This window comes from Phocoena sinus, chromosome 17 (assembly GCF_008692025.1).
Source record: "Phocoena sinus isolate mPhoSin1 chromosome 17, mPhoSin1.pri, whole genome shotgun sequence".
NCBI lineage: Eukaryota > Metazoa > Chordata > Mammalia > Artiodactyla > Phocoenidae > Phocoena > Phocoena sinus.
Window position 1 is genome coordinate 50,746,372 of NC_045779.1, and position 266,585 is coordinate 51,012,956.

General features: G+C 38.4%; 1 protein-coding gene across 3 annotated transcripts; it reads right to left on the bottom strand.

Annotated features, from left to right (window-relative positions):
- Positions 1-17,624: 17,624 nt before the first annotated feature.
- On the bottom strand, positions 17,625-187,033 carry RSPO2 (R-spondin 2). Of its 3 annotated transcripts, XM_032610185.1 has the most exons (6): positions 186,936-187,033; positions 166,011-166,027; positions 113,035-113,223; positions 86,803-86,946; positions 84,582-84,770; positions 19,458-19,570 (listed from the first exon to the last, which is right to left on the bottom strand). In XM_032610185.1, exons 1-6 carry the CDS (start codon positions 187,031-187,033, stop codon positions 19,458-19,460), a joined length of 750 nt encoding a protein of 249 aa, XP_032466076.1. The 3 variants fall into 3 exon arrangements, with proteins under 3 accessions (XP_032466077.1, XP_032466076.1, XP_032466078.1); XM_032610186.1 differs by lacking the exon at positions 166,011-166,027 and having other exon boundaries at positions 17,625-19,570; positions 186,940-187,033; XM_032610187.1 differs by lacking the exons at positions 113,035-113,223; positions 166,011-166,027 and having other exon boundaries at positions 84,582-84,767; positions 186,940-187,033.
- Positions 187,034-266,585: the final 79,552 nt, after the last annotated feature.

Sequence of the window (266,585 nt, forward strand, 5' to 3'; positions counted from 1 at the left end):
ATGTATTGTTGAATTTGGTTTGCTAATATTTTGTTGATGATTTTTGCATCTTTGTTCATTTTTATTGGCCTGTAATTTTTTGTGTGTGATATCTTTGGGTTTGATATCAAGGTGATGCTGGCCTTGTGGAATGGGTTTGGAAGTGTTCCTTCCTCTGCAGGTTTTTGGAATAGTTTGAGAAGGATAGGTGTCAACCATCCTCTAAATGCTTGGTAGAATTCATCATCTGGTCATGGACTTTTGTTTGCTGGGAGTTTTTAATTACTAATTCAATTTCATTACTAGTAGTTTGTTCATGTTTTCTATTTCTTCCTGATTCCATCTTGGGAGATTGTACATTTCTAGGAGTTTGTCTATTTCTTCTAACTTGTCCATTTTAGTGGAGTATAATTGCTTGTAGTAATCTCTTATGATTCTTTGTATTTCTGTGATATCAGTTGTAAATTCTCCGGTTTCATTTCTGATTTTATTGTTTTGAGCCCTCTCTCTTTTTATCTTGATGAGTCTGGCTAAAGGCTTATCAATTTTGTTTATCCTTTCAAAGAATCAGCTTTTAGTTTTATTGATCTTTTCTATTTTTTTTTCAGTCTCTATTTCATTCATTTTTGCTCTGACCTTTATGATTTCTTTTCTTCTACTAACTTTGGGGTTTTTCCCTTATTTTCTAGTTCCTTTAGGTGTAAGGTTATGTTGTGTATTTGAGATTTTTTTCATTTCCTGAAGTAGGCTTGTATCAGAGGATGTATCAAAGTTGTTCTAAACTTTCCTCTTAGAACTGCTTTTGCTTCATCACGTAGAATTTGGATCATTGTGTTTTCATTTTCATTTGCCTCTAAGTATTTTTTTTATTTCTTCAGTAATCCATTGATTGTTTAGTAGCATATCGTTTAGTCTCCATGTGTTTGTGTCTTTTTGCAGTTTTTTTCTTTAAGTGATTCCTAGTCTCACAGTGTTGTGGTCAGAAAAGTTGCTTAATATGATTTCAATTTTCTTAGATTTACTGAGACTTGTTTTGTGGCCTAATGTGTGATCCTGGAAAATGTTCCATGTGCACTTGAATGTGTATTCTGCTGTGTGTGTGTGTATATATATATATATATCCATTGGTCTGATGTGTCATTTAAGGCCATTTTCTTATTGATTTTTTGTCTGGATAATCTGTTCATTGATGTAAGTGGATGTTAAAGTCCCCTATTATTATTGTGTTACTGCCAGTTTCTCACTTTATATCTGTTAATATTTGATTTATGTATTTAGGTGCTTCTATGTTGACTGCATATATTTAAAATCCATGTATGTTCTTAGATTGATCTCTTGGTCATTATGTAGTATCCTTCTTTGTCTCCTGTTACAGTCTTTGTTATAAAGTCTATTTTGTCTGATATAATTATTGCTACCCCAACTTTCTTTTGATTTCCATTTGCATGGAATACCTTTGCCCATCCTGCCGTTTCTCTCTGTATGTGTCTTTAGATCTGAAGTTAGTCTCTTGTAGGCAGAATATATGTGCATCTTCTTTTTGTAACTATTCAGCCACACTATGTCTTTTGATTGGAGCATTTAGTCCATTTACAGTTAAAGTAATTACAGATAGGTATGTACTTATTGCCATTTTGTTCATTGTTTTAGGGTTGTTTTTGTAGTTCTTCTTTGTTCCTCTCTTCTTCTTTTGTTCTCTTCCCTTGAGATTGATGACTATTGTTAGTGTTACATTTGGATTCCTTTCTCATTTTTATGTGTGTATCTATTATAGATTTTTGGTTTGTGGCTACCATGAGTTTTATATATAGCTATCTATCTATCTGTTTATATATGTGATTATTTTAAGTTGCTGATCTCTTAATTTCAAGTGCATTTTAATAACCCTGCATTTTTACTCCCTTTCTCCCATGATTACTGTTTTTAACATCATATTTTACATCTTTTTGTTTTGTTTATCCCTTAACTACTTATTACAGTTATAGGTGATTTTACTACCTCTGTATTTTAACCTTCCTACTAGCACTGTACATGGTTGATTTACTACCTTTGCTTTATATTTGCCTTTACCAATAAGATTTTTCCTCTTATAAAATTTTCCTGTTTCTCATCATCACCTTTTTCTTTTACTCTTAGACAAGTCCCTTTAACATTTCTTATAAAGCTGTTTTGGTGGTGCTGAACTGTTTTAGCTTTTGCTTGCCTATAAAACTTTTGATCTCATCAATTCTGAATGAAAGTCTTGCTGGGTAGAATATTCTTGGTTGTAGGTTTTTCCCTTTCATCCCTGTAAATGTATTGTGCCACTCTGTTCTGGCCTGCAGGGTTTGTGCTAAAATGTCAGCTCATTGCCATATGGGAGTTCCCTTGTACAAAACTTGTTGCTTTTCCCTTGCTGTTTTTAATATCTTATCTTTAACTTTTGCCATTTTAATTACAGTGTGTCTTGGTGTGGTCCTCTTTGGGTAGATACTTTTTGGAACTCTCTGTGCTTCCTGGACTTAGATGTCTGTTTCCTTTCCCAGGTTAGGGTAGTTTTCAGCTATTATGTCTTCAAATATGTGCTGTGCCCCTTACTGTCTCTCTTCACCTCTGGGATCCTTATAATGCAAATGTTAGTATGCTTGATGTTGTCTCAGAGGTCTCTTAAACTGTCCTTATTTCTTTTTATTCTTGTTTCTTTTCTCAATTCAGCTTCAATGATTTCCATTACTCTGTCTTCCAGCTTTCTGATCCATACTTCTATATCTTCTAATCTACTGGTGATTCCTTCTAGTGTATTTTTAATTTCAGTTTTTGTATTCTTCAGCTCTATTTGGCTCTTCATTATATCTTCTAACTATTTGTTAAACTTCTCACTGTGTTCATCCATTCTTCTTCCAAGTTCTCTGATCATCTTTATGATCATTACCTTGAACTCTTTATCAGGTAGTTTGCCTATCTCTGTTTCACTTAGTTCTTCTTGGGTTTTATCTTGTTCCCTTGTTTGGAACATATTCCTCTGTCATCTCATATTGCCTAATTTGCTGGTTTTCTTCCTATGTATCTGGTAGGTCAGTTATGTTTTCTGACCTTAGAGAAGTGGCCTTTTGCAGGATATGTCCTGTATGTCCCAGCAGCACATTCTACTCTGGTCACCAGAGATATATGCTCTAGGGGTAGCCCCCATGTGGGCTGTGTGTGTGCTTCTATTGTGATGGACTGACTACTGTGGGTGGTCTGGTAGACATGGCTGGCCCTGGTCCAGTTGGTTGCCAGGCCCTGCCTTGTGCGGAGGCTGCCAGTTGCTAGTTGGCAGGGCTAGGTCATGAGGCAGCTGGCTGCAGAACCCCAGGGGCTCCTAGGGCTAATGTTGGCTCTCTGGTGGGCAGAGCTGGCTCCTGGGGTGGTTATTTGCAGGGCCTGGTTTCCCAGATCTAGTGTCAGCCTGCTGGTTGGTGGGGTTAGTTCCAGACATGGCTGGCTGTGGGTTCTGAGGTGTCCCAAAGCTGTTGTTGGCCCACTGGTGAGTATTTCTAAGTGTTATGGTGGCTGGCTAAGAAGACCAATCTGCTTCAGAGCTGGTGTTTGTTGGTGGATGGCTCTAAGTCCCAGCGCCTCTGGCTGTAGGGTCCTAGGGGTCCCAAAGCTGGTGTCAGCCCATCAGTGTGTGGGCCTGGATCCTGGGGCTGCTGGTTCAGAGGCCCAAGGTGTCCCAGAGCTGGTGTTGGCCTGCTGGTAGGCAGGGCTGGGGTCCAAAGGGTCCCAGGGCTGATGCCAGCCTGCTAGTGTGTTGGCTGTGTCCTGACAAGGCAGGCTGCAGAGCTGCAGGGGATCATGGGGCTGGTGTCCACCTACTGGTAAGCAAAGCTGATAGGTGGGACAGATCCCAGGGTGGCTGGCTGAGGGACCCAAGCTGTCTCACTGCTACTATTGGCCTGCTGGTTGGTGTGGCTGGTCCCAGGGCTAGTGCTAGCCCTTTGGTGGGTGGGGCTGAGCCCAGGAGGTCCCAGGGCTAATGCTACCTCACTGGTATATGGAACCAGGTCCCAAGTTCTCTGGCTTCAGGGCCCTGGGTGTCCTGGAGTTGGTGTGTCAGCCTGCTGGTGAGCGGGGCTGGGGTCCAGGGGTTCCTGAGGCTGGTATTTGCACACTGGTGGGTGAGACTGGTTCTGAGGCTAGAGCTGGATCACTGGGGGTCAGGGCTGGGTCCCAGTGTCTCTGGCTGCAGAACTCTGGGTATCCTGGGGCTAGTGCATGCACACCAGTATGTGGGGTCAGGTCCTGGGCCCTTTGGTGAAAAGGACTGTGTCCTAGGGTGACTGTGGGCTCAGGAGGTCTTAAGACAGCCTGCTGGCTGGTGGGTAGGGCTGTGTCCTTGCCCAGACAGCTGCTTGGCCTGAGGTGTCCCAGTACTGGTGCCAATAGGCCGGTGGGTGGAGCTGGGTCCAGGTGCTAATAACTAAAGGGAGGTTTCCAAAATGATGCTTGGCAACACCAGTGTCCAAGTGATAGAATGAGCTCCCCATAATGGTTGCCACCAGTGTCTGTGTCCCCAGCATTAGCTCCAGTTTCTCCTTCCTCTCCAGGAGACTCTCTGAGAGCAGCAGGTGGGTCTGACCCATGCTCCTTTCAAATTACTGCTTCTACCCTGGGTCTTGGAGTGTGTGAAATTTTGTGTGTGCTCTTTAAGAGTGGAGGCTCTATTTCCCACAGTCCTCTGGGTCTCCCAGAAGAAAGCTCCACTGGCTTTCAAAGCCAAACATTCTTCAGGCTTGTCTTCACAGTGTAGGACCCCCAAGTTTGGGGGCTCGATGTAGGGCTCAGACCCATTGCTCCTTGAGAACTTCTGCAATTTTAATTATCCTCCCATTTGTGGGTCACTCACCCTGGGGTATGGTTCTTGACTATACCACAACTTGTTTATATCTTTAGTTATAGAAGATTTTTTCTGCTAGATTCTTGTCATTCTCATCAATAGTTGCTCTACAAATAGCTATAATTTTGGTGTGCCCATGATAGGAGGTGAACTCAGGGTCTTCCCACTCTGCCATCTTGGCCTGGACCTCTTTTTATAGTTATTTTTAATACTTTTGTCTTTTAATCTTTATACTAGAGTTATAAGTGATTTACCCAGCCACATTATATGATAGTATTTTGAATTTAACTATATATTTATCTTTACCAGTGAGTTTTTTACTTTCATATATTTTCCTGTTACTAAATAGCATCCTTTTGTCTCAGCTTGAAGAATTCCCTTTAATGTTTCTTGTAAAGCCAGATTAATTGTGATGAACTCCTTCTGCTTTTGTTTGTTTGGGAAATTCTTTATTTCTCCTTCAATTCTGAAGGATAACTTTGCCAGGTAGAGTATTCTTGGTTGACAGGTTGTATTTTTTCTTTCAGCACGTTGAATATATCATTCCACTCTCTTCTGGCCTACAAAGTTTCTGCTGAAACATCTCATAGTCTTATAGGGGTTCCCTTGTACATAACAAGTTGCTTTTCTCTTGCTGCTTTTAAGATTCTCTTCTTGTCTAAAATTTTGACAATATAATGTTTCTTAGTCTGTGTCTCTTTAAATTTACTGTATTTGGTTCTCTCTGGGCTTCCTAGATCTGGATATCTGTTTCTTTCCCCAGGTTATGGAAGTTTTCAGTCATTATTATTTTTTAATAAGTTTTCTGCTCTTTCTCTCACTTCTCCTTCTGACACTCTTATATTGTATACATTGGTCCACTTGATAGTGTCCCATAAGTTCCTTAAGTTGTCTTTACTCTTTTACATTTTTTTTTTTAGCTCCTCTGATTGGATGACTGCCCTGTCTTTGAGTTCACTGATCATTTATTCTTGTTTTATCTAGTTTGCTATTGAAACCCTCTATTGAATTTTTAGACTTAGTTATTGTATTCTTCAGCTCTGTGATTTGTTTGGTATGTTTTTATATTTGCTCTTTGTTGAAATTCTCATTTTGTTTGTACATTGCTCTCGTCTCCTCAGTGAACATATTTATATCATTACTTTGAACTATCAGATAAATGCTTATCTCCATTTCATTAAGATCTGTTTCTGTGTGTTGTTCTCCTCACATTAGATAAATCAGCCACTTCTCCCAGTCTTGAAAATGTGGTCTGTGTAGGAGATGAACCTCATAAATCAGCCCAGCCCAAGCTTCTGGTTGTCTCTCAAACCTTCGGGGTTTCCAAGCTGCTTTCTTTGTTCTTAGTGGCTCCCAGTAGGTGAGAGTATGCCAAGACCCATCAGTGTCCCAAAGGAGAGGATTATATTTGGCATCTAGATGCAGGTTATTGGAAGCTGGACCATCAGGCAATAACTGGGAAAGTATGTAGGTAAGCCCCTTCCAGGGAGAAACTGGGAGATAGTCATTTTTGCCTGTTCACTCTGTGTGGGCCTGGGGTTTTAGCCGTGATGGGGAGGGAAAGGGGTTGTGCGCCTATACGCATTAAGAATTGCTTCTTTGTTTGCTGCATTTGTTTGGGACTCATGAATGCCATCCTCATTGGCTTATCAGAGCCAGGAGAGCCAGAGGCCTGTCCCTCAGGCAGCAGCCATGAAAGCTGGGGTGTCAGATGTGTATATTAGATCCTTTCATGGAGATATTTGTAACTTGGAGTGGCCTACAGGGAGAAAATGGAAGAAGTGTCCATCACCTTCCCTGGTCTCCAGGAACAATAGTTGTCAGCCCCTAAATGCATGCTAAATTAAAAGCCTGACCCTCAGGCAGCAGCTTTTAAAGTATATAGATGGGGCTTCCCTGGTGGCGCAGTGGTTGAGAGTCCGCCTGCCGATGCAGGGGACACAGGTTTGTGTCCCGGTCCGGGAAGATCCCACATGCCGCGGAGCGGCTAGGCCCGTGAGCCATGGCCGCTGAGCCTGCGCGTCCGGAGCCTGTGCTCCGCAACGGGAGAGGCCACAACAGTGAGAGGCCCGCGTACCGCAAAATAAATAAATAAATTAATTAAATAAAATAAAGTAAAGTATATAGATATATTCCTTTCCGGGAAAGACTAGGAGATGGGCATTTTTGCCTTTGCCCTGAGCCCTTGGGGGGGGTAGCCATTTCAGAACTCTGTTTTTGTGGGATTCATGAGTGGATGTTCCAGTGGCTGTCAGAGCCAGGTAATCCAGGGATCCATCCCTCAGATGGCAGCACAACAGCTGGGGTGCAGACGTGTTTAGAAGCTCCTTCGGAGATACTAGTGATTTGTAGCCAGCTACAGGAAGACAGTGAGGGAGGTGTCCAGTGATTTCTGTTGTCTTCATAGATGATCACAGGTAGCCACTAGATGTGTGCTAAGTTAGAAGCTTAACCCTCAGGTAGCAGCTTTCAAAGTATACAGATGGACCTCTTTCAGGTAAAAACTGGAAGATGAGCTAGTTGTCTGCTCCCTCTGCATTGAGCCCTGGGGAGATAGCCATAGTGAGTGTTTGTACCAGTTAACCACTGCTTCTTTGTTTGCTATAGTCTTGTGGGTCTCATGGACACAAACTTCATTGACTTTCAGAGCTAGGTGTTTTGGGGTCCTGTCCCTCAGGTGGGAGTCTTAAAAGCTGGGGTGCTAAATATAGGGTCAAAACCCTTCCATCCTCAGGAAGAAGCTGGGAGTTAGGAGTTCCCTCTCACTTATATGGTGCTGTGCTAGGAGTAGGGTTTATGGTAAAAGCGTGTCTCAGCCTTTCCTACGCATTTCACTGTGGGTGTTTTCTCATTTGCCCAATGTGGAGGAGTCACTCCAATAGTTTCTGGACCTCTTTCAGAGGTAGTTACTCTGTAGCTGTACATTCAGTGTGTCTGTGGGAGGAGGAGAGTTGAGCAACCTCCCATTTCACTATCTTGGTCAACCCCCACTAATAGCATTTTATAGGCTGCCTGCACTTGTTGCACAGGGTAAGTATGTGGAGAAAAGCCATGGAGGTTATGTGTTGCCTTGAATATCTAACAATATTGTATGAACCTTTGCGAAAGTTTGACAACAAATTATTGTACCACCATCATCAGAATGTCAACTTCTTTCATTAAAATGAGACATTTCATTAAAAGTAGATGTCATCGTTCTAATTCTAAACTTATACAAGCTGATTATTCTGATCAAATATCTTTTTGACGTTTCTGCTTTTCTATATCTATTGATTAGTTTTCAGCTAATAAGTAAGATAGTTTCTTGATCTGAAGAAAAAGTGAAATACTGAAAATTGAAACAGTAAACTGAAACACTGCATTACAGAGTAATGCCAGACCATGCTAAGGTAACTGATGACTTCAGAATCTCAGCGGATTAATACAATAAAAGTTTATTTCTTGTTTTTGTAAAATCAGATTTAGGTTAGCCAACTACCCAAGGCAGCTGTTTTCTGTGCAGTGACTCAGAGATCCAGGCTTATTTCATTTTGTGGTTCTACCATTATGATCACAGACAAAGAAGAAAAGAAACCATGCAGAGCATACACCTACTCTTAAGTGCCCCAGCCCTGAAGTGACACACATAATTTCCAGCCAAATTTTACTGATTAAAATCAATTACAAGACCCTACCTAACTGTAAGAGGATTGAGAAATGCAATGTTCCTTGATGGTCAGAAAGACATAAGTAAGCACTAGATGTCTCTGCCACATTTAGTTTTTCCAGATAGCAATATGTAGGAGAGAGTAAACTCGGGAGAAGCATGTGTGATGGGAAAAAAGATTAGGAACATTATTTAATTTTAAAAATGTAATGCAAGTTCTTAAAACTTTAGCTCTCCTATTTTTACACAATGAACACTGAAAAAAGTACTTCAACACTTATCTTGTTTTCCAGTTAAATACCATGATTGTGTATGTGTGTGCAATACCAAACTCTGTTCAAACATGTATGGTCTTACATCAGAGAGCTGTTACAAAACAACCTCAATAATTACAAGTTTAAAAATTCCTCATTGTTGAAAATTACAAGCCCAAGGACCTATAATTCACAGAAGTCTTGTTTTATTATTCACTTGATATATTTTATTAAATTTTAAAGAAATTAGAAAATTCTTTGTAGGGCCCTTGAGATAATCATTTCATCATAAATGTAGATGAAATTCATAGGTAATATGGTAACCTAAAATTAAGTATCATTATCACATTTACGTGAAGAATAATTTCCATGGTTTTTAAGCATTGACTTAAGTTCTTCCAATATTGATACCATTTTCAAGGAGAATGTAAACTATTGGTAAGTTTCACTTTTGGAGTGTAAAATGAGGGGGAAAAATTGAGAAGACCAAACTCCTCGACTGTTACAAAGTTTTTCTAATTGTCCTTCACTTCTCCTGATATTTTTTCTGAAATGAGGGGGAAAGGAACTATGTAAGCCTTGAATCCCAGCTCTTGTGCTCTCTCTTAGTAGCTGACTCCTCCTGGATTTCCTCCCTGGGCACATTTTCACAGTCTCTTTACTGGTAACTCCTTCTTTGGTTGATATCAAAGCTTGAGTGCTTCTTTGTTTCTTTTCCTCTCTTTGTCCATTCTCTGTCTGCATCAGCCCATAAAGTTCCTTGGTGCCAAGAGCCATCTATACACTGATATAGCTCACAATTATATCTCTAGTCCTGACCCTTTTACTTAAACTCCATATTTATATCCAGCTGCCTACTTGGTATCTCCACTTAGATGTCTAGCAGACATCTTAAACTTAGCATGTGAAAAATGGATTTATTTATTCTCCAGTTTTCCCTGCCTTCTCTATATATCCTGTTGCACAGGGCAAGAGACCTAGGGGACATATCCTGTTTCTTTTTTTCCTTTAGGATTACCCCCTACATCCATGTCATTGGCAAGTCTTGTGGACTCTTCTGCCAAACTATGTCCTGAATCCAACCACTTCTCTCCTTCTCTACTGCCACCCAGCAGCCCAAGTCATATTAATTCTCATCTAATTACTGCAATAACCTAACTTTTCTCTCTGCTTTCACTCTGAAAACCCACTTCTACACAGCAGTCCAAGTGAATAGGGCAAAGGAACCAAATCACATCAGTCCCCTCCTTGGGTCCTCCAGTGATTTGCCAAGCACTTAGACTAAAAGCTTTCACCAAAGCCTTCATGGCCCTTCGTGACCCTTCATGACCTAGCCTTTCAATACTCCTAACCTCATGTATGTCTCATGTTCCTCCTGACTGTACTCTAGCAACTTTTCCCTTTTATCTGTACTTTGATCATGCTGATGCTGTTTGCACCTCAGGACTTTCGCACTGGTTGTTTCCAGTGTCTGGGCTACTTCTTTCTCAGATCATCATACACTCAGCATCCAGGCTTTGTGCCAAAGTTTAGCCCCTGAGAGGTGTCTTCCTTGACATTTCTGCCATTATCATGTAATCTTTTCCATTGTCCTTAGTAGAGGAGCACAAGATGACACAGAACATTGGTCTAAAAATCATCTAGCAACTAAAATGAACGAGCCAGAAAACAGGGGCACTACAATTATTGACTATAAAGTTTTACTCTTAAAAGCCGTTCAGTGCATACTCAGTATTCATAGGCTAATACAGGAAATGAAGACCAAACTCTAATGGAAAGAAAAGGCACTAAGATAATGGGAGATACAGTTAAGGAATTCTAGATCCCAGAAGTATAAAGAAGCCAATAAGTGTAATCAAATAATCATTTTAAAAAGAGTCTAAATGAGTCCACTGCAATAATTCATGTAGATTAGGGTAATAAGAACAAAGAAGAGTACACCTATTACAGAGAAAGGATGGAAAGGTCTTGATGTTGAAGAGATAGAGGATAAAGAGAAAGTATATGATTCTCTGACTAGAATGCAGGGGCTCAGGTATGCTAGAAGACAAGGGATCTACCTACTGCAGTGAAGAAGTTAGGAGAGAACTCAGAAAAAAATTTTTTGCTTTTTGAGTTTTTACTATTTCACTTTAGGTTTGGGCCAGAAATATAGTAATAGTCTATGGCCAACAAGGGATAAAGCTAGAATTGGAGTGAGACATCAGGAGTGGAAATATAAATTTGGTACTCATCCCCATACACAGGGTCATGTTAACAGGGCATATGCATTCAATACATTTATTGGGTGCCTCCAGAGGCAGAGTGTGGAGAGCTGAGGCAGAGTTTAGAGGCAGCCTCTCAAAGAGTTTGCAAGGACAGTCCACGAGCCAACAAGTTACCTTCTATATCAAGGGTCAACAAACCCAGCCGGTGGGCTAATTCCAGTCTACCACCTATTTTTGTATAGCTGGTGAGATAACAATTTTACATTTTTTTAAATGATTGAAAAAAATCAAAAGAAGAGTAATATATCGTGACATGTGAAAACTGAAATGCACATTTAAGTGTCTGTACATAAAATTTTATTGCAATTTAGTTACAGCCATTTGTTTACATACTGTCTTATGGCTGCTTTTGTGCTGCAATAGTACGAGGTTGAGTAGTTGTGACTGAGACATGTGGCTTGTAAAGCCTAAAATATTTACTCTCTGGCCCTTTACAGAAAAAGTCTGATAACCTCTCTTCTCCAAAACAGACCTAGTGAAGAAGGCTGAGTTTTATAACTAAACTAGGAGGGAGAAAGGGAGCCAGTAGAGGAGAATTAAATTCACGTTGGATGTGCACTCAGACAGCATGCTGCCATGGAAGCTGAGGTTATAAAGCCCAAGGAGGAATGAGCTGGTTAGGCCATTAGAGAACTTCAGAACATCACCAGAGGACCACTGCTGAGCTTCTTAAAGGGGGATATGCATTTCTCCAAGTATAAGTGACTATGTGCCAAGGAGTATGTGAAGCCACAGGACCAAATAAGCATGAAACATCTTCTTGGAACATGATTTCACTCCAGGTTTCTGGGGGGATGCTGAAGGCTGGGGGAGTAGATTTATATTTAAAAAGAGCCATTTTACTGAGTAGAATGCACAATTTGCATGACTTTTTTGTATTAAAATTTTTTGTTGCATGAATAATTTTTATATTAAAATTAGGGTGCTAAAGACACTTCAAATTTGAAGTAAGCCTGCTTCAGGTTAAAATCCTGGAGTTGTAAATTCACTTTTCTCTGTCTTTAAGGGCACTTTAGTGGGAAGGTTTGAAAAATTCTGCATGGAATACACAAAGAGTATTTCTGAGAGAACACATTGTCACCATCTAGGGCTTTAAATTGACCTGGGAATCAAAAAGGTTTAACTCCTGAAGATTATAACTCCCCTGTCAACTCCAACCTATTGGTAGTGTTTCCTTGGAACACCTTTATTGGGACGGATTCTGAGACTTGTGTTTAGTTCAGCAGTGATTAGCAATGTGTTCTAATGCTGGGGGGAGGTAGTGCATGGCAGCTTGCTTTAATGATTCATCATAGATTAATATGAGAATCTATCTAAATCTTTGACATATTTTTCAGACTGTTTAACCTCTTAATCAGATTTAATATGTTTACCATCTACTTTCAAAGCCATAGTTGCCCTTACATCTATCTCTGCCTTCATGATTCAAGGGGTATCAACAAATATGGAGAGCATGTCCAAGTTAACCATAAAGGAATCCTTGAAAATTTTACAATAATGATCATCCCAGTCCATTCAGTCTTTTCATAATCCCCACAAAATACATAAGAAGAAAGTTAAAAGGGCACTGTATTCCACATGAAAATTTTTAATATTTTATTCTACAAGGGTAGGATGATGTTTAAATGAGAATAGGACAAATATATTAATAGAAAAATAAATGGTAGAAACATAAATGAAAAGTTGAAGTGAGTGAAGCTGGGGCAAGAATATTTAGGATAATAATGGAACAGTTCAGAAGAGAGACAAAGAGAACCAAACAGGTTTAAGACAAAGAAGGTGAAGAGGTAAGGAGAAATTCAAGAGATGCGTCTGAGGTAGACTCACTAGAATCTAGTAACAGATTAGATGTATGGAACGATGGTAGTAAATGATGAATACAGGGTCTTAGCTTAACCAACTAGGTAGGTAAAAATATTAATTACTAAATGGAGAAGGCAGGAAGAGGAATTGTCGGGGGGCAAACCAGTGATTATGCTGTAGCATCACAGAGAACTACATTACTGAGGGCCCCTGGTTTCCAAGCAAGTTTGGGCAATGGCAGATGCTGGTGGAAGACTGGAATTTGGCAGTAGGGAGAAGCCAGAGTATTTCTCTCTTTCTCACTTTGCCTTCGGCAGCATTTCTCCTGGCGACTGGAATCTTTTCTGAGATTTCACCTCCTGCTATACAAGCTTTCTGTCTTTGGTTCCAGCGTCCTCAGTGGCCCTACATCTAGCCTCAGCTATGATTCTAGCTCTAGCTGGGTGGCTTTGCCTTCTGGATTCTGGGAACTCCAGCTCTTCCTGTTACCCCTCTTGGTAGTGGCTTTCTGCTGTTGCTAATCTCCTGGTTGTCTTGCCATCCCAATTTTAGCTTCTCATCTCATTCATCACCTGTATAACCAATTCCCAATTAAGTTAAATTTCCTGTTTGAAATACCTAGACTGGTTTTTCCCTTGACTGGCCCCTGACTGATACAGTAATAGATACAGTTTTAGACACGCTGAGCCTAAGTATGGGGCCCCCGATCAAGATATTTAGTAGAGGCTTGGAAATAGTTAACAAAGACCTGGAGACAGAGAAACAGGCTTATAAGTCAAAAACTACAGTTGGTAGTTGAAGCCATAAGGTTAGATTTCCCAGGTGGAGTGAGGAGATGGAAAGATTAAACCCAAAGTGTTAAGCAGTGGGTTTACCCCTGAAATATCAATATTTTTTATTTAAGTCAAGAAAGAACTTGAAGACTGAAAAGGAGTAGCCAGAGAAGTAGAAACCCAGGTTAGGAATGTCACAGAAGCCAAATGAGAAACAAAATTCCTCAAGGAAAGGGCCCAGTGGAGTCAAACTTGGTGGAAATAGCAGATAGAACACATTAAAGGACTGAGGCAAATATTTTCCTTTCTGTTTAGCAAAGGAAATGTATTGCTACGTTTGTCAGAACAATTAACTTAAATGAGTTAAGATAAATGAGAATAGGAGGAGGCTGAAGACATCAATGAATGTAAGCTACTTTTTCAGGATACTGGATGATAAAGACCTTGAAAGAAAGAATACCTTAAGTTGGAAGGAGAGGAAGGGCTGAAGCCATCAAAGGAGTGGATACTGAAGATCTCACAAAAGAGGGGGTGGGATCAAGAGTAGAAATGGAATGGTTATCCCTTTGGAAAGAAGAGGGAAGATAATATGGTTGGTCAACATGTGCAAGGTTACTAATTCTGCTTTTTCTAACGTGGTGTTATCAAGTGTATCCACCATGCACAAATTTCTCTAAAATGAACAGAAGTATCATTCTCTCCTACTCACAGCTCCCCTCTGAAGCAAAAAAAGATGTAGTTGTTGAAAGAATCATACATTACCTTTATATATAAATTACACACTTGAGGCTGAGTGTTAACTCTTCTCCAAATGTCTCTAGCAAGACATGAAAATTTCATGTTTACAGTGACTGATATTAGCATCTTGAAAAAGAACAAAGACATATTCATAAAATTGGCTTTTTCTAAGTGCTAATCTGTCAAACTTTTTTTTCTCTTGTGACGAGGATATTTATGATTTACTCTTCTAACAACTTTCAATTATGCCATACATATTATTAACAGTCACCATGCTGTACATTACATCCCCAAGACTTATTTTATAACTAGAAGTTTGCTCTTTTGACCCCCTTCACCCACTTCACCCACCCCCACTTAAGGTTTTTTATTGAAGTATAGTTGATACACCATATTATACAAGTTACAGGTGTACAATATAGTGATTCACAAGTTTTAAAGGTTATACTCCATTTATAGTTATTATAAAATATTGGCAATATTGCCTGTGTTGTACAATATATCCTGGTAGCTTATTTTATACATAACAGTTTTTACCTCTTAATCTCCCACCCCTATTATGCCCCTTCTCTCTTCCCTCTCCCCACTGTAACCACTAGTTTGTTCTCTATATCTGTAAGTCTGCTTCTTTTTTGTTATGTTCACTAGTTTGTTGTTGTATTTTTTAGATTCCACATGTAAATTATATCATACAGTATTCATCTTTCTTTGTCTGACTTAGTTCACTTAGTATGATACCCTCCAAGTCCATCCATCTTGCTACAAATAGCAAAATTTTCATTCTTTTTTATGGCCAAGTAATATTCCATTGTAGATATATATGTACCGCATCTTCTTTATCCACTCATCTGTTGATGGACACTTAAGTTACTTCCATATCTTGGTAATTATAAATAATGCTGCTATGAACGTTGGGGTGCATGTATCTTTTTGAATTAGTGGGGTTTTTTTTCAGGTGTATATCCAGGAGTGGCATTGCTGGGTGATATGGTAGCTCTATTCTTAGTTTTTTGAGAAACGTCTATACTGGCTGTACCAATTTACATTCCCACAAAGAGTGCACGAGGGTTCCCTTTTCTCCACATCCTTGCCAACATTTATTTGTATTCTTTTTGATGATAGCCATTCTGACAGGTGTGAGGTGATATCTCATTGTGCTTTTGATTTGCATTTCCTTGGTGATTACTGACCTTGAGTATCATCTTTTTATGTGCCTGTTGGCCATCTGCATTTCCTCTTTGGAAAAATGTCTATTCATATAAAGTCTTCTGCCCATTTTAAAAATTGGGTTGTTTGTTTTTATGATGTTGAGTTGTATGGGTTATTTATATATGTTGGATATTAACCCTTTATCAGTCATATAATTTGCAAATATTTTCTCCTGTTCAGTAGGTCGCCTTTTCATTTTGTCAATGGTTTCCTTTGCTATGCAAAAGCTTTTAAGTTTAATTAGGTCCCATTTGTTTATTTTTGCTTTTATTTCCTTTGCTTTAGGAGACAGATCCAAAAAAAACATTGCTGTAATTTATGTCAAAGAGCGTTCTGCCTATGTTTTCCTCTAAGAGTTTTATGGTTTCTGGTCTTAAGTTTAGGTCCTTAATCCAATTAAAAAAATTTTTGTATATGGTGTTAGAGACTGTTCTAATTTCATTCTTCTACATGTAGCTGTCCAGTTTTCCCAGCACCATTTTTGAAGAGGCTGTCTTTTCTCCATTGTATATTCTTGCCTCCTTTGTCGTAGATTGACCATAACTGTGTGGGTTTGTTTCTGAGCTCTCTATTCTGTTCCGTCGATCTTTGTGTCTGTTTTTGTGCCAGTATCATACTGTTTTGATTACTGTAGCTTTGTAGTATAGTCTGAAGTCAGAAAGTGTGATTCCTCCAGCTCTGTTCTTCTTTCTCAAGATTGTTCTGCCTATTTGGGGTCTTTTGTGTTTCCATACAAATTTTAAAATTTGTTCTAGTTCTGTGAAAAATGCCATTGGTATTTTGATTGATAGGGATTGGAAGTGAAGAACTAAAAACGGTTATTGTTTGCAGATGACATGATACTATACATAAAAAATCCTAAAGATGCCACCAAAACACTACTAGAGCTCATCAATGAATTCAGTAATGTTTCAGGGTACAAAATTTATATACAGAAATCTATTGCATTTCTGTACAGTAACAACAAACTATCAGAAAGAGAAATTAAGGGAAAAATCCCACTTACCATCACACCAAAAAGAATAAAATACAAAGGAATAAACCTATCTAAGGAGGCAAAAGGCCCATACTCAGAAAATTATAAGACACTGATGAAAGAAATTGAAGATAACACAGATGGAAAGATATACTATTTTCTTAGATTAGAAGAATTAATATGATTACAATGACAGTACTACCTACAATTGTAGATTGTAGGCAATCTACAATTCAATGTAATCCCTATCAGAATACCACTCAAGCTCCTTAATTGAGAAAGTTGTAGTCCCATATTTTACTTTTACAGATGCTAGGCTACCCGAAAATACTAAGAAAACCAGTTTCATATGTTCTACTTACATACATTGTATGAAGTATAGGAATGGTATAGCCATTTGTGGAAAACCACGAGATCTTCTTTGTGTAACTACCATGAAGCTGTAAATTGCTCTATAGTATGTCTCTCTCTGTTGGTCTGTATTTGCTTATAAGTAAAGGCTTAGAAATCAGGTAGCTTTAATCAATTCCCATAAGAGTAAAAGTCTGAGCAAGTAATATCCAGACATAAAAAAAATAGGTTGAAGGGAAGTGATGATTTCATAAATATATTCTATTTTGTTGGTAGGGAGAATTATTTTTGAAATAAATAGCTAAGGACAGAGGCAACAAGAGTAACAGGTAACAACTTGTGCATTGCTTAGTTTATACCATGCTGTGCTGACCGTACTTTATGCATTTTACCTAACTGAATCCTTAAGACACAGCCCTACACATATTTTACTTAGTCTTTAAGACATAGCCCTACGACGTAGGTAATACTGTTGCCTCCATTTTACAGATTAGGAAACTGAGATCTGGGGAGATGAAATAATTTGCCCCAGGCTACCCTCAGAGTCCAGACTAGACCTCAGGTAGCGTGGCTCTAAAATCCCCACTCTTAATCACTCTGCTGCAGTGCAAGTTATAGCTAAACTAGTTAGTGTCCTACATGTAGTTACAAACATAGGTTTTAAAATTTTGTCTGCTTTTTTTTTTAAGGACCAATATTTGGGGGTACAGTTGTTAAATATTGTTTTTCCCCTAAATATATCTCTAAAGAAAAGAATATCTCCACAAGAATAATTTTGATTTTTTTTAATGCACTAAAAGAACATCCCAGAAACAGAACAGGTATTGACTTATTAACGATGAAGCACTATATAAAGAAGCCCCCTCCCCACTTAGTAAATAGGAATATAGTGTAAATAGACGTGAAAGGAGGTGAACACTTTAGGATTAAATGCAAACCCTAAAGTTGTATACAACATTCATATATGGCTTATTATCTCATAGCAATAGTATTTTCATAATGACCTACTTGACATTCATATTTATTGGTAAGATGCTTTTGACTCAAAAGTTAAACAAAAATACAGAAGAGGTAGTTTAGCAAATGCAAGGTGAGAAAAAGGCTTTACCTTGCTTTGTTTTTTTCCTCAAAAATCTGCAGCCATTCCTTTTTGTTCTAATTTTCTTCTGGATCATCCAGGAAGATAGTGATGCTTTCGGAAGAAGCCGATTCAAAACCCTCTAAGAACTGATTTCCCCAAGTGGACAGTGATGTTTTTGAAACAACTGCTCTGAAAGTCACCTGGGAAGTCTGCACAGTGTTCCTCTCTGTCTTGGATAAGAAAGAAATTCTGGTTCAAAGGAGTCCTGTTAAGATCTGACCAGCAGTTGTAGGAATTATGTTTCTCCTCCAATTCTACGCATGGTCTCATAAGATGGTAATTTCTACACTGACCTAAGAATATTGGTAGATGCTCTGTCATTGCAAGTCAGGAACTGCTTTAAATGGAAACTATACATATTGAAGTTTGCAATTAAAAGTTTGAAAATTTCTCTAGCTGACCTGTGAAACTGCATGATGAGTACTACAAGTGACTGCATGTAATTCCTCATGTTTTCAGTTGTGTTTCATAAAGTCATCACATCATCTTAGACTCAAAGGGAGTTTTGGCTTCTGACTGCCAGAGGCCTCAAGCTTTAGCTGGGGTCAGGAGTAGGGAAGGTCTATTGATATTCAAATTCTCTGACAGGGGTCATTTGACCCTATGTACAAACTAGCTTATCCTATCCTTACAATGAGAAATAAGCCCACAAAGAAAAGAAAAGTTAAGTTTCAAGGGGCAAAAAAACATTCATCAATTCGCAAAACTAGAACAGTCATTTACCAGACAATGGTTAGGAACCACTAGAAACAAAGTGACATAATATTAATCAGGTATGACTTGTTGCACAGAAGAAAGCATAAATACAGTAAATAAGAGGTTTATATGTAGCCCCAGCAGAGTATGTACACATCCAAGCTGCTGTGAAACTGAACGGGAATTCCTGCAGTGGAACCCCAGCTAAAAGCAGTCTCCGTGCACAAGAGTTGGAAGGTAACAGATGTTGGGAACCACGTGTGGTAACACTAAGCAGATATCCACATACCTTGATCCTTGATCCTTGAAAATGCAATATGAGAAATAAAGGTCACAAGCGAAATAGCACTTTGCCTGCCAAGCGCTGTCTTTCCATAAATATGCACAAGTCAATTCTCCAGTGGGGAGTCTGCAGCCTCACACCTCCTGCCCCTCTGTGGGACCAGGGGTGGCTCTCTCTGGGGGCACAGGGAGCTGAGTCACATGCTGTACACTTACTCCTGCTGCCACTGCTGCAGGTCGCGAGCTCCCGCCTTCACAGTCTCCAGATGCAAATCAAAGCATAAATAACACACAGACCACGCTCGTGGCTCCTCCTCTCACAATGTGACTGGGAACAGGTACTGGTCCGAGCAGCGCAAATGCAACCCACCAGTGTCCGGGAGTGGAGAGTAGCTTTGTGCACTTTTGCAAAAACAACCCCCAACCAAAAAACAAACAAACAAACAAAAAACAAACAAAAAAACACCACCCTGTGTCTTTTATTTTACTGGTTAGCTCTGTCTGTAGCTAGGAAGATGCTGTGTTGCTCCTGGGCTCTTTCTATCAGCTTCTTCTTCTTCTTGTTCTTTCTCTCCTTTGCCTTTGGCGCTCTTTTCCCTACAACAGGGGGGAAGAGAAAGAAATGAAGACATGTCAGAAAAGGCTCTTTCTCTAGGAAAGAAAACACAAAACATTAAGAGTTTTATACAAAGCCCATCTGGAAAACATCACCTATGGAAAAAGCAGCCTCAAAGAGAAAATTGTTCACATTAATTTTGACGGAATAATAATAATTTACTAAATTGGATATGCTGTCTCAAACAGAGACTGATCTTCCTGTTACAGGGAACTGGCATATTTAAAAACCTCCCAGCGGCCTGATCAGTCTTGCAAATATCATTCTGCCACAAAAATTCCATTTATCCCCTCCTCCTTTTAACAATGCTACCCTTTACTAGACATCTTTACATCTTTCTACTGCTCCATATGTCAGTGGGTCAAAAGAAAATAAGCATCTATCTACAGTAAATATACCAGAAGTTTCAAACACCCCTCTCCCTGCCCCCACGGGAGAAGAAAACGTCTAGCTTTTAACATTATTCCCTCAGTGTTCGCCAAAGGCCAATAAATGAAATGACATATGTGGAGTACTTTATTTTCTATAAAAATTCATGAGGACATCATTTTTATGTGGCTTATGGCTTCTTATACAAACCTCCTAGGCAAGTTGGTCTTATTGAGAGCAAGAAAAATGCTTGCTTATTTCTGAAGAGCTGATAGGTGTGTTTTACTACCAGAAAATCACACCCTGTTATCCTATTTCCCTCTTTGCCGTAGCCACTAGGAAGCACAGACCACAGCTAAATAGTTGAGGTTTTCCTCCATCAGGAGTTTTGGGATGCAGTTTTCCCTTTGCCTCTGCTGTATTTTACTTTTTCCATCTTGTGGTATGGTTTCCAGTCTTTATAAGGTCTCAGCATTTCTTTGCAAGTGTGTCTACGTAGGACTGTGAGAAAAAAGAATAAGGAATACAGGCATTTGCTTTAGGTCCTTTGGGTTCTAAGCATATAGGAATCATGGGATTTTTAGAACAGAAAAGAGCTTGAAAGTTCATCTGCATTAGAAGTTTGGTGCTATACACCTTCAGGACAGGAAGGTTCTTCCTCACAGACTAGAAAGAATTCTCCAGTCAGCTCTTCTTCCTCCTCTACCAGTCCCTACTTCCTATTTTATCATGTAGTTCCACAAAACTTAAGCTTTCTCCTCCTGTGAGGTATAGCTATTGGACACTGCAGTCATCAGTACCACAAATAGAACATTCCGTTCTAATCCATGCTCTCCATCCTTCCCACACGTAAGAAACTCAATATTCCCAAGATCCTTTCATTACAGGGATATAGCTGGTCAGCTTTTCAATCCAGGCAGTGGAGAAGTGGCTGATATAAGACATGGAAAAGGTTAGGAAGACAGATTTGAGCCACAGGAAACCAGAGTCACAGGAGATTAAAGGACGCCATGAGATTTTTAAGTAAGGGAGATGGTTCTCATTTCTGCTCTTTCTGATCGGAAAGGGTCTGTCTTGTTTGAGGATGGAAAAGTCTTACTCGTAAGACCCTAGATTCAATAAGTAAAACTTTGCTGAGTTCAACTTTTTATCACAAGAACAAAGATAAAAAAGAATAGCTTATTTTTAATAGGACACTACAGTAAAATAATAAGAATATAAGCATGCCTCATATTAAATTATGAAGGTCCTTGAAGTTAACTTCTGTTTCTCATTAAATTCTGGCATTATGTTATAATGGCATTTTGCCAACTTAAAACGTAGTTAATCCTACCCAATGAAACTTTAGTCCAAGGCATCATTAGTCAAAGAAACTGTAAAGTTACAACTATTTAGTAACACTGTTTCTAATGATGAGACACACCTAATAAGGACAGAGAGATGAAATACTTAACATAAAATAGCATATTTAAAAAGAAGTTTCACTTATAAAGTTTTATGAGGAAGGTTTTCTTAGTCCTATATTTTCTCTCAAAAAACAACCAAAAAATCCTTAGTTAAAAAAAATCATTGCTGACTACCACGTAAAAATTCAGTTTGTGTTTCATTTATTTAAAGGCTGGAGTTTCTTTTAGAAACAAAATAAAATTAAATGAAAAAATAATGCAAACATTCCTAGATTTTAAAATGTGTTTTGTTAAGATAAAAATATACTGAATATAATTTAAAGAAAACCTTTCCCAATCACCATTTCAATTCTTTGTATAAATTATGTAGTTGAATGTTAGATGTGTACTCCTTCACTAACAGCAAATCTATGCTAAGTGACTGCAAACTCTCATTTTCAAAGGTTAATTTCATGTCATTTACCTAATATCAATATATTATTCTGATGTAATTGTCAATATCAAGTAGTTTTTGTGTTTGCTAGCTGATAGAACATTGTGTAATAGATGTTCCTCAATATTTGCATAAAGCAGTTCACACTGGGACAAAAAATTCAGAAATGCTTCTGAAAACTTATTTTATGGATTATATGATTATCCCATTGGCGATAAGTTTTATGGTACTGGTTCCAACTAGAGATGTTTTGGGAGACCTTATTACAACCCTAAAATTTTTCCTCAGATATCTCTTTTAAATGACATCTCTGTGCTATTTGTTCACTGCTTAGTTTTGTTTTTGGTCAGCCACGTGTCACGTAGGCTTAAGATGATTAGCCAAGACTTGACCATGGATAGTTCTAAATTACCTGAAAATATTTTGTGGTCCATAGTAGGTTGTTTGGACTTCAAGCCAACTCAAAGTAGTAAAATATCAAAACATAACCTAACATAGAGTATGAAAAGGGTCTTGCACACATTTTCTTCTGCACTCTACTAAGATTTTCAAATATAAGGAATTGGTAAGATTAAGGCTAACAGAAATATATATCCCTATTCTTATCTATATATTTGAAAATAAGTTATATTGGACCTACAAGTATGCTAATTTGTTTCCACTTAACTTCTTTACATCTGTGACTATGAACTTAGACTCAGAGAATGACTTGTGTAGTTTCAGATTGTTCCACATTATCAAGTACATTCACCCTGAGCCTTTAAGGGCAAATATGATGCCAGTCACCCAAAGAGTAATTCAACCCGCGGACTTAACTTTCTTACTTCTCAGGTCACAAGAGAAGACTCGGCAAATATACTGCCCAGGATGAGCAGAAAAGGTTTGAGTTTTATGAGGAGATTGTCAGCCTTCAGCTCTGTCCGACCCCAATGAAAAATTCTTCCTATCATTGTCCTGAGTACTTGAAGAATGCAGTGGCCTTAAATTACTATTGGGGGAATCTCTTCAAGATCAGACAGAATCTGATCTACAGAGCAAATCTTTACAGCACTGTTATATGAATGCAAGAAGATGACTGGCCCAGACATAACAGTTTTTAAGGAAAACAATGTGGTTTAATAGAGAACGGTCCTCTCTGAGAGGAAGGAAACCTGGCAGGTAGGCAGTCTTGTAACTGAGATGTCTGGTAATACATTGTGGTTGTGACTCTGTTTCTACATTTACAGGATGAAGATGCTACAATTATCTTTCACTAGAAAGTCATGAGGCATCGTGTGAAAAAGTTGTGTTCCTAGGATGAAAAGGTATGTAAACCATCACTAGCGAGACAAGGTTATTATCAAAATGAACAAAGTTAGAAAGATGCCATCAAAGCCACACTCTAACCAACATAATGACATTGACTTGCACACATGTGGAAATGGTCCAACAGGATAACCTATCAACTCTTCTACAGGAAAAGGTGAACAGTCCCTTATGGAAATACTTGTAACGTCCAGCTGTAGATTGCTGCTCTGAGAATCAGGAATAGGACAGATTATTTTGAACCAAGATATCAGGCAGACTTACAAATTACATGAAGCTGTGAAAATACTGACTCCACTGCCAGCCGGACATGAATTTCATTCTTTCATAAGCTCCCCAATTCAAGGAAGGTCTTCAAATGATTTTTCCTCTCACTAGATTTAGGTAAGAGTCTTTTTATCATTGGAGCAATGGTTATTGTACATACATCAGTAAGGTACAAAGGCTGTCTAGGGTTTGCATTATGATTACTAAGTGCTTTGCGAAAGACCTCCTAATGGTAAATACAATGAAAGAAAATTGAAGAATAAACTCAGTAGCTGTGACTGTGGAAAAAGATAAAAGCTTCTCTCTATATATACATACACAAACACGTACACACAAAACTGAGCAAAGTAAGCTACATCATGCTAATGTAATTAATTATAGTTACCACTGTTATAGCCACAACTATGATGACAAGGCTAATCACCTGAAACGAGCAACAATTTTTACTAAATTTTAATGGTAAGTCTGTGATGCTGACTTGAAACCTGGGCCTCACTGTATTTATGAAATTCACCATGGAGACTTGGGAATCACCTCCAGTCATCCTTCAAAGCAGCTAAAACTGAGGACAAGAAGTCTGTAACTACTAACTCAGTGAATCTTGTCATACTTCAGAGGATGTGCTGGAGGTGAAACATACGGTTGCTTCCACATCTAAAGCCACAAGGACTGAGCTGTAGACAATAAATAGTAACTGGGTTATTTCTTTTTCTCGTATGAGCAACTTTAGTTTGCCCAAGAATGAGTAGCAATAGAGATTTATTTATTTAAGAGTGATTGATAATTCTCTGGAAAAATGCCAGCTGATTCCTAAAATACTTTAAAGGCTCAAAAAAGAGACAAAAGACCTAAATACAATTCATAAAGGAAATAAAATAGCGAATAAATATATTTAAAGAATCAAATCTCATAATTAAAACCTCCAACTAAGATGAGTTGCCACTGCAAAGATTCTTAAAAGTAAAAATATGTAAAAGGCTAGTGAGAAAATGGTAAGACAGCATCAGGATGCATTATGAGAATATAAAATTGATACAGCCTTTTTGAAAAGCCATCTGGCAATGTATACAAAAACATTAAAAATATTCCTAACTTTTGACTCAGATTTAGGAATCTATCCTAGGAAAATAACCTAAAGTTGAACAGAGATTTCTGCATAGAGATGTTTACTATAATTCTGGAACAATTGTAAATTACCTAAATGTCCGACTACAATTTTTTATGACCTCTTTTTATGATTACAGAAATCATAGTTTCTTTCCAGCTATGAATGGAAGTATTTTGTATTTTAAGGCCATGACAGTTAAATTCCCAAGAGTACTACTATTACTTGTCCCTAAAACTTGTCATAAATGGGTACAAGAAAAAGCCTGTAATTCAAAAGCATTCCTACTGTGGTGGTAAGCGGGTTCTTTAGTGGAGGGATCAATCACAATTGCATCTAACACATGAAAGTTTAAGAACTACTAACCTAAATATTTTAGACATTAAGAATGGATGTTGGCTCACAAAGCTTCTTGTATCTAGAAAGGTGTCCAAGTAGGCAGATATGGTGAGCATGACTGGGATCTACCCCTCTATATTCTACATCGTCCAAGATAAAAATCTTTCCACTGTTCGTAATGGTTCAGAACAACATATTGATGGTTATTTATTTACATCAGCTGGAGAGTCAGAGACAGTGAGCTAGAACGAGCAAAGCCAATGAACCTATTTGGCTCCTTTACAGTACAGAGTTCCTTAATTGGCATTTTAAGTAACATCTATCTCGTTTTTCAAAAATACACTCTACTAAAAACATTTCTCAGAGAGAGATCGTTGTCTTTTTAAAGGACTGGTAAATTGTTCAATAGTTGTTTGATGACTGTGATCAAATTTTCTTTGAGAAAAAAATAATCTAGAGACAAACCAATAAATGTCATAGTGTTGAAAAATAACAAGCCACCTACTAAGGAAACTTTACTGGACATCTTGAATTTCAAGTCGTAACTTGAAACTTCCAAGTGGTCACTTAGTCATTTCATCTTTATATAAAAAAAAAAAAAGCATGTGCTTTCAAAATCTATACACAATCTGGAGATAGCTTACCAGTTGGCTTGTTCATCTTACAAGGCTATTGGTGGAGAGTGACAACTGACAAAATGGGCTTCTCTAAACATACAAACATGAAAATCATTCAGAATTCAGAATACTTACTACCTATGCAGATTTATACTAATTTGTAAGCTGTGATTCAGTAAGCCGATTCTGACTGTGTGTTACTGTTCTTTTACCTGTAAAATTTTACCATATTTTTTGTTGCAAAAAGAAGAGTACAAAAATGGCTTCCTTTCTCTTCGAGGCCTCTACTCAAAGACATTTTAGTAGGCATGAGGTCTGTTGCCTATTTTGCTGAAAGGAAGTCCCATTTGGTTTAAAAAATCTTGTTGCATTGTTCAACTTGATGAAAATGGAAGAGAAAAGCGAATCCTGAGGATGACCTGAACCTTTATGAATTAAGTGTATCACCACTAAGATTTCTTGCACATGGTGTTTCAAAATTTCCTCATTGTATAGCTCTGGAGAAAATTATTGTTCTTCGGGTCTAAGATACAACTTCTATTACGAGGCCCTTACCAACCCATTTGAAGCAGTAGAGACCACAGAAAAGTAACCTAAATAATGTCTAGGTTTGTTCCATACAACATTGATCACTCCAGTTGATTTAACTTAAGTTCTTAGAAATCTGGTACCTCAAACAGGAAAGAAAAAAAATCAGTTTAGACAAGATTCCATGGAGTTTAAGATAGGTGAGAATAAACAAAAAGAGGTGCTTTCAAAAATGTCTCGAGTTCTTTTCATGACTACTTTAGGTTCACTGTCAAGGACAAAGAGTTTCAGAGTAGTGAAAACTAAAATCATCCTGTCCAAAATTTCATTTGTGTGAAAAAATATATATATAACTCTACCACAAGGGGGCAATAATTCACTTTTACTGTAAGAGTATCTCTGGTTAAAAATATATATACAGGGGAGCTTTTAGGCTCTAACTTCTTAAATACTTTCTTTGAACCCCAAGTGAAGGTCACCTTTTTTTCTTTTTAGCCAATGGTAAGCTCTGTGGTGGACTAAGAATAGGTAGCAAGATCCAAATGCTGCACGAGGAAAAATGTAATTACATCTCTATTAAAAAGATGTTTGAAGGGAAAGGAGGCTAAGAGAAAAGAAAATAAAGATGGAATCTATTCAAACAGTGATTTAGGGGAAAAAAGCATTATTCACAAACCCAGGTTCCCATTTTCTTACGGGGAAAGTTAACATAAACTACCTGCAAAGAACAGGTCCTTTTCTCTTAGGTCTCTTATCTATAAGAATAGAGTTGTAGGGCTTCCCTGGTGGCGCAGTGGTTGAGAGTCCGCCTGCCGATGCAGGGGACACGGTTCGTGCCCCGGTCCGGGAAGATCCCACGTGCCGCGGAGCAGCTGGGCCCGTGAGCCATGGCCGCTGAGGCTGCGCTTCCGGAGCCTGTGCTCCGCAACGGGAGAGGCCACAACAGTGAGAGGCCCGCACACCGCAGAAGAAAAAAAAAAAAAGAATAGAGTTGTAAATCTAAAAATGATCGTCATTATCTTCTGGTGTAGGGAGTGCGCAGAGGTTTAATATCAAGTACAAAAGCTGATTGTTAGGTGGTGACTCCTGAGCAAGGCTTCTGATCACGTTGGCTTCCCAGCCTTAGGCAGTGGACCATGTTGGGGAGGGTGGAGAGACAGCAAGTATACCCGACATTACTACCCTCTGCTCTAGTCCAACTCTGCTAAATGCTTTAGAAATAAAGCAAGCCAGGCACAGAGAAATCCGAGTGACCTATCCAAGTTCCTACAGCTAATTAGCAGCAGAGCTGGACTTGCAGCCAGGTCTCAATATTTCTCTCTTATATAATTTTACAGCTTTAAAAGTCCCTGGGGCTTCCCTGGTGGCGCAGTGGTTGAGAGTCCGCCTGCCGATGCAGGGGACACGGGTTCGTGCCCCGGTCCGGGAAGATCCCACATGCCGCGGAGCGGCTGGGCCCATGAGCCCTGGCCGCTGAGCCTGTGCTCCGCAACGGGAGAGGCCACAACAGTGAGAGGCCCGTGTACCGCAAAAAAAAAAAAAAACAAAAAACAAAAAAGAAACAAAATTTCCTGGATAAGAACACAGCAATAGAGTTATTTTTCAAGAAAGAAGAGTATCAGAAGACGGCTAATATTACTCTGACAGAGTTCTATGAGAAAAACCCATGGCCTCATCATAACTGAAAACCCATTATGAACTGTTAATACGGCATACATGACAACTTATCTGTAACTTAGAGACTTTCTTTAAATATACACTGCATTGATTCATTGCTTATTCTTTTCCTTACCTTTTATCAAGATGCAATCTATAAAATTTCTTGGTGGGGTAAGTGGATTGGTGGACATTCCTGCTATGGACCATGCACTGTAAGTGCTTCATACACATTCTCATGTAACTGAACATCATCAAAAAATTGAAGCATTCAAACCGTTCTGCTAGGATGTCATGCAGCTATGCACCCTGAATGTACTCAAAATAAATAAAGTTTGCAGAAAACAATCAGGCTCATTTGCCACTCTTAAATTAAGTCAGAAAAAAAATCAGGTTTTGCAGAGAAAATGATACTGATTTCATTTGATTAGGAGTGATGGGATAACCAGAGAAGAATTCCAAGTTGCTCCAAAGCTGACTTCATACTATAGCGGAAGGTACCTTTTAAGATAACTCCATTTGAATAAGATGATTTAATCCCTTCATCTTGGGCTTCAATCGATAACCATTAACTAAATGAAAAAAAAAAAAGTCCAAGAAATGAAATGTAGGACTATCATGATACGGCAAGCATTTATTTAATTTAGATTCAACACAGTTTGGAACTTGAAGACATACTTACGAGCAATAAGAACGTAAATAATGGTTTCTACATGGTAGCTACGTCACAGCGTCGGTTATCAGTCTAGCCTACGGCTTACCTAAGTGGCAGGCCTTACATGAGGACAGTCAACACAGGGTGACATGAGGGGATGCATGTTCCAGCCTCCATAACTGCATCCCCTCCTCTGTGCCCCTGTAGCACTTTGAACCTCCCTAACTAAAAAACTTACCACCTTTTATTGCAATTTTATGTGCGCTTATATTTCACGGCTACTAGTTTGTGAATAATTACAAATAGCTACAATGTAATGCCAATATGTGCCAGAGTACTGGTTAGAGGCTTCCTAAAAATTAAGTTACAGATATTCACTCAAATTTATCTCAGTTAATATGGTGAGCTAGAGCAAAGATGTCTGGGCTAGATCTGAACGCTGAATGTGGTCAGGAACCAAAACCATAGGGTCTTTGTCATCCATCATCGAGCGAACTCTCTTGTTTTTCCTGGACTCTACATGGCTTCTGCCCTCAACTCCAGCTTACACATGGTTTATGAAGGCAGCCCTGGCCCTGAATAAACCCATGACCTTCCAGCTTACCTCCCTCTTATAACGGCCTCAATCTCTTTTGCCTTAATTGCATATTCCCAAGAGAAGAACTCAACATGCCTTACTCCCCCTCAGTTAAACTACAGAGTCATGGATGCCTGGCCAGTCCATGGATAGGTCACTCCCAGGTCTAGCCTGGAGGGGTGGGTGAGTCACATGACACTGGACTAGGCAGGCATCCAGGATACATGGTTAAGAACATGGGTTTGGGGGTCAGACAGTCATAGATTCAAAGCAGAGCTCTGCCTCTCAGAAGCTAGTGATCTTGGATCAGTTACTTTTTCTAAGGCTTAGTTTTCTTATTTCTGAACTAATAATATCAGTGGTACCCACCTCAGCATTGCTGTAAAGGATAAAGAAAATGTGTGTCAAGTTTCAGATACTATACCTGGCACGTACATGTTAAATCAATTCTAGCACCAGATGAGGTGCCTCGTGTGTATTATTTCTAATCCTTGTGACAGCCCGCAAGGTAAGCATTATTTTCACTTTGCCGATGAGGAAATAGGTTTAGAGAAGTTAAGTAAACAGCTCAGGATCACATAGCTCGGCAGTGATTCAAACCAACATCTGGCAGATTCTAAAACCTGCACTCTTTCCACTATACTCTTTGGATCCCTTGTGCCCAGCAAAACTTCTTTGATCTCATAATCATTTAAATGGCTGCTGAACAAACAAATTAATCAGTAAATACTAGGTTGGAGGCATCAAGATCCCCACCCAGTCCCCCAGCACATTAGGGTGCTCTTGGGCCATATTAGCTCCCCAGTGGGACTGGCCTACAACTCTATTTCTCATATTAATTATTCCTTGGGTGAAAGGCGTTCAAAGCCTCAGTTTCCTGGGGTCAAGCAACACATTTAGCGCAACTCAGTATCAACAGTGCGCCCGTGGTAGAACTCAAGGGAAGATGACACAGGATGTTTCTTTTTCAGCTGAGAGTTGGAAGAAGTTTAGACCTGTGGTTCCAAAAGCTAGTTTATGGGCCAGAGATAGTACAATCCTCCAGGGAGTTTTTTTTCTTTTTTTAAATATAGGTTTCCTAGCCCTACACTGACTCCTGAATGAAACCTTCAGGAGGGAAAATCCAGATTTTTTTTGCTAAGCTTCAGACATGATTCAGTGCAAAGTTAAGATACATGCAAGTTGAGAGCATAAAGCTGTGCTGAAAAGGGTGTGGGCAGGAGAGAGAAAGGACTTTGGAACAGGATAAAGAAAGGAGTGCTAGGCATCCCTTCAAGATGAATGGCTTCCTCCTTCCCAACTGAGCTGACAGGTAGCTTCCAAACTGTGAAACGATGCAAGCCTCTTTGTGCCTGGACTCCCTTCCCTAGGTTCTCTTTGTGGTGATGCCCTGAGAAGGCAGCAGAGATCAAGCTGCCTGTGTTGAGAGGAATGTACACATGAAGAAAGGGTCCCTTATCTTTTTGTTCAAGCTAGGTCACTCATGTTGTAGGTCACCCATGTTACAGCAGATTCATTTATCCTGTGGTTATATTCCACAAACTTGCTTTACTCTAAAGAATCTCTCAATTCACTCAACAGATTCTGGTTTGAAAAACAATCTACTTGGTTTGCAGAAATTCTAAAGAGTTGGACAGAAAACAAGACTATACTTGAAAAAAATTATCATCAAATTTGGAGTTTCTGCCTTACTCGGATACAGATCTGGCACTTCAAAAATTGGAAAAACAAAAGAAGGACCCCTTAGACCAGGTGACGCAAATACCAGAGGTATTAAAATGTTATTGGTTGGGCTTCCCTGGTGGCACAGTGGTTGAGAGTCCGCATACTAATGCAGGGGACACAGGTTTGTGCCCCCGTCCAGGAGGATCCCACATGCCGCAGAGCGGCTGGGCCCGTGAGCCATGGCCGCTGAGCCTGCGTGTCCGGAGCCTATGCTCTGCAATGGGAGAGGCCACAACAGTGAGAGGCCCGAGTACCGCAAAATAAATAAATAAATAAAATAAAATGTTATTGGTTGTATCACAGAAAGAAGGAAGCATATTACAAGTCTTTTTCCTTCTTTCAGAAAGATGCTAACTATGAGTTTCCTCCATGTTATTAAATCATCATCATCTTCATGCTGCTGCTGTTAGCTGTGTGCCAGGCACTAAGTGTTTTACATATGTCAACTCATTTCATACTAAAAATATTCCTATGAAATAGATACTCTCTTTGGTACCACTTTGCAGAAGAAGAACCAGAAGATCAGAGAGGTAAGGTGACCTAAGATGGCACAGCCAGTAAGTGATAGAGTTTGGATTTGAACGCAGTCTCGTCCCAAAGCTTACACTCTTATCCATTATGCTATACTTTCTCTCATCACCTTTGTGGTATAATAAATGTGATCTCCTTAGAGGGAGGAAAGGAGGAAGGAGTCAGTGTTACACTCTTCCCTTTAATCATAAACTCCCACAAACCCTATGAATAGGTCTTCAGTCAAAGGGTTGAACCACTAAATTCATAAAATGGAGGCTGGGACCATCACTGGTTTGTTACAAGACCAAGATGATCAAGGGCATATTTTCCTTGTTATTCTTGCAGAACAAGGAAAATAAACAAATATTTGCCAAAATAAATAGTCTCCATCTATAAGTAAAGACCAGACAAATGTTTTGGTCACTGTAGAATCTCTGTCAACCACCCAAGTAGTAGCAATGGATTTCAATTAGAGGAAAAATATTTTACAAGGTACTCTAAATAACATGTTCAACACACCTAATGATTATTAGAGACATCACATCTCTAAGGTTTCAGAAAGTCTGTAACCTTTGCTGGGTTTTCTTGAATCCTAATATCTTTGTGATTGCCAGATATTAAAAGAGCAGAATATAGCTAATAATTATTTTTTTCACAAACATCCTACTGTTTAATAAAATGAGTTTACTTCCCCCCAACCGGAAATGGTATTTCACTTTCCAGAAAAAGTACATAGACTGTTAAACATATAATATAAACTGAAGTCAAAAGAAAGTGCTAAACATCCATCCACACACACACACACACACACTCATATACATAATAAGTATCTGTAGTATTTCCCAAGCATTGCTCATGGTCATGTTTATATCACTATGTTCTAATCAGTTTTATTTGACTTAGGTGTTAAAGAAAAATGAGAAATGAAAAGTTTACATATAACATGAAAAAATTTTTAATGTAATGGAAATTATTTAAAATAAATCATCACTGAATCAGATATCCAAGAGGAGTCTTGCATTCCAAATGACTATAATTTCAGTAAAGACATCACCTGGAATTTGATAAGAAAAACTACATAAAAGAATATCAGTAAGCTATTACTATGTTATAGAATACATACTCTCACAGTCTGAGCAGGGCAGGTTCCAGGACCTGAGCTGAAACTGGACCTAAAAGCATCAACATGAAAATGGTTATTTTAAAAAGGACTTTGAGGAAAGACTACAGAGAATGCTTTGCCAAGAAACAAAAAAGATGTCAATGCTCACAGGATATGTGAAAAATTATCTTCTAAAATAGAACTTTTTCTACTTTTCACTATGTTGCTAATCAAAAATACATAAAATTATAGCTACAAAGCTATAATACAACCATAATAATTTCTTTATCTATTAGGGAAGTTAAAGACCAAGTTACTGAGAACAGATATGAAAAGCTTTTCTGCTTTAGCATTTTTCAAAAATTAGGTAACCATTTTTCTGACAACAGCTTAATTAGAACACACTTGGAAAACAAGGACTGAATTAAGAAACTTCTGGAAATCGCTTCCAATCAGTTTGATTCTAATACAAAACAGAAAAAAAATGTATGGGTGATAAATATAAGATTAATACTTATACTTTGATACTTTTTTAAAGGAATAAATATTTTTAAACTGCCTTAAATTAATGTGTTTCCAAGTCTTCTTATAGAAAAATTTAAAATTCCACCAAATAATGCCATTTAAATATATTGTTAAAAGCTAAATTGGTTCTAACATAAATCAAGTCTTTTTTTGAAAGAGAACTGCAGATATATTTTAATGACTATTTAAACTTAAATTCTGGGTCACTAAAAGGTTCAGTAGCAATGAGGTAGGCTATTCAAAATTACTGGAGACAATTTCTCTGAGGTATGTGTGTGTGTGTGTATTCATAAATGCATGTGTATCCAAAATATATCTGCCTCCATAGACTATCTGGGCACATTAGTTGAGAGAACAGCTTACTTTCATGTAAATATATGTGTTTATCTTACAGCATAAAATTACATTCTTTAGGATTACGACCAACAAATTACAAGTTTCTTTTAAGATAAGACTAAAGAAAATCTCGGGAATTAAAAATTATAAACTCAAAAGGAGTAGCAAAATTGCTACAGTAAAAGTTTATGGTTTGGAGTCATCACTAATCAATGCTTTTTTTCCGGCTCTGACAGAACATTTTGCACTGAAGAGCAGAGTTTCTTTAAGCATCCAGTTTTTATGCCATAAAATACAGGAAAATGATTCCTATTAACTAAGAGCAGAGCATGACTCAAGATCTCTCCTCCAGTTCCTGTATTTATAAATAAAATATGGAAACAACCGAAAATCTGGACAAGAGGAAGTTGTGTGGTGAGAGGAAAGAAGGGAGAGAGGAAGGAATGAAAAGGAGGGAGACATAAATGATTATTATGGCTACCACTCAACTCAAATACAAATTGGTCTAGGGGACCATTTTAGAAATATTTCCTCATTTAGAAATCAATCACTGATGTCACCCAAATGACAAGGAAACATTTTCATTATGATAGGATATGATTTTTGAAGGCTTACTATACTACTACTAGTTAGAGCTTATAAGCTGGTATAAAGATTGCTTTGTCATAGGTCCTATCCTAAGGATTTCCATTACAAAAACACCAATGAGACTGAATCATAAAGAGGTTCTAAACACATGATCCTTTGGGGAAGTTGGCATGGGAGATGTTACAAAAACAAAATGGCAACACTTGGGTCATATGCCATTTTGTTCTAAGTATTAAGGAAATACTTAAAAGGTAAAAAGGCAGTATGATGACTATAGTTACTAATACTGTAGTACATACTGGAAATTTGCTAAGAGTAGATTTCGTGTGCTCTCATCCAACACACAAAAAGTAGCTATGTGAGAAGACATGTTAATTAGCTAAACTGCAGTAATCATTATGTAGATGTATATCAAATCATCATGTTGTACACGTGAAATATATACAATTCTTATTTAAAAATGAAAAGAAAAGAAAATGGCCATTTGATTTGGTCATTAGGATGTCATCAGTGACCTTTAAGGCAGGAGTTCAGTGATGCTGAATGCAGAGACCAGGCGGGCTGGAGTAAGTCAGAGGGAAGATGAGAGTGAAGGCTCCACTACACAGCACTGTTCTGAGAGAGACAGGAGGGGCGAGCAAGGGGTTCTTCAGGATGGGGAAATCTGAGGTTATTGAAGGCTGAGGAACAGAAGCAAACAGAGGGTGGAAATGGTTTCTTCTATGGCTACAATGTGCCTGGCCACATTCACACTATCAAAGAGATAAAGAAAAAAGTAAAGATAAGGGATTCTCTCCAGGCAAAACTGTATTAGCGACTTATCTGGTAATATTAGATTTGAGCAATCGAAACTAATTCCTGTGTAAATCGCTCTGTCTATGGAGTGCATGGAAATCCAGAGGCCACGGACATGTTTAATAACCTTCCTTGATTCCTAATTCCTTCCTCATACTGTCATTCCTAGGTCTCTTTACAAGAGAAAGCCAAAAAATTAATGGTCTTTCCAGCAGGAAAGAATTGAATAAATGTATTCTCTGTGCCAAACTGTGATAATAAAAAGTAAATAAATAAAGTTAAAGGAAAAAAAAGTAATATTTGAGCATAAATCCTTTTCCAAATTCATTCCACATAACTCCACAAATTGCGCGTTATGTAAGTTGAATACACTGATGAAATACTGTGGCTTTTCCATTGAGTAATAAATATTCCCTAATGCCAGCAAAATTTTATTTTATAGGTAGAAATTAGATCAGTTCCCATTAAGGGTTATCTTAACGCATAATGTTATGCGGGCAAAGAGTTTTTTCCCTAAGTGCTACTCCATGGGAATTTTATATACTATCAACTACGATTGGTATGTACCTATATATGTATACATTCAAAATTAAGTGCAACAAATTAAAATATGAAGTAGATGAAAAAAATAATGAAGTATTCACATATATGTCTGGTTTAAGTGTAAAGTAATACAACTCTTCTGAAAGGAGCTTTTCCCCTATGTTTTCTTCTAGGAATTTTACGGTCGCAAGTCCTACATTTCAGTCTTTAATCCATTTTCAGTTAATTTTTGGTGATGTAAGATAAGGGCTCAAATTCATGCTTTTGCATGTGGATATTTAGTTTTCCTAAAGCCATTTATTGAAGAGACTATCCTTTCCCCATTGAGTATTCTTGGCTTCCTTGTCAAATATTAGTTGACCAGATATGTGTGGGTTTATTTCTGGGCTTTTCTATTCTGTTCCATTGATCTGTGTGTCTGCTCTTATGCCAATATCATACTGTTCTGATTGCTATAGCTTTGTAATATAGTTTTAAATCAGGACGTATGATGCCTCCAGCTTTGTTCTTTCTCAAGAATTGCTTTGGTTATTCGGGGTCTTCTGTGGTTCCATATGAAAATTAGGATTGTTTTTCTATTTCTGTGAAAGATACTATTGGAATTTTTATAAAGATTACTCTGAATCCATAGATGGCTTTGGGTAGTATGAACATTTTAACAATATTAACTCTTCCAATCTCTGAACATGGGCTATCTTTCCATTTATTTGTGTCTTCTTCAATTTCTTTCATTAATATCTTGTATAGAACATTCACTTCCACAGTTAAATTTATTTCTAAAATTTTTTTTTACTGTTTTTAATGCTATTATAAATGGGATTATTTCTTTTTTCCAGTAGGTCATTTTTAGTGTACAGAAATGCAACTGATTTTTTTTTTTTTTTTTTTTTTTTTTTTTTTTTTTTTTTTTTTTTTTTTATGCGTTACGCGGGCCTCTCACTGTTGTGGCCTCTCCCGTTGCGGAGGACAGGCTCCGGACGCGCAGGCTCAGCGGCCATGGCTCACGGGCCCAGCCGCTCCGCGGCATGTGGGATCCTCCCAGACCGGGGCACGAACCCGTGTCCCCTGCATCGGCAGGCAGACTCCCAACCACTGCGCCACCAGGGAAACCCCGCAACTGATTTTTTGTATGTTGATTTTGTATCCTGAAACTTTACTAAATTTGTTTATAAGGTCTAACAATTTTTTGGTGGAGTTTAAAATTTTTTCTGGGAACAAGATCATACCATCAGCAAACAGCCTATTTTACTTCTTCCCTTCCAATTTGGATGCCTTTTATTTCTTTTCCTTGCCTAATTGCTCTGGCTAGGAATTCCAGTAATATGTTGAACGGTAAGAGTAGGCACCCTCTCAACTGCATGGTCTTTGGTGAATGCTGCAGGGGGAAGGACGTCTTCAGAGGCCACAAGGGCTTTTGGGGTTTTCAGTGGTGACTCCCAGTTCAGACGTTAGGCACCAAGGCAGGCAGCAGTAGTGGCTGGAGCCAGTGGTGTGCACACACTCGGGTTTAGGAAGCCAGCTGCAGGTAGCTGTGTGGTGGCAGGGGCCAGTTGCAAACACACACACACACACTGGTGGGAGGCAGGGCAAGCAGTAAGGACTAAGGCCAACTGCAGTGCACTGGAAGCTGTGAGGCTGCTGGCTTCTGGTTCTGACCTCTGGTGCCAGCAGTGGAGCCTGGCATCAGGAGTCAGGCTGGTAGCATGTGGTATATAGCTGGAGCAGCTAGCTGCAGGTGAGCACAGTGGTACAGGCCAGTGATAGGAGACAGGGCTAGATCCAGGACCACAAGCAGCTGTGGAGGCCTTGGGTATCAGCATGCATTTCCATGGCTGTAAGACCTGGTCACAGGTGCACACATGGCAGTGGAGGTCAGATAAGCAGTGTGCAGCTACACAGCTGGAGGGGTTAGCCCAGAGAGCACACACAGCAGCAAGGTCAGCTGGGGGGCTCTGGGCTGGCATCTGGTACGCATGCAGCCACAGAGGATCCTGGGCTTTTGCTGGGGTGGGAGGGACAGGGGAGCAGGGAGGGACTCAGGTGGCTGGTGTCAGCAAACATGAATACTGGGGGGCAAAAACCCAGTGACATCTGTGGTGGCTGTGCTGGCCCTTGGTTTCTTCAGTAGTGAAAGCTGCTGTTTTCATCCGTAGGACACGTCACTGGGAGCAGTGGCTTCTTTCACTGTGTATCTGACACTGGAGCCCGTGCTCTTCTTCCTCGTTCCCACCCATCTTTATGGGTCATGTCTCAGGTTTGCTGGTCTCTGGTGGTGGTGACTGAAGTGGGTCCTTCATGTAATACTCCAAAAGGCTGGGGAAGCTGGTCATTCACCCCACTCTTCCTCTCCCTGTGAGGCAAACTCTTTCCAGCTGGGGAGTTTTCCTTGGTGCCAGGAGTGCAGCCTTGGGGGATAGGATGATGCAGGTGAAAGGAAACGTTCTTCCTTCTCTTTCTGTGTGGTTATTCTCAGGATTTTTTGTTCCACTAGGTTGCTGAAGCTTCTCAGGTGGATTCCAGAGCTCTCCCAGAGCTGTTTTTGTTTGTGGATAGCTGTCTAATTATTGATTTTTGTGGAGGGATGGGGGCTGGGGATCTCCTACTCAGCTATCTTGGTGAAGTCAGAGATAATTTTCTACTTTATAAACTGAATGGTAGGGTACAGGGATGATTTTATCATTGTTCTTTAAACAGTAAATATAAATTACATGTACTTTTTAGTAAGTATAATGTTTCTTTAAAAAATACAAAATCACTGTAAAATATCCACTCCCAAAATAGAAAAACAACCCCCAGAAATAACCATAGTTAACCAAAGGTGTGTGTGTGTATATATATATGTATATATATATATATATATACATCCTGTAAACAAAAGTGTTACTGTATCATAAATGCTAATCAACTACTTGGTTTCTTAAGATATTCTGCAACGTTTTTTCAAGAAATGAATACATTGGCATTATACTTTATAATTGTTGTATATTTAAGTATATTTCTGTCTTTTCAAAACAGTAATCCTCATTATCTGAATCTAATTCATTCCTGAAAACATGCTGGATGGCAAATTTTTGGATAATGGAGGCCTGTCTTCTATTTCCAAAATGGAAAAAGTAATTTATTTCCAGTTTATGAAAATATCCTAACTAATTTCCCAGAATATCACTAAAATCCTTGAAAACATCTATGTAATAATCCAACCAAGGCTTTCTGAATTAAAAAAGAAATTTAAATAATCTAATTACCTAATTACCAATAAAATCTGATAGATGTGTTTGTGTTAATCAAGCAATGATACTGTATAGTACTGGAAGCCTTCTATATTGGGAAGTAAAGTGAGCAATGAGAAACACTATAGTGTGTGACCCCAAGATAGCTGCCATCATTTTCTTCCTTACTTGTATGCGTATGCCACACTTCATCCACAGGAGGAGCCTGTTCCTCCACTCCCTTTGAATCTGGACTGGCCTTAGCAGCTTGCATGACAGAGGTAATATTCTGGAACTTCTTTCATTAGAAGCATTGCACCTCCATTCTGGGTCCACCATCCTGTGAGGAAACCCAAGCTGATCACATGGAGAGGCTATGTGAATAGAGAGACAACAGCCAGCACCAACTGTTCCACCATGCCAGCCCAGGATCCAAACGTGGGAGTAAGAAGCCTACACATGGGTCCACCTTCAGCAGTCACTTGACACAACAGAATGAGTGCCCCCAAGTGAGACCCTCCCAGCCACAACCTGTCCACTCTTGGATCCATGCAAAATGATAATCAAATTCTTGATTTTAAGCTGCTAAAATTTGGAATGTTTGTCACTAATTAATAGAAAAATGCAAATCAACACCACAATGAGGTATCACCTCACACCAGTCAGAATGGCCATCATCAAAAAATCCACAAACAGAGGGTGGAGTCAAGATGGTGTAATAGGAGGACATGGAATTCATGTCTCCTCACAAGTAGGGCACCTACCAGGCACCGGTGGGGGACCATGGACACCTAAGTGGATGGGAGGAACCACCAGTGACCAGATTGCAAGATCTTGGTTCCCAGACCAGAGTTCGGGCCCAAGCTCCTGTGGTGGGAACTCTGAGTCCAAACTGCTGGAATAACAGAGAACCTCAGACCCCAGGGAATATCAATCAGAGTGAGACCTCCCAGAGGTCCTCATCTCAGCACCAAGACCCAGCTCTATCAAACTGCTTGCAAACTCCAGCGCTGGACATCTCAGGCCAAACAACCAGGAAGACAGAAATACAGCACCACCCATCAAAAAAAGAAAAATAAATAAATAAAATGACAAAATAATTTGTTACAGACAAAGGAGGAAGGTAAAAACCTACAAGACCAAATAAATGAAATAGGCACCGACCTGAAAAATAATTCAGAGTAGTGTTAGTAAAGATGATCAAAAATCTCAGAAACAGAATGGAGAAAATACAGGAAACATTTAACAAGGATCTAGAAGAACTAAAGAGCAAACAAACAGTGATGAACAACTGTTCATCACTGTTAATTACTGAAATTAAGAATACTCTAGAAGGAATCAATAACAGAATAACTGAGACAGAAGAATCGATAAGTGAGCTGGAAGTTAAAATGGTGGAAATAACTGCCAGGGAGAAGAATAAAGAAAACAGAATGAAAAGATTGAGGACAGTTTCAGAGACCTCTGGGACAACACTAAACACACCAACATTCGAATTATAGGGGTCCCAGAAGAAGAAGAGAAAAAGAAAGGGTCTGAGAAAATACTTGAAGAGATTATAGTCAAAAACTTCCCTAACATGGGAAAGGAAATAGTCAATCAAGTCCAGGAAGGAGAGAGCGTACCATACAGGATACACCCAAAGAGAAACACGCCGAGACACATATTAATCAAACTATCAAAAATTAAATACAAAGAAAAATCTTGAAAGCAGCAAGGGAAAAGCAACAAGTAACATACAAGGGAATCCCCATAAGGTTATCAGAGGATTTTTCAGCAGAAACTCTGCAAGCCAGAAAGGAGTGGCAGGACACATTTAAAGTGATGAAAGGGAAAAACCTACAACCAAGATTATTCTACCCAGCAAGGATCTCATTCAGAATCAATGGAGAAATTAAAAACTTTACAGATAAGTAAAAGCTAAGAGAATTCAGAACCACCAAACCAGCTCTACAACAAATGCTAAAGGAACTTCTCTAAGGAGGAAACACAAGACAAGGAAAAGACCTACAATAACAAACCCAAAACAATTAAGAAAATGGTAATAGGAACATACATATCAATAATTACCTTAAATGTAAATGGATTAAATTCTCCAACCAAAAGACACAGACTGGCTGAATGGATACAAAAACAAGACCCGTATATATGCTGTCTACAAGAGACCCACTTCAGACCTAGGGACACATACAAAGTGAGGGGACAGAAAAAGATATTCCATGCAAATGGAAATCAAAAGAAAGTTGGAGTAGCAATTCTCATATCAGACAAAATAGACTTTAAACTAAAGACTACTACAAGAGACAAAGAAGGACACTACATAATGATGAAGGGATCAATCCAAGAAGAAGATATAACAATTGTAAATATTTATGCACCCAACAGAGGAGCACCTCAATACATAAGGCAAATGCTAACAGCTGTAAAAGGGGAAATCGACAAAACAAAATAATAGTAGGGGACTTTAACACCCCACTTACACTAATGGACAGATCATCCAAAATGAAAATAAATAAGGAAACACAAAGCTTTAAACGACACAGTTGACCAGATTGCCTTAATTGACATTTATAAGACATTCCATCCAAAAACAACAGAATACACTTTCTTCTCAAGTGCTCATGGAACATTCTCCAGGATAGACCATATCTTGGGTCACAAATCAAGCCTTGGTAAATTTCAGAAAATTGAAATTGTATCAAGTATCTTTTCCGACTACAATGCTATGAGACTAGATATCAATTACAGGAAAAAAAAAAAAACTGTAAAAAATACAAACACATGGAGGCTAAACAATATGCTACTAAATAACCAAGAGATCACTGAAGAAATCAAAGAGGAAATCAAAAAATACCTAGAAACAAATGACAATGAAAACACGATGAGGTTGGTGCGCCACGACTAGCCGGGAGGGAGTTCGGGGAAAAGCCTGCACCGGCCGAAGAGGCAAGAGACTTTTTCTTCCCTCTTTGTTTCCTGGTGCGCGAGGAGAGGGGTTTGAGAGCGCTGCTTAAAGGATCTCCAGAGACGGGCGCGAGCCGCGGCTAAAAGCGCGAACCCCAGAGATGGGCGCGAGCCGCGGCTGAGGGCGCGAGCCCCCGAGACGGGCGCGAGCCCCCGAGACGGGCGCGAGCCGCGGCTGAAACCGCGGACCCCAGAGACGGGCGGGAGACGCTGGGGCTGCTGCTGCCGCCACCAGGGGGGCTGTGTGCGAGCACAGGTCACTCTCCGCGCCCCTCTTCCGCGGAGCCTGTGCAGGCCGCCACTGCCAGGTTCCCGGGATCCAGGGACAACTTCCCCGGGAGTACGCACGGCGGGTCTCAGGCTGGTGCAGCGTCACGCCGGCCTCTGCCGCAGCGTCACGCCGCCTCTGCTGCCGCAGGCCCGCCCCGCACGCAGTGCCCCTCCTTCCCCCATCCCCCAACCCCCGGCCTGAGTGAGCCGGAGCTCCCAAATCAGCGGCTCCTTTAACCCTGTCCTGTCTGAGCAAAAAACAGACGCCCTCCAGCGATCTGCGCGCAGGGGCAGGGCCGGGTACAAAGCTGAGCTCCTGTGAGCTGTGAGAGCAGGGAGGAGAGGGGGAGGTCTCTCCCGGCAGCCGCGGAGGCGGCGGATTGAAGCTCCACAATCAACTTGATGTGCCCTGCATTGTGGAATACCTGAATAGACAGGGAGTGATCCCAAATTGAAGAGGGGGAATTTAGGAGCGAGATCTGTGATTTTTTTCCCTTTTCCTCTTTTTGTGAATGTGTGCGTGTATGCTTCTGTGTGAGATCTTGTCTGTATACTCTTGCTTCCACCATTTGTCCTAGGGCTCTATCCATCCATGGTTTTTTAAAAAAAAAAAATTTTTTTTTTCTTAATAATTAATTTTAATTGTAATAACTTTATTGAACTTTACCTTCGTTCTTTCTTTCTTTCTTTCCTTCCCTCCTTTAGACAGCGAATCACCCCAGGTTGAGGGGGTGGTCTCTGGGAGCAGGATTTATGATTTTTCCCCCTTTGCCTCTCTTTGTGAACGTGTATGTGTATGCTTCTGTGTAAGATTTTCTCTGTATAGCTTTGCTTCCAACATTTGTCCTAGGGCTCTATCCGTCCATGGTTTTTAAAAAAAAAAAAATTTTTTTTTCTTAATAATTAATTTTAATTGTAATAACTTTATTGTACTTTACCTTCGTTCTTTCTTTTTTTTTTTTTTTTTTTTTTTTTTTTTTTTTTTTTTTTTTTTTTTTTTTTTTTTTTTTTTTTTTGCGGTACGTGGGCCTCTCACTGCTGTGGCCTCTCCCGCTGCGGAGCACAGGCTCAGCGGCCATGGCTCAAGGGCCCAGCCGCTCCGCGGCATGTGGGATCCTCCCGGACCGGGGTACGAACCCATGTCCCCTGCATTGGCAGGCGGACTCTCAACCACTGCGCCACCAGGGAAGCCCTCGTTCTTTCTTTCTTTCTTTCCTTCCTTCCTTCCCTCCTTTAGACAACGAATCACCCCAAATTGAGGAGGTGGTCTCTGGGAGCAGGATTTATGATTTTTCCCCCTTTGCCTCTCTTTGTGAACGTGTATGTGTATGCTTCTGTGTAAGATTTTCTCTGTATAGCTTTGCTTCCAACATTTGTCCTAGGGCTCTATCCGTCCATGGTTTTTAAAAAAAAAAAATTTTTTTTTCTTAATAATTAATTTTAATTGTAATAACTTTATTGTACTTTACCTTCGTTCTTTCTTTCTTTCTTTCCTTCCTTCCTTCCCTCCTTTAGACAGCGAATCACCCCAGGTTGAGGAGGTGGTCTCTGGGAGCAGGATTTATGATTTTTCCCCCTTTGCCTCTCTTTGTGAACGCGTATGTGTATGCTTCTGTGTAAGATTTTCTCTGTATAGCTTTGTTTCCAACATTTGTCCTAGGGTTCTATCCGTTCTTTTTTTTTTTTTTTTTTCTTTCTAAATATTTTTTAGTACAATAACTATATTATACTTTATTTTAGTTTTACTGTATCTTCTTTCTTTCTGTCTTTTTTCCTTCTTTCCCTCCTTCCTTCCTCCCTTCCTCCCTCCCTCCCTCCCTCCTTTCTTTCCTTCTTTGCTTCTTTCTTCCTTCCTTCCTTTCCTCCTTTCCTTCTTTCTTTCCTCATACTTCTACTAATTCTCTCTACATTTTCTCCTTCTTTCCCTCCTTCCTTCCTTCCTTCCCCCCTCCCTCCCTTTCTTTCCTTCTTTGCTTCTTTCTTCCTTCCTTCCTTTCCTCCTTTCCTTCTTTCTTTCCTCATACTTCTAATTCTCTCTACATTTTCTCCTTCTTTCCCTCCTTCCTTCCTCCCTCCCTCCCTCCCTCCTTTCTTTCCTTCTTTGCTTCTTTCTTCCTTCCTTCCTTTCCTCCTCTCCTTCTCTCTTTCCTCAAACTTCTACTAATTCTCTCTACATTTTCTCCTTCTTTCCCTCCTTCTTTCCTTCTTTCCTCCCTCCCTCCCTCCTTCCCTCCTTTCTTTCCTTCTTTGCTTCTTTCTTCCTTCCTTCCTTTCCTCCTTTCCCTCTTTCTTTCCTCATACTTCTACTAATTCTCTCTACATTTTCTCCTTCTTTCCCTCCTCCCTTCCTTCCTTCCTCCCTCCCTCCCTCCTTTCTTTCCTTCTTTGCTTCATTCGTCCTTCCTTCCTTTCCTCCTTTCCTTCTTTCTTTCCTCATACTTCTAATAATTCTCTCTACTTTTCCTCCCTTTTATTCTGAGCCGTTGGATGAAAGGCTCTTGGTGCTCCAGCCCAGGAGACAGGGCTCTGCCTCTGAGGTAGGAGAGCCAACTTCAGGACACTGGTCAACAAGAGACCTCCCAGCTCCACATAATATTAAACGGTGGAAATCTCCCAGAGACCTCCATCTTAACACCAGCACCCAGCTTCACTCAACGACCAGCAAGCCACAGTGTTGGACAACCTATGCCAAACAACTAGCAAAACAGGAACACAAGCCCACCCATTAGCAGAGAGGCTGCCTAAAATCATAACAACGCCACAGACACCCCAAAACACACCACCAGACGTGAACCTGCCCACTAGAGAGACAAGATCCAGCCTCATCCAGCACAACACAGGCACTAGTCCCCTCCACCAGGAAGCCTACACAACCCGCTGAAACAACCTTAGCCACTGGAGACAGACATCAAAAACAACGGGAACTACGAACGTGCAGCCTGCAAAAAGGAGACCCCAAACACAGTAAGATAAGCAAAATGAGAAGACAGAAAAACACACAGCAGATGAAGGAGCAAGATAAAAACCCACCAGACCTAACAAATGAAGAGGAAATAGGCAATCTACCTGAAAAAGAATTCAGAATAATGATAGTAAGGATGATCCGAAATCTTGGAAGTAGAATGGACAAAATGCAAGAAACAGTTAACAAGGACCTACAAGAACTAAAGATGAAACAAGCAACGATGAACAACGCAATAAATGAAATTAAAAGTACTCTAGATAGGATCAATAGCAGAATAACTGAGGCAGAAGAACGGATAAGTGACCTGGAAGATAAAGTAGTGGAAATAACTACTGCAGAGCAGAATAAAGAAAAAAGAATGAAAAGAACTGAGGACAGTCTCAGAGAGCTCTGGGACAACATTAAACGCACCAACATTCGAATTATAGGGGTTCCAGAAGAAGAAGAAAAAAAGAAAGGGACTGAGAAAATATTTGAAGAGATTATAGTTGAAAACTTCCCTAATATGGGAAAGGAAATAGTTAATCAAGTCCAGGAAGCACAGAGAGTCCCATACAGGATAAATACAAGGAGAAATATGCCAAGACACATATTAATCAAACTATCAAAAATTAAATACAAAGAAAGCATATTAAAAGCAGCAAGGGAAAAACAACAAATAACACACAAGGGAATCCCCATAAGGTTAACAGCTGATCTCTCAGCAGAAACCCTACAAGCCAGAAGGGAGTGGCAGGACATACTGAAAGTGAAGAAGGAGAAAAACCTGCAACCAAGACTACTCTACCCAGCAAGGATCTCATTCAGATTTGATGGAGAAATTAAAACCTTTACAGACAAGCAAAAGCTGAGAGAGTTCAGCACCACCAAACCAGCTTTACAACAAATGCTAAAGGAACTTCTCTAGATAAGAAATGCAAAAGAAGGAAACGACCTATAATAACGAACCCAAAACAATATAGAAAATGGGAATAGGAACATACATATCGATAATTACCTTAAATGTAAATGGACTAAATGCTCCCACCAAAAGACACAGATTGGCTGAATGGATACAAAAACAAGACCCTTATATATGCTGTCTACAAGAGACCCACCTCAGACCTAGAGACACATACAGACTGAAAGTAAGGGGATGGAAAAAGATATTCCATGCAAATGGAAACCAAAAGAAAGGTGGAGTAGCAATTCTCATATCAGACAAAATAGACTTTAAAATAAGGACTATTAAAAGGGATAAAGAAGGACACTACATAATGATCAAGGGATCGATCCAAGAAGAAGATATAACAATTGTAAATATTTATGCACCCAACATAGGAGCACCTCAATACGTAAGGCAAATACTAACAGCCATAAAAGGGGAAATTGACAGTAACACATTCATAGTAGGGGACTTTAACACCCCACTTTCACCCATGGACAGATCATCCAAAATGAAAATAAATAAGGAAACACAAGCTTTAAATGATACATTAAACAAGATGGACTTAATTGATATTTATAGGGCACTCCATCCAAAAACAACAGAATACACATTTTTCTCAAGTGCTCATGGAACATTCTCCAGGATGGATCATATCTTGGGTCACAAATCAAGCCTTGGTAAATTTAAGAAAATTGAAATTGTATCAAGTATCTTTTCTGACCACAACGCCATGAGACTAGATATCAATTACAGGAAAAGATCTGTAAAATATACAAACACATGGAGGCTAAACAATACACTACTTAATAATGAAGTGATCACTGAAGAAATCAAAGAGGAAATAAAAAAATACCTAGAAACAAATGACAATGGAGACACAACGACCCAAAACCTATGGGATGCAGCAAAAGCAGTTCTAAGGGGGAAGTTTATAGCAATACAAGCCCACCTTAAGAAGCAGGAAACATCTCGAATAAACAACCTAACCTTGCACCTCAAGCAATTAGAGAAAGAAGAACAAAAAAGCCCCAAAGCTAGCAGAAGGAAAGAAATCATAAAAATCAGATCAGAAATAAATGAAAAAGAAATGAAGAAAACGATAGCAAAGATCAATAAAACTAAAAGCTGGTTCTTTGAGAAGATAAACAAAATAGATAAACCACTAGCCAGACTCATCAAGAAAAAAAGGGAGAAGACTCAAATCAATAGAATTAGAAATGAGAAAGGAGAAATAACAACTGACACTGCAGAAATAAAAAAAATCATGAGAGATTACTACAAGCAACTCTATGCCAATAAAATGGACAATCTGGAAGAAATGGACAAATTCTTAGAAATGCACAACCTGCCAAGACTGAATCAGGAAGAAATAGAAAATATGAACAGACCAATCACAAGCACTGAAATTGAAACTGTGATTAAAAATCTTCCAACAAACAAAAGCCCAGGACCAGATGGCTTCACAGGTGAATTCTATCAAACGTTTAGAGAAGAGCTAACACCTATCCTTCTCAAACTCTTCCAAAATATAGCAGAGGGAGGAACACTCCCAAATTCCTTCTACGAGGCCACCATCACCTTGATACCAAAACCAGACAAGGATGTCACAAAGAAAGAAAACTACAGGCCAATATCACTGATGAACATAGATGCAAAAATCCTCAACAAAATACTAGCAAACAGAATCCAACAGCACATTAAAAGGATCATACACCATGATCAAGTGGGGTTTATTCCAGGAATGCAAGGATTCTTCAATATACGCAAATCTATCAATGTGATAAACCATATTAACAAATTGAAGGAGAAAAACCATATGATCATTTCAATAGATGCAGAGAAAGCTTTCGACAAAATTCAACACCCATTTATGATAAAAACCCTCCAGAAAGTAGGCATACAGGGAACTTTCCTCAACATAATAAAGGCCATATATGACAAGCCCACAGCAAACATCATCCTCAATGGTGAAAAACTGAAAGCATTTCCACTAAGATCAGGAACAAGACAAGGTTGCCCACTCTCACCACTCTTATTCAACATAGTTTTGGAAGTTTTAGCCACAGCAATCAGAGAAGAAAAGGAAATAAAAGGAATCCAAATCGGAAAAGAAGAAGTAAAGCTGTCACTGTTTGCAGATGACATGATACTATACATAGAGAATCCTAAAGATGCTACCAGAAAACTACTAGAGCTAATCAATGAATTTGGTAAAGTAGCAGGATACAAAATTAATGCACAGAAATCTCTGGCATTCCTATATACTAATGATGAAAAATCTGAAAGTGAAATCAAGAAAACACTCCCATTTACCATTGCAACAAAAAGAATAAAATATCTAGGAATAAACCTACCTAAGGAGACGAAAGACCTGTATGCAGAAAATTATAAGACACTGATGAAAGAAATTAAAGATGATACAAATAGATGGAGAGATATACCATGTTCTTGGATGGGAAGAATCAACATTGTGAAAATGACTCTACTACCCAAAGCAATCTACAGATTCAATGCAATCCCTATCAAACTACCACTGGCATTTTTCACAGAACTAGAACAAAAAATTTTGCAATTTGTATGGAAACACAAAAGACCCCGAATAGCCAAAGCAATCTTGAGAACGAAAAAAGGAGCTGGAGGAATCAGGCTCCCTGACTTCAGACTATACTACAAAGCAACAGTAATCAAGACAGTATGGTACTGGCACAAAAACAGAAAGATAGATCAGTGGAACAGGATAGAAAGCCCAGAGATAAACCCACGCACATATGGACACCTTATCTTTGATAAAGGAGGCAGGAATGTACAGTGGAGAAAGGACAGCCTCTTCAATAAATGGTGCTGGAAAAACTGGACAGGTACATGTAAAAGTATGAGATTAGATCACTCCCTAACACCATACACAAAAATAAGCTCAAAATGGATTAAAGACCTAAATGTAAGGCCAGAAACTATCAAACTCTTAGAGGAAAACATAGGAAGAACACTCTATGACATAAATCACAGCAAGATCCTTTCTGACCCACCTCCTAGAGTAATGGAAATAAAAACAAAAATAAACAAATGGGACCTAATGAAACTTCAAAGCTTTTGCACAGCAAAGGAAACCATAATCAAGACCAAAAGACAACCCTCAGAATGGGAGAAAACATTTGCAAATGAAGCAACTGACAAAGGATTAATCTCCAAAATTTACAAGCAGCTCATGCAGCTCAATAACAAAAAAACAAACAACCCCATCCAAAAATGGGCAGAAGACCTAAACAGACATTTCTCCAAAGAAGATATACAGAATGCCAACAAACACATGAAAGAATGCTCAACATCATTAATCATTAGAGAAATGCAAATCAAAACTACAATGAGATATCATCTCACACCAGTCAGAATGGCCATCATCAAAAAATCTAGAAACAATAAATGCTGGAGAGGGTGTGGAGAAAAGGGGACACTCTTGCACTGCTGGTGGGAATGTGAATTGGTTCAGCCACTATGGAGAACAGTATGGAGGTTCCTTAAAAAACTACAAATAGAATTACCATATGACCCAGCAATCCCACTACTGGGCATATACCCTGAGAAAACCAAAATTCAAAAAGAGTCATGTACCAAAATGTTCATTGCAGCTCTATTTACAATAGCCCGGAGATGGAAAGAACCTAAGCGCCCATCATCGGACGAATGGATAAAGAAGATGTGGCACATATACACAATGGAATATTACTCAGCCTTAAAAAGAAATGAAATTGAGTTATTTGTAATGAGATGGATAGACCTAGAGTCTGTCATACAGAGTGAAGTAAGTCAGAAAGAAAAAGACAAATACCGTATGCTAACACATATATATGGAATTTAAGGAAAAAAATGTCATGAAGAACCTAGGGATAAGACAGGAATAGAGGCGCAGACCTACTGGAGAACGGACTTGAGGATATGGGGAGGGGGAAGGGTGAGTTTTGACAGGGCAAGAGAGAGTCATGGACATATACACACTAACAAACGTAGTAAGGTAGATAGCTAGGGGTAAGCAGCCGCAAGGCACAGGGATATTAGCTCGGGGCTTTGGGACAGCCTGGAGGGGTGGGATGGGGAGAGTGGGAGGGAGGGAGACGCAAGAGGGAAGACACATGGGAGCATATGTATATGTATAGCTGATTCACTTTGTTATAAAGCAGAAGCTGACACACTATTGTAAAGCAATTATACCTCAATAAAGATGTTAAAAAAAAAAAAAAAAAAAAAGAAAACACGATGACCCAAAACCTATGGAATGCAGCAAAAGCAGTTTTAAGAGGGAAGTTTATAGTAATATGATCCTACCTCAGGAAACAAGAAATATCTCAAATAAACAACCTAAACTTACACCTAAAGCAATGAGAGAGAGAAGAACAAGAACAACAAAAAGCCGAAAGTTAACAGAAGGAAAGAAATCGTAAAGATCAGATCAGAAATAAATTAAAAAGAAACAATATCAAAGATCAATAAAACTAAAAGCTTATTTTTGAGAAGATAAACAAAATTGATAAACCATTAGCCAGACTCATCAAGACAAAAAGGGAGAAGACTCAAATCAATAGAATTAGAAATGAAAAAGGAGAAGTAACAACTGACACTGCAGAAATACAAACGATCAAGAGAGATTACTACAAGCAACGATATGCCAATAAAATGGGCAACCTGGAAGAAATGGACAAATTCTTAGAAAAGCACAACCTTCTGGGACTGAACCAGAAAGAAATAGAAAATATAAACAGACCAATCACAAGCACTGAAATTGAAACTGTGATTAAAAATCTTCCAACAAACAAAAGCCCAGGACCAGATGGCTTCACAGGCGAATTGTATGCAACATTTAGAGAAGAGCTAACACCTATCCTTCTCCAACTCTTCCAAAATATAGCAGAGGGAGGAATACTTCCAAACTCATTCTGTGAGGCCACCATCACCCTGATACCAAAGCCAGACAAAGATGTCACAAAGAAAGAAAACTACAGGTCAATATCACTGATGAACATTGATGCAAAAATCCCCAACAAAATACTAGCGAACAGAATCCAAAAGAACATTAAAAGGGTCATATACCATGATCAAGTGGGGTTTATCCCAGGAATGCAAGGATTCTTCAATATATACAAATCAATCAATGTGATACACCATATTAACAAATCAAAGAATAAAAACCATATGATCATCTCAATAGATGAAGAAAAAGCTTTTGACTAAATTCAACACCCATTTATGATAAAAACTCCCCAGAAAGTAGGCATAGAGGGAACCTACCTCAACATAATAAAGGCTGTATATGACAAACTCACAGCCAACATCGTACTCAATGGTGAAAAACTGAAACCATTTCCTCTAAGATCAGGAACAAGACAAGGTTGCCCACTCTCACCACTATTATTCAACATAGTTCTGGAAGTTTTAGCCACAGCAATCAGAGAAGAATAAAAAATAAAAGGAATCCAAATCAGAAAAGAAGAGGTAAAACTGTCACTGCAGATGACATGATACTATACATAGAGAATCCTAAAGACGCTACCAGAAAACTACGAGAGCTAATCAATGAATTTGGTAGAGTAACAGGACACAAAATTAATGCACAGAAATCTCTTGCATTCCTATACACTAATGATGAACAATCTGAAAGCGAAATTAAGGAGATACTCCCATTTACCACTGCAACAAAAAGAATAAAATACCTAGCAATAAACCTACCTAAGGAGACAAAAGACCTGTATGCAGAAAACTATAAGACACTGATGAAAGAAATTAAAGATGATACAAACAGATGAAGAGATACACCATGTTCTTGGATTGGAAGAATCAATATTGTGAAAATGACTATACGACCCAAAGCAATCTACAGATTCAAATCCCTATCAAACTACCAATGACATTTTTCACAGAACAAGAACAAAAAAAAATCACAATTTGTATGGAAACACAGAAGACCCTGAATAGCCAAAACAATCTTGAGAAAGAAAAATGGAGCTGGAAGAATCAGGCTCCCAGACTATACTCTAGACTAAACTACAAAGCTACAGTAATCTAGACAGTATGGTACTGGCACAAAAACAGAAATATAGATCAATGGAACAGGATAGAAAGCCCAGAGATAAACCCATGCACATATGGTCACCTTATCTTTGATAAAGGAGACAAGAGTATACAATGGAGAAAAGACAGCCTCTTCAATAAGTGGTGCTGGAAAAACTGGACAGCTACATGTAAAAGAATGAAATTAGAACACTGCCTAACACCATACACAAAAATAAACTCAAAATGGATTAAAGACCTAAATGTAAGGCCAGACACTATAAATCTCTTAGAGGAAAACATAGGCAGAACACTCTATGACATAAATCACAGCAAGATCCTTTTTGCCCCACCTCCTAGAGAAATGGAAATAAAACCAAAAGTAAACAAATAGGACCTAATGACACTTAAAAGCTCTTGCACAGCAAAGGAAATCATACACAAGACAAAAAGACAATCCTCAGAATGGGAGAAAATATTTGCAAACAAAGCAACTGACAAAGGATTAATCTCCAAAATATACAAGCAGCTCATGCAGCTCAATATCAAAAAAACAAACAACCCAATCCAAAAATGGGCAGAAGACCTAAATAGACATTTTTCCAAAGAAGATATAGATTGCCAACAAACACATGAAAGAATGCTCAACATCAGTAATCATTAAAGAAATGCAAATCAAAACTTTAATGAGGTATCACCTCACATCAGTCAGAACGGCCATCATCAAAAAATCTACAAACAATAAATGCTGGAGATGGTGTGAAGAAAAGGGAACCCTCTTGCACTGTTGGTGGGAATGTAAATTGATACAGCCACTATGGAGAACAGTATGGAGGTTCCTTAAAAAACTAAAAATAGAACTACCATATGACCCAGCAATCCCACTACTGGGCATATACCCTGAGAAAACCATAATTCAAAAAGATTCATGTACCACAATGTTCACTGCAGCTCTACTTACAATAGCCAGGACATGGAAGCAACCTAAGTGTCCATTGACAGATGAATGGATAAAGAAGATGTGGCACATATATACAATATATTACTCAGCCATAAAAAGGAACAAAATTGAGTTATTTGTAGTGAGGTGGATGGACTTAGAGTGTGTCATACAGAGTGAAGTAAGTCAGAAAGAGGAAAACAAATACCTTATGCTAACACATATATGTGGAATCTAAAAAAAAAATGGTTCTGAAGAACTTAGGCGCAGGACAGGAATAAAGACACAGACGTAGAGAATGGACTTGAGGACATGGGGAGGGGGAAGGGTAAGCTGGGACGAAGTGAGAGAGTGGCATGGACATATATACACTACCAAATGTAAAATAGCTAGCTAGTGGGAAGCAGCCGCATAGCACAGGGAGATCAGCTTGGTGCTTTGCATCCACCTAGAGGGGTGGGATAAGGAGGGTGGGAGGGAGATGCAAGAGGGAGGGGATATGGGGATGTATGTATGCATATAGCTGATTCACTTTGTTATACAGCAGAAACTAACACAACACTGTAAAGCAATTATACTCCAATAAAGATGTTAAAAAAAAATCCACAATAAATGCTGGAGAGGGTGTGGAGAAAAGGGAACCCTCCTACACTGTTGATGGGCATGTAAACTGGTACAGCCACTATGGAGAACAGTATGGAGCTTCCTTAAAAAACTGAAAATAGTGCTACCATATGATCCAGCAATCCCACGTGGACATATAGCTGGAGAAAAACATGGTTCAAAAGGATACATGCACCCCAATGTTCATTGCAGCACTGTTTGCAATAGCCAAGACACAGAAGCAACCTAGATGTCCACAGACAGATGAATGGATAAAGATGTGGTATACATATATGCAGTGGAATATGACTCAGCCATAAAAAGAATGAAATATTGCCAGTTGCAGCAACATGGATGGATCTGGAGATTATCAAACTAAGTGAAGTAAGTCAGACAGAGAAAGACAAATATCATATGATATGGCTTATATGCAGAATCTAAAACAAAAAAAAGATACAAATGATCTTATTTACAAAACAAAAATAGACCCCCAGACTTAGAGAACAAACTTTGGTTACCAAAGGGGAGAGGGTAGGGGGAGGGATAGATGGGGAGTTCAGGATTGACATGTACACACTGCTATAATTTAAAATAAAATGCCTTTCCATGAAAAATAAAGAAATAAAAATAACCAGAAATGTTTTTTTGGAATGTTTGTCATGCAGCAATAGATAACCAGAACATACACTACCCAACTGGGAAGACTACTGAGGTAAGACTGAAATGCACTGAACATCCTCCTTGCTTGGAGTCACACCATTGAAATGTTTTTGCCGGCAAGCGCATGTGAACCCATTATGGTAGGGTTTGATTCATAAATTTAGAGTAAAATTTTTTGCAAGTTATTATAGCAAATATTCCCATAGTGACAATTCTGGTATCATGGTGTATCCGTAAGATAACTTAGCTGGGTTACAAGATTTTGGAGTTACAGTCTTCATCTTTCAAAACTTAGATGCTATTTCCACTATTTTTTTTTCTTTCTTTTAAACACCCAAACTGGAAGTCTGAGGACAGCTTGATTTTGATTTTTGTCCTTTGGATATAAAGTACTTTCTTTAGAATTTTCTCTTTTATCCTTTTTTTTCAAACGTTTTTGCCAGGCTATGACTATATGTAGATCTCTCTTTCACAGACTGAGTTCTTTGGCTCTCTAAAACCAGGCCATTTTTCAACTCAAGTTTTTTACTGTTAATATCTGTCATCTTTTTCCCATCATCATTTTCAGCAATTTGTCCTTATCCTCTAAAATTCTGTTAGTTTCCCAAGTTTTTCCTCCATATCATTATTCTATTTTCCAAATGATCAATTCTGTGCCTGATACTCCCCAATGAAAATGTTAATGTGACTACTCTATGCTCAAATTGCCTTCAATTCTTTCTCTCACCTGATCTCTCTTTTAATCTGATCATGTTTTCCCTTTAACTCATTCTATTTACTATTGCTTTCTAAGCTATTTTATGAATATTATGTTTTCCCCGTACCTTACTGAGGACAAACTTTCCCCCTAAATTTTTCTTCTGTCTTATAATGCAGCAATGTCAGGAATCTGAACTTCATCAAGTTTTAGAATGACTTCCCTCTTATTCTACAGTAATTATTCTATAAACTCATCTTTTCCTCAAAAAAAAAAAAAAGTAAAGTCTACTCAGATTTAAGAGATGAATTGGGGGGACTGCCTTTGGACAGTCTCTACCCATCTGGGTATTGATTAAATTCCATATTCATCCCAACTCAGGACTAGCACTTGATTTACCCATCCCCCAACCGAATCCAATGTTTAGCCCTTTTTCTCTGCTGTGACTATGCTGAACTAAAATGGAACCTTCTCTTAACGACTGTCTAGATTTCTGACACACTGAAGGGAAATACATTAAGTTATGATCTTTAACAATTGCTCCCATCAGGTTTCTTCCCATCATTCCCCTGACTTATAGCACTTAAGGGACCCACACTTTCCAGGACACAGTGTGCATTCTTATGTATTTATTTTCTGGGAATTGAGTATTTCTAAGAAGCGCAGTACCAACAGGCTTTAGAGAGAAAGATGTAGGAAAGAGGAATCTGGCATAGGCAGTTTATCCTTGTCACTAGGAGCACAAGCCCTGAAGCCAGACAGTCTAGATTCAGATTCTGGCTCCGTTGCTCAACTTGCTCAAACCACACAGCTAACCTCTGTGCCTCCGTTTCCTCCCCTGAAAATCAGGAAAACTAAGAGAATCTAATTTACACAATTATCGCAGTAATTAAATGAGCTAATATATTTAACACAATATCTGGACTATTACAAGTATTCACTATTAGTTATAATTATCATTCTGTTGTTATAAAGCAGAGGCCACACAACAAAAGGACATCTGTTCGGTTTTCTAACTGATATGGAACTTCCATTTCTGACCCAGGGGCAATTCGGCTGTGAGGGGAGAAAGCATTTCTAGCTTTCAGGGAGACACGGTCATCAGTAGCATAATGTAAATGACCCTCCACTTATGTTTTTAAACAGACTCCTTTTGGTTTTTAGTTATTGGAACTTCCTTCTGGATTCTTATGACAGGTTGCCTGTTTTTTTTTTACAGTGTCATCCATTTCATCCTTATAAGGATTTTAGGGAGAAGTCAGGAGGGGTGTAGCAAAGGCAAATCCATCTAGGTACCATTCTAAACCACGGGCCATTGATCATTAATCCTAAATATGTTCAGATACTAAAACTCAAGTTTACATGACTGAGAACAGCTCTCAGGTCCAATTCTCTTCTGTTTACACCAATGGCAAATGAGAAATTCTAAAAATCTCCTAACCAGAATTATGTACCGTGGGCCAAAAAATATTGCAGTGCTGGACAGAAATTTGAGGGCGCATCTACTCCATACATGTGTCTTAAAATGCGTCTGTATCAATTTATCCTGGAAAAAGTATTTAGAGACCGAAAGTATTCTTAATAAACATAAGTACCAAGGAGCTCTTGATTATGTGAATTCCAAGTCCTCTTCTGTGGTTATATAAGTACAGTTCTTCAAAGAGAAAAATAGTTGGCCATCAGGTTCTATGTAATCTTTATATTCTTTAAACCTTATTAGATCATCCTTTACTACCCTTTTAAAAAAAATTTTATTGGAGTATAGTTGCTTTACAACGTTGTGTTAGTTTCTACTGTACAGCAAAGCGAATCAGCTATACATATACATATATCCCCTCTTTGGATTTCCTTCCTATTTAGGTCACCACAGAGTATTGAGTAGAGTTCCCTGTGCTATATAGTAGGTTCTCATTAGTTATCTATTTTATACATAGTATCAGTAGCGTGGATGGACCTAGAGACTGTCATACAGAGTGAAGTCAGAAAGAGAAAAACAAATATTGTATATTAATGCATATATGTGGAATCTAGAAAAATGGTATAGATGATTTTACTTGCAAAGCAGAAATAGAGACACAGACGTAGAGAACAAATATATGGATACCAAGGGGGAGTGGTGGGACGAATTGGGAGATTGGGACTGACATATATACACTATTGATACTACCCTTTTTTTAAAGTATGTAGTTAACAGATGCACTGCTTAGCTGAGAAAGTTTGCATAAATAATTAGCTTTATGTAAATACTGCCTATTCTTCTTTTGTAATGTCACATTTATTTTAGACAAGAAACAAAATTTAGTCTTGCCAAATTATGTAAAGATTTCTCCGACACTGCTTCTATCCTAACCCTTTTTTTTTCTTTTAGTTTTTATCATATATCTTTTATTCTATGGGTTGTTTTTTTTTTTAACATCCTTATTAGAGTATAATTGCTTTACAGTGTTGTATTAGTTTCTGCCGTATAACAAAGTGAGTTAGCCATACATAAACATATATCCCCCTATCTCTTTCTTCTTGCGTCTCCCTCCCACCCTCCCTATCCCACCCCTCTAGGTGGTCACAAAGCACCGAGCTGATCTCCCTGTGCTGTGCGGCTGCTTCCCACTAGCTATCTATTTTACATTTGGTAGTGTATATATGTCCATGCCACTCTCTCTTTTTGATTCTCTTTACTAGAGGTACTTACATTATATAAAAGTAACAGAACTGGGAGAAATGCCATTCCAAATTTTTATGTATGGAACATTTAAAAGTGGTGAGTTCCTAAAGTGGATACTTTCCAACAATCATCTTAGTTCAGGAAAGCAATATTACATAGGAGGTTAAGAACATGCTCTTTAGGGATGAAGAGCCTTGGTATAAACCTTAGCTCTGCCACATTAATTTATCCAAAGCCTCATAGCTAGTATCTTCTCTAAGCCTCAGTTTCTCATTTTTAAAATGTGAGAAATAGTTGTTTCTACCATATAAAGTTGGTGTGTTATGATTAAACAAGGAAATAAAGTTTTAGCCCAATTCATGGCATGTAGTAAGCATTGAATGTATGTTAGTAGTGGTGGTGGTGATGATAATAATGATAACAAAAGACTATAAATGAGACAGAGAGGAGGAAGAGATCTCCTTAGCCTCCCTTAAACCAACCACATGAAACAATATAACTTACAGCCAAACCACAGGGGAGGTTGGACCACACTCCCTGACACTGCTGTAAGCCCGTCATGGCTGTGCCATCCCAGCTCACTCACGCCACAGACTGTTAGTTTTCTGACTTGTATTAGAAGTTGCTCTTCCCATCTCCGGATGGATGGTAACTGCTGGTTTGGATGGGATTTACTCTACATCCTCTGATTTAAACAGCTTTGCAAAAGTAATTTTTCGTTGTTTTGAGAGGATAAGTAACACTACAGAAGTACTTGTGTTCAACAAAGTAAGGATCATGCAACAAAAGGAAAACACCCAAAGGAAAACAAATGTGTAGAGGAGATAAATTCACTTCAGGATGGATGTTGACCAAAAAGAAATTACATCCACAGTTCTCGCAGTTGGGGACCAATGGCAAATTACATGCCCCCTGTTTAGCAGCTGAAAGGCAGCCAGATCCTGTGGCTTGGCTCCCTCACAAGCTTTAAATACACGAACTTGCAGAACTGCACCCAAGTAAGCAAATAACATGCAAACTGCTTTCGGCTAAGAATAGAGAGAAAAGACAGAAACTTTTCAATAACTCCAAGCTTGAAGAGATTATACAGATAAATGGGTTCAGCTTTGCCAAGGTAGAAACATTCAATTAAGTTTACAAAATCTCTAAAGGATGCTTTAAAACTCTCTTTCTCTCTTGCTCCCATCTTACAACTAGCTAAGTTGTAGGAAATTTAGATAAATATTTCAATAGCTGCTTTTCTTCTATTTTTTTCCACCCGCCCAAATAGGTTTCCCACTATGAAGGGAAATGGAAAGCAATCTTGTCTATACTATTAACTCTGGTTTTTAAAGAAGCTATAAGGCAAAATATCTGCTGGTGAGGAAAAATGTTGCCAGTGGGGATTACACAGCCTCTGTTCAGCTACAGTATTCATAAAAAAAACAAAACAACTATGTATCTATTTTCCTACCTATTTTAAGCCATCTGGGTGATTCTGATGTGTTCTCCTTGGATTGGATCCTCTCTCTAGATGAGCACCACTAAGACTGCTTTATCTGTGTTCTTTAAATGGACTGATATTATCAACATCATTATTAGTTAACATCAGTATGTGCCCAGGTGCTATGCCAGGCACTGATCCACTTAGTATTCATTACGACTTTTGAGGTAGCCATTATCATTTTACAAATGAGGAAACTAAGGGTTGATGAACTTAAGCAGCTGCAAAGGTCACCAAGCTACTAAGTAAAGGAGTCAGGACCTAAACTCCAAAGCTTTTACCCTCCAACAATATGTTGTATCGCCCAGTTATGTAAGAGCTTCAAGAGTTCGAAATAAAGTAGGAGTGGAGTACAGGAAACCAGATTTGAAAGAATAATGAAGATAAAAGAAAAAGATTTAAACTTGACAGGCTCTATTAGCCTGATCTCTGTCACTCTAATTGCTGTACTGTCCCCAGTTCTGAAGCAGCATGGATCCTCCAACTGCTCAATTACTGTTGATGAACATGGTAAGTCCACTCAGAGACCTGACCTAATAAATGTCCTGCATGACGCCATGTTGCCACCAGGATTTCTCATGAACAGCAGATGCAGTCTGAACCACAAAGTTGAATAACAAACAGCGAAAATTATACAGTCTTGGCTTTGCAATGATTTTGAAGAATCATTATTCATCCCTAAATAAGTCATCTAACTCATGATGGGTCCTCCATAAAGCCTTATTAAAAATACAACTCTGATCTCACACTTGGAGAAACTGGACTGTTGTCAGGGGGCACATACACCATCCCCTAGATCAACAGCGGAGCCAGGCATTGAGGTTGGCCTATTACCAGACTGGTCTTGACCACCATGTGTCATTTTTCATCCCATTGACTATGATATGGTTCAAATCCTAACTTAACTAATTGACATGCTGAACTACCAAGTAGGAGTTTGTAATTCAATTTGTTCCTCATCATTTAGGCAGCTGTTTTAACCAAAATGTGCTAACTTGTTTCAGGACATGCATAAAATCCAGCATTCCTCTACCCAGGCTGGTAACATAATGGCACTTTGCCAGCGGAAAAAAAAAAAGCTTAGATGGCTCCCATAAAAACCTGTGACACGAAATTAAGCTAATTACAAAATGCAAGCTTAAGGTTTAAACTACTTAATTCTTACTAATCTTGCACTAAAACTTGAAGCCAACAACGGACAAGAGTTACTTTGTGTAAACTAACTCTCTTCAAATTAATGCTATTTCCTTTATAGTAAAAAGAAATGTTAATATAAAGTGGGTCTTTATTCTTCACATATCCTCCAAATCATAGTTTTGCAATACTTATGGCTCCAAGATAACCAAAGTCCAGTAATGCCCTTGGTAATTTGAGATCTGCAGTACACTTTTGACACAAGCCTCCTTTATTTTCCCTTTAAATGCTGTCAAAATACATGAATGTTATCACTCCACATAACTTATGTTTGGATGCTTGGCGCTCCCAAAACTAATTGAATCATTTTTGGTGTCAAGTTACAGAAACAAATATTGTACCAAAAATAGAAAAGTAAAAAAAAAAATAAAATTTGCAGAAGTCCAGTTACACAAAACTAGGAACTAACAACTAATATGAAACAAGATGTTGGCTAAAATTTTTTTTTAATTAATTAATTTAATTATTTTTGGCTGCACTGGGTCTTCATTGCTGCACATGGGCTTTCTCTAGCTGTGGCGAGCGGGGGTTACTCTTTGTTGCGGTGTGCAGGCTTCTCATTGCAGCGGTTTCTCTCGTTGCAGAGAATGGGCTCTAGGTGCATGGGCTTCAGTAGCTATGGCACATGGGCTCAGTAGTTGTGGCCTGCAGGCTCTAGAGAGCAGGCTCAGTAGCTGGGGCGTATGGGCTTAGTTGCTCCACGGCATGTGGAATCTTCTCGGACCAGGGCTCAAACCTGTGTCCCCTGCATTGGGAGGCGGATTCTTAACCACTGCGCCACCAGGGAAGCCCCGATGTTGGCTAAAATTTAAAGTGAGGTGACACTAATAGAACAAGCGCAACATGTGTTTTAAAAAAAGACTATCACTAAACAATAGTTAACCTAGAAATTTCAGCAATATTTCATAAACATGTATATTTCTTTGTTTCAGGGTAATACCTGGATGAAACAAAAAGATTCTAGTTTCACATACTAAACAGGTATTCTTCTACAATTAGTTTTGAGGGGAAAAAATAAAGACCAGTCAAGAGGCCACTAAAGTAGTCATGGTGGGCAATGTGAAGAAAGAGTAGGACTGGGTAAAGAGGGGGAGTGAGAAGTTGTTCAGGTGGTAGACTCAAGTGGAATAAGTGACCAAATGGATATGGAAAATAAGGATGATAGAGGAGTAGGATGATTTTCAGGCCAAAATGAGTAAGGAGGTGATGCCAGCCTTTAAAATAGGGCATAGTAGGTGGAAGAGCCTGTTTGAAAGGAGAATTAGAAGTCATTTTAGATTTTTAAAATTTGAAGTACATTTGAGATAACCAAGTAGAAATGTCAGGTCAGGGGCTGCGGTAATGAAGGCACTGAGAGGGAAAATATAATAAAGAAAAGGACATAACAGACAAATAAGATCCTTGTGGAGAAGGGCTAAGATTCAGGAATACTGGGGTAGCCTGGAAAGAAAGAGGTTTGTCTCTTTCATGGGAAAATACAAGTTAAGTAGGTACAGTATTTGAAGATATACAGATGGGAAGAAAGGTGAAGTATAGTTTGTCTGCCATAACGTATGGACACCAAGGGGGGAAGCGGCGGGGTGTGTGTGTTGTGTGTGTGATGAATCGGGAGATTGGGATTGACATATATACACTAATATGTATAAAATAGATAACTAATATGAACCTGCTGTATAAAAAATGAAATAAAATTTTTAAAAAAATTGTCTGCCATAAGGAGAAGACATCATCTCTGAGAAGAGTCAAGATTAGGAACAACTTCTGTGACAAATGAGAAAGAGCTTAGAGAGAAGTAATGGGATCTTCAAGCTGGGCTGAGGAATTTGCTAAGATTGTGAAGTGTTCTGTCCACACGGTCTGTGATTTCCTCAACCTTAGACTGACTCAGGTTTGGGGGATTCTGAAGCACTAGAAGAAGAGGCTAAGTTCCAACCTCTCCTGCTGAGCCTGTGTGTGTCGTGCAATCACAGAAAGACTAATGCCCATGATGCAACCTCCACTTATACATACATACGCCTCTCTGATCTGATGCTGAGTTTAAATGAACATTGTCACTATCAACATGAAAAAAATCAGAGGGCATAATTTTTCCAGTATTACAAACAAAACCACACACGTTAGGCCTGCTATAAAAATAAACTTAAGCTCACATAAAATAGTCCACTTTTGAAAAGAAACTGGTTAAGAGATTGCATATTTATTCATATGAAATATACATGTATTTAAATTATCCATTCTCTTTCATTTACTTCAATGCTCATAAAAAATGTTGGTCTCAAATTTATCACCTATATAAAAAGATACATATTTATCTTAAAAAAATGTTTTAAGTTCTACCACATTAACAACTCTAAAAAATGTTGAAACCCATGAACAGATTTCTGGGGGAGCACATTTGCCAAGTTTTACCTCGAAGGAATATTTTAAAATTCATTTTCATAAAACAATTTTTCAAAAAGAAGCTAACATGTCCTTAATTCTATTTGTTTTAGCTGGCACCACTCAAGACTTAGAAAGCTTAGAAGACAAGAACAGAAGCTAAAACTATCATTGTACAACACAAAAGGTTATAAATTCAGCATTTTTGTGCAACTTTGTACTCATTTCAATCCATCTAAAAGTTAAAAACCTTGTACTTGGACCTGACAATCTATTCATAAGTATCCAGCTGTGATAATTTCAAAACTCTTTTCCATAGTGGAAGTCTTGGACCCCTCATCTTAAAAAATAAAATTACCACATAATTTTTTATACTTCTTTTTTTCTAAGCTTCTTAAGGAATGCACATGCTCTTTGCCTATCATGGGCAAAGGTTATGAAGACAATCCACAAAAGAGGAAATGCAACTGGTAAACAAAGGAATGCAAGAGGGAGCCCCCTCATTAATAAATGAATATAATTGAAAACAGATTAAATATTTTTAAAAACATAGTAAAATTGTTTGAAAATGTAAAACGTAGTTCTGGCAAGGTGTGGCAAGGCTAATACTCTTATTAGGCCGGTAGTGCAATAATACAGCTCTTTGGAAAGGCATTTGGCAGTATGAATGTTGGCAAAAAATTGATGTTCTTTTACACAGTAATTCTACTACTCAATCTATTCTAAGAAAATAATTCAAAATATTGGAACATTTATAATAATAATCACAAAAATATTTTCTTGTAAAATAACTTCAAGGTTTTTTCCTGGTTATATAATACTAAGACATTGTTATCTGCACAAAATTTAAAACTTGCAAAAAGTACAAAGGAAGAACATTTTTACACATCTACATTCATTCAGCTATTTACTGACTACCTACTTATATGCAAGGAACTACTAAACACTGGGGACTGAGTAGTGGGTGTGACAATCCTTTCCATCATAAACATAAACCATGTCGGCTTATGGTTGATTGGCTGATACTTATGACTAGGGGTGATACTGATTTTTCCATCCTGATATTTTTTTGTTCAGGAGCCTTGCTGACAAAAGAAAACAAATCTCAAATGCAGGAAAATCTTAAGTGCTCAACTTTATAATTTAGGTATGGTTAAAAAAAAAAATCATAGGATTCTTACATGCAAAGCATCTTCTTATTCCTATGATTATATATATATCTACATACGATTATACTTATAGGTAGATGATTATATATATAATTTAACATATATTTTACACAATAATCAGACTTTAATATGTATAAAAATGTCCAGATACACAAAAATTAGGTACTACTATAAATCTATAAGCTAGTAATTTTAAAACTTATTTCAGAAAATATATATTAATGGTACAAAAGATACCCATTATCAGATAAGGCTCAAAATGGATGTAATCTACATATTCATCTTTGAGTTTTACAATCTCATGGCTTTCTGCTGGGTCCTGGATTTGGGAGAAATCCTTATCCCCGTGGGAAGATGGTCAAGGTTTGGGGAAACCATGACCGGGTCTGAATTAGAGACAATTGCCCAGGCAACTGGGGACTAACACAAGCAGGTGGGAAGAATCAGAAGACACAGAGGCATGGGACTGATGCACCAGGCCCACAAAATAGTACTCTACTCAATGGCAGAATGGTGCCCTTAGTACCTCATGAATAAATGACCTAGGTTTATGTGTCTAAGAGAAGGAGCTAGGAGTCTAGAACAGTATTACTACTTTCTGGAAGCTGAAGCTCTTTAGCATCCTAGCAAGCCATCCAAGCTCAGCTGGAGGAGTTGACAGACCCACAGTAATAAACAACCGTAAGCACCCAGGAAATACTAGTTATGTACAGACACTGTGTGTTCTCCCTTAAGCCTCACAAGCCTGAAAGGTAGATTCCATCATCTGTCCCCAATTTACAGAAAAGAACAAGAGTATCAGAGACTCTTGAAGGGCAAGTAGCTAATGAGTGGCCGTCCTGGGGAGACAATCTCAGGACTGTCCAACTGCAAAGCCTTTTCTCTCTTTACTCCTTTGTTCTTCTGCCTCTCATCATTCGAGGGTTGCAAAAAATAGAAACAGATAGAGCAGGTGGCCCACAGTGGAGTCCCAGATTATGGTGATGTCAAGGCTGAACAGGTTGGCATCAACTAGAGATGCCAGGTCATCAAGGAACTTAAGACAATTCACAGGTGAGACTCCAGAATATTTACCCCTGGATGTGTAAACCTGCAATTCTACATTATGACTTTTCTGGAATGTTTTCTCTCCAAGCCATTTAGTAACTGGGTTACAGGAAGAGTAAGAAGAGTTCCTCCTCCATATTTTCTGCAGACCACTTAAGAACATATACATCTTGGTCGTATATACACACATACAAAGGCAATATGAATGAATGAGGTATATAAATGCTGATAGTATGTTTGCTTAAAATCCTGAACCTGTCCACAATAGGATTCTTGAAACTGCAATCTAGTAGTGCTTTGTCGGGCGACAGTCTCATAAACATTTAGTGTCCTTTAGGGTTTAAATTTCAAGTTAGAAGAGATAAAGCATTTAATAGACTCAGTAGTTTTATTGCTAAAGATAGAAATTTTAGTTTTGCTACATTTCTTGGCATGTTTATTAAATCCAATGTTTTGCTTCTGTTTACAGTAAAGTCTTTATGAAATCAGAGCTTGAAAATATTAAGAAATTAAAATTAACCCAGAAACGTTCAAATAATTTCATTCTCATGACAGTTTACAACTACCCACCATTTTCCTAGGCAAATGCTCCCAGAACCCTCCTTAAAAAACATTATCTTAAACCCTTCATTTATGAATTCCTGCAGAATTACTTAACGTATTGAAGTAAAAGGTTTTCTTTTCAAAATACACAGTCTCTCTGCCCACAACACTATCAGCACAAAAGGTCATTTATTAAAGCTGTAATATCCCACCCACTTAGTGAAAATAAATAAATACAATAAAACAGACCATAACTCCCCAGCCCATCAACCAAATGGATTAAAAATTGGGTAGCTCACCTGATTGTGGCCCTAGAAATGTGAAAAGTATTTGGAAGCTAAACACAAAGCATAGGTTCAGGAAAAAGGAGTCCCTCCCAAGAGGCACATAATCTCTGAGGAGACAGGTGACAGATGTGCCAATGGACCAAAATAAAATAAAGATCCGGCCAACCAAGCTGAGAAGGAATTTAAACACAACAAAAGCTCATGTTAGCACATGTTGGTGCCAAATGTATCCTGCAATCTTTGATAGGAAAGCATTTTGATGAACTGAGGCTATAAGTCATGAAATGAAAAACTTCTAAGCACCTACCCCTGTCTGCCGGCCACAAATGCTCCCCACATTTTGCCACGTAACACAGGCTAACATTGTACTGTGGCAAGAGATTTGAGATTCTGCTGTTTGTGTTTTTAATGAATGGTAGGAATCAAAACAAAGCCTTGAGTCAGCACAAAATACACACTGCACATCCTTCCAAGAGTGAAGCCAGGTCTCAGAAAAGATCGATGTGTCTCCAGAAGATGAGAAAAGGGATTACGGAGAAAAGAAACATGTTTGTGAGCAAAAATAAGATTACAACTCTTGTTATTAACTCTGGCCAAGCCTAAACAAACTTTTTTTTTCTTCCAGTTATCATTGAGTCATATGGCCACCGGCAGGAACTGTTATCACTTCATTTTCTGCAGAACGTTTCAGAAACTTGAAACCTCCCACACTTTCCCCATGTGAATACTTTGGATTTTTAAACAACCATGAAGTGTTTGCTTCCAAAATTGAATACATTTGATGGCCTGGTAGTACAGCTGATCCCTCGCAAACTGTTTAGCAGGGAGAATGAGGTGACGGAGAAGGGTACCGAGAAAGTTACTAGACCAAAGTGCACGATGGTTAAAAAGTTATTATGGGACGGTTATATAGAACAGCAATTTAAATTAATTAAATTACTAGCATTAAAGCTGTCTCTATTGTGCCTTTGCCTCTGTTTTGCTGTTCAACCACACAAAATGGAGAACATTTGCAAGAGCACAGCCTGAAACGCTGAAAGTAAAGAAGTAACATTTCAAACGTTTGTTGTACTCTTCCTTGTGTTACTGACTCCCATGAAGCACCGGCTGATCCACACAGAAACATGAGACAAAAGATGCAAGTAAGTTAAATGCCAAGTACTTTGCCTGCGTCCTATTAACATAATAAGAAAAAAAACTATGCACAATCTCGAAGTCCAGTGTGTGCTACAAACTTGGTAATAAAAAAATAAAATCAATCCTTGATTTTTCTGCAGCTGTTTTACAAATAAAATGCCTATTTTAGGTGTTTTTCTCTAAATAGCATCTCTCCTAAAACAAACAAACAAAACCCAAAAAACTACAAGTGCTTAGTATCATCTTTGAACCAGAGATAACTTTAAGGAAATTTCTGATACCAACAGATCCAAATTGACATCCCAGAAGTCCAACATAGCAGAACACAGCTTCCTCAACGTTGTTGCTTGTAGCCCCCTAGACCCTTTTGATTTTGCTATTGTAATATCATCTTCAATTTCACCCAAACAATTTGAAAGGAGTCCTGCCTTTTGCCACTTATCTGGCTAAAGAAAATGCTTTGTCATGAGGGGACTTCCTTTCATGCTGATCTACTCTTTCCTGAGCTCAGGGCTAGTTCTTAAATTTTCACAGAGGTGGTCATTTCTGCTGAGAAGATCAAGTGTTGCATTTTGCCTAAAAGGAACTTGAAATGTAAAACACCAGGTTTCACAGCTCCAGCCAAGTTAAGTATGTGTGTTTTATAACAGATGCTAGCCAGAAATGCAAATGATTTCCATAAAGTTTTAATCCTGTTATCAATCCCTTGAGACACACCCCCTTACCCCTGATCTCTCCCCTGGCTATGGTTCTACATTTTTATTGCATGTTTTATAAAAGAAAAACACTAGTAAAGATACCCTAGATTCTGGTTTAGAAGTCCCAAGAGATGACACTGAGGTGTAGACTTAGACAGTTTTCTAATTAAAAAGTCAGATGGTCTGTTTCTCTTAGAAATGCTTCAGTTCCCAGTATGTGCCTGTAGGTGTTTTGCTCATGGCCTCTTGGCCCAAAGCCATTTAAGATCTGCCTCAACAAGCCCCTTCATGAAGTTGGGCCTCGCAAGTGATGGAGAGCCAGGATATCCAAGAAGAAAGGATTTGTGCACCTTAAAAATGTACTGCTTTTACCACAATTTAAAAAATAAAAATAAATTTTAAAAGAACTTGGAAATATAAAGAACATAAGCACAATTTTGAAAGAAAAGTCATTATATAGAAAAAGCAATTTGAAAAATTTTAACAAATAGATGAAAAAGAATCAAGTATACTGAACTGTTTTAGCCATGGATGAAAACACCAATCACAACTCCCTTCTGATAAAGTTTTTTTTTTTAATAAAAGGTATAATATACTTCCTTTATGAACCTCAAGCAATTGGCATCAACATTCTTCTATGGTGCCTGTTCCTGCTTTCAGCATTTGGTTCTTGCTTTAATTTCAGCTGTAGCAGCTTTTAAACTTTTCAAATCTTGAATCAACACAGCTCATGGTTTGTAGAATACCTATTATAATGACAAGCCATGCATCTTACCAGAAAAATGCATATTTTATTAATTTCTTTCAAGTCTATTGATCAGGAAACCCTTTACCAAGAAGACAGCAATTGTATCCAGACTCCAGAATAACTATTTGCAACCCATCTGGAGCTGTGGCATAGAGCACAGTCAGAGTCCAAAAGAGGGGCTAAGAACAGAGCTGTTACAATTCACTCTCTTACATTCTTCATTCTAGACATTATCTTCTATGGTAGCTTTACACTAAATCAAACTTCATGAAAGTCTAGGACTTGGGTGTACAAAAGCCTCAACACATTCTTCGTCCAGATTATGATGATGATAATAAGAGCTACAAGAGTCAAATAAGTGAGTGCCAAAAAAAAATCACTATAATGGAATACATTGAAGTCATTTATGTAGAGGTAATTTCTTCACACTGTACATAAATTAATGTAGACCATTTTTAATTTTGTGTTTTGGGGCTATATCTGAAAAATCCATCAAGATAACCCTTGCAGATAGTTCATGGATTACTTAAAATATTAAATGAAATGAAATTTACACCACCATAAGATACTACTCTGATGAATACTCATTTCCATCAGAATGGGCATCAGTCAGACCATGAGTAAACTTAACCAGTGAGGAGTTGGCATTTTGCTGATACCATTCTGTTTTTACATAGAAAGCAGCTTGGTTTCACAGTTGGCAGAACCCAGTAATGCTGTAACTCTGAAGTGGTCCTTGATTGAACACTCTATAAACAATGTAGTAAAACTAAGAAATGAACTCTTTATAGTTAGTGTTTAATAACTCGGGTAGGTTATGCCCACTGAAAACTGACCCAGGAAAAAAAACATGGAAAAGGAAATATATTTGAATTAGTTATGCAAAGGCATAAAAACACATGATTCTGAAGAAATGTATTGTAATATATATAACTTTCTTTCAGGGCTATAGAACTGCCTTCAATTATCTGCCACCAATTATCTGTCTTCAATTAAATTGCCACCATCAGTGAGCATTTTGGGTGGGGATGTTCTGTGCCAGACTTTGCAGGTCAAAATTCTATAGGAGGACTTCCCTGGTGGTGCAGTGGCTAAGAATCCACCTGCCGATGCAGGGGACATGGGTTCAAGCCCGGGGCCGGGAAGATCCCACATGCTGCAGAGCAACTAAGCCCATGCGCCACAACTACTGAGCCTGTGCTCTAGAGCCAGTGAGCCACAACTACTGAGCCCACGTGCCACAACTACTGAAGCCCACGCACCTAGAGCCCGTGCTCTGCAACAGGAGAAGCCACTGCAATGAGAAGCCCACGCACCGCAACGAAGAGTAGCCCCTGCTCACCGCAACCAGAGAAAGCCCGCGCGCAGCAATGAAGACCCGACGCAGCCATAAATAAATAGATAGATAGATAGATAGATAAATAATTCTATGGTAACTTTAGGGAATCAACCTCAAACCAGAAAGCTGAGATAAGTAAAAAATAATCTCCAAGTGTCCAAAAGGCAGCCCCAGTCTCCTTAAGAACCCTTGAGGGTGGCTGGGTTGTCCATGGTTACTGAATAAAAGCAGTCTGTCTCTTCCAATTCCACATCCAACACACATTAGATTTAGAAGCCCCGGGGACAGCAGAAGGTTGCTGGCGTCCTATGTTAAGATGGGAAAATATACTGGCCCAACAGCTAAATGTCCTATTTCAGACTATGTGAACATTCTGAAAACCCTATTGCAGCACCATTACCTAAAGCCCACACCTCTTGAAATTCTGGCATTATAATGATCTCTGAAGAGATACAACAATGGTATTACCTAATTTAATCATATAAGAGTTCAGCAAGTTTAATTTCCTCTGCATAATAAGTATCAGAAATTAAGATTTAAATTTAGGAGTCTTTTGACTCCAAAATTCTTTTTTTTTTTTTTTTTTTTTTTTTGGTGGATTGGGTCTTCGTTGCTGCGCACGGGCTTTCTCTAGTTGTGGTGAGCGGGGGTTACTCTTCGTTGCGGTGTGTGGGCTTCTCACTGTAGTGGCTTCTCTTGTTGCAGAGCACAGGCTCTAGAGCACAGGCTCAGTAGTTGTGGTGCATGGGCTTAGCAGTTCTGCAGCATGCGGATCTTCCCGGACCACGGGTCAAACCCATGTCCCTGCATTGGCAGGCGGAATCTTAACCACTGCACCACCAGGGAAGCCCCTGACTCCAAAATTCTTTAATCCTTTACAGCACTGGCTTTGTAGCCTAAAATATCACTAGGAAGTACAATTTAAAAGCTCAATTGTTTCCTTGGTTGACAAAATGAAATATCATCTTGTATTTAAAATACTAAAAAAAATTTGTCCTCCTTAGGAAAATCCACATAATGGGACACCAAAGCTTTTTTTTTGGTCAACAGGAAAATTATTTCTCTAAGTTCATGGATGAAGTAGTTTTGGCTAATAGCTAATTCTGATTTTATCGTTACTAAAAGGAATAGATGCTAAAACATAAAAGTCTGAATGAGTGGACAGCTAGTTCTGAAACAGAGGTATAAAATGAACTTCACTTGTGTTTGTTTTTGTATTTGAGCTATCTTTGTTTCTTGTTGGACTTCTATCTCCAGTAGCAGACAAATGCACTAATTTTCTCAGTACGGAAAATGCCAGCATGAAAGCCAAATAAAGTTGAGTTTAAGATAATTACACGAGATTTCATCAAAGCAACTTGGCACTCATCAAAATTCAATCCCAGCTAGCTGATGAGATTTCATCAGGCTGCTTAAGAAGCAGGGAAATAAACAAAAGGAGAGACAATGAAAACAATGTGACAGCTGTCAAACAAAATGTGGAGCACAACATTGAACGCTTCCATAAATGCAGTGCTGAAACTACTAGTTCTCATCCCCGCCACACACACACACACACACACACGTACGCGTGTGTACAAGAATAAATGACCACATATTTTGAATTTTCAATCATCTTTCCTTGTGCTTTCATTGCATAATACTGATTGTGGAATCATTTGTTACCAAGTACTAAAGTTGCATAAAAGATGAACATCTTAAGGGCTGTACAGTTAAGAAAAGTTTTAAAATACGGGTGCTTAAGAGGTCACCTCCCTTATTTGAACTCCTTTAAGCAAGTTCTTAATAAATGTAAGCTATTATAAAAGGAATGGTTCAAATTATGCTACTACCAATGTTACAGTTTTGCAACTAGATATGCTCACATGTCATCCACCTGGTGGAAAATTTCACATAGTGGTTCTTGGGATATACAGGTCTTATGTTTCTGATAAAGTAGAAGTAAACTGGTAACGGCAACACAGTGCACTGCTTCAAACAGGGCTACAGAAGTTAGCAAAATAACTCAACTCAAAGCATATCTGATGACCATATTAGGTCAATCTGTGCACTTAGAGCTGACAATCATACCAAATAGAGGAAGGTCTGAAATGCTACAACACTTGACATTTGAAGCAGAAATTACTTTAAATTACTCAAGTTAGCAATACCACTCTCAACATGAAAATACAAGAATACTACAAGAAATCTTTGCACACATGTAAGACATGCATATGGTTTCCTTCTACAGGTTTTGACATAAGATGAAAAGAAGAGAGGAAGAAAGGAATGGGAGTTGACACAATATCTATCTTCCAGGGATTAGCACTAGTTACTTTTTACCCTTTCATTTCATCAGAGGTTTATTTCCTCTAGAATTTTCAAGCAACAGATAGTTTGGAAAGTAGATTTTTCTATATGTAGATATTTTTGAAAATAGATGCTTCATATCAGTCAAAATCTGTTGTACATTTTCTATGTATAAGTCCAAGATAACAATCAAAGACTTATTACTAATTCAAGATTCTAGTTTTGGGTTATTATCTTGGACTAGACATTCTAATAACTAAATTAAGGCTATCAATGACAAAATGACCCTAGGACTGTTTCACCAAAAAGCGAGCAGAAAAGATGTAAGACCTGCCAGAATTTTCTTCTAGGAGCAAGGGAAGATAATACCTACTGAATAAAAACGTTAAAGAGGCAACTCAAGACGAAACAAAGTTGTGTTTAGAGCATATCATGTGCTTGTCCATCTTATACCATATTTTAACTGTACATAATTTGTATACCAAAATGAATAACTGTAAACAAGTTAAAGGGAGGATTTGGGGTTTTTTATTGGTTCATCATAGAATCTTGCAGAGTCAACCATGAAAAGTAGATACATTGTTGAATCAGTCTGAGCTAAGTTTAATACCACTATTTGGAGAGAAAATACTGCAAAAATAAAGGGCCAATCACTACAGAGAATATGTACACAAGAACACGAAAACCCTAGCTGTAGTACCTCTGAAGGATTCCCAGAAATTACTATAGGTTGAACAATAAAGAGGCTGTATGGGAGAAAGCTCTAGGTTTGATGTCTAAGCAAGAAACAAGCTTTGCCTTTATCTTCTATCATTACCATGGGGAATTCACTCAGCCTCTCTGCACCTTAGCTTCATGACATGTAAAGGAAGGGATGTAAATGAATGCAACTTAAAGTTTTGTTTTAAAGAAAGACATGCTCCTTTTTCCCCAAAGGAAAACTCCTACGGAAACCACAAAACGGGGACTTCCCTGGTGGTCCAGTGGCTAAGACTCCATACTCCCAATGCAGGGGCCTGGGTTCGACCCCTGGTCAGGGAACTCGATCCCACATGCATGCCACAACTAAGAGCTAACATGATGCAACTAAGACCTGGTGCAGCCTAAATAAATATTAAAAATAAAAATAGGGCTTCCCTGGTGGCGCAGTGGTTGAGAGTCCGCCTGCCGATGCAGGGGATGGGTTCGTGCCCCGGTCCGGGAAGATCCCGCATGCCGCGGAGCGGCTGGGCCCGTGAGCCATGGCCGCTGAGCCTGTGCGTCCGGAGCCTGTGCTGCACAACGGGAGAGGCCGCAACGGGAGAGGCCGCGACAGTGAGAGGCCCGCGTACCGCAAAAAATAAATAAATAAAAAAAAATAAAAATAAACCCCAAAACGTAAAAAAGAAAAAAGGAAAGCTACTCTCATTCAGCCAGGGTGAGGGGCCAGATCCTTACCTGCTGGGCCTCCTCCCCACAAGCCACGAAACAAGCCACACACCATCCTGAATAGAATTAGATTGACCACTCTTGGATCTACATCTAGAGATTTCTTCCCTTTTATGGATCCCACCCTCTCCTCAAGATTAAATGACTGATACATATGGGTTTAAGAAATTGAATTCCCATAGCAAAAATGTCTTTAGGCGCAGTGAAGCAACACACGTTACTGTATCTGTTGTACATCTGTAACCACATTCCTAACTTAAGGCTCATTACTCTTATGACGTAGGTAGCTAGTTCACTTGTTATAAACTAGGTGCCATATGCTAGACCCATGCTTCTTGAATAACTACATACCTGAACTAGAGGTTTGCAAATGAATCATCATAAATGAGCAGAAACTGTCTCCTCCCCGTGGCAATTCTTCAGTCAGTCTCAAATTTTTCTGGCACTGGTTGATCCATGAGGCTCAATTTAGTAACTATTAATTTTGAAGTATCTGCTGAGTTCACTTCTTCTCTTTATTTCTACTCCTTTTGCCCTAATTTCCCCCCTTTTGCTTCCTGACACATACATCATATCAAGTAGATTCTCCATGTTTACGTATATGGCGGCATATATACATCCCATTTTTTCACGTTTTTGCTCATTTGATCTTCTCCCTTCACCCTCTACTCATTTTCACTTAGTCAAATCCTCCCATGATTCCAGGTCTATACTCTGAATGCATCACCTCTTCAGCCACTATTAACCTTTTCTAGTCATACTGCAACCTTCATCCCGTTCAATATTTGAGGCTTGCTCTGTCCCAGCCCCTACGCTAATCAGGATACTCAGTGGCTGTCCAAGCCATTTCTAGAACTCACTGTTTCAATTTTACCGCCTAGATTACACTGTAAATGAGTTGAAATGAGTTTAACTTTGAATACGTTGACACATCTGTTAGCTGGAATGCAAATTAACCTACACACCCTCTGCCTACCAAAGGCTATTACAATCTTCTCGGTAAAGAGAATAAAAAGGCTTCAAGCCAAGTAGAGACAATAGAAATAAAAATGAATGAACAGTGGAGAAACAGGACTGGGTGAGCAGTTATTTTAAAAAGATAAAATAGTAACAACCCACATTTTCTGATCCTTGATTCTGCGCAAGGCAAGGTATGAATGATGTTTCTTAATCCTCTTGGCAATCCTATGAAGCAGGCGTCTGTTATTATCTTCCAAATATGGACACTGAAGCTTAGAGAGATTAAATAAACTTCTCAAGTTTGCGTACTTTTTAGGTGGTTGAGCAAAGATCTGAGACCTAATCTCTCTGACTGCAAGGAAGAGATTCAAAGGTGGGATTGAGGTCCTTGGTAACTGGGAGGCTAGTGATGCCTTTGGAAAGGATAGCCATCCCCAGAAAAATAAGATCTTGAAAGGATAGTGAGGTATGTTTCAGCTACGCTTGGTTTGACACGCTGACAGGATCTCTAAGGAAGATGCCCATCAACAGCCAGAACTGTGGGATTGGGGCCCAAATGGAAGATGAGTCACATCTGAACGAGAGCATGAAGAGATAAGAGTAAGCCATGGGAAGAACGGAAAATATAGCAGAATTCACAATGGAATTACAACAAAATGTAGCAGAATAATCAAAATTCACCTATTTGCATACATGCTCATTTACTCCTCACACTTATCCTCTGACATATTATTATCCCCACTTCATAAATGACTAAACTTTGGGAAATTAAGTAATCTGACCAATGCCATTCAACCAATATGTGATCGAGACCAGTATGTACCAAATTTATAACTCTTTCCACTATTTTTTCACACTGTTTTTTCCAATATACACTCATTCACTGTCACTAAAGGTATAGCACAGAAGCTTGATGAGTATTTGTCAAAGATAGCCAAGTGTGTCTTGGGGGCTTGGAGGGTTAAAGGATTAGGGCGAACAAATACATGAGACATTGTTTCCCACCACACACCACAAACACCACAAATTGATAACTATACCGTTTTCTCCTGCACCCAGCATTTAACTCAGACTCCTTCTCAACCCAGTGTTCCAGGCAGCTGCTAGTAAACGACACGCTAGATAAAAACATCTTAGGTTATACAACTGACATTGGGTCCTGTAGGATCATTTTTATCCTTGACCTGAATAATATTTAATTTTTGTACTTTGAATTGTCAGAGTATTCCAAGCTAGCTGGTAAAGGAAACCCATTAAAAGGTTAACATCATAAGCTAGAAAATAGGGGCTAATACATCCAAGGGTCTTGGTAATGGCAAATGGAAGCAGCAGTTAGAAAGCAAATATAGTTCAGTTAGGGTGAATGCAAAAATGTGTCTAGATTTTTAAAAATAAACTGAACTAATATAAACTGGGGAATGGCTTGGCTTAGAAAGTTGGCAGAAAAAGATTTAAGTGTCACAGTGGACTGCAAGTCAAGGCAAAATCCTGCACTCTTTAGAAGAGCAAAGCATTACAGAAAAATGCATAAACATCAGAACCCAGAAGTATTCTCTGGTAATTCTCCCCAACTCAGGCTCTGCTTAACGCTCTGCTCCAAATCGGGGACATGCAAGTTACCTTCTTCCATACATCTTACTGACACACCCCTCAGTCACTCCCACCTTCAATCAGTGTTCCACTAAAATACTTCCATGCCCCACTGTGTTCAAGGTAAAATTCAAAATCCTGTCCTTTCCATAGAGGTGCTTCGCACACTCAGTTTTCAACTTACATTTTTGCTGTGAGCTGCTATGACTGCCATTCTCAAAGTCTGAGTTCCAGCCAGGCTCTTGGGCTCATCCTCCCTTGGACACAAGAGGTACTCTTTGGCATCTACATCTTTTCCCTCAAAGGTTCTGTCTCAAATCATCTCCTTTTTTCAAGGTGTTTTCCACCCACCTCTCCTAATACGTTTTGCTCTTCAGGAAGCATCCCCTAGCCACAACAGCTGAAACAGGATACTTCTCATATCATTTCAGGGCCTAAGACGATACTTACATTTACAAATTCTATTTTGCTTCTTCTTTTATTTTGTAATGTGCATTTTCTTCATCCCTAACTAGACTATAAACTTTGGTTTCTATCACTCCCCACTGCCAATTTGCCCATTTCTTTAAAACCTGATTTAAATAATTGATTTGCTGAACCTGTAGATGTGGCCATGGAAAAATCATAGATTGCATTCGAAGCTCAGCTCCATCGCTTAATACCTGAATTATATTGGGGAAGTAGATTCGAAACAGGAATTAGAAGGCAGCTTGTAAAATATTTTAATGAAGTCAATTCAACTCAGTAAGCATTTACTCAAAATCCACATGGTTCTCTCATATCAAATAGCCTTTACAGGTTAAAATAATTGAAGTCCAGCCTTAGAGAAAAGACAAAAATCACAAAAGGTTATTTAAAATGTTAGTGCGGGGCGGGAGATAGTCACCAGAAATAACTCTCCATCTAAATATGCAACTTCTGATCTTACTTAAGAACATCTTACTAGGTAGAAAAGACACCTGGCTTACTGACAAGCTCAAAGGGTAACTGACCCTCCATACAAATGCACATTTTCTAGATTCTCTAGATACCATGAAGTTCTAAACGGATTCAATATTCACTGAAAGAACCCAGTGGATGATTGCATTCAAATATAACTGGTAAGCCAAAAAGTCCTGATTCCATGATGCCTGTTCCTCTATAACTCACATTTCACTATTATACCTTCAGCTTTTATTGAGGAATAAACACTCCCAAGCTGCCTTCTACCTTCTAGAAACATAGAAAGTAGAGCAGATGTTTGTGGTGCAGATGTTGTTGAAGACACTGTCCACCATACTACTCAATGCTCCACAAGTGACGCCCCATTTGAGAAATCTGTTTAGTGTTTATCTCCCTATGGAACTAGAATATTCCCTTTACTATGAGAATTATTAATTTCCTTAATTCTACGATGTAGGTCCCACAGGGTGCGCACACTTTAATGTGCCTGAAATTGAAGTATTCATATAAATGTGTGTGCCGTGTATATATGTGTGTATATGTATATATATGTAGGTATACATCCATATATACATACATGTATGTGTGCATGTGTATCTATTCATGTTTGTGTACATGTATGTGTATATATGTGCTGTGTGTATACATGGTGATTTTCTCTCCAAAAGCTGTTATTAAATTGATACTGTATTTTATAAGTAATCATTTATTTTAAATTAAGGTAGAATCATATCCATGTTTTCCCTTTGCCTGGTAGGAAACCCAAGGCCAAATTTTTGGCCCAATTATTTCAACCAACACATACTCATATGGTCTATTTTCCTTGTCAATCCTGAGTTCCTAGTCTAAGTTTTCCCTAGTTCTGATCTTTTAAAATTTGTTTGGCTTTGTTTTGTTTTAGCATGTTATCAAATACTTTTTACATTAAGTTATCATTAAATCGTTTGAGTAACAGGCAGTCTATAAGGGTATAATACCAATTATTAAATGTCTCTTGACTATGCAAGTTCAAGTATTTTACTCCTCATTTCCAAAGTCCTCAAATACAAGAAAATAATGCTGACACACAGGATATTAGGCCCAAGTATTATATAAAGAGTCAATTGTAAAGCAAAATCTACTGCCCTTACATTTTTAGTTTAAATTGTAATAAAGTTTGCTACCTGAACCTTTTGCCCCTCTGTGCTGCACAAAGTAATTTTGTCGTCTTAACCACTTCTGTACGATGACAACATGAATCGCTCTGGGATTTGAGTAGAACTCTGTCATTATTTCCACGAAAATGTTTTCTTTCTGCCTCCTAATCCTGGAGGATATCCACAAGTCCAAGTCTAGGTCAATCCAGTAGCTGGAGAAGCATTTACAGGAAATCTCAATGAGCAAACAGCCTGCGCTCTTTTTATCAACACCGTTTAAAAATCCCAGAGAGGTGTCTGATGAGGAAAATAAGTTGTTCCAAGAAATCATTAGGGGTTTATACTTGAGACTGTCTTATCTCATAAGGAAAAAAAAGTCCCCTGTAAGAGGGGGGGAAAAAAAATCTACCACTGACACCATGTGTGTCCTATTAAAGTTGTTTTTATTTTAGAGTGTTGTAAAAATTGTTTTATATATTTTACATTAAGATCAGAGTAGCGTACTGCTGGGTAGAATTCATAAAAGAAAGGCTCGTTTGGAATTTTCCTGTCCTTGCCTGGTTACACATAGACTGTCGGGCCTTCGGTAGCATATGTAGTTTAGAAATCCTTTTTACAAGTACCCATAAAAGAGACTAGTACATGTTGCTCCAGACTATAATTAAGTGGGGCTAAGTAGAGATTCCAGATGGGAAGCTGTAGAGACTGGCACAGAGGTGTGGGTTCGCTCACTCACTCCCTGGCCCCTCCGACAAGCAAGTCTGGCACCAGGACAGGCTCAAAATGCAACTGGAGAAGAGGTTGTCTTATATGCCCTCCGTCAGCCTCCACGTGATGGGTGCTTGGCACACCCTTGGATTTCTACGTCCAAGTCCAAGATTGCACTTCATCTTGCCCTCTCTGGACTTTCCATGAGCTCCCATGCACAGCACATCGGGGCCCACTTTTCTGCTCCTCAATTTCCTCAGACCCTTACCCTCTGAAATGTGAGAATCAGAAAATCTGAAAGAAATCATTGCTAAAAAAAAATACAGAAACACAAACAAAAAATACCACCACCACCAGGTGCCCACATAGTTATCCCCTACCCACTTTCCCAGAAAGAAGTAAAAAAATAAATAAATAAAATTTAAAAAGTGGGCTTCCCTGGTGGCGCAGTGGTTGAGAGTCTGCCTGCCAATGCAGGGGACACGGGTTCGTGCCCCGGTCCGGGAGGATCCCACGTGCCGCGGAGCGGCTGGGCCCGTGAGCCATGGCCGCTGGGCCTGCTCGTCCGGAGCCTGTGCTCCGCGGTGGGAGGGGCCACAGCGGTGAGAGGCCCGCATACCGCAAAAAAAATAATAAAAAAAGTAGTTGTGGGCGGAGCCGCAAGGGAGGGGATACGTCCCAAGACACTGCCTAAAGGCTCATCGTTAAGACAGATGAGGCAGGAATTTCAGATACTTTAGCTACTGAGAGAAATGTTTGGGAGCAGGTGGATCTTTGTTAAACCTCAGTTTTATAAGATAATCATACATTTACATTTGAGATGTGGCTGCTTATGAATGACTGTCCCAGTTTATAATCACTATAAAATAAACATTACCATTCACTGCCGTGTGTCCAGAGTACCTGGGAAATAGTACAATTTGCTTAATTTATAGTGACTAACACAAATCACTGATTTTAAAGGAAACAAAATATTTAGCATAGCAAAGAGGCAACAAGAATTCCCCTTTTTTAGATGCTCTCTTATTCATATAAAAATTTCAATATCTACATTCCTGACAACTCTGAAAGTTTCAAAAGAAAAGAGGTTTTTCTCTTATCCTCTCTCTTCCAAACTACTCTTGAGGTTGGCATGTATAAAACAGACCACATAAATTGCAACTCAAATGTAAACAAAATGTAGAGAAATAAAGAACATATGTCTAAAGCATATTTTCTTGACCCTATCCTACTGAAAATGTGCTTATTTCCTGCTCTTGGTTTAATCCATCACAATCTACAACCATCTTTAGTTGTAGTATCTAATACCTAATCCACATGTTGCTGTCAGTTTATATACAGAAAACAAAAACTGGAGAGGTCTTATCACTATTGCCTTTTGAAAAGTAGATGCTTGCAGAGATTCTGGTTCTAAGTTGCTAAATAGTATTTTCTTTTGTATCCTACCAAGTTAAAAGCCACTTAAAAAAAAAAAGTAGGTGCTGGTCAAGTAATGTCAAATAAGAGGAGTGAGTTGTTTTCAAGTTGAAATCGTAGGTAAGGGCAGTTTTTATATTTAAATTGTAGCACAATCCCGAGAAAATACTACGAAAATACGAGGGCTTAAAGAATTGCACCGTATTATTACTAACACCTGAAGTATTGTGAGTTGAGGCAGCCACGAGCAAAACAGACAGAAAGCTATCTGACCATCTGTCAAAGCATCACCTAAAGTACTTTAGCTGTCTGATTGCTTAGATGGGTCAGAAAGAGAAAGGGCATTCCAGACACAGAGCTACTAAATGTGAGGGAGGGGCTCAGAGCCCCAAGGCTCCTGGACAGCCAGGGAGCCAGGGGGCAGAGAGGAGTGTTGGGTGTGGCTCCACCAAGACAGCCTCAGGGGGAGGGCCACCATGAAAGACTGCAGATGCAAAGAATAATCTTGAAATCACATTTCTTTGCCCACAACAAATTGAGGACCAAAGATACTAAAATTGCAGAAGAAGATGGCCTTAGTAGGAATGGCTGAAGCAACACAAAGCCAGCGGGCTCAACACTGCGGCGCTTATGAAATGACCGTTGGGGTATGTTTCACCAGCTGTTTCAAGTGGGAGGACATTGGGAGGGGGTGGTGATTGCAGAGTGTCATGTTTTTAAAAAACATTTGTAAAACAAAGTAAAATGATGCATTGGGGTGGAGGGAGAGACCATTGAAAGTCAGCTTCTTCGATGTTGGACAACCATAGCTTTTATCTTTGAATTTTATGATAAGGAACAAGGAAAAGGTACAGGAAAACTTGAGTTTTCTGGGCAAGACGTTGGTCCTACTCTTGGCTTTACCATTAATAACTTGCTACATCTCCATGGACCAGGCAGAGCCTCCTGGATCTCAGTTCCTTCCTCTTCCCTAGTATGTAATGGGAGAATCAATGATGTTCAGAAAACATAGCTATTGAGTCAAGAGCTAAAAAATCTTTCCCCTAGGTCTTCAAAAGATCTCCTTCATTCAGATCTCTGATCAAATGTCACTCCCTCAATCTCCCTGAACACCCTACATAATACACTCCCAATCCAAATTTTCACTAGCTCCTTACCCCGCTTTATTTTTCTTCACATAGCTCCCATCTCCACATGAAATTATGCACTCACCCACTTTTTTATTGCCATGATCCCACTAGAAAAAACAGCGTTAAGAACTTTGAGCAATACCATGCCTAGACCAATGACTGGTACACAGCACAGCTCAATAAACACCTGATGAATAAATTAAAATTAGTTATCGTGGGACTTTACACATGCGACAGAAGATTTCAGGTTGAGGTGGTGTTGGCCAATCCTGTGAAAGACTACTGTCACCTCCAAATGACATTCCCACCAACCCCCGCTCCCTGTACGTGAACGTTTTCCAACTTTGTACCGCAGCCACCATGATTTTGTTCTTCCATTTGTCATTTAAATTTCATCATAGCATGTTTATATTTTTCTATTAATATATTGTCTAATGTACAACATAGTCCACACTTGAAAGTCCTTCCATTTAAAACTGCAAGTTAGGGAATTCCCTGGTAGTCCAGCGGTAGGGACTCCGCACTTTCACTGCTGAAAGGGTGCAGGTTCAATCCCTGGTCTTGGAACTAAGATCCTGCAAGCCGCGTGGTGTGGCCAAAAAAAAAATTTTCTTTAAGTCATAATAAAGCTGCAGGTTATATATTAATAGAATAACTTGGTCCCAACAGGATGAATTCTATTAGTGTGCTCAGGGTGGGAGGGAGGGGAGTGAAGACAGTTACATCTGCTCTGAGTACAGTCTTCATTTTTAGTAGTCTGTTCTTTTTCCCCTTGTTTCCTACACTCATTGTTCAATTGTTTCTCCTCTAACTCATTGTCAGTCTTTCCCTCTTTCCCATCGTCTTTTACGATCCCCTCCTCTTTCTTCCTCCATCCTCCTGCTATCTTGGTAGCTAAAGCATAGGTCATATGCAGACTTTACAAGAGTCTTGGACAGTCTTTGAGGGTTCACTGTCTGTGAAAAGGAAGGAGGAGGAAGGAAGAGGATGAAAGCTGCCAGATGTAGAAGGCTTGGCAAATACACAGTACAGCTACTGGAAAAGTGGTCAGTTCTTGGTCGTAAAACAATGCTCTTGGGCTTACCGTTCTCTTCCTTACCCTTCACATGGCAGCCACAAAACCTACCCATATCTTTTGGCAATTAGTCGTAGAGTCATTGGATTTTAGGACTGGACTGGATCTTAGAGATTGCCTACCTCAATACCCTCAATTTAAAATGAGGAAATAGAGGCCAAGAGAGGTTAAGTGACTTGCCAAGGGTCACAGAATTAATGAGTTGACATGGTGCAGAGACCCAGATCTCCTGATCACCAGACCGGAACCCTGAAGAGTGAGAGTCAGAAAAGCCCAAGGTACTCCACAGATTATGTCATCAGAAATGAAAGAAAAGATAACTAATCAAGAAAAGTTTGGAAATGAACAGTAACTTCAAGTCATACATCAATCCGTGACTTAAGACATTTCCAAATATTCTTTCACTGTTTAAAAGCAAATAAGCATACAATAATTAAGGGAAAATAGGCAAAAGCATTACGCTGTTGTTTTTAAATCTTACAGCCATTTATTGTCTCATTTCTAATAGTTTTCAGTGTAATATCTTATATACTTAGGACTACTCCATTTCGCTGACCTCTAACTTATGGCTTCCAGTAATGAAAAGCAGCTGATTTTAATGTGCCCATGCTCCAGTGTGAAGGAGGCTAAGGCTGCGTTTGTGTGCAATCAGGTTAAGATTGGCTCCAACAGGAGAAAAATCCATACATATGTTGAAAAGATCTGAAAAATGCCTGTATTCCCAACCTGATTACGACTTACATTTTTGCATGGTTTGTCAAAGCAGATCACCGAAATCAAGTCAAGATGTAAAATGGGATAAAGTGGTTTTCTTCTCTATTCTTCCATTAATCCCCGTGACCTATTGGAGAAAGGAACTTTTTCCTCTCTCACCTGAGGCAAGGTGGGATACTCCACTGGAAGTTATGCCAATTTTTATCAATTGGTGCTCAATTTCCAAAATTAACTTTCTAGTTTTCATTTCCTACATTTGTAAATTGAAGTTGTTTTACTGCAGAGTCATTTTCCATTTCTATCAACAATCCTATGTTAGTTCCCTTTTTTAAAAACATAAAACAAATTCCAATATAATTTTTTAAATCTACTAACTTTAAAGTTTATTTAAAAATTGAATTTATTAAACTGAATATGTAGACACAGGGATTAGAGCAATAGCTGGTCTCTCCTAATGTCTATCCTAATAAATAATATCTGGTAAAACCTAAATGTAAATTAAATAAGAGTTCATTGCTGGTTCACTTCTCAAAAAGAGAATATTAACAGATGATACATAAACATTTGTTTTGACATAATTTTAATTGTTGACAGTGTCAGGTTATATCTCTTGAGACAATGCACTGTTGCTTGAAGCATAAAAAAATGCAATAAACATTACAGGTTAAAAATTTAGCTGTTACCTACAAAATTCTCAAGCAAGGCTGGGGCTAAGTCAAAATAGTTTCAGAGGGGAGGGGAACGTGCTGGCTCTTGTTACACATAAGCATGTTTGTTATAGGAGCATTTTCAGGTTAACTTTTGCTATTAACGTAAACCACAATTGGGGGACCACATTGCTGGAAGAGGAATGGGGGGGGTAGTTATATAAACAATATACAACAAAGAAAGTCTTTATTTCCAATACCTGAATACATCAGGTTTGTTTTTAGGTACAAGGTTGCAGGTTAAGTGCTCTCAGCTATCCAAGAAGTGGCTTATTAGTTTTGTAAGAAAATATTTTCTTATATTTTGACTGAAAAATACCCAGTTTAACTGAACAAAACTATCCTTGTTAGTGAAAAGCAGACCCAAAAAAACTTTGTTTCAAAGACTCAGCAAAGAAAAGCAAAACTAATTCAAGAGGAAAAGCTGCCTTCCTAATAGTAGCTTCTGAATCTGGATCTAATAGTTCTCAAAGGCCGACTGGAGTCTTCAAGTCTTAAGTTTTGTCTTCCTCCATGGATCATAGACATTCTCTATGAGGCAGCATAATATGGATATAAATCCATCCTAAGCAGATATATATTCCCTCTCTGGGCTATAGCCACGAAGCTGAAAAGCTATGCCCAACAGGAAGAACGAAAGCAAACAGAAGTTTTGACTGTTTCACAGGGCAATTTTCTAAACACAACTTTCTTTTTTGCTTTCCTACTTTGTGCACTAGAAAAATCCTAACTTCATCTTTGGCAATGCGGCATCCGCTAGTGATAAAATAAATAGTAACAAGAGATTATGCTTTCAGAAGCACAGCACCAGCGCTAAGAACTGCATTTCAACATACGGACTCGGCTCCAGCCAGCACCTGAGCTATGTACACTTCTCCTAATTTGTAAGTGGGCCTAATCCTGTTATTACAGAATAATTACTACAAATCAGCACAATTACTACAAAGACACAAATAAACATACACATACCAGTAGCTGTTTTCCACAAATTATTATCAAAACAAAGAGAACCGGCTAATTGTGGTAACATTAAGACAATGTTTATTCCTCCCAGTGTTTGGGCAAGTTTATTTTAAGTTGTCATCTTCAACTAGTAATGATACAGATGATTTTACAGATTCCATAAACCTTTCTAATCTAAACTGTTCTCAGCTGAAAGTTGGCTACTTCTCTTAGAGCAAAGGCCTGATTTCATAAGAACTGGCTTTTATGGTACATTAGCAAAAAAAAAGAAAAAGTAAAAAAGCAGCGCGCGCGTGCACACACACACACACACTCACACACACACACACACTTTTAGAAATCTCATTTTAAAAGCTCATTTGTAATGTAGTCTTCTAAATTATTTTCAAGGTACCATGAAATTAAATATTCACTTTACATTCTTCACAATTTAAGCATTCGTCTCTAAGGAAGTGTGACGTGGAATATTCACACCAATGTTATTATCAGGTTTCCCTCATAGATAAATACTTTTTTGGGAGCAAGGGTGATTAGACAAGAGGAGAATTCAGAAAGCACACAGCCCACAATAGGGATTATCTGAACTCACCTCCTGGACAATGCCTCACGGCCATCTTACATCTCCTGGATTCAGCGATCGTTGGACATGGTATCGTGTCTTTTGCTGGCTTTTTAACAATTTGCCGTGTTCTGGTTTCCAGACCCCACTTAAATCCACATGTGCGATTATTTCTGCTACAAGTTCCCCACTCACTCCAATGGCCAACCTCACATCCTTCTAATAGAGAGAAAACAAACACAGATGACAATTTGGTAGACATTTCTCCACCATCACCAAATTTACATAGCAGTGTTTCTCTAACTCCCCCACCTTCAGATACCAAAAATTAAGTTGTACAGCCCACAAGACCTGTACACACCTTTCAGGAACTTTAACTCTTTGAATTAGGAAGTTACAGATAAAAGTAAATAACTGCCACGTAAGTACTTTAAAAATTACTATTTGTCTTAGTTCATTTTTTGAAGGGATGCTACTGGTCCATTCTAAAGACATTGAAATATATGATCTTTAAAAGGTTCAACAGCTGAAACCTACAGTAAAAGATAACTCTTTTCATACCAGGACAGGACACAAAATTTTGCAGGTTAATTCTGCATGCCCCCCCCCTGAAATTCACAAGTGTGTTAGTTTTATTTTGGAAGTAAGTGTATGATGAAAAGGATAGTGAGTGTTGCGCATTTTCTGATTGTCTCAATTCTTTTAAAAGGCGTCTTGCACTGCAGTATATATCTCTTACTCCCTAAATTGATACGGTACATTACCATAGTTTGAAACGTAAACAAATAAGGTCAGATATTTGAAAATGTATGTTTTGCCTAGATAGGTAAGCTTTTAGCATCCCCTTTTGTAAGTTCATATAGTGGAAAAGTAGGTTATTCTCCAATACCCTGCGATGAGAGGAAGGGGGAGGAGATAAAAGCATTAAAATATGCAAAGTTAAACCTCCTCATCAAATTCACCGTTAAAAACCCCATCACACTAGCAGATGAGGACTCAGGCCTAGAGTCCACACACCATTAGTATTTCCACATTCCAGATCTCAGCAGGCGTCATGGGAACTCTTCGATTTTTCAAAGCTACTTAAGATTTTTATTTAGGGGAATGCATAGGACTCTGTGGTTAATTTGTTAATAGTCAAGGGTTTCACAAGCATTTCCACTGAACATTTGTAATAGGTGTGGGTTTTGCCTCTCAAAAGCGAATTCAACGTTTTGAATATGCTCTTCTAGTGACTTTCTTATTTTGCATTAAGGTGTTGCCTGTATTAACTCACACGTATACAGGAATATATGTACACATTTCTTCAAAAACCTCTCATTTAAATGTGTTCTCTGCAAGCTTCCGAATACATAATTACAGACTACTTCAAAATTTCTACAGGGAAAACGTTCTCAAGTCTCCATTTTAAAGAGATGGAAAGCCTCATTTAGAATACACTGCTCTGTTGTACACCATATCAGATGTATAACATGTCAAATAAAATTCAGGCATGGCGGAGGTGGGAGTGGTGAAGATGCCATCACACCTAAGATTAGATTGAGGCATTTCTCAAAACGTAGGTACTGACAGATCTTTACCTTTTAATCAGTGGTATAAAATTATTGAACTTTTTTTAAACACTCAAAAAATATAAAATTTATAAAATGTGTATTCCTAATTATTACTCACAAACAGCATATATATGTATATTAAATTATGCATTCTACATATCTAAATTTAGTAAAAGTAAAATTGTTTTAATGTACTTTGCAACATTCAGTCAATCATCAACAAAGTACATTTGGCACAAAAAATCTCTTCCCAATTGAATTTTTTTTTATACAAATGGCTAAGCAAGAAGCTCCATAATTAATACACATAACAATAGTGATAGACTAGCTAACCACATGGCACTGCTTGAAAATCTTGTTTTCCTTCTAAACAAAATGTTTTTCTCTAATGGTTACTAATAATTTTATTAAGATAATTAAGAAATTGATGTATTACATAGATAATAAAAACATTATTCTCAGCATTTAAGTGGTTTAACTTAGATGTAAAACTAACAAATTTTGAAGCAAAATGTAATATATGATACTGCCTAACAGCATAAAGTCAGCAAAGAACTTAAATAATTTTCAGTTCTAATAAATAACAAGAGAACCGATTTGTTTCTATGATGAATACATCCAGCATGCATTTTTTTCCCCCAAGAAACGGGTGTTAAAATAAAAGTTGAAGTTTGAAAGTTACATGGAAAACTACTCACCCACACATTCCATGGTTTCATCTAATGGTGCAAAACCATCTGGACATTCCTCAAAGCAGCGGCCTCTATGCAAATAAAAGCCTACTTTGCACTTGGTACAAAAGTCTTTGCTAAAGCAAGAATCACAGTTTTCTATTCTGCATCCTAAAAACAATTTTAAAGAGAAAGAGAAAATTTCAGTCAAAAATTTACTGGTTTTGCAAATAAAACTCTCACAAACTCACCGGTTAGCTCAATTGGAATTCTAGTGGTCAGAGAAATATGTGTTCAACTCATTTGTTTCCTCATGCCATCTCCTTCTAAATCACTCCTACCTCTTCCAACAGCTCACCACATCAATAGGCTAAGACAAAATTCCAGCCCGGGGCCCTAGGCAGCATGAGACCCTTCAGAAATTTTTGCAACTCCAAATGTGATTAAAACGAAGGATTAAAAAGAAAAACACTCCCCCTACAAATTACATTGCTGGTGGGATTGAAATCTGTTCTGCTCTTCCAAAGACCTACTATGAAAAACACAATGGGAACACTCTAATCAGTATATTCTGTTCCAAGACAGTAAGTTAAAATTCTGTTTAATGCATTTACTTTCATCAGAGGGTGTCTTAACTAGGAGGGGTACTTTAAGTCATTTTTTGGAAAACCCATAATACATTTCCTTAGTGCTCACAACAGTCCATCAGGGTAAGCAGTGGTACCCCTATTTTGCAAATAAGGAAACTGAGACTTAAGTCACAAAGCTGGTAATGGCTGAGTTGGTTCTGCAAGCCCCCAAATGGACTGCCTTCTAAATCTGTTCTCTTTTCTCTATAACACACTAACTGAATTTCGTTGGAAACAGTTGGTGAAAGAGAAATGCTTTCAGTTCTGCTAGGTGTGGTTTTGAATCCCAGCTCTGCCCTTACCAGCTATGTGACTCTGAATGGCTACATGCCTCTCTGAGCCTCTATTTCCTTCTGTATAAAACAGGGATGTCACTGACTTTACAAGGTTATTGTGAGGATCTACAATAATATATGTAAATTGACTAGCTCATAATCTGTAGTCTGCAGATAGAAGCACCAGTGAATTAGAAACAGAAACATGTATTTTTCCACTAAACCATTCACATTACAAGGTGTAAAAAGAAGCAATAATTTACGGGCTTGTATTCTAGGTCAGATTCCCCTGTATTTGAGGAACAGCTGGGCCAGAGGTAATTGGTTTGTAGGGGTGAAAATAAATAAACTCTAAACTACTCTTCAAGGAGAAGGAAGGAAAGGTCGGAGAATTGGTTAATTGAAAGGAAAGGTTTTCAACAGATTACAGTACATTATTACTTGTAACAGATTTAATTGATGGCAATTAACAGCACATAAAGCTCTATGAAAACTCCCTGGCAACGCTTTTATTCTTTTAACAAGCCTCTGAGTGCCAGTACTATATTTGATTTAACGATTCAGAAAAGCTTTAAAAACTAGTTTCCACAACCGAAGATATAATTGAATAAAAAATATAACCAAAACATGAAATCATTGAATATCAAAATTTTGAAAATTGAGAAGATAAAGCCAGAATACAAACACTAAAAAAGTTTGTTAAAATAGATTACATTATAACTAATGACAGTTTCTAGACTTATAAAAAGAAAACGGCAATCTTCACCTTTCAAGCTTGAGTCTAAACATGTCTGCATGTATTAAGTGACCACCATGAAGCAGCTAATTCTTCTAAAATGTTACCCAAATTTACAATTGGAAAACCAACTATGTGTGGGTGAAAATCCATAGTCAAATTACACTATTGCTCTTTCAGGGGAGGATGGTGGACACAGAAGAATGGTTTATCACCCTATAAAATGTTCATTTGCAGCCTTAAATGCTGTAACCTATATTTTTATAAAACGGTGGTCTATCGTTGGTCAGTAGCTTCTTAATCATGGTCAAAATACATGACCATCATGTCCACAAATTGTTGGTTTTCTTGCTACATTTTTCGAAAAAGCAAGCAGCCCTTCCTGTTAGCAGAATTATTTTCCAAGAAATAATGATAAACATTCCAAAGGATAAAACAGAACTAAAGGGTGAAGAGAACAAAGCATTTATATATATATATTTTAAAAAGGACTATACATTTCATAAGTCAATTGTTATGTATAAGATCTGATTGTTTTTTGTTTTTTTTTTTTAACATGGCCTGCACCTATGAGCTTTTAGGCCAAAAAGTTATAGCAATAAGCATTTGGAAATAATTTTACAAGGTCCTTTCCTGATCTTTATTGTTACTTGTAGCTCCCTTTCCTCATTTCATTCCATGCTCCTAAACCTGTTCACAGAATGTGGAATTTCTGAAATACCTATCATTCACTCTAAAGTCCCTTAGGACTTCTTCAGGCATAAATCTGACTAGAAGAAAGCTTAATTATTTGTCCTCAAATTTCAGTACAATAAAAATCTGATGAATTCAAATTATAAAATACTACAACCCTGAAAAAGCACAAGGTGAATTATAAGCAATGACTGAGAATAAGCTGTGAGCCCCATCATTAAATGAAAAATGGCAAGTTGCAGGATATACAGAGTATGATGCAATAAAACCACATATACACGTGTCTGTGTACATATATGAAGTAGCTTGAGAAGTTAATTTGGGAAGGGGAAATAGCGGAATTTTGAAATGTTAAAAATTATACTTCTGAGTCATATGACTCTTTTTAATTGTAATGTATTTGTGTATTAAAAGTAAAAGAGAAGATATTTCAATATACATTTGTGACCTACTTAAATATACAGAAAATGCCACTGTATTTACATTCTAAAAGAAATTCTTCTGATTTTTAAACAGGCAAGAATGAATAAAGGAATGTTATCCCATCCCAATTTTTTTTCAGATTTGGGAGCATGAGGTTATACCCCTTCTATGATAATGCTGAACCTGCCTTAGCCTTCAAAATAGTCATTTGACCATCTCTTACCAGTGTCCTTTGCTTTCATATGTTCAATGGTGCTTTCCAAATCATTAGGGGAAAAGTTAAACATTTTTTTATTCATTGAAGCATTTAAATAAAAGCTTTGATTGGCGCAAAGCTGTAACGACGTCAGAAGCTCCACTGATCTTCCTGGTCTCCGTCACTCTTCGCCACAACGGGAAACCAAAGCAGGCCGCCCACATACTTAGCAGCCTGAACTGACACAATGCGTTTACTCACAAACACCTTTGAGCCGAAAGGTTTCTTGTTTGCTTGTTTGTTTGTTTTTTTGCGGTACGCGGGCCTCTCACTGTCGTGGCCTCTCCCGTTGCGGAGCACAGCCTCCGGACGCGCAGGCTCAGCGGCCATGGCTCACGGGCCCAGCCGCTCCGCGGCATGTGGGATTCTCCCGGACCGGGGCACGAACCCGTGTGCCCTGCATCGGCAAGCGGAGTCTCAACCACTGCGCCACCAGGGAAGCCCGAGCCGAAAGCTTTTTAAAGCTAACAGCGGCATAAAATCAACTACACTGCCAGTCTGCTTCTTTTCAGGGATTCACATCAATTCTACTAACTCATTTTTTCATACAAAAGTAAAACAGGGCTTCCCTGGTGGCACAGTGGTTGAGAGTCCGCCTGCTGATGCAGGGCACACGGGTTCGTGCCCCGGTCTGGGAAGATCCCACATGCGGCGGAGCGGCTGGGCCCGTGAGCCATGGCCGCTGAGCCTGCGCGTCTGGAGCCTGCGCTCCGCAACGGGGGAGGCCAAGACAGTGAGAGGCCCGCGTACCGTAAAAAAAAAAAAAAAAAAAAAAAAGTAAAACATTCTCATTACGAATAAAAATTCAAAACAGTACAGAAGGTTTAAAGGAAAAGATAGAAAGTCTTCCTCACCCGATGACACATCGGGCCTACTCCCCAGAAATAGCCACTGTATTAACACTTCAGGAAAATCTTTATGTCCATTTTATAAATAAATGAGTTTTAAAACACCAATGGGATCATTCAACAGACTGAAAAACTTTGCAAAACTTTATACTGACTAAGAAAACGGGTATATCAAACTTTACTAAACACGGGTCTTGTCTCTAGAAACCTGGGCTTTAAGTCCTTGTTCAGAAATACAAGACCCTGTTTTATCCAATTTACATGCTTCTAAATTATAGTGCCTCCTCAAAACTGTAATCCGCCAAGTGAGGGCTGCCAGTATCGGTTTAAGTAAAATTATTGTCCAAGTAAAACTGTGTCCAAATGCAATCTGATGGGGCTGTCATTTGGCAAGGGAGGCTTGCTCTGGCCAAGAAACAGAAAAGTAGCCTGGGTACCCTTTTTGTCCTTCCACAGTAGCCATACCAGCTCCATTGTAACATTTCTCAAATTATACTCTAGTTCAGTTCAACAGCTCATTCCAAACATCCTCCAAAAATTGAGTATGTGCCAGGTTTTGTGCCATTTTATGAGAACATAAAATTGTAACACCCATTCCCTGTCCTGGAGGTGGAAAAGCCAAAGAGGGGGGGCCACGTGGCACTTTCAGGGCATTGCAACATAGCATAGGAGATAGTAGAAGCATGTGCTGGGTACATTAGAGGCAGAGAAGATCCATTTCCGTTCTGCCATTACAAACTTTTTTTTTTTTCCAAGCTCTGAATTCCTTGTTTCTAACACAGTGCCGGACACATGGTTGAGCTTTAGCGCTTGCCAAGTGAATGCCATTTAAAAACTCAATTCCTTTATATTTAAAATCTCATTTGAATGCTTAATATGAGATTGTTTCACATGCACTGTAAATATCTTTAATATAAAAAGAAAATCTATGGTTGCTGGTAAAGGACTACAAATCTTATTGGAGGAACAAATAGTCCAACACCTGAAAACAATTATAATGGAGAACGCAAATATTGATGTGTGGCAGGTCATGTGTGCTATGGAATTTGGAACCTCCGCTGAGCAGGTTTGAGAGAGACAGAGGGGAGAGCAGAGTCCTGGGAGGGCGACTCCTCCATCGTAACACAACGGCGATGGTTCACGTAGTGCATGACACCCGATGAAGAGGGGCCGGAATGAACTGGAGGTTAGATGGATGACGTGGCTACTCGGCTTTAGATGGCTGTGGGTGGAGAATTTCACCTCTTGTTTTATTCAGTTTCAAAAAAGGAGGTAAAATTATAAATTATTTGTGGTTTAAGTATTTAAGTAACAATTAAAATGAACAAAAATGAAGTAAAGTTCAAATTAGGGCTTGGTCTAACTAGCAGTAAGAGGTCCCCATAGATTACACATGAGAATAACGTGATCAAAATGGTATCTGGTTTGTTCCCTCATTTTGGCAGATAACAGCCCCTCGGGGCCAGGCGCCATGATGATAGCTAGAGGGACAGATGAAGAAGCAAAGTTCCTGCACTGCAGGATATTCTGTCTACTAATAGGAAAGGTACCCAGGCAGGCAACAAGGTAATAATGTAACTACGCTAAAGTCTATACAGTGAACAGGGGAGAGGGTATTTTCAGGAAATTAAGCTACCTGAAAGCAGGGATAGAGGAGGGGTAAGGAAAACCACTGAGAGCCTCATGCTCTAAGAGCTAACAGTCATGGGAAAAGGAGTTACAGTGAATCAACAGAACCAACAAACTGGGCGGAGGAGAAGACGAGCTGAGAGAAGAGAAAGATCCAGTTATCCCCCTCCCCTGCCTCTTCCTTTGGTGCCGAAGCTCTCAGGGCCTTGAGACACCGAGAGTTTTATTTATCTCCCCAGCAAAATCTAGACGACAAAAACCACCTCTTATTTGAATATCTCAGAGCGGCTAATAATATAAACAAAAAAATGAAAAGCTTAAATGAAAAACAGAGAAAAAGCAACCTCTGTTCAACCCAACTGTGAACATGTAATTCTATAGGTTACAATCAATTATTAGAGGAAGGAAAGAATCAGTGAGGTAGAGAGGACCTCAGACACACACTGAGGAATCTGTTATTTCTTGGGCACCAGGGCTGTGGGCCGCAGGCTCCTCAGCACATTGTGAATATCCAACCGCTTCTTGTTCTCTAATTGCCCTTTCGTGTCAGCTTCCTGGCACCTCCTTCAGAACGTGGCATACACACCCATGGTGGGCGGCTGGGGGGAGATTTAGTCTTCAGTTAGCAGTTGCAAGGATCAAAGAGCATCAAGTCAACCCCTGGAAAACCCTAGAGGTTTCTTGGCTCAGTGTATACTAACATCTGAACAGATATTAAAGGGACAGGTTGTTCCAAAAGACATTTGAAATTAGACTTTTAGCAGCTTTTTCACATGGAAAGTACTAGACTGTGCAACTTCATATGAGGTTTCTTAAAATTGTTTAAATATATTTAGGCCTCTAACAACTTCAAATACTGCTGTTTAACATTCCTTCTCAAAACTTGCAATGGTTTATAAATAGCCCTAAATAAAGTTTTTAAGCTTTATGTTACACAAATCATGCCTTTCTAATGTGTACTATTGCCGTAATCCCATTAGAGTAGGGGCTGATGAAAACTTGTGACCTAAAATCTAAAATTACATTTTTTCTAGTAGGGTCTAGTTACATGCAGCTCATCAGAAGCTTCATTATATTTCAACCTAAAGAAAATAAAGGACAGATTCAGAGGTTTCAGGACTCAGTGTTTCATCCTTACAACTGAGCTATTTGAATGATGATGCAGTAAACCAGCATTAATTTCACTAAATTAAGAGAAGATCCAGGGGAGAAGTCTGTGTAAAACCCACCAGAGTGGATTTAAATAAAGATTGCCTTTATTAGCTAGGAGAGTTAGCATAGAGTGAAATGCAACTGTGTCAAGTGCAGAACAGGACATTTCAAACAAAAGCCAAGGCAGGGAATAAGTACTATGCTAAGAATATAGTGGCCTTTCAGATAGTACTGTGGTGAGCGGGTCTGAGGTTACAATCTTGGCTCCCTTACTGTTATGTGACCATCAGCAAGTCAGTAGAGCTATCTTTGCCTCACCTTTAAAAAGGAGGTAACATCAGGCCCTAACTCAGAGTTGAGAGAAGTCAGAGGTTTAAAAGAGGCAAAGATCTCAGCATAATATCTGAGAAGAGAACGTGGGCTATTACGAGTATAAAAATTTGCCAACTAGGATAGTCCAAGATGGTGGATGGAAGGAAGCTCAAATAAGGTACCAAGACACTGTATGTATATGGGTATATGTATGTATAATTATTTTAATTCTATATCCTATACATTCATATAATAAATTTTAATTACATACATATGTGTGTATATGTATACATATATATATATACATACATACATAATGTACTACTTAAATGAAAGGCATTATCCAAAGACCACTGTCTACAGTAAACATAGTAGCTTTACCCTTGTTTAGGTCATATGGCTAAACAAACTGAATACAATCATTTGTTGAGTACCTACATGGAAAGTCATCTACTTCAAACATTCAGAGCCAGGATTTAGGAAAACTGAGATCTAAATGCAAGTCTGAATTGGGGGTGGCGGGGGTGGGAAATTACATGCTCTTTGTGCCCTACTTCCTTCCCCATCAGATAGGAGGAGAAAATATCTGACTTACCTATATCATATCTTTGTTCAGAGTATCAAATTAAAGATGAGAACAAAAAGAAAAGGTTAAAAGGTACCACATAAAATGTGTATTACTTTCTAGAGCCAAATAAGCCTAACCTTCAACAAATACTGCGTCAAACATGCAGCACCCACTTCCAAGCACTATAAAGATGCTCAATTTATGAAGTGCACTAAACATGGTCCATCATGGCCGTTAGGGCAGTGACCACAAGGATGGGAAAAATCATGGCCTGGGAGTAATTTTAATTCTCAAATTGCAGTTAGGTAGGATGAATGGACTCAATCCAGAAATGTACACATTGCTTTTCAGATAATTATAGAATTCTGTTTTATATGCCCAGAGTGCCCTTTATTTCAACTTCACAGGATAGATATGCTATCAAAAATTTCTTCCTTCTGATTTATTTCAACTTAAAGTGTTACAACACTTCTTAAAAAAAAAAAACCCTCAAATTTGTAAAATACGTTGCTGGGAGCTTCACTGTGACATCTGACTATTTTAAAAGTTATATCTTGCCCACCCACACAAAGAAATCTGAAGAAACATTGAGGCTTGTGTAAAATCATGTGATCAAATAATAAGGAACTATAAAAATGTTGGCTTCGTTTCTCATATGTTCAAGTGATGGACATTTGAAATCATTCTCAAAACAACTGAAATTAAAACTTGGACACGTTTGCTGGGAATACAAAGCTAGGTGTTTAAAGGGCTATTTTCCCCCCATCTAAAGCGGATGAGAGAGAAGGACAACGACCTCAGAATAAAATAGGAAAGAAATGTGACAGTAATGAAAAAAGTTAAAAAAAAATTATAAACCAAATTAATATCTCTTATCAGATTTTAAATTCCTACCAGTAGCAGATCTCTCATCTTGGTTACTCCTTGTGCTTTTCCTTTTTTGGTAAGTTGTCACCCTTTCATATTAAGGTGGAACCAAGGCAGGTTAATAAATTTCAGACCTAAGAAAGACTTAGTTGAATTTTTCCAAATGTTGGAAAATGCAAATCTCTCCACCCAACTAACAGAAAAGCATATTAAGCTAATATATGTCTTGCCCTCCGCTCAACTTCCATCCAAGGAAAACAAGGAGACTCTCTGAATCCCTTCACCCTCCAAATAGGCAAGAGCAGGAACAGGCAAACTTTTCCTGTAAAAGGCCAGATAGAAAGTATTTTAGGTTTTGTGGGCTACACCGTCTCTGTCTAAACCACTCACCTCTGTTGCAGAACAAAAGCACCCACAGACAGTATGTAGGTGATTAAGCATGACTGCCTTCCAATAAAAATTTATTCACGAGCCCTGAAACTTAAAGTTAGTATCATTTTTGTGCGTCATAAAATACTATTCTTTTTGAATTTTTCCAACCAATGAAAAATTTGAAAGCTATTCTCACCTCAAGGGTCCTACCAAAAAGGTGACAGGACTGATTTTGCCACTGGTCATAGTATGTTGACTATGATGCCTAGAGAATGATGGAAATCCATGGAGTACATTGAAGGAAAAAAGAAAAGAATTTCATTTTTAAAACACCAAATGGTAGCATTAAACTTAGAGAGGCATAGTGATGTCTTATACACACCATCTGGCAGTGTGTGTAAGACAAATATCAGATGAATTTGAGGACTCTGAAATTATTTCAACATAGGGATAATATTACTTCAATGTTTTTCACAGTATATTGATAAATAAAAAAGGGTGACTCCTTATCAGTTAGTAATAGGTCAAAATTCCACCCTATTTTAATAAGCTTTTAATTTCTTGATTATGTGTGGCATTGACTTGTCAGCGAAGGGGTTGACCGAAGAGAAAAAAATAATTTTACAAAATAATGTTTTGGTTAAAACCTGCATCATGTTTATACCTAGTCCTATGGTCTGATATCTTTACCCAGCTCTATTTGTGAAGGTAGCTTTGATGATAAAAGTAGATACAGCCTTCACTGTGCCATGTAGTGGCAGGCAACACTTAGGCTGGTAAGTGGACTTCTCAGAACTTCTGTTATCTGCTCTGTAAAAAGGGATAATACTATCTCCCTCATAGGACTGTCAGCAACAAATGAGAGAATGTACAGGAAAGCACTTTAAAAACTGAAGTGCAAAATAGATGCCTTACTTGGACAAAGGGAAACAGAGCACAAGGTAGTATCTGCCTTTAACAGAGAATGATGCTGTCAAACTTGGGTCTATCCTGAAATAATAGGCTCATTCAAGAGAGCTACCAAACCCACAAGAAAATTAAATGTAAGCTTGAAAAAGATTTCCTCTATTAAATATCCGAACAGACTTTTAACATTCCAAATATTAGTATCATCATTTAAAATTTTTAAATATTTTATAAGTAGTATTGAAAATCACATAGCCATGTTTACCACAGGGAGGAAAATATACATCCTGGCTCTTAGGATATCCATTTGATATAATTTTGTCATCCAGATCAAATAGCAAGAAAGAGTACCCTTTGAGTTTTCTCTAGCAGTTACCTAATACAATTAAAAAAGGGTCTATCTTGCAACAAGTAGTCGTGGCATTGCTCCCTAGACCAGTATATTAAGCATCTGCAGTGTGAAGGTGAATAACTGTAACTGAAGTTGTTAACAGTATCTCCAATCTGCCCTACATCTTAAACCTTGATAGTTTAACCATACCGGTGCTTCAAATCATAATGCTCAAACTAAGATTGCTCGACTGCAGCTGCATGAGGACCTCTGTGATCTTTCAAAAACACAAGTTAGTCATGTCATTTTCTTGCTTTAAAATTTTTCAATGGCTCCCTTTCACTTCCAGAATCAGTTCAAACCCTCGATTTTCAAACACAAGATCCTTCTTGATAGACATACCCATCTACTATCCTCACTTCATCACCTGTACCTTTCACCCTAGCCATGAAGTTTCCTTAAAGCTCCCCATAATTTCCCAGCACCCAGACACCCGAGACAATAATTCTTCTCATAGTTGTTAATAACTATGTTCATTATAATCACCCTATTAAATGGAGAGCCCATGAAAAAGAGCGTGTCTTATTCTCTTCAGTATTCACAGGGTATGGGTACTTGACACAACAGATGACAACAGATGTATCTACTGAATGACTAATATTAAATCTCTTTCAGGTTAGAATAAACACTGAAACAGAGTTCACCTTGTTTGTTTAAAACAAAAACACTTAAATTATAAAAATCTCCATTTCCAAATTAGGCACCAATTTATTATAAACTACACTGAAGCGCTTGTGTCTCATTTTTTGTCTTTCTGTAAGTCATAAAAGTATGCATATTCCTGTAAACCAAGTAGAGATAAGGGTTGGAAGGAGAGATTGAACACAGCAGAAACTAGACTTTAAAGTTCATATAAAGTCACAAAGAGATCAATATTAAAGAAGTGAAGAGCCAATAGCAGATAATACTGTGTTACCCAGTATTTTCTTAACAGATACTCTTGAGAATTATTATAACTAGAAGGTTATTATTCCAGCGTCTGTTATGTATTTGTCTAAGCTTGTAAACCTAGTTAGTGCAAAAGCTCAAATCACAGCTCAGAGTTCCTTCCAATTCAGTGCTCTTTTATTTTTTTTTATTTATTTTTTTATAAAGTTATTTATTTATTTTGGCTGTGTTGGGTCTTCACTGCTGTGCACGAGCTTTCTCTAGTTGCGGTGAGTGGGGGCTACTCTTCGTTCAGGTGCACGGGCATCTCATTGCGGTGGCTTCTATTGTTGTGGAGCATGGGCTCTAGGCATGCGGGCTTCAGTACTTGTGGCTCGTGGGCTCTAGAGCACAGGCTCAGTAGTTGTGGCGTGTGGGCTTAGTTGCTCAGTGGCATGTGGGATCTTCCCGGGCCAGGGATCGAACCCGTGTCCCCTGTATTGGCAGGCAGATTCTCAACCACTGTCACCAGTGAAGTCCTCAGTGTTCTCTTAAAGTGATTTTCCACAAATTGATTTCTCTCTTTAGAAAACCAAATGTCTTGCAATCCTTAATGCGATTTAAACAGTTAAACTGACCATTCATTTAAAAAATAGTCAAAGAAACTCTGAGATTTTTCTAATATTCAGGTTTATAACTGTGCATAATAGTTTTGTCTACATCACATGGTTTATTTTTAAGGAACAGTATAATGAAAAGAATATTCCATTGGAGTCAGCAACTCAGACACTTAGGCCACCCTGCTACTGACAAATTGTATGACTTTGGGGAAGCACTTCCTTCATAAGCCTCAATATGCACATTTGTTGGGGTTGGGTGGAGAGGCAGAGAAGAAACAGAATCAATTAGGTTTCTTCCAGATCTATGTGTACAGTTTTTAATTAGTTTAAGAGAACTTCTACATGCCTCACAGAGGCCTTGTAGGGTTGTGAACACACACACACACAGGTTGGTCAGTGAAAGTGTTTACTAATTGAACGAAACATCTCCTTTAAAAACTATTTGAAATATGCTGTTATTACTTGCTTTCTTCAGCACAGTGCAATAAGCTATTGATTACCTTTATCTGAACTTTGTTTACAGACTGAAAAGATAGGAAATAGTTCACATTATATCCAATTTAAATTAACAGAAAAGAATTCACAGCTAACATCATGTTCAATGGTGAAAAGCAGAAAGCATTTTCTCTAAATATCAGGAACAAGACAAGGATGTCCACTCTCGCCACTTTTATTCAACATAGTTTTGGAAGTCCTAGCCACAGCAATCAGAGAAGAAAAAGAAATAAAACGAATCCAAGTTGGAAAAGAAGAAGTAAAACTGTCACTATTTGTAGATGACTTCATACTATACATAGAAAATCCTACAGATGCTACTACAGAAAACTACTAGAGCTCATCCATGAATTCGGTAAAGTTGCAGGACACAAAATTAATACACAAAAATCTGTCACATTTCTATACCCTAACAACAAAAGATCAGAAAGAGGAATTAAGGAAACAATCCCATTTACCATTGCATCAAAAAGAATAAAATACCTAGGAATAAACTTACCTAAGGAGGCAAAAGACCTGTACTCTGAAAGCTATAAGATGCTGATGAAAGACGTCAAAGATGATACAAACAGATGGAAAGATATACCATGTTCTTGGATTGGAAGAATCAGTATTGTCAAAATTACTGTACCACCAAGGTAATCTACAGATTCAATGCAATCCCTATCAAATTACCAATGGCATTTTTCACAGAACTAGAATAAAACATTTTTTAATTTGTATGCAAACACAAAAGACCCCAAATAGCCAAAAGAATCTTGAGAAAGGAAAACGGTGCTGGAGGAATCAGGATCCCTGCCTTCAGACTATACTACAAAGCTACAGTATTTGAAATATGGTACTGGGGGAGGGATGGAGTGGGAGTTTGGGGTTAGCAGATGCAAACGAGTATATATAGAATGGATAAACAACAAGGTCCTACTGTACAGCACAGGGAACTATATTCAATATCCTGTGATAAACCATAATGGAAAAGGATATAAAAAAGAATGTATATATGTATAACTAAATCACTTTGCTATACAACAAAAATTAACGTAACATTGTAAGTCGACTATACTTCAAAAAATATAGTATGGTACTGGCACAAAAACAGAAATATAGATCAATGGAACAGGATAGAAAGCCCAGAAGTAAACCCACACACCTAAGGTCAATTAATCTATGACAAAGGAGGCAAGAATATACAGTGAAGAAAAGACAGCCTCTTCAGTAAGTGGTGCTGGGAAAACTGGACAGCTACATGTAAAAGAACGAAATTAGAACATTCCCTAACACCGCACACAAAAATAAACTCAAAATGGATTAAGGACCTCAATGTAAGGCCAGATACTATAAAACTCTTAGAGGAAAACATAAGCAGAACATTCTTTGACATAAAGCACAGCAATATCTTTTAAATCCATCTCCTAGAGTAATGGAAATAAAAATAAACAAATGAGACCTAATTAAACTTAAAAGCCTTTGCACAGCAAAGGAAACCATAAACAAAATGAAAAGACAACCTACAGAATGGGAGAAAATATTTGCAAATGATGCAACCGACAAGGGATTAACCTCTAAAATATAAAAAACTCATACCACTCAATATCAGAAAAAGCAAACAACCCAATCAAAAAATGAGCAGAAGACCTAAATAGACATTTCTCCCAAAAAAGACATACAGATGGCCAAAAAGCACAAGAAAAGATGCTCAACATTACTAATTATTAGAGATATGCAAATCAAAACTACAATGAGGTATTACCTCACACTGATCAGAATGGCCATCACTGAACAGTCTACAAACAATAAATGCTGGAGAGGGTGTGGAGAAAAAGGAACCCTCCTACACTGTTGGTGGGAATTTAAATTGGTACAACTGCTATGAAGAACAGTATGGAGGTTCGTTTAAAAACTAAAAATAGAGCTACCATATAATCCCGCAATCCCACTCCTGGGCATATATCTGGAGAAAACCATAATTTAAAAAGATACATGCACCCCAGTGTTCACATAAGCGCTATTTACAACAACCAAGACATGGAAACAACCTAAATGTCCATAGAAAGATGAATGGATAAAAAAGATGTGGTATAAGGATTTCCCTGGTGGCACAGTGGTTAAGACTCCACACTCCCAATGCAGGGGGCCCTGGTTCGATCCCCGGTCAGGTAACTAGATCCCACATGCATGCTACAACTAAGAGGTCACATGCCACAACTAAGGGGCCCACCTGCCACAACTAAGGAGTCCACCTACCACAACTAAGACCCACATGCAACCAAATAAATAAAGTTTTTTTAAGTATGAATGGTAGCAAATATTAAAACAAAAAAGATGTGGTATACTTATACAATGGAATATAAATCAGCCATAAAAAAAGAATGAAATAATGCCATTTTCAGCAACATGGATGGACCTAGAGATTATCAAACTAAGTGAAGTAAGCCAGACAGAGAAAGACAAGTACATGATATTGCTTATATGTAGAATCTAAAAAAGTGATACAAATGAAATTATAAACAGAAATAGACCCACAAACATAGAAAACAAACCTGTGATTACCAAAGGGGAAAGGGAGGGGAAGGATAAATTAGGAATTTGGGATTACCATATACACACTACTGTATATAAAACAGATAACCAACAAGGACCTACTGTATAGGGTTAGGGTTAGCACAGGGAACTATACTCAATATTTTGGAATAACCTATAAGGGAAAAGAATCTGAAAAAAATAGATATATATGTACATATAGCTAAATCACTTTGCTGTACACCTGAAACTAAACACTGTAAATCAACTATACTTCAATAAAGACTTATGTATCATTCACACACAAAAAAATTTAATAGAAAAGAATCACCCAATTATCCTCATTATCATCAATGCTGGCTCATTAAAACAATTGAAAAGGGCTGTCACTTGGTCAATAGTAACCTACCAGGTTGCTCCATTATACCACCACCTTCCTAGATAATCATGTTTAGCATTTCATCAAGAAATTTGTTTCTTTATCTTTAAATGATTTTAAATGCTAAAAGTAGTCAATATAAATGTCTTCATAAAACGCAAAAATAGTTTCAACTTTTAGCTTGCCTGTTCCACAAATTTATAAAGTGACCCCTCTTTCAAACAAATTGAAAAGAATTCCAGGAAGCATATAGCCCAGGAACAATGAACATGGGTTGTCAGCAGACACACGTTCCAGTATCAACTCCACTACCAGATTTTGAACAAGTGATTTAACTTCTCTAGGACTCAGTTTACTTGCTTCTCACAGTCATGTATCTACTTCATAAGTGGTTGAAAAGACTTAACCAGAAGGAAAGTGCTAAATAAGTCTTCATTATTACTAGTAAGCACATGGTGTCTTTCACAGAAGAGCAGCCAGCGTTACTGAGCCCTCCCTCTTACTCTCAGAGACTCCAGCCACCTGGGATATGTCAATCATCCAATTCATATATATTGAGCCCCTATTAGAATGCCAAGTTCTTGACTAGCTGACCTCAGCCAATTAAACTGTGGGGCAGGTGAGACCAAGCTTTTAGATGCAATCCCCGAAAACTAAAATCAGTTGGCAAATGTTTTATCCCAGTCATAGGTGCATCAAAATATAGCCAGCTCTCTTGCAGAGATGGCTTTTATTGAGAAGAAAGCATAAGAATCGAGAGACTCAGCAGGTAATCACATCTCAATTGTCTTCTGATAAGGGGACAAGAGGGCCACGGTCTGTGGTACCTCTAAGGAACTATTCTTTAACCTTATCAAGTTCTGGTCAGGTTATTAACTGGCTAGGAGCAGCTCTTTCAATGTCAAGCCACTTTAGGACAATAAGCTTTCTCCAGCAGGCAGCAACTTGTTAACCTTCTGTAGAATGGCCCCCAAGGCAAGGTCCCTCTTCAGGGAAGAAAGCAGCTCAGGAAAGTACTCTTTCAAAGAATGCCAATTGAAAGTGAAGACCTTACCCTCCCCTCTCCAAAAAAAAGACAGATTCTAAAACTTATCTAATAATGTGATTTTTGTTATTTTCTTTTCTCCAAGAGAAGCAGAAAGGTATGGTTAAAGAAACACAGGAATTAGACTCAGCTCAGCTTCATACTGTGTATCCTTGGGTAGGCTTCTGAACCATTCTGAGCTTATCTTTTCAATGGTAAAATGCAAATATTTATCTGCGACACAGAATTGTTAAGAGAATATTGGAATAGCCATTCCCACCCAGAGTTTGAGAAGAGGGGCTAGGCTGGAATAACAAAAAGTGATTTCTGAAGGCATTCAGAATCCCAGAATGTTAGAGCAATGATTTCATAGACTCTCTTAGTTTTTACAGATAAGGACACTGGGGCTCAGAAAATGAGGCTCACCCATTGTCAAAGAGTAAGTTAGAATACCTGATTGATCTCCATTCTTGAGCCAGCTGTAGACAAAGCCAACAGAAGGCCCCTCTCTGCCTGAGTAGTCACCATGATCCTGCTTTTCTGTCAGTTAACACTCCCCCGCTCTTCCCTTCAAAGTCTGGTCCAAAATAAAGGTTTACAATGCTTCTACTCATGTAGAAGCCAATTTCAATCAGAATCTTTTGTCAAAACTTTATCCACAAAATCAAAACATAAGGGAATTAGATTCTAAAATATCAAGACACAGTTATAAATTAGAATACCATATGTGCCAGAATACCTGGAATCTTAGAGAATTAGGAAGAGGGAGTTATGAGAAAGTAAAGGAGGCAGAAAAGGGGTCAGCAGAGAGTTGGAAGCATTAGAAGCCTGACCTGACAGCCAGTGTATTCTACCATGGTCAACTTAGTAGAGTCCATATCAGATATATGATTACTGATTTTGATATTGATAATTAATGAGGGACGTGGGGGAAAATACACATTTCTTCACAATATCCTAATATGCTTAGAGGATATTAAGATGTGTCTTTTACTAAAGGCAAAGCCTTGTACTCCCGAATTAGCGACAGATAGAGACAACATAATTATTACACTGTAGCACTGATTCCCCGAGTGTAGTCTCTGAGCCAGCCATGGCAGCATTACCTCGAAACTTGCTAAAAAGGCAAGTTCTAGGGCACCACTTCCGACCTACCAAATCAGAAACTCTAGGGGAGGACCCGGCAATCAGTGTCTTTACAGATGACTCTGATGCAGCCTTCCGTTTAAGAACCACCTCACTTTACTCCCTTGCTGCCACTAGAGAACATTCTAAAACAAGTGTCTGCCCAGCTTAGGGATTCTCTATCCTCATCTTCCAGGATTCCACTCTCAAACCTTATGTGCCAACTCTCAGCTGACTACGAATGTCCTTCTCCCTCTTGCTCTTACTCACCCTACTCCTCCCTTTGGGATCATTTCAGATAATAATATACTCTCTAGAAAACCTTAAGACTCACCCATCTCCAAGTGCACATTAGCTGACATCCACGGGTTCCCTGAGTACCCAGTGCATCACTGTCACAATTCTTACCACATTGTATTCCCTTGCATTATTTTCTAAAAACACACATTTGCCCCTGCATAGTGCGAGAAAGGTATGCATTAAGTGTTTGCTACATTTATACACTTTATTAAGCAGTCTAAACTATCGCCCAAATTATAGTATGCCCTCTCTCTCCTCACCAGATAAATACATACTATTAGCACCGAGCAGACTACCCAAGTGCCCCCTTCATGATTACGCTTCCTTGACTGTAGTGCAACCTCTACTCCAAAATAAAGAATATGATAGGCTCCTTCAATGATCCCTAATCCATTTGCTAGTTTGCTAAAGATCAAACCTAAAGTAAAATAGCTCTAACACAATACATGATTTAGAACATTTCTGGTTTGTTTCTTTTTTTTTTTTTTTGCGGTACACGGGCCTCTCACTGCTTTGGCCTCTCCCGTTGCGGAACACAGGCTCCGGACGCGCAGGCTCAGTGGCCATGGCTCACGGGCCCAGCCGCTCCGCGGCGTCTTCCCAGACAGGGGCACAAACCCGCGTGCCCTGCATTGGCAGGCGGACTCTCAACCACTACGCCACCAGGGAAGCCTTCTGGTTTCTTTTAAGTGTAATCAGAATAGTCCCTAAATTTGAATATTATTTTTAGTTGGAGCAGTAACAATCATTTATCATCTCCGGGTTTCCCATCAAGGTCTCATCACTGGCACTTTCACACATCACGCTCATCCATTTCCTCTGGACCCCCTAACTCTTCACTACTGACCTAGCTACCCAGGCTAGATGGTGAAGGAAGGAGAGAATATAATTAAGTTACACAATTTCCATACCATTTCCAACAGTCATGAAAGACTGTTCTCACTTAAACACTAACCTCTCCCTTCTCTTACCTCTCTTATAATTATGTGACACACCAACCCCATTTGCCTGTGTGCTTCAGCAGCAGCTTAGGTAATGGTGCTATATATTACTGTTGTCTAATTCCGTATCGGTTTCACATGCAACCCAACTGTGTATTCAGTCAATTTGTAAGTATCTCCTAAATAAAGACATTCTTTAGTTTTATTTTACTTCTCCTGTAATCCCACAAATACTGAGGTTACATCAACATATTTGTTAGAGATCTGCATCTTCACAGATCTTTAAACAATTATAAAGACTTTATGGTACTCAGAGTAATTATATAGGTCCTCTTATTTGTAGTTCACAATTATCCAGATTTGATTTAAAACATCTTAAACATATTTCTGTTAACTCTAAATACCTTGATCTTTTTTCAAATGCATCTTCACACTGCATGATTCAAGAATGGCAGGGGCTTCCAAAAGGACTCAAACTTGACATGCAGTAATTCTTTAAAAACACCTAAACACTGATCTTGGGGTTCACAAATTAAGGGATGGTTATACTTAACTTTGAATTTTCTTATACCTTCAAAATTCCTAGTTTTTAAACCTATGTCTTTTCATTTCAAAAACAAATTATAGTATTCTCCTGGCCCGAAAGATATTTCTCACAAAGTGCCAAAACAAGGGCAGAATCATAAAATATAGCAGAGTGAAAACAAAAGTAGCAAGTTCACTGGATACAGAACTGCAAAATTTCATTTCCATATTTTGCTTGCAAATGAGTTTTAAAAATATACTGCCTCTGGCAAGACAATTATATATTATTTTCTTATACATAAAAAATTTTACTAGTCCATTTTCTTTCACTTCAGCCTATTTTTGATCCCCTTCCTTTTACATGAATTAAACAAAAACCTTGACTAACATGAGGTAGATACTTTATAGATTTCTGATTAAACAATTGTTTAATGTCCAAGGCTAATTTCCTCAGTTAGGTTTTGGATCCTATGTTCTTCTGTCTCTTTAATGATTTTGTTGCCTTAATCATCCCTCTCTTTCTCCACTTCAACTGGCTATTTCCCATTCAAGTCTCCCTCCATCTTACACACACACACACACACACACACACACACACACACACACACGATTTTCTAATTTGTGAGCCTTCTAGCTATCATCAGATACTCTTTTGCAACAAGCTTAGCAGGGAAGGGAAAGAGAAGGAGGGTCTACAGTCACCTGGCTGCTTCCCTAAGACTCAATGTACTCCCTGAAACCGTAGCAATCAGGATAGCATTCCAACATTCACAATGAAACAACTCCCATCGAGGTCAACAACTCTTGTTTAAACAGTACAACTTTGACATTGACCCCTTGATACTTCAAGTCTTCCTACTTGCTTCTGGGACATCATTCTCTAATTTTCTATTTTCCTGCTGATTCTGTCATGGCCTCTGCCACAGGCTTTTCTTTCCTGTGGCAGAGGAAAGAAAATGTAAAATGTCCCCATTCTTCAGGCTTCAATCCTCAGAACTCTTTCTCTCTCAGTTGATATTCTTTTCTTCTTCTCAATAATTCCGTTCAGATCTCCCTTGACAGCTCCAGACCCTTACATCTAACTGCTTATTGGGTATCTTCCTCCCCAGGATGTCTCATACTTCCTCAAGCTCAACATGCCCCAAACCAACCATTCTCCACCATCATGATCTTTCTCTCCAGCAAATATGCTCTTCTTCCTATATTCTGTACCTTGATAAATTCTACTCTCCAGCTCTCAAGTCAAAATCGTAAGAGTAATCTTAATTTCTCCCTTCACTTTTGGCTAACGTCCTCCAGTTGGTTATGAAGTCCTATTGATTCTTCCTCAATATCTCTCTCCACTCCTCCATTTCCACTATAACTATCTTAAGTCATTTATTCATTCAAATAGTTACTGAGCACCCAGTATGTGTCAGACACTATTCTGCATAACAAGAGCCTGAACAGTACAGGCTCAAAATCCCTTCCGTCTTGGAACTTGTGTTCTAGTGGGAGAGGTGAACAAAACAGATAAGTAAAATATGCAGTGTGTTAGTCAACCATAAGTGCTAAGGAAAGAAGGGAGGGAAGGAATGAGTGAAGGAGGGAGCAAAGAAGAGAGGGAGGGATAAAGAAGAGAAGGAAAAAAGGAAATATTGGAATAGAGAAGGTTAAAATTTATATAGATTGGCCAGGGAGGGTCTAGTGAGGATACAGCTGTTTTCATTTTTTTTTTTTTTTACCCAGAATATTGATCTTGCTGCCTTCATTGCAGACTCCCCTCTGGCCCATCTTCCATGCAGCTAAAAGAAAAATATTTCCCAAAACCGTAACCTTTATCATTCCCTTACTTGTAATGCTTCGTTGACTACTTGTGGCTTTCAGGATGTTTCCACTACCTAAATTTCACACACAAGGTCTGCAGTGACCTAGCCCCCACCAACCTAACTAGTTTTTTAGTTTTCTGATTTTACAGTGGAACTGCACTCAACCACCTGCATCTTACTTCACAAGGAATGATTTTTTTGTGCATCTCCATACCTTTCCATGTGTTTTTTTTTCCTTTTTTCTACCTATAATACTTAATCCTAATAATTCTGCAAACATCCACAGCTTTTTTTTAAGTGGCAGCTCCTTCATTGCTGAAATCCACCCAACCATTAGAAAGTGCGTTTTACTTAGTTGGTAACTTCATCCATAAAATAGAAACACCATAATCTACTTTCCACACTTATTTGAAAAATAAAATGAGAAAAAGTACATCTAATAGAGTAGCTGGCACAGAATGGAAGCTAAATAGTTAGCAGCATTTACCACATAATACACTTTACTTAACTATCTGTCTTTCCACCTAGGCCAGGCTTTCTCAACCTCAAAACTACTGACATTTCGGGCCAGATAATTCTTTGCTGCAGGAGGCTGTCCTCTGCACTGTAGAACGTTGAGTGGTACCCATGGCCTTTGTCTACCAGATACCAGTAGCACACCTCCGCTTGTATTAACCAAAATGTCTCCAAACACTACTAAAGTGTTCCCTAATGGGCAAAATCACCCCTGGTAGAATTTCACTGCACTATGCCATAAGCAACTCAAGGACAGAAACTAGTCATTACTCATTATTGTATCTCCAGGTATCTAGTACCAAAGTCAGCACATAGTAGGTGTTCAATAAATGCACATCAGTAAAAACCACAATCCTGCCATCTAGCACCATAGATTAATTTTACCTATTTTTGAAAAGTATGTAAATATTATTTTATAGCCTCTTTCACCCAATGTTATATTGTGAGATTTATTTATGATGCTTCATGTTGCAGTAGTTCATCTCTACTTCTATATATACTTTTTAAAATACTCTATTGTTTGGACATTTGAGTTTTTTCCAATTTGTAGCTAGTATGATTAGTGTCATCATGAATAATCTTTTATATGGTTTTGGTTACAAGTCAGGATAGCAGTTTTGTTGAAGAAGGAGAAAGGGGAGTGATTAGGAAGTATATAATGAGGGTTCTCGGGGTACTGTTAACATTTCTTCTTGAGTGGTGGTAACATACGAGTGTCCACTTTGTGATAATTCATTGAATGCTCCATTTATGATCTGTGAACATATACTGTGTTATCCTTCTCTTGAAGGTTTTTATTTATGTTACTAAGAAAATAGTTGTGCAATTAGAGGAAAAAAGAAGGCCAAGGATTCTGGTAAATATTCTGCAATGCCAATATTCATGAGAAAAATAAATGTTTACCTTCATTTGTATCAAAGAAAGGCATATTAAAACAAAAAAAATTCATTTTATCCTTTTTGTCACTAATACCCAGTGTTGGTGAGATGCAAGGGAAAATGTCTGCTATTAGTAAAGATGTGAACGAGTACAACTTTCCCAGAAGGCCATTTGGCAATATATATCAAAAGTCTTTAAAATATATTTTATGCTTGTATCTCAATTATATCTCAGTAAGGCTGGAAAAATATACTATGTTTAAAAGCTTATCTTATGAAAATAAATCAGAAAAAACGTGTAAAACTATACATATGTGTATAAGCAAAAGAATCTATATACAAGGAAATTCTTAATATAACTGCTTATAGTGGTGAAAACTAAATGCAAATTTTCAACAGATAATTAGCTAGATTATTATGGTATATCCATTCAGTAGAAAACATGCAGTCATAATTAATGACATGAAAAAATGTTCATAATTCATTAAATTATAACAAGTTACAAAACAGAATGATGACTCGTTTGTAAGGAAAGAAAGACATAAATATGTACAGAAATAAAATGTCAAGAATAGAAGCCAGAATATTACTCAGCCATAAAAAAGAACAAAATAATGCCATTTGCATGGATGGACCTAGAGATGGTCGTACTGAGTGAAGTAAGCCAGACAAATATCATATGATATCACTTATGTGTGGAATGTAAAAAAAAAAAAAAAAAAAGATACAAATGAAATTATATACAAAACAGAAATAGACCCACAGACCTAGAAAACAAACTTATGGTTACCAAAGAGAAAAGGGTGGGAAGGAATAAATTATGAGTTTGGGACGAACATATACACGCTAATATATAAAGTAGATAACCAATAAGGACCTACTGTATAGCACAGGGAACTATACTCAGTATTTTGTAATAACCTATAAGGGAAAAGAATCTGAAAAAATAGATATGTATGTATAACTGAATCACTTTGCTGTACACCTGAAAGTAACACAACACTGTAAATCAACTCTACCCCAATAAAAATTTTAAAATTATCTAGAGAAAATTATAATTCCTAGCTAAATTTAAATGTTAATCTGAGCAATAAATATTATTGTATATATATACAGGTGTGATTATAAAAATAGAAGCCAAAATGGTGACTTTTGTTATCTCTGAGTAGTATTTGTTTTTGCTTTTTATTTTTTTTAAAGTTCTATGTACTTTCCAAGCTTTCTGCAAGGAATATGTATAGCAATTTTTAAAATTAAGCTTTTTCATGTAAATGAGTTTATCAATGAATGAGAAAGAAAATATGAGAGAAATCTCACCCAACAGTATCAGAGACAATGGCAACTCAGTGTTGTAGTATGTTTTTTCAATGATTATTGAATTGGTTTTTAATAAGCATGTTTGAATTTTATAAGATCCACACTGTATGGACCAAGAAGCCAACCTCAGCCAATATTTTATAGAGCAAGTCTTTCTTTGGAAGAAAGGTTTTTCTTTACAATGAAATCTTACTTTAGTGATTAGGAAATAGATGAGCAAGTTTCACTTAGAGGATTTTTTAAAGCTACTGTTGCTTGAAGTATAATCTCTACTGTCTAGCATTAATCTTCTAAAACAAAAAGTCAATATGATTTCAAATTCTAAGTTTGTGACAGCTTTTCCAATTTAAATCTGTCTCATCCTCTGTATGGAATACAAATAACAATGCAATATATTTCAAGCATCTATGAAAAAAAGCCAATATTACTAAGAATGAACCATAATCATCTGAAGTCATATACTGAGAATTAAGAAATAATTTTCCACTTTCACTTTGCTTCACAGGAGCCTTGTGAACAAGCACTTCCCGCTTGTACCAGATAAGTAATGATTTCTAGGTCAGTAAACTGCAACATCGATTGCATTCACTTACGATAAGCATAACCATAGCAAACCCATTTTCACGTGTAGATTCTCTTTCCAAGGCTGATTTACAGTCATTGCTCTCCTCTCCATTTCTGAGAAAAGGGATCAACTTAACCAAAATGTTTGTGTTAAGCCCTGCCTTGGGGTATCTCTCTAAGGAAGACCCTGTTGATAAGACTATGAGGTATTGCTGAATGACCACCCACTCCAGTTTGCCCAGGACAGCCCTTCTTTACACCCAATGTCCCTGCATAGTTATTAACAGCAGCCACTTTCAATCCCCAATGTCCCAGGTAGAGTAATAAATTATATGGTCACCCTATTGTCCATACAGTGTGTAGAGTGCTAGGCATAGAACTTGGAATAAATGCCTGGAGCTATCTACACTCTTATCTTCCTTGTGCACTGATAGTCTGGAATAAAAAACACACAGAATATTCATGGACTCACATCCACCCCCCCCCCATAGGTGGTCTAAAGCAATCTGAACAGGAATCCATTTCAAGATGGACATATCCTCCTATGAAGGTTCAAAAACTATGAGGATAGACATTACTAGCTACCCCAAATCATACACCTTAAGGATAAGGTACATATTTGAAAAAAATGGCCAATCTATTGATACTCTGGGGGAGCCGTACCCCTCTAGTTATTAATCCCAACAATTCCATAAAATGGAAGTCCATACAAATCTCCTCTAAATCCATATGTTTCTATCTTGCTAATGGCAAAACTATTCACCTAGTCACCTTAGCTAGAAACCTTAGTATCAAATTTGATTCTCTCTTTATTCTGTGAAATTAGTTACTTACTAAGTCTCATTGATTCTATTTTAAAAGTCTCTGGAATTCATTACCCAAAAACCTTTCATCAGAACACAATTTCTCATCTGCAATTGTTACAGTAGCCTTCTCCAATTCATTTCCTGCACTTCTGCAAGAATTTCCTTAAATAAAGCAATTGCTTTAATTCACTGTCTGCTCAGAACCCTCAGATAACATCCAGACTTCTTAACATTGCACTCAAGACTTTTATCATTTGCACTCAAGCCTCCCTTTTCATCTTCAATTCCAACCACACCTCACACTAAGCAGCTACTACTCAATGGTTCTCCAGGGATGGTACTGCTCCCCTGGGAGGTGTCTGGAAATTTTTAGGGACATTTTTTATTGTCACAGTGATTTGGGGGAATGAAGAAGCTTTACCGAGCAGGGACTTAAGAATGTTAAATGTCCAGCAATGCAGGCCAAGTTGCCTTGCCAAGATGCCAACAGCATCCCCAAAGGAGACTTCTTGTTTCCCAAACACATTATTCTTACAAACGTGTCCCTTCTTCTTCCCAGATTCTATATAACCTTCCTCTAGTAGTTCTGTCTTCTTTCAAAATAACATTGCCCTTGGATGATAAAATTCAAACTCTCTTCTTACCTAAAGACCTCAGCTGATTTAATAGTCATGCACACAGTGTGTTAATTGGAGATAATTAAATCACTCCCATAACATACCAGTTGCCTGCTGATCTAGTACTTAGTGTATTGAATTATGATTAAACATCTTACCCATCTGTCATTTCACTCCATGTTCCCCTTTTTTCTCCTTCTAGCCCCTAAAATTTGAGCTCCTTAAAAAGGGGGATATTCCTTTGGTATCTTACTCATTTTTTTAAACTCCAATTTTTACCATTTACCCAGAAGTTAAGGATAATTCTATAATGAGAAGTGACTTTTTGGACTAAAAGGTAAAAAATTGTACTTGCGTTCCTATGTATAGAATGCCATTCCCTAATAACCTTTTTGCGGTTGCTAAACTTAGAATACTTTGAAGTAAACTAAATATTTTAGTTGTACCTTTTATCAGCAGTGGTGCTTTAAATTCATGTATTAAATTACAGATTAGACTAATTCAAGTATTACAAACTCAAGTATAAGAGAAAAAGAAGCTACAGACACTGTGGTAAGCGCAAGAGGATGTTCGCAATATAAAGGTATTTAAATCCCTTTATTTTTTGATAAGTGCTGAGTATGCCTTACAAAGATCTGCCTACCATGCTTGCGTTTGAGATACACGCTATGAAAAAATACTTAGGTAATCTTTTAAAAAAAGTGTGTGTATACAATATACTTCTATACAAGAGATAAAGTAACAGTGTTCTTATACCACCTCACTTATTTTTTTTTTAAGTTTAAGCTTAAACTATTTCTGTAGCATATTAAAATTGTGCTCTTTCTTAATCAAAATTTTCAACTTAACTCCCCCTAAGTGGCATAAACAATAAAATAGGGTGGACAAAAGTTGACTGCTCACTTGCACATCTGTTCATATCTGGGGCTCGGTGTCCATAGTACCCGGATGGGCAGGAATGCAGGCACTCTCCATACTGGCGCATGCCTTCTCTTCGAAGAAAGAAGAATAACTTCTGTTGACATCGGCTGCACCCATTGTCCTTTGAACAAGACAAGCATCCCTTGCAAATGGGATTTGATACATAACTAGCTGTAAAAGAGAAAAGACAAAATACATTTAAATATGAATATGATCAGACTTCTGGTCAATGCAACATGCTGAAAAGACAAGTGTCTCTTGTCCTTTTACTTTAATCACATAGAAATGCTAAACAAAATAACCTCTGCCACCCTCCAAAAAACAACGGTTAATACACAACCAAACTTAGAAACAAAGAGGAAACCCAGAGACAGAGTTGAGGCTGGAAGCTCAAACTGAACGGCTTATGGAGATGCTAGAGCAGACAGAGGCAGACCTCAGGGCAGGGTCCTGAGTCCAGACCAAGAAATATGCATGTAGAATCACGTTGCTATAAACTTGAAACTCACACACTATCATAAATCAACTATACTTCAATATAAAAAAGAAAAGAAATACGCATGTAAAGAGCTGATGCTTGTCTCTATGGAGACTGGAGTCGTAAAGGCTTGTGTGTCCATGGAACAAGCACTAGAAGCCCCCACTCCAGCTGGCCAGAGAAGAGGTTTCCAACCCTGGATTGGGGCATAGAGGACGTGAGCACAGGAGAGAAAAATATAACCCATAAGAGAAAGCTACCCCAAATCTATAAGACTTCCAAGTGTGGTATCCAAGTTTAAATCATCAATGTAGTATGGGGTCCCTAAGTCAAGAGGTTAACATAAAAAACTTGCCCAGATCCAGCAAAATCCACAAAGAAAAAAGTATGAAACAACCTTACAGAAATTTTCTACAATCCTGAGACTGGGACTACAACCTGGGACTTTCATGGAAAACCACCTTAACATCAAAATAAACAAATCACATGTGCAAGCAAACCTCAATGAGGAAGAGTCAGTCTGAGTAAGAGATTTCATTCCTAAAGAATCAGAAATAACAGAACCATCTGAAAATGACTTTAAAATGAGTATCTTTAGAGTATTTGAAGAGATGAAATGACTAGAAATCACATGGGAAGAAGCAGTATCATAAAATGGGCAAATTAGAAAAATTAAAATTCTAAAACTGAAAAACATTCTAAGGCAAGTTGAATGGTAGACTGGGAGAGGGACTTAACAAAAAAACAGGCTTAAAGAACTGTGGCACAAAACAAGATATAAATATTAAAAAGGTAGGAAGCATGTAAGAAAAAACAGTATCTGAAATATATGAACCTTATGAAGTTCACTACAGCTAGTGACAAAAATGGTAATTGAAAAGAAAACAAATTCCGTTTCTAGCCCTGGTATAAAATTCAGAAATGATATAATCTGAAATCCTAGTATAATTTCTAAAGTATAAAAAGTTCATGTAAGGTCATAAGCTTAAGGCCACACTGACTTCATTTTATTGAGTTAACCCACAAAAGAAATAAGACAAGGAACAGAAAATTCATCAATTATTGAAACTTTCTGCTTTGAGACTACATCCTATTTGCCCTACATATAATCTTTATTGCATATAAAATTAATACCAAGCCGACAGTATTCAGATTAGCAGCTATACAACAAAGCACACTGTATACCACACCAGTCCTTATTTATAATGATTTAACATCCAGTATATTTACAACTACTTGCCGCAGACCTACATAGGTTTCAGTTCCACAACATGCTCTCCCCACTTCTGGGCTCCCTGACTTGTTCTTGCAGCCTCTCTTCCAGAGAGATTCCCAAACAAGGGCTTAGTCTAACCTTTCAGAGAAGGGGCCAAAGAAGAACCAAGACACTCAGGACCAGAAATCATGGTCAAGATGACCCTCTGAATTGGGCATTAAGATCTACTTCTTCCCACTTATTCCAGGACTTTGTTCTATCAACTGTTCAAAACTGCTTTTATTTACATAGTGTTAGAGACTTTCTCTTGCTTGCAAAGCTATCTATGCTTCCCAACTAATTTCTTATTTACCACCTTATTTTCTTAAACCTGTAACTGTGGAGCAAAACAGAATCAATTCAGATCAAAAATCACCTCCTCAGATAGAATTCCTAATAAAATTTTGGCAAACTTTCCAGATACCCCTTTATATATGTACGCATATACAGTATTTATAATATGTAATTGGTATTTTTCATAACTGTGATCAGACTTTACATGAAGTATGATAACTTGCTCAATTTCAATCAAGTTGTGAGCATCTTCTCATATCAATGAATCAGACCAATATCACTCATATTTCTTGGAAGTGTCCGTTTTATCTGCAGCCTCAACCTACCATCCCCACCCATGTAATTATCCCCAACACTACTTTTATGAAGACCACAACTGGTTTTCAGATCCTTAATTCAAGACCTCATTCTCAGTCTCTTGTCCTCCCAACTCCTGTAGCCGGGTCATTACTGAAAGTTTTCTTCCTCTTCTAGATTAATGAGAATGTCTCCTTCTAAAGACTTAATTCCAGCCCTCACTCTTGTAATTTCCACTAATCTTCTCATAAGTCAGGCCCTTATTACTTCTCACTTAGACAGTACCTCCCCATGTACCTCTCTCTACGTTCTATTGTTGGCTCAGCTCTTCTGCTTTTATTTTCATCATAGGATTTCTGTTACCCCTTACTCTCATGAAATAATTATGACTTATAAAGCATTTTTACATAGCCAACTGGAAATAAGGTTAGACTATTTACAATTTCCCCAGCTGCCTTCTGAAGAGGTTTTATTCTCCCATTTTGTTATTAGTGTCCTGAGCAGGTTGTAAGGAGTGAGTATGTAAGTTTCAAAAACTGGGATACAGACAAACTTTTGTGTAAGGAAGGGGTAAAAACTGAGAGTGGGGTGGGTAGGGTGCAGAACACGGGATGAAAAGGACAGAACTAGGAAGACTCAGCAGCTGTATGATGGATGAAATGGCTTTGGCAGAGGAAGTGGTGACTGGGGAGAACCCAACTCATTTTAATTTTCAGGGCTGCCTGAGAACATAACCCACCTTAAGCACAAAGACCCTCTGGCATGATATTTGGGGAAGCAATTTATGACTCTCTTGTGAAAGAAGAAGTCCTTATGTAGGAGCAACCAGGAGACTAAGGCAAGGGCAGGAGCTGCTGGCTGGACTGCATCAAAGGCAGCCCCACACTGCAGGGTCCTCTGCAGCACGTCTAAGAATAGTTCACTGGCTGCCTTCTGCTCTGCAACTTAACTACAAATATGAAAAGGTACTATCAAGGTTGTCCAAATCCCAAACTTAGTTTCATAAGTAAAAGGAGAATTTGGAAGATTTACATACATAGCAAAATGGTTTAAGGAGAAGGTTCTCTGTACCACAGTCATCACAAAGTAAAACTGAAGCTATACTTACTTTCAGTTCAAAAGTTAAACCAAGAGCTCTTTATCACTATAAATCACACTCTGGAGTAAGAAGTATGGAGAAAAGAGAATTACAGAGCTAAGAGAATCATCATAAATTAAAGGCTTTTTTTTTGTTTTATGTATCAGAAGCCAACTTTCATCCTGACCACAAAGATTTCAGAGTCAACAAATTGTACTCTACATTTTTAAAAAGGTATTCTTAAAATCAATAAAGCATTGCTTTATTTACTTGAACCTTAACTGACAATGAAAATGAAATAGGGAATACTTACCTGAGTCCATATCTTAGATATCTTTATAACCCTACACAGGAGGAATTCTCTTAAAACAAAAGTGATGTGAGCCACACCCAACCTAAGTGCTCTCTCTTCCCTTCCCCCAATCTTCTTCAACCGTGCTCCTCAATACTGAAGGACAAGAACACATGTAATTTTGGCAATTTGAAGCTTTGTGCCCCAAACCTCAAATGGACTTTTTGGTTTAATTAACTGTTGTCCAATGTCAACTATCCTAGTCACCTCTATGTTGTACGTCAACAGCTTAATTCAACAAGAACTTCTTCATCCGTTATACGGTGACTACACCAATCTCTGTATCTAAAGCCAGGCAAAAAATAGACCTTTAAGCATGACTAGAGTAATTTATTTTGTCAGGATCTTAATAAGTCAAATGGCTCTGCCTATTTCTATGAGATTTAATTCAAGTATGCAGGTGAATAAACAAATCTTAATTCCCAGCTTTGACGACTGTGTTTATTTGCTCTCCCCGTAAGCTTCAACTTTTCCAACCCTAAAGCCTGCTGACATCCAGAGCCTCATCACTCCAACCAAAACACTTTTCTAAATCTAGATCCACCCAAAATTCTAAAGATGAAATATATCACATAAAACATTAAAAATCTTCAAAAAGGTGCTAGACAGTGGTGTAAACACAAATCCACACATATCTCCCTGACAGGGAAAGGAATATATGGATACAGAAAACAAAAATCATGAGGCAGAAACCAAGTAACAATTACTTATATCACTAAGTACATAAGGAGAAAAAAACCAGTATAACTCAAACTCTTTACTCTTTTTTTTTTTGAGGTACGTCGGCCTCTCACTGTCGTGGCCTCTCCCGTCGTAGAGCACAGGCTCCGGACGCGCAGGCTCAGTGGCCATGGCTCACGGGCCCAGCCGCTCCGCGGCATGTGGGATCTTCCCGGACAGGGGCACGAACCCGTGTCCCTTGCATCGGCAGGAGGACTCTCAACCACTGTGCCACCAGGGAAGCCCAAACTCTTTACTCTTGATTCTAATTATCTGATTTGTATTCCTCTTAAATTGCAAAGTGAGTTTGGTTTTTCATGAATCCTGAGATTTTAAGTTTGATCCTTTGTTAAATCAAACCCAGTTATTCACATTTTATCCCATAGAACATTTTATGTAGGTGTTGAATGCCCATCTGTTTCTAATATACTCCTAATACTTTTTAAAAGTGTTCCCCTGTTTCTGGAGTAGGCCCTGCCAAACAAGAAGAAATCTAAATTCCTGCTAGGTGAAGGCATCCATTTCTGACAAAGAGTACAGATTTCTAATCCTGAAAATAATGGGACTGAACAATGGGCTGTTGGCATCTTAGCCTTACTCCATATTTGCAGGTTAAATAATGTTACAAGTTGAACAGCTTTTTAAAAAATGAAAAACTACTATTAACTTCATTGATCAATCTTATCATAAAATTGCTAATATATTTATCTCTGCCCAATCCCCAATTCAAGATATATATTTAGAAACCAAAACCCTATCTCTGGCACCAATGACAGGGAACTCGCATGTCAGATTCTATACAAATCAAGTCAGGCATAGATACTTCCACGACAGCCTGGCAACACTGGGATAAAAAGCCATGTAATCATGTATACTCCCAAGCTCAAACTCAACTAAGCAATCGAGGTCGTGAATTAAGGAGCCACACAAGATTTGACCAAAATGAGAAATGCCTATCTTAGGATACTTTCCTTAGTTTTACATTAAATTGTAAGTATTTATAGAAAATAAAATAATCTGATCTTTGATGCAAAGACAACAAATTTTAACACTCTGGATGCTCACCATTAAAATCATTATGCCTTAGAAAATGTTAAAATTATGTTTTAACAGGTTAAAATTAACATGCTAAAATGAACAATGTTAAGAAAGCTTTGACAGAGATAAATTTCTAAATGTCCATTAAAGTTTTAGAGGAGGTAAAATAACATGAATTTAGTCTAGAAAAACTTTTGAGAATAAAGGGCAAACGTGCCAAAAATTCCAAAATTTTATAACCTGTAGAATTAGACCATATTTTCTCAGAATCTCTTTATCTTTTATCATGAGTCCTTCAATAGATACCAATATTTTTAGGAAAAAGGCTTACAAAACTTTTAACTTCTCAAAGTACTAGCTTTGAGAAACCCATATTAATTGGCTGCCTGAAAATGTTATTAGTTGATAATTAATACCATTGTTTATCCCCCTAAAACATGTTAATTAGGAATGAAAGAATGGATATATCCTTATCTTCAGAAGTATTCCTTAGGAAAATAGTATTTCTAAAGATTTATAAGCCTCCTTAAATATTGAAATCATCTCTAGAGATGAATATTCTTAATGACATCAGGATTAAAGGAATTTAATCAGATGATTTTGCTGCTCCTACAAAAGTGTGTGTCTCACTGTATAAAAACTCAAAGCTACTAGATTTTAAAATATGGAGGGAGAAAGTTAAGTAGAATTACAGGTTTATTTTAACACATGAAGTGCTAACATCTTCAGAAAAAATGAGGAAAAGGACCACAATTGTAAGCTCCTGATTTCTCGCCAGTGTCAGCACTACATGAGTCATAATCCTTTATAGACTGGCACCTCAGAAGTACAGTTACAACCACGATTAACCATGGCTGTAGTGTGGTTAACTGGACGGGGTATTTCTTTTTCTTTTTTTTACACATCACAGGAAGCAGAAAGTCTGGATGAGGCATGTCATGCATGCTTCAAGTATAAATTAACTAAGACGTCTCAGGGAAGCCCAGAATGCTCGATAAGGGCAGGTCAAGGAAAGATGATGAGCTAAGATACGGTTGCAAAATAAATGTGGATGGAATCTTACATAAGTATGTTTGAGGGCACAACAAACCTATCCAGAACATGATAAAACACATTCCCCTTCTAATTTAACACATCATCATTAATATTCAAGAGAGTCTGCCAGAACTGGAGGAAACTGAAAGAATGTACCAAAGCAGCCACTGCAATCATCAGAGGAAAAATTACTTTGGTTCAACACATTCTACCTTGAGACCAAGCAGTCTCCCTTTAGCATATTTCACCCAAAACGTGAGCAGGTCACACATCTGGTGATAGGAGCCAGAGATTTCCCAAAAGAGCTTCTGAATGCACATCTTACATTCAATGCAAGGTACTTAAGTGTTTTTTTTTTTTTTTTTTTTTTAATCAGAATCCATCAGGTCCTGATCCTCAGGGCTCAGGACCACAGAGAGAAGCTCACGGAAAGTTGAAATGACCACTTTGATGTGCCAGTTCTATGTACTGACCAACTAAACATGAAGTAGAACACAAGAATCTGAATGAGTTAAATGGAACCCAGAAACAGGTTTCCAAAAACAGTCATTAACACCCAACGTCAAGTAAAAAGACACAAGAAAAGATAAAAGTAGCTATGTATAGACTCTAACAAAGAAGTAAAACCATGAGCCCTCGAGTTAGCACATACAATTCCCCAAATGGTGAAGTACTTCTCATAATTAACACTCACTGTCGAAGCCAAGCCCTGGCAGAATTATTTCTCTTCCCTCCACACCCCCGCTACAAACTCTGACACAAAAATCTTAATGCATATTCCTATGCTAGATGTTAACGCTGACAGGTAACCGGGAAATATATACAATTAAGGGTCAGAACACCCGCATCCCAGAACTAAACTATTAACATAAGCAAAATACCAGAATCATAAGCTCTTCAGCTTCTACAACTGCTAACACCAGTAACATTAATTAGTTGATGAGCAAAATATAAGATGGTTTGAGATTTGCTCATTTTCCCAAAGATATATGATGTTCTGAAACAAGGGAAGACTCATATTTTATGTTGTATAAAATAAGCCACCTGCTTGAATCCGTGACAGAGAAAAAAAATTTACTCCATAAAACTGTTCTAATGCCAGAGGAAAAGTAAGCGTAAAGTTATAATGTATGGGATCCTCTAAGCTGTGGCTAGAAACTGCTGTGTAGTATAGATCACTCATGCCAAGGGTTGGCTTGGACTTTCACAACATACTTAAAAGACCCTGTGGAAATGTTGACAGAATGTTGGTGCTAATGGTAACTCCAACATGAGCAGATCTAAATAGATACATTTATGAAGATTGTGAAACCACCACTTTCACATGGTCCCATGTTTATACAAGGAGATAATCCAATTATTTAAATAGAAAAAAGCAAACTGCTCATAAACAGAGCCAGATTTTTATTCCATAAAGTACTTAAATACTTCTTATACTAGCACTACTTCAAAATAGTTTTGCATACTTCCTAAGTACTGTAACTTAAGTGTGCATAGCGTCTGACCTACCCAACTGCCTATAGGAAAAACTCCCCTTCCTGTCTATTCAAAGATTAATAGAATATAAACTAACTCCTGCTTATTTCATGATTTTAATTTTAAAACAATAAATGGAAAGCCAACTGGATGGCTTATTTGGTGTCATAAACACAGCCCTCAAGAACCACCCACGCCATAACTAACCAGATTAAAGACTCCATGTGTTTTAGATGTGGAAACTCCCAGGATTATCCACTGTGTTTTAAAATTGGGAATGAACACTGTTAGCTACACTGTTCTAGAGAAAGGTCTCTTCAAACAAAGATAATTTAAAAATTTTTTTAAGTTGCCTTAATGAAAAACACACTAACAAACACTTTGGGTTGACAAACATTATTATGTAACAATTATTCCGGAATACACTATAATGCAAAAAAGGGTGAAAGCTTTATTATACTCAGTGTAGGTCGCTGTGGGTAAAATATTACTTATGCTAATAAAAATCAGAATGATTCACTACTAAATCTTCAGGCCTACACAGGATTTAGTTCTCAGTAATTTTTAAATCAATTGTCTGTATTTAATATTTATCAACAGTTCATTTTAACATGCTTCGTCAGTCTGCTAACTTCACAGCAATCAATACCTTAGACACAGTTTGCAATCTAGCTGCTTAACCATTCTTGCTCTAAGAAGTTATATCTATTCAGAACAAGAAGAAATGAAAAAGAGAAAAGTCAAAATGGGGGTGGGGAAAGAAAAGAAAATGAACTTGGGGAAACATTCTAAGTAATGTTTATTACTCATAATTTCTGTTTATCAAAAGTGAATAAACAGATCAGAGAGTTTAAGAAACCTTTCCAAAGTCATACAGTTTGCTAGTGACTAATTTAAATCCAGTTCTGACCTCTGATTTCAAAAGCCATGCTTTTAATTTCCTCATTAAGAGATATATGTACAGCACCTAGGGAAAAAATGCATTGTACCATGATTAAAACTGTGAGGACTTTCTTTCAAATTAGACTGTACCCTTGTAATTTGCTCACTGCCCCTGTGCTCTGTTTTTAGCTACAGCAAAATAATCAAAGTTCCTTTTGGTGATTAGCCACTAAAAGTACTATACTAACTCTTTCCTAACATAACTAGGACTATATTAAGTCTCATAAACCAACAAAATTAGGATGTCATCCACAAAAACACTTCAGAGTCAAACTGCTGATACAGCACAAAGGATAATGGGGGAAACTGAGTTACAGGTTTCTTCTGGCAGAGGTTAAAGAGAAATCTTCAAAATTATAAATGGAAGGTCTTTAACTGTTTGGGCATACAGCAAAAAGCCAGCACTCTACTCCAATTGACAAGTTCAAAGAAAAAACATCACCCCCAAACCATGCAATTTCCTGCAAATGGGCCACTCTCCTCACTGTCTTTGAAGACAAATCGTGTCCTGGACAAGGGGCCTTTGAAGTAACACAGCAAGCATACCTATGTAATTAGAAAGGCTCGTTACGCCATCCAAATGAGCAAAACTAGACTTTAAAGATGCGCTAAAGTGAAGAGGCTGGACTGACAGACTGACACAAAGAGTTTGAGAGCAGTTTGCCCCTGCTCACTTACCATAATTCTCCTTCACTCCCTCCAAGCCTCAGAAGCCAAAAGCAAACTCCATGTGCACTGCTGGAAAACTAAATAGTGCTTGGTCACTCTCAAAAAAGTGGCAAAACTGTATGTATGCATGTTTACAGACAGAGATGTGTATATAGATACCTACACTTATGCATGTGTATATAAATGTATGCATATACTATTTTTCTGAACCATTTAAGTTGTAGACATTACACTCTTTTCCCTCTAAATTTCAGTGTTCAGTATGTATTTCCAAAAACGAGGACATTGTCTTATAATATCAGCCATATTGATATGATCCAATACTATTTTCTAACCCCCAGTCCATATTCAATTATCCCAATAATGTCCCTTATATCTACTATTTTCCTAGACTAGAATCCCATCCAAGAGTATGCATTGCATTAAGTTGAACTATTTCTTCAGTCTCCTTTCATCTGGAACAGTTCCTCTTTCATGAGCTTGACATTCTGGAAGATCAGTTATTTACAGAATATCTATTTGGTGGACTGATCTCACATTTGGGGGATTATGTATGAATTGATGTTATGTCCTTTTCTCGTGCAGGTCAAGAGGCACTTGATGAATTTGGTTACATTACTGGTGATATTAACTTTGATCCCTTGACTAAGGTGGTGTCGGTCAGGTTTCTATACTATAAAGTCACTATTTTTCCCTCTATAAGAAGTATTTTTTTTTTTGAGGAGATATAGTTAAACTACATACATATCCTGTTCTTCAAACTTCCACACACTGGTTTTGGCATCCACCCGTGATCCTTTTGCCTAAATCAACTATTCTTCTGATGGTTATCAAAGGTGATTTTATAACTCCATCATTCTTCTCCATTTATTAGGGGGTGTTCTAGTGTTAGGAAGAGCTTTCCCTTCTCCTTCATTTATTTCTCTGCTTGTTTGTTTACATCACTAGGGAATCGCAGATTTTATTCAGTGTACTATCATCTGTTACTGTAATCTGTGCTCAACTTATCCTAGATTTGTTCACTGAGAGCCCTTTAAGGTGCTGTGGATTTTAAGTTGCATTTTATGTGCACGCTACCAAGTGCTTAGGGGTAGAGAAGAAGGAGATCAAATTTATCCTGGAAGAGCTAAGAAATAGGTGGTAAGATGAGTTGCCAGTTGGAGCAGGAGTTTGCCAACTCTAGGGGGATATCCCAAGGGGAGGACTAGTACGGGCACAGGTGTCTGCACAGGAATGGGGGATGCTGAACTCTCTGTCCTTGTATGTCTGATAAATCTTGGCCTATCTTATTGACAATCTATCTTTCAGACAATAGCAAAAGGAGCCACTCAATACTTAACTTGGATACAAGAAAGAATTTGCTGAGAATATGGAAACTATGATGTTACCATGGGGTTTAAAAGAGTCGAATATACAGAAACTGCGACCCTAGAAGTAAAATCCAAGACTTCAACGATGGATTTTTTTTGAAGTTTGGAAGGATACAGGTTTGGCTTTGCAGCCAACATTTCTAAGTTAGAAGAGGAATTAAGAGGATATTTTCAGGGCTTCCCTGGTGGTGCAGTGGTTGAGAGTCCGCCTGCCGATGCAGGGGACATGGGTTCGTGGCCTGGTCTGGGAAGATCCCACATGCCGCGGAGAGGCTGGGCCCATGAGCCATGGCCGCTGAGCCTGCGCGTCCGGAGCCTGTGCTCCGCAACGGGAGAGGTCACAACAGTGAGAGGCCCGCGTAACGCAAAAAAAAAAAAAAAAAAAAAAAAAAAAGAAAAGAAAAAGAGGATATTTTCAAAATAATAATCAACTTACATAATCCCAATGGGAAAAGAAATGAACGATATTCTATTAGAATTCAATAAGGTTTCATAGGAAGTCCTCTGATGAATTCAAACATTTTAAGCAACATGTACAAAAGCATACATTCAGGAGAAAAATAGGTTAGTCACAAACAAATGTGAGGAAGGCTAAATTTTCCTAGGAAGGCTAAATTTTCCTAAGGTTTACGGGGAACTTTTTTTTTTTAAGAGCAAAATTAACAAGATGAAATTGTTCAGTCCAATTATTGATATAACATAACACTAGATGAAAGAGGTAGAAAAACTTATTTTCTGCTTTCATTTTGTATTTATTAAAAACAAAGACCTTCAAAGTGAAAAGGGAAAAAAATCACAGCTTAAGGAAAAAATATTGACTATAAGATAAGCAAGAAGACCCTAATGAATATATCTTTATTTTTTTTAATATTGAAAAATTGATTCCTGAAAAAAAAATGGAGGGCTTTAAAGAAGGGAAATGAATCGGTCTGATTTTCAATAAGTTGGGAAAACTGAATTTCAAAAACTCCAAATTTTAGAAGAGGCTTTAGGACACCAGGGTTGTAAGCACTTATAGTTGAAAATAATTATTATAAACACCTATCACGGTGTTTATGTCAATAAGAACAAGTCCTGTCAAAATTAACCTCGTTATTTTTTTAAAAATCACAGTTTCCCTTGCTTTCTCTCCCTATCTATATATCAACATCTATATCTATATCTATATCTATGTCTCTGTCTATATACACACAGATCTACAGATAGAAAGATATAGAAATAGCACACTCATATTTGGTAAACTACTTATAAGTAAGTTGCAGACACCACAATACTTCACATGAAATTCTTCTGCATGCACCTTCTGAGAATAAGGACATTTTCTTACATAATCACAATACCATTGTCAGATGTCAGAAAATTTATCGTGGGTAAAATAATATTTTACGGTGTTTATGTTCATACTTCATCGGCCATCCCCAAAATGTCTTTCCATCTATCCAGACACCAATCAAGGACTGTGCATTGCATTTGGTTTGTTTCTTTAGTCCTTTTAATTCAGAATACCTCCCCCATTATTTTTTGTCTTTCTTGACATTGAGATGTTTAGAGTCCAGGCCAGCTGTCTTGTAGAATATCCTACAATCTGCATTTGAATGACTGTGGCCACATAAATTAGATGCATCATTAATACGATAATTTAATTCAGGCAGGAATCATCACCATCCTAACATCATTAGGTGAAAGCTTACTGGGAAAAAGTATCACCCGAGAGATTACTTACTAATTCCAAAGGGGGAAGTTCCCTTTATGATGAAGAGGTTTGGCAGAATGCGCATTAACCAAGGGATCAGACTGAGTATCACCAAAAATGGGACAAACTGCCTCATATGCTTCCTGATGTGATGAAATGAGAAGCACACATCTGTCAAGAATTCTTGTCAATAGATACTTCTTCTAATTACTCTGTAATCACTGAGTCTCCAATTTCATTTTCTGGGATCCTGAACTTGATATTGCAGAAACCTGTTTCTTCCTCTTTATTCTTTTCATTTTTACTCACACGATTCTGAGAGCAACGTATTTCAAAAAGGATTGTAGCAAAAGAGGAAACTAAGGAGACAGTAGACAGAGATTATGAGGCATCTGGTGTCTTCTCACCATAGGAGCCAATCGTTAGGCTCATATACACTGGCACACACCTATGCACAGACGTGAGCATGCAAGCCCATACGCCCCAAGGGAATAGAGGAGGGGGGACGTTAGCTACTCTCTGGGAAAATCATTCCATCACTGTGGTATAGACGCATTTCTAGGGCCACCACACATGGCTATACTCTACACAGCTCTGGGGGACACTGTTCACATAGAGCAGTTCTGCCTCAAAAAAATATAAAGCAAAGCCTCCTACCTGATGACCATGAGCCCCTATGCAGCCTGTAGAAGTACTTTGTTTTACTCACAACATATCTGTTCCTCTAAATTTTTTCATGGAAATTCAGATTTCTTGCTTTTTTCTTGAATAATCATATGGTATGGCCCACATTCCAGCTTGATAACTATCAACTGAGCTGTATGGCAGCTGCCTGCATCAAACAGACATGCCCTGTCCACTTCAGCTCATCACTCTCCATGGTCTAACACACGACCAACTTCATGCACAGAGCAGCCACCTGGCCTCTGGGGATCACCTTCCACAAAGAAGATAAGATGCTCAAGTTCATGCTATTGTGAACATTTTCCTAACATTCAATTCACTTACTAACTGGGGGGTGTACATCATCTCACAAACCAGTGCAACTTTCTCTTTGTGAATTTATAATCATGAAATAGCAGCCTTTTCACTGTAACCTAGTAGAGAGCAGTCGGCATAAAGAGAAATAATGTTACTATTTAAGTAATATCAGTGAAAACCAAAATTAGATTCAAGAATTAAACTATTATAAACATATTTAAAGGTACCCAAATTTCATACATATGTAATAAAAAATCACTTTGTAAAATGGTTTGCCTATTTTAAAATCTGTTAATAAAGCAAAAGAATCTCCTGAAAGGCTGTGTGACAAAGTCAGACCAGCAAAAAAAAAAACTTACTAAACAAAGGAACAAACTGGAAAAAATTATAGCAACACACAAAAAAAGGGTAGATGTTTTTGTATATATTGAATACTTGCAGATCAACATGGAGAATGGTCCTTTTAGAAGAGGAAGTAGGGAATATAAACAAACTATTAAAAGTTGATCAAAGAAACGGAAAAATGTACATGAAAATATGTTCAAACTCACTAGTGACAAAAAATACAAATTAAAATAAGCAGCCAACTTCATCATATATTAAAGTTTAGGAGACTGATGATTAAAAACTATCAGTAAGCATTTAGAAAATGACAACCTCATATACTCCTGGCGGTAATGTAAATAAGTACAAATCTTCTATAGTTTAGCAATATTATACTTTTCCTTTGACCCAGCAATGTCACTCTCAGGAATCCTATGGAAAGAAATGGACAAATACATAAAGACACACAATTCACATCACAGCGTTTGTTTTAATGGTGAAAAGATAGTAAAGAGCCAAAGTGTCCATCAATAGAACACTGAATAATTTATCAGATCTAAAATATTGACTTTAAAGATCATTTATTATACACAGCAATGTTAGTTAACGTGCAAAGAAGGCTCTTTCCATATAGAAAAATGTAAAAAGGCGGATTATAAAAATAATGTAAGACTCTATTTAAAAACACATGTGTATAATGTTACACATATTATTACACATATTATATTACACATATTATATTATTATCATACATGGCATGATATTCTGCAGTATGAACTTTTTTCTTTTAAGTTCATTCTTAGTCCTTAGGTTTTTCTTTATTCAAATATACAAGTGGCATTCACTGGCTCAGGGAAGAGTTTCTCAAAGAAAGAAGTGCAAATGCTCAAATTTTAAGTTTCCAAATGCTATTTTAAAACTCTTAGAAGAGGCAAAACCTTCCCATTCTTTTAATTTCATTGCGTTATGAGACACTGAGTTCTGAGTTTCAAAAACAGGAGACAAATTCCACAGAGGAAAAATGTTTCTGTCTTAAATAAGCATGGAAGACTATCAGAGCCAATTACCTGCTTAGATAGGATAAAGACCCCATGAACTGGGGGTGTAGGAGGGAGGGAGAAGAGAACACTCAGTTTAGGTTGAGTGGGTCTCTACAAAGAGTCATATGCCCTAACCTTGGGGGAAACGGTCGCACGAAAGAATATTCATATCCTGTCCGGATAAATTAGGGAATCAGAACAGAAGATATATGTGAAACCTAAGAAAGGAGTGCCCAGGTGTGTGCCTCCAACCTGGACACTTAGAGCCTCAGGATGGAGACATTGGAGTGAGGCATTTGGGGCAGAAAGGGCCTGAGAAGGCCTCTCAAGCCCAAAGCAGTCTAGGAAAACATCCGAAATAACCTCACATCTCAAGAAGAGCTCAGACCCGGTGGAGAGAGACCACAGGCCAGGGACAGCCTCACAGTCAGGACAGAAGACGCGGACTTCGTGGACGTGAATTCATGCCCTGACAGAAGGTATGCAGAGCTAGACATAGAAGAGTCAAACCAATGCTAACTGCACACAGTCGTGGAGAGTGGCATCAGGATGACAGAGGCCCTCCACTGCTTCCTCTCCCCAGACAAACTTGATGCAAACCTTGCTGAGAAGCGGGTGGATGGAGAAAGAGGGAAGGCCAGAGCTCATCTGGTGATGAAAATGGAAAAACACTTAATTGACAGAATATATGAATTTACCAGGATAAATTTTCCACTACTAAGAAGAACAAGGTCTCGAGATAGACACTAAACTCAAGCTTAGAAAATAAAGTGACTTTGCTGTACTCCCGGGGTGTGTATCTTAGGAAATTTCTACCTTCTCCATATACACAGAAAAATATCTTACAAATATAGATGCAAAAGCGTTAACAATGGTTAATGAAAAGAGATCGAATGAGTTCATCTCTTTCTGTACACTGTTCAGCATTTCATAAAGTTTTGCAACGAACCCGTATCACTTTAATAGAAAACAAAGCTATTTTGGAAATAAAAGGTAAATGACAATTATTCTGCCTTAAAATGTTTTAAAGAATTTAAAACAATCATTAGGTTTTTAAAATAATTTTGGTAGCAAAGGACAATTTCTCTCCATTTCTTAGTTTCTACTTTTAGCTATCCTGACTTTCACATATGGAATTGAGAAAAAAGACATTCGTAACTTACACGGTGATTCACCTGAAAGAATGAAGTAGGCCATGTGCCTTTGCGCCACGGGCACTGCAGGCGCATGCGCACCACCGGGCGGGGCCATAATTGGGCAAGGAAGAAGTTACTGTCTCTTTAAAAAACATAAAACTCCTAATTTGCTTAAAATACACACAGAAACCCAAAGGCCTTAATAACCTTAATTGCAATTTCCTCCAAGTAGAACATTCATAATCCTTAAATCCCTTTATTGAGTTTTACTGCCAGTAATTAGCCAAAGTAGACAGAACTGAAAGAGTGTGTGTGCATGTGTTTGTGTGTGTTTAAATTTAATAGACTCAAGAAACGTTTGTGTCATTTAGTCCCCACTTTTCGATACCAAATGGAGATATTCAAGAAGGAAAGGGAAGAGAGATGGGAAGAATTCAGAATAGGTGGAAAAGAAGGAATTTCTAGATTAGTTCAACATCCAAGTAAATGTAGTATTTGGATCCTCTTCATGTAAGTTATTTGTTTTAATTATTCCCTAAACTTTCCAAAAACATTTAGTGGGAAAGCTGAAGCCATGATTGGTGTTCCAAACTACAGGGCTACATTAGCAAGTAGCCCTTTCAAGTCTTGCTATGTAAAACGTGGTCCTCAGCCCCGCGGTAGCAGCACCCACTCGAAGCACGATCACAAGCCTCCCCCGCACCTACCGAATCCAAATCCATATTAAAAACAAGATCCCCCATGATTCCTACCCGTTGATCTAAGGCATTCCGATCCAAGTTTTGAATGCAGCATCCCCCTCCAAAATAAAAGTAATAAGGAAAATTAATCTCTGTACCTGAAAACACTAAAACTACCTTTGTGTCTCCCTACACGTAGATTATAATCAGTTCAAAGGGGAATTTTATGTATCTTTCTATCAGAAAAACCAAAAGTCGTAATTAAAGTAGAATCTTTCCATTTTATTCTTTCACTCAAACTACAAACTGAAAATAGGTGAATTTGCAAAAGAAATTCCAAGGGTGTAAGATTTATTTTCCAAAGTTATTAGTTGACCCTATTCACCCTACAGGATGGGAAACTACTAGGTCACAAAGTACCATCCTAGTCAAGTAAAGGCTACATATGAGAGATCTTCCAAAAAGTTGAAAAACGAGCTTTAAGAGTATACTATATAAAGAAGAATTAACAAAAATTAGGAAATAGAAAAGTTAAGGTTTTCAAGTTTTCATTCATTGAAATTTACAACCCTCATATTGGAATTTACCCTAAATTTACAACCCACACAAATCTGGCACAGATCAGTGTCTAATGCGTCTTGCCACACTGGATCAGACTCATTCTCCTTCCTGTCCAGGATTCTGATGATGGCACCAAGGGACATGCTGTGGGAAGAATGGCTGTTCTTTGATGTCAGCCTCAAAGGTTAGGAGTATACCCAAAACATCCTAGCTCCCTGTAATAACCCATTATGGAGCTGTCATCCACAAACTTAGTTAAATCATTTTTGAGGTTAGTTATATTTTCCACCCCTACTTCCTCTTAGAGTAATCAGTTCCATAAGTTTCTAACTAGTTGGGTAAGGTGATATTTTCTAATCCCATTGCTCAACAAATCTTAGAATAAGGCAGTGTTCTTACTATCAATATTATTCATAGCAACCATGATGTAAAAGGAAAATGGCCATATCTCCTCACAGCACTTGTGTCCATAGATCCCCATCGTTTTTTTTTCTTCCCATGGGCAGGCATCTTCTGTCGTGACCATTTTAGACTCCTCGTATCTTCTCTGATTTCACTATAGATCTTTTGGGGGGATTATCAGTCTATTACAAGGAGTGGGTATACTATTAACTTGTTCAAAGATAAGAGAATGCCCTCCACTTGATTTCAAAGTTCATTACCTGAGGATTTATGACTTCAGTCAAAATTCTTAGGGATCCTGTAACCCCTCATCAAAACTAGAAGCAAACAAACTAGATTAACTTCCCATACTTATAATTTGCCTTCTTTGTTTTTTTGTTTGTTGGGTTTTGCTGGTGGTGTTGGGGGGCTTCTCTCTCATACCTGTCCACCGCTGTGAACATAGATTCATCTGCCTATTTCTGTTTCTCAGGTAAGCTCAAGAGCTTACCCTACAATTTCTCCTCTTGTGTGGCTTGGCCTTCTACCATTTCCTACCAGTATTGGCAGCCAAAAGTAGAACCTGTATACCCTTTGAAAACAGTAAATTAAGACTACATTGATCCTCAATCTTTAAAATTCCCAACTTGCTACATACTTCAAAATTGAGCCCAGTTCTAAACTGAGGTCTCTTTTGTCCTATAGGAATAGTTCCTTAAAAAAAAAATCTGCTTTTACCACTTTACCGTCCAGCTCTAGTTTTATTTGACAATCACAAAGAAAAATGACATACTGACAATGGGCACCCATGGTAACTTTTGAAGGTGAGGGTGCAGAGAAAGGAAAGATACCCTTCTGCACATGCTCCTGACTTCCACTACCCACCTGGGTACTGGAGAAGAACTAGAGAGGAAATTAAGAGAGTTAGATGTAGCGAGTGCTTCAGGAGGACCCAGCCTGAGGCTGAAATGTGAGAGTGAGGGGATGGCTATAGAAAGTCTTCAGCGAGTATCCAGGACCACCCAAAATGGTCAAGTGTGCAGAAAAATAAAGACATTTCTCACATGTAGGGTCCCAAAAATATATATCTCATGTACCTTTTCTCAGTAAGTTACTGAAGGACATGCTCTACAAAAACAGGGGAATAAATTTAAAAAAGAAGAAAGAAAGTAAAAGATGGAATCTAGGAAACAGCATATTAAACACAAATGAGAGGCAGAAGGAACCCCCAAGATGATGGTTCAGGAAAATCCCAAGATGATACCTGTGAAGCAGGCTATACAGCAATCGGTCTAGATTGCACCACATCAGAGACTCCGAAGTTTCTTCAAAAGGATACAATTAATAAAATAGTTAATATATTCTAACATACTAGGAAGAGATTTACACAAGCTGAAGGGAATTTAGAGTTGAAATTAGGGGTGCATATATGAAGGAAAAACCAACTCCAGAGAAAACAACAAGTTATACAGGAAACAAGATGTGATAAATACATACATACTATGTGACTCAGCTGTGTTTGCATGGTTATAAGAATATAAACACTAGTTACTCATCCTTCCAAACTTATAACCATACGAGAGGATAGAGAGGAGAAGCATGCTTGTGTGTAGTGAGGAAGGGAAGTAGTGAGAGTGAGCTAAATCCTTATCTCCCATAGTGGAATTCAACAGATAATGCCCCAAGCTAAAAAGTACAGCAAGAGCAATAAAAGCATGTTGTGCACAGTTATGACCATAGATACCCAAAGATTCTAAAAGAGTTGAAAGTAGTCGTGGCACAGTTAGCAGGAGGGCATAGGGACAAGGGCAGTAGTTTTTCATAACAATCTTGGTAGAACTATTTGACTCTAAACCATATGTGTGTTTAACTTTGATAAAAACAAAGGATGTGGTGTTTCCTTGTCATATTAGTAGTGAATAATTTAACTATACTTAGGAAAATTTCAAATTTATGCAATTAAATTAGAAGAAATTACAAACGAAAGATTTAATTACATAGCACTTACAAAGTCAAACAGAAATAAACATACAGCTGAATGTTAATATTCTGTGGGCTGTCAGCAGTTATATCACAATATTCAAATTCCCAGATTTGTTCTAACTGTTCGCAAGTAAAAAAAAGACTTCAGAATCTCAAGTCTCATTGTACAGTATCTTTCTTCATTTAGCAACTGAACAATTTATTTGATGTAGAGAAGAACAAAACATTATTTGCCATAATGTTTTTATTTAATTATGGATAAAATTATATCCTTAATTCACATTTATATTTCCCTACTAAAAGAGGACTTCACTTAAATCTTGGCAGAAAGCAAGAGTCTCAAAACGGACACACAGTTCACCTCTATGATGAACCCTTTTAGGGGGGTCTCTTATTTTACTCAGAGGGAAATGAGGGAATGAATCCAAGTTATTGTGATGTGTTCTTATATAAAATATTTGATTTACAAGGAAAGAATGCCTATACTAATGACACATGGCGTTTGTAAGAAATCCTTCTCACACCATGGTATATTAACCAATATTTCCCAAACCTCCCTTAGGTCAACACAAGAGACCTCAAGCAGACAACCAGATTAACTAGGACCACATCAAGTAAAACCAGGCCACACAGGACTACTTTCCTACATAAGAGACAAAACAATACATGTATGATTTCAATAGTTTCTCAAGCTGTTCCAGTGTTGGCTAAAACTTACATCTTTCCAGACTTAGCAAAAATACAGACATTATCCAGGCCTAAGGAGTTTCATATTCAGTAAGAATTAAGTCTCTTTGTTCCTCTTTGCCAAGATGTCTTAAAGTCTTAAATAGAAATGGAAAGGGGGTAGAGACGTGATAGAAAATCCAGATAAAACATTAAAAATAAATGCATGTATTACCAAATGTGAAGATTTTTTTCCATAAAACATGAAGACTCGAAAAGTGCCAGTACTCTGAATTTCATGATCCATGATCTTTTAGTGAATTTGGTTTTCAAATTAACAGTTCATACTTTAAGAAAACAAACGTTATGCCAGCCCAAGAATTGCACATATGTTACTGCATATATGTTTGAAATAGTTTTGAAAACTGACATATGGTGGTACAGTTAAGTGTATACAATATAGATTTTAAATATAAGTACAGAAGAGGTGTATATAAAAGCAAACTTGATAGAAGATTTATTATTTTATTTCTGGTCTATGGACCTCATAGTCCGTAATATTTTCAAGCCTAACAAAACGAATTCAACTCAAAATGTTACACTGAACTATCCAACACTGACCCTTGTCATTTAAAAAATATATATATAACCCATACAACCCTTTCCCTTTTATATCTTTATTGTATTTCTGCAAAGCTGATCCACACTCCACGGTAGCCTTTCCCTTTTGTGGGCTTCCCTCAGCCTGTTGGTCTAGCCACAAAATAGTCATACATTTATATGCTGCTTTTAAATGTTCCTTTGAAAGTTTTTTGTTTTTTACTTTTCATTAAAATCAAGCTGGGTGAGAAAACCACAATCACCTCCTTTCTTTTTTGTTTTTCTTTTTTTCTTGTTCTTTGTGATTAGAACAATAATCATTCTTAGGAAGAGCTAAAGCACCTGCTGATTGAGTGCATGTTAAAAATATGACAGCCACATTTTTCATGCAAATACAGTAATCCCCTTTTGGTATAGGATGTTTTTCTCAAAGCGTTCTTCAAAAGAATAGACTTTGGGCTTTTTGTTTAATACTAGTAGCAGAGAGATGAACAGGTAACTCACCATGTGTCAGACATTACTAGTTAGTTGCCTACCCTTGTTCAGGATCCCGTTTCTCTTTAGGGAGGCATTATGCTTGGCAAAAAGCTGACTTCCCAGACGTTGTGGTAGTAAGGAGGCATTTGTTACATGTAGGCAGGGACAAGGGTATATGCCAGTCAAGTCTCTCTTGTTTTTTAATAAGAAACCGACAGCTTTTCCAGAAGCCCTATCCAGGAGACTTCTACTTATATCTCAGAGACCAAAACCTTACATCCATCCTAGACTCCCACCCCCTTACCACAGTCAGTTACCAACTCCTACTAACCTTCACTCTCCAATATATCGTTCACTCCAATCTCTTTTCTGCATTGCTACTACCATGGCTATTCCACAAGCCTACACACTTTCATGCTTCCAACTCTCACCTCCATCTAATCCTTTCTCCACTAAACTTTCAGAGGGACTGAAAAATTAAAAAACTCCTATCACTCCCCCTGTTTAAGAATCCACAAGCCCAGTCTCACCTCTGAGTTATGCCTCAACCCTACACAAGACACCAGCCCCAAACTCTTGCGTTTCTGTTTCCACTCTTCACCATCCATCCCCAGAATACCTTCAACCCCCATCTGCCCTTATTTTTCTAGTTATTTTATATTCATTATTCAAGTCTCATATCAGGCTCTATTTTATTCATTAATTTATTCATTCAATAAATATTTATGATTATTCCCTATGTCACACACACTAGGGACACATGATAAGTAAAATAATTTACAATTTCCCGACTTAGAAAGGAACATGCAACCCCTCCAAGAAGCTGTCTCTGATCCTTGAACAACTTTTAAGGGCTTAAGGGCCACTACAGTATGGCCCCTCAGACGTGCTGGACTGTCTTCTATTACTGTATTTGTCACATTATGATGAAATTAACCAGCTGTCTCTATGTCTTCCCCAGTAGACAGTAAACTCTTCAAAGGCAGGTATCACCTCCTGTACATTTTGATGTGCCCAGAGTCCAGCTCAGCGCTTTGCATCTAGTACAGATGTTTGCTGTTATGCAAGGACATACTGCTTAAATGCAGTGCCTTTCAATTAACAAGTTTTAGTGCACAGACCTTTTACTTAGCTTGTTAGAAAATAAAGCTCCTGGTCTCCAGAAACATACCATACCATCTAATTTAACAAGATATGTATGCATGATATGTCAAATTTCGTGCAACATTAAATAATAAGGGGAAAAATCTCTAAGGTTTGGTCTCAGTTGTTTTGAACAATATTATGACAATGTTTTAGAGATCACGAATTTGAAAAGCAAATTAATTATATCTCTTTGCCAAATAAACCATTCACCCATTTACTAAGACAGCTCGACTCACTGGGATATTTAAATAAGATTTCCCCCCGCAAACTGGCTACCTTCTTCTGCTACCCTGAACCCCTGCTTTCCAGTTGGGTATCAATTCCCTAGGTATACTGAGCAGATTCCATAAATGAAAGCAAGATGAAATTTATTACAGTAGTTCTTGAATTTTTAAGGCCTGTTACTTTTTATTTTAAAACATCAATTTAGATTTAATATAAAGCCAAAGCCTTTCCTCCACTCCACATACAAAGGCAGGAAAAGTCTAATTCCCTAACAGCTTGGGGTACAGAGGAGTTGGATGCATTAACTCCCCAGTGTGCTACAGAGGAAAAGGGCATGTCTCCCACTCAAAGGATGAGGTTTTATCCTTCTCCTTAGTTGGCCTTAATGGTCTCATTGCCGAAGGGCTCAGGAAGGAAGAGTGATGACATCACCTTCATCAACAGGAACCTTTTCGGGGGGGGGGGGGGGGGGGGCGGCTAATACCCATAGCAACTTCCCTAAGCTTTGGTAGTCCCTTTACAAATCTCACCGCACCTTCCAGCTAACACTGTGTTCACGCTGTATTCCCCCATACAAGCTTTAGCTGGCCACCTCCCCACCATGTTATAAAGGTCCTGTCAAGACTGTAATCCCTAATCTCATCCACCCTGTAATCAGATATGCAGGCTCCATCTTTACTGCCTTCTAGAGGCAGTTTGCACCTCACAGTCTCCTTTGTCTTCTTCAGATAGAGTGACAGCCACAGTCTACTGCCTAAGTGTCTTCCAACAATGAAAGGAAAGGTAGCAACCTTCTGACAGTAGCAACACAATTTAGGAACAATGTTTTCTTAAAGTCCCCACCCTTGCCTTTGCGGAGTAGAACACTTCCCCTTCATCCTCAAGCTCCCAAACTTGAAGAGTTTATATGTGTGAGGGTACAAACATATAGAAAGCATTAGAAATTGATATAAAATAATAGTTGCATCTAGAGAAGGATAATTAAAGGGAACACAGGACACATGCTTTTTACTGTTTTCTTTTCTCAATTTCTTTTTTTCCTTGACAATGAAGATGTATCTGTGTATAACAAGTGTAACTAAAATGAGAATGAAAGGAGAGAAAGAGGAAGAGAGGAAATGAAGGAGATTGATTGCTTCCTTATAATGAAATGATTCAATGATCAAATTTTCAAGTTAAACTCCCTTTGTATTCACATTACTATTTATTAATTTACTCCAGAAATAGTGAGAACAACTCTTCTTCACGGTTACTGCAAAGGAATAAAATTATATCACTTTAATCAAACGCAACAAATTCAGAATTAAAAAAAAACATCATAAGACTTAAGCATCCCTGAGGAGCACGCCACATTACCCTCAGAGCCCATTCAAAAACGAAGCTTAGAAAACACCAGCTTCTGGTTAAAGTCAATCAACTCAGAAACAACAGAGTCTTTGTCAAGGAAACCCGAGTTCAAGTGCATGAGGATCAGATAAAACACAACACATGGCATCTGAACTAAAATGATATGCTTTGATTTTAGATTAGACGTTAAGAAACCAGCAGAATGCAAACACTTAAGAGAAAGGATGTACAAATAAAATTACGATTGGCTTCCTCTTAGGTGGTGACAGTTGAACGGGAAAGTGGTAACAGTAAAAGTGCTACAGAGCAGCATGTAAACATCTTTATTTGTAAATCCACAATATAGAGAGTTCTACTTAATAGGACGTTGTGTTATGGTCACAGATAATAGATATTAGATAACCAAGTGTTTAGAAAGTACATTGTTTAGGAGACTACTGATAATAAAAGAACAACTGTTAATTCAGAAAAGACCACAAGCAGGGCCATGTGCTTTAAGGCCTGTATCCTGTACAGGGAGGAGGACGTGGTGGATGGAAGGAGTTATGCAGAGCTGTGTCTCAATTACGGCTATAAAACCAGTTCCCCAAATTCTTTTAGAACCTCTCGTTAGAAGCTACTCAGATTACCTAAGATAATAAAAAGCCAGGAAGCATAAGGGCTCTTTTGACCACACATTAAACATGAATTAAATTACTGAAATTTCATGGTATAGAGTCCCAATATGGTGTGTTTCTGTGTTTAAAAGCAGGAGAATTTAACAATTTTATACACTGAGGATGCTTCCTAAGGAAGAAAAACAAGTTAACGTATACATAACTCCAAAATTCTCTCCATCAAAGACAACTTGGAGAAGACTTAGATTAAGTTGCTTCAATGAAATAAAAATTATATTAATCTGAAAATACACTTGTACCAGGTTATTCTTTGAAGCCTTGTTTGTCCCTGCAAAATATTGGAAGCAACCTAAATGTCCACACACAGGAGAGTAAGTGGATAAATTATGGTACATCCACACAACAGGACACAGTGCAGCTATAAAAAAGAAAGAGGGAGAACTCTAAACTGATATGGAGTGATTTCCAGAATGTACTGTTAAGTTAAAAAAAAAAAATCAAAGTGCAGAAGTATAACAGAATATCTAATGTGTGTTACCTTTGATATCAGGGAAAAGGAGATAAATAAGAAAATTTTAAAATGTCTGTTCACTTGTGCAACAAGAAACATAAGTTGAATAAACCAGAAACTAGTGAAATAGGTTACCTTCAGTAGGCAGGTGAAATGGAGTTAAAAAGATAGGGGACTGTAAATAGGTTAGAAGCGGTAGGGTGTGGGAAGTACACACACTTCTTTTATACTGTTCTGACCTTCATAATCTTGTTAATATTTGACATACTCAATAAATGAAAACAGTAAGGATGGAGAAGAGGGAAAATGTCCCACCCAAAAAAAAAAAAAATCTAACTGAATTTTAGATGAACAGAACCACACTGAAGTGGGAGGGAAACTAATCTAAGTAATTTTTGAACACAATATTTTGACTACATATCCTTAAGCTAAAGACAAAGAGAACTATAAACAAATACTGATTCTGAGTAGGTTTGTTTTTCACAGTGGTATGGGTTAGCGTTTCTAAGAGCCTTCTATGTAATATATTCTCAAATTGAACAAATGAGTAAATATATTGCTGATGAGAGTTAAGTTTTTCATTGTTAGAAAAGAGTTAGAAACATGGAAAGAGAACACACTAGAATGAACCCTGAGATGTTGGATTGGAACTGGAGGCCACAACATCATGAAATCACTTTTAATATGTTCATAGAGATAGATTATATATGCACAGATATGTATGTATGTGTATACACACAAGCACAAACACACATGCATATGTTTTCTAGCTTTGTTTGCTGAGAAGGTCTAGAATTAATGCCATTCCCGATAGCAATGAACATACCTAGCATCCAGATTCTGTTTTCTAAACACTATTCTCAGATAAAAGGAGCCATGGCCTCTTGGCGAAATGGCTGATTCAAAGGCAGGGTCAGGGAAAGTACAAAATCAGCCTGAGACGTTTTGTACCAGAAAGCAGAGACGTCTTCAGGGAATGTTGGGAACATGCCAAAAATAGAAGTTTAGAGGAGCTCCCAGTGGCCCGATCTAGGACAATTTGAGCAACAGAATAAACATTGACAGATTATAATCCATAGAAGAAAGTAACAAACCATGAATCTATACTGCTATGAATGAACGAATGAACAAGGGAGTTCTTCTTTGCAGAATTCCAAGTAATGAATATAAAATAAATGAGGGGGATTTCCCTAGTGGTCCAGTGGTTACGACTCCACGTTCCCAATGCAGGGGGCCCGGGTTTGATCCCTGGTCAGGGAGCTAGAGCCCTCATGCCGCAACTATTATGAAAAGAGCTTGCATGCCACAACTAAAGATCCTGCGCCACCAACTAAATAAATAAATATTTTGATTAATTAAATAAATAAAATGGAGAACCCCTCACTTGGAATCACCATAGTAATAATCATTTCAGGCACTAGTTAAAGCTATTGAGTAAATGTATGATGAGTAAAAGATTTTATATAGCATCAAAGCATTTCCCACAAAATACTTATTTCAGAGAGAAATATAGTAACTTTACAGACAAGATACCTTAGTGATCAAAATTAGTATCACCAGAAATGGAACAAATCAATATCATGTGCTTCCTGATATGATGCACTGGAAAAAAACAACACATCGTTTCTGTTATATCCCTGGCAAGAACGCAGAACTTCAATCTAGTCATGAGGCAACATCAGACAAACTCAAACTGAGGAATATCATACAGAATAACCGGCCAGTACTCTTCAAAAATGTCAAAAAGACAAAGCCTTTGTTTTCGTGAAAGACAAAGGCTGAAGAATTAGTCCAGATTAAAAGGCGAATAAAGAAACATAAAGCAATGTATGATCCTGGATTGGATCTGAAACAGACTTTTCTTCTTTTGCTACATAACACAATAGTGGGACAACTGGGAAATTTTGAATAAATCCTAAAAGCTAGGTAAAGAAAATAACACTGATATATACTGTTATTTTTTAAAATGTACTCTGGTTATAAATCAGGTTTTCATTTTTAGGAAATACACACTGATGTCTTTATAAAGAGCATCATGTCTCCTTATAATTTCAGAAAAAACAGATAATATGATAAAGCAATTGTGAAGTGTGTTAAATATTAGCACTTAAGGAATCTGGGTAAAGGGTATATAAGATTTCTTTGTATAGATTTTGAAACTTTTCTATAAGCCTGAAATTATTTCAAAATAAGTTAAACAATATAAGATTTCAAGTTTAGGCAGAAGAAGCAATAACCAATCCATTTCAAAGTAATTAAAATAATAACTACCTATAAAAAAGCAATAGCAATTAATACAAAGAAGTTTTATGAAAATACCTCTGGTTTTTCCAGGGAACCGGATCTCTATTTCACTTTTATATTTCTTGGAGTTTTTGAGTAAATCATGAAAACCACCTCTGATATTTATTAGATATAAGGCTTATTACTTTAGAAGACTAGCATATCCAAATACTGCATTTTCCTCTTAGATTTGTCATTAGAGGAAGTTATACAACTGATTAATTAACAAATTAGTTACTGAATGAAAGACACTGTCTAGATGCTTAAATAGATAACATCTACATCTGGTTCATCCATTTCAGTGCCAACAACAAACCACTATACAAGCTTTACCCCATGGGCTTTGCCAAATGAATTACCAATCTGGTAATCTGGTCAATCTGGTAGGACTACCACATGCAGGCAGAACATTCAATACAGTCATGATAATAAAACAATTCTTGAATAATAACTTCAAGGAACTTACTAGAAATGCATCCTTCAGTGCATTTTTATCCAGGAAAATACAAGAGTAGAGAGCTTACATTAAAAAAAAAAAAAATCCATGAGTTAATTTGTATCAATTCATTCCTAATCACCACTATCCATTAGATTTTTTTAAATTGAGGTATAATTGACTTAAAACATTGTGTAAGTATAAGGGGTATAATGCATTGATCTGACACATTTATATACTGCAATATGATTACCACCATTTTAGCTAACACCCCCATCACATCACATAAACCACTATTCACTAGAATGGACAGATCAGGATAGATGTAGTTTGGGGGAGTGGTTTCCCAGTAGCTCTTTTCAGAGCCTAATAGGAACAATAAAAAGGGATCATATTTCTTGTAGGATTTCATCTTTCTCAAAAACAGAACCCTCCTTGATGTTTCAGTTTACTCCCTAATATATTCTCATCTGGTTTTATATTCAACAGTCTGCAAGCTCCTTTCTGTGTATTTGCACACTCTAAGATTCATTCAACGCAACCCTCATACCCTTCAAAAATTCTTCAGTGGTTCCCAACATCTACCGATAGTCTTGGGCCTCTCACCTCTTATTTCCAGCCTAGTGGGTCCCCTGAGGAAGTAACTGTATATACCAAAAGTTCAATGACCTGACGTACATGTAGCCATTCTATATACTGTACCATCCAACAAATTTAAGTTTCAAGTTCCTAGCTTGACAATCAAGAGACCCCTCCAGTTTGTCCAGGACTGAGGCGTTTCCTGGGATCCTAGACTTTCAGGGCTGAGAACCAGTGTTTCAGGCAAACTGAGACATTTGGTCAGGCTAGTTCTGGAACCCAACAACTGACCTCTTGACCTCCCAAATGCACCTTTGCTTCTGATATTCACTTTCTCTGGCTCATCCTACCCCCATCATCTCTACATATCTAAGTGAAAATTATTCAAAAACTTGCCCAAATGTCACCTTCTCAGTCAAACGTTTGCTTTTCTCCAAACCTGGAGGTAATTTGTCTTCACTGTAAATTCCAAAGCAAATCAATTGTTTTCTCCCTTGTGGCACTTGTACTATGCTGGGGAGGAAGAGGTGAGTCACTTACTCCTCACTTCTGGTGTTTTCTTCTCCACCGAGTGGGGGGCGGGGGCGATATCTATATATATAAGCTGTGCACGTTCTCCTCCTTTTCACTAATTCTTCCCCAAGAAAGAGGGAGAAAGTTCTCTGTATGGAGATTTGGGACAAGGAACTATGCGTTGCAGACCAGCACCGTTCTCCATCTTTTCCTGTCTGGGATTGCCTTGCATTGCCGAAGTGTTATAGAAGCAGGCCTCCCTGCTATGCCTGGCTGAATCCAAGGTATGGGATTAGGAAGTTCATTTTTGCTGTACATCAAAGCCACGTTCTCGAGCATCAGCTTTACAAGTAACAAAAATGATATTTAATTTGTCATCTGAAAACCCTGATCTCGTTATCATTCACAACTTGGGCAGATAAAAGGAATGCTGTTTATCAACTACAACCCCCTCTAAACTGTAGGTTCCTATAACTGGGCCTGTAACATCTCCATAGCATACTGTACAGTGCCTTGCATGTAGTAGGCACTCCTAACCAAGTGAGTAGATACTAATCTCTCACCATTGATTTTTTTTTTTCAGTATGGCAAAGTGAAGTCAGTTTATGCTAAGTGAAATAAGTCAGAGAAAGGCAAATACTGTATATCACTTATTTGTGGAATCTAAAAAATACAATAAACTAGTGAATATAACAAAAAAGAAGCAAACTCACAGATATAGAGAACAAACTAGCATTTACCAGTGAGGAGAGGGAAGGGGGCAGGGGCACTATAGGGGTAAGAGTGATTAAGAGGTACAAACTATTAGGTATAAGATAAGCTATAAGGATATATTGTACCACACAGGGAATATAGCCGATATTTAAAATAACTAAATGGAGTGTGACCTTTAAAAATTACGAATCACTATATTATATACCTGTAACTTATATAGTATTGTACAGCAACATTACTTCAGTTAAAAAAAAAAAACCTAGGCCTGGTACTTACTAGCAAGGTGGTCTCGGGTAAATCTCTTGACATCAGAGTCCCATTTTTTCCCCAATTAAGGAGTTGCTACAGAGACTTATAACCCACAAGGCCTAAAATATTTACTCTTTGGCCCTTTACAGATAAAGTTTGCCAACCCCTCTTCTAAGGATTGTTGTAAGGATTACAGATCAGACGCTATTCATTGCTAGTGCCTAGCGTATTTTTGGCTGTTATCAATTTAAATACCACGGTAATAGTTAAAGTAATATTTTTTTAAAAGAAAATTCCTGTGAACATACAAAATTAACAGCTCAAATACCCTATACTCAAATATTCCAACACCTAAAAGAGGGGAAAACAGACCATAAGAATCATCATTTTTAATTTGCTACAAATTTAGAGGCTCAGGAAGCATTACCAACCACAAAACTCTCACACTGAAAAGCATCTACAAGACGTTTAATCAGTGTTCCCAAGAACAATGATGACTCAAGAGAAATAAAAGATACACTAAACATTTTTTCCACTAAAAGGGAATCTTGAAATAGAACTTGAGCAACAAGAATAAGTGTATTTACATATTTAATATTCTTTAATGGATGAGAAGCAGAAGGTACTGATGAGAGTTATTCCAGCTTGTGAAAACTATTAAGTCTGACCAAGACACTGCAATAATTCTTCTCCCAATTAACTTTGACTTCTTTAACTTTGTGTTAAGTGTCAGGGATCCAAAATAAATACAGTCCTGGTCCTTGTAGAATTCAAAGTCCAATGAAGAACACAAAACATGCATTTAACAAGGTTATCTAAGTTCTTCTAGCTGGAGTTCAAACACTTAGCAGAAATGACCCTTCTCTCAGCTCCAGATCAGTTTTGTTTGGTACCAGGGATGGAGGGAAGAATTCTGCAAGGGAGGGTCCTAGGACAGATAAAAAGACAAGACAGCTAAGCTTGTGATGCTGGCAAGCCCCTTGGACTGGATTTTAGTTCCAGAAGTTAGAAGAGTGAGAAATCCTAGCCAGGGGCTTCCCTGGTGGCGCAGTGGTTAAGAATCCGCCTGACAGTGCAGGGGACCTGGGTTCAAGCCCTGGTCCGGGAAGATCCCACATGCCGCAGAGCAACTGAGCCCATGCGCCACAACAATTGAGCCTGCGCTCTAGAGCCCGTGAGCCACGACTACTGAAGCCCGTGAGCCACAACTACTGAAGCCTGGGCACCTAGAGACCGTGCTGCGCAACAAGAGAAGCCACCGCAAGGAGAAGCCCGCGCACCGCAACAAAGAATAGCCCCCATTCGCCGCAACTAGAGAAAGCCTGTGCGCAGCAACGAAGACCCAAAGTAGCCAAAAATAAATAAATAAATAATTTTTTTTGAAAAAAAAAAAAGAAATCCTAGCCAGATCAGATGAGCTGGCTGAGAAGACTGAAGAGATCCACGCAGTATTCATTTATACAACCAAAGTTCAGCTTAGGGTTTGGGAGGGCGCTGGTGTCTCTGCATCTGCATGGAAGCTAGCATGGCTCCTGGACCCTACAGGTCGGCAAATTGAGATGTTTCAGAAGCGAGAGTCTTTGGTCCTGCCGGGCGCCTGCACTGTCCTGAGCAGTGGCCATGGAGAGGCTCCTCCAAATAACTTCATGAACCACAGACATTGATTAGTCCTGTCTAAGCAAAGGAGGAAAACCATGATGGAGGATGCTATATGGTGACTGCCAGGGATGCCCAGAAATAACTGGACAAATTGACTGGGAGTGTAACCCACAATCCTTCAGTCGTTCCTCTGCTGGCTTGAATATGCCCTACTCATTTAGTTTTATTTTCATGTGTATCATAATACATCATGGTAAGTGCTACGACAGAGGTCTGTACAAGTTCCTATGGGAATCCGAATGAGGGGCTACGAATTCAACCAGTTGAGGCAAGTCAAAAAGAACTCTGGGGCTTCCCTGGTGGGGCAGTGGTTGGGAGTCCACCTGCCGATGCAGGGGACACGGGTTCGTGCCCCGGTCCGGGAAGATCCCGCATGCCGCGGAGCGGCTGGGCCCGTGAGCCATGGCCGCTGAGCCTGCGCATCCGGAGCCTGTGCTCCGCAACGGGAGAGGCCACAACAGTGAGAGGCCCGCGTACCGCAAAAAAAAAAAAAAAAAAAAAAAAAGAACTCTGAGGAAGATCAGTTATGTTTTTAAGAATGTAACAAGGAGAGCCATTCCTTGCTATGAAATGGTTCTCTTTTCACATTTCTGTCAATGTTTTCTTCCTTCTAAAGATACAGTATAACAATGGGATACTTTTCATCAAGCGTATCTTCCACTGAAATCCTTGCATGGGGTACCTGAAGAATTGGCAAGCACTTAGCCACTGATGATTATACACCTGTGTTAGTATCTTTTGAGGATCGAGATAACTCTTTATGCTACCAGAGAGAGAATTAGTGTTTCCCACTTATTGAGTTCTTTCAGACACGACCAATTGTATTGTTAAATTATTCTTGTATCTCACAGGACATGCATCTAAGTTACATTTCCGAACTGGAACAAGCATAACTTGAACCAGTCTCTTTAGAAGTCATGGTGTTATAGGCTTGAACCTACCACCAGATTAATCTTTCTTCAAATAATGGCTGTAAAGAGGGTACTTAAAATATCCCAAAGATCTTGCATCACTAATGGATCACTGTTACATGGTGCAGAAAACTTGACTCAGGAAGCAGTAAGCGTAAACAGGTGGAGTCCATTATAAGCTTTCTTTTCTTGTGGTGTAACTAAACGGCCTTATTATGCTACCAACTTGAAAAAATAAATTGTAATGTTTATTACTGATTATTAAAAACACCACACACTTTGAAAAATAGGGAGTAGACTGTCAATCCATTTTAAAAGAGACCAAATCTTTTATGTTTGCAAATGCCCTTTCAGAACAAGAGGAATACAGGTATTAAGTGTCACCTGAGTGAGAATAAGAACTGACATAAAAATCAGAGAATAAAAGACCATAATTTTATATATTAAAAATTCAAGATCATCCACGAGTGAAAATGTAAAAATATTTACTGACACTGGGATTACTAAAGATGAAACCTTGGTTAACAGACATTGTTTCCACATTTTTCCACTCTCTCTGTTAATGGAAGAGGGGAAAAAAGTAACCTTGAATCAAGAGACCCATCAAGCTGCAAAAGTTATTTGCTGTCTTTTGTAGACAGTAACTAGCTTCTCCACTTTCTGGCACTAATAGAAGAGAAGAAAGGTGATCGGATAAAATAGAATTGGTGCCCCACCCGTCACTCAACCCGGTTGGCCCAGAAGCTACGATGGTGGCTTAGATTGGCAGAGGCCAGAGGGTGGGAGGGGACGGAGGAGAGGTTGTCACCCCGTGCACCCACACACAGCTTGTATGGGAGGTGGCCCCAGCCCAGGAACGATGACTAGACCACAGGCAGATAGTACGAATGTAAGTTCCAGCCGCACTCCCACCTTTTCAACAACTTCAGTAAAACACTTTGCACACTCTTGTCCTAACTCTAAAATTAAGATTTTTTTTTTAAAGGAAAACAAAGACAGGAAAGAAAAGTAGAGAGGAATTTACAGAAAAAAAAAACCCAACATCTACTGGTTTTACCACATCTAGGCCTAACTATAATCATAAATATTTAATAATTACATAGTTCACATGTGGTCTATCCCTCTGAGTACCTGCCCGTTCATCTTCATTCCTGATAAATTATGAACTACTTGAGGACAGACAATCTTAAATTTTTATCACTAACACCTTAATACAGTCTCTATTACATGAGGGTTGATCAGTAGTTTCCATCTCTATCCTGTGTCCTGGCCACATTTCCTAGAGATACAGGGCACATTTCCTCTTTGTTGTCTATGCTTTCAAAGTGAAGGTATTGAAATTAAAAAAAAAAAAAAAAAATTAACCTCCCCCTACCAATTTTCATGTTTCTTTTCAGAAACATAGTAAATATCTTTTATTGTGTACTGTGGCACAAATTCTTAGTCACCCCATTCTTTCATTCCTCAGATCCAATAAGTCACCAGTTGAAAGGATACTTCTAAACCTTTCTAGCATCTCTTCTTGTCACCCAATGCTAGGACCCTTGTCCAGTTCTAATTAACTAGTGCTAAGATTACAGCAAGAATGTCTAGGTAGCCTCCCCGATGCCAGCTTCCTTCCCCTCCAAAACACTAGTCTTCTCCAAGCCCCACTTCCATCCCCCTCAGAAGACAGTCATGCCTGGAAGGCAGGTGCCATGTCTCACCAACTCAGTGTCCCTTCACATGTTTGCAATAAAGTACTTCACGGACTGAGGTACCACATGAACTTCAAGTTGTGTTCAAAATTAGACTTCTTTGGACTCTCTGATTATTTCCTTTAAGTATAGTCTTGCAAATCTTTGTAATTGCAAGGGAACAGAAAGCTTACTTCTTATTAAGACGCAGCTCTCGCTAGAGTACCTGTATTACCATTCACCTGTATACTGTGATTCTCAGACGCTTGTTAATCTTTAAACAACGACAACAACAAGATGAAGAAAAGGAGGCTGGATGCGCTTGGTGCTGGTGCTGGTGTGCGGAAAGAAAGGCATGGGGGGCAGAAAAACGCAGCACTAACTTGAACATTCTTTATGCAATTCCATCATAATTGGAGAGCTAAAAATGACAACCCCCTGGCAACACCCTTCGCTGAGTCACAGTATTCTTCGTGTGCATTTTTCTAAGAGCAATCAAAATGGTAATTGCAGGACTAACTTTAGAACATGAAATCACTGTATCTGCACCAACATGGAATGCAATGTGAAAAGTAATCTCTCATTAAACCAGAAACTGTGGTTTACAGTGTTTAAAAATTGCCTTGAGTCGTTCACTCTCAGGGGATAGATCACAGTGCTCCTTAAGGACAGAAAATTTAGAGAAAGCATTAGCTCCTGCCACAAAATACTTAAGAAATCCCATGAGGTTCTGGGTTTTCCCCCCACTTGTTCTAATTACACCAGGAATAAAACATTCTTTACGCATGTCTTAAGTACCACCCTTAAAAATGTCCTTTTCCCAAACTAGGTTCCCAATTCAAATAAACAACCTATAAAAAGCCATTTTTGAGACAATCTGCGAAATTTGGTTGTGGTAGGTACTAAATGATGCTGAAGAATTATTGTTAATTTTGCTAACTCTGGAAACGGTATAGTGGTTATAAAATAACCTCATTTTATAGATAAATGATGAAGTATGTTAAGGTAAAATACATGATATCTGAGATTTGATTTAAAATATCAGGTACAAAATAAAAAGGACAGATGAAGCATATATAGAATATATATATATATATTCTTAATAAATGTTGAATCTGAGTGATGAATATGGGGGGTATCCCCTATTTGTGGTTTGACAGAAAAAAATTCATAATAAAAAAATTTTAATGTTCATTTTTCTGCTTTATGTACGACTCAGAATAATGATTGCAGTGGCCCAGCGGAGAGGGTGCTGGGCCACCGTAGCAACAAAGCAGAGGAAGATTTGCTGTGACCAGGCTATGGCCAAAGCCACGTGAAGGTTATTGTGGGAAATGTCCTAAACAGGAAGTCTAGAAAAGATGTGCACGTGCACACAGAACACTTAATCTTGCGATAACCTCACATGACCAAGCAGACTCCTACACAGAAGCCAAGTGTTATTTTCTTCATGTTTTGAACGAAATTAGCAACTTTTCCCCCAAGCACTATTTTGCTTCTCCCCCAACCAGAACATATACGTGTTTTATGTTAAATAATTGAAACCTATTGAAAACTCCTTCCAGGTAAACACACCTTCCAAGTTTTGACCATTGCTCAGTAGGAAGACAAAAAAAAAAAAAGGGGGGCGGGGACAAGATTAGATCCTTTTCCAAGAAAATAATATGATGGACACAAAAGACCAAATGATTACCTGAGTATCTGGCAGTAGCAAGAGAACTTTAGAAATCTACCTTTTCTGAATTATATTGTTATCTTCAAATTACTGCCTCTTGTAGCTGCTTCTTAGGACAAGTAAGGCACCAGATAAATCAAAGTCAGAGATTTCATGATACTTCCTGGTGAGTTCCAAATCTGTCTTCTTACTGTGTTTCATCTCACTTCTGAGTATAAATGAGTATCACAGACACAATGAGTAGTTGCCATGTCAACAGCACAAGCTTACAGTGAGCACTGGTTTCTCCTGTGGTGCTTAAACATCTGTGATTCCTGGATGCAGCAGAGTCTGAGCTTTTCCTCAGAGAGTCTGTTTCAGTTTATCTGGAGGGGGGCCCAGGCTCCCACATCATTAAATGTTCCCCAGATTATTCTCACCATTGTCAGGTTTAGGAACCACAGACCATGTCTATCCATGGACTGCCTGATATGGAAAACTTTTTCTTGATTTTGTTAAATATATTACAAAGATAGAGATACAAGGGCATCCTGCGAATCTGTGCATACTGTCCTCCAAGTATTAAAAAGCCACTTTTTTAAAAGTTTGCGTTAAATTCAAAGATATTTTATTTAACAACAACAACAAAAAAAAAAACCCAGAATATTTGGTACAATTAGCATTCCCTTCATATCAAGTAAACCACCACTGGCACTTTGCTGTCTCCACAGATCCTGGTAAAGCAAACAAAACAAAAAAAATCCCACCTCACATTACTGAAATGTGCTAAAATCTATAGCAAAAGAGTTGCTCTGTCCCCTCTGTAAAAGTCTGACCACTTTCAAGGCTCAGCTCCTCTGACACCCTCCTCTGTCAAGAGGAGGCATAGAAGTCTAGGGCACATTGTATATACCTGTGTCCATAGCACTTTAACATTGAGCTGTAGTTATTTAAGTCATAAATCTGAGCATCCTCAAAACAAAAGCCATGTGTTATTCATCTTCATGCTACCAGCACCTTGGAAGTACTGGATCAATGCTTTGCTCAGTGTCAACTAGGTATCACATAAATAATCATCCATGTTCTAGAATGGCTTAAGTAATTAAGTCAGTTGCTCAGTCCCTTGGTGTCTATGACTACCAAACAAATACGAGGCTAGACTGCTTAATTTTTCCTGACATTTCCATTCATTCTCTCTTTCACTATGCTCCATATCTTAAGAGTTTCTAGACCTTAAGGGTACTTAACCTCATGTGCTAAAATCATAGCATTTTTAGAATCTGGCAAATAAATTAGAGACAAATTCTAATATATCTTTTTCTGGCAGCAATTCCCTCATTGCTCAATAGTAATATTAATTGACAGCATTTGGGAATACTCTATGTGCCGTATTGTTTAATATGCTTTATATTCATTAACTCATTGAATATTTATAAAAACGTTATGAATATGTTATTATTCTAATTATACAGAGAGTGAAAGTAAAGCACTGAAGAGGCTATGTTGCCCAAGGTCATTCAGCCACGAAGTGACAAAGCCAGGATGCAAACCCAGGCAGCCTGGCTTTAGTGCTTCAAGTGTGTTTTCCTGTGTATTTAAAAACGAATAAAATAAGTGTTTGAAAGACTGTTTATCATAAGCTTCCTTTCTGAAGGAAAAGAAATAGTTGGTAGTGAAGAGGTCTGAGCTCATCATGCAGTCTCCACACTGGCCAGCCCAGCTCCTCTCACCTCCCATCAACCTTCAGAGTCCCAGTGACTACCAAGCTCCCAAGCACATTTACCCTTTATCACTGTTGGCCAAATAACAAATAGTGTAAACAAGGGATTAATCAAGAAAATAATACTGAGCACCTGTTGCTAGAAGGCTCTGAGGAATTGGAGAAAAGAAGACATAATTGAAGCCCTTGGAAACCATCCAATCAAAAGGGCTGCATGAAGAGGCATTCGATCACCTACCCTACTAACAGGCAGTAAGTGTTATAAACATACGTATTGAAATTTCCTGCTTTAATCCACTAACTTCTCAACTGGGATGATCACTGAATCCATCTGAACTGGGTCTGATGGGCTGGACTTCAAACAGAAGGGAGGTAAGGGGAAATAAAGGCATTTTCGACAGAAAAAAGAAAAAAACCCATGTGAGAAAATGCATGGGAACAATCAGTCCTGCAGTTCACCTGAAGCATAGAGTAAACGCCTAATGGTCTCAGAAGACAGCTGAAGAGGTAGGTTGGGTCCAGACCAAACAGAACGTGGAATATCACACTAAGCAAGAAAATTAGCCTCCAGGCACTGAGAAGTTCCTAAAAATCTGAGCAGGAAAAAGACATGATCAAAGAGTAGTAACAGAAATATGAATCCAGCCTGATGAGTAAAACTTAGAGGGAGAGGGGTGATTAACAGAGAGAAAAATCAGTTAAGAGACTTTTGCAATAATCGTGACTAAAATATTGACTTGGGACAGAGTACTGGCAAGCCAAAATTTGGACTTGATTCATTATGAACCGAAACTAACAAGTCTTGATGATAGATGAGTGTGGAGATCTGAAGGAGAGAGAATAGTTGAAGATGTACTCAAAATTTTCAACCTGGGGAAGAGAATTGAGGTATCACTAAAAACAACAGCAAAGTCCGTGATGAGCAAGGTGAGTGAAGTTGTGGGTGTCGTTGGTTTAGTTTTGGCTGGGGGAGGAGGTACAGAGAATTCACTTTTAGGGCAAGTTGGCCATGAAAATGGAGCTCTCCGGCATGCAAATGAAAGCACAGGGCTGGTCTACAGAGAGATTTTAAAGTTATCAAGCAGTTTAGGAGGAGAGCCCCAAAGCATGAACTAAAATCAGGTTTTGCTTCCTTACAATATTTTAGATAAACCCTGAATGTGTGGCAGGGAAGAAAAATCCTATGGGGATTGCAAATGATTTTTCCCTAAGAAGTTGAACAATGAAAGAAATGGCAAAAGCAGAAAGGGAACATTCTAAGGATTGTAGAATCAAAGGATTTTTTTATTTTACATGTAATATGGAAGATACCTAAAGACTTTTGACAGTAAGAGTAGACAGTGTCAAGGAATGTGAGATAAAAGATACAAATGAAACAGATCCTATATGAGAAAAGCTCAGAAAAGGGAATATAGGAGCAAAAGTACAAGTAGAGGCGACAGGCCCCACTTCAGCTGAAATAGGAAAAAATAAATGTAAAAGGATAGGGGACGTTTTTAAAAGACGTTTTTAAGAGGAGTAGGGTATGCAGGGTATGTAATGGGGGGGCACAATATGGTGAAAATGAGAGAAAAGATTAGTGAATTCTCAGAGGATAGCTTTGATGTTTCTCAGCAAATTAAGTGGCAAGGTTGTTATCTGAGTGATAAGGGACTTCATGGAATAAAGATCAAGATTGTAGAAAAACATTTGGAAAAGTCACTGTCAAAGAGAATGCAATAAAGAGTCCTAGAGAAGTGATGAAAAGGGTTTCCATAGAGTAGTAAATCCCACTTGTGGGCAAAATGCATACCAAATCCCCCTTAGCAGCATGAGATTCACATCACAAAAGGTCAAAGGGGAAAAGCTTAGGATACTAAAGACAGCAGTCTGGAGATGATTGTTAGGGACTGAATGTTTGTGTCCCCCAGAATTCATATGTTGAAACTCTAATCCCAATGGGATAGTATTTGAAGGTGGAGCTTTGGGGAGGTTATTAGTTCATAAGGGTGAAGCCCCCAAGAATAGGATTTGCGCCTTTATAAGTGTCAGAGACTTAGCTAGCCCCCTCTCCTTCATGTGAGGATACAAAAAGAAAATGGGGGCTTCCCTGGTGGTGCAGTGGTTGAGAGTCCGCCTGCCGATGCAGGGGACACGGATTCGTGCCCTGGTCCGGGAAGATCCCACATGCCGTGGAGCGGCTGGGCCTCTGAGCCATGGCCGCTGAGCCTGCGCATCCGGAGCCTGTGCTCTGCAACGGGAGAGGCCACAACAGTGAGAGGCCCGCGTACCGCAAAAAAAAAACAAAAAACAAAAAAAACAAAACAAAAAGAAAATGGCTGTCTGCAACGTGGAAGAAGATCCTCACCAAACCTGACCATGCTGGCACCCTGACCTCAGACTTCCAGCGTCCAGAACTATGAGAAATAAATTATTGTTGTTTATAAGCCAGCCTACCTATGATATTCTATTATAGCAATCCAAATGAACTAAGACAATGACCATAATAAGTTCAGTCAGATTTCTGAGTTTACCGATATGTTGATAATTGCCCACAAAAAATGAAATTTAGGGACCTGTGACTACCAAAGAACAAGTTTAATTAATTGATGGTAAGGAAAGGTCAAACCATATAAATTGTATGCAAGATACAAACTTGAGAACTAGGAATTAGAAGGGTTTTGAGATGCAGTCACTTCAACAGGTAATTGAGGAGAAAATGAGATCAAGGACACACTCTCATGGGTCACCATACTGGTGCTGAATTTAAAGGAACCCTCTATGACCCAAGTTTGAAGAAGCTAATAGGAGATAGTGAAGGAAGATCCTGAATGTCTACAGATTGGTGATAATGAGGGGAAAGTAGTAGAAATGGACATAGCAGACTACAAAGAAGGAGACTGCTAAATAACTGTGGTCAGAAACAATGGCGAAGATGAAGCACAGAGAAATGAGAAGCAGACCTTCCTTTTCCAGGGAAATCAGGAAAAGGGGGGTGGGTCTTCCACAAGAGGAAGACTCTAGAAAAGAGGCAGTACGGCTCGCAACACAGATTTCCTTACAGTTCAGTACTGGTGCTCATTAAATGTTGAGTTCTTGAAGGAGTCATTGTAAAGAAATAGAAGCAACTTTGTCCTTAACATAGCTTTCTCCTGACACCTAGGGAACCAAAGTGACAAAGTGGGGAGCATGGGAAAGTGAAGGATCTGAGTTCTTAAAGGTGATTACTAGACTAGCAGTGGGTGCAGGATAAGCTTTGCGTCTAGGGCAACAATGATGGTTAACAGGTGAAGGAAGCATGAAACTGGCAGACTGGGAGGCAGCACGAAACTGGGAAATCGGGGCAGGGGATCAAACGCTTTGTTTGGAGCCAGGCCCAGCTTCCGATCCCGGTTCCATCACATGTGAGCTTTAAGAGCTTCTCGTCTCGCCTCTTTGCTCTCTTAAACTTCTAGTCTGCAAGTTTCCAAAATCCGTTCCAACTGCATGTGGCGATGCAAGGAGTGAATGAAAGGACGAATGCTTGTGAAGCATGCGGCCAAGGTGTACTGCGGGCGCAGCAACAAAAATGAACGGTAGCTATCGCCACCAGAGGGAGGGGGCGTTGAACCGTCTCAGACAGAGGCTGTGAGAAGTGAAAACGGCCTCCTGCCAACTGTGGATAAAGGACAGAGGAAGATAAGAGAGAATGCATGACCGCAAGTGCCTCGATAAGTGGGGCTTTTAAACCTCAAGGGTGAGGGCACTCCATTTGTAGTGGGGAGTTTGCTTTGATGAAAATGCTTGCTCTGTAATGTTACCTGTAATGTTAATGCTTCGTCACTTGAGAATTCCGCATTGTAAAATCCTTCTTGTCTAAGCCTTAGAGAGAGATCTGGGCAGTGGGTTGACAGACTGCAGTGGAGGTCTCTTCTCACTCCAACAAGGTAAGGATTATGTTTCATCTGCTCTGTTTTTCTAATGGTGCCAAATAATTAATATTTTATTCCTATTAAGGAATGAAAGAAAGGATTTCTAAAGTTGTGTCTACAACACATTATACTACTCTTTTTGCTAAATAGGAGAATAGTTATTTTTATTTGGTTATACATTTTACCACAATACTTTGGTGGGGGGGAAGTACCATCTTGGAAAAAAAACAAAAGACAGTCTTAGCACCTCTCACCCTGAAGCATGCCAACATTCTCTCATTCCACGTTTAATTTGAAGGAAAGTTAAAGAGATACCCATGACATCTTGGCTGAACTTCATAACTGTGATAACCAGTCAAGAAGCAAAGGCATCTGAAAGCTCTGCAGCCCAGCCAGGGCCATCCCAACAGGGACAAGGAGAGCAAGGGAGTCCCTGAGAGGCAAGGATGCTTCAGAGAAAAGTGAAATGAAAGAACCACTTGCACAAAACGTTGTTTTGATAACCAGGAATTTTTCTTTGCGGTACGCGGGTCTCTCACCGCTGTGGCCTCTCCCACCGCGGAGCACAGGCTCCGGATGCGCAGGCCCAGCGGCCATGGCTCACGGGCCCAGCCGCTCCGCGGTATGTGGGATCCTCCCAGGCCGGGGCACGAACCCGCATCCCCTGCATGGGCAGGCAGACTCTCAACCCCTGCGCCACCAGGAAAGCCCGCGATAACCAGGAATTTTCAGGGATGTTACATGGATAGAACTGCATTTGAATTGTCATCAATAGCAACTTCAGAGGGGAAAAAATGTTCAGTTTTCCACTAAAATTTTTAATACAAAAGCAATGTTTTTACTCTCTGACAAATAATCATTTCTAGCACAATGCCTGACACCCAGCAGGAACTCAAAAGACCTTTGCTTAATGAATCCATGTCCCGTGAAAAGCCGATATGTCCCAATGATTATGCCACAATTCTAAAGTGGGTTTACAAACTGTCACAAAATGTCACTGATTCTGCGGTCCAGAAAGAAAACTATGAATATTTAGGAAGTGGTCAAGAAAGGAAAAACTCTGATTTTAGAGGTCAAGAAGTAACACTAGTATCTATATTTCTAAAAAAGCTATTAAAAGGTTAATTTTAAACACAAAAGTTTCTCTTGACTACAAAGCCCATGTATTAGGCACCTGGATTCAAAATCCAAACACTCTCAAGAACATTAATTCCTTTCTCCCTTTATTATATAATACGATACACTCGAGATTATAAAGAAGTATGTTTCATTTACTATTCACAAAAATACCAAAACTCGTAAGTGTTAAAACTTTTTTGGTGGGGAGGGGGCATTGGGTAGGGGGAAGAAATGTCTGTTCCACATGCGGCTGCAACACAAGCTTAGGTGAATCATATTCACCTCTTCTAGACATTAGAAGATAGCCATCTTGTCTATGTATGTTACACGGATATATACATCTTAAACAGTAAAAGACTTTTTCTTACATCTGCTTAAGTGAGTTGCAGGGCAAAACATGTGAGCAATTTGCTAACTGCTTACCCCACTCAGATTGCCATAGAGTCGGCACTCCAGGATATATAGATATGGTTGGACTTAAACTGTGTAATATAAAACACAGCTATGTTTTTAATCTGTCCTTCCTACCTTGCCATCTTTGGTCACTAAAGTGGAGAATCTCTGTATCTCAGGTTCACATAAGTAAATATTCTATAACACATGAAACACCTCTTTCTTGGAGAGGCAAAAAGCCAAAGCAGGTAGAGTTAAACGCTAAATAACCCCTTTTTCCAGACAGTGCGAACGATGGCAGCAGCTGCTTGAAGAAGGCTCCCCTGCACACATGTAACAGAGTATGGAAATCATTTGTTAATGAGAAGCCATAATTTAGGCCTAGGGCCTTATGAAAAGAAAACGTTTATACATTTGCAGAGCAGCATAATAAGATTTCACAAATGCAAAGATAAAATGTGCTATCATTTATCTTGGACTAAACTATCTGGGGTTTGATTGCCTTGAGAAATGTCCAAATCAAGAACAATTATAGATTTTTCTCACACAACATATACCATGAAACACTGAACAAATACTTCTTTTAGACTATTCGAAAGATTAGAAAGGAAGAAAATTGTCTATTCAGTGGTAGCCAAACCAGTAAGATGGGAATACAGTACGATGTAAAGAAGAAAAATAAACAGAACCAAGACAAGCAGTGAAAAGGATCACCGGTCATTTTTTTTTCACCCTTAGTTTAGGGAAGGAACAATCTTATATCCAGCCATGTAAACTTTTCTCTTGGGTTAAAATTGGCACCTAGAGACAAAAGCATCGTTTGCAAAATACATCTCTTTAACTGCATGGCCTCGCCAGTGGTCTGAAACACTGTGTGCTTCCAGCCCATAATTCAAGTCTGGCCTGGTGTGTTGAGGCAATTCTGCCAAATTATACATGAAATGGACAAAAATTTTAATATTCATCCTATCAGTTCCCTCTCCCAATACAATTGTTAAGGGAAATCCCACATAACAGGCTTTCTAGAAATAAACCATTTGGGTGTGCAGACAAAACACTAAGTTTTTACCAAGTCAGCAGACATAATTGAAAAAATAATCCTAATCATTTAAGGACAACGGTTGATTCCAAGTGTCTGGAGAGAAAAAAAAAAAGTCAAGAAAGGTAAAAAAGAGAAGAGAAAAAAAGGAAAACGGCCAAGATGGAGACTGGAAACTACATGAGTCAGAATCAGAAAGTGGGACCTAGAGACTGAGCATTTAGCAGGACTCCACAACCAGAAAGCCATTTCCTTGCCAGCGGTCACCCAGTAGAAGCAGGGCTAGTAACTGGTAACAGTTTTAATCACCTTCCTGCTCTTCAGTATCACTTAATATAACCTATGGGCATTATCTAGGATATGAAATATTACTAATGAATATGAAATTTAATCATGTACCAGAAAACACCATTTGAAATTTTTGCATATTATAAATATTTAAATTGTAGTCTTTAATACTGCGTATGTCAGAGGCCATGCCAAGAATACTAAGGGGAACTTTGGGGAATTTGTGACCTCACGTTTTGTCAGCAAAAGTGCTATATTCTAGTACCAACGAAAAATTTGGACACTTCACCACACGTGCTCTTCAAAACACCTCAGGAAAATTCTTGAAAGGTTGCTGCCTCTCACTCGGTGAATAACTTGGTAAAATTTTAAAAAGTGCATGCAATTGGGAAGCAGCCACCTTGCACAGGGAGATCAGCTCAGTGCTTTGTGACCACCTAGAGGGGTGGGATAGGGAGGGTGGGAGGGAGGGAGATGCAAGAGGGAAGAGATATGGGAACATATGTATACGTATAACTGATTCACTTTGTTATAAAGCAGAAACTAACAGCATTGTAAAGCAATTATACTCCAATAAAGATGTAAAAAAAAAAAAATGCATGCAATTGAGGAAGACTGTGGTCCACTGTGCTTATAATATTCACCCAAAGTAATGGGACGAGGTAAGGGATTGACACCCTAAAGATTTCTTTATTGTGAAAAGAAAGTATCTATATACAAGGGAACTGCTTCTATGTATTTGCTAAGTATTTCTGCATAAAATTAATGACAGCCAGAACTTTTTTGTCCTTACTATGTGCTAACGTACTGTGTTAAGCACTTTTTAGGTATCTCTATATAGTCCTCACAATTACCCTAAGGAGGCAGGTACTCTTAACGTCCATTTAACAGATAGGAAAACAGGCCCAGAGAGGTGGAGCAACTTGAAGAAGACACGCAGAGTGTGTCTTCTTAGACCCTAGGGTGCTATCCATTAAGTACCCTGCCTCTCTTTACATGTCACATGTCAAATTATGAGAAAGAAAAGTTTAAGAAAGCAAATTCCTGAGGAACTTTAAGAAAGCAAATTCCAGGGCTGCTAGGAAAGGGAGTGGGGCTAACCCATCAACATCTATTCACATCTACATCCCACATGAGGCCGCACGATAACTCAACAGTTAAAATTAGAAATAACAGTCACAGAGAAACAGTGAAATTACAGGAAATCTACTGGAGTCAGGAAGATAGAAGTACATCGGTTTTTCTAAGTTCCAACACTTAAAATAATCATTTTCATTTACTTGGAATCTTGGCTTTCCAAAGTGACTTATTCTCCATAGGTAAGTATAAGCTTAAGCTTTACTGTAGCTTTAAAACCCTAATGTTTAGAAAGAACAGATAAAGCTCCTCCCGTTCTTTTTCTTTTTTTTTTTTTTACCCCAAGCTGGGAATTACAGTTTTTTAAAATGTCTATCATGTACATAATTCCATAATCTCAGAAAAAAAATACTAGACCACTCACTGCTTTACTTTTTCCACTACAGTTAGTCAACATTGGGAAATCTTCAGTACCCTCCAAACCACTTGTGTTTCCAGGATATATTTGTTTTATATCTACTGCATTTTCAAACAATTTTCACAGCCCAGAAAAAGTCCTTCCAATGAAAACAAATTGTCTTTTACTTATATGTATTTAAGTGCTAGAATGTTTGCTTTCATAAGATTTTGGACTTGAGGTATAGATCAGTTAATCAGAATAATGCTTAAATTTAAGAAGAGTTTATACAAGAGTAAAATCCACCCTTTTGGATAATTGGTCACTTCTTTCATAGCACCGAACTAAACAGCTCCAGTTTCCCTACTAAAAATTAGCAACAAAAGTATGTATATACAGACTGATGAAGCAAACATGGCAAAATGGTAACTTTTTATTTTAGTCTGTGGGTATGTAGATGTGTATTTTACCATTCTTATGTTTCTGATTATTTCCAGTTTATCACAATTAAAAGTGAAAAATGTATTTTTAAAGTAACAAAAGTTACAAGGTGGCATTAATAAAATCCCATTTGGAATGAACAAAGCAAAGAAATAAATTGCAAGCATGAATAAATGAAACAGTGTCCAGGGACAACTGCTGTCACTACCCGGTAAATGTCGAACAGGACCTGAAAGTTGGCCAGGCTGGATAATTGGTTCCCATCTCATCACCCTCTGAAGTGGGAGGGAGGAGAAGCAGCAGCATAATACACTCCATGAGATCAGGGAGCAAAGTAAGTTATCTACAATCCCAAGCACAGAAGAATCACCTGGAAAAAAAATCTCATGCTCAGCTGCCTTTTCCTGGGTTCCCTTTTACTGACTCGAACCTTCAGATTTCTTCTTAGGAGATTAATTACAGTGATGGCTACAGCAACATACCACAAATGAATCAAAAAGTGAAGAACCCTCTTACACCATAAAATCAAAACCACATGCAAGGATGTGTGCAAGAGCTGAAGAACGCCGCGGGGCTTTCAGCAATAAGCAAGCTTCCCCAGCCCCACTGCACCACAAGGCCTCCAAGAACACATTCGGTGAAGAAAAAGAAAACTCACTGAAATGTTAAGGGAGAGAAGCAAAACTGGCAGTTGATTTTTTTTTTTAAGCTCATCTAAATACTAAAATAGAAGCCTATTACTATAAAATAAATCTAGACATGTGTCACTGGCAGTCACCAAGTTGAGAGTGGACATTGCAGAAGCAGTTTGGGGGCTGGGGGCAATATAAAGACTTCAGATTTCACCCAGTTAAGATTTGGGTTGAGGGGCTCCATCAGTAGAAAAAAAGGGCTGCAAAGAAATTTAAGTTTTCTTTTGAACTGGCTTCTTTTGCTGGACAGAAAGTATGAGTACTAAGAGATGTCAAATGATTTAAAAGAAATTTTTAAAATATTGATACTACCTATCGCCTGAAAACCTCGTCAATACAGATAGCAATGCAAGAATGTTTCAAGAATAGTATGGAAGAATCCTGGTCTTATCAGGGCTGTGATTTTGAAAGGACAAGTGGAACAGCTGAACGAAGTAGATTTGAATATTATCCCAGTAAATGAAGACAGACAGGGAGTTAAGTCTCTAGAGACAAAAGGTGGAGGAACATTCACGTGCTCAGATTCAGTCTTTGAACATGACACCCAGAAAGATTCAAGGACTCCAGTCACAGTGAGAGCTGATGCCCAGCCGGAAGGAACTCCAACCTAGGACTCCTGACTCGTAAGCCAGTGGTTTTCTAGTAAACTATCGCCAAAGAGTTCAAATCACATGCACATAAGTAAGCTCTGGAAATCCATTGTTAGCACACTGCTTATAGATAACAGCACTGCACTGAATACTTAAAAGTTACTAAGAGGGTAGATCTTACATTAAGTGTTCGTACTACAAAATTAATAATAATAATAATAAAGAGATGGGAGGAAACTTTGGGAGGTGACATCTATCTCTATGGCCATGATGGTGGTGATGGTTTCACAGGAGTATACTTATCTCCAAACTCATCTAATTGTATACAGTAAATACGCACAACTTTTTACATGGCAATTATATCTCAACAAAATGTGGTTGTTTTTTTTTTAAATCACATACACAACCAGGATTAAAGAAAAAACTTCAGTTGACTGAAGTATTTTCCTTAGGCATTTCCATCCTAGTTCTTTGGTAACCTTTATCAAACTAAGCAATATACATGTTAAAATATTGGTTTTTTGTATAACTTTTAAAAAGTACAAGTTATATGTTAAAATAAAAAGGGAAATTTTAGCTTTTTCAGCTGGTGAAGTATTTCTAATGTGACTCATTTTCATACTGAAAAAGAAAACCCTATGTATAAAAACTGGATCAAGCAGGAACAGGATAATATAGAAAGCCAGGAAATAGAACATATGCTGATTTCGGGTTCTAGATTAACATGTTTCTCTGAACTCCTTACTTTTTTATTTTTCTGTTTTTATTGGGGTATAGTTGTTTTACAATGTTGTATTCATTTCTACTCTACAGTAGAGTTGAGTTCCCTGTGCTACACAGCAGTTTCTCATTATTTATCTATCTTATACATATTAGTGTATATATGTTAATCCTAGTCTCCCAATTCATCCCACGCTCCCTTTCCCCGCTTGGTGTCCATGTTTGTTCTCTACACGTGTGTTTCTACTTCTGCCTTGCAAACCAGTTCATCTGTACCATTTTTCTAGATTCCACAAATATGCGTCAATATACAATATTTGTTTTTCTCTTTATTACTTACTTCACTCTGTCTGACAGTCTCTAGGTCCATCCACATCTCTACAAATGACCAAATTTTGTCCCTCTTTATGGCTGAGTAATATTTCATTATATATAGGTACCACATCTTCTTTATCCATCCAATGTCTGTCGATGGGAATTTAGGTTTCTTCCATGACCTGGCTATTGTAAATAGTGCTGCAATGAACACTGGAGAGCATGACTCTTTTTGAATTATGGTTTTCTCAGGGTATATGCCCAGTCGTGGGATTGCTGGGTCATATGGTAGTTCTACTTCTGGTTTTTTAAGGAACTTCCATGCTGTTCCCCATAGTGGCTGTATCAATTTACATTCCCACCAACAGTGCAATATGGTTCCTTTTCTCCACACCCTCTCCAGCATTTATTGTTTGTAGATTTTCTGATGATGTCTATTCTAACTGGTGTGAGGTGATACCTCATTGTAGTTTTGATTTGCATTTCTCCAATAATTAGTGATGCTGAGCATCCTTTCACATGCCTCTGGGCCATCTGTATGTCTTCTTTGGAGAAATGTCTATTTAGGTCTTCCACCCATTTTTTATTTAACATCTTTATTGGAGTATAATTGCTTTACAATGGTGGGTTAGTTTCTGCTGTATAACAAAGTGAATCAGCTATATGTATACACATATCCCAATATTCTCTCCCTCTCGCATCTCCCTCCCTCCCTATCCCACCCCACCAGGTGGTCACAAAGCACCAAGCTTATCTCCCTGTGCTATGTGGCTGCTTCCCACTAGCTACCTATTTTACATTTGGTAGTGTATATATGGCCATGCCACTCTCTCACTTCGTCCCAGCTTACCCTTCCCCCTCCCCGTGTCAAGTCCATTCTCTACATCTGTGTCTTTATTCCTGTCCTGCCCCTAGGTTCTTCAGAACCGTGTTTTTTTTTAGATTCCATATGTATGTGTTAGCATATGGTATTTGTTTTTCTCTTTTTGACTTACTTCACTCTGTATGACAGATTCTAGATCTATCCACCTCACTACAAATAACTCAATTTCATTTCTTTTTATGGCTGAGTAACATTCCATTGTATACATGTGCCACATCTTTATCCATTCTTCTGTCGAGGAACACTTAGGTTGCTTCCATGTCCTGGCTATTGTAAATATTGCTGCAGTGAACATTGTGGTACATGACTCTTTTTGAATTATGGTTTTCTCAGGGTATATGCCCAGTAGTGGGATGGCCGGGTCACATGGTAGTTCTATTTGTAGTTTTTTTAAGGAACCTCCATACTGTTCTCCATAGTGGCTGTATCAATTTACCTTACCACCAACAGTGCGAGAGGGTACCCTTTTCTCCACACCCTCTCCAGAATTTATTGTTTGTAGATTTTTTGATGGCCACTCTGACTGGTGTGAGGTGATACCTTATTGTAGTTTTGATTTGCATTTCTTTAATGATTAGTGATGTTGAGAATCCTTTCATGTGTTTGTTGGTAATCTGTATATCTTCTTTGGAGAAATGTCTATTTAGGTCTTCTGTCCATTTTTGGATTGAATTGTTTGCTTTTTTTGATATTGAGCTGCATGAGCTGCTTGTGTATTTTGGAGATTAATCCTTTGTCAGTTGCTTTGTTTGCAAATATTTTCTCCCATTCTGAGGGCTGTCTTTTTGTCTTGTTTATGCTTTCCTTTGCTGTGCAAAAGCTTTTAAGTTTCATTAGGTCCCATTTGTTTACTTTTGGTTTTATTTCCATTTCTCTAGGAAGTGGGTCAAAAAGGATCTTGCTGTGATTTATGTCATAGAGTGTTTTCCTCTAAGAGTTTTATAGTGTCTGGCCTTACCTTGAGGTCTTTAATCCATTTTGAGTTTATTTTTGTATACAGTATTAGGGAGTGTTCTAATTTCATTCTTCTACATGTAGCTTTCCAGTTTTCCCAGCACCACTTATTGAAGAGGCTGTCTTTTCTCCATTGTATATTCTCGCCTCCTTTATCAAAGGTAAGGTGACCATATGTGTGTGGGTTTATCTCTGGGCCCCCTATCCTGTTCGACTGATCTATATTTCTGTTTCTGTGCCAGTACCATACTGTCTTGATTACTGTAGCTTTGTAGTATAGTCTGAAGTCAGGGAGTCTGATTCCTCCAGCTCCGTTTTTCTTTCTCAAGATTGCTTTGGCTATTTGGGGTCTTTTGTGTTTCTGTACAAATTGTGAAATTTTTTTCTCTAGTTCTGTGAAAAATGCCATTGGTAGTTTGATAGGGATTGCATTGAATTTGCAGATTGCTTTGGGTAGTATAGTCGTCTTCACATTCTGCCCAGTTTTTGATTGGGCTGTTTGTTTCTTCTGATATTGAGCTGCATGAACTGTTTGTATACTTTGGAGATTAATCCTTTGTCCATTGATTTGTTTGCAAATATTTTCTCCTATTCTGAGGATTGTCTTTTTGTCTTGTTTATGGTTTCCTTTGCTGTGCAAAGCTTTTAAGTTTCATTAGGTCCCATTTGTTTACTTTTGTTTTTATTTCCATTACTGTAGTAGGTGGGTCAAAAAAGATCTTGCTGTGATTTATGTCCAAGAGTGTTCTTCCTATGTTTTCCTCTAAGAGTTGTATAGTGTCTGGCCTTACATTTACGTCTTTAATCCGAGTTTATTTTTGTGTATGGTGTGAGGGAGTGTTCTAATTTTATTCTTTTACATGTAGCTGTCCAGTTTTCCCAGCACCACGTATTGAAGAGACTGTCTTTTCTCCTTTGTATATCCTTGCCGCCTCTGTCATAGATTAGTTGACCACAGGTGCATGGGTTTATCTCTGGGCTTTCTATCCTGTTCCATTGACCTATATTTCTGTTTTTGTGCCAGTACCATACTATCTTGATTACTGTAGCTTTGTACTGTAGTCTGAAGTCAGGGTGTCTGATTCCTCCAGCTCCATTTTCTTCCCCCCCTCAGGATTGTTTTGGCTATTCGGGGTCTTTTGTGTCTCCGTACAAATTTAAAGATTTTTCGTTCTAGTTTTGTGAAAAATGCCATTGGTAATTTGATACAGATTGCACTGAATCTGTAGATCACTTTGGGTAGTATAGTCATTCTCACAATATTGATTCTTCCAGTCCAAGAACATGGTATATCTCTCCATCTGTTTGTGTCTTCTTTTATTTCTTTCATCAGTCTTATAGTTTCCTGAGTACAGGTCTTTTACCTCCTTAGGTAGGTTTATTCCTAGGTATTTTATTGAACTACTTTTTCAAAGGTGACCTTTGCACTTTAGCTAGCAATGCTTGGTATCTCTAAGCATGCACATTTTCTGTTCTTCACCAAAAGCAGCCAGTTTAAAAGAAAAAGCTGCTTCCTTTGAGAAATTCAAACTTACCTATGATTTTGAACAAACTTCCAACAGGGATGTATTCCTCTAATATTCATTAGAATTAATTTTATAAAGACACCATTTCAGGGAATTTTTCAAAACCATGAATGGAGAATTTGTTAGAGACGTAGGATGGGAGGAAATATGAGCAACAAGACACACAGAGTAAGCAAGGGGGAAACATAATCAGCAGCAGCAAACAGTCTCTGCACACTTGCTTGGTGCCAGGCTCTGTTCCAAGGGCTTGACATGGACCCTCCGTTTAACTCTTACAACAAAATCATTAGCGAACAACACATATATATGGAATCTAAAAAAAAAAAAAAAAAAAAAAGATTCTAAAGAACCAAGGGGCAGGACTGGAGTAAGAACACAGACGTAGAGAATGGACTTGAGGACACGGGGAGGGGGAAGGGTAAACTGGGACAAAGTGAGAGAGTGACACGGACATATATACACTACCAAATGTAAACTAGACAGCTAGTGGGAAGAGGCTGCACAGCACAGGGAGATCAGCTGGGTGCTTTGTGACCAACTAGGGGGGTGGGATAGGCAGGGTGGGAGGGAGATGCAAGAGGGAGGGGATATGGGGATATATGTATACATATAGCTGATTCACTTTGTTACACAGCAGAAACGAACACAACATTGTAAAGCAATTATACTCCAATAAAGACGTTAAAAAAAATATCATTAGCTAGGTAACTACCATTACCTTCTCTTTACAAACAGCAAAACTGAGGCAGAGAGATGCGAAGAAATAACCTGAACAATGTTACAAAGTAATTAAGAAATGGAAGAATTTGGGGTGCAAATATTTGGACCAAATGGAGAATAGAAAAATGAATTTCATTGTTTGAAGGACCCTTGGGACTATTTAGTCTAAATCTTGTTTCTAAATAGGCAGGATGTCTGGTCAAAAGGTGAATTTAAGTCCTCTCTCTCACTTTCTCACACACACACACAAACTCTTACACTCTCACACACTCTCATACACACACACACTCTCCACAGTCTCACACACTCTCACGCACACACTCACACAGTCTCTCACACACTCTCATATACACACTCATGCACTCTCTCATGCACACACTCTCACTCACACTCACACACACTCTTCCCCACACACTGTCCCACACTGTCTCACACACACACTCTCCCACACACCCACTCATACACAGTCTCTCACACACACACATTCTTGCACACACATACAGAGTTCGTGGCAGAGCCAGTGAATAGTTACTTGTCAGGGCTAATTCAGGTCGGGCAAAGAGCCCCTCACAGCCATTCCATCCAGAGTGTGAACCTTGCCAGAGACTTTAGAATAAAAGTAGGAATAAAGCCCTCAGATTTTAAACATTCTAGTCTTAACTAGGGTACAGAGCCTGTATACCTGAATCTTCTAATAGATCATAAAACCTGACCCACCTGCTGCCATCAATTCATCCTGTTCTCAGGGGCTTGCAGGGTGGGCTTCTTTGTGGAAACGTGTCCACAGCAAGTGGTAGAAAACTCCTTCCCCTCCTCCCACCACCTGCCTGGAAACTTCAGTATCGGCAATCACCCTACTCTTACCCATCCTTCTCCATGCCCACAATCTCAAGACTTCCCAGAAAATCAAAACAGGTTCTCTACTTAAAAGGGCTAAAAATCCTTAATCTTGACCAAAAACCCTTCCATCATCAACAGTACAATGCTCCACAATGCCCTCTCCTTAGAGCCTATAGACATTTCTAGAAGGAATGCCACCAGATCCTATCCCCAAACTAACGTTTCTATCATTAGGCAAGCAAAATAATCTACTGAACTTTGAACATCAAGGAATTTCACTGTATCGGTAATAAAAGCAGACATTCCTCCTGCGTTGCATTAAATTCTTAAAAGTTCAAACATATATTGGGCATAATCAGTAAGAAATAAAGACAAGAAATTTTCAATATTTTCCAGTTATAGGCCTGTAACTATAAAAATGATTGGATATAGCCTAATATGTAAGCTGCTGGTATTAAATTCTATACATTTCGTGTGAAATCACTGTGCTGTACCTTTGATATGTTTCCAAAACATCTGTGACTAAGAAATATAAGGACCACTTTATAAATAGTGTGAATCTTATGTTTAGGAGTTAGGTCTCGGGCTTCCCTGGTGGCACAGTGGTTGAGAATCCGCCTGCCAATGCAGGGGACACGGGTTCGTGCCCCGGTCCGGGAGGATCCCACACGCCGCGGAGCGGCTGGGCCCGTGAGCCATGGCCGCTGAGCCTACGCGTCCGGAGCCTGTGCTCCGCAACGGGAGAGGCCACGACAGTGAGAGGCCTGCGTGCCGCAAAAAAAAAAAAAAAAAAGAGTTAAGTCTCCATTTTCATGAAATCTTTTCCTAGAGCAACATCTACTCCTTCCCCTCTGAACACAGAAGACGTTTCTCGTCTGTATCCTCCTTTTAGTATTCTGTCTTGAATTTCCTGTATACTGCTATTGATGTTCTGCATTTATTTGTTAAAATTTTTTTCTTTGATACCCACAGTCTAAGCACTGTAGTGGGCACTAGAGATACAATGCGAACGAAGTCACCACGCTTTTGGAGCTTATGTTGCAAAAGCCCTGGTGTGGATAAGAGAGCCTGCATCAGTTAAGGCAAGAAATGCTAGCCTGTTTTTGTTTTCTGGGTTTTTTTTCCAGCTTCACTGAGGTATAATTGACAAATCTGTAATATATTTAAAGTATACAGTATGATGATTTGATATGTGTATACATTGTGAAAGGATTCCCCCCATCGAGTTAATTAACACATCCATCCCTCCTCACATTTATTTTTTTTTTTTTTTTTGGTGAGAACATTTAAGCTCTAGCAAATCTCAATGAGAGAGTACAGTGTTATCAACTATAGTCACATTACATGTTAGACCCTTAGACCTTATTTATCTTATAACTGAAAGTTTGAACCCTTTTACCAATTTCTCCCTACAGCCACTGGCAACCACTTTTCTGCTCTGTTTCTATGAGTTTGACGTGGTTTTTTGTTTGTTTGTTTGTTTGAAGAGTCCACATATAAGTGACCCCATGCAGTATTTGTCTCTGGCTGGCTGGCTTATTTCACTTAGCATAATGCTCTCCAGATTCATCCACGTTGCTGCAAATGGCAGAGTTTCAGTGGCTTTAACACAAAAGGAGTTTTGCTTCTTGCTGACACAGAGTCAGGTGCAGATGTGCAGTAGGGAGATTTCCACGGAGTCATTCAGGGACCTAAGCTCCATTCACCTGGTGGTCCTGATGTCCCCTGGGGGCTCCGAGAAGGCAGGGGTTAGATCCTCTGCACCAAGTTGGCCAACTCAAGAAGAAAGAGAGACCCTCCACAGGAGGTTTGTGGGGACAGGTCTAGAAGCAGTAAGAACATCCCTTCTATACATTTTCCATGACAAACTCAGGCCCATGGCCACAACCAAGAGGCAAAAGAAATGGGTTTTGATGAATATGCAGTGTTAGCTACCAAAGGGACAAGAAAATTCTACAGTGTTTAAGAAATAAATAGTTGATATAATAGAGTAGGGCTGGGGCTAGGGTGAGGGGAGCAAGGCTCCGACAGTGGAAATGCAGGGAGTCGCTCTCTCTCAGGCTTGGGCAAGTACACGCCTTAGATTTGTGCCATAGGTGCCCCTCTTGCCTCACCCTATCCTGGCCCTGATACTTTAACTGCAGAAAATGGAGAGCTAGAGAAATGATTTGCTTTAGATACAGTTATCTGGAAAGGAGCTCGTCACAAAGAGGATGGGAAAAGAGCTTTCTAGCCAGAGTAAGCAGCAGAGGCACAGGTCCTGAGACAGGAAAGTTTAGAGTGTTTGAGAAACAGGAAGAGGCCAGTAGGACTGAGATAACAAAAGGAGGGTTGGAGAAATAAAAAGTGCCCAGGTCACACATAGCCTTTCAGGCTGAGTAAGGAGTTTGGGTTGGAAACTCCAACTAAAGCATTTATGTGGCGGAATCAAATGCTCCAGATTTTGTTTTATAAGCAATTGATCTGACTGCCCTTTGGAGAATGGATTGCAGGGAGATCAGCTGGAAGGATACCAATGTGGTTTGGGAGGGAGATGGTGATAACCCGGTCTACAAAATGGCAATAGATGCAGAAGAAGAAGGATTTAAAATATACTGGAGAGAGGTATAGAAATCATAGGTATTGATGAGGAAAAAAAGGGATAAAGATTTATGCAACTAAGTGAATATTAATGTTATATGAAGCCAGGGGGGAATGAAAGAGAATGTTTTTTTCTATATAAATAGTGAGCTTCTTGAGGGTAAGGGAGATACTTCTTTCTATTCTCAACAGGAATAATCCAACAAGATGTTTTTTAAAATATAGTATCAAAGGCTCAAGGCCATATGCACACCATGTCCCACCTACAGAATAAGAATCAGTACCATATTCTGGAGAACAACTGGCAATAAGGTCAAAAGCCTCACCTCTCCATCTTGGTGGCTAAGAGCATGGCTGAGTCAAAATGCCTAGACTGAAATTCCAGCTTTACCACTTACTAGTTCTTGGTAGTTCTGTGACTTTGGGCAAATTACTTACCCTCCTGTGCCTCAGGTTATTCCTTTATAAAATGGGAAGAAAAATACAGCCTACCTCACAAGGTCATTTGAGAATTAAATAATATGTAGCACAAAGAACTATGATTGGCACATAGTAAGTGCTCAATAAATGTAATGGTTAAAGTATATTAATTATTATATCTAGTTCGGTGAATGATTCCTAAGGAAAAGAGATGTGGGAAAAGATGTACAGTACAAGGAGGTTCATAGCAGCATTATTAATAATACTGAAAACTTAATATTGAGATGTTTATCTGCCCAATGATAAGGAAATGGATTTTAAAATGTCATAGTAAACAATGACTTATGAAGCAGACATATCATTAAAATAGGTACAAATATGTGCTTTATGATGTATTAAGTTTTAAAATCTTATATTTATGTACAAGGGGTGGAAATATCTAGAAGGATAAAAAGCAAAATGTTAACAGTGGTTACTGCTGAGTGGGAAGATTATTGGTAGTTTTGTTTTCTTCATTGTTTTGTTCTCTATTTTCCAAATTTTCAACAATAAATGTTGGAATTATATCCATAAAAAATTCTGCAGTTAGTGGGTTTTAAACCAATGACTTATATGAACACAGTGCAAAGTCTTTACCACTTACTTCCAAGACAAAACACCTAAATATCTCAGCAAGATGAGGGTTTATTACCAAAATACATTTCAAAACTAAGTGAAAAAATGGGACATGAACTACTGGCCCTAATTAGTGGATATAGCTCATTTGTTTTCTCACTTAAAAATGTACAGGTTGAAGGAAGGAAAAGTCATTCTCAAGGATCATTAGTAGAAGCAGCTAGGTGCCTTGCCAGTTCTCTTTCCCCGACTTGCAAGATAACCAATTTCTTCAGCTCACAATACTTTCTGCTCTTAAAAACACTGCAAAGGGAGGGTGGGAGGGAGGGAGACACAAGAGGGAAGAGATATGGGAACATATGTATATGTATAACTGATTCACTTTGTTATAAAGCAGAAACTAACACACCATTGTAAAGCAATTATACCCCAATAAAGATGTTAAAAAAAAAAAAAACACTGCAAAGGCACTTTACTTCTAAGAAGAGCACACACCTACTGGGTTGTATTTCTCTAGCAACAGGTTTGTTTTCATGAGCCATGTACTAAATGTGTTTATGTTCAAAACTTCTAGCATGCTCTTATCTACTTCTCCCAACAGACATTTGTGTGAATTAAACTTTCAACTTCATTAAATAATAAAATTATTAAATGTAGATGTTATAGATATCTTTCAACAGGTGAAACAAATATCAACGGTAACTTAATTAGTAGCAATGAGCTAGGGTTTTAAATGGATAAAGGAAAGATTTCTGTAATTAGCAAGAACTACCTACAGAATAAGTAGGAGGATTTTTTTTTTTTTTTACAACTTTTACTGCCACTTTTGCACTGAAGACATAACCTCTAGACCCTTTCTTCATATGCCTTCAAGTTAAAGACCACACAGCTAAAACCGAGCCATTGACGGGTGTGGGGTACACATTCAAGGCGGCAGGCTGCCATTCAGGTCAAGCTTTGAGGAAACTTTAATCCTTCTCAGGTGACGCTACTTTTATTCTACAACATCCAGTTGATCTCCTCAAATATTTTCCTTCCTCCCCTCCCTAAGCCTTCCAGAGAGTGTTTAAGTAGCACAAAGTACTGTTTTTCTACCCAATGAGTGTCAGATTACACTAGGCTGAAGCTACTGTATGTTCACTCAGTAGCTTCTCTGAAAGCTGTTAACAGAAAACATTATCAGAAGATGTCTAATAGAATTCAGGTTTTCAGAAGGTTTGCATTTCATTCCTGTTAGCATAAGCCAAAAAAAGAGTTTTTTAATGTCATTCTACCACTAATGTTTCAGTAAGCAGAAACTGCTGGAAGACTTCACCTCCTCCATCTGACAGGCCATGGCTTGACACAAATCAAAGTTGACCCACTGGCCAGCCAAACATGCATCAACTCATTACTCTGAAAATTACTCTGCAATTAAAGAGGAAGAATTAAGTGTATTGCCTGCTCTCTAAGAACTGCTTCATAGTTAACAAAATATCCATGGTTGAAAAGGAACAGTTCTTTTTTTATTGAAGAATTTCAGCTAATAATTGTGGAAGGAATAAAAATAGAAAAGAATTTTTATAACCCCTAAAGAAACTGATGATTCAAAGATCATCAAGGGAAGAAACCATTACATGAAAGGTTAATGGGAACCTCAAAATGGAGGAATCAGGCTGTACCACATGAACCCACTGGTTAACCTTAGCATCGCTAAGAAAATGGGATGTTGTGTGCTTCCTGATGTGTTGTAACATGAGGTGCACAGCAACACCTGTGAAGCGTCCGAGCCAAAAGAGTTGAACCTGAATGTAATCAAGCCTTCAAGGAGAGCTTCCAGTTTACAAAAACATGGAGGATAGAGGAAGTCAAATGACCCCCACAAGGGACCAAAAGCAAAAATCCAGAATGTCAGATATTCTGTAGAAAACTGACCTGATCTTTTCAATAAGTCAGTGGCACGGAAAACTGGGTGGGAAGGAAGTACTGCTCTAGAATCAAAGGAACTTGAGGGACATACCAACCAAGTACAATGAGTGGGTGTTACATCAATGCTGATTCATACGTATCAGCTGTATAAAGATATTGTCGAGGCAACTGATGAAGTTTGATGACATACTGATTATGAGGTGTTACCAAGGAATAAGCAATTTTGTTAGGTATGTTAATGGCACCGTGGTTTGGTAAGAAAATGTCCGTATTTGTAAGAAATAGATAAGGTAAAATGATGTATCGTCTGAGATTTGCTTTATAACACATAACAATAAAAACTTAAGGGCTTTCCTGGTGGCGCAGTGGTTGAGAATCTGCCTGCCAATGCAGGGGACACGGGTTCGAGCCCTGGTCTGGGAAGATCCTACATGCCACGGAGCAACTAGGCCCGTGAGCCACAACTACTGAGCCTGCGCGTCTGGAGCCTGTGCTCCGCAACAAGAGAGGCCGCGACAGTAAGAGGGCCGCGCACCGCGATGAAGAGTAGCCCTCGCTCGCCGCAACTAGAGAAAGCTCCCACACAGAAACGAAGACCCAACACATCCCAAAATAAATAAATAAATAAATTTATAAAAAAAAAAAAAAAAAAACTTAAGAAGAATATAAGGAATAGATGAAACTAGTGTGATGAAATCCCAACATTTGTTCGATCTGGGTGATAGGCAGTCTTATGCTACCCTCTCTGCTTTTGTGTATGTTTGAAATTTATCACATTTAAAATGTGAGAACATTTAAAAGTATGTTCTTACCAGTCCTTTATATATAGCACACAAGTATGAACAGATCCAGCTCCCTGGCAGTGCCAATATTAGATACTGCTCAGTATCGGAGGGAACTAATTTAAGATACCTCTAACACCAGAAGCAACTGTACAGTAGACCATGTTGATATTTGAGTAATTACTTCACTAACATTACTTCATAAAGGATGCTAACAGCTCTTGGAGTTCTGCAAACTTCAGAAGGAAGCCAGTTAAACAGAATTTTCAGCTTTAGCTGAAGAAGTCAATTTGATTCATGGATTTATTTTAAAATGTAATCAGCACACTCAGGTGATTCTTTGGATTCGTGCCATTTCGTGGAACGTCATGGGCAGGAAGGAATTTGAGAGTCCGATTCCAAAACCTACACACTTAGAAACCATGTCTAAAGCATTCTTCCCGCCAGGGCCACTGGGTGCACAATTCCAGGGGGTGTCATTAATATCCTGCTTTACGTGCAGTTCACAATCCGAGCGGCTATGTACAGTGCTCTACTAGTTATTATACTTCTATTGCCATTACTTTTTCTTTTAATACTATTATTTTTATGGTATCATTAATAATAATAATACTTATTACACAGAGTTGTGAAAATGAGGATTTAAAGAACCTACAGGTCTGCCACAGGTTAGGACATATGGGTTGAATTGTGCCCCCCAAAATATACACTGAAGTCTAATCTTCAGTACCTGTGAATGTGAGTTTATTTTGAAATAGTGTCTTTGGAGCTGAAATTAAGTTAACATGGGGTCACTGGTGTGGTCCTTAATCCAATATAAGCGGTGTTCTTATAAGAGATGAGAGACCATCACAGAGGGATGACAGCCGTGTGAAGGTGAAGACAGAGCTTGGAGTTAGGCTGTCACAAAGTAAGGAACATCTGGGGTCCCCAGAAGCTGGAAGCAGCAAGAAAGTATCCTCCCCTATAGTCTCAGAGGGAGTATAGACCTGCTGACACCTTAATTTTGGACTTCTGGCCTCCAGAACTGTGAGAAAATTAATTTCTATTCTTTTAAGCCATCCAGTTTGTGGTACTTTGTTACAACAGTCCTAGGAAATCAATACAGTATTATGTGTGCTGCAAATGCACTTCTGAAAGTAATGACATCTAGAACAAACCACTGGTGTGGGCTGAGGACCTTCATCTGCCTCATTCTTTAATCTAGGTAAATATTTCTCTTAATGTAGCCGACTTCTTTTTGCAACTATATCACATTGTCACCTCAAAAATCAGTGGTAACCCCTTGCCTCCAACATCCTATTCGCCCATAGTTGGGTCCTTGATCTTAAGATCTAAACTCTGCATTTTTTTCTAGCTAGTGGGAAGCAGCTGCATAACACAGGGAGATCATCTCGGTGCTTTGTGACCACCTAGAGGGATGGGATTGGGAGGGTGGGAGGGAGACGCAAGAGGGGGGGATATGGGGATATATGTATATGTATAGCTGATTCACTTTGTTGTACAGCAGAAACTAACACACCATTGTAAAGCAATTATACTCCAATACAGATGTTTAAAAAAGGAAGATTTCATTCACAAATTCATCCTGCCATTCCCAGCCATCGAGATCTTTTTGTAACGTCAACTGACCTTTTAAATGTCCTCTTCTACTTCATATTATGCAAAAGTGTGGATGGCATGCCCATCTGTTTTCAACCTAATCATTAAGAAAATATTGTTCCAAACTAGGCTGAAGAGAGGGTCCTTTACTATGCCAGAGGCTTCCTGCAAAGTGCACATCAATCCATTACTCACCACTCTGTCAAATGTAATTCAAGTAAGTAACAGAAGATGATACATGTTCATTTCTCTACCTGTTCCAAAAGAATTTTTAACCCTATTATGCTTTCATAAGTGCAAAGTGTTATTATTAATGAACTTTTGTCCAATGCTCTTTATCTTCCAGTCTAGTAACCCCATTAAAGAAAGCAAAGCATTTGTATGGCATAACCCATGCTGGTTATAGTTGCATTGAAATCTGACCTTCTTATAACGAAGCATTCTCGAAATTGACATCCTGGTCATGTAAGACTTGAGAGCTACATCTCTTCTGTTTTAGGAATTCAGATTAGCCTTCAATATGTATAATACTATTTATTACTGAAGTTTAGAATGATGACAGAGGCATGTGATGCAGAATCTAAAGAAGTAATTTTGTTTACTGTTCTCTATTTAGGAAGGACATTATTTGGGTCTTATAATTTGAGTTGAATAATTGTCAACAAGAATTTCTATTTAAATATTAGATGCCAGATACATTGCAGATGTGCTCATCATGGCTCTTATGGTGTGAGCGGCCCTTCAAGGTTTCTCTACACTCAATACAGCCACTGGCTTTACAACACTCTTAAGAGATACCCTCTGCTGCTGGAAAAGGGCAGTTTCCAATGACTCGGGGCATCAAGAAAGGGTCTTTTACATGAGTGGATAGTTTCCTGAATATAAGCCATAATCTTCCTCCCTATGAGCCTCCTTCATTTTGCCTTAATCCCAAGGGAAGAACGAATTACACCCTTTTTCCATGTGACAGGCCTCAAGTCTTGCAAGGGAGTGATCCTGTTCTTTCTTCCTCTCTCTAGGTCCAGACTCTCCCATTTCTTCAAAACTCTTTCCCAGAATTCAACAAAAAAGATGACTACTTGAAGCTTGCCAAAGCCTTTAGAACAGTTATTACTCATTTTGAGTCGCTTTCAAGTCAAAATCATGTTGGGATCACCCACAGCAGCTGCAAAGAACTAATTATTTTTACTTCTGCACGAGAGAGCAATTAAAGTGCACAAAATCCATAACTTTGGACAATCAATTTTCAAGAGACAATTGCCAAGCTCTAGATCAATTTTCAGGATAGTATTATTCAAAGGGAGAGGGACAAAGAAATCTTTCACAATTGATAGATTCAGTCAAGAATCACACCAGCCAGTACATGACTTATTGACCCCCAGGAGTGGTGTGAACGGCTTTCCGAGGCTCCACAACAAACTAACCTCAACCCACTAATCACACTTCTGGGAACCACTGCTGTCCACCATCAAACAATATTTGGTTTTTCAAATTAGTCTCCTATCCCTAACAAAGTTTCTCTATAATACTAAGTTGATGGAAGGATAGTAACCACGAGGTATATTTCACCAGTAGAAGGAACGCTTTGGGTAGGACAGCCCTGATTTCTCTCTAAGCATCAGACAGATACCCGGATCCTTGTGTCAACAGAAAAGTTTAATGTTTGCTCTTTCTATTCACTCCACCTACAGCTATTCTCTGCCATGTCTTCATATTGACTTAGAGCTCAGAAATAATACCCAGGAGTCCCTCAAAATATCCTGTAAACCTGACCCTTAAACACACATACATACACACACTTCCAAAGAAGCGATCCTCTAAAACATCATCAAGAAGCAAGTGTGAAAAATTAGAATTTTAACAAGATATTCTTCCACCTACAAGAACTACCCAGAGGACAAGTCACAGACTAGGACTGCTTTAATTTATATTTAAGGATGGTGACCTGGGAGCCCCAGGTACAATTCTTCCCATGCCACTGGGATCATTCAGTGCAGAGTCCTCAAAGACCAGTTATAGCAGTGGAACACCTGAGAATAATGAATACCACAGTCACTCTAAAGGGCTATGGGGTGGGGGTGGGGTGGCAGAGGGGAAGGGTGTGATGGGCACAGGACACGTCACTCGATCATGGGAACATTAACCCAGCTATGACTCAACTTGAAACCTGGTCTACTATCAATACATAGATACACAGGAAGGTTAATGAAGATATAGCACAAATGTCTTCAACATTAAAAGCCAGCCTTTTTTTTTTGGAAGCGCTGCTCCTCAGCTCACAGGATCTTAGTTTCCCCACCCCGACCAGGGATTGAACCCAGGCCCACACAGTGAAAGCGCCAAGCCCTAACCACGGGACCGCCAGGGAGTTCCCAAAAGCCAAGAAAGAGGCATTAGAACACAGAATGTAAGGTGATCAACAATGAAGGGCCAGAGAATTTTTAAATCCTATGTCAGACATTATTACGTGAAGGGGAAAGAGAACCTAAAAAAAATTAAACTTGAGATTTTCGAGATAGGATCAGACAATTTTTATCATTCTCAAAGGGTTGCAATGTGAGAGATCCATTGAATGAAATGGGTCTCTACATAAAGATTAAAGAATTTGGCAAACAATTGGGAAGTACTAACTTGGAGTCGTTTGGTCAACTCCGAATTTTACCAATTGCTTAAATTTTTAGGCATGCACTTTACGGAAAACATTCTTTAAAAAAAAAAAAGGAAAATATTAATTAATTTAAATAAATTAAATTAAAAAAAAAGAAAAACTAATGTTTTCCAAAGTGGCTATAGAAGCTGGAACCCACCTCCCGGTTAACACAATCTCTAGCTTTAATATCTGCCTCACAGATATTAAAACTGTGAGTTTGGTTAAGTCTGCCTTTTGGCGAGAAGGTCTTGTCAAAAGGAGACTAGGGCCAAAACCAGAAATTCTCAGTAAAACTGAAAGCTCTCTTTACTTGTTCCTTTTCCCTGTCTCTCCATGAGGAGGTCAAGTTGTTCACAGCCTCAATCTTACTGGAAAGAGTAGAACAGGTTTCCCACCTGAACCTACCCGGCAGGGCAGGGCAGGGGAAGGCAAGCACAAAACCTACAAAATTTCAGAGAACAAAGCACAAGGAAAAGAATGCAAAGTGCGCCCTCTATCGCTCTGTGTGTTTTAACTGCTAAGTGGCTGGTTGGATTGCTGAATCCAGTGATAGGTGAGAGAGGAAGGCCATCACGGTAGAAAAATTCTAAGTGTGCTGACCCAGCAGCAAGGATCTTGTAGAAGCCTACGTGGCCAGAATTGAAGAGTGCTAAGCCTGTTTCTGACCAGTCTGTGAACTGGCAGTGTGATACATACAAATCCTATCAATGCCAGCACTGCACCTCATCAGCTGGAAAATTGCAACACTGATTTCTAAAACTTTATATTACTGTTTTATTAGTGAGATAAAAATTAGACTATATGAGAAGCTTTAACAGAACCCCTTATTCTGTGTTTATTTTGTACTTTTATAAACTTTTTAGGGAAATAGAAGTTAACAACTATTGCCTTTGAGAAAGGTATTATTAGCCAAGTAATTATTTACTGAAATAAGTCTTGAGATAGTGTTTCCAATGTGTCCTCACATTGTGGATTATACACATGGCAAATGGCTGGAAACCCACATATGGAAAATACACACTTGTTTCCTAAAAGTTTATGTCAGTTTGAAGCAGCCAGTTGGCATCATGCTCCTTAACGAGGTCTACCTCCTATTTCTTTAACCAATGTTTCTTAACCTGTTGAAGGAAAGATGAACCATGGCCACTTTAAGACCTCAGTGAAAGCTCTAGATCCTCTCTTTACATGCTAAAAAGAAACAGAAAACGTTTTGCATCTAATTTCAGGAGACTCACAAAAACCCTGGCCCCATCTCTGGACCCCAAGTTAAGAAGCCTTGCTCAAAAGAAACGTGCAGAACCAGCTGTTTTATAAGTGCTCTTAATATCCTTCGGCAGGTGATGAAAATCAAATGGTTTTAAGTAAATTGTAAAGGTTTTCCCCAAATGACAAGATAAGGTGGAGAGCTACCTACAATTAGTTTCTCTACATTTTAAGAGTAAAAATAATAATATTTACTAGCTTTTCTCTAACCTTGATTGGCTATGCTGATCATATGATGGTGTTATGATACATAACACTTATGTGATACATAACACATAAGTGTATGTACAAAATTCATATATACACACCTACAAACAAACATATTGATACATAAGCACACACCCACAGACACACAGATATCTGTTCTGGCTATGGGAGTACCAGAAGTAAAAGAAGTTCCTATAATTCATACGCAAGAACACTGATAAAAAAATTTAGCAACACAAGTATGCAAGTTATCACACTTATGGTCTTACACCTCAGTTACTCCACCCACTCAGCCTTCGGTTCCTTAATACCAGTTACTTTAGTGGCGTAATTATGAGTTGTAGGAAGTTCTGAGGCTCAGTAAAACTCTGGATCCAAAGAACTTTTGAATGGGCTTAAAGGTGATTTCTTCTTTTGAAACGAACACTGATGTTCAAAGTGTACTGTGTACAGGAAAAGCCAGTGAAATTGGGAGGGTTGGATTCTAGTTCTAAGCTTTCTTCCACTTAAAAATTAGTTTTTTAAATTATACATTTCAGTAAGCAGCTCACCTTCTTTGTTAGTTAAACCAGTCTCACCTCCTTCAAAGGGTAGCAAAATGTCAGTGCTCTCCTGGAAGGCACTATACAAAAAACTATGTAGTCTATTCACACCTACAGAAGAACTTGTTCTAAAATACACACATACACAGACACACACACACACCTGTGTCTCTCACAGGTATGTCTACCCTGCTATATTTATTATTCTAAAGTCATAAGTATAAGATTGAATGTTTGCCTGCACTAATTTATTTATGTTATTAATATGACTGCCTTTTAAGAAGATAAATGCTACTTTCTTTTTTCTCTAAATAATTATTCATACAAAGTGTTTGGGGATGAAAATCCTTTATTGGCCCTTCGTTTAGAAGTATTTTTTAGATATGGGTGACTCCCACAGAGTTTCCCCCCTCCCCTGTCCAAACTCACCCACCATTTGGGATACTCGATCATTCAAATAATAAACAGGTATATGAATACACACGCAAGCATTAGTGTACTCTGAAATTCTGAAGGCTAGACTGGGATGCTTTTATACATCAGTGTTGCTCATCTTTAAACTCTAAAAAAGAATAGTAAATAATCAAATTATACCTATTATCCTAATTATTCATTCAAACTTCAACTATGCCCAAAGAAGTTCGAATTGAAAAGAAAAACATTTCTCATTAAGTCATTAGCATTATTTTAAGGGCAAACAACAAAATCTCATCACCACTGATTTTTTGTTCAGCCACAGCTTGTGGAGGAAGCACTCTAGTTGGCCTGGTTTGGGGAGTGTTAAGATGGATATGCCAAAGTTCTGCCCTAGAGGAGCTTAACATATAGTAAGGATGACACATGTGGCAAAGTAGCCAAAATAAAGGGGGAAATGAGAGTCCTTCAGGAGTAGCATGAAAAGCTAAGAAAGCTTTTAGGGAAAATTCCAGGAAGGCTTCACAGAAACGGTGACGTTTTATTTAGCTGGGCACCACCACATGCTCGACAACCCCAAACACGAACACATAACGGTATGCTTGGCAATGAACTGATGTGGCGTAGCTTAAGCACACAGTGCTTTCGTGGTGGTGGAAGGTTGGAAACAGGCTGTGGTCAGATGGTCGAGTACCCTTGAATGTAAAGTGAAAGAAGCTGGAATTTATTCTGCAGTCAATATGGAGACCTGGGAGGTTTGAGGTTTATTAGCAAAGAAGTAACATGATCAGATCTGTGGATCACATTGAGAAAAATTCAATGTGGCAGCATTGTAAAGGATGGAGTGAGGAAGAAGTGGATGATGGGAAATGAGTCAGTGAGGACTTGAGCTAGGAAATACCTCTGGGAATGGAGAGTATGGGGCAGACGTAAACAACATTTCTGATACCCGCTAAGACTGAACAAACCAACAAAAGAGACAATAGGGAAGTCAAAGACTACAGCTAGGCTTCCAGCCTCGACACACAGAAACCCCTGAACAGAAAAAAGGAACACAGGTACAGGAACACATTTGGGAGAGGAAGAGTAATTCCACACATAGAAGAGGAATTGAGTTGTCAAGACTGAATGTGCATGGAATGGAATACCTATCCATATACGAGGGTGCATGAAATATTTATCCATATGGCAGTAGCTGGGAAATCGGAGAGTAACATAATCCGGAGTTCAAAAAAAAGGGGGATAGAATTGAAGGACTTTACATGGAAAAGGCAGTTGAGGATAAAGGGATGGATAAAATTCCCCAAGGGAAAGAATAAAGGTAAAGAAATAGGAGCCTACACCTACTCCAAATGAGGGGACCAAAGAAGAAAAATGTGCAGAATATGGGAGGTGAAACTAGAGTGCAGTGTCACTAACCAAAGGAAGAGACTTTCTTTGGAAAGGAGTGATAATCTCAGTGACGGGAGGCCTGTAACATTGGCAGGGTTGGCACTGAGGTGAGTAGTGAGTATGGATGACCATTAAGAAAACCCTTTCGATGAAATGGTGGAGGTAGAAGCCAGATTGTGACAGACTGACAAGTGAGTGAATGAAAGCGGATTATTAGGCAAGACAAGAGAAGGGTTGAAGTCAAGAAAAAGATTGGAAACTAAGGTGAGAAAGAAGGAAATTAGGAATTTTAGGATGGCGGGATAGCAGCAGGCTTGAAAAGAGGGTGACTGGATACAGAAAGGTCCTAGAGGAGAGAAGGATACATGGGGGGGGGGTCTTGGAAAGAATAAAAACACCGTATCCTTACCCATTCCCTCCTCTAGTCCTCAGCCCCCCCACCTACCCCTGTCCTGCTCTGTTGTCCTGAGAAAAAGATGAAAAATGGGAAAGACGAGTAAAAATCCTTTTTAGTTACAAAAACCCAATTCTCCATAGTTACACCATGCCCCACCCCACATACCTACATATACATGTACGTATATGCATGTAAGTAGATATGCCTTCTCTATCATATATAATTATATACTACTTATGTACTGTATTAATCAGTGCCTTCCATATTTATTCCAGCTAAAATTGTGAAAATGTATAAATACAACATGCAACACTGTATCTAATGGTCAATCCTTGATTGTGGCAGATAATGGGGAAAAAAAGTGACCATCATGACATTTTGAAAAAAGAACATTTTAAACTTTATTTTTATCCCAGAGCTTACCACCTCCTTTTAGCAGGGTCATTCTGTCAAATGATTTGTCTGTCATCTATTTCCTGAACTTGGGAGGGGTAAGAGTGCTTATTTCCAGGAAAATAAAAAAAGTTGGTTCAAAAGGCAGTCAGTTGGAAGAAAAGAAGTAAAAAGCCCAGATAATCTATAAACTGTCCAGTTAGTCTCTGAATAAATCAAGACGTAGTTTTGCATTAAGAAATTAGAAGCGTCGGGGCTTCCCTGGTGGCGCAGTGGTTAAGAATCCTCCTGCCATTGCAGGGGACACGGGTTCAATCCCTGTCCGGGAAGATCCCACATGCCACGGAGCAACTAAGCCCGTGTGCCACAACTACTGAAGCCGCGCACCTAGAGCCCGCGCTCTGCAACAAGAGAAACCACGGCAATGAGAAGCCGCGCACCACAACCAAGAGTAGCCCCCCGCTCGCAGCAACTAGAAAAAGCCGGCGCACAGCAACGGAAGACCCAACGTAGCCAATAAATAAATAAATAAAATCTATTTAAAAAAAAAAAAAAGAAATTAGAAGTGTCGTCTCCAACTTGTGATTTCTGTAAACATTGGATTCGACCCAAGCTAGTTTTATAAACAGATAACAAAAGCCAGAATAAGTGGAGGCCTGAGGAAATGTCACCTATTCTGAATCACTTCCAAATTTCAAGAGAGGAATAAGACGTTGGTTGGGGAAATGGCAACTTTCTAACCTCTGCGCACTGGTAAGGTACTGGCCAGAAAAACTCAGAATTATGCTGGAAGAAAAGCCTATTAACAAAAGAACAAAAGAAAAGAAAGAACATATCTATGCTGCAAAGTTAAAACATCACATGAGTTTTTCTCAAACACTCTAAACTTAAAAAAGCAGGCCTACAAATGTATTCCGAAGCTTTTAAGCGTAGGTTAATACGTTCCATGTGCCATTTTGTATTTTGAAAGAATACTGTGAGAAATAAGCTATCATTAAAAGTACTTGTAAAACTTGTAAATATCTCCACATCTACTCATTTGATTTTTTAAAACACTAATTAATTCAGCCTTATAAGGTTTAAGAGGAAATGTAGTGTTTTGTTTTGTTTTGTTTAAACAACCGAAGTTGCCAGTAACATACCACACTATTTGTGATAAACACTTCAGATTCATGGAAGAAGCCAAATCTAATCACAGGAAAATGAGCGGTTATGGAGAGAGAAGCTGAGGCTTCAGGAGGGAAAAGGCTATGGCGGGAAACACTTGTCATACCACGCCCCCTACCATCAGACCACCAGAAACACAATTACATGTCTGGGAGCCTTGCTGCTTTTAAAGAACTTCATCAAGAAGTTTTCATAAATCTCTGGTAAATCTGTGACTGGGCATATCAACAGAATGAAGGAGATATAAAATGAAATCACTACATACTAAGCTCAAGAAATCCCAGAAGACCATAATAAAGTTATGATTTGTCTATCTACCTTTCAGTAATACGGCCTGAAATGTGGCTTACAACCGTTCCAAAAAATAAGACAAATCGGATAACCCAGTTTACCATACAAATAAACCATAAGAGGTCCCAAGACAGATACAGGCCACAGGGGTTAACAGTAGCTAATAATGACTATGTTTTTGAAGGGGACTGGAGGGTGAGGGGCCAATGAGTTACCACATAGACACAACATGAGTTGTCAATCAGCGTTTCAAAACGTTGGCATGTGTCTCCCATCTACAAGATATTCATTCTCACTATCGTGTTTGTGCCTTACTTTCAAATGTATCGCTGCCAGGCCCCAGTAGTGATTATCAAATGCACTTTTACTGTATGATTTTGTTTTCTAAATAAACAGACAAAAAGACTAGTAGATGGCTAGTGTTGTTTATGATAGTCTCTCCCATACACAGTTTTATCTGACATTCTAGTCTCTAATCCTCTGGCCATATTTTGAAATAAAGCATAAAGTTAAATGATATATTTGCTCTCTATTCCAGACTGGATGCAATTGATTTTAACTGACTAAATTATCTGATCTCTGCCAAGAATTTTATTTCATTAAGAAAATGATATTATAGAGCATCTGAGATCATAGAGCAGACTAAACATAATGCCAAAGGAGTTCTGAGAATGCTCCACAGTGAAGGTTTGATTATTTGCAGATGGAATATGAAAAAAAGAAAAAGAATCAGATCCCGGGCATTAGCCTAACCAATCCTGGTATCACTGCTGCCGACATCACAGCAACAAAGCCAAGAAAATAACTGATCTTCTAAGCCACAACACCTTTTTTTAATGTACTAATCACTTTTCTTCCTAGAAAGTAATACTTAACTGCCACTATCCAAAACAAAGGGAAAGGGGGAAATGTTGGTACCACAATAGGCTCTAGCATGTCAACTGTCACTGCTGACATGATTTGGCTAGTAGTCAAGCATTCGCCAAGGAACTAATTTAAATCAATCTCCTTTGGGAAAGCCAATTGTTTGGTATGCGCAACAATTGGTGTAGGATCAATCAGTGGACATGAGATCAATTAAAACCAGCTTAAGCCTGTGAAGAGGGACAATTCACACAACCTGAGTTAGATCTCTATTCATTTCAATACTCTCACAATGCAATCCTTAAGCTTCCTTGCAAAGCAGAAAAGCTACTATCACCCTACACTGTCTAGCCAGCACTTTAAGTAGTTCCACTTTTAATTAAAAACACAGTACGCCCTTTGTTGGTACAGATAGTGTGGTCACTTTTAAGGGTTGCAGTTATTTTAGCCAGAAGCTTGAGATTTGGGAAGGGACATCTGTTAAGGAAAACACACACATTTTGATAGAATTTTTTCTTTACAACCTTACCAGTTTACATGTACTTGAAAGCATTTGAATTTTATTAAATTGAAAGGTTTGTCTGGCAAGTTACTACTGTACACTTTAGAACTGGGTTTCTAAACGTCCGCACTTGGGGATGTGGTGGTAACTGCCATGAGATTTTGCTCAAGCAGCTTTGAAACAAATAGGTTTTGCATCAGATATAGGAGGAGGTATAGGCAGAACTTTGGAGATGGCACTGGAAAGGAAAGCATGCAGTATCGCTTCTGGCCGCAGGAGTGCTGTAATGTCATGTTCCACCAAAGAGCATCTCTGCATTAAGTTCTACTAAAGCAACATGCTTGATTCTTCCCAATTCAACCACAATGGGGCAGGCAATGTGGATCAGAATTAGCAAGTCATCTAATAAACAAGAATTTGGCATAGGAGTTTAGATATTTTGTATTTTGAACATTTTAAAGCACTTTAGTCTTTTCAACCAAATAGGCTGCAGTGTCTACTTGGGGGCAGGGGGTGTGGGGTGTAGGGAAGCCTCTCCAAACACTTTGACCACTTAGACGAGTGTAATCAAAAATTGTCAGCTCTACCGAGTGATACCTGGAAAGAAGATATCGGAGTGGAGAAAGGAGGCAGAGGGGAGGTGAAGGAGATGGAAAGGGACTTTGGCAAGACTGATATCAGTATCAAATTTTCATGGCCTCTGGGAAGAAATTCCTCCCTAGTACATTTATTCAGAAAAACTTCTGAAAGTAAGCATTTTCCAAATGTCAGAAATGAAAGACAAGGAGAGTAAGAGAAATGAGGGCGAGAGAAAGGGGTATCCTTCTCATAAACCACAGCTCCATAGTGTCAACTGGAGAGCAGAGGCGGCGGAAATCGCACACCACCAAGTTATCCTGAGTTCTGCCCTCTGGCCGGCCAACCTTCAGCCCTGCGGGTAGGTGAGAAAAGCTTTGAAAAATTAGGGCGCAGAAACCTCTCTCCAAAATCTGGATGCAGGACTGGAGATTCCATGAAACGAGTTGTAAATAAACCGCATCACAAGTCGAGGGAGACGTTCATATCCCAGAAAAATCAAAATCTGTTAACCTCAAGACAAATTCTAACTGCGCAAAAGTACAAATTGCACGACCAAGACGGATAAACTCTAAGGGGCTGCTGTGCACTTTCCGTGAGGCAGTATTGCAAGGTGGGGCTGTGCGTGCTAGGAGCGGGGGTGTTGAGGTTTGCGTTTAAATCCTTCAGGGGACTTAACAGTGTTTAGCAGCCCTTCCCCTACAACGCAGTTGGACTAGCTGCAGCCGCAGCAGAACTCGGAGACAGAAATACAGGCGCACTAAATCATCAGGAAATCCAGCTTTCTGAAACCTTTCTGAAGGCTTCCACTCGCCTCCCCGCAGTGCACACAGGTAATGGAGAGGAAGGAGGAGGTCAAAAAGCCGCAAGTGAGTTTCACTGAGCGCCGGCACTTCTCTCAGAAGTAGCTGCTTTTGAGGGGAGTAAAGAGAGAGGGCAAAGTCGGGCCTGTCTCCAAAACATCACCCTGCAAGCAAGCGTTCCCCCCAAAAAACCTGCGCACGAGTTGCCGCTCAATGCGCTAAGTTCAGTACGTCATCCCACCTAGTCTTAGAGTCCAGAAAAAGAAATCAATGTTGCTCTTTTCCTAGAAATGCAGGTCCTCCACATCGACTTGGTAACCCTCCCCAGCTCTCGATCCCACACGCGCGCGCAGACACAGACATACACACACACCCCAACACACACACACACACGCCGAGTAGTAGGCCGTGTCCAAAGCTATCTGGGGTCAGGACTTCGGGCGCACGTGGGTGGTGAATGTAGAGAAAGATGAGCTGCAAGGAAGATGGTTGAGAGGGCTAAAAAGAGAAAAAGACAAAAAGAACAAGAAAAAAGGATGCCAGGCTTAAAAAAAAGAGAGAGAGAGACCGAAAGAGAGAAGAGTTCAGAAGTAGAAGCTCAGCAGTCAACGTGGGTACGGACCGCACCGCTCAGCCCTGAACTCCCGCAGGACGCCCGGCTCGCCGCGCGTCTCGCTCCGGCTCGCCGCGCCTTCTGAGCACGGAAAAGACAGCGTTCGGCCGAGCTCTGGAGACCGGAAAGCGGGGAGCGGTGGCGCGCAGTGGCTGGGGGTGGAGGGCACGGTCCTGCCCACCTGAGCCCCTGAGCGAGCGCCACCACCCGCGCCCCCGACCCCGACCCCACGCGCCTCCGGCAGGGTAGAACCCACCTCTCTTACTGCGTCTCCATCGATTGCCTTGGCAGTGGCTGTAATCCATACAGTTCAGGATAATGAGGGCAAAGGAGAAGAGACGAAACTGCATCTGGGCGGTCGGGCGGGGGAGAGACGTCTCTCAAAGTCGGGGAACTGGAGGGCTCATCCGAGGAGCCGGCGCCGTCCGCGCTGTTGAGGAAGACGCCGAGGGGGAGTCGCCACTAGCCCAGGGGCCTGCACTGGTCAGTTCGGCGCAACCAGCATCTTTCCGCCTTGAACCTGAGAGACGAGGAGGAGAAGCCGGGTGGAGAGAGGCCCAGGGAGGCAGCTGCCTCTTCACGCGTCCCAATTTAAGAAGGGGAGGGAGGGGGGAAGCGAACTCACTGCCTGGCAGGAGCTGCGGAGCAGCTTAACCCCAAGCGCACAGCTGCCAGCAACTTGGAGAGGAAGGTGATTACAATCAGTGAATTAGCAACCTCTGCAGACCTATAGGCTCCGACCCGGGGGAAAGGACTTTGCGCGGGCGCTCCGGGAAAGAAAAGAGCTCCACAGTTCCCGAGGGTGCAGGGTTAAAGGCGCGCTCTTCGGTCCTTTGGTCCCACAGTGGGGTACCCAAGCGCCGTGGTCGCGGTGGCCAGGCGCGGGTCGCCTACCGTGAGCACTTACGTCTCAGGCTGTGCGGCGTGCCTAGGCGCGGAGCTCCACCCAGGGCTCGGAAAGCGAGACGCCTCGCTAGCACGTGGGCTGGGGAAAAGTTTGCCGAGACCCGCCGGGAGCGCGTAGCAGCTCTGGGATCCCGGCGGCTGCCTTGGGTTCGAAGTGCCCGGAGGGTCCTCTGGACTGACCGCGCCTAGCAGGAGCGCGGCGGGGCGGGCGGGTCCGCAGCCTCTGGGATGCTGCGTCCCCGCCGGTGTGTGCGATCCTACGGCAAGGGTTACGCCCGCTCTCACTCTCTGGGTCCCTGTCCAATTGTGCGGTTTCCAGAGCTCTCTCCACAGCCACTTCACAGCTAAGGTTTCTCCGTTTCCAAGCTGTGGGAGACAGAACGCTCCCGGGAGGCCGAAGGGATGGCGAGCTCACTTTCCGATGGAGATGCAGTCGGGCCGAGGCTCGGGATGCTTCTATAAGTAGGTGGTGCTGTGGTCCAAGGCAACTAAGTCAGGGCTGCCTCGGAGTTCCTGGGTCCTAAAGCCAGAACCTCTCCGGTTTCCCTGAGGTCCTAAAGAGCGCTGACAGCCTCCAGCGGGCCTAACCCCAGGCGAATCCCCTCCCGGCTTTCCTGGAGTGGGTGGCTAAACTGAAGAGTAGCTGAGGTGGAGGTGCCCCCTGACTGTGCTGGCCTGACGGCCCAGCTGTCTTCACCCCCAAGGCGTCTTCTCCGCTGCTCCGGGGTCGACTCCAACCTCAGCGCCGACCTTCCAGCAGGAAGATCTGACTGACTGATGGCTTCTCCTAAACCTTCCTTTCCGAGCTCCCGGCCCAGCTGCTTCTAAAGTGGCGTTTAAACTTGAGCCGCACCCCGAAAGATGCCACACCTCTGCCACTCTTAAGTTTTACGTCTTGGCTTTGTTTTACAGGAAGATGTTAGAAAGGCTGAAACTAAAACGCGTCTTCGGTTTAGGGAGTAAAAAGAGTATTCCAATACTTTGCTTATCCTTAGAGGCTATACTTCTTGACTTTGTGTCTCCTCCAGAAAAACTTACAAAAAACTTTGATCCCTTTCTTGGAGTACGCTAGAAATTGGGGCCTTGGTTCTTCAAAGAAAAGTTCACTTTCTACTGAAGTATTTCTCATTCATAATCTTCCTCCCTCCCCCACCCTCAAAAGTCTCCTGAATTGAACTTTTAGGTGCCTTGAGTTTGGGGAATACTCTTTAACAAAGTGTTACACTAAATACACTTATGCTATCTGATTTCATTCTGGTGAGATCTTCTGTCCTGAATTCATTACTGTAGGAATGAATGTATTTACCCCCTAGGCAAAAATAAGAATTTATACTGCTAACCATGGCAGTAGGAATGTTTGCAAATATGACCTCAGGTACCATATTATTATGCTAGCATTTTGTATCATTTAAATTTCTTTCTCTATGCCTTCAGTTTCAGAAGATGTTCAGAAGTTTGGAGACTTGAGACAATCATATAGAAACAGCAAGAATATTAAAATAGTCATGTTTATTAATTGTTCCATTAATGCCCATCCATAATTATTTTAATGGAATCACTATTACACAGCAGTATTTATGTGCTAAGAATTTTAGTGTTATTCACTTTATGTATGTCTGAGAACACCCAAGTCAATCTGAGTTGAAGTCCCTGGTCCCATTTCCCACATAAGAAAATTCAGCCCCTGAGATTGGCCTATAGGGCACAAGTAGAGTTGACAAAGCACATAACAGCAGCAGTGGATCTGTTTCTCAGCTTTCAGAGTCTTTGATTTTTGTCACAGAATTTGGAAGTGATAGGAAACATTTCAGTTTAGGGAGTGGCCCAGCATTTGACATGCTATTCCAGTGAATATCCCCCAACCATCAGAAATACTGTTTCTCCCATACACTCACACATGCACACACCAAATTTATTGCACTTCTAAAGGAGTTAAATCCACGAAAGAGCAAAGTCCTCTATAAATAAGCCATCTACCTTTCTGTACAGCCTTGGGACTCATTCAAGGTTAGTGGTCATCAGTGTCTTTTAAAATATATAAAGACAAAAATAAGCACAAGACCAAGTAGATCTAGCTCTACCATTAACCACCTGGGTCACTTTGGGCAAGTCTCTGGATCTGTTTCCTTGTTGGTAGTTTTAGGAAATTAGAACAAGATCTCTTTCACCCCTACCATGTTCTGGTTTAAAATCAATTTTCTATTTCTATCAAGAAGTTTGCTACAGAGTCTAACAGTGTCAGGACAAACTCATCGTTGATGAATTGTCAATATAGAAAGATGAGAGTTAGCCACTGTCATCCTTAAACTTACAGACCACTTTCAATCTCTGTCTTCAAAGGTTACTTTCCAAAATTTTAATCGTTTGGGTTGCACTGATGGCATTTTTTAAACCAGAGATACTCTTCGGTTTAGTGAACTCCTAGATCCATTTCACAAAAAAAGAATTTTAACAGCACCACTTCTGCTGAAGATATGTTAATGCTCTTAACAAGACAAGAATGGGCACTAGAAGCAAAGAAGATTCCTAATTCCTTTCTCCTTGTGCTCTCTCCTGGTCTGTCTGTGCTTTTTAAAGGACACCATGGAACTTCAAAAAGATCTGTCACACTTAGTTCTTGGGGTACTTAGAATCTCACACTAAATCTCTTTGGGCTAGTTTGTTGATAAAGCAGAATTTTTTTTCCTTTTATTTTTTTGCCATTCACTGAATATTTCTCCTGATTTCAAGAACCCAGGAATGTTCTTGCTACTAAAAAACACATCCCTGGTGGATCCTAAACTATCATTAACTTTAACCCCATATTTCTGTGTCCTTTCATTTCTAAACTGTGAAAGCGTTGTTGTTGAGGCTCAGAGTTCACAGTTTCTCCATCTTGGAGACTCAATGGGCTTTTTCTTCAAACTGAGTTTAGACGGTGGTTTCATTAAACGTGCTTTATAAATAGGCATGTGTCTGGTGTCTGTTTACAGAGAAGTGTACTGATGAGGTTGACTTCATGCCATGCACTGGTGATAGAGAAGGTTAACTGAGTGCCGGTGGGGTGGGGGTGGGGGTGGGGGGGAGATGATGTTATAGATTAGAAGCAAGTTGCCTACTTTACTTTTTTGACTTGTAATTCATTCATACAGCTAAAATTCAATCGTTAATAAAGGGCATACAGGGAAAAGCCTCTCTACCAGCCAGCCAGTTCTCCTCCTCAGAAACAGCCAGTTATTCATGTACAACCTTCCAGGTTTTTAGTATACTTCCAGAGATATGTTGTGCTTATCAAGAAAATGCATGTGTATACACGTATATATTCTTCACCCTTTTAGGCAACTAGTAGAATACTCTATTCACTAATTTGCACCTCGATTTTTTTCATGCATCTTAGAGTTCATTCGGTACCAGTTCATAGCAAATGTTCTTGTTGTTTTTATACAGTCACCTGTCATTTCATTGTATGGTTGTATTTAGCCAGGTCCCTACTGATAGACATTCAGATTATCTACATTCTTCTTCTGTTATAAGCAATGCTTCAATTAACCTTTTCACGGGTCATTTTAAATTTGTATTATAAATTCCTAAAAGTAGAAAAGTTGGATCAAACAGTTAGACATACTTGTGTGTGTGTGTGTATGTGTATCCTTAAAATTGCCTTCCACAGAGATTCTATCCAATTCTATCCAATGTATGAAAGTGCCCATCTCCCTATATACTGGCCAATGTGTTTTGATCTTTGATACTCCTAGGCAAAAAGTGGTATCTCAATGGTTTTAATTTTTATTTATTTTCTTTTAAATGAAATTATGCATCTTTAATATGCCCAAGCAATTTATGTTTTATATACATAATCTTTTGTTATTTGAGTTGCAAATATTTTTCCAGGTTTATCATTTGTCTCTTAACTTTACTTTTGATGTACATTACTATGCTAAAACTTTTAAAATAACTTTATGTAGTTAAATGTGTCAGTCTTATCTTTATAGTTTCTATGTTTGTGTTACACTTGTAAAAAGTTCTTCCCCATGCCATTCTTTTTAAGTTTTTATTTGGGATCTTTCTAAGATACTTTTTTTGATATTAAAAACCATAAGATGTTAGTGATTTTATGACAGTATGGTGTGGCTGCAACAGAATAGAGTTTACATTTTCTAAATCTTTCCTGAGTATTTATGTTCACAGATTTGGTTGACTTTGGCTCTGACTCTCATCTTTATTAGCTAATTGATTTAGGCTTCTCTTATCTTTTATGTTATCAGATTCATACCCTCAGATTTAAAGTTTCCCACAATCTTCTGATTCATTGTTGAAATTTGGTGGTGTCATACTTATTCTTCCAGTCTAGAATTTATCCGTTATTTACTTTGAAACAAATTATGGCATTTTTGTCATTGTATCAAAATTGATATTTTTTTCTGTTAAATATAAGCTGAACGTCCATTTTGCTAGCTGCATGTGATAACTTACGTTCACTTATTATATTTTGTATGAAATAATTAAATGAATTGATACGAAAGATCTTCAACCAGGTCACTGACCAGTCCTTATCCAGGCTAATTTGTTGTTTTTAAAAGCCACATCATAATCACTTATTTAACATTTGAAAAATGTGTAAATATTTGACTCCTCCAAATATTAATACTATGTCCTGCCACTTGAGAACTCTTTCTGTAGACTGATGTGATAAGGCCTATTTCTCATTTTGCTGTTCATCCCCATGGAAGGGATCCAGGAGGCTCTCTTCAAAGGAAGTCCAACTCAGACCAGCTCATAAGAAAAGAACTCAAGATTTGACCTGAAGCTTTAAAATTATTCTCTTTATTTAATCTTGTGCATTCTGAACTCTTTTGAACTAAAGTAGTGTCATTTCCATTCTTTTTTGTGTGAATGTGGTTGCTGGAAGGAAGTGTTACTACACTTGGTTAATAACAAGAGATAAAGATTCTCAGCTATTTTAAGAATGAGACACAGTTTTCACTAATAGAAGAGAATGTCTCTTTTCACTGTTTGTGGACACTCAATTAGTTATGCTAATTGAGATGAACAATAGGACAAGCATCCCTAAGAGCAGGAAAAACCCTCCCCAGAACTTTTTTCAGTATTGATATCCCAAGTAGATCCACCTCTCCTAAGCAATTGATTTGTCTTTAGCTTATGGTTATAATGAACTGCGTTATTATTCAAGAGCAAATTTGTGGTTTACCATCAGCAAGTATACAAAATGGTCAGGTACTTTATGTACTAGTCTCATTTCTTGCTCCATTTTTTTCTCACCTATTTTTAATGTTGTATTTTGCAGTATTATTATGCATCTTCATAAGCTGCTTTAATTTTGGAATATTGAAAATTTAAAAATAATAATTTATACCTTATACACATGATAATACAAATATATATATGTCAAAGAATCAACATAGGGGTTCTAGTTGCTGATTACGTCTACTCCAACTGTTCATTCAAGAACTGAGGAAATAGCCATGGCATGAATTTGGAGATCCACTAGGCCCATTGGGAGATGAACCCAAGCCCAAACTCTATCAATTACCCAGTCTTCATAAACCCCTTCTCTTGATATTTTGGGTGTCAAGAAATTAACCAAAGTCTAGTTATTTCCCCCTCCCCAAAACACAGTCATCTGAGTAAATGGCTCCAGGTCCTGTGGGGGGAGATCAGGAGAAAGATTTACTGTGAGAGTCCTTGCTCAAGAGACCTGACCTTGTCTTCATTCAAGGAGCTCTGGGGCTGTGAACTGGCTCAAGTCTGGATTGGTTAAGGGGCTGTGACTATTGTGGTGACTCAGTTACACTTCTGTAAGCCAGACCTAAAGTGTTTCTGTTACACAAATCAAGACTTTAGCAGGCGGTCCATCTACTTCAGTCCTAGATAAAAGTAACTTATAAGTACCAATTACAATCACATAACTAGCTTCAGAAACACACACTATAGCAATAAGTATTTCTTCCTTGATTTGATATAGATAACAAATATCAATATTTTGTCATCTCCTACTCCTCTACTATTTAACGTAAGTTGTGTAAATTGTATTGATAGTTAACCTCATATCTCAGTATTTAAACTACCGGATATGAAATAGCGAGTGACTCAGCTAAAAGAATGAATTTCATCCCAAGATTAATAAAGGGACATCTGATACTTTGGGTATCCTCTTTCGGGAAGCCGGTCTGTATGTTTTTGTGCAGGTAGCTGTGCCATGTACTGTAGAAGCATAAATTTGCATTTATCTTTATTTGGAAGTTAAATGTGGTTAAAAGACGTACGTATTGGATGCCAGATTGTCAAGAGATGGACTGTTGTGGTTTATACTATCACTTGGGTTAAGTTGGGAACTGTATTTCTCAAATCCTCTGGCATGTAATGCTTTTAGGTTGGAGCTGAATAAAAGAGGAATCTACATGGAATTTGGGGGGACAGAAATGAAACAGCATTCAAGACTTTCTTGGAGGTCTTTTTTTCAATATGATGCAGTGACAGACAGAAGCCTAGGTATACAGCAGGTACCAGCTTGAAACTCGCTCTGCTCTACATCCTGCTCTTCTGAATGCTGCTCTGCTTATCCAGAGCCCCCAGGCCCACTACTAGATGACCAGCTGCAGAGGCAGTAGATTTCCAGAGACCTCTCCATAAATTCCCCCTTTGCCATCACACTATGGTGGTTGGTCACACTTGGCTTCTCAGACATATTAGTGACTCCTCTTTTTCCCTCCAATTCCCCTTCCAGATCTTCCCTTCCTCAGCTCTTCTCACAATCATATAAGATCTAGTTCCTATAATAATTCCATCTGTAACACCCAGTGACTCTGCTCTCCTGACTGAACCATGGCTGATATAACTATTATCAATTGATTTTTCCACTATTAAATATGAGAACTTATTCCCTTTTCCTCCTGTTTCTTTCCTACACACCATCCTCCCCCCACCCACCAACCCCATCCTTCAAATATGGCTAGATCAGTATTGAGTGGCTATGTCTGACTATGTTATTCAGAGCTGAGTCATGTAGTAAACTGGACTACTGTTACTTTCCTGGGCAACTTTTTGTTTTCTCTGAAATTATCATTACCTTGTTTTCTCCTCTGCAGAGTTTTCTGTGACTTACAAAACACTGAACCCAAACATTCTTCGGGTCATCTTAATAACCTCTTATGTTCCTTCCTACCAAGTAGATCATCAGTTTCATTTTCTTCAAGTTCCTCTTGAAGGCTCTGGCATACTTCTGCTGGACTGGTTACCCTTTGTGCCTGATACACAGTTGTCATTCTGGGATGTCCCTTTACCATCTTCCTGGGGATTCCCTTTTTCTTTCACCTCTGGTGGATTTTCTGTTTCCTGTGTCCCATGTCTTCCTCTTTCGTAGTTAACCTTTCATTGTGGTGGAGGATATTCTCCAGGAGTTTCCTGAAAAATTTGGTATAGGGGTAAAATTTTTTTGAGACTTTTGCATGTCAGAAATGTCCCTATTCTACTCTCACAACTGACTATTTGGATAATATAAAATTTTATATTGAAATCATGTTTCTTTAGTAGTTTGAAAACATGACTCCACTGCTTTTTACTTTGCAATATTGCTTCGAGAAGGCCAAAACCATGCTAATTACTGATTCTTTCTCATGTTCCTGTCTGAAGCCCACTCCCAGAAGATTGAAGGGCTGACATTTCACTGAAACTACTGTCATGGATATTTTTTCATTGATATTGTTAGAGGTTTGATGGCCCTTTTAACCTTAAAATTCATATTTTTCATTTCTATAAATGTTATTTAATTATTTGGTGTATGATTCCACCCCTTCCCCCCCCCCACCCCACCACCCCACCACCCCCACACACACATTTTTCTCTCCTCCTTTTTTGGGAATACCTATTGTTCACATATTGGACATCCTAGAGTGGTCCTCTAATTTTCCTATATTTTCTCTCCTATTTTTCATCTCTTTGTATTTTTTTCTCTACTTTCTGGAATATTCCTTCAACTTCATCCTCCAAGTCTTCTAATGAGTTTTCCATTGCTCTTCTCACTTTGTTTTTAATTTCCAAGAGCTCTCTTATTTGATTTTAAAATTTCCTTTACTGTTCGTAGTCTTGTTTATTCCCAGTTGTTGTTTGTTTTAGCCTTTATCTTTCATCTTTGAGGCTTTTCTTGATATTTTAAATTCTTGGCTATTTGCTTATATTTCAAAGTGAGAGACTAACAAGCTGATCTTTGAAAAACAATTCTTACCACTTGGGTGATGCTTGCCAACTTGAGCTTTACTGTATGGTAAATACAGACCGTAAGCAAACGGACTGAGGCATTTATTGGAAAGAATCAAAATATAATTTATTTAACTGTTTTCACTAGGTTTGGTTAGATTTCCCAGAACAAAGTTTTCCAATATTCTGCAAAGAGGGAGGGTTGAGGGGCGGCAGTTATTGTCTTGTCTTTAATTCTTCCTTCCCTTGTGTATTTTCTCCCCTTTTGAAAAACTTATTTCACTTAAGATTTAGTAAGGTTTCAGGAGAGAAGAAAATTAAAGGCATGGGAATCCACTTTATTGTTACTTGTCTTTGTTTTTCTTTTATTCACTCAACAAATAATGATTGAAGTCCTGTATTTTGACACTGTTATGGGTGCTGAGGATACAGCAGTGAGAAAGGAAGACAAGATCCTTATGGAGCCTATATGCTAACTGGGAAAAGATAAACAATAAAAAGCAAATACGCAGGATTGTCTTTATTTCCCTAAGTGTTTATGTTAACATTTATTTTGATGCAAGTTCAAAAAACTCCCACATACTCTTTTCCAAACATCATTAATAATTTAAATTTTACGGCATTTGTTTTTCATTCACTTTATCTCTACAGCTATACATATTTTTTTCTAAACCATTGATGAGTAAGTTTTAAATATGGTCTGTTAGTCCTAAATACTTCAGTGTATACTCCCTGAGAACAAGAACATCCACTTATATAACCTCAACATTATCAAAATTAGGAAATTTAACATTGATAAAATATCGTTACCTAATTCACAGTCTATATTCAAATGTTCTCAGTTGTCCAATATGCCCTTTATAGCCACGGACTCCTCAGCCAGGGCTTGAGTCCAGGATCACATGCTGCGTTTAGTTGTCATGCCTCAGTGTCCTCTTTAGCCTGGAACTGTTCCTCAGTCTTTCTTTGTTATTGTTTGCCATTGATATTTTTGAAAAACACATTCTGTTTTGTTGAATGCCCCTTAGTTTGGATTTGTCTAATATTTCTTCATAATTAAATTGAGGTTATGCCTTTTTGGGGAAGAATACTATAAAATTGATGCTGTGTCCTTCTCAGGGCATCATATCAAGAGGAACATTCTGCTGATCTATCCTATTACCTACTACTTGATTAAGATGTTGTCTGCCAGGATTTTACATGGTAAAGTCACTATTTTTCCTTTTGAGATTAATAATTAATTTGTGGGAAACATATTGGATTATGTAAATATCCTCTTTCTCATCAAACTTTACTCCCTACTTTTGTCATCCATTAATGATTTATTAATTGATAATTAATTACTGTGATGTAAAGAGGGTAAATCACTTATTACTCTGATGGTTGTCAAATGGTGATTTTCTAACTCCATTATTTCTTCTACATTTATTATTTATTATTTACATTTATTATTCTACTGTAAGGAAAAGCTTTCTCTTCTCCCTGATCAATTGACTGATATCAGTATGGACTCATAGATTCTTAGTTTGCTCAGTGTGTTATATTGTGTTACTACTTTTATTGTGAGTCTCAGTCTGACCCAAATTTGGCCTGTGGAGAATATTAAGCTGGGTTCTGTGCTTCAAAGATTCTTTAAGTACTTTTTCACTTTTAGGCGCAACCATAACTTCCAGACTTATCTTGTGTTTTCCCTGTTCCAGCCCTGGAATAAGCCCTGTTTTTCTCCAAGCAGCCCTGGTTCCTTTTAGTGGAGAATTATATTTAGAAACCAAGACCTGGGTACTTGGTATATGCAATTCTACTGGCATGTCATAGATATTACTTCTTCTCAGCATCCGAGTTAAAATCATGAGTTCTTTATATACACCCCTCATTCCAATCCAACAGCACAGAGTTCATTCTAGCCTTTTCTATTTCCATATTTGTAACTCCCTCTGCAACAGTGATAAATGTAAACTGGAAATACCTATAAAGAGCGATTGCTGCTGTTGTGTATCAAGAAAAGCTTCACCAGAGATGATACATAAGGTTGGTCTTGAAGGCTAAGTAGGATTTTATCAGGGAAGCAAGAAAGGGTGTTTAAGTCAAAAGTGATAGAAAGAGGGAAAGCCAAGATATAAAGGGAAATAGCTGGCTAAGAAACCAATGTGCTAATGGAGTGGGGCATGAAGGGAGGGAAGATAAGGGTTTAGACTGGCAAAGTTGATAGCAGTCAGATTGTAAGTGAATGGACTTCCATGGTAATGAATAGGAATTTTACCTTCAATATGGACTGAGTATTTTTTTAAAGCAGGAGTTGTAACATATTCAATTCTACCTTAGGAAGATAATTACTTTGGCAGTACTGAAAATGTATTGGAAGGAAGCCAGTTCAGAGGTCAATTATATATATATATGATATGTGACTATATTATATATGACATATATATACACACACACACACACACACACACACACACACAATTGATTCTCATTATTTATGGTAGTTGTGTTCTACAAAGTCACCATGATGAACACAGAATTAGCAAATACTGACCCATTGCTCCTTGGAGAAATACCAGGTAAGATTCCTGCAAGTCTCTGATCACTTTTCATCAACCAATCAATACATAACCTTGTTTTATGTGTATTTTGCTTTAAAGACACCATATTTAATATGTATTGTTAATTCACTAACATCCTACTCACAGCAACAGCACTATAAACTCACACCTGAATGAATCTTATTCAACACATATTTTTTCAGTAAGGCACATCACAGCCTTCTTGCACTGGGGGACACTAGACAGCACTTCAACACTACACGTGGGGACCTTTCTAAACAATGAAATTAGCAACAAAAAATTTTTAAATGTGAAAAATCTGGCACTAGGGCTTCCCTGGTGGCGCAGTGGTTGAGAATCTGCCTGCCAATGCAGGGGACACGGGTTCGAGCCTTGATCTGGGAAGATCCCACATGCTGCGGAGCAGCTAGGCCCGTGAGCCACAACTGCTGAGCCTGCGCATCTGGAGCCTGTGCTCCGCAACAAGAGAGGCCGCGATAGTGATAGGCCCACGCACCGCGATGAAGAGTGGCCCCTGCTCGCCGCAACTAGAGAAAGCCCTCACACAGAAATGAAGACCCAACACAGCAAAAATTAATTAATTAATTAATAAAAACTCCTACCCCCAACATCTTCTTTAAAAAAAAAAAAAATCTGGCACTAAATAGATCACAAAAAGGATACTTGTTCACAGTATGAGAGCTGAAACAAGAAGGCAGAATGCCGCTTGTTCGACCTCAGCTGGGAATATGAACATCAAGTGACTTAAATTTTTGCCACTCTGTGCATGTCCACAAATGACCAAGAAAGCACCAGGAATACTGATTTTGAGGCTACAAATAAATTTTCGTGAGTAGGCAAATTTGCAAATACAGAATCTACAAATCATGAGTATCGACTATATATACCTGTATACATACATATGTATGAAACTAAACCAGTGCAATGTTAGTGGAAATGGGAAGGAAGGATTTGATCAATTAAATGTGGGAATGGGGAGAGGTAGGAGGCAAAGATGTTGCTGAAGTTTCTATTTTGGAAGACTGGGTAAATGTTAATGTTATTACCAAAAAATATAATCCTGAAAAAGAGTCTGGAGGAGAAAGATAATACAATTTTGGAAATGTAGAATTTTAAAACAAGGGCAACATCCTGGTAGCGATAGTCAGTAGTCATTAAAATGTGGAACTGGAGCACCTTACAGAGGCCATAGCTAGGTATAAAATTTGATTATAAGGTACATACAGAGTACAATTGAAGCTGTAGGAATAGAAGAGATTGCTTGGGTAAGGAGGCAAAAATCCAAAGATAAAACCTTGAAAATATATACTAAATTTAAGGGGTATAGTGGAAAAGAACCAATGAAAAAGCCAAGGAGAAACCTGGGGGGAAAACCTCAAATCTAAGGGGATTATAAGAACAATAACAAGTAAAAAGGCTAGTAACTGTTCCCCAAGCAGGACAGGAAGTAAAGGAAATATTATGTATGCAAACATGTATGTAATACAATTCTAAATATGCAACATTATTTGTATATTTGGTACCCGTTGCCTCTGTAACAGTCTAATTTTTATCATGCTTTAAGATGGTAGAAATAATTTAAGATTGGTTATCCTGGAAATACACCAGAGTCCAAATGGACCAAGAAGATCGTTTTTTGGAGAAACTGGGAGCGCCCCATACCATCAATCTCAAGGTAGAGAAAGAAAGATATGTACCAAAGATCATGAAAAGTTGATCCATGATGTCACATCAAGAAACATAGGTTTGGGACTTCCCTGGTGGCGCAGTGGTTAAGAATTCACCTGCCAGTGTGGGGGACATGGGTTCGAGCCCTGGTCGGGGAAGATCCCACATGACACAGAGCAACTAAGCCTGTGTGCAACAACTACTCAGCCTGCCTGCACACTAGAGCCCACGAGCCACAACTACTGAGCCTACATGCTGCAACTACTGAAGCCCGCATACCTAGAGCCCATGCTCCACAACAAGAGGAGCCACTGCAATGAGAAACCCACGCACCGCAATGAAGAGTAGCCCCTGCTCACCGCAACTAGAGAAAACCCGCACGCGGCAACGAAGATCCAATGCAGCCAAAATTTAATTAACTAATTAATTATTTAAAAAGAAACATAGGTTTGTCTATCACATTCCAGTAAGACCTATTCATAAGCAAAGTACAGTGAAAGAACAGGGGCAGAAAACTGGGAGAGTGGACACAGAAAGAAAGGATCAGGAATGACGAAGCATTGACCAGGGTTTTCAGGAAGAAGACTTCCAGTTCCTAGGAATGGCAGGCTGGGCTATCTGAACAACTCTCCAACTGCAAACAACTAAAAATGATGAATATAATAAACACCTTTCTAATAGCCACAAAGAGCTAAGAAGATAGTAAGAAATAACAGGCCAAACAAGAACCCAGGATGGTAAGTGAACACAAAACCACTTTCATCCTGAGGCTATTTGCCTAACACAGAAACGTGAATTTTCATTTTCTCAGGAAAGTGAGGGTGTCTTGTGGGAAGGGAAATAGAAATTCAAAGGCAAGGTTCACATTAGTTGAGGAATTAAATAGGAGCTGGCAGGAACAAATTTAAAACTTGTCCAGGGAAAAAAAAATACATTCATCCTGAATTCACATTATTTCTAGAAATAATTTTTCAGATACAATAACCAGCACAAAATACAAGAGAACCAGATGCATACACACAGAAAAATCACTGCGGACAAGAAACAACAGACAATGGACCCACAAAGACTACAAATATTGGTATAATCAAGCAAACTATAAAACAACTATGCTTTAATGTGTTTAAAGAAATACTAAAAAACAAGCTTGACGATACCTGCAGGGTATAGGATTGACCGTGAATGAGGTAGGAAGACGAGGCTAAGGACAATAAAGTTTTGGGAGAAAACTTGGAGGATTCTGTTTGCATACATACATGCCTATATAATGAATAAAGTCAATAACAATACCATCATTTTCATCAAAATGCTTTATTAAGCTCCTACTATGTAACAGATATCTGTTGTTTTTGCATGTCTATCTTTCACTCCCTTCCTCTCAAGTAGCCATCTTATTTTCCTTAATAAGGAAACACACACTATAAGGAAGACTCACCTTCCTCCAAGCTCCAAGAGTGGTAAGGAGACTCCAGACTGACCAACTGAACAATTCCATTCACCTGGTTACTGTAATTGATTCAGGAGTGGCACTGTTTTCCAAGACAGACCAATGAAAGTAAAACTTTTGCTGGAACTCCTGAAGGAGCTGGAACTGCTGAGGCAGCTAACCTGGGAGGCTGGAAGTCTGCTGGCTGTTTTGGAACCATGAGAAGAGAGCCTGCTTATAAACAGAGCCAACACCAAGAAAAGAAAACCCAAGGTAGAGGAATAGATTCTTTCTTTTTTTTTTTTTTTTTTAATTTATTTATTTATTTATTTTTGCTGTGTTGGGTCTTCGTTTCTGTGCGAGGGCTTTCTCTAGTTGCGGCGAGCGGGAGCCACTCTTCATCGCGGTGCATGGGCCTCTCACTATCGCGGCCTCTCTTGCTGTGGAGCACAGGCTCCAGACGCGCAGGCTCGGTAGTTGTGGCTCATGGGCTCAGTTGCTCCGCAGCATGTGGGATCTTCCCAGACCAGGGCTCGAACGCGTGTCCCCTGCATTGGCAGGCAGATTCTCAACCACTGCGCCACCAGGGAAGCCCAGGAATAGATTCTTAATGACATCCTTTAAACATCTAGACTCTATGCCTATAGGCCAGACACATCTCCATTTTACAGGATAGTACATTCCATTTTTCTGCTTAAGTCGGTTTGAATTGTGTTTCTGTAACTCACAAACAAAACTCCTGGTATATAAGAACATTATTCAGAGCCCTGGGTTGGTCACCAAGGATAAAATATCTGAAAGAGGGAAAGTCAGTCTTGGAATGAAAATTTTAAAAGAGGAAATGATTAGAAAATTTAGGTAATGAGACTTAACTACTGCCAACCCATCCTAAAAATAATATCCTTCTACTGATTTTCATAGCACTTTATCAATTACCTTATCTCAGCACTTAAAACATTTTACTTTGTATTATAGCAAGCTTTATATATCTCTCCTACAAATCTGCATACCCTGGGGAGGAAATAATCATAGAATTTCAGAGTCAGAATGTACCTTGGAGGGACTTCCCCAGTGGCACAGTAGTTAAGAATCCACCTGCCAATGCAGGGGACATGGGTTCGATCCCTGGTCAGGGAAGATCCCACATGCCACGGAGTAACTAAGCCCGTGAGCCAAAGCTACTGAGCCTGTGCTCTAGAGCCCACAAACCACAACTACTGAGCCCATGTGCCACAACTACTGAAGCCCGCACACCTAGAGTCCGTGCTCCACAACAAGAGAAGCCACTGCAATGAGAAGCCCGCGCACCACAGGAAGAGTAGCCTCTACTCGCTGCAGCTAGAGAAGACCCATGCACAGCAATGAAGACTCAACGCAGCCAAAAATAAATAAATAAATAAATTTATATTGAAAAACATACCTTAGACAGACTTAGAAGGACTTTCTTATTTCATAAATTGAGGTAGGGACTATGTTTTATCTTGGTATCCTAGATGTGTTTAGGAGGTAATATTAATTAATTGAAGGAATGAGTTGATAAAATGAAAAGAGAAAAGGAAATAAGAAAGGAGAAATTAAGAAAACAGGAGAGACATAATAAGTAAAATTTATGTACTTTGGGAAAGGGAGAAGAGAGATTGGAAGACAGAAGGAAAGAGAAAAAGAATAAGAGAAGATAGAAGAAATTAGAAACATTAAGCAATATTTTTGGGCATCTCCAGTTATGAGCTACATTATAATGCTTTCTTTTAGAATTTTGACCCTTCTGAGTCTTCTCTGCTTATGCAAATAATAAAATTTATTTCTTAATATCCTGAGTGCACATTAAACGAGAGGACGAAGGAACTCTGGATGTATTCTTCACGGCAGGGGGAATCCTAATTTAAATCATGGAAGTAGGGTGGAAACTGGAAGCACCCTGGACTGACTGATGATGGGTTTATGGAAGTTCCTCTTGCTTATCCTGTTAGATTGTACTGTGGTTTTCAATGATTTGCTTCCCCTTTCCTTTAGCGTAATTATCTTATCCATTGCCATGGAGTATGCAGTGACTTCCTGTGGAAGAAACACACCTCCTTGCCCCACTGATATCCATCTTGGCCGTGCAATTTGCTGTGGTCAACAGCATGTGTGACCCATGTCACACCAAAGCAGAAGCTTTAAGAGCCACGATGTTTGCCCTTTTTCTTTAGATATGAAAATGACATGTTTCAAATAAGAGCTGCTCCTTTATCCTGAACCCTAGAATAAGACGACACTGGCAGCAGAGCCACAGCTGACCCTCAGACACCTTTGCTGTTCTACATTACTGAGACTGAGGGATTATTTGTTACCAAAGCAGAGCTGACTTATACATCATTAAATTGTCTTTGATGTGCAAACCAAAGCTTTTTAAAGTAAACTCCTGAGTTACTTTGTTTCCAGTACTACATGCTCTGAGATAAAACTGATACAGAAAAAAATATAATGTTTGAAATATAAATTTGTCTATGTTTATAAACCTTTTTTATTTCTCAATGCCTATGAAAAAGAACCATAAAAATCTATCTATAATCTGTAAAATTCACAGATCCACAATGTCTGAGATTGCAACAAAAGAAAATAACCACATATTATCCTAGCAGAAACTTAGATTGCTTTGCTCTCATTGCAGGAAAAATCGGTTACTTTTAAATGTTAGAAAAAAAAATTATAAGGCAGTCTGTGTATATAGGGAAGACCACCCCTTTCTTCACCACTACCACCATAAAAATATTTACAGACTATAAATATCTTGGTTTCAGGACTCACTGGTCATCTGATAGTTCAGTAATAGTCTCAGTGCAGAAAGAAAAATATGTTTCTTGGTTTTAGAGGAAGGAAAAGGAAAACAACTCCAATAGTTGCATTTTTTAATTCCAAGCTGCAAAGGAAATGTTTTCTTTCAGGAAAAACCAGTGAAGCAAGACTCCCCTGAATTTTTATATAAAGCTCAAAAAAAAGGCAATGAACCATAGGTAATACCACTTCAGAAAAGGTGAGTTTTTCATTTAAAAACATGATAATAATGAGTAAGAGTACTACCAGGAATACAGCATGTATGTGACTATGTATAGATTTAGCCAACCTGCTACACAGCTCTCCTCCTCAAAAACTCAAAATTACTTTTCCTTTTAATCTGAAACACGATTAATTTCATTTTCCCCTTTCTTTTCAAGTCACAGGGGAAAAAAGTAACATTAGAGAAAAAATAAAGGAATGGTTTTTATAAGCCATTTGAGTTTCAGTTTCAGGGACATTTGAAAATTTTTTTCCAAAAAGCTAGATACACATAAAAAGTAATAAGAAAAATATGCTGCTCACTGCATCCTGAATCCTCATCTTTCAAACTGGACCTATTTGTGAGTGTCAGTTAGAGCCTGCCAACTGTAGAAGCTGTATTCCTGCTGGAAAGTCCTAGCACGAGAATATTACATTTCTTCTGGAGGGAACCCATTGCAATTTGCTAATATTCTTAAGGTGAGAGGGCAAATTCAGTTTTGCCAACTGTACCCACCAAGTGGTTTTGGAAGATGTTAACTGTTGGTGTTCAGAAAGAGATGTTTTTAGATTCCAAATGTTTTCTATTTGTTTCTCTCAAAAGAAATACCCATCCATCAGATGAGAGGGTTAGATTCTTTGGGAAAGAATCTGTTCTTTCCCCCTTTTCGGTGGCAATTCATTATTTTTACAAGATTAATCACTGGTCATAAATCTCATGTGTCTAAGGTACTTGGCCTGCTCTTTGCTGCATCACTGTAAAATATTAATGAATCTAATATAACACGATTGTGTCATCCAATGTATGCGTTTTTGAAAGTGGAAGCCAAATGTAAGTAAATTGAATTGGCTGACTTCTAAGAACCAGAGGGTTGTATGCGATAGTTTAGACTGAGCACAATCTCAGCCCAACTCCATTCTGCTCTTCGCCCTTCAGAAACCAAGTTCGTTCATTGCAACCCCCCCGTCTGCTGAAAGACTGGTCTTCTTGACCACAAAGGACCATTATGCAGCCTAATGAAATGGAATTTGGAATCTTTCATTTCTTTTCCCTCCATTTCTCAGTGCAAAAACAGTTGTATCAGCTTTGTCCCCAAATGCAGCTGCTCTGCAGGTGTTCGTTCCCTGTAACCCCAACCAGACAGATCCTCATCAGGTCCAATCAAACTCCTCACAGTATTTCTGGAAGAGAGTAAGGTATCCCCTTCTTCCTTGGATGCCCCTTTTTTAACCAGGCCATCATCTGGTGCAGAGATCACAAACTCAACCAGCTATTCTGGATCAAGTAGGGAACGTAAATGAGTAAAGTGAGTAGATAGGGATGATGGTGAATTACAAATTACATGTCCCATCCAGAGAGGGTAGTCACAACTTAGGTCTGGCCAAATTTTTTCACATAAGCATTTGACCTACCAAAGCCAAGTCTTTTCTTTTTTCAAGAGAAATGGTGCATCGGTCAAGAGCCAATCGAGAAAACCACACAAATCCAAATTTTTATGATATATTATACCCCAGCTTCCACCTGTAGCTGACAAGCTTAAATTTTGAAAACACACACAGGCGTACATGCATTATTCACAAGTTAAGTCTGTGGTTCTCCAGTTTGTGATAGCGAGGGACAATATTGCTCTAGACAAGTAAATGGACAGAGGTAGCCTCTTAAGATATTTTACTGAAGTTACAGTCTCAGCTTTTCAGGATTGCAGAACACATTCAGCTCAGTAACTTCAGTCTACTTAACTTCGTGTTCATTCATTTATTCATTTATCCATCAAACATTTATGGAGTGCCTACGCTAGGGGACGGTTGTACAGAGAGAAATAAGACATAGAACCTGCCTTAAAGGAGCTTACAAACTACCTACGGGGTCTGACATATAAACTAGATTATTATGGGTATTACCAGCCTTTTATAGGAATTTGTTGAATGCAAAAGAGACAAACTATCACTGTTTTTTAAAAAAATCAGCTCTCAAAATCACAATGCTGCTCCGTCTTGCCCCAATCTCCCTTGGAGAGCTCTTTCCAACCCAACCACTCTACTCTCACATATGCTAATTAGTGCATATGCTGAAGGAGTTGGGTGTGTTTGCTGGCTGCTTCACACTCATTAAACTCCATAACTCTACTAAACTGTGCATATCAAGAAGCCAGTTATACAGGCCACGCTCTTAGACACTCTGCCTATGTGAATGCGCAAAAATAACAAGACAGAAAGAAAGAGTGTTTCTTGTTGCTCTCACTTTTCTCCTCCTGATTTCTCCCTTATTCTCTATACCCCCAATCCCCTTACTTTAATATTCATTTCTCATATAAAGACAGAATATAGCAAAATGCCTGGCAAGAGTTTTAGCCACTAGAAAATAATGCAATAAAACTTAATCTCTGTCTTTAAAAAGTGCATCATTTGCCCTTTGAGACATCCCACCTTAAACCCTAAAAAGTAAATAGATATCCAAATACCCAGGACTGAGGAATGGCATTAGAATAGAAGGGTTTTCAGATGTTTGGGAATTATTCTTTCTCTGCATAATTTACAGCTGGGTTTTGGGGTCTCTACACAGTTGAAAATCAAAAAGTAAAGACAGAAGCTATTGACATCCTCTGGAATAAATTATAAGCTACTTTAAGGGATAGTTGGTGTTTATTGAACATTTTTTATGTTTCAGGTACTATATTAGAGGATTTTTGCTGTCTAATTTAAAATTTAAATTCTTACAATTACTTGTTAGAGTTACCACATTTCCAGGTGAGGAAACAGACTTGGAAAAATCAAACAACCTATGTAAAATCACACACTAGTTAGTGGCAAAGCCAGAGTGTAAATGCAGGTCCTTCTGCCCCTGGGCTTTTGCCCCTCCCACTAAACCACACTGTTACTTTAAAGCAGACACTGAGTAGATCTTTTCTCAGTCACGATTTTACGCATCATATAAATCACTTAGCTGCCACTTGATCTTTAAGCCAAAGAAGTAAAGAACCAGAAAACAATTAAAAATGTCAAACACAGTTGTATATGACCAATTCTTCATAATAAGACTACACTCTGATTTCAGCCATGGTCGTGGCAAAGCCATGGGGTAAAAAAGCCTATGAATTGCTTTCCCCGGTAATAAGTAGGATTTGGTAATAATTACATTCATAAGATAGTATTGGTTATACTTTTGTAATTTACTGCAGGAGTAAACTGGCATCAGTAAGACTGAGGATGGATGAATTGACATATATCCATTTTATAGTACAAAGAGACAAACTGTCATTGGTTTTTGTTTTTGTTTTTGTTTTTTTTGCGGTACGCGGGCCTCTCACTGTTGTGGCCTCTCCCGTTGCGGAGCACAGGCTCCAGACGCGCAGGCTCAGCGGCCCAGCCGCTCCGTGGCATGTGGGATCCTCCCGGACCAGGGCACGAACCCGGGTCCCCCGCATCGGCAGGCGGACGCTCAACCACTGCGCCACCAGGGAAGTCCTGTCATTGGTTTTCATTAACATCAACCATCAAGGTGATAGTGCTGTTTGGCCTCTCCACAATCTCCCTGGGCCCGGCTTCCTACTTACTCCCACCCACCACAGATTCACATGCATTAATTAGTGCATATACTGAAGTGTTTATGTGTCTGCTGTGTGCTTTACACTCAGTAAGCTTCATTACTCTATTGTGCACACAAAGAAGCCAATCACACACCACCTTCTCAGGCTCTCAGGTCTACATTGAAAAGAGAGATTCTACAGTCAACAGAAGATTGAAGAGGGTCTGGTGTGGACCAAGTTCCCTCCCACTCACTTCCCAATTCCATAATTCCATACTCTAGAACTCTAACTAGATAGGACCTGGACATCCACAATGCAAGCACAGGAGGAAGTACTGAAGTAAATTTTAGGCCTTAATTTTTAGTGCGGATAGTTAGGATCAACATGAAAAAAAAATTAGGGCAAGAGCAGAGCTTCGCCCTTTCCCTATGATTCTGAGCCAATCCCCAACTCAAGCATTTTTTTCCAGATCCAAAAACCCTTCCATTCAACATTTTACATCACTCCTCCCCTCTAATATTTGCCCAATGATTTGCACTATTTGGAACAAGTTCAGCCACATGATGAGCCCTTGTCTAGTCTCCTTCTTGAAGGAGCCCACAGGGATGGGAGAATCAGCTTCCTGCCAAGGGTGCCCATTCTGCTTCCAAACTCTGTTGATCTGTGTTGGTAAAAGAGACTTTAAATGAAAGATTCCCCTGACCCATTCCAGGGGCCCCTGCCCTTTGCTTCCAGCCCTGGTCCCTGATTAATTACAATTAGAGGATGGTATTTTTCCAGGATATCTGTCCATTTGCTTCATGAAACTTTCTCACATGGAAGTGTTGTTGATCCCTTGATAGCTTCCTTTAATTTTGGTCCCATTTGCAAAGGATCTAGTAAAATTTCATGAAATTTTGTAAGATACAGATAGCCTTCTTTCAGGTGTTGTGTACAGCTTCTCTATGTTTGCATTCCTTTGTTCAATTCAGTTGAGGATGGGAGGATTATATGACACCTGTGTTCATGCTATCATTTTCCCTGAAGTCTTTCACTGAGATTTCTTCTATGGTTCCTTGTTTATAAATCCATATCCACCCACCCCCATTTCTGGACTTCGTATTAAAAATATTAGCTTTCATTAATGGGAGTTTTCTGATGCTCAAGGAGGGATCTTGTGCCCAGAAAAGACTATTTAGAATTACTTGGAATTTAAGTATTCAGTATAATAAATTTCTCAATTTAAAACTGAAATTTGCTGCAGATTGAAACCATAAAGAGATATCACCTCACACCAGTCAAAATGGCTATCATCAAGAAGTCTACAAATAACAAATGTTGGCAAGGATATGGAGAATAGGGAACCCTAGTACACTCTTGGTGGGACTGTAAATTGGTGCAGCCACTGTGGAAAACAGTTTGGAGGCTCTTCAGAAAACTAAAAATAGAACTAATCCAGCAATTTCACTGCTTGGTATATACATCCAAAGAAAATGAAAACTCTAATTTGAAAAGATACATGCACCCCAACGTTCATAGCAGCATTATTTACAGTAGCCAAGATAGAAGCAACCTGTGCCCATCAAAAGATGAATGGATAAAGAAGATGGGGTATATATCTATACAATGGAATATTTCTCAGCCATAAAAAAGAATGAAATTCTGCCACTTGCAACAACGTGGATGGACCTAGAGAGCACTATGTTTAGTGAAATAAGTCAGAGAAAGACGAATACTCTGTGTTATCACTTATATGTGGAATCTAAAAAATAAAACAAATGAGTGTGTATAACAAAACAGGAAGAGAGTCACAGATATAGAAAACAAACTAGTTGTTACCAGTGGGGAGAAGGAAGGGAGGAGGAACAAGATAGGAGCAGGGGATTAAGAGACATAAACTACTATGTATAAAATAAATAAGCATCAAGGACATATTGTACAGCACAGGGAAATATATCTATTATTTTATAATCACTTTAAATGTAGTTTAATCTAGAAAAACATCGTACACCTGAAACTAACGTTATATTGTAAATTAACTATGCTTCAATTAAAAAAAAAGAAAAAAAAAATAGGGCATACACAAAAAAAGTGCTGAAATTTCCCTTAAGCTTTTAAATTCAAATTCACTTAAAGATTCTTTCATGTTATCTATAAATCTAGTAAATTTTATGTAAAACAAGAACAATAATTTTCAGGAAAATCTTTAATTAATATATGACCAACTAATGTAGAATGGACTAAATTACACTTAAGCCATTTAATTCATGGACTTAATTGATTTCCTTAAGCATTTTGAACTGCATTTAGATTAGTATATTTTATTTTCTTTTGAAGAATTTCAAGTGCTTGATTGGGCAGATACATACACAACACTACTAGGCAAATCCTCCTTAGCTTTTACACAACTATTTAGAGTTAATTACAAATTATTTTAAAATATTTCAATAGTCTTTTAAAATTTAAGCAAATTCTCTTAACAACTTTCAGCTTAAAATAACAAACTTATCATCAATTAATATTTTAAAGTCAGAATCACAGGATTAATCTTTAAAATTCTTTAAAATTTCAAGTTTTCTTCCAGACAACAAACTATATAACAGCATACACATATTATTCTGAGTTTAATACAAAATGAGTTAAACTGTGGGTCTGATTTCCTCACTCTCTGAATAATATAATTAGTCAGATGAACTCAAGAGCTATATATCAAACTCCAGACCCTTCAAAATGAGAATGATATTCTTTTAAAACAGCAGTGAAATGCTGATAAAAATTGACCATGTATTAAGCCACAAAGAAATCCTCAATAAGTTCTACTAAATGGAATTAAACAGGCCATGTTATATAGTCAAAATATAATAAAATTCAAAATAAAAAATAAAGAACAAATAAAAGGAAACCATTAATTTAGAAACTTAAAATTACTTTCATAAATAATTACTGGGAAAGAAAAATCAAAACTTTAATAAAATAATGCTTTTAATAATAATACTTGATACCCATACATAATCATTTGACAATATCCCTTGTTGACTTTCATTTTGCTGTTTTTTACCTCTTGATCAATCTTCTTCATTCATCAGTCACTTTAGTACCTGGCTCACTCTTTCCCTCTCCATCATTTACTCTTATCATCTTGGTGAACTTAACTCTAAATAGATAATTCATCCAACATCCAGGCCTTTCAGTTTCTTGACTTCCTGAATTGCAGGAATGGCTTCTTACACAGCTAATGAAAGAATATCTCTTTCAAATTTGCATTGGAAATGCAAGAATATCTTCATAGTATTATATCATTTATCCCATAATAAGAACTACATTAAGATATAGTTTAAATAGGTTTTATAAGATTGCCTGACTCTATCATCTAATTATTCTGTTTTTAACACTGGCTGCTGAAATTACAAGCACTCCTTTAATGCAAAATATAATGAAATTAAATACTGAAATATAACAATCTAATGTATGAAAAGACTCTTAACGACCATTTTTAAGCAAGTACGTTAAAAACCCATATGCAACGATCTGACTTCTAGTATCAAAATAAAACTACTACAAAATGCAAACTCCCCCAGCTTGCATGATCTCTATTATTCTGGATTCATAGTTTATATTATTACATAGTTACTGGCTGATTGATGTAATTGCATGTTAGTGGTACTCAATTACTTAGATGCCTCTACCAAGTGTCTAAGAATAATGATAAAATATTGATAAAGATATATAAGATCATACCCACCCACAAGGAGATAATCATCTAATTGGAGAGAGAATTAGCAAAGATAAAGAGGTAAGAAAATAAATAACTGATTTATCGTATGACATTGACTCTAAGTACACGGAGATACTATATAGGTGTTCCAATAGCTGTACATTTCACCCACTAACCTACTGTGAATTATCCAAAAGGGGGATTATTTTGTCATACACAAAAAAAAAAAAGATGGCTATAGATAGGCAGTGCAGGGTTGGTGCAGTAAACCCATGATATTACTAAAATCCCAGTCTATGCTCTTTATGTTCTGCCATCTTTAGCATTTCTTTTTTATTCCTTTGATCATTTTATAAACACAAGATGACTGCTACACCTGCAACTTACAGTCCAGGTTCTAGGAAGATCAAAGAGATAAAAATCACACACTTTTATCAATAGATGCAGAAAAAGCACTTGACAAAAGAGGAATAAGGTCTGAGGATCTAATGCATAACATGATGACTAAGGTTGATAACACTATTGTATAATTGAAATTTGCTAAAAGAGTAGAACTTAAATGTTCACACCAATAATGAGAAGAGGAAGAAGAAGAAGAAGAAGAAGAAGAAGAAGGAGGAGGAGGAGGAGGAAGGGGAGGAGGAGGAGGAGGAGGAGAAGGAGAAGGAGAAGGAGAAGAAGGAGAAGAAGAAGAAGGAGGAGGAGGAGGAGGAGAAGGGGAAGGGGAAGGAGAAGGAGAAGGAGAAGGAGAAGGAGGAGAAGAAGAAGAAGAAGAAGAGGGGACTTGGTTCATGAAGCCTTCACCTAGAAGTGAAGCTGCTGAACAAACATTGAGAAGGACCATCTCCTGCTTCAATCTGCTGCTGGATAGGAACTAATCAGAGAGAGAGCAGCGGAAGATGGAGAAGGGGGTCATCCAGTGCTTTCCTGATCACAAATCTCACCTCCACTCCAACACTCCTTACACTTTCCTTGCAAAAATAGTAATAGAAATAAGGAGGTGGTGGGGTTTCCAAAATCAAAAATTGTAACCTTCAACCACGTGGGGAAGGCAAAAATCACAACCACCGCAACTCTCAATTCAAAATTAAAGTTGTACTGCACACAATCAGGATGTTACTTAAGAGTGCTCTTAAAAGAACACATGGTGTGTGGCTGACAGGGTCTTGGTGCTCCAGCCAGGTGTCAGGCCTGTGCCTCTGAGGTGGGAGAGCCCACTTCAGGACATTGGTCCAGCAGAAACCTCCTGGCTCCATGTAATATCAAATGGCGAAAGTTCCCCCAGAGATCTCCATCTCAATGCTAACACCCAGCTCCACTCAATGATGAGCAAGCTACAGTGCTAGACACCCTATGCCAAACAACTAGCAAGGCAGGAACACAACCCCACCCATTAGCAGAGAGGCTGCCTAAAATCAGAATAAGGTCACAGACACCCCAAAACACACCACCAGATGTGGTGTTGCAAACCAACAAGACAAGATCCAGCCTCATCTACCAGAACACAGGTACCAGTCCCTTCCACCAGGAAGCCTACACAACTCACTAAGCCAAACTTAGCCATTGGGGGCAGGCACCAAAAACAACAGGAAAGACGAACCTGCAGCCAGTGAAAAGAAGACCCCAAACAAAGTAAGTTAAGAAAAATGAGATGACAGAGAAACACACAGCAGATGAAGGAGCAAGGTAAAAACCCACCAGACCAAACAAATGAAGAGGAAATAAGCAGTCTACCTGAAAAAGAATTCAGAGTAATGATACTAAACAAGATCGAAAATCTTGGAAATAGAATGGAGAAAATACAAGAAACGTTTAACAAGGACTAGAAGAACTAAAGAGCAAACAAACAATGATGAACAACACAATAAGTGAAATTTAAAATTCCCTAGAAGGAATCAATACCAGAATAACTGAGACAGAAAAACAGGTAAGTGATCTGGAAGATAAAATAGTGGAAATAGGGGCTTCACTGGTGGCACAGTGGTTGAGAGTCCGCCTGCCAATGCAGGGGACACTGGTTCGTGTCCCAGTCCAGGAAGACCCCACATGCCGCGGAGCGGCTGGGCCCATGAGCCGTGGCCGCTGAGCCTGCATGTCCGGAGCCTTTGCTCCGCAACAGGAGAGGCCACAACAGTGAGAGGCCGGTGTACCACGAAAAAAAAAAAAAATTATAGGGGTCCCAGAAGAAGAAGAGAAATACAAAAGGGACTGAGAAAATATATGAAGAGATTATAGTTGAAAAATTCTCTAACATGGGAAAGGAAATAATCAAGTCCAGGAAGTGCAGAGAGTCCCATACAGGATAAATCCAAGGAAAAACATGCCCAGACACATATTAATCAAACTATCAAAAATTAAATACAAAGAAAAAATATTAAAAGCAGCAAGGGAAATGCAACAAAAAACATACAAGGGAATCCCCATAAGGTTAACAGCTGATCTTTCAGCAGAAACTCTGCAAGCCAGAAGGGAGTGGCAGGACATATTTAAAGTGATGAAAGGAAAAAACCTACAACCAAGATTATTCTACCCAGCAAGCTTCTCATTCAGATTTGATGGAGAAATCAAAACCTTTACAGACAACCAAAACCTAAGAGAATTCAGCACCACCAAACCAGCTTTACAACAAATGCTAAAGGAACTTCTCTAGCCAGGAAACACAAGAGAAGGAAAAGACCTAAAATAACAAACATAAAACAGTTAAGAAAATGGTAATAGGAACATACATAGCGATAATTACCTTAAATGTAATTGGATTAAATGCTCCAACCAAAAGATATAGACTGGCTGAATGGATACAAAAACAACACCCGTATATATGCTGTCTACAAGAGACCCACTTCAGACGTAGGGTCACATACAGACTGAAAGTGAGGGGATGAAAAAAGATATTCCATGCAAATGGAAATCAAAAGAAAGCTGGAGTAGCAATTCTCAATAGACTTTAAACTAAAGACTATTATAAGAGACAAAGAAGAAGACTACATGATGATGAAGGGATCAATCCAAGAAGAAGATATAACAATTATAAATATTTATGCACCCAACAGAGGAGCACCTCAATACATAAGGCAAATGCTAACAGCCATAAAAGGGGAAATTGACAGTAACACAATAATAGTAGGGGACTTTAACACCCCACTTTCACCAATGGACAGATCATCCAAACAGAAAATAAATAAGGAAACACAAGCTTTAAACGACACAGTAGACCAGATTGCCTTAACTGATATTTATGGGACATTCCATCCAAAAACAACAGAATACGCTTTCTTCTCAACTGTTCATGGACCATTCTCCACGATAGATCATACCTTAGGTCACAAATCAAGCCTTGGTAAATTTAAGGAAATTGAAATTGTATCAAGTATCTTTACCAAGCACAACACGATGAGACTAGATATCAATTACAGGAAAAAATCTGGAAAAAATACAAACACATGGAGGCTAAACAATACACTACTAACTAACCAAGAGATCACTGAAGAAATCAAAGAGGAAATTTAAAAATACCTAGAAACAAATGACAATGAAAACACGATGACCCAAAACCTATGGGATGCAGCAAAAGCAGGTTTAAGTGGGAAGTTTATAGCAATACCATCCTACCTCAAGAAACATCTCAAATAAACAACCTAACCTTACATCAAAAGCAATTAGAGAAAGAAAACAAAAACCCCCCAAAATTAGCAGAAGGAAAGAAATCATAAAGATCAGATCAGAAATAAATGAAAAAGAAATGAAGGAAACAATAGCAAAGATCAATAAAACTAAAATATGGTCTTTTGAGACGATAAACAAAATTGATAAACCATTAGTCAGACTCATCAAGAAAAAAAGAGAGAAGACTCAAATCAACAGAATTAGAAATGAAAAAGGAGAAGTAACAACTGACACTGCAGAAATACAAAGGATCATGAGAGATTACTACAAGCAACTATATGTCAGTAAAATGAACAGCCTGAATGAAATGGACAAATTCTTAGAAAAGCACAACCTTCCAAGACTGAACAAGGATGGAATAGAAAATATAAACAGACCAACCACAAGCACTGAAATTGAGACTGTGATTAAAATTCTTCCAACAAACAAAAGCTCAGGACCAGATAGCTTCACAGGCAAATTCTACCAAACATTTAGAGAAGAGCTAACACTTAACCTTCTCAAACTCTTCAAAAATATAGCAGAGGGAGGAGCACTCCCAAACTCATTCTACGAGGCCAACATCACCCTGATACTAAAACCAGACAAAGATGTCACAGAGAAAGTAAATTACAATCCAATATCACTGATGAACATAGATGCAAAAATCCTCAACAAAATACTAGCAAACAGAATCCAACAGCACATTGAAAGGATCATACACCATAATCAAGTGGGGTTTATCCCAGAATGCAAGGATTCTTCAATGTATGCAAATCAATCAATGTGATAAACCATATTAACAAATTGAAGGAGAAAAACCATATGATAATCTCAATAGATGCAGAAAAAGCTTTTGACAAAATTCAACACTCATTTACGATAAAAACCCTCCAGAACGTAGGTATAGAGGGAAATTACCTCCACATAATAAATGCCATAAATGACATACCCACAGCCAACATCATTCTCAATGGTGAAAAACTGAAACCATTTCTTCTAAGATCTGTAACAAGACAAGGTTGTCCACTCTCACCACGATTATTCAACATAGTTTTGGAAGTTTTAGCCACAGCAATCAGAGAAGAAAAAGAAATAAAAGGAATCCAAATTGGAAAAGAAGAAGTAAAACTGTCACTGTTTGCAGATGACATGATACCATACATAGAGAATCCTAAAGATGCTACCAGAAAACTACTAGAGCTAATCAATGAATTTGGTAGAGTAGCAGGATACAAAATTAATGCACAGAAATCTGTTGCATTCCTATACACTAATGATGAAAAATCTGAAAACGAAATTAAGGAAACACTCCCATTTACCACTGCAACAAAAAGAATAAAATGCTTAGGAATAAATCTACCTAAGGAGACAAAAGACCTGTATGCAAAAAACAATAAGACACTGATGAAAGAAATTAAAGATGATACCAACAGATGGAGAGATATACCATGTTCTTGGATTGGAAGAATCAACATTGTGAAAATAACTATACTACCAAAGCAATGTACAGATTCAATGCAATCCCTATCAAACTACCACTGGCATTTTTCACAGAGCTAGAGAAAAAAATTTCACAATTTATATGGAAACACAAAAGACCCCGCATAGCCAAAGCAATATTGAGAAAGAAACATGGAGCTGGAGGAATCAGGCTCCTGGACTTCAGATTATACTACAAAGCTACAGTAATTAAGACAATATGGTACTGGCACAAAAACAGAAATATAGGTCAATGGAACAGGATAGAAAGCCCATAGATAAACACACGCACATATGGTCACCTTATTTTTGATAGAGGAGGCAAGAATATACAATGGAGAAAAGACAGCCTCTGCAATAAGTGGTGCTGGGAAAACTGGACAGCTACATGTAAAAGAATGAAATTAGAACACTCCCTATCACCATACACAAAAATAAACTCAAAATGGATTAAAGACATAAATGTAGGGCCAGACACTATACAACTCTTAGAGGAAAACATAGGTATAACACTCTATGAAATAAATCACAGCAAGATCCTTTTTGACCCTCCTCCTAGAGAGATGGAAATGAGAACAAAAATAAACATATGGGACCTAATGAAACTTAAAAGCTTTTGCACAGCAAAGGAAAACATAAACAAGACAAAAAGACAGCCTCAGAATGGGAGAAACTATTTGCAAATGAAGCAACTGAAAAAGTATTAATCTCCAAAATATACAAGCAGCTCATGTAGCTCAATATCAAAAAAACAAATAACCCAATCCACAAATGGGCAGAAAACCTAAATAGACATTTCTCCAAAGAATATATACAGATTGCCAACAAACACATGAAAGGATGCTCAACATCACTAATCATTAGAGAAATGCAAATCAAAACTACAATGAGGGGCTTCCCTGGTGGCGCAGTGGTTGGCGGTCCGCCTGCCGACGCAGGGGATGCAGGTTCATGCCCCAGTCCGGGAGGATCCCGCGTGCCACGGAGCGGCTGGGCCCGTGAGCCATGGCCACTGGGCCTGCGCATCCGGAGCCTGTGCTCCGCAACGGGAGAGACCACAACAGTGAGAGGTCCGCGTACCACAAGAAAAAAAAAAAAACTACAATGAGGTACCACCTCACATCGGTCAGAATGGCCATCATCAAAAAATCTACAAACAATAGTGCTGGAGAGGGTGTGAAGGAAAGGGAACCGTCTTGCACTGTTGGTGGGAATGTAAATTGATACAGTCACTATGGAAAACAGTATGGAGGTTCCTTAAAAAACTAAAAATAGAAGTACCATTTGACCCAGCAATCCCACTACTGGGCATATACCCTGAGAAAACCATAATTCTGAAAGAATCATGTACCACAATGTTCATTGCAGCTCTATTTACAATAGTCACAACATGGAAGCAACCTAAGTGTCCATTTACAGATGAATGGATAAAGAAGATGTGGCACATATATACAATGGAATATCATTCAGCCATAAAAAGAAACGAAATTGAGGTAATTGTAATGAGGTGGATGGATCTAGAATCTGTCATACAGAGTGAAGTAAGTCAGGAAGAGAAAAACAAATACCGTATGGTAACACATATATATGGAATTAAAAAAAAAAAAGGTTCTGAAGAACGTAGGGGCAGGACAGGAATAAAGACACAGACGTAGAGAATGGACTTGAGGACACAGAGAGGGGGAAGGGTAAGCTGGGACGCAGTGAGAGAGTGGCATGGACATATATACACTATCAAATGTAAAATAGATAGCTATTGGGAAACAGCTGCATCTCACAGGGAGATCAGCTAGGTGCTTTGTGTCCTCCTAGAGGGGTGGGATAGGGAGGGTTGGAGGGAGACACAAGAGTGAGGAGATATGGGGATATATGTATATGTATAGCTGATTCACTTTGTTATACAGCAGAAACTAACACACCATTGTAAAGCAATTACACTCTAATAATGATGTTAAAAAAAAAAGAAGAAGAGGAAGAAGAAGGAGAAGAGGAAGAATGAGATAAATATGTGAGGTGATTGTGTGTTTAACTAGATTGGAGGAATCCTTTTACAATGCATACATATATTGAATCACCATAATGTACACTTTAAATATCTTTTAATTTTATTTGTCAATTATACCTCAATAAAGCTGAAAAACTGTTAAAACTAATAAATAATTTCAGTAAAGTTGCAGGATACAAAATCAACATACCAAAATCACGCAGGTTTCTACACACTGACATTGAACCCTCTGAAAAGAAATTTTTTTAAATTCCATTTATAATAGCATCAAAAACAATAAAATACTTAGGAATAAATTTAACCAATGAGGTGAAAGATCTGTATACTGAAAACTATAAAACACTGATGAAAGAAATTGAAGAAGAAACAAATAAATGGAAAGATTTTTTTCGTGTTTATGGCACAAAAAAGCCATTAATCTTGTTAAAAAGTCCATGCTGCCCCAATCCATCTATAGATTCAGTGCAATCTCTCTCAAAATTCCAATAGCATTTTCCTAAAATTTGTGTGGAAAAGACCCTAAATAGCCAAAGCAATCTTGAGTAAAAAAGAACAAAGCTGCAGGCATTACATTTCCTGATTTCAAACTATACTATAAAGCTATAGTAACCAAAGCAGTATGGTCTTGGCATAAAAACAGACACATAGCACAAAGAAACAGAATGAAGATCCCAGAAATAAACACATTCATATAAAATCAACTAATATTTGAAAAAGGAGCCAAGAATATTCAGTGGGGGAAAAATAGTTTCTTCAATAAATGATGCTAGGAAAACTGGATATTCACATGCAAAGTAATGAAATTGGACTCCTATCTTATATCACTCACATAAATTAACTCAAAATAGATTAAAGACCTAAATGTAAGACTGAAACCACAAAACTCCTAGAAGAAACATAGTGAAAACCTCCTTGACATCAATCTTGGTAATGATTTGTTTGATATGACACCAAAAGCAGAAGAAACAAAAGCAAAAATAAACAAGTGGGACTACACTAAACTAAAAAGTTTCTGCATAGCAAAAAAAAACCAATCAACAAAATGAAAGGGCAACCTATGGAATGAAAGAAAATATCACAAACCATATAGCTAAGGTGTTATTATTCAAAATATAGAAGGAACTTATACAACTCAATAGCAAAAACACCAAATAATTTGATTAAAAAGTGTGCAAAGGACCTGCATAGACATTTTTCCAAGGAAGACATAAAGATGGCAATAGAAAGGTGCTTAACATCACTAATCATCAGGAAAATGCAAATCAAAACCACAATGAGATATCACCTCGCACACGTCAGAATGGTTAGTATCAAAAGACAAGAGATAAAGAGTGCTGGCAAGGATGTGGAGAAAAGGAAACACTGGAACACTACTGATAGAAATGTAAATTGGTACAGTCACTATGGAAAACAGTATAAAGGCTCCTCAAACAATTAAAAATAGAACTACCATATGATACAGCAGTCTCACTCCTAAGTATAAACTGAAGGAAATGAAATCACTATCTGGAAGAGATACTGCACTACATACACGTTGCAGCATTATTCACAATATCCAAGACATGAAAACAACCTAAGTAGCCATCAACAGATGAATGCATAAAGAAAATGTGGTGTATATAAACAATGGAATATTATTCAGCCATGAGAAAGAAGGAAATCTTACCATTTGCAACAATATAGATGAAACTTGAGGGCATTATGCTAAGTAAACCAAGTCAGAGAATGACATACCAGTATCACATATATGGAATCTAAAAAAGCCGAACTCATAGAAACAGAGAGTCAATTGCTGATTGCCAGGGGCTGGAGGTTTGAACAAAAGAGACGTTAGTCAAAGAAACAAACTTCTATTTATAAAATGAATCAGTTATGGAGATTTTATGTACAGCATGATGATTTCAGTTGACTATGTTGTATACTTGAAAGCTGCTAAGAGAGTAGAACTTAATTGTTCTCACCACAAAAATAAAAATCATGGTAACTATGTGAGGTGAAGGACATGTTAAGTAACCTTATGGTGGTGATCATTTATATGTATATGTACACCTTACTCACAAAATGTTACATGTCCATTTTATCTCAATAAAGCTAGAAAAAAAATAAAAGAAGCATCAAGAGGAAAAGGGGATGCCATGTCTATATTGGGAAAACAATTCATAGAAATTCATTTCTGTCTCACTAGCCAGAGTATTATCATTCCTTGCTTCAAAAGAGCTGCCCAGAACAAAATTGGGACTCTGTAAAAGAAAAAGAAAAGGAGAGTTGTTGTAAGCAGATGACCATTTGTTTCTGCAACACTGAGAGTCGAAAGAAGGGAGAAAGTTCTTGGAAATGGTTTCATGGAGGAAGTGAAACAAGAGCTTGATCTGGAAAGGTGGCAGGCTCTGGATATCCCAAAGAAGACAGAAGGAGTTTGCTCCAGTGGCATCAACAGCATGACCAGAAGTGGAAGTCAGATTTGAATGATTAGCCTGACATATTCAGAGAACAGATTAAGGGAAGAATATGGCTGGGAACAATGAGAAAACAATGAATAGGTGGAGTGAGTTCAAGTGGTGGATATCTTTTTTTTTTTTTTTTTTTTTGCGGTACGCAGGCCTCTCACTGTTGTGGCCTCTCCCCTTGCAGAGCACAGGCTCCGGACGTGCAGGCTCAGCGGCCATGGCTCACGGGCCCAGCCACTCCGCGGCATATGGGATCTTCCCGGACCGGGGCATGAACCCGTGGCCCCTGCGTCGGCAGGTGGACTCTCAACCACTACGCCACCAGGGGAGCCCAAGTGGTGGATATCTTTGACAGGAAGACTTTGAACTTGATGTGGAGCATATTAAGGATCTACCAAAATTTTGAAGCAAGAGGAAGAATGTGTTTAATAGTTTAAGAAAACTTTTTTTCTTTGTAGAATGTGGTACAGATTAAAGTGGAAAGAGATTGGATCTATTTGCTTATGAAGTCACTGAAAAACATTCAAGTGCTTTCACTGCATCAGTTATGGTTGTTGCCCAACTGAAGGTCTTAGAGTTACCTTAACACAAGTGTTTCCTGACTAATGGTTCACAAACTGGCAATCATCCATGACATGCTCTCTAATCCTCCCAGAAAATGTTCTATTCATTCTGGAGACTTCACTAACAGTCATTATCAGAACAATATTGTCACTATATTTTTCAACATATAAGACATTCTCTACCTTGGTATTGTGGCAACGGAGATTTTGAGAAGGAAATATAAGTCGTGATTTTTTTAAAAGCAGGCCATTTTTATTTTGGTCAACATGTTTAAAGTTAAGTGTTGATAGCATCCATGTGTGGAGAAGTGTGTGAAGACTAATTTTTATGCCAGTGTCCTTTCAAACACTGCATTGAAACCCAAGTTTAATGGCCTGCCTGACTCACTCTCCATTCCTCCCCCATCCCTTCACTCTCCATCCCTTGGGCAACTCATATTTCTACAGCAGGCTGGAACTTAGCCCCACCCCCAGCTTGAGGACCAATCTTCCTTCCTCCTTTTAGAGGGCAAATTCTGGAACTATGACTCAGCAACCTAGCATGAAGTCAGCCTTGCTTCTGGATATGGTTAACCTTTGAATCCCTTTCTGGTGATTTGGTCCTCATTGTGTTTTTCCTTATTGAACACCCTGTTGTGATTGCCTGACCTGATGCCCATTCCTCTAGAGCTAAGGTCCTGCCTGGGTCCCATTGAGCCTCCTGAAGACCAGTGTCCTAACCCTGAGTCCCAATGCCCTCCCTGCTCTTTGCCAAACCTTCCTGATGTTTCTTCTCTCCTTGTTGACATTTCTAGCTATTGCTAGTTACCAAATCCCCAGCAGCTCAACTGCCAGTCCTTATTTCCTCATATATCCTATGGTTTAGAGTTGACTGGTCTCCTGTGTCAAGTCAGCTGAACATCTGACTACATCCCTGATTCAGATTAGTCCTTTATTTGTGTAAAGGTTCACATCTCAGAGCCAGTCTTTCAGCTTTTTGTCTGTGGAAGGATTTTTCCCTAAAATATTAATGTTTTTTTCTTCTTTATGTTTTTCCCTTCCCCAACCATTCCAAGCAAGTAGCCAGGCCCTTAGTATCTCCTTGATGCAGAGAATTTTCCTAAGAAAGCAGAAGCCACTTGAAGAAGATGACTTTTTTTGTCTTTTGGGAAAACTTACTGAAGAGCTTATCTTAAATAACCTAAATGGGTAGAACTGAGAAATGTGTATTCTACGGAAATAAGAGGAATGAAGACCCAGGCCCATCTCAGGGGAGTACTCCTGAGAGTTGGCAAGGCCTCAGAGGTTTGTCTGTATGAGTTACCAAGAAACGTAGGCCCAGGAACCCCCAGTGCCTAAGTTTCCCACCCCCCACATATGGTACAGATGGGGCACAGCTGCAGAAAATGAAAGGACCATTCCAGTTTCGATTAAGGTGTCTCAATCGTAGCAGTGTGGACTTGTGATGGGAGGAGAAGCAACAAGAATGAGACTGATCATCCCTCCAGCCTACTGTGATATGGGTTCAGAAAGGGATTCAGCTTGGTTTTTAGGTAACCCTAGATAACATAACTATAAGTAAGGCACAAACAGTACCTTCAAGGAATTTCAAGATAAACATGGAAAATAAGACAAGGTCATTATATATGTACATATATCTTGGGGTATATATATATATATATATATATGTGTGTGTGTGTGTGTGTGTGTATTATATATCATAATATATAATATAACATAACAATATAATATAACATAATATCTGTGCCATCAAAGATATAAAAAAATTTACCTCTGATTGGAAGATTCAGAAACATCCTTCATAGACCTAAAGAGATTGGTAAAATTTGTATAAGCAAAACCTCTCAAGCTAGAAAGAACAAAAAAATGTAAAGCATCATTCAGTAGGAAGTCCATTTGGCTAAAACTAACAATGCCTAAAGTGTCAGGGGAGGAGATAAAGTTAGAGATGAAACCAGATATGGTGACACTCTGTTCTGCTGACACAGAGAACAGAATATGCAAAGTGATCAGAAGATCTGTGTTAAACGTGGGAGAATAATTCCAGACAGTAGAGCCATCCTGCACTGTGTCAAGAATTAGTGGGGATATAAACACAATCTAGTGATCTCTCATCTCACTTATAACAAATGGTAGAACAAATCAACATAAAATAAGATTGGCAACAGCTAAATTATGAGGTCTTCAATCTGACCTGGGAAAGTTAGACTTATTAAAAACAGGAATCAAAAGGAAGTTCAAAAATTACAAATAGAATAAGCTATAATTGGTAGACTATAAATGGACAAAAAACTAACCAAGGAATCAAATTTCACTGCAAAGTTTTCACAAGAAAAAAGCTCTCAGTAAAAATAGTAAAATAAGTTAATAAAATAAGAATGAAAATGGAAATATTAGAAATGTTTAACTGTACTCTATAGAAAATTGATCAAGGAATCAAACTGATTTGGTACAATTCATTCTGGAAAAATAGTTTCTCAACAAAAATATATATTGCCTGTGGAATGATTCTGATGAAATTCTCTACACCAACACCATTGTGTGAGAATGGAAGCGCCATAGGGGTAGGGACTTTGTTTTATTCACTGCTGAATCATCAACACTTAACCCAATAAGGTCTCAGATTTCCATTTCCATTTTATTTCATTCAGCCTACTCAGCAATTATCTATTGAGTACTTACTGGGTTAGAAGTCTTTATTAGGTGTCCTGAATAGAGCTATGAACAGGAGAGACATTGTCCTTGACCTCAGAGCTCTTACAGGGTCTCAGGTTCTTACCAGGAAATCTTCCAAGCATGCTTTGCTGTCTAGTGAAGACCACCGGGAATCTGAGTCCATTTTACGTTCCTCTAGGCCTCAACGTATTAAAGCAGAAGCCATCTTCTTTAGCCTCAAGCATCACGACAAGCAATGTGGAGCAAGGTCTCATAGATTTTGTCTTTTCCAGATTCTTCTCTCTCTTTTTCTTAGTTGACGTATAGTTGATGTACAACACTATATGTTACAAGTGTACAATGTAGTGATTCACAATTTTTAAAGGTTATACTCCTCTTATAGTTATTATAAAATATTGGTTATATTCCCTGTGTGGCCAATAAATATATCCTTGTAGCTTATTTATACATAATAGTTTGTACCTCTTAATCCCCTATCCTTATATCGCCCCTCCCCTGCCCTCTCCCCACTGGTAACCGCTAGGTTGTTCCCTACATCTGTGAGTCTGTTTCTTTTTTGTTATATTCATTAGTTTGCTGTATTTTTTAGATTCCACATATAAGTGATATCACACAGTACACTGGCAGCATTTTAATCTCTTTTTTTCCTCTCTATGGAAGTATTTAGGTACAACTGTGTATCAAATTATTTTGATCCCCAACTTAGTAAAAGGTTGAAAAATGACACTCTACCACAAATAAATTACAATTCAGGAGTTAAGTCTAACTCCACTAAGAATGTACATAACTACCTCACACATTCAGAAATTATGATCCCAACTACTTATAACTTTGTATTTAAAAGCAATTGGATTATTTTCAGATAATCAACAAGGACCTATTATATAGCACAGGGAACTCTAATAATCTATATGGGAAAAGAATCTGAAAAAGAATAGATACATGTATACGTATAACTAAATCACTTTGCTGTACACCTGAAACTAACACAACATTTTAAATCAACCATACTCCAATATAAAATTAAATTTTTTAAATAAATCATTTTTAAAAGTAAAAAAATTAATTAATGTGGTATATCCACACAACAGAATATTATTCAGCCATACAAAGGAGTAAAGTACTGATACTGGCTAAGACATTGTTCAGATGAACCTTGAAAACCTTATGCGAAGTGAAAGAAGTCACAAGAAAGACCACATATTAGATGATTCCACTTATATGAAATGTCCAGAAGAGGCAAATCCATACAGACAAATCCATAGAATAGTGGTTGCCTAGGGCTGGGGGCTGGAGGGAATGAAGAGTAACTGCTACTAGGTACATAGTTTCTATTTAGGGGGATGAAAATGCTACAAACTTAGATTATGGTGATAGTAGCGACTCTATAAGTAAATTAAATCCACTGAAGTGTATACTTAAACAGTAAATTTTATGGACTGTAAATTATATATCAGTAAAGTGGTTTTTAAAAATCACACACAAGAAAAAGAGCAATTGGATTATTGTCATAATTAAAATCAAGGTAATCCTTGTTTCATCTTCCTGTATATTTATCAAAAGTGTCCTTTCCTCCATATCTACCAAAATACAGTTTCTGAATTGAGAAATGATTTTAAAAAAAAACAAAAAACTTTCCCTTCAAACTTTGGGGCAGTTACAAAAAGAAACCTATCCTGTGGCCATTGCTGACAAGTGCTTAACTACAAGATTGTCTCACAAAAGAGAAAATGTCATTGGATGTGAGTTGCTCTTCGAACCCAAAGTAAAAACAGATTTAAGTTCTACTAAAAATACTCCCCCAGCATGTTTGCAAAGAGAAAAGTCCTCCTCTGTGTGAACATATTGAGCATATTTGGATTTCCCAAGCCAGGACTGTAAAGGATTTTGGTGGTGGAGAAAGCAAAGGGGGTTAGACACCAGCTTTGTCTTCCGTCCTACTATGGACTACCATTCTCTTCCTCACTCTCTACCAGCCTGTTGCCCCCATTTCCACCATCGCCCACTCTTTCCTAAATCCCACCTCACCCGTTTAACACACATTCGTGGAGCACCTATATCACTAAGGATGTTTGAATTGAAAGCAAAACACACTTATTCCTCTTCTGAGCCCCTTGGTCAAGGGCATCTTGGCGTTATGTGTGGGAGAGAATGAGGAGATAGAGACGTGCTGCAGAGTTCTGGGGAGGACCTGTGAGACAGCCTCGAACCTCTGAGTCTGCCCATCATGTGTATTAGGGTAGTATGTAAAGGTCCACAGGAACAGCAAAGCAATTTAACAAACCATCCCTTCTCCGTTCTCCTTAATAAGTTCCCACATCACAGTGCTTGAAAGACCAGAATATGCCCTTTATTAATCTTATTACCAAGACTCAGGTCCTTGAGAGCAAGACCTAAATCCCACCCCAGTTCTGACACAATAGAATTCTCAGAAGCAAAAACTTCGCAGGGAAAGAGCAATAAATCAAGACCGAGCTCCTCCCGGATTCTTCTCCAGCAAATGTATTTTCCAGGCAAATAGGAACAAGCGGCAAAAAACAAGCAGCTCAGGTTTCCCTATGATGCGATTACTACCTTGGGGGAGGGGGAGGAGGGTGGATGGAGAGAAAATCTGACCCTACCTTGGATTTATAAAAAAAAAAAAAAAAGCTGGCATTTTGGCAGTCCATCTACAAGTGCTTTCAGAATGCCAAGTGTACGGTAGAACGCAGCCAGAAACAGAGACCTCCGGTGCCTTGTGATAAGCCACTGTTTCACTCGCTCCGCTTTTCAGTAGTGTCAGGTGAACGGAGCCTTGCACTGCAACCTTAGACTGAGGAGAACAGTGGCTGCAAGGCAACCAAACACCCAGCTCCACCGCGGTGCCGAAGTGCTAAGCTCGGGAGTGGGGGGCGGGGGGGAGGCCCCGCTTTCTTTTCTTTAAAGAAAGGGCTTGCTACCTTGCCCTTGTTCTTAACCTTTCCTTTTCTGCTGTGTACTCCAGGCAGGTTTATCAGTCAGTGGACCAAGTTGGACCAGCTCACACCACACCTTTGCCTGGGCAACTGCACCCTCAGGGGTCTCCAAGGGTGAAGAGCTTGACTTCTACCTCATCTGTCTTCCCTTTATACTTCGCAGAGTGTCAGGAGAGCCCGACAAACTGGACTTGGACTTCGGCTGGATGTTCTTGGGCACCATACTTCACCTATCTGAATTTCAGTCTCCTCACCTGTAAAATGAGGATTATTATACTTGCCCTCCAGTGACAAGGGCTTGGTATTAATAATACACAAAATACTTGCAGTCCGGTCTAGCACACACAAATTGAACAGCAGGTATTGAATGCAGGTATGCACGAAACAGGTGTGAAAAAACATGGATTTTGTTTTACCTGGAAGGTACCTTAAATGTCCCTTTGTTCATTTGTTCCTCCCACTCACCTGTCGGGATTTAACACAAACCTCTCTGCCTCTAGAAAAATCCTGCCCAACCTCATAGAGTTCAGTGCTTTTTTGCTCCATGTTTCCAAAGCAAACTGTTTGAGCGTATACACAGCAGCAATTCCTGCACTGTTGAATGTGGTCATTTCCTTGTCTGTCAGCCCCGTCCTGCCATACCCTGAACACTTGGAAGGCAAAGAGGAGATTGTTCAGTGTAAGGGTTACAAGCACAGCCTCTGGGGTCAAACTGCCTGAGACTAAGCCCCACCTTCTTTTTGCCAGTTAACTGTATGCCTCAGCATTCTCCCTGAGTGACAATAATAGTACTTACCTCCCAAGGTTCTTAAAAGAGTGCCCAGCATCATAGAAGTGTTAGCTTTTATCACTATTCTCCTCTGGGTCTCCGGAGCCTGGGAGACAGCTGGTACTTGGTGTATGGGGGTTGGAGGAACCACTGCAAATTACAAACAGAGTGATCCATGCATTTCATTCAGGGTCAACACATCATACAGTGGTTCAAGAATGCCTAAATTGGTACCCAAAAGAATTGGAAACAGGATTTTGAAGAGATATTTGCTTACTCATGTTCACTGCAGCACAAACCCCAATTGGATCCACCATCCAAAATGAAATGTCCATCGATGAATGAATGGATAAAGAAAATGTGGTATGTGTATAAATATATGAAATATTATTCATCCTTAAAAAAGAAGGAAATCCTGTCCAACGTTATGACATGGATGAAACTTGAAAACATTATGCTAAGTGAAATAAGCCAGTCGCAGAAGGACAAATATTGTAGGATTCCACTTATATGAGGTATCTAACATAATCATACTCAGAGAAACAGAAAGTAGAATGCAGGGGAGGGGGAGATGGGGAGTTGCTGTTCAATGGGTCTAAAGATTCAGTGATGCAAGGTGAAAAAATTCTGGAGAGCTGCTGTCCAACACTGTGTATATAGTTAACAGTACTGTACTGTACACTTAAAAATTAGAGGGTGATTTTTTTATGTTCTGTGTTTTTTACCACGATTTTTAAAATGCAGATTTAAAGCCAAAAAGAGAAGAAGAAATAAATTGGATGTGTCGGGTTCAGCCTCACAAGCCTATTTCTGCCCAGCGCATCTCTGAGGGAAGTGCTGGTGTTCACGGGGCAGTCAAACCTGACCCTGAGACACGGTTCCCTCTTTATGACAAGTACACGTCTCCATGTCCGCACAAAGGTGTTTATCTTTGCTGAGCACCACTAACATCATTTGAGAGTCCTGAGCCCTTCAAGTTGCAAAACTGTACAGGTTGAAGGATGCCTGAAGCGTTAATGCTTTGGTCATGTTGTTTCTGCCATATATCAAAACTTAACTTAATGATCACATGGTTCTTTAGGCAGATGAAATCTCAAGCTACATATCTGGTGATAAAGAAAAAATAAATCTGAAACCAAAAGCAACTAGACACGTGATAAATGCATTTAGAATTAACCCTGGCTTATTCTTTGGTTTAAAAATGTACTTTTTACTTCATAAACTGTGCAGGAACAACAAAAAAAAGTGTTAGTGTTTTACTTTCTCTCTAGCCAAATAGTTTGATTTCCAAACAAGTCTTCTGCTAGATAGCTTGCTTTGTTTTTCTTCAGAGCACTTATCTCCACCAGCATTATATAATAGAGTCATTAGGTTACTGGTCTATCGCCTCCTAGTACAATATAATTTCATGAGAGCATAAACTTGGTTTTATTCACTACTATATTCCCAGCTTCTGGAAGAGTTCCTATCACACAGCAGATATTCAATAAATATTTGTTGAGTGAATGAATGAATTAATAAGTTCCTTGTTAAGGGAGGGACAAGAAGAAAGAAGATTGTCCTTAGCTTAGCCACCAAAGTTAAGGTGCTTAAGTTGAACAGGAAATTGTCCTTGGAAGGATAGAATCACTTCATCTCATTGCATTTCATTGTTTTACCCCCTCTAGTGAGGGGATGCAGACCTCAGTTCCACTCTGCAACACAGTAAATATTAATTTAGTTATGATTCTTTAACTAGATATGTCCAGGACACACTAAACTTTATATAGACTTTTGTCAGCTAGATAATTCCAGAAATTGAACTTAGTGACAAGAATTCATTAGACATAAGAGATGGAAAAGAGCAAATCCCTCAGGTAGGGCCAAGAAGACAGATATAATTATATTCTGAGCCATTTCAATAAACTCTCGGATAACATCACTTGAAAATGGGTTCAGAAGTGAAGAAAGGGAGATGTCTGAAGCACACAGTATTACCCACGTATTCGTTTAATCAGCCTTCAAAGACTGAGTCCTCACGCTGAGTTAAAAGTCTTCCTCTACTTCTTTTTCAAAGCCAACCAAATTCTCTACCAAAAACATCTGCTAGATTTGTAAGGCTTAGAATCCTGGCATTGCAGAGTCGCCCTTTAAGTATCCTGAGGCCCTCTTTTCATGCCACTTAAGAGGATGAACCACCTTTTCCCTATTCTGACCTGTGGGGAGACCCTGTGTCTACAACCGTCCAAGGGGTCCTGTTCATTCTGAAGCTCAGTTCCTTTGAGCCAACATTTCCATCTGTAGCATCTAATGCCATCCCTCCTATGACCCCACAGAAGATTATTTTTACATGTTTCATTTAGGTTTTCTCATGAAATACTAGATCAGAGTCCTTTCCAGAATGATAACTGGAGAGACTATCAAAGCTTCGGAGAAAGAAGATACCAATGGCATTTTTTCTCTTTTTCTTTGAAACATTCCCATGGAGGAGGCTTGGGAGAACTTCGGTTGGGCTCATGAACCTCTTCCATCCAAAAACGGCAACCCAAGCTGTCAGTAGCTGACGTTGCACAGCAGTTTGAAAACCAGAAACCAGAATAACTGCCAATAAGAAGCTACTGACAGCAAGATTTTCCCTGTTGTGTAACCCAGTCTCCCTTCCACCTTCCCTCCCAGAGATCATTCCGTGGGGAGGGATCATTTCCCTTCTCCTGCCCCTAGCAAGTGCCCCGTGAATCCATCTGCAGTTTATAAGGCTCCTCAGTCAGATTGGATATGGCAGGAAAAGACTTTGGAGGGATCAGAGCAGGAGATGAGATCTGAGACTTGGGTTCTGTCCCAACCTCACTCCTTACCAGGGTGGCTCAAGGAGAGCTCAGAGTCCCAGGACTATCTCAAAGAGTGAACACATATATACAAGTAAAACCCAGATTAAAGCAACATCAGTTGCAGTATTCAAAGAGGAAAAGGAGTCAAGAAAGGCCAGCAGGAAGCTGCCAGCAGATGGGAGTGAAAAAAGGAAAGAGATTTTGTCTCAGGGGTAGCAGTGGACAGACCCATTGAAGAGCGGTTTATACATGACTTTAATGTTAATGATAATGATGATAGAATAACAACCGCTACCATTTATTAAGCACCTGTGATGCCCCACTGTGGCAAGTTCTTTCCATACATTAACTGGTTCAGGCACAATGTAATGTGTGCAACTGCCTTTAATTCCATCTCTCAGATGCGGGTCCCAAGGCTTAGAGAAATTAATAACTTGAGTATGATCATTCAGTTGCAGAGAAGAGCTAGGATTTCAGCGCAGGTCCATCTGACTCCCACGCAGCTCTCCTAGCCCCTTAGCAGGGCTGCTGTCCTGAGAGCTTTGGAATGAATTCTAGTTGGAGTATTCAAGTTCTGACTCATGCCCTCTTCTACCAGCTCCCTGACAATCCAGCACGCGTGCGGAAAAGGAGGGTGAACCAGGGAAGCGATTCCTGCTTTATTCCTCTCCTAGGGGCTGCTCTCTGCTCGGATTCCAAGAGATGGTGTAGATTGACCCCGAGATGGAATGACAGGGAGCAACAAGAAGTCCACAAGGGGTCATTTTGCCATGCCACACCCCTGCACAATATATCTGCCCCAAGACTCCTGGGCCCGTGGGGTGCCCAGCTGGACTTGGTCTTGGTTGCCTCTATTTTCCTGTCTGAAAGCTCAATTTGTTGGTTATTCTTCTGTTTCTAATAACACTTTAGCTCAGCTCAGCTTTTGCTGACTCTTCACACTCCTTCCCATGAACACTGTTTCCCTCCGCTGCCAACATGGAGAGCGGTGGAACGGGAATGCCAAGGGGAAGCCAGGGAGCCCCAGGGCAAATCTTCCTTGGCAGCCGGCTTTTTGATATGGCAAGGACAGGCCAGGGTTCCAAAGAACACAAATATTCCCATTTTTCTTTTTGGCAGAATTAATGGATAAGTGCTTTAACAAAGACGGGAATATGACGGAGGGAGGCTGGAAAGAAAGGGGTAAAGAGAAGAGACTTTTGACTAGATAAGAGGCCTGCATTGGAGCTCATCTTCTAGGCTGCAAAGATGATGTCTACTTTACACTCACTCAGAAGAGAGTCTTATCTCCTATGTTCTCAGCAGTTGTCAGAGCTCCACACATTTTGGTTTTCTGTGGTGGGAACAAAAACATTTTCTTCCCCAGAGCTAACTATGATAATAATGATGATGATAGCTATCCCGTGCTAAACAGGATAAACATTGTGCTAAACATTTTACGAGATGATGATGATTAATGATAATGAAGACTCACAACTTCATAGTTAATCACATAACAGGCAATGTTCTAACTGATTTATATACATATTAACTCATATACCAAGACATGAGTTAACATATTAACTCTTACAGCAAAAGTTCGAGATAGATACTATTATTTTCCCAGTTTACAGATGAGGAAACTGAAGAACAGAGTGTGACTTGCTCAAGGTCATGACCCTGAAAGGTAGGTATTTACTCCCCAGGAAACCAAGGTTCAGAGGGGTTTAGTAACCTGCTCAAGGTCGCATAGAGTGAGATAATGGTGAAACTGAGTTTCAAACCAAATCTTCTAGACTCCAAAGCATATGCTATTAGCCACCACGCTTGATTAACTCTCTAATTCTCTCTATAGATAAATGTACAGACACATATATACATACATGTGTATATATGTAAAACACAGACACATCCACACAACCTAGCAAACCAGAGGCTTGATGGGGTCAAATAGCCATCTTGTGTTTCTCTCCAAGAATTTGGGACTGCTAGGCTCTAAAACAGTGTTTCTTAGTGCCTCTAAAAATGTCACATCTTGCTATACACACAAAAGGACTATATTTGGAAGTGACTTGAGATACATGGAGAAGGCCACTGGAGGCCCTTTCAGGCCTTGTCCTGCCACCTGTGAGCTGAAAGGATCAGTATTTTGGAACACTGAAATCCACCCCGTTTAGGAAGTTCTGCCTTAGAGAAACGTTCCAGGCATGTAAGCAGGAAGCGAACTGAGAACCTACTCCATCTCACCTCTTCCGTTTCCCTGGTTCTGCACATGCTCTGAAATTGTTTCTCCAGGAATAAAAAGAAATGTGCTGAATAAAGTCAATTTCACCACTAAAAACAAATAACTAGGCCCCACCACCTGAAAAATCCCAGTTAAAACTCTTCTTTTTCTTTCTTCTTCCTCCAGGAAAACAGAACAATAGTAGTTTAAATGGAAGCATCAGAAAGCCCAGAGCAAACCGTGAACACCATTTACCTAGAAGACTGCTGAGCTGCAGATTTCACTTTTTCCCCTGAATGAACAGCAGGCACTGTCTTTACTGTCTTGCAATTCCCATCATCAAAACCTGACGGCCGGATGAGCAGCACAGGTGGGTGAGTGTGCTGGGTCCCTTCTGAGCCGAAGTGGTGTGAGCTGCACCAGTTGGGGCTTTTTTTTTTTTTCCTGCCAGACCAGAATAAACATTGGTACCCATACCATTGGGGCAGGCATGCCGTGGCAGAAGGACACACTGTGTGACTGGCAGCCAGTCCTCTCTGGCTTTCAGTTTTATGTTTCTCAAATTCTAATTGATTTGCAACCTGACCAGGAGGAGTTCTACTTCATTTCTCTGTTACATAAAGCTGGATGGCCCTAGGGCACATGGGCTGTGGAGTTCTCTGGAGCTCAGGCTTGGAGTGAGTGAGTCCATTCCCAAAGCTGACTCCACGCATGAGACAGAGAGAAGAGAGGAAGGTAACTCTGAGCCTTTGCTTCTTTGCAATTTCCCCCTGGAAGCCACACAGTGATAGATGCTGGGTAAACCCTTTTGCTTCCAATGCCAGATGCAATGTACATGTGTTGTCAAACTAGGATTAGTTTGTTATTTCTCCTTTAAGTAGGTTAAGCTTTTTTAAGCAGGGGTAATTAAGATTATGACTAGACAACGAATGAAGAAATCACAGGGCTTAATGAGGGTATAGTAGTTACCCTCAAATGAAAAGGATAACAAGCTTGCTTTTATTGGTAGGAGAAAAGATTTCTTTTAAAAAAAGGAGGGCTTCCCTGGTGGTGCCGTGGTTAAGAATCCACCTGCCAACGCAGGGGACATGGGTTCGAGCCCTGGTCCAGGAAGATCTCACATGCTGTGGAGCAACTAAGCCCGTGCGCCACAACTACTGAGCCTGCTCTCTAGAGCCTGCATGCCACAACTACTGAAGCCCACGTGCCTAGAGCCTGTGCTCCACAACAAGAAAACCCACTGCAATGAGAAGCCCATGCACCGCAACGAAGAGTAGCCCCCGCTCGCTGCAACTAGAGAAAGCTCACGTGCAGCAATGAAGACCCAACACAGCCAAAAATAATAAAAAATAAATTTAAAAATTTTAAAAAGGAAAGATGGCAATAAAAGATACACAGCTCCATCCACAATCCTCTAGTAGAATTGGGAGCAGATCTGACCACTAAGGTAACTGGTCTGTCCCTTTTGGAATTCATTTTTAAGAACAGGTTCCTCCCCCACTTCTCCCACTACTTGTTGGCTTCTTCAATTATCTGTGGTTACTAATTTCAAAATACTTCCAAAAATAAAGGTGGTGATGTTGGCACAAATACTTCTGATCACAGGTTCTGGATATCTGCTCAAAGACCTCGGTGGAAAACAGAAAGGCATAAAGGAAGAAAGAGAAGCAGTCAGAAAGGGGGTGCAAACTCTTTCTCTCAGTTGACTCTATCCATTAACTGTTTCTCCAATCTGTCCTTCACTCCCAGCACTCCTTGCCAGCGCTGTCCACAACTGTCACTGTCTCGCTTCTGAAGAAATGCAAGAGACTCCTGATCTCTTTGCTTCTAATTGCTCGTCCCTCCAATCCATCATCCATACAATAGCCAGATTGATGGCTCTAAAAGGCCAGCTTTGGGATTCCCTGGTGGCGCAGTGGTTGAGAGTCCGCCTGCCGATGCAGGGGACACGGGTTCGTGCCCCAGTCTGGGAAGATCCCACATGCCGCGGAGCGGCTGGGCCCGTGAGCCACGGCCGCTGAGCCTGCGCGTCCGGAGCCTGTGCTCCACAACGGGAGAGGCCACAGCAGTGAGAGGCCCGCGTACCGCCAAAAAAATAAATAAATAAAAAGAAAAGGCCAGCTTGTTCACGCTACTCCCCTGTTTAAATTTCTTTCTGGGGCACAGAAATTCCACCTTGAGGAGCATCTCCTGTAAGTAATACTTGCACGTTTTCAAAGACAAGAATATTCAAATCAGCATTGTGTATTGACTGGCAACATATTTAATATCTATCATTAGTGGACAGGTTAAATAAACCATGGTTCAACCACATAATTGTAAAACATGGAGCTGTGGAAAAGAATGAGATAGATCTAAATGTGCCAAATACGGAATAATCTCAAGATACAAAGCAAGGTCTGTATGGTATGCTCCTGTGTGTGCAAAAATGGGTGAAGAAAGGAGATGTTTATACATAAACGATTTCCACAAAGATACACAAGAAATGGTTGCTTCCCAGGAGGGAGGCTGTGGAAATGAAGATCTAGGGTGCCAAAGATTCTTTTTATTATGCGCTCTTTGTAGATTTTAAAATCACATGTAGATATCACATTTGTAATTAGAAACACTAATTTAAAAAGCAAAAACAAAACCCTCCATGTAATGAAAGCACTTCATCAGCATCTAACAAAGGCACTTCATCGCCTGGCCCCAGCCTACCTTTGAGTCCTCCTCTGTTGACTCAGGTCACGCCACACCATTTGCCACTGCCTGACCCGCTCCTGCTACCCAAGAGTATTGCAAACATATGCACACAGCTGGGTCTCCTCATTTTCATATGGAAGTTAATAGCAGTGCCCATTACATAGAGGTTTTTGAGAATTAAATGAGATAAAACACAAGTGCTCATAACAGTATCTAGCAAGTAATAAGTTTTCCATAAATGTTAGTTGCTATTATTTTATACTAAAGTAGTCCTTCTCTTTAGAAAGGCTTTTGCTCCATTCTATGCCTGGTGAAAGGTTACTTATACTCTACAGTCTAGCTCAAATATCGTCCTCTCCACATTCTTCATAGCCTCCAAACTCTGAGCACTTTGTTCATACCATTTGTGTAGTGCTTTTCATATTCTATCGTAATTAATAACATACAGGTCTGCTCTTATCCATATCTGTCCATATCCATATTATGGGGTAAATAGAGCAAGGACTGTGACTGTGATATATATATAACTTTATAGAGTCTAATATAAGTTTTCAATAATTATTTAGAGAAATCGTGTAATGAAAGCAGTACAAAAATCCCCAGAAGATGCAGCATGTATGTATCACAGCAATCAAAATCCTCTCGCAGTGTGTCAGCTAATGGTTTCCCCACTGTGTGACACTTGAGGAACCTTCTGGGAAATAAGGATTAACGTTAGTGCCAAGATTCTCCCCAAGGTGATCTAAGCACTTCACACCATTTTGGTTGTCAGGCCTCACTGTTCACAGCTCATCCTTCTTGCCAGAACACTGGGCCAGCTTTTTGTACTTAGCAATATAGATTGTGAGCTAACGCTTGGCTGATGTCTAATTTAAAAGATTGACTGTGCATTAAAAGCCCTACAAGACCAAAACAAAAGAAAATGGCTTGAATAAATCATTCCAAGATCAATCTCTTCTCTGATTATCATTTTGGATTTGAGTCTCTAAAATTAACACATTTAATAATATTCTCTGTCCTCCATGCTCATGTGGAAAATAATATATTATTCAGAGACATAAAACACAAGTCCAGAGTTAAAATATCTGAGTGGGGGGAAAGGTTTTTCTAGACTGATATATCTCCGTGGATAATGTATTATCAGAATCACCTGGAGGTACTTAAGACTCAGGTTCTCAAGCTCACCCAAGGCTTACTAAATGAGAATCCCTAGCAATGAGGACCCTGGAATCTGCTTTTTCATACAGGATGCACTGGTGGTTCTTGTATATGAAAACATGAGAGCCACTGATATATGTTAACATTCAGGAAATTCAGCTTGAATAAGAAAGTACAGCAAATGTGAAGATCTCATGAAATGTCAAGCTTCACCAAATCACCAAATCCCTACTGTGTGCTGCTGCCCTCTTTTGTACTCTCTAGGCAGTGATATTTTTGGTTTGGCTAGGCACCTTGCACAATGTAATGCTTGCAAAGATGCCAAGGATATTGCAAGCTTTGGACAACTGTGGAGAACTGAAATGTGGTTAGCTAGTGATTGATTCACTTTCCCTTAGGCTGTACATTGAGTTTCCCAGTTCTAATTAGAGCTACACTTGCCTGTGCATCACAGGCCTCATTAGGAATAATGGTCATGGGAAGGAAAAGAAAGCAACATAGTTTGTCTTGGGGGTCAAGTAATATGGAGGATTGGATCAAAATTGTACTTTACCCTTCATGCCCGTTTGTTCTGCGTTTTTAAATGCCTGTCTTTTGAGTAGGTCCAGTTGCCTTTGCAGTTCTTTTCACAGCACTGTAAGCGCATGGCATAAAGGTAAAAACCAAGAGCCACACACTCTACTCTTCCTCTTTACCCACAATAGACAAGTCAGCTCAGTATGATTTGGGAGTCATTGTGCCTTATAAATGAATCTATATATTAACAGATTTACTGCAAAATTATAGACTCTAGTGGAAAGAGCGTTTGTTTTCAAGTCAGGATCTATGTTTGAGACCCACTTCATCTTTTCTTAGGTGTACAACCTTAATGAAGCATTTCACTTCTCCTTTCTGAACCACGGTTTTATTTGCAAGAGGAGAAAAAGAATTCCTACTTTCAGGTTGTTGCCATAAGGATAAAAGAAATAATATTGAAAAAGTGTTAGAATATTGTCTTGGGATTTAATAAAATGTCATTAATTCAATCATCAAATAATGAAGCATCTATGATTTCCTACTATGTGGTATCAATAACTGTGTTGCTCTGGAAAATACTAAGAGAAGTACAGTTATCCTTAAGCTACTATGGTGTTTACAGACAAGATAAAAATTGAAACACACAAACTATAACAATACTGTATAGACGTTATTTAAGTAATAATACAAAATACGTCATTAGGCAGTATGTGATCAAGTGCTAGAGTAAGCGTTTAATTTTAAAAATGCAACAAATAAAAGAAGTGAAGAAATAATTTAGTGGCCAGAAAAGCAATTTGCTAAGATCACCTTGAAAATTCCTGAGGCACTTGTGAAAGTATATTCACTCAAAAAATATTTCCTGATTGTCTACTATAAGCAGGCACTATACTAGGCTCTAGGAAACAGTGCTAAACAAGACAGAAAAGATTCCTGTTGCCATGGAGCCTGTATTTTAATGGCAGGAGAAAGACAAAGAGAATAAATTTATGTTCACAACTAATGTAATTCCAGGCAGTGAGTGATAAATTCTAGGGTAAGGCATTAGAGTAGGACTAGTTGTTGGTTATTTTAGAAATAGAGAGTCAAGGAATACCTCTCTCTCGAGGGGATGTTTGAACAGAGACCTAAATGAAGTAAGAGAGTGAGCCAGGGAAAGGTCCGAGGGAAGGCAAAGGAGCAGCAAGTACAAAAGCAGGAATGAACTTGGAGTGCAAGATCCTGCAGGAAGAGCAGTGTGGCTGGAATGAGGAGCAGAGCAGGAGACTCAGTAAGAGGTTAAAGTGGAAGCCAGACCCCACAGAATGTCTCAACCATCAAAAGGGAGAAGTTTACTCTAAATTGTGATGTGAGCCCATTACAGGATTTTGAGCAAAGGAGTGGCATAATTTACTTATTTCCTCTAAGATAATCATGTATGGAGAACAGACTCTGAAAGGAGAGAATAAATATGAGATCAGTTAGTATATTAATACAGTGGTCTAGGAAAGATGACAGTGGCTTAAGCTCTAGGAGATGAGAAATGAAACTAAAAAGATAGTCAATAAAAGAAGACATTAGGGTTTCCCTGGTGACGCAGTGGTTGAGAGTCCACCTGCTGATGCAGGGGACACGGGTTCATGCCCCGGTCCGGGAGAATCCCACGTGCCGCGGAGCGGCTGGGCACGTGAGCCATGGCCGCTGGGCCTGCGCGTCTGGAGCCTGTGCTCCGCAACAGGAGAGGCCACAGCAGTGAGAGGCCCGTGTACGGCAAAAAAAAAAGAAGACATTAAAGAGACTATCAAAAGGAGAAATGATGAAAAATATAAGAGCCTGGTGGACAATATAGGAAAAGTAAAGAGGATAAAGAAGAAATGAATTAGAGCTGGGGTGAGAAATAGGGAGTTCAGAAAGAGTTATTATTTGGGTAACACAATGTAAAGACCTAGAATCTGGAGCCCACACACTTGAATTTGAATGCCAAGTCCACCACTCACTACTCATATGCTTTTGGAAATGTTATTTAACATCTCTAAGCCAGTTTTTTCATTCGTAAAATAAGAATAATAACATCTACATCATAGAGTTGTGAGAGTCAAATGAGAAAACATACCAATTTCCCGACACATGTAGGTCCTCCAAAAAATGTTTTTACCCTTATACCCGCCCCATTGAATTTAACCTTTATTCATCTCCTTTTAATAACAAGAAAACTCTAAATGCCATTATTTAGAAACAAAGTTTCTTTATGGAAACTTTGTTGTAGTGAATCCATAATTATAGTTTATTTTAATTACTGTATTCTCCAATAATTCAAGAAGAGTTCTAAAAACTGGCCTAGCTTTATGAAAATTCAGGAGAAGATTTCTAGGCAAACTGTGTGGCATGGTCAGATCACTTTAAGGGAATCTCTGTACCAAGCCCTGTTTACCAGATGGGGCTCAGTCTTGGGTCCACTGAAACGGTGAACTGTTAGCAGGAACACTGTGGGGAGATTTTGACTGTCTGGGACACTGTATAAGGGGAGGTGAGCTTTAAGGTAATCAAAGCATAAACTCCATAGGGCTTTATGGATTAAGGTCACAGCCCCTCAATGAATACGTAATGCCCTAAAGATGATTCCCATTTGCTCATCCAAAAGGGAAAATGGACCAGCAGAAGGGAGGTGGCTTTTATTTCCATTGTGCTGCACTAAGAAACTCCAGGGCTTACTGCAATTTCCTATCAGGGCCTCTCCCTTTAAGTACAGCCTCCTATCCCTGTAGCATGTAGGAAAATTGAAGTTTTCTAAATATTAGGACGAACTCCATTAAAGAGTTGAAGATGAGACGTTGAGTCAGAGCTCCCGCGTATAAGATATAGCTCAAGGCTTGGTCTTTCATACTGTTAGAAGTACTTTATTAGATAATGGACACAGGGCCAAACTAAAACAAAAAATACCGTTGGTACAATATTGGTGTAATATGCAAAAAGGAATTTGGGGTTGGAGAAGGGGAGGTAAAAGCACATAAGAAGATTAAATCTCACAAGTTAGGAAATGAAGCAGGCAAGTACTTTAAATCAATCAACAGTTTTTTCATATTCCCCAAAAGACACCAAGGCTCAGTTGAAAATAGTGGCCATTGAATTAATTTAGACATACCACATAAAACACATTATCTATCAGTCCCTTAATTGCTCTGTGATGCTGAGTAAAGCTATTTCTTCTGATTTAGAGTCCCAACTAAAAAGTCCTGTGGTCCAAACAAACGGGAGAATTTTGATAACCGATGTGTTGGTCCCTTAGAGCCGATGATGTCAGATATTACCAATGACCATACTTTCTATAGTACAAGTGATAAATTGAATCATGGCAAGAAAAAAAAATTCCCCCTGGCTCGTAGGTATTTTGATTTGAAAATCAAATCATCTTCCTGATTTCTATGAAGATTTTAATCAAACTACAGAAAATACGAAAGATCATTGATATTTTGTTCAAACAGAAGTGGACTTTGCTTATCTATCTGTATATTCAGCAGATGTACTATACAAATATAAATTTTGGAAAATTCCAGTCTAGAAACTTCTTATCAAAGAAAATAGAAAGGTCTTACCTGCTATGTTCTCCACACCTGTACACAGCAGTATTGGGGGAAAAAAAGGAGTGTGATTTTCTTGCCCGTGATATTGAGGCTTTCATAGTGAAAACATTGGTCACTTCTCAATCTCCTTAAAATGCACAGAAACACTTAATAAGATTGACTTTATAGAAATGGAAGGAGATTGTGTCCTTAGACATGTGCCCACAAGATGAGTATCATTGTTACTAGCCGTAGAAAAGATGCTAAAATGTTAGCTTACTGTAAAATCATATTTTCAAACTGTGAGACAAGAAGAATGTCCTTCTCTAATATGAAAATGCATCCAGAGGGAGAATGAATAAAAGATTACAATAAAACAGAATTGTATATGCTGTTTCTCTGAAACTGTTCAATGATCTTTGAAGAGGCCATAAGGAAACTGGAAAAGGATGGGCTGGGTGCACATGAATCATTCAATGTTATGTGCAGGCTTCAACAAAACTCATACAGTGAAAAACAAAACGACTCTTGTTTTTGGAGAAATAAGACTGCTTTAAAACTCAGAAAATGGTAGCCAAGTTAAATAGGACTTTCTCATTTCTTTACTAAAACTACCTTATTTGGAATCCAACTTCAATTTCACAAGTTCAAATTACCTCTATGCCTTAGATGCTGAAAAGGACATTTAACTTATGATGACATCCTATGTGCTTGATTGTTTAAAAATGATGAACAATTAAAAAAACAAAACAAAACAAACCCCAAAAACAGTTTAAAAAAATGAAAAAAAAATGGTGAACAATTTAGTTATGGATAACCTACCTGATTGACTTCTACATGCAAAGGATCTGATTGGTAAGCAGCTGGTCTACCAAAACAAGTGTATAGATACAACATGAATGGACATTTTGGGAGAGCCAGAAACTAATTCTTATAAGTCTAAAAACCTGCTGTTACTACAGAGTAAAATCCCAAGTATTCAATGCCCAACTTGTTGAGAAGATATTGGGATCAATGTCGTCACATTGGATTGACATCAGAAATCCGTGGGCTTATAGCTATAATATTTAATATCTTTGAATGGTAATTAGACTTATCATGGTGATCATTTTGAAATGTATAGAAATATTGAATCACTATGGTGTGTAACATGCTCTAATAGTAGAGCCTAGCTGTAGATCAATTATACTTCAGAAACAAACAAACAAACAAACTCTTAGAAAAAGAGATCAGATTTGTGGTTATGGAGGTTGTGGAAGGGAGAATTGGATGAAGGCAAACGTACAAACTTCCAGTTATAAGTAAGTACTAAGGACATAATGTACAACATGATAAATATAATCACCACTGCTAATGTTATAAGTGAAAGTTGTTAAGAGAGTAAATCCTGAGTTCTCATCACAAGAAAAAAAATTTTTTTCTATTTCCTTAATTTTATATCTATATGACTAGATGGATACTCTCTAAGCTTACTGTGATAACCATTTCACGACATACGTAAGTCAGACCATTATGCCGTACACCTTAAACTTATACAGTGCTCTATGTTAATTGTATCTCAATAAAATTAGAAGGAAAAGATTTAAAAGAAAGAGCAGAGCTGCAAATCAAAATGAATTTTACATTCAACTATATTTACTTTTACCACTACATAAAAGAAAAAAAGGATGTCCTAAGGCAAAGGCTTCAGGCATTCAGAGAAGTATTATTGGAAAAGGAAACTGAAAGAGTAAAACTATTCTACCGCATCATAAGATAGAAAGAAACATCTCATTGTTACTTTTTTATTAGATATAGACAATATCTGTTTAATTAGTATGGATCTTAAACATACACATTACTATATCCTGGAATTATTTAATATCCAATTAAGAGAGTTAAATCATTGCATCAGAGGGAAGAAATATCAAAAAATTGTTAAATCTTCCTCACACATACAATTAATTGGTCTTACTATTAATTACTACTAATTGTCACTATTAACTAGTTCTATTGCTTTGGTTGAAACAATAGCATTTATATAACAGAAAAGTAAATAATACAGAATTTAATATAATTTCAAATAAACACCCATTTTTCATATCTTTATTTTAAAGTAATAACATATAAATTATTTATCATATACTATAGATAACTATCTCCCAGGTGGGAGCTCTACTAAGTTGTTCACCTTAATTCTCTCCCAGACCAATCCTGTTTCCTTACCCACCTGGTGCTCCCTAGATCACGCTTCAGTAAACCTTCTTCACATAACTTCCTGTCAGCCAAAGTCTGATTCTGCGGAAGCCAATGACAATGACCAGCACAGAAATGGCTCCTTGCTTCATGAACTTACCATCTAGGAGGAAAGAAAAACATCAAACATGTAATTCCAAAAAATGTATGTAGAGAGGAAGGATAGGGGATCTGTAGAGAATTAGAGAAAGTCCAACTGGAAGAGCCAATCTGGCCAGGGAAGGCTTTCCTGAGGAAGAGACAGCTAAGTTAGTTAATTCTCTGGAGGCTAAAAAGAAAACCATCTGCAAGCCCAGGTTTGCAGTATTGGAATAAGTTTAGGGTTGCAAATTAGTTGCCTACAGGGCAAATTCAGGCTGATGGCAGACTTTGTTAGGCCATTATAGTGTTTTGTAAAAACTCAGACCCAGTACAGTCTTTTTTTTAATCAGGGGATTTTTTATTTAAATGTTTGATTTCTGGCCTCTTTTGAAAAATAATAAATTTAGCAATACTAGGCCTAAATCCCACATTACAACAATCAGTGGGAAGTGAGGAGCCACTGCCCACCTTAGGTGACTTACACCTTTTCTACTTCACATGGTCCCCTCACCACCCAGTCTTTCATTAGTTTAGAAAGACTTCCACTAGATATACCAGTCTTTCTGAGAACAATCTTCCCACCTCTATGACTAGCTCTGAGAAGATTCCTTTAAAGTATTCTGCTTTTTAAGAAACTAGTGATTACCTAACTACCGCTTTTGCTTTGTGTTCAGACAGTACTGAGTTGGCATCCTAGCTTCACTATACATTTTTGGTCAGATTATTTAAACTTGCAGAGCCTCAATTTTCTTATCTGGAAAAAAAGCAATTTTGCAAGATTGTTGAGGGATTATGTAAAGTGTCTACCACTTTATATACAAAAACAACAGTAAAATAATTATTATAACAAGGCAAGATTTATCTGCTATGGTATTCTAGTATTCTTATTTAGCCTTGGACATTTACCTGTTCCCAGAATAATTTCTGAGAGAGAGACAGAGACATTTTAACTGAACCCAAATAACACAGAAATACTTCCAAATATCCAGCTATCTAGCTCTCAGCTGGCTAGCCACTTAAAAAAATAATAAGGAGCTCAGAATAAACCTTTTCGTTGCTGGCTAAAATCTATTGATAGAAGCATTCAAATAGAATGTTAAACTTATTGATTTTAGTCCCCACCTGCTCGGCTTGCATCTTATTTCCTCGACAGCAGGATTAAAAGAGAAAGAGCCATGAGTAATGGAATGTCTGGGGCAGATTTCGGGCACAAGAGATAAACTCCAGGTGTCTAAACTTGCATATATATCAGCCTATATCTCTTTCTGATCTTCCTAGTAGGAGTACATTCCTTTGGTTTATCCTCACTTGATCTCTTCCATTTTCCCACTGAGGACTGACCAGACTCTGCTTTAACCATATCCTCGATAGCAGAATGAATTCCATCGTCTCTTTTGGTGGGGTGTCATTTGTCAACTGGAATAAGGGCCTCAATTGTGATGAGGAAGCCCTGAATATCGATAGACAACTGCTGACTATCAATGCCTCACTCTTGCCTTGTGCCTGATACCCCAGCCCAGCTAGCTAGGTGTCAGAGGTAACATTCCTCTCCCAGGTTTCAATACCCTCCGTCATGACCCCTTGACTCTGCTTCATGACTTCCATTATTTGTTTGTTTTTTTTGTTTTTGTTTTTCATTATTATTTGTTTTTATATATTGAGGAAGGTGAGATTTTTAAGCTTATAGGAGGAAAAAGTAACCAATTGGATGCTGTTTAGCACTCAAAAAGAAATGGATTGAATATCACCTTATTTGTTTTAATTCCTGCTACTCCACAACACACAATATCCTCTGGTTGAGCTTGCTAACTTCCTGGACCCCATTCACTCTTACTTTTAAGTGATTTTACTTTTTATTATGAAATATGTCATCCATAAAAAAGAATATATAAAGCATACGTGTACACTAAAAAAAAAAAAAAACCTGGGGACTTCCCTGGTGGCAGTGGCTGGGAATCCACTTGCTGGTGAGGGGGACGCCAGTTCGATCCCTGGTCCAGGGGATCCCAAGTGCTACAGAGCAGCTGAGCCCACACACCACAACTACTGATGCCGGCGTGCAGCAACGAAGACACGATGCAGCCAAAAATAAATAAATAAATAAATAAAATTTGTAAAGCAAACACCCAAGTTCTCATACACACCCCCATTATGAAATGATAGAACATTAATACTTCATGAGACCTTCCCTTCCTTTCCCCAGATGTAACCACTATTTTAACTTTTGCGATAATAATTGTTAATAGCTTTATAATTTACATATGTTATCCTGTAACAATGTAATTTAGTTTTGCCTAGCTTAGAATTTTATATAAATAGAATAATAATAGCTTTTATTTTGTGACTTGCTTATGTTACTCCATATTGTTTGTGAGATTCATCCACACTGATATATAGGTAGAATTAGTTAATATTCTCTGCTGTATAGTAATCCGTTGTATTACTTTACTATATTGCAGTTTCTTGTATGCATGCCACTGCTGGTGGACATTCACTTCTCCATACGCACTTTGTTCCACTTATGCCTTCATGCCTTTGTCCCAGTCTAAGAGACTCTCCTTTTTCCCTTCTCATGTATTCAATTCTCTCAAAAATATGAGTATTGTTTTTCCTGATTCTTCCTCACCAATTCACTGTCTGTTCTCTGGGTTACTAATGCATGCCTTCATTAATTAATCAAATACTTTGAGTACTTAGTGTTAGAAACTTAGCCTCAATACTACACAGTTTAATATTCAGTATTGCTCACAAATCTTTTACCAACACTGTTGGACTCATAATGGTGCTCAATTAGTACGTGTTCATCCTTGGTTGAGAATAATAGCAATAACAATAGTTATATTAGTAGTAGTAGTAATAGCTGACATTTATTGTGTACTTACTATGTGCAAGCCACTGTTCTAAGAGCATTACAAGTATTAACTTAGTTGATCCTCACAACACTATGAAATATGCTTATCCTCATTTTATAGATGAGAAAACTAAGATCAGAGAAAGTATGTCATGTGCCCAAAGTCACAGAGCTAGTGAGTGTTAGAAGAGAAGGAGTAATAGCAACTTAAATATGATCAGTTTAGTTATTCCATGCTGATTTATAAAGGTATAATCATAACATTAATAGTAACAAGTATTACTTGTTGAGTATCCTCACTGCACCAAAAGCTAAATTCAGCCCCCTTACATGATCTCATTAATTCTCACAATAATTTGTCATGCTGGGTACTATATTTCCAACTTAAAAGCAAGGAAACTGAGGCTCATAGAGGTTAAGCAACTTGCCTAAATAGATTATAAGTGGCAGGCTGAGGTATGAACCTAAATATGTCTGACCTCAACATCTATGCTCTGCCATAACACCCTGTTACTTCCCTGTAGATTTCACCAGCCCTTTGGTATTGATGCTTTTCCTTGTTAAATCCTAATTTTTCTCCTACTCCCCTCCCTCTCTTCCTCTTCCCCCTCCTCCTGCTTCTTCTTTTTACTGCCTTTCATTACAGGATGTGATGGGAAATAAAACCTATCAAGTTCAACCTTCCAACGTGCAATGACATCAAGGAAAGAGAGGTCATCACTGGTTGGAGTGACAGTATTGTATGCTCCATAGGAATTTTTTTATCCACACTATTCTGCTCTCTGTGTACGTCACCATACGTGATTGGGTGTAGTACAGGAAGAAAAAGTGAGTGTGACCATTGACCCTGCTAGTAGGACTCTGGTGAATATCAAGACAGTCTCTTCTCCCACCAATCCTTCAGATTATTCACTTCCTCCTTGTTTCCTGAGAGTAGAAGTTACCAGCTGGATCCCTCTCTGCATTCTTGCTGCATCTATTGCTCTAACTAGTGAAAAGTAAGCACCACATAATGCTTTCAGAACCATTGTGGGGAAGGTACAATTATGACCATCAATAAGTATTACTTTACAGTTTATAATGTCACTTAATTAAATAATAGTTAAAACTTTATACTTTTAGTATGAGTTACCATATGTAGCTAAATCTTGGGCACCCAAATGGCATTTAGTTAACTTTTTGCTTATATAACTGCAAAGCAATTTGTAAACTGAAAAGTGTAGAGATGCCCCTTGCAAAGCTACTTTCTGAATCACCAGGGTGGAATTTAAAAAACTATTATGGGGGACTTCCCTGGTGGCACAGTGGTTAAGAATCTGCCTGCCAATGCAGGGGACATGGGTTGGAGCCCTGGACTGGGAAGATCCCACATGCCGCGGAGCAACTAAGTCTGTGCTCCACAACTACTGAGCCCACGCGTGCCACAACTATTGAAGCCCATGCGCTCTAGGGCCCATGTGCCGCAACTAGTGAGCCCACATGCTGCAACTACTGAAGCCTGCATGCCTAGAGCCCGTGCTCTGCAACAAGAGAAGCCACCACAATGAGAAGCCTGCACACCTCAATGAAGAGTAGCCCCCCTCTCGCTGCAACTAGAAAAAGCCTACATGCAGCAATGAAGACCCAACACAGCCAAAAAATCAAAACTAGTATGCACACAAATGACTGAGATGATACAAGTGAAAAAAATCAACAATGTAAATGGATTTTTATATTAACCAGGGAGGAATTTAAAAAGCTAGTATGCACAGAAATGACTGAGAGATGGTACAAGTGAAAAAAATCAGAGATGTAGATGGATTTTTATATTAATTTATAAACAGTAAAATTCACTATTTTCAGTGTACAGTTCTATGCGTTTTGACAAATGCACATACTTGTATAACCATTACCACAAACGAGACACACCACAGTTCCATCAACCTCCCCCAGATCTCTTTGGTTACCCTCTGGGACTCAGACTTTCCCCCTACCCTTAGTTCCTGGCTACCACTGATATGTATTCTATCTCTGTAGTTTTAGATATGTATTCTATCTCTATAGTTTTACATCATATAAATGAAATCACATGGTATATAGTCTATTTTTTTTCTACATAAGTTACCATCATAAATTTTCAGCTGAATATGGCCCAACTCTGAAATTTCAGCACTTTTTAAAATACAAATTGTAACTTCTTAAAAATTTTTTAATTTTAAGATAACTCAATAGGAAAAAGAACACAGATTGAGTACTTGGACTTATGTCAAATAGCACCTTATATTTTAGCACTCAGTAATTAGCAGTCAGTAATTAAAGAGAACAATTTTTAAAACATAATTTAAATTCTCAAAAGTTTTTATTAATTGAAATATAGTTGTACAATATTATGTTAGTTTCAGATGTACTACATAATGATTTGACATTTGCATAATTAGGAAATTATCACCATGATAAGCCTAGTAAACATCTGTCCCCATACAAAGTTATTACAATGTTATTGACCATATTCCTTATTCTGTATATTATATCCCTGTGACTTATTTACTATATAACTTCAGGTTAGTACTCCTTAATCCCCTTCACCTATTTCCCCCCACTGAACCTCCCTCCACTCTGGCAACCACCAGTTTTTTCTCTATATCTACGAGTCCGTTTTTGTTGTTTGTTTTTTTTTCTACATTCCGCATATAAGTGAGGTCATGTGTTATTTGTCGTTGTCTGATTCATTTTACTTAGTATCATATCCTCTAGATCCATCCATATTATTGCAAATGTCAAAATTTCATTTTTTAAAAATGTCTGAGTAACATTCCACTGTGTGTGTATATATACATATATATATGCCACATATTCTTATTTTTAAAATTTTTTTATTAATTTATTTTTGGCTGCATTGGGTCTTTGTTGCTGCATGTGGGCTTTCTCTAGTTGTGGTGAGCAGGGGGCTACTCTTCATTGCAGTGCCTGGGCTTCTCACTGCGTTGTTTTCTCTTGTTGCAGAGCATGGGGTCTAGGTGCGCAGGCTTCAGTAGTTGTGGTGCATGGGCTCAGTAGTTGTGGCTTGCAGGCTCTAGAGCACAGGCTCAGTAGTTGTGGCACATAGGTTTAGTTGCTCCACGGCATGTGAGATCTTCCCAGACCAGGGCTCGAACCCATGTCCCCTGCATTGGCAGGCAGATTCTTAACCACTGCGCCACCAGGAAAGCCCCTATGCCACATATTCTTTATCCATTTGTCTATCAATAGACATTTAGGTTGCTTCCACATTCCTGCCTATTGTAAATAATGCTGCATGAGCATTGGAATGCATATATCTTATTGAATTAGTGTTATTGTTTTCTTTGAGCAGATAACCAGAAGTGAAATTGTTGGATCATATGGCAGTTCTATTTCTAATTTTTTGAAGAACCTCCATACTGTTTTCCATAGTGGTTGTACCAATTTACATTCCCATCAATAGTACACAATGGTTCCCTTTTCTCCATATCCTTGCTAGCATTTGTTATTTCTTGTCCTTTTGGTGACAGCCATTCTGAGAGATGTGAGGTGGTATCTTACTGTGGTTTTGATTTGCATTTCCTTGATGGGTAATGATGTGGAGCATCTTTTCATGTGTCCGTTGGCCATCTGCATGTCTTCTTTAGGACAATGTCTATTCAGCTCCTCTGCCCAATTTTTAATTCAGTTGTTTGTCTGTTTGTTTTTGATGTTGAGTTGTATGAATTTTTGGTATATTTTGGATATTAACCCCTTATTGGATATATGTTTGCAAATATCTTCTCTCATTCGGTTAAGTGCCTTTTCATTTTGTTGATAGTTTCCTTCAATGTGCAAAAGCTGTGTAGTTTGATGTAGTCCAATTTGTTTATTTTTGCTTTTGTCTCTGTCACCTGAGGAGACATATCCAAAAAAGTACTTCTAGGACTGATGTTAAATATTGCACTGCCTATTTTTTTTCCTAGGAGTTTTATGACTTCAAGTCTTAACATTTAAGTGTTTAATCTATTCTGAGTTTACTTTTGTATATGTTGTGAGAAACTAGTCCAGTTTGATTCTTTTGCATGCAGCTGTCCAGTTTTCCCCATTGTATATTCTTGTCTCATTTGTCATAGATTAATTGACCAAGTAAGTGTGGGTTTATTTCTGAGCAATCCACTCTGTTGCATTGATCTATGTGTGTCTGTTTTTGTGACAGTATCACACTATTTTAATTACTGTAACTTTGTAGTGTAGTTTTAAGTCAAGGCCTGTGATAACTCCAGCTCTCTTCTCCTTTCTAAAGATTGTTTTGGCTATTCAGGGTCTTGTTTTTCCTTAAAAAATTTAGAAATATTTGTTATATTGCTCTGAAAAATGTCATGGGTATTTTGAAAAGGATTGCACTGAATCTGTAGATTGCCTTGGGTAGTATGGTCATTTCAACAATATTAATTCTTGCAATCAATTAGCATAGCATATCTTTTCACTTGTTTGTGTCACCCACAATTCCTTTAATCAGTGCCTTACAGCTTTTTTAGTGTAAGTCTTTTACCTCCTCGGTTAGATTTATTTCTAGGTATTTTATTCTTTTTGATGCAATTGTAAATATAATTGTATTATTAATTTCTTTCCCTGATAGTTCATTTTTAGTGTATAGAAATGCAACAGATTTCTGTATATTAATTTGTATCCTGCAGCTTTACTAAATTTGTCTATTAGTCTAATAGTTTTTTGGTGTCATCTTTAGGATTTCTTATATATAGCATCATGTTATCGACAAACAGTGACAGTTTCACTCTTTCTTTCCAACTTGGAATTTTTAAATTTCATTTTCTTATTTGATTGCTATGGTTACAAATTTCAATACTATGTTGAATAAAAATGGTGAGAGTGGGCATCCTTGTCTTGTCCCTGATCTTAGATGAAATGCTTTCAGCTTTTCACCATTGAATATGATGTTGGCTCTAAGTCTCTGATATATAGCCTTTATTATGTGAGGTATGTTTCCTCTATACTTCTTTTGTTGAGTTTTATATAAATGGATGTTGGATTTTGTCAAAAACTTTTTCTGCACATATTGAGACGATAATATAATTTTTATTCTTCAGTTTGCTAATGTGGTATTTGAGATTTTTCTTATTTTCTGAGGAAGGCTTGTATTACTATAAACTTCTCTCTTAGAACTGCTTTTCCTAAGTCCCATAGATTTTGGTCCAAAATGGAGACATTTTCATTTGTCTCCAGATATTTTTTGATTTCCTCTTTGATTTCTTCAGTGACCCATTGATTGTTTAGCAGCATATTGTTTAGTCTCCATATGTTTGTGTTTTTGGCAGTTTTTTTCTTGTAGTTGATTTCTAGTCTCATAGTATTGTGGTTGAAAAAGATGCTTGATACGATTTCAATCTTCTCAAATTTACTGAGACTTTTTTGTGGCCTAGCATGTGCTCTATGCTGAAGAATGTTCTATGTGCTCTTGAAAACAATGTGTATTCTGCTGCTTTTAGGTGGAATGCTCTATATACAGCTATTAAGTCCATCTGGTCTAATGTGTCATTTAAGGCCAGTGTTTCCTTACTGATTTTCTGTCTGGATGATCTGTCCATTGATGTAAGTGGAGTGTTAAAGTTTTCTATCACTATTGTGTTACTGTCAAGTTCTCCCTTTATGTCTGTTAATATTTGCTTTATGTATTTAGGTGCTCCAATGTTGGGTCATATTTATTTAAAATTGCTATACCTTCTTGTTGGATCTATCCCTTTAGCATTTAGGTAATGTCCTTCTTTGTCTCTTGTTACAGTCTTTGTTTTAAAGTCTATTTTGTCTGATACAAGTATTGTGACTCCAGCTTTCTTTTGATTTCGGTTTGCATGGAATACCTTTATTCCATCCCCTCGCTTTCAGTCTGTGTGTGTCTTTAAATCTGAACTGAGTCTCTCATAGGCAAGGGTACATGTGTCTTATTTTTTTATCCACTCAGCCACTCTCAGTCTTGATTGGAGCACTTAGTACATTTACATTTAAAGTAATTATTGATAGGTATGTACTTATTGACAGTTTGTTAATTGTTTTCAGGTTGCTTTCATAGTTCATTTTTGTTCATTTCTTCTTCTTTTGCTCTCTTCCCATGTGATTTGATGACTATCTTTAGTATTATTTATGGATTCCTTTCTCTTTTGTGTATCTATTATAGGTTTTTGGCTTGTGGCTACCATTAAGTTTATATATAGTGATCTATCTATCATCATCATCATCTATCATCATCTATGTATCATCTCTGATTATTTTAAGTTGTCGATCTCTTAATGACAAATGCATTTGAACAACCCTACACTTTTATTCCCCTCCTCCCGTGAGTACTATTTTTAACATATATTTTACAACCTTTTGTTTTGTGTATCCCTTACTTATTGTGGCTGTAGATTATTTTACTACTTTTGTCTTTTAACCTTCCTACTAGCTTTATAGGTGACTGATCTACTTCCTTGACTGTATGTTTGCCTTTACTAATGAGATTTTTTTCTTTCATAATTTTCATATTTCTAGTTGTGGTCTTTTCTTTTTCACTTGGAGAGGTCCCTCTAACATTTCTTATAAAGCCAGTTTAGTGGTGCTGAACTCTTTTAGCTTTTGCTGGCTGTAAAACCATTTATCTCTCCTTTAAATCTGAATGATAACCTTGCCAGGTAGAATTCTTGATTGTAGGTTTTTGCCTTTCATCCCTTTGAATATATCATGCCACTCTCTTCTAGCCTGAAAATTTTCTGCTGAAAAAAATCAGCTGATAGCCTTACGAGGATTCATTTGCATGTGACTTTTTTCTCTTGCTGCCTTTAAAATTCATGTTTCTGACTTTTGCCATTTAATTATGATGTGCCTTGGTGTGGATCTTTCTTTGGGACTCTCTGTGATTCCTGGACCTGGCTGTCTGTTTCTTTTCCCAGGTTAGGGAAGCTTTTAGCTCTTATTTCTTCAAATAATTTCTCTGCACCTTTCTCTCTGTCTCTTCTCCTTCTGGGACCCCTATAATGAGAATGTTAGTATGCTTGATGTTGTCCCAGAGGTCTCTTAAACCATCCTCAATTAAAAAAACTTTTTTTTTTTTCTGTTCATCTTGGTAATTTCCACTATTGTCTTTCAGTTCATGGATCCAGTCCTCTGTATCATCTAATCTACTGCTGATTCCTTTTAGTGTATTTTTTACTTCAGTTATTGTATTCTTCAGCTCTATTTGGTTCTCCTTTATATCTTCTCTTTGTTAAACTTCTCACTGTGTTCATCGATTCTTCTCCCAAGTTCATTGAGCATCTTTATGATCATTACCTTGAACTCTTTATCAGTTAGATTGCTTATATCCACTTCACTTTGTTCTTCTCCTAGTGTTTTGTCTTGTTCCTTTGTTAGGAACATATTCCTCTGTCTCATTTTGCCTAATTATGTGTTTATTTCCATGTATTTGGTACGTCAGTTACGTTTCCCAATCTTGAAGAAGTGGCTTTATATAGGAGATGTCCTGTGGAGCCCAGCAGCACACTCCCCTCTGGTCACCTGAGCTATATGCTCTACAAGTGTCCCCTATGTGGGCTGCATGGGTCATTCTCTTCTGGTGGGACCAACTACTGTGGGCATGTTATCTGGCTTAGTTGGCTTAGCTGCTGGCTCACTGGTGGGGGGCCTGAGTCTCAGCTCAGCTAGCTACAAGGCCTTGGGTGTCCTAGGGCTAGTGTCAGCTTGCAGGTGGGTGGGGCCAAGTCCCAGGGAATCCTGTGGTTGGTGCCATCCTGAGACTTGTGCCATCCACTGGTGGGAGGGGCAGGGTCTCAGCATGGCTCTCTGGAGGGTCCACTTCAGCTAGTGCCGGTCCATTGGTGAAAGGGGTCAGATTCTGGCTGGCTGGCTACAGGGCTAGGGATGCCCAGGACTAATAGGCTAGAGAGAGGACTCCAAAATGGCATTTGCCAGCACCAGTATCCTTGTGGTAGAAAGAGCTCCTAAAAATGACTGCTGCCAGCATCTATGGCCCCAGGGGGAGTCCCAGTTGTCTCCTTTCTTTCCATGAGGCTCTACAAGTTCAGTAAGTGGGCATGATCCAGGCTCTTTTCAATTTGCTGTCTCTGTGCTGGGACTTGGAGCATGAGATTTTGCACACACTCTTTAAGGGCAAAATCTTTGTTTCCTACAGCCTTCCAGTTCTCCCATGTGGAGGCCTTTCTGGCCTTCGAAGCCAGTCATTCTGGGGGCTCACCTTTCCAGTACAGGACCCCTGGGCTAGGGAGCCTGATGTGGAGCTAAGAACATTTGCTCCTTGGGGAGAACTTCTGCAATTGTGATTATCCTCCTATTTGTAGATCACCTACCTGGGAGTGTGGGTCTTGACTACATGTCTCTATATGTAGTTCTTTATTTATACCTTTAGTGTGGAAAGGTATAAACTATAGAAAATGCCTATACTCTTCTTTGATTAAATAGTGAAGATTTAGCAATTTACCTTAACCATTGTTTACAGATGTTACTACAACGTAATGTAATTTTATAGAGGCTTTGTGCTCTCTTCACAAAGTATCTTTTGAAGTCCAAAATAGCTTAAAGAAGAACAAAGGAAACTTCTGAGCTCTCTACCATGTCATTGCTAAATTACTGGGGTACATTTAATTCTAAATTTTGACTATTCACAACACTCATTCAGTGTGAGTAAATTAATAAAAATAATAGGGTTTTATTAGTATAAATTATCAGCATTTATATTAATACACAATGCTGAAAAATAGAGATTGGTATTGGTGTAGGTGTTATTGTATTAATATCCAGTGTACCATATGGTAATAAAATGAATGTTTTTCTAAAAAAAAAAATTCATTCTTTATACTATCTCATTGATAGTTTCTCTGTAAATAGTTGTACTTTTGGTGTGCCCGTGGCAGGAGGTAAACTCCAGGTCTACTCTACCATCTTGGCCACACTTTCTGGTATATAGCCTTTTGACTCTGGCTTCTTTCACTTAGCATAATGCACTTGAGATTAATTCATGCTGTTGCATGTGTCAATAGTGCATTACTTTTTATTGAGGAGTAATATTCCATTATATGTATGTTTGTCCATTCCCCAGTTGAAAGACATTTAGATTATTTGTAGGTTTTGGTAATTAGGAATAAAGTTGTCACAACATTCACATACAAGTTTTTATGTAACACAGGTTTTTATTTCACTTAGTAAATGACTATGAATGGAATTGTAAGGTTGTATTTTAATTGTATGTTTAACTTTATAAATAACTGTAAAACTGTTTTCCAAAACGCCACTTTGTATTCTCATCAGCAAAGAAGAGTTCCAGTTGCTACACACCCTCCTGTGCTGCATATCAGTCTTCGTTTTCAACCATTCTAATCTATGAGTAGCGGTATCACATTGTAGTTCTAATTTGCATATCCCTAAGACCAATGATGTTGAGTATATCTTCACGCGCATATTTGCCATTTGTATACCTTCTTTGGTGAACTGTCTCTTCAAATCTTTTGTCCATTTTAAAATTAGGTTGTTTTCTTATTTCTGAGTTTTCATTATATATCTGGATCCAAGTCCTTTACAAATATGGGGTCTTCAAACATTTTCTCCATGTCTATGGTTTGCATTTTCATTTTCTTAACAGTGTCATTTTCAGAGTAAAAATGTTTTTATGAAGTTCAATTAGTCAATATTTTTCTTCTATAGATTATGGTTTTGATGTTGTATCTAAGAATTCCTGCTCTAACATAAGGTCACAAAGATTTTTTCCCGTTTTCTTCCAAAAATTTTATAGTTTTACCATTTACATTTATACCTATGGTACACTTAAAGGTAAATTTGGTATAAGGTATGGGGTATAGGTCAAGGTGCCTTATTTTTACATATAGATGTTCAGTTGTGATGTTACCTGTAGTTTTTCGTAGAAGCCCTTTGTCAGATTAAGGAAATTTCCTTTCATTCCTAGTTTGCTGTGAATTTTTATCATGAATGGTTGTTGAATTTTTTCAAGTACATTTTCTGTATCTACTTAAAGGGTTAGGTGGCTTTCTTTCATCTGTTAATATTGTAAATTATATTGATTGATTATTCTATGTTGGCCTGGCTTTCCATTTCTGAGATAAGCTCCACTTTGTCATGATGTATTACTGTTTTATATGTTGCTGCATTTGATAATATACTGTTGAGGATTTTTGTCATTGTGTTCATGAGGTATATTGGTCTGTTGTGTTCTTTTCTTGTAATGTCTTTGTCTAGTTTTGGTATCAGAATAATGCTGGCCTCTTAAAAAGAGGTGGGAAGTGTTTCTTCCTCTTCTATCTTCTGAAACAGTTGTACAGAATTCATATTACTTCTTCCTTAAATGTTTTGTATAATTTGCCAGTGGAACCAGTTTTCTTTGTGGGAAGGTATTTAACATATAAATTCAATTTCTTTAATAGGTATAGAACAATTCAGGTTATCTATTTCTGAGTGAGTTTTGGTAACTTGTGTCTTCTGAGGAATTTGTCAATTTAATCTGTTACAGGATTTATAAGCATAGAGGTGATCACAGTATTTTTATCCTTTTAATTTCTTTAGGGTCTGTAGAAATATCTCCTTTTTCATTCTTGATATTGGTAAATTGGGTTTCCTCTTTTTCTCCTGGACAGGTTTGCTAAAGGTTGATCAGTTAAAATGATGTTTTCAAACTGGTTGCATTTTAAACAAGAATCCCCAAAGATTCTGATACTAATGGCTCTAGATGGGTCTTTAGGAGATCCCAATCTATGGCATACAAGGTACTCACCATTAGTAAGAAGAAGCAAATCCAAAATAAGGTTTATGTTTAAATAGAGCTCTTATGATTTACCTAACTCTAACCTGTCTCATCACCTATGACATAATTTTGCTGTGTTAAATTAAAAGTCACTTAATTATTAGAACCAACTTTATCTAGGAAACTCACCAGACACTTCAAATGAGTAAATGGTGGGTTTTCATCTTCCCCAAACACACATTCCTAAATCGCTGTTTCAAATAATTATGGACATTTTTCAGAGTAATATATTAAATATCTTAATTACTAATTTTTCTTAGTCAAAAGAAGTTACTATGGTTCATGTGACCCTGAATTAAAAATAAAATTATGGGAATTGCAGGAGATGATATCAAATGTTTTCCAGATGTCCTTTAAAATTGATTATTGCTTCATATACTCTTGCTGACTTGAGGAAAACAAAATAGGGCTCAAGAAATGATTCAAGCATATAAGTTATTAAAATTCAGATGCTTTTTGACTCTACAAGCTAAATGCCAAGAGAAATGAGTTGGAAAATGCCCCGTGCCCATCTTCTTTCTGGAGGTTCCAAAATTTATGACTAAGTTATTTTCTATAAGTCTAGGACCAATTGTTGCTGTTCCCAGAATGCTTAAAGCAATTATGCTGCTGCACTGGACTTTAAAAGGAGTGATCTATATTTTAAGCTATGGTTGTAATTTTCAAAATCTGACTTAATAAAATAAAGATATTGGAATAAAAGAGGTCCTAAGAAATATTTATTAAACTTCCACTTTTTATTTAAATGAAGAGTGTTTTTTTCACAACAGAAATTTATCTTGAAGTCCTCTAAAATCAGATTCATTTTTCTATCCTCTTAGCACATTTAAAAAAATCCTCAAAGCACCTGTCTGCTGCCCTGTAAAACTCTTTCTCTAATACACTATGTAAAGTTAGGGCAATCATATACTCCAGCGTAGATGATAAATTATAAGGTCACCCTACCTAAAATGAGTTTGAGTCAAAGCTATCAATATACAATCAGACATTCATTAGAGCAAGTACTAACTGACCGACACTAAATGCATAACAGTTGAGAGATAAAAAGAATGCCTTCTGCTTTTAAAGAAATGACATTTTCATAAGGTGGTGAGTACAAGCACTACTTACCAGTACCATTACTTGTATGTTTAAAAGAGTAAAACTGAAAGAAGAAAGTTGAGTATAAAGTAAACTCTTAGCAGCAGAAGAACCAAAAACATGTCTGTTATGGTCCCTACTATATTCTTGGCACCTAGCATAATGCCTAGAATAAAATGGGTGCTCAATAAATATTCTTCTGCTGACTGTAAGTCTAATTACGTACTTAGGCTTGGAAGTCAGACAGACTTGGGCCAAAAGCCTGCCTTATCCAGGTATCTATATACAAGACTTTCATCAAAGGGTTTGTTCTTCCTTCTGAGTCATAAGACATGAATTTGAAAGACATCCATTTCTAAAAATCAAATTTATTCTAAAAAATTAAGATTATCGTGTGAAAAATCACTAAAAAGTTGTGTGTTAAGCTTTGAGGGCAACTCATAAAGAGGAGTTTCAGTATTTGCAGCATGTTACATAAGCACTTATCTGTGCAGAATGTCCACTTTAAGGAGGATGAGCCTTTGGGATATATAAGTTCTAGCATATTTGTTTGGATTCAGTGTCAGTCACTGATAGGAAAAGAATAAATTTATTTTAAAAATGGAACTATGTATCAAAAGACTTATTATAAATATTTGTGCACTTTGACTCATTAATTCCACTTCTGAGAATCTATCCTAAATCAAAATACAGAGAAGCTTATTGAAATATTACTTGAAACAATTACAAAAATAAAAGGAACAACCTAATACCTAATAATAGAAAATTTATAGTAAAACTATAGTACACCAACATTATTCACTATAACTGTGAGAAGATTTTTGATAAGGAAAACTGCTTTGTCACACTGCAAAATCAGAAACGTATAATAAAAATTATGTATTCAGCATGCATTCAACTATATAAAAATAGACATATAACTAGCACTGGAACTGCCTCAATTTAAAGATAAAGACATCAGAGTAGGTAAAAATAAAAGGCAAATGTTCAGACAAGAGAAGAAACTAACAAAAGAATAGATCAGTTTAAAAATAAACAGATACCTTAAAACATATTAGGCAAACAAATAAAACAGGTGTCAAAAGACTGATTTCATAAAAAGGAGAATTCAAGGAAGAAAACATTAAGTGGGAAAAAAGATAGACACGTGTATAATAATACATTATAAAAATTAATAACAACTGTATAAAAGTCTATGTATCAAATTACATAGCACTAAACTGTAAAAAGAATCATTAAAATATCTGTGAAATATTTAGAAATACACTTTAGATAGAAAATTTCAACATGCCACTATAAATTCTGTCATATCAGATAGAAAAAAAATAAGAGAGATTTGAAAAAGTAATTAATAATCAATTAATGATTCACTCTGAAAACACTTCCACATAATTTTTAAAGCATCTAAGTAAAATTAACATGGTAACATCCATTAGACCAAAAAATATATATAAATAAACTCTGCAAAACTAAATTATAGCAGTCTACTTTATAGATTGCAAAGCAATAAAATTATAAATTAATAATGGAAATTTAAACCGACAAACCTACTCCTTCAAAATTAAAAGTGTTAAAGTGTTTCTCCTACTGGATCACATGTTATGGAATATAGTCATAGTTGTCCAAAGGCAAAAATTCACAATCCTTATTACTGTTTTAAAAAATAGCAAATGAAAATTTAAAAACTAACATTCAACAAGCTATAAAAATAATATGCTTCATTCTCTACCTTTTACATGTTGGAGTTTCCCAGGGCTAGATTCTCTTCCCATTCTGTTGTGAGGCAATTTCATCCATTCCCACAGTTCCATTTGACATTTATATGGCAAGTGAAATGAAATTTTTTAAAAACTCAGGAGAATGGAAATCATCTCCCCCAAAAGAGAGAAAAATCAAAGAGCAGAAGAAATTAAAAAAAAAAACCTTGTTCAGATGGAAAAGAGAAAGATAAGTTACTACAGTTATGAAACTAATGTTACTAAAGATGATGAAGATTTTAAAATCCAAAACAGAACAGACAGAATAAAAATTTCAAACAAAAGTTCAAAAGACAAAATCAGCACTTGCAGTTCCTGCTCTGACATGAAAAGAGCTTGGAAGTCATCTCTCCCATCTTTATAATGAGAAAAAAGCTGAATATGAGTGCCATGCCATGAGGACACTCCATTAGCCCTGTGGAGTAATCCGCATAGAAAGGAAATAAGGCCCCTATTTGCCACCTTGGTAATGCGTACTCCAGGACCCTTTAAGCCTTCAGATAACTACAGCCCCAGCCAACATAGGACTGTAATCTCATGACTCCAAACAATGACTAATTGACTGAGTATATCCTGAATGTGACCAACAGAGACTATGGGAGATAATAAATTATTATTGTTGTTTTAGACTGATTTATTTATTAGGTTACAAATGCACTGTTTTGATAGACATGTGAAAGAGATGTAGGAACATGTCAAAAAAACAAGTATAGAGAAAAATAGAGATATTGACTGAAAATTTTTCCAGAACTGATGGAAGTCATCTTCTATCATCTTCTACTCACTTAAACAGTTCCATGAATTCTAAGTAAAATTAAAAGAAAAAAAAAAACAGCTAGACATCATAATGAAACTACAGAACTTCAAAGATAGAGAGATCTTCAGGAAAGCCTAAGAGAAAAAGATAAACGATCTTCAAAAGAGCAAAATTTAGACTGACAGCAGAATTTTCAATAGTAGCAATGGAACCCAGAAGTCTATGAAATGTACTCAATTTTGCTAAGAGAAAGAAACTATCAGAATTCTATACCCAGAAGGAATATAACCAGAAAGTCATTACAACTAAAGGTGAAATAAAAATTCTATTCAGAGAAGGATAAACAGTGAGTTTGCTATCAATAAAATATTACTAAAGGAAATCCCAAAATATGTGTTTCAGACACATGGATTAGGATCTGTGATGAAAAGTTTAAAGTTCAAGAAGGAAAGGGTTATATGGATAAATTCAAACAAATGTTGATGATATAAAACAATACTAATATCTTTCTGGATTAAAATAAAGACAAGTTAAGTTAGAATTAAAATACATGACAATAGGATGCAAATGGGGGACAGGTGACTGAAATCAACTGTGCTAAAGCTTGTATATTGTTCAGGTGGGAAAAAATATTTTTTATTAAATCTACAGGTTAATAATGTAAAATTAATTAATTAACTAATGCATGTTAAAATTTCTAGGAAAATTCTTGAAATAATACCTCTTTTATTATTTGATAGATGTGGTAGCTATTAATAAGACTGATCCAAAATAGTAGAGAAAAGCAACACTTGGAAAAATAAGAGGAGAGAGAAAGTTGAAAAGGTAGAACAAAAAGGAAGTGCAAAATAAATGTTAGAAAAAAAATCCAAGTATGTGTGTATAGTAATTTAAAATATACATATTTATATAAACAGAATTTATATATTAACATTTATTATAACATATATTTATATATCATATATATTTACACATACATACACAGTAATTATATCTACAGATAGTAATTAAAGTAAGTTTTAATGGATTAAATAAGCCCATTAAAAGGCAAAGATCAGCAGAATACATTTAAGAAAAGAAAAATGTACATCTAAAACATAACTACAAAAAGCTTAAAAGGAAAAAGTTGGAAAAAATAGCATGGAATACTGAACAAAAAGAAAATTAGGGTCTGTATACTAATATCAGACACAATAGATTTTGTGACAAAAAACATTAAAATAAAGAGGTTCACTACATACTGATGAACAGGAAGTTAAGAGTTCTAGACTTGTATATTCCTAATACTATGGCTTCAAATCATATATAACAACAATTAACAGACTTCAGTGAGATACAAACAAATCTACCATAATAATAGAAGATTTTAACACAACTCTCTCAGTAATTGGCCGAATTAGTAGAAAAAATTTAAGGACAGAGACAATTTGAATAATATTATTCAATGTTAGTCTAGAGAATGCACCCAACTGTAGAATGCACTATTTTTTATCAAGCACAAATGAAATATTTACCACAAGTGACCACATACATAAAACAATTTACAACCAACTTGAAAGAACTGGGATCACAGACCTTATTCTCCAACTACAGTGTGATTAAGTCAAAAATCAATACTAGCATGGTAAGAGAATAAAGACCTTAAAAACAAACACCTTTCTATTGGTCATTAGCTGTATGACAGATAGTGTTGCAGAGCACGCATACCTCACACCATACACAAAGCTCATTCCAGAAGGATTTCACAGACACGTGTGTAAGGCAAAACTATAACACTTTCAGAAAACAATGTAGGAGAATATTTTGAAGACCTCATGGTACAAAAGGATTTCTTAAAGCACAAAAAAGACAAATCAAAGGAACACACTATTAAATGACTGCTAAAATTAAGAACTTGTGCTTACCAAATGACTCTACACAGAAAGTGAAAGGCAAATATCTGTAAAATATATAACCAATGAAGGATCACATACAAATGAAATATAAAGAATATTATGCTTCAGTTTTAGAAAGATAATTTAATAGGAAAAAAGGAAAAAATAAATTTCACAGCAGAAACAAAAATACACGTATAATAAAAGATATTTGATCTAATTGATAAATCAGGAAAATGCAAATGAAAATCATAGTGAGATGACATTTATACTAGATTGTATCCACAAATTTAAATGTCTGACAATATCAAGTGCTAATGAGAATGCAGAACAAAAAGAACTTTCATCCACCGCTATTAGAATTAAAAACTGATACAATCACTCAGGAAAAATTTTGGTGTTATCCAGTAAATGAGAATACACACAAAGACTATAACCCACCAGATGCCCTGCTAGGTATACCCTAAGGGTGTCTCTCGCACATGTGCACCAGAAGACATGTATAAAAATATTTATAGTGCCATTTTACATAATAGTAAAAACCTGAAAATAAAAGTCCATCACTGATGGAATGGATAAATAAGTTATGGGATCACACAACAGATCATGACACAGAGTGATATGAGTAAGCTATAGCTATGTGCATCCATGTGGACAAATCTCAAAAATATTGTGTTGAGCAAAAGGAAACAGCCATAGAAAAATACGTACAATATTGATTCATTTATATAAAATTCACAAACAGGCACAACCTCATAATGTATTCTTTAGTGGTGTGTATGTTGGTGGTAAAAACTTTAAAGAAAAGCAAGGGGATGGTTGACACAAATGTCAGAATGGGGAGAGGTACAAACGGCAGGAACATGGAAAGACAATGGTCTATTTCTTGACCTGAGTAATGAGTTCATAGAAATCTGTTATTATTATTATTATTTTTTTTTTTTTCAGTACGCGGGCCTCTCACTGTTGTGGCCTCTCCCGTTGCGGAGCACAGACTCCGGATGCGCAGGCTCAGCGGCCATGGCTCACGGGCCCAGCCTCTCCGCAGCATATGGGATCTTCCCGGACCGGGGCACGAACCCATGTCCCCTGCATCGGCAGGCAGACTCCCAACCACTGCGCCACCAGGGAAGCCCAGAAATCTGTTATTATTTTTAAACTGCACATACACACTTTTATATTCGTCTTCTTGCTTGGATATGTGCTACATTTTACAAACACACACCAAGAAACCCTTCTTTTTTCTAAAAAGCAAAAACCCTGAATAAACTAACATATCCAGTAGGGCTTAGCTGCAAGCAAAAGAATCAACTTGAAAAGAGCTCAAGCAAAAAATCAATTTTGTAAAGTATATTATGTATTAAAATCAGCTATTCCAACATGGAAACCATACAGACAGAAATGATGCCCAAGTTACTCTGCTGGATGGTCCCTGTGGAACTGCCACGTCCGTAGTTTCAAGGTACATACTGCAGCTGCACACACTGGGCAGTGGGCATCGTCACTAGATTCTCTGTCTCTGGAAGTTTCATGGCCCTGCTCTCATCAGCACTGGAATCGATTTCTGAGATATCAGCTTCTTTGTGACAATAGTTTCAAAATGTTGGAAAATAATGGGCCTAAGTCATATGATAAAGAAGTTGAACACAGCAAAACTGTGAAGAATCATTCTCAATGGAGTTATGTGAATACCATCTCCTTAAGCTGTGCAGTATAATAATAGGAGTTTGCAGAAGCCCTGGCACCTGCTTGAAAAATGAGTTTCTGGATTCTAGCTTCTGAAGTGTATACTACTGAAGTGGGAAACTCCCCAAATACAGTGAAGGTCTTAGAAATTGTTAGGTGGCTCTTATGGACTGAACTGTGCTTCCCCCCAAATTCTTATGTTGAAGGCTTAGCCCCCAGCAGACAGTATTTAGAGATAAGGCCTTTAAATATGATTAAATTAAAATAAGGACCTTAGGATGGGACCTAATCCAATCTGATTTATGTCCTCATAAGAGGAAATTTGGACATACCAAGAGACACCAGGGATGTGCACTCACAGACGAAAGACCATGTGAAGACACAGTAAGGAGAACATCTGCAAATCAAGAAGACAAGTCTCAGCAGAAATCAAACATACTGATGCCTTGATTTTGGATGTCTAGTCCCCCGAACTGTGAGAAAATTAATTTCTGTTGGTTAAGCAACCTAGTCTTATTTTGTTAGAGCAGCTTTAGCAAACTAATACAGTGGTGAAGGAGGAGGGCATGTGTTCACTGGAACTACTCCCATAAGAAAAAAACGGGAATAAAAAGTATTTTCAAGTCAGAATCGTAATTAGCTTTGTAGGAATTTTGACTAGGGTGTTGGAAATGATTTGTATCTGGATTTAGGTGGTGTTTACAGAGGTGTGTACGTGTGTCTTAGGTGGTGTTTACAGAGGTGTGTACGTGTGTCTTAGGTGGTGTTTACAGAGGTGTGTACGTGTGTCTATCTGTATCTAAAATTTCATTAGGCTTGTGCACTCTACCATATGTATGTTTTACCTCAAATAAAAAGTTAATTTTTAAAAACTACCACAAAAATGCCTGGTACCAGTTTTACTGGCAAGGTTTTTCACATTTTCAAAAACCAAACTGCCACACAGTTTGGAAGTAAAGCTACTGAGTTAATTTTATGAAATTAGCATAACTCGGAAACTGAGACCAGATAAAGAACTGAATCAATTTCACTTAGAAATACTGACTTTAAAGAATAAATTATTAGCAACACATTTCAAAAGTACATTAAAAAGTAAATCTTTCACCAGCATAATGCAGGGTTTATTCCAGGAATGCAGATATTCCACTTTTGAGAAATTTATTAATGTATTCTACCCCATATGCCCGTAGATGTCAAATGGCATTCACAGAGATTCCTGACTTTAGAAATGACCAAACAAGCAAAAATAGAAGTAGCTGTTCAAGGTTTTTAAAATATCTGGTAAAATCAGGAAACTGAATGGATACCCACTATCATCACTATTGGTTAACACGGCACCTATTAGTAATTCCAGAACAATGAGATGATAGAAAGAAGGATTAATGCTATGGTTTGTACATAATACAACTACATGCTTAGAAAACTAGTGAAAATCAACTTAACAAAGCTCTAAAATTAACAGGTTTTCAGCAAAGTAGCAGAATAGAAAAGTAATAGCTAAAAGTAGCTTTCTTTTCAATTAGCTAAAACTAATTGGAACGAATTCCATTTGCTCTTAAAACAAGAAATATAAAATAACTGTAAGAGAAATTATGTAGGGTTCATATGACCAAATTATGGCACTTTCCTTAAATAGAATCATACCATGGTCCTGAATGGACAGGCTAATTTTGCAGATATCATTTCTTTCCAAGTTAATTTAATAAAACTAGAAAAAATTTAGGTGTGGGGTGCTTTGTCATGTGTCAACTCTCTTTTGTTACTTTCTATTTCTCATAAGAGTGAATGAGAGAGATTTTTATGGGAGGTTTGGAGTGGGAGCAAGGCAGCAGGCATTTTGTACCTTGTACACATTGTCACTGATCTGCAGTTTCATCTCTTGGTGCGATGTAGCAGCCAGGCCTACATACAATCCTCTGCCTTCCCCTAGATCCTCTTTCAGTTGCTCTAACTCCTGGACTAGGTGTGTATTTGGACCCATGACCAAAGGCAGACACCCATGCCATAACACCAAGGGCAGAGGCAACAAGAACAGGCACTGGTGTTACTCCATCCCTCTGGGGCCCAGCTCATGCTTGTGGTTCCACCTTGTCCTTGCTCTTCCCACTTTACCTCCATCTTTCCTTCCCAATTGCTTGCCCTTTGAACTTCAAGCTACAGCATCAAAGACAAGCAACCTTGCAGACACTACTTAACCAGTTCCTATAATTGCATACGAACAAACCTGTGTGTGTGTGTGTGTGTTTGTGTGTGTGTGTGTGTGTCTATCTCCTAGTGGTTCTGCTTCTCTGAACTGTTACTGATACAAGGTATCTAACTTGGAAGGACTGATGTAAAGGATTTTTAAAAGCGTAATAGC

Excerpts from the sequence above, each read along its gene's own strand:
- RSPO2 (XM_032610185.1), bottom strand. The coding sequence starts at position 187,033 with ATGCAGTTTCGTCTCTTCTCCTTTGCCCTCATTATCCTGAACTGTATG. Across the intron at positions 86,947-113,034 it reads AGATATGAACAGATGTGCAA|GATGCAGAATAGAAAACTGT; the intron begins GTGAGCAGTCAA and ends AATTGTTTTTAG. Across the intron at positions 84,771-86,802 it reads TGAAACCATGGAATGTGTGG|AAGGATGTGAGGTTGGCCAT; the intron begins GTGAGTAGTTTT and ends TCTCTCTATTAG.